Source organism: Ostrea edulis, chromosome 6, assembly GCF_947568905.1.
Source record: "Ostrea edulis chromosome 6, xbOstEdul1.1, whole genome shotgun sequence".
Lineage (NCBI taxonomy): Eukaryota > Metazoa > Mollusca > Bivalvia > Ostreida > Ostreidae > Ostrea > Ostrea edulis.
This window is the reverse complement of record NC_079169.1, coordinates 53,482,760-53,732,976: the sequence shown is the minus strand read 5'-3', so window position 1 is coordinate 53,732,976 and position 250,217 is coordinate 53,482,760. Positions and strand designations below refer to the sequence as shown.

Below are 250,217 nucleotides of genomic sequence, written 5' to 3'. Positions count from 1 at the left end.
CTAATGGGATCGGCAATTTACTACACATGCAAAATAATCTGATAAGGTTACAAACACTGTCACATGTAGAATCCCCGCTGACACTTGCAATTACTGGCCATTTATTACTACCCATTATATCTTAACACCATAATGAAAAAGTGAAGATAAAGAACAGTGATCAATTTCATAACTACTATATAGTCACAAAATATGTCCAAAAGTATCCACCCTGTTGATAATTTATGTATACCTGCTAGCATGGGATTCTGTGTTTTGACATTGATGTCTACTTAAAACATTGTTTACAAATTTTACAGGTTTCAGTTAAATCAAAAAACAAATGTGATCCTTTTGTATATATATATTAACTTCATAATGATGCAGATGTTTGTAGTTATATAATTTGCTACTCTTTGATAAATTATACTGCAAGTTCTAAAGCATATTTTAGTATGCATAACCATAATTCAGTAATTGATTAAAAGCATCATTGATACAATTCATTCATTTTTTTTTTTAGGAACGACTCCTGTGCTACTGTGATAGAGAACAGAAAGATAGATATCCAGCAAACGTGTGCACATTGAAAAAATTATTGGACTTGTCAAAACTTTCAAAATACTGACAGAACCTATGAATAGCTCTGAAACAAAGCTTTCCTGTAAAATTATTTATGACTGTTTCATGTTGTGCAATTTCAAGAATTGCATAGTGCCGTATTATGCATAGTTCACCATTAAAAATTTATGTGATTAAAGAATAAACCTTTATTAAATTTTTTCAACATTTATTCCATGTACATTTACCATTGTATGTCTTGAAAAACGTTTTCTCTAACAGAGCAGACTTAAGATATCTTCAATAAAATTCATTAAAATTTCTCTTCATCTCGTCAATGAATTTGTCATTCCTTTTAATTTGAAAAGCTCTTATCACAATGAAGGTTGTGGATCGGGTGACATCATAATAAATTCAGGTCCAGAAATATCGGTCCTTGCACGATGTTCATTTCTTCTATATGCTTCAATTAAGTCTGTAATCAAATAACACTTAGCAGGTGATCATTATAATGTAAAACATAGTGGCAATAATCAAATGATTATAACACTGTATCGTTTCATTCAGTATAAAAATGCGTTTCTATTTTGCTGCAAACATGAAACAATATAGCAACGATGTTGAAATTGCTGAGGAAATTCAAGTTTAGCTTAGCTGGGTAAATCTGCAAAATTTTTACAAGAATTCCTTTCTGATAACACCTAGTTCCATTACGTTGTTATGATATTTTTAGATAATACCTAAACACCATTGATAATTATTTACTGCGTTAATCATATTTTACTTGGATGAAAATAAAAACGCTGAATGTTTATTTACCTTCTTACAAGTTCCCACTTTCTTCCCGATTTCTTTGCTCCAAACTTTTCTAACTCTTTCCTAAGTTCAGGTATTGTCATATGACCACAACTGGATGCCCTCGTAAGTAAAAGGTAGTGTTTGTGTTTTCCGAAATCGCATTCGAGAATGGTTGCTGATAACCCATCTTCTCAACATTTATCTTTTCTTTCTTTTTTTGTTCAAGGCCGGATTTGCCTGTGGCGCCTTCTATCAATACAAGATAAGATAACCGACTCCGGTTCCTCATAGACCAAACATACGTAAAAGCATTGAGTGCCAGTGACTATAATTGATACAAACAAGGTAAGGAAACATCAATGGTTGATAGTAGATATATTTTGTTAATAAAAGTGAGTTAAGCGCTATATTTCGATGTATTTCTCAACACCAAAGTCACCAGCACGTGCACCGATGTAGTACACAACATGTCACCAGTCATGGGTTATTAATATACAGACTCTGACAGGAAATACACAAGCGTTTATAGCTTTATGTATATTACATATATATCGATGACTGCACACTCTTAGATACTCCTGTATTATACATCGTAGATTTATAGCGCTAACTTTATCAACACCAAGACCTGAACATTACAATATTCATGTTCCATGACTTTCGAAAATCAATTAATTATGTGCGAATGTAATCACCTATACTTCATTTACCGGCGGTTAATTTCCCCCTGCGTGCTCGTTGTGGCATTATTGACATTCATCTTATGGTATGGAAATTTCCCAACACTAACAACAAAGAGTTTAATGGTAGACACAGACTCGCACACCGGAAATGAGCAACGCAACAATTCCGTCAATTTACGCATGGACGATAACGTCACATCCTCAAAAATAACCAATCGGAACCAAAATAATAACGGGGTATTTCTCAGCGTGATGTTAGCAAATCTGATTCAGGATGTTATGACGCGAGACAAATTGTTAGTCAAAATATAAACAACAGGTCACGGTAGCTTAGTGGTTTATGAGCGGAAAGTTGTGGGTTCGAGCCCTGCTTGTGCTATGGCCGCATCTAACCTAAGACGTATAAAAATAACCACTGTTATGGCCCAGAGCGCCAAGCATAGACCTTAGATGATGGTATATTACCTACAGTTGGTGTCGTCTCAATATAAGAGAACAAATAATAAACTCACACTTCTGCTTTTCGTATTCTCATAGACGGGGTAGATTTTCTTCCACCTTAATACTGTATATTTTTTTTATGGCGATAGTATTTTTTTCTCGGGATTATTAACGCCACATTTCACATAAAGGATGAGGTGAAACAGCAATTAGAGTTGGTCCCCTTTTCCGTGGTCAATAAAAGCAATTCGATCTACTGTACAAAAGTTAAGATTTTATACATAGAGGCCACATACGATAGTTTTTAGATAGTTTTAATGAAAGGTGAAGATAACGAACAGTGATCAATCTCATAACTCCTATAAGCAATATAAAATAGATACTTGGGCAAACACGGACCCCTGGATACACCAGAGTTCCCTTTGTTTTTTGTCCGAGGAATGTCGAAATATCAATTGATTTTTAAACCCTATAACAAGCAGCTTTAGTCATAGTATTCCTTCATGAATAATGATAAACAAAGTGGGCGGGTCTTAACACAAAGGACAACATTCACTTTAGGAATATGAATAGATCTCTTTCCCCGTTTACAAATCACGTGACATTATTTAACTGTGTTAGAATCTTAATATATATATTTTTATTAAAGTGGCTCACTACACCCTGAAATAGTTTATCAATTCAGTACAAATTGATTTAATCATAAAAGATATATGATAAGTATATATACCAAAAAGGCAGAGAATAGACATGATTTTCAAACAAAAAAATTATTTCAACACAATTTCATGTGAACAAAAGAATCTGGCAGATTTGAACTCGAGATATGCGGTTCACCAGCTCAATGCTTTAACCCCTGAGCTACGATGATAAACAAACAAATCGATCGATAGAAATAATTTCACAAAACATTTAAATCGTCATCTTGTGACGTAGCGTCATAAAGAGTATAAGCTGTATAGTGAGCTACCTTAATTGGAAGCTATGCATGATTTTCACTGAATACTTATATGCTGCATATGTGATCGGTATTTTTAATGCATGCTATTTATTCGTGGTGGTGATGTTGGTAATACATGTACCAAAACACGTTATCATAAACATATCATAGATACCGCCGCTGAAAAATATAATCAGAAATCAGTACAAACTAAATACGGAAATTATATTAGAACTGTTAACCGTCAACATACGTTTCGTTTCAAACCCTATATTATATTGTGATGTACTAAACATATGTCACAAGTGCTCACAATATAAATAAATAAAGACACCTCTCCTTTTCTCAGGCTCTTGATCGAATTTGCCTTGAAGTAAGATATGTTATAAATATCTGGGCTCGTATAATTATTCATGAAAATACCTTGATTATCTATTTTTATATTAAAAAAAGAACGTGCTGTGAAAGTGCATGTTTAGGTAGTACACGTGCAAGTCTATATGTTTCGATTAATTATATTACAGGTAGAATAATAAACCAAAACACCTACCTGTAATGTGTAAAATTGTAATAAAGAAAGTAAAATCATACTAGTACATTCCACTTTGCATATAATGTAAACAAAGAAAATATATAATTATTGGTAGAAAATTAGATTAAAAAACGTCACCTTATTTCTGATAACGATATCAACACGTGTGTATAATCTATCATAATTTAGCAAATAAATTACTTACTTACTTACTTATCCTCTTCGTCCCCGGTGGGACATAAGGCTTCAACAAGTTGTCTCAATCTAGCTCTGTCCTTGGCAATATACTGTGACTGTCCCCATGAGTAGCCCATTTCCTCAAGTTCTGATGTTACGGTTCTCCTCCAGGTGGTACGTGGTCTGCCTCTTTTCCTCTTTCCAGGTGGTGTCCAGTGTAGAGCTACTTTGGGAATCCTGTTCTGGGGCATTCTCATTACGTGACCAAGCCATCTCATTCTTCTTTGTTTTATCTCTGTGCTGATGTTCTTGCTTTTGCACTTTTTCAGTAATAAAAACCCACCAAAAGTGCAAATAAATTACATATACATGTATATCGTATGTATCGAGTAATATAATTTATTTCGGTTGAACTAGGTGAATTAGAATGAAATTAATTTCTTTTGTGGAAACGCCAATGATATTTAGGGGGCGGGGCTTGAAGGTTTTGAAGGGAAGATATATTCGAATGGTATTCATTCTGGCGTTCAAACTTTGCACGGGAAAGTTTATTTTACAGTTTGTAAGTCGTGTTAATTCAGTACTTGATAAGCTGCTTATCGAGTCAGATAATGGTAGGCTGGTGAGCCAGTATGACAAGCTGCTTGTCTGATTGGAAACTTCAGAAGTTTTCAAAACGGTGTGTTTGATTTTGAAGCTTGTACATGTATTGGAGTGACTTTCTGCTATACAATGAACGCAAAAGCAAAAAACAAAATATTGTTTTGCTATATTGGTGTCTGTTTTTATTAAGTGGAAGTACAAAAGAACACTGTTTAAAGCACATGACGTTGAATGGGTGTTTATGTTCCCAAAACAGCGGACAATACATCCAAATCACGTGGCATCGTCTTTTGTATAGAGTGAGCTACCCCGGGTAAGTGGTAGGTCATCGAGTTCAAACAGGTTTCCATAATGGAGAGGCCTCTAGTGAAAATCTTTTTTTAAATATCGGCGATATGGGCTACATTTATCGCCATACGAAATTTAAAAGTTTATGATAATATAAAACCATAGCCTAAATTATTTAACTGTACCTAATATCGTCCATATATTTTCAGATCTGTAAAAGTATGGGCGGGGCCAAATTCCTATGGGAATTTCTGCTAAAAAGGAAACCCAAGCTTAAACTTATAGAGTTATATACATGTACTGTTTGTGGCAAATTTATGCGCCGTGTAACAATTAAATCATGAAAGCGCAAATGTAAATGAGTTGAATCATGTAGATTTTAAAATGAAATAAGCAAATTTATTTTCATAAATATATTGGGGGGGGGGGGGGGGGATTTCATTTAATCATTTCACTTCGTCCTTTTTAAAAAAGTATTTTACATGTACCAAGATTTTTGACTTTGTGAACTTCACCTGTAGTTTTGGCTTACATTTGAAAAAACTTTAAACGTGGCCATGGCGTTTGAATTGTTGTCTTTGATATTTCACAGTACCTTCTTTTCATTATATTTCAAACTAACAGCTAAGTGTGTAAAATATTTTTCAAAATTGAGTTCAAAGTTAAATCGTTTAAACACCAAAGAAAATTAAAAAATCATTGTAATATACACATCTTCAAGTTATCTACAAAAACCTTAGCTTGAAAAGAATGCATAAACAATGTACTCACTTTGTAATTCTTCAAAACTTACTTAGTTCAACAACCTGTAATTTTCTCAGAAACTAACGAAAATCAGAATCATTGTCATATGCACATCTTCAATACCCGCTCCGTAACATAAGAAGGTTCTCACTTGAAAACTGTGGAAAGAGTTAGACAGGAAAAGCATGTACCCTCCATATAACATTAAATTCCAAATAAAGTGACAAAATTCCTGCGAGAGAGGTCGAAATGGATCAAAATGTTACTGCCATATGATTTATAGTCTAGTCAATCTAGCCATATATGAGCAAAACCTCAAACTAATTGCAACAGAAATGAAATTTTGATTATTCATGCAAGAAAACACATGCAAACAACATATTAAAAATCGGCTTTCGTATTTCAATGGGAAAATTGGAATTTTGGGGTAAAATGATGTGTTTTTTCATGAAAATCGCTAAAAACTGGAAATTGAAGAAAAGGTCCATTTCATGTAACATGCAGGAAAAATAAGTTTCATATTTCAAATTTCAACCTTGAAATGTTCGACTAAAACTTTTGACAGCAAAATATATTCTGTCCTTGACTGTAATTTTTGGGTAAAATCTTGCTTTTTTGAATATAATTGTTAAAGATTGAAATTTTAAGAAGAAACCCACATTTTTTCATACATTTGAGGCTACCAATAAAAAAAATGAGGTTAGGATTTATTTTAAAAACTGTTCAGCAAGTAAGATATATATATTATTGGCAATATATTTGAAAAATACCATTTTAGGTATGAAAACCTACCTTTTTCTAAAAGAAAAATAGTGGAAAACTGGAAATGAGAGGAAATGACTGTTTTATAGAAGATATGACATTGATCTTACAAATTTAGGAATAAAACGTCCAAATGCACAACTAAACTTTTCTGCACCAAAATTCATTTGCCCTTTCCGAATTTTGGGCTGAAATCTTCCTTTTCCAACAAAAATCGTTAAAGACTGGATTTTGGAAGAAAATACTTTTTCCTGTCCATTAGGCATGTATGAGTTACCACATGAAGATTTATACATTAAATTAAACTGTTAACACAAAACAATTCCCCTTCAAAAATGTTCTGTTAAAGATCACCTACATTTTTGCAGTCACTCCCCTTACATTGGAAGTTGGAGGCGCGCTTACCATTCTGGTCCTATGTTTCACATAAATACATGTAGTATTTTAAAACAAACAGTGTATAGTAAATCTTACGTTACCAAATTCTTTATTAAGCTGAGTTTTAAGAGTTTAAGAGCACTATATCTATGACGAAACAAGGTTCGGTTTCTTCGATTTTATAAAGAAATCTTTAATACGTGCAATTCATCAAATTCTAGATTCTGGGAAAGCGGGGGATTGGAGGTGGGGTTATAGCCGTTTTTGACGTTTAGTTCTATCCAAATTATTGTGCAATTAATACCGAGAATTTCAGAAGTAATCTAGGTTTTTTTTAAAAAATGGACACCTAGAATTAAAAGCAAAATGAATCAGGCACGCAGCATCTTAAAAAAAATGGGGGGGGGGGGTTGAGGATAATTTCACAATATTTCCTGAAAATTGACAAGTAAATTTTAATCCAAAGTTATAAAAATCTTTGATGGTGTGTGTGTGTGTGGGGGGGGGGGGGGGGGCTAAAGTTGTTTTCTCAGTTAAATCTTAAATTTTACACTTCCACAGTGTACAGTTCACGACAATGCTATTTTTAAAAAAAAGATGAGAGAGCAACCAATCTGTCTAAAATCGACCTCTGTACGTAGAAATTAATCAAACTTGCATGTAATGATAAAAGGCGGTAGAGCCATTGTTGCGACGTGCCTGATAATTATATAAGTGATAATTTGAGTAATTGCAATACAGTACAGTTCATGTTTTTACAAGTACAGCGGCTAGCGTCACAATTTGCCTTGCATTTACAGCGAATAACTTTCAAAAGTTTATCTGGCGCGACTTGTAATTTAGTTTTAACGGATACAAGGATTGCTGAAAGCAGTGGTAAGCCCCAATTCGAAGGATCCAAATTAATCATTTATTTAGTCCACTCATTGGCTTAGAAAAATTCTTGCAGTGCTCCTCTTCTGTAGCTGTTTTTAGTAGTTAGTGGCAATGACTGAACTTGTAAAAATGATTTTGTGTTAGACAATACTTCACACAGCAAATCTCCTATAAGTGTCTCTATGGTATTCTATCATACAAAGTCGATATGACATCGACACCAGAAGATATCTTTTTCTCTATGGAATCCTCATTTAGGAAGGTGAAGATAATGAACAGTGATCAATCTCGTAACTCCTATAAGCAATATAAAATAGAGAGGTGGGCAAACACGGGCCCCTGGCTATACCAGAAGTGGGATCAGGTGCCTATGAGGAGTAAGCACCCCCTGTTGACCGGTTACACCCGCCATGAGCCCCTATATCTTGATCATGCAAACGGAGTTACCCTTATTCAAAATCATTGTGCCAAAAACGGCCTAACAATCGATATGAAACAAGTCAGACAGATTTGACCCAATGATAGGTTGTATTGGCAAAGTAGATTGTTATAACGACCACAGAATTTGCGAAATGCTGACTTTAAACGAGACGGTTGAAACCCCTGCACCATCAACTTGTTTGTCAGTAGCCTGTCTCCATTTAAAAACTAATCATATACAGAATTTGTTCGCGATTTGTCTACATTTTGACATTCCTTTGCTTTCTTAAGTACAGGACCCGTTCCGATGCCGAACAATCTTGACGTTGTGTCGCATCCTGTGAATGCATGTAGAAATGGCAAGGGTTGACAAACTTCGTTTCCTAAAAAGACATCTGGTTTTAACGATATTCTTCACTTAGGGGCAAGATCAAAAGTTCAATGTCTCACAAAAAACTAAGTTCACATAGTTTTCACCAAGACCCCCCCCCCCCCCTTTAAAACTTAATATGACAAATGATGAAACTAATCGAATAACAAGAAAAGAAAAGTACGATTATAAATAACACTCTGTATACCTTTTCTACTGTTTATTCACAAATGAAAGTGTACATTAATCTATTAAATGTTCATTAATGTGTTATATTATTATGTGGTATTCAACAGTCGCTTGTCTTTCCTTTTTCCACTAAAGTGTAATCGATGTCGGATGACAGAAACTTACGGGAGTTTTTATCCCCCTCCCCCTATCTATGTAATTGAATTTAAATTTTCATCCGACATTGTTCTCTTCCCTTAGGGCAGTTATGTTTATTTCAAAGTTCGTTGCTATTTCTGTGCTCTACATAAAGACATTTCAAATACAATGTGCATTTTGTATGATCCTCTAAAATTTTCGATAAATAACTGTATCCCATTTCCATTCTCAATGATCGTGTGACAGCGTGGCGAGAATTCCATCGTCATCGAAAACAAGTTTTGTCTTGAATAGATGGCCGAGCGGTCTAGCGCGCTGGTCACATGCTGCTAGGAGATGTGGTTCCACAGGTCGTGAGCACAAGACTAATTAGAAAGAGTAATTACTAGATTCTAAGATTGTTCATTTTACATCAAATCATGATACTAGGCGCAGGTGTTTACTTACAGTGATTTTTATTATTTATATTATCAATGTTTTATTATCATTATTATTACCCATGAATAACTCCCCAAACCTAATTTGAAAAAGAAAAGCAAAAGTACTTTACTTAGATCTACTTAGTTTTATAAAAGTTTTTAATACAAAACGATTGCTCAAATGATGAATATACAAAATAACTGAAACTTTTAACCCTAATGGCTTTCCATACTTTCTTTTTTAACCAACGTAATTCCCCTTTGTAAATTGACACTAATTCTTTAAGATTTCATTTATAATTGATTATTCATAACTTCTAAAGTAAATACATGTATTGTGTTTCATAATTAAAATTAATTCAGTAAAAGGTCAAACCAAATATTTTGAAGCTTTGTTCCGAAAGTTCCCCGGGAATGGAAGTCGGCAAAGAATATGATATGCTGAACAATATTGTATGTATATAGAAGGTCTTAAAATCACCAAATGCAACTGTTAAGCTGTTTAATCGCATGTTTTATTACATGCACTTTAGATCATCGTGTATAACTTTATCCCAATGACTTTCACAGTTAAGTTACTCCCCTTTACGTGCACGGCGTGCCGTAAACACCACAAAATATCGATGGTTTACTAAAACATTTAAGTCTAAATATTTCCCATTGTCCGATTTTTTGTATGTTGTTAACCACGCTTTTGTTTATTAAATTCCATCGAGTTTGTTTCTGTTGCAATTACTTTGAGGTGATTTGCTAGATTGACTAGACTATTAGGTGACCCACATAGAAGCTACATGATAACAAGTTCAATCTAATAGAAGTTAAATTTTGAAATCCGCTCCTCTACGATATGCTTCAATACAAAATCTAACAACTCTTCGTACGAGGTCATGAAAGGTGAAGATAACGAACAGTGATCAATCTAATAATTCCTCTAAGCAATACATACTTATACTCCAACTACCCATTCAAAAGATGAAATTCTTCAAAACCATGCTTCAGTTTTAGGCACATTTAATATCCCAGTCAATGGGTCGAATGAATATGAGTTACCGTACCTATACTGGATTCCTAAACTATATAAAAACCCTTACAAGCAAAGATACATTGCTGGATCCAGTAAGTGCTCTACCAAGCCCCTATCTTTGCTCCTCACGAAAATATTAATAGCTGTGAAGGATAAACTTCAAACATACTGCGCTACTACATATGCCAGAAGTGGTGTTAATCAAATGTGAATTCTAAAAAATTCTAATGAACTTTTAGTAAACTTGAAATCGCAGAATTTTTCCCAAATCAATAACATTAAAACCTATGACTTTTCAACATTATACACGACCATTCCTCACGATAAATTAAAGACGACTTTTTGACATCATAGACAGTTGCTTCTTCAACAAAAACGGAAATATTCATATGTAGTGATCAGTCATTCAAAAACTTACTTTGTTAAACACCACTCTTATTCTACGCACAAGTACTCTGAAGTTGAAATAAAAAATATGCTAGAGTTCCTCATTGACAATATCTTCGTGGTCTTTGGTGATCAGGTCTTCCAACAGTCTGTTGGAATTCCCATGGGCACGAATTGTGCTCCATTGTTAGCTGACCTGTTTCTATATTCATATGAAGCAGAATTTATACAAAAACTTCTACTTGAGAAGAACAAATCTCTCGCTGTGGCCTTCAATTCGACATTTAGATATATCGAGGACGTTTTTTTCTATTAACAATAATAACTTTCATTCCTATGTCGATTTGATATATCCATGTGAGCTCGAAATAAAGGACACCACAAAGTCGTCCACTTCTGCTTCATACTTAGATATTTTATTGAAAGTAGACATTAACAGCAAACTGACAACTCAACTGTATGACAAACGGGATGATTTCAGCTTCTCCATCGTCAACTTCCCATATTTGTGTAGCAATATACCATTATCGCCTGCATATGTTCGTTATCTTCACCTTACAAAATGGATAGTTGGGCATCTCAGGATGTATTGGCAAACTAGATCGCTATAACGACCATATAATTTGCGAAATGCTGACTTTAATCGAGACTGTCGAAACCCCTGCACCATAAACTTGTCTGTCAGTAGCTTACGCAGAACAAGCTCTTGCGTCTCGAATCAGTTGAGGAATATAAACAGCATATGCAGGTGATAATGAGTCTTACAAAGACAATGTTGTTACAAGCTTTGTCAGCTGGAACCAAAACACATTTCTCATATAACCTATCTAATTCTTTTATCACTTCTGGTTTACTAAACATTGAAGGATATCTATATACGTACTTTAATGCGGGATTAATATTCTGATAATATTCTCGTGAGGAGCAAAGATAGGGGCTTGGTAGAACACTTACTGGATCCAACAATGTATCTTTGTAAGGGTTTTCATCAAGTGAAGTTCAGGAATCCAGTACAAGTACGGTAACTCATATTCATTGAATGTGATATTAAATGTGTCTAAAACTGAAGAAAGGTTTTGAAGAATTTCATCTTTTGAAAGATCAGTTGGAGTATTAGTATGATTACCAAAAGCAAAATAAATGCCAAGTTCATTTAAAATACAGTTGTAATAATGAGCCTTACAAACAAAGACATGTTGTTACAAGCTTTGTCAGCTGTAACCAAAACATATTTCTCATGTAACCAATCTAATTCTTTTATCATTTCTGGTTTACTAAACACAGAAGGATAAATGGTACGTACTTTTGTTCTAATATATCTCATGCGGGATTTTAATATTCCCCTTATGCTTTTAACCCATTCTGACAATGTATAAATTTCTTCTTTTTCATATTTAGCCCATCGTCTGGCATAATCCTCGACATAATTCATAATAAAGATGAAGTTCTGTTGCCAATTGAAAGACCGAGGTTCTCTGTATTTAGGACCTTTTAGAATAACTGATTTGAGGTCCTCATTTTCAAGTATATCAACATCACCAGTGATGACATGTTCAGCTGGAATATAGTGGAAAAAAGATGAAGAACACGTAGGTGGATTATGTTTAAGAGGGCCTATATCAAAGCACTGTAAAGTTTGTATATAATTAAAAAGTTTGGATGCAACAGTAGAAGTATATTTATAGGAAATACTGGGTGTAGACTTGAACTTGAAATAAGTTGGAATACACGACCGAACTCTTTTATGACGAAGAATGTTGCCTTTGTTGACGGCAACTATTCCTGTGTTTGTAAATTTTAGCTTAAGGAAATGGTGGTATGCTTTGGAAGGAATATCATCGATGACCCGTGGTGGTTTAAAGAGCCTGTGATTGGCAACATCCATAATCATAGAGTTCAGTCTATATTCAGGTGTTGAAAAATCCAAGTATAATCTAGCCGTGGCTTCTTGAAATAAAGTATATAAACTCTCAATGGAACAGAGTCAAGTTTTGTGCAAATATGATGTGGACCGTTGGCATGTTGACGTACGGTAAAAGTGAATCGAACGTGACATCATTTATAGGTTTTTGCGGTCTCATCCGAAGGACCGCCTCATTTAGTCACCTTTTACGACAAGCAAGGGGTAGTGAGGACATATTCTAACCCGGATCCCCACGGGACCAAAACTGGTTGGAGAACCGTTCAGGAATACACACAGCACGAATTAACCGTTCAGGAATACATACAGCACGAATTGGCGTCCGACGAGGAGGATGAAAAATGCATCTTCAAAGCTGAAATCAGAGCCGAGAAGAAGTTAGAGATGGGGATCCAAAAGGCTAGAGCGTCAAGACGCAACAAACCGTACCCGGAGAAACCTCCCAGCACGCAAAATCAGTCCAGGTCATACAAGGGCGGCAAAAAGTCCGGGACATGCTTCAAATGCGGTTTCGCAGGTCACTGGGCAAAGGACTTTTGGTGTGGTTGGGTTTTGATTGGGACACGTTAGATGGTGTCTTTTTAAAAGGTAACTTCAGAGAGAATTGATAAGATGCTCAAGTGTATACACGAGATATATACACGGACTCATTCAAAGTTGTTCACGTGTTCGGGTGAAATTTATAGCTAGTAAAGTAGGTCAGATCATATCTGTAAGCCGCTATAGGCAACGTGGTCATGTTTAAAGCAAGATTTTTGTATCAAGACATAATGGCAAGGTTCAGTTGGAATTCATGCATTGAATAAAGTTTGCAATCTTCGGGAGAATTAAAATTTTGAAAAGATAATTCCAGGTTGATTAATGGGCAAAATATAAAGTCAGCTTACAGTGAAGTCGCAGAGCTAAAAACATTTTAGCGATGCTTCTGAATCAGGTTTTTCGACATTTAGATATATCGACGACGTTTTGTCTATTATTAACAATAATAATTTTCATTCATATGTCGATTCGATATATCCCTGTGAGCTCGAAATAAAAAACACCACAAAGTCGTCCACTTTTGCTTCATACTTAGATATTTTATTGAAATTAGACATTAATGGCAAACTGACAACTCAACTGTATGACAAACAGGATAATTTCAGTTTCTCCATCGTCAACTTCCCATATTTATGTAGCAATATTCCATTATCACCTGCATATGGTGTTTATATCTCTCAACTGATTCGATACGCAATAGCTTGTTCTGCTTATGGTCAGTTTTTAAATCGAGGCAAGCTACTGACAAACAAGTTGATGGTACATGGGTTTCAACAGTCTCGATTGAAGTCGGCATTTCGCAAATTCTATGGTCGTTATAACGATCTAGTTCGTCAATAGAAACCTATCATTGGGTCAAATGCTGTCTCTGACGTGTTTCATACCGATTGTTCGGACGTTCTTGTCACATTAATTTTGACTACGGATAAATCCGTTTACCTGATCCGAATATAGGGCTCATGGCGGGTGTGACCGGTCGACAGGGGGTGCTTACTCCTCCTAGGCACCTGATCCCACCTCTGATGTGTCCAGGGGTCGTGTTTGCCCAACTCTCTAAAAAAAAATTCTATTGCTTAAATGAGTTATGAGATTGATCACTGTTCGTTATCTTCACCTTTCATGAAGCATCTTTGAGACAAGGGGGGCATGAGTCATAAATTTCAGGATCCTTGCACCCCCGACCTTAGGAGCGAGGCAAAAAACTGACTAATTTTCAAACATCTTCTCTACAATCGCATATCTTTAAGAAGAAACTATAAATGCATAGTGATATAGAGCGGGATGGCATCTACCAAGATTGTCAATTTCATGATCCCTTGGGTAGAGGTTCTGACTCAAGGTCGGGGCAAATCTTGGTATATACAGTGTATATGTTTAAAACATTTAAATATCTTCAATAATGGTATTGATGCTAAATTGAAACTAAATCTATATTTAGTCAGGGAAGGCAGTCCTTTACCAAATTGTAAATTTCATGATGGTAGGGGAATTTGGTTCCAGGGTGGGGCCGGCCAAAATTATTATAGTGATCAATGTATTCATCATTTGAAAGTTTGCTGATACAGTTTAAAACTAAATGTATATTTAGGAAAAGCAGAAAAGGATGTACCAAAATTTTTACTCTAAGACGGGTCCAAATTAATCATATCGTAATAAAGTTGCATGCATTACATTATATCTCAATATTGGTGAAAGATTCTCGACGGGACGTAAAAACAATCAATCATGTTATGTCAATTCTTTCATCAGTATAAGCACTTTCGTGGACATTAAGTTTTAGGAATACATTTAGTTGGGAGTTGATTTTATCAACTCCTCTATGCAGTCACTGGGCTCAAAGTGGAGTGGACCTGAGCACTTCTTTACAAACAGGTGTAATGTTCAGCGCTAGCCAAATAGTTCGTAAATCATTTACGTATTACACGTTTAAATGCATAATTTCTGTAAAATTTACTTTTCTACCGTCGGTCAATTGAGTATGTAAATTGAAAAACGGCAAAATATTAGTAGAAATACAATCTAATATTAGTCAATAGCGATATTTCACACTATTCAAAATTTCCTTCAGAACATCACCGATCATACATGTAACATACAGTACAGGTCAAAAACACGGTGTCCCTCGGACTGAAAGTCCACGTTTTAGCGTGGGCCTAGAAAAAAGTCGGTGTCTTTGAAAATGTGTATTCTATAGCAGTTGCGTGGACCTTTCAAATTCAAAGATACTTATACATGTACACACGTGTCCACAATCGGGAAATCAAACGATCGGCAATGATAGCAGCGTCAAGTGATTTGTGTTAGCGTCCAATAGAAGCGAACCGAAACTATCGTGAATCGCCACATTCAATGTTAGCGAGGCTGCAGTTACTGTCCACTTTAATGATTAAACTTCTGAGCTCGACAGTAAATTCATTTTAGTATGAAAACAACCAGTCAAGCAGTTCAAACTTTTCCAAACTTTCAGTCGTAAATTAAATCAAATATCGATGGGGGGGGGGGGGGGGGGGGGGGGGGGGGGGGGGGGGGGGAACCCCAACAAATATTTTGTTGTTTTCAAGAAAATTTGTCATAAGTTTGAAAATCAAAGCACGCCATAGAATTTCAGGTCTTCTTAATACACATTTTCCTAACCAAGTTCTTAAGCAGCAAGCGTTAGCTGATTGACAGATAGAACACGTGTACCTAGAAAATCGGTATAGTGAATAAAATGTCATTTTGGTTTTCCTTTACTATATAGATAGATTAAATTATTTTATTGCCTCTTAGATTAATAATGATAAAATAACTTGCAATGATATCTGATTAATTTCAATTAGACTTTTATATTACTCATTGTGTAGAAATAAATCACACTCATATTCTATATGCACTTCTCTATCGATTCACACAATCTTCATTATTTAAACACAAAGTCGAACCCATTATTTATTTCGTTAACATTGCTCAATCAAAAAGAGGGAATTTAAAAAATGAATTTCTTGATATTCTGTTCAATCATCTTGAATGATATGAAAAAGCTTTATAGCTGTATGCAACATTTACTTAAAGTTTAGTGTTACTATCAACCAATATTTGAATTTCAGTTTTTGAGTTACAAGTGAGATACATCACTCACAATTCTTTGCAATGTAAACAAGGTTCGTGTCATGTTTTGTTTACATATAGCTTGCTTAATAGAAAACAGCATGTTTAAAATGAAATGAGATGTGCTAAACACTAGAAACTATTTAATTAAGTTCAGAATGAACTTGTAAATTTGAAATATCTGCTTTAAACGAACTTTTATTAGTATATTTAACCTATGTAAACAAAAACATTACACGAGCCTTGTTTACATGACAAAGAATTGTGAGCTCTGTATCTCCCATGTACCTCAACAACTGACATTTAAATTTTCGCTGACCACTAGAAATACCTTAGTTAAGCATTCTATACATTAAAAATAAAATTTGAAAATTTTCAGCTCAAATCGTGTCCATGCCCCTTTAAAACGGTGTTGTTGAACGCCGGGGAGAAATTGCGCACCAAATAGCTATGTATTTAATCCAAAAATCTATCAGTAGATTTAGAATGGTCATTCTTTTCAGTTGGTAGTTGCTCTTTCGATAGATTTCTCAGCGAAGTGCAGACTTTTTCAAAATGTCGCCGGCTGAAATGCACACCATATTCATCTCTAATGATCGGTGATATTGTTGTGTACTATTTTCTTGCACTAAATTGACACCTGCACGTGATCTAGACTGTTCTAGACCTCCTGTATTTTTAGTAGAAAGATGACGTAATGGTTGCATCATTGTCTTTCAAGATTGTACTAGAAAAGTCATTCCTATTATAAATACACTGAAATTCTTCTGATAAAAAAGCTCTGGTTAGACACTTTCTATGCATTTGGATTACCATGCTGGGAACTAGGATTATGGAATTCCTATTTTTGTGTGTGTAGATTCTGTTCGGATTTATAGTTAAACTACCGTAAGTTAGTATTTTGCTATTGTTATAATTTTCTATCAATTGTCAATTGTAAATCTTTGTCTAATTGCCTTTTGTTAGTAAATTCTGCTGCGCTATATTAAGGGTTTGTTCTGACCCATAACAATATGACATTAAAAAAACCCGGTTTCTATAAGGGATTTATGTATTCCCTTTAAATAGAAAAATACAAGGAGGGGGAATGGGATCTTAAATGATATATAAGGCTCACGGCAGGTGTGACCGGTCGAGAGGGAATGCTAATTGCTTACTCCTCCTAGGCGCCTGATCCAACCTCTGATATTTACAGGACTCCGTGTTTACCCATCTCTTGATTTTGTATTCCTTTTAGGAGTTATGAAATTCATCATTGTTCGTTATCTTCACCTTTTTACATTTGCAAAATTAAGACCACATGGCTATTTTTGTCATTTGTTGATGCTTACGAGGTTATGTACGTTGATATTTTACTAGAACTCTAGGAATTGAATTTCAAATTGTAAGTAACATTATAGACAATGTTAAAGATAAAGGATAAGTAAATGTCTGAGGTTTAAGTACAAATTCTTGCACTTAAAGTGATGACGAATTGTTCAGTTGTGTGAGTCATGTCGATCTTTAAGAGGAGTGGTAGAAAGAATTCAAAAATTAGCATAAACCCAAGAATTATTAAGTTATATGTGGAGTTTTTCAAACATGTTCTGAACTTGATCATTGTTGTAGTGACATATTATGACAAAATTAAGAGTATATATTAGGTTGGAATAATAAAATACAATCCAGACAAGGTGTCAACTTATAAGTGTCTATATAGGAAGGTGAAGATAATGAACAGTGATTAAGCTCATGACTCCTATAAGCAATACAAAATAGAGAGTAGGACAAACACGGACCTCTGGATATACAAGAGGTGGGATCAGGTTCCTAGAAGGAGTAAGCATCCCCTGTCGACCGGTCACACCCGCCATGAGCCCTATATCCCGATCAGGTAAATGGAGTTATCCGTAGTCAAATTCAGTGTGCCAAGAACGGCCTAACAACCGGTATGAAACACGTCAAACGGCATTTGACCCAACGATAGGTTGTATTGACAAACTTTGATCGTTATAACGACCATAGAATTTGCGAAATGCTGACTTTAAACGATACTGTTGGAACCCTTGCAACATCAACTTGTTTGTCAGTAGCCTGCCTCGATTTAAAAACTTACTATAAGCAGAACAAGCTTTTGCGTATCGAATCAGTTGAGAGATGTATACCCATATGCAGGTGATAATGTACATTGTAATATTGCTACATAGATATGGGAAGTTGATGATGGAAAAGTTGAAATCATCCTGTTTGTCATAAAGTGGAGTTCATAGTTTGCCGTTAATATCTACTTTTAATAAAACATCTAAGTATGAAGCAGAAGTGGACGACTCTGTGGTGTCTTATTTCGAGTTCACTGGGATATGTTGAATCGACATATCAATGAAAATTATTATTGTCAATAGATTATTTAAAAAACGTCGTCGATATATCTCAATGTCGAATTGAAGGCCACAGCAAGATATTTTTTCTTCTTACGTAGAAGTTTTTAAATAAATTTTGCTTCATAGGATTATAAAAACAGGTCAGCTAACAAAGGAGCACAATTCGTGCCCATGGGGAGTTATGAGATTGATCACATATTCGTTATCTTCACCTTTCATACGTATATAGACATAAATAATTGTGCGTTCATTGTTATAGATACACTTATGCGTAAGTTTTCACTTTTGAGTGTACTTATGTAATTTTTTTTTTTATTTTGCAATAATTCTCAATCTCGGAAGCATCTGGTCCAAATCTACATAAAATCAACTCCCATTAGTACTTGCAGTACTTTGATTTTATACTGTTGCTGAATATTTCGGTTAGATATTTAGAACAGGATTTTTTTTCTAGATTTCATAGCCCATGACACTTATATTTAATACTCGGGTGACTGATAAGGCCTGTGAGCTTTGGTTTTGTTTGTGTTTTATTAATTTGTTCATGATCATAAATAAACTGGAGATGTGTGGGGTTTTCTATTCATCTAAAAAGTATTTTAAAAAACAACATCGGAATGATGCCCTCTTCATCTATTACAACTTCATACTCTCTTTGACTTTTAATTAATTAATAATCAATGATAATCATCTTTACCGGATATTACTCCGACGTAATTTGGAGCGCACAAAATACGCGGGCCTTTCTAGAATTACAAGCAACAGGCTCAATCAAATTACAACTTCAAAGAAATACATGAAGAGTAATTAAGGGGTCCTTTTAGGGATAAATTATTTAGAAAATCAGTCCAGGTATATGCAACTTGAAATGGATCGCCAAACCAAAATTTTATTTAAAGGCTCGTTAAAGCATTTCATACAGAGTATGTATGGTTTCACCATTCAGAAAGTGAACAATTATTGTATCGGAATTTCTTGTACCCATTTCGAAAGAAGCATATTGGGAGTATTTGAAAAAGCAGTTTTTACATGTCCCCTACCGGCGCCCATATTCAATGGAGGGATGTCTTGTTTGTTTTACACCTCCCTTGAATTTTTTGCTTATATTTAGACGTCACCAGCTGTAGGCGAAATACAAGCCTGCCGCGACACCGGACCTCCGTTTTTAAGGTCATCCCCACAAAGAAACCCCTGAGATTATCACATCTGATTTCCGAGCGTCTGGTGAAGGAGCAATCACTACCTATTTTTACGGCCTGTGTTTTACGCGGCCATGGCTCAAGCGGGGTTCGAACTCACAACAAGAAGTGAACGTTCTACCACTGAGCTACCGCGACACATCTTTTTATGTAGACTATGTATCTGTGGACGAGCGGGTGGACTTTATTTCTGTAATAGCAGGAAATATCTTGTGAAATAGATGCTTCCAATCTGACTGACTCGATTACATATATTGGTGTGCTTTTAATTACATATATCTCCCGCGATAGAAACAGAGTTACAGACAGAGTGCAGCCATGAGATCAAGTTTTACAATTTTTGTTAGGGTAATTCAGATGTAACGAAAGTGAGACTTAATGTATATCTACTCATTCAATAACCTAAACATACATTATGAGAGTATCACATGGCAATACATAGTCCCCTACGTAAATTGTGACGAAAATAGATTGCAAACTTCGTGCACAATTGGGTTCGAATCCCGCTCGCGCCGGTAAGTGAGAAAGTTTCCCAGTTTACGTTCGGAAGGTCGGTGGTCTCTTCCTAGGTACTTTGTATGTGGGTTATCTCTTCCAATAATAAAAACTGGGCACCACCAGATAACTGAAAAATTGTTGAGTGTGGCGGAAAACAGCAAACAATCAATCGTGTGAGCAATCTCATAAATCCTATAAGGAGTTGGGTAAACACGGACCCATGGACATACCAGAGGTGGGATCAGGTACCTTGGAGGAGTAAGCATCCCCTGTCGACCGGTCACACCCGCTGTGAGCCCTATATCTTGATCAGGTAAACAGAGTTATCCGTAGTCAAAATCAGTGCGTCAAGAACGGCCTAACAATCGGTATGAAACACGTCAGACAACATTTAACCCAATGATAAGTTGTACTGGTAACTAAATCATTATAACGACCATAGAATATGTGCACTGCTAACTGTAAACGAGATTGTTGAAACACCAGTATCATCAACTTCTTTTGCCCGTCTCGTTGTTATACATGTAGGTCAATTCATGATGTTATTATATACTTTCAATTTCATCTCTTCTTTTTTCTTTAAAAGTTTGCGGGCATATATCACACGATATATGCCCGCAAACATTCCGGCCCGCAAACATTACGTCACAATCAAATTTCTACGCCGTTAATAATCAAATTTCTACGCCGTTAATTTTCAAATTTTTCGTGTTTTTCATCTTTTACTCAGTTAAACCGATAAAGTTATTGTTAAAAATAAAATTATTGTTAGTTTCTAAATGAAATTGAAAGTATATAATAAAAAGGTTATATAGTTTGTATGGGAAATATGACGACCTCGTTTTTTGTCGCGAACGGACCTCGCAAGCTCGGTCCGTCTCATCTTCACAAGTCAAGGGTTATTGATTCGTTACCTTGCACTAACCCTTGACATCAGTCACTATTTAAAAGTTGGGCGCGAGAAAAAGGATGACGCAATACGCTAAAATAAATCAGCCAATGGGATTTCTTGTTTCAGATGAAAGTTTGGTAAGGGAATAAAACAGAAAGTAAAAAATGGCGTCCGTTGACAAAAAGATATGTGAAAAACATCAAATCGATCATTTGACTTAAAACCAAAAGCTTTCGTTATCATGTATCAGAGAAGAAAAAGATGTTTTTATTGGGACTAAAACCGGCAGTGGTAAATCGATATCTTACGAAGTTGTTCGCATTATTTTGGGGGGAAATGCAGTGACGCTGATAGTCGCCCCACTTTTCAACATAATTGCGTGTTAAATTATTTCGTAACACAATCAATAATTCACATTTTTCGTCCTTTAATTGTTGTAGTTTATTATTTAGTTCATAGTTAATTTTAGACAACTTGTTTAATTTGTTAAAACATAGTCGACAAACGTACTTCGACAATCCATCATTTTCATTCGGCTCATACCCCAAAACCTCGTCTAATTGTTTCTTCAAGCAAAACGAACTCCCGAAAATCAATCGACGGTATCTGTCTTCTATTAATTGGCCATGAATTCTACACCATAATGCCGTCGTCATGCGTGTTTACTGTTTAGTTTTGTTTTCGACCGATTATAAAAGCCGTTGTCTGATTGGTTTGCAGCTTCAGGCTGCAAACCAATCATATGCTTCTTCTCGAGCCCAACTTTTAAATAGCGACTGATGTCAAGGGTTAGTGCGAGGTAACGAATCAATAACCCTTGACTTGTGAAGATGGGTCCGTCTACGCGCCAAAAAACTCGGTCGTCATATTTTCCCATACAAAGTCTATAACCTATAATTATCACACCACCCAAGAACCCAATATCAACCATGGGCTACATCCTCAGTCGATATAGGGTTCTTGTTTAGTGCGATAAAATCATAGATTGGCCTCGACATCGTGCTATGATTGTACTAAATTAATGTATTCTTAAGAGTTGATATGGTAACTTTCATTTGGTATTTGATTTTCATAGATTTTCCATTACTATTTAAGTCTTTTGTAACATCTTTCAAAACGTCTGTTAAATGACGATTTTAATTTTGGAATGTGTCCGCATCTGAGAGGATAATGGCAGGAACTATATCCGATATAAATTAAAAAAGTAAAACACATGAAAGAATATTTAATGGGATTCACCATGAATACCTATAAAAGAAAAGGATGGTTGAATGTCGAGATGTAAAAGTCTGCTGGCAATGTCCACTGCCAATTGCACGTAATCGTTTTGTGTGCTAAATTGTCGTTAATACACTGCTCTTTTTCTACAACATAAGAATTTAATTTCCCTTCTGAATCGGTGATCAAACAAACAGTAAATGACAGGATTACAAACGTTATTAAAAATATAAAATCTGTACAGAAAGAGAACAAATCCGAGATACTGGTCAGGAATGGACGCCCAGAATGACGTCATCACAGACTCCAAGATTAAGAGCGTTATTTTTGGGAGGTAACAAATGCAGCAGATTCCTATGATGAGCATGAACATGACGGTGAAGCGATGCATGCCGAGAGACGGATAAAGGTGCCCGTTATGCGAGGTTACGTGTCTACGTACAGAGTGTTCGGGAAGATATCTACCCCGTTTGTCACTGGCGTTGAAACAAGGGTTACAGTAGCAGACGGTGTGAGTATTATCTGACTTTCGTGAATTGCATACATCACTGCAGTGATTCTTTCGACAGTTTCCTAATAAGTTTGAACTGTCCGGTTTACATACCCTTTCCATATTTTTACATGCACACAAATCCAGGCAGTTTTCCTGAACGTGATGTGGGTTTGAAAATGAATCTGGTAATGTAGTTGACAGTTTGTGTACTCGACTGCCCGATTTATGAAGTCGGTCATCCATTGAATGAGATGGAGTGTCTTGTTTTAATTTCGAAAGACGTACTTCTCCGGTTTTAAAAATGAATTCCGGATCTATTGGAAAATTGTGGGCTTCGTCACGAAATCCTTTTTCAGCACATCCTGTCGTGACATATTCTTTCTCTGTAGACGCCTCATTAATTTCATTACTTGATGAAATTTTCTTATTAGATAACTTTAGGACTTCTTCGTTTTGTTTTTCACGACTTTGCTCTTTGTTTGTTATCTGCCTCTCGTCGTTATCAGAACATTCTGTTGAATTCGAGCGTTCCTGGTTGTAGATTATCTCCCGCTTAATACGTTTGACGTGAGTACCCGGATGTTGCTGTTCTAAACACAGTACGTCACAGGAATCTGTACTCTTGGCAAACGCTCGTTTTGACAGTTGCGGTGTGCTTCTAGCGGAAATGAACTGTTGTCTGAATTTGAGTTGACCCTTAAGTTTCCAGCCAATCCTAAGGTATACGGCTGCTATAGTTACAGGGGTGAGGATACTGAATATAGCCAAGACAAACCCATAAATGTTGGGCCCTGGACTGTTGATGTCCCTGATAACGGTACATCTATATCGGGTTAAATTCCTTTCAGGAATAAATGTAGCTCTTTTACCAAAAAAGAAGGGACTTGGCGCTGCTAAGGCAACCGACATCACGACAATGATGGACAGAAGTAATCGCTTGTGTTTGAAGTCATGAAATGGTCGACAGACTTTAAAATACCTCTCAATCGTGATCACTAACAGAAGAAATACCGACATTAACGTAGTCCCAGTAGCAAGGGGCCACATAACCTTGCAGAAAGTCTCGTTTGAGAAATCCGCCTGGTGTAAGTTTAAATAGAAAGTAAAAATGACACACGTAATACAGGCAAGGAGGTCAGCCAGAGCAAGAAATGGAACGAAATACCGTTCTCCATGCTGACCTCTGAATCTCAAACTGTAGACACAAAGGACGATAGCGTTACCAACAACGCCGATCACAAAGTAGAGTCCTAAGATCACGTCGTTTGGAATTAGACGAGTGGTTAAAGAATCGTTCCACTCCTCCAGTATTTCGTCCGCGGAAAACTCTGGAGAAGACATCGCTCCGGATAAGGTCTCACAAATCGTTCAAACCAACGATGAATGATCTATCTGCCTATAGAAACAAAAATCCCTCAATCTAACGACCGTTGGTATCTCTATCTATAAGTCTAACGACTAATGATTTCTCTGTCTTTTCAAACACTCTTTCACTTCCATTAATTAATGATCCCAGACAAATCTATTGCTGTTCGGTTTTTTTCGTTGATATCTAGGTCCGTATATTAAACTGTAAATTCGTGAACGACGACAAAAATGAAAAGCATCGTGTTTTCCCCCTTACGACTTGCATCAACTACATCGATATTTTAGTAATAAAGTTTGCTACATTTTCCACTTCATGCTTAAAAGAGTCCGGCTGTGTTACTATCAATCGCACAGAGTATAACGTTTTCGTTTCTGATGTTGTAGTATTATAAACATTGATTTCATGAAAGGTGATCATTGATTGGTCGGCTTGGATAAATCCGGTTTAAATACGGTCATCTGTGATGCGGATTCTAGAAATGATTTTCTCTAGCCTTCGCTAATCATCCGCATGCTGTCCCCGAATCAATTTGAACCTGATTAATTAACATAAAGTCGCATCTTGGACAGATTGCATCAATAAGATCACGTTGCATTCCACATTGATTCCCATCATATGATATAACGAGGAAGCAATTGAACTTTTTATACTTCAACATTAACGGCGTCATAGAGTCGACAAAAATGTTGTATAGCATGACGTGGACTTGTTCATGCTCATACCAGAAGTGAAGTATGTATTAATGACTTTATATTTGGGATATCTAAATATGTTTCTCTTTGTTCAAACATACAGGCTATTAGAAAATGAAAGCAATCAGGAAAATCTTTAAATGGTCTGATATACTTAGTACATTACTAGAACTATTATAAAAGTACACGAGTATTAAACTGGGTGAATAGTAAGTAAATATATAGGATATCCCATGGTTTGTGGTTTGGTATGATTTATATCCAACGAGTTGTGTTTTTCTATCCTCGAACCATGGGAGCTTCTTTTTATCACATGTTATCCCCCTCCCCCGTTTGTTTTCATATTTACATTAAATCACCGTAGCCGCGTAACATTCTGTTACGTTTAAAGAAAAAATGCACAAACAAATCATGATTAAGAAGATTTCTTTTTATTGTTCAAAGAAGTTAAACGAATTAGAGTAAAACATTTACAATATCAACATTTTGGATGACGAATTTGAATCGGTTTGGATGTTTACAATTATTTGTCCATCCAAAATGTTACCATTCGCAAAGTATCACATTTATTGTTGTGTTTGTGGCTACACTGTTATTTAATGTGTTTCGAAAGGTTACATTATTTTTAGTGAATTGAAAATGAGTGGTGGATCCGCATTGTTGTAAAGCTGTTGAATTTTAAAAAAAAAATTGTCGGAATATTTCTGTGTGGATTTCATTTAAACTGCTGTAGTTGTTGATTGGATATTTTTGCATAATTTGGTTGGCAGGTATGTTTCAATATTTTTACTTACTTTTTTAACTAATAGTTTGAGAGCACTATGATTTGTTAATCTTATGTTTCCAAGAACTAAGTCCTGCTGCAACTGTCATTCTTTTCATGATATACTTTAGTTGATCTTTACGACAGTATTGTTGGGAATTTCGCTCTCTGACATGTTCTAAACAAATTGTATAAGATTTATCTACATTTGTGACGTCACACGCGGCGTAGGAAAACATATAGTGTAATAATTAGAATTTATGTGTGGTATCCACTGGATAAAGGAATGCACGTGATGAAATTAGATACCTTACACAGTATTGAGACTAAAACTGTCAATCTTATACAAATTATCGGAACTGAGATACTTAATTAGGAATTTCTCAACAGGTGGCAACAACACGACAACTGTATCCATTACTACCAAACAACACTGAACCCATTACTACCAAACAACACTGAACCCATTACTAGCAAACAAAACTGTACCCAATACTACCAAACAACACTAAACCCATTACTACAAACAACACTAAACCCATTACTACAAACAACACTGTACCCAATACTACCAAACAACACTGTACCCAATATACAAACAACACTGAACCCAATACTACAAACAACACTGTACCCAATACTACAAACAACACTGAACCCATTACTACCAAACAACACTGAACCCATTACTACAAACAACACTGTACCCAATATACAAACAACACTGAACCCAATACTACAAACAACACTGTACCCAATACTACAAACAACACTGAACCCAATACTACAAACAACACTGTACCCAATATACAAACAACACTGTACCCAATACTACAAACAACACTGTACCCAATACTACAAACAACACTGAACTCATTACTACAAACAACACTGTACCCAATATACAAACAACACTGAACCCAATACTACAAACAACACTGTACCCAATATACAAACAACACTGAACCCAATACTACAAACAACACTGTACCCAATATACAAACAACACTGAACTCATTACTACAAACAACACTGTACCCAATATACAAACAACACTGAACCCAATACTACAAACAACACTGTACCCAATACTACAAACAACACTAAACCCATTACTACAAACAACACTGAACCCATTACTACAAACAACACTGTACCCAATATACAAACAACACTGAACCCAATACTACAAACAACACTGTACCCAATATACAAACAACACTGTACCCAATATACAAACAACACTGAACCCAATACTACAAACAACACTGTACCCAATATACAAACAACACTGAACCCAATACTACAAACAACACTAAACCCATTACTACAAACAACACTGTACCCAATATACAAACAACACTAAACCCAATACTACAAACAACACTGAACCCATTACTAACAAACAACACTGAACCATTACAAACAACACTGAACCCATTACTAACAAACAACACTGTACCCAATACTACAAACAACACTAAACCCATTACTACAAACAACACTGAACTCATTACTACAAACAACACTGAACCCATTACTACCAAACAACACTGAACCCATTACTACCAAACAACACTAAACCCAATACTACAAACAACACTGAACCCAATACTACAAACAACACTGAATCCATTACTACAAACAACACTATACCCAATACTACAAACGACACTAAACCCATTACTACAAACAACACTGTACCCAATACTACCAAACAACACTAAACCCATTACTACAAACAACACTGAACCCATTACTAACAAACGACACTGAACCATTACAAACAACACTGAACCCATTACTAACAAACAACACTGTACCCAATACTACAAACAACACTAAACCCATTACTACAAACAACACTGAACTCATTACTACAAACAACACTGAACCCATTACTACCAAACAACACTGAACCCATTACTACCAAACAACACTAAACCCATTACTACAAACAACACTGTACCCAATACTACAAACAACACTGTACCCAATACTACAAACAACACTGAACCCAATACTACAAACAACACTGAACCCATTACTAACAAACAAATCTGAACCATTACACACAACACTGAACTCATTACTACAAACAAGACTGAACCCATTAATACCAAACAACACTGAACCCCTTAATACCAAACGACACTGAACCCATTACTACCAAACAACACTGAACCCATTACTACAAACAACACTGTACCCAATACTACAAACAACACTGAGCCCATTACTACCAAACAACACTGAACCCATTACTACCAAACAACACTGAACCCATTACTACAAACAACACTGTACCCATTAATACAAACAACACTGTACCCAATACTACAAACAACACTGAACCCATTACTACAAACAACACTGTACCCATTAATACAAACAACACTGTACCCAATACTACAAACAACACTGAACCCATTACTACAAACAACACTGAACTCATTACTACCAAACAACACTGAACCCATTACTACAAACAACACTGAACCCATTAATACAAACAACACTGTACCCAATACTACAAACAACACTGAGCCCATTACTACCAAAAACACTGAACCCATTATTACAAACAACACTGTACCCAATACTACAAACAACACTGAATCCATTACTACCAAACAACACTGAACTCATTAAGGGCAGATGATACAAACAAAATTTTTCTTTCGAAGAGACTTTATATGATGTCATTCTTTTATAAAAGTGGATAATTCCTTGAATTTTTTTCCCCTTTGACTTGGAGAGTGAAATATTTTCCTTATTTCCAAAAAAGTACAAAACAATAGTTATCATGGTAAATTAGTTTATTCTTCATTTGTTTACCTTTTCTATACCTCACAAAATGGTTGTCAGGGAGAACAGAGTGTACTGATATTAGATTTACAACATACGATGTAAAATATTAATGCATTACAAATTTTACACTTGGAAAATATCAATTGCTGCTTCAATAAAATTACATATATGGACATTGCACCCTCAGTAAAGGTTTACAAATTAAAACAAGAGATGTTTGTAAAACACATATGCCCCCCATGGTGCAAAATTGAAAAGGGTTATACACACACACATCATTTAATTGAGAGTAGTATCATCAATTCAAAATATTGAGCAGACAATATCTTCCTATGTCAAGAGTGGATTGACCATGTGATCTAAAAATCAATAGGGGTCATCAACTCATGAAGATGTACCAGTGTACCAAGTTTGATGTCTGTCAAGCAAAGGGTTCTCAAGATATTGAACGGACAGTATATTCCTATGTCCAGTTCGACCCTTGACCATGTGATCTGAAAATCAATAGGGGTCGTCTTCTCCTGAAGACGTACCAGTGTACCACATTTGATGTCTGTCAAGCAAAGGGTTCTCAAGATATTGAACGGACAGTATATTCCTATGTCCAGTTTGACCCTTGACCTTTAAACATGTGACCTCAAAATAAATAGGGGTCATTTTCTCCTGAAGATGTACCAGTGTACCAAGTTTGATGTCTGTCAAGCGAAGGGTTCTCAAAATATTGAACGGACAGTATATTCCTGTCTAGTGTGACCCTTGACCTTTGACCATGTGACCTCAAAATCAATAGTGGTCGTCTTCTCCTGAAGTCGTATCAGTGTACCAAGTTTGATGTCTGTCAAGAAAAGGGTTTTCAAGATACTGAGCAGACAGTATATTCCCATGTCAAGTTTGACCCTTGACCTTTGACCATGTGACCTCAAAATCAATAGGGGTCATCTTCTCTTGAAGATGTACCAGTGTATCAAGTTTGATGTCTGTCAAGCAAAGGGTTCTCGAGATATTTAACGGACAGTATATTCCTATGTCCAGTTTGACCCTTGACCTTTGACCATCTGACCTCAAAATCAATAGGGGACATCTTCTCTTGAAGATGTACTAGTGTATCAAGTTTGATGTCTGTCAAGCAAAGGGTTCTCAAGATATTTAACGGACAGTATATTCCTATGTCCAGTTTGACCCTTGACCATGTGACCTCAAAATCAATGGGGGTCATCTTCTTCTGAAGATGTACTGGCGTACCAAGTTTGATGTCTGTCAAGCAAAGGGTTCTCTAGACATTGAATGGTCAGTATATTCCTATGCCAAGTTTGACCCTTGACCTTTGACCATATGACCTCAAGATCATAAGAGGTCATCTACTCCTTGTGATGTACCAGTGTGCCAAGTTTGATGTCTTTCAAGCAAAGGGTTCTCAAGATATTGAGCGGACATTATATTCCTATGTCCAGAGTAGATTGACCCTTGACCTCTGACCTTTTGACCTGAAAAACAATAGGGATCCTCTTCTACTCATAACTAACCCACATATGAAATATCATTATCATCAAGTGAATGGTTCTCAAGATATTGAGCGGACAACACATGGTCTACAGACCGACCGACAGACCGACCGACCGACAGGTGCAAAACAACATGCCCCCTCTTTTTCAAAGGGGGGCATAATAAACTTCATAATATGTTGACTTAATGTTTAAAGTGTAATATAAACTTAAAAATCACATACCATACGGGGTGAATTTTCTGAGTAGAAGCAAAATTCTAAAAATCACATTGGCTAATTTTCTCAAGACAAAGAAGAGTTATCTCCCATAATATAAGAGTAAAATTTTACTTCTGAAAATAATTTACAATGGCATTTATGATTTTACTGTTTTTTTTTTTTTTTTGGTCACTCTTGGTTTTCCTTTGCTATTCATCTCTGAAAAAAATAAAGAAATGCCTAATGCAGGATCTCTTTGATGTGCCATTTTACGTTAGTTTCTGCATTATGACGTTTCCCAGTAGAAACAGGAGAAAGATGACTTCCTGCTTCCTGTTGACATCTTATATATAGCAATGATTCAAGTCCATACCGTTTTTCGTCCTCACAATGTCTTATGCTTTGTTAAATCTAGTGGTCTACCACACGCAGCACAACCTTTTTCCAAATTGTCCACTAGAATTCCAAGTTCCACAACTCGTCTCCCACTTCTCAAGCAAATCATCTCCTCATGCTCTTCTTCCGATTCCTCACTCTCTGATGCATCAGATGGATACGTGTCTTCATTTCCTAGGCATTCTTGTGAATTATCACAAGACGAACACTTTTTTCTTGATTCCTCTAACTTCTCGATCACCACGTTGTTATTGGCATCAACATTCACTATCTTACGTCCAAGGGATAATGCATAACCTTTCTTAGCAGTCTGTAACCTTTTATGACGTTTTTTACTAATAATTTTTCCTGATTTTTTCCTCCTGAATGATTCTGACACCATAATTGTTTACATTGTTTACTGAACCCCTTTCCTGCTCTTAAAACACAGAAGAGTTCCAAACAACTATAAATGAGAAAACCAAAACCAACAAAACTATTTTTTTTACCATGGGAACTATTCAGTGCTAAAGGAAGAAAAAATTGTTTATATCATCTGGCCGTAATATCAAACGACGCTGGGTATAGAAAGATTGTGACCTTCGGTGGGTCTCTAACAACAAGACAGCCATTTTGTGGACTCCAGACCAACTCCAGTCTGTTCTGGAAACCAAAAAGAATTAAAAGAGAGGACGGCCCGAGATGACCTGACAGCATCGAGACAGAAATTTAGGAAGATCACAAAACCTTGGGCAAACTTCAAAACTGTGGCTATCGATAGACATAAGTTGAGAGACATCGTTGGTGCCCCTACAGTATGTTAGTACGTGTGAGATTTTGAGATACAAACAAGCATACCTCGGATACATGCCGTACAGTACATGTATGTTAGTACGTGTAAGTTACTGAGAAACAGACAAGCATACCTCGGATACAGAGATGCACACTAGTTCTTTTGTATGCGAGTGTGTCAGTCAACTACTTCAAGTAAAGGCAGTTTGTTAAAATGGGAAACGGCTGGCAATTAATAATACCATTATTTGAATATCTTCATGTGTAACCACATTTGAATAGAATATCATCAACGGTTTACCCCATATGTTACACACCTTCCATCTTTTCCCTATAGTTCACGTCTATATAAAGGTACATGTACTGCGGAGTATAAAATGAATACGCTTTATACATCAGTAATTCTGAACTATCGGAACCCTTTAAGATGACGGGTAGGTTCCCTGTAACACAACACAACCTTGAAAAGTAGTCACCTCGTTGCAAATATCCACTGAAATAAGAATAGATTTATTACAGTTAAATACAGCCGGTGATAAACATCTATTCTTCATTTGTTGACGAGGTAGCTAACTCTGCCGATATAATTTGGAGCACGATCAATTCCAAAAACGTGATATCTGCACGTTTAGTAAATTAACGACACCATTAAGGGATAGAGACGATTTATGTCTGAGTGTGAGCACGTACAGCCCACACCGCGGAAAAAATACTTCCGGTCTCTTCCCCGAGTTTTTAAATATAACACAAAGGTATAAAATCAGTGCTTTTTAATTGTTTGTTTTGTGTATAATGTATAATCTCATCACCCTTATTAAACGAAAATTTACCTGTTACATCGAAAACGGTAAACTGGGAGTGCTGAGAGACACGAAATATAAAACAAATAAATTACTACCAACCCATTATAGTTATCTATTTCCATCGATTTATTTGTGTGAAAATCAGCTGTAGTGATAAAAGTTAGATACGCCGGAACCTTGCCATTAAATAAGTAAACAAGAGTAGAGCCAATTAAGCAACATTTTAATTAGGATAAATATATATTCTCTTTAGAGAAGTCGAAAGGCATAGCCTTCATCGACTTCTCTTCGCAAGCATTCATGTTTTTATTCTGGAAAACGTGTAAATGCCGGAGTCGGTGACGGTTTAAGCTTCGACCGACGTTTCGACTCAGATGTGCCTGGATTTACGCAATAGACAACTTGTTTTCAAACATTTAATAGCAATACACAAAACTGTCACAAGGAAATCAAAACTTACTTGCTTTTAATCCATTAATGTATACTTAGAACAACCGATGTCACCACATAAAAGGAAAACAATTTTACATATGTATGGAAAATATTACAAAAAATGCACATTTTGCAAGTATATGAAAAGTACGTTTTGAAAACCAAAGTCTATAATATATGTAACTTTCGTACTATTTATAAGATCATCTTATGGAAATATTTTCCTTTGGAATTCAAGGAGTACGCGGCTTAACTATAACGGCGAAATGCGTTGCAGTATTCAGTCTGGATACAATTTACAATCCCACTTGTTCGTTGTAAGCCATTCATCGATGCATATAAACCAAACTTTACAAATAGTTATAAAAATGCTACTAATTCAAAAATGCATTTAAAATATTTAAACACACAAACAACAATTACCATGTCCAATGCTGTTTCACATAACATGGCTTAAATATTTCCATTCATTTGAAGAACATATTGAAAGTGACAATATCTTAAGTACCACAAATTCATACCTATGCTTAGCAGTCAGGGCCGTAGCAGTGAGGGTTCGTTATCTTGCCAACACCTACCGCAACACGGAACTTCGGATTTTAAGGTCTCATCGGAAACATTTGCCATTCTTACTTCAATGTTCATGAAGTCATAATTCCGGTTCTATGTCCATTTTTATCAAATTGAAACAACGAATTGTATCGGAATTCGTGTTTCGGGGGAACGAAAGCACCTATGTCGATTTAGGTGAGCAGTCCTTGACGTATATAGTCTTTATTATATAGTCAATATCTTTTAGTAATTGAATGTTTCTAAATTCTAGGAAATATTATTATGCAATACCTGGATCATTAAAAGGATGCATACCGAAACGTTCCGAGTATGGTGTATTTCTATTTTTAAGAAATTTGAATGGACCTTTAGTGCGAAATTACCCTGCTACCTTAGCGTGTTTAACCGAAGTTGTAAATAAAGATCGCGGACCAAGCTCTGGTAGCCGGTTTCGATATTTTAGCTATTAAGTATCAACTAATTCTTGTAATATAATATTATTTCAGCAAATAGTAGTTACAATTTAGCATTAAAATCGATGTAATTGGGTGAACCTTGAAAATTTGCTTAAGTGTAAAGTTTCACGCAATCCTATCAGCGCTAATAATGCTTTAGTTTCTAATTTGACAAGAAAATCAATAAATTACCAACGTAACACAACAGAAATATTGTTTAGCTATATAACGAAGGAGTTACTGAACTTACATTGGAGAACATTGGCGTTCGGTTGGTGTGAAAATTCTCCAACTTTTCTTTACAAACTGATTTTTACAACGCATTACTCCGTTTACCCGATCAAGACATTAGAGCTCACGGTGGATGTGAACAGTCAATCGGAGATGATTACTCCTAGGCACCTGATCCCACCCCCGGTAGGTCCAGGGGTCCCTGTTTGCCCTTCTTTTGATTTTTTTTTATTCTTTATAGGCTTTATGAGATTGGTCGTTTGTTATCTTAACTTGTTACAAACCTAGCTTTGTTAATATTCATCATTGTAAGTTATTTTGCAAAGCAAACGTTACATGTCATCTTTTATGCTCCGAATAACTTTCCATACAACACAGGCTTCTTTGTGATGTATTAGTAAAAATGTCTATAAGGAATTCTAAATTTTGAACTAGCAAAGGATTATCATTGAGAAAACACTATTCGATGGAAACATTTCAAAATTTTATGCAAGAAGGTTCGGACGTTGGAACATACATTGTAAATGTCGTCTGCCACCCGCCAATAACACGAGTATCCTGTGTCATCTGCCGCCCGCCCAGTTGTTTTTACGACACGGGAATTCCGGCTATCGATCTGTATCGCAATTTCGTTGTATTCTGAAATACATGTAGCATGTCAAAATAAAAATGAAATTCTGACCTTGAATGACTATTAGTTGAAAATAGATTATGTTGTCATCCATTAAAAGGTATCAATTTAAATAATTATGCAATCTAAACGGTGGTATTTTGGTCACGAAGTTAAAATCAAACATTAACCGATCCTTGCAGATGTCGATGGATTGTTGATCCTCATTTGCTTTTCAATACATCTGGAAAAGCCCTGCTTCCTTTAGAGAAATTTAGTCCCGATCAAATACCGAAAACAATGCCTTGCATGTACGTGTAGTTTCCTACAGAACCCATATGGGTCAAAATTGGACCTTCGAGGCTTTAATCATCCGTTGTTTTTGACCGAAAACTTTTTCAAAACGTTACGTTATCTTCTAAACAGGATCTAGTTTTTGTATCGGTGGCGTATATTTTAAAGGTACTTGTAGCAAAACATGTATTCATGAAGCCGCTCTATATCTGCGGAAAGGAAAATAAAAAAGGGTGACGATAACGAAGTGATCATTCTCATAAATCCTGTAAAATATACAAAATTAAGAGTACGGCTAACAGGGATCCCTGTACACACTAGAGGTGGGATCAGGTGCCTAGAGAGAGTAAGCATCCCCAGCTGTTGACCGGTTACAGCCCTATATCTGGATCAGGTAATCGAAGTTCGTAATCCGTAGTCAAAATTAGTATGTAAAGGACGGCCTGGTATGAATCACATCATACAGCATTTGACCTAATGACGGGTTGTATTAAGAATTAGATTGTTAAAACAACCACACTGTATTGTGCCATTATAAAGTGTTAATTGGGTTGACAACCTGAACACAGACAATTGTATACTCCTTGAAGTTCAATTCATCTGGTATAACGATCTAATTTACAAATACAACCTGTCACTGGTAAAAATGAAGGTCACAGCAAGATATTTTTCTTCTCACGTACAAGTTTATGAATAAGTTCTACTTCATAAGATTACGGACCCAATTTTGTTCCATAAGTAATATAAAAACAGATCAGCTACATGTAACAAAGGAACACAATTCATGCCCATAGGAATTCCAACAGACTGTTGGATGACCTGATCACCAAAGACTATGAAGATATTGTCAATGAGGAACTCCAGCATACATTTCAACTTCAGAATACTTGTGCGTGGAATCAGAATGGTATTTAACAAAGTGATTTTTATGACTAATCACCAGATTTGAATATTTCCGCTCTCCATTTTTGTTGAAAAAGCAACTGTCTATGATGCAAGTCTAGTGTTTAATTTGTTATGAGGAATGGTCGTGTAAAGTGTTCAAAAGTCATACGTTTTGATGTTGTTGATTTGATACTCACAAAGTATTCAAGACGTTAACATCCCGTGGGGATCCGGTTTAGAATAGGTCCTCATTACCCCTTGCTTGTCGTAAGAGGCGACTAAATGGGGCGCTCCTTCGGATGAGACCGCAAAAACCGAGGTCCCATGTCACAGCAGGTGTGGCACGATAAAGATCCCTCCCTGCTCAATGGTCATTAGCGCCGAGCATAGGCCTAAATTTTGCAGCCCTTCATCGGCAGTGGTGAGGTCTCCATATATGGGTGAAAAATTCTCGAGAGTGACGTAAAGCAATATTCAAACAAACAAATCAAGACATTAAAATCATCCTTACAGATTTTTAGAAGTAGGAACAATTAAGTCCATGATGAATATTTCTGAGAAATGTGTCATCATTTGCAAATATCTTACGGACACCATTATTTACAGTTATTTAAGATACAAGCAGTTGGATTATTTGTAAATTTAGTATAAATACCCGCTCATCCATTATTTCTTGAAGTTGGTAGATACAGTAATATATACCTCTGAACGACCTATATTGTAAAACCTCAATCCCAACGCTGTTAAAGACATTTATAACGATTTAGTTTATACACAGAATTTTTTTTAAAATGCATATTAAATCATTTCTTATTGGACAAAACATGTAATGTACAAAATTTTACAATTACGTAGCACACTCAATGTAACTGAATTCTGGAGATGTGTTCACCTAGATTTGCTGAAAATACCCTAAATCCTTTCAACAATTGATATTCGATAAAACACTCTATGGCTTCGAAAAACTAAAGTGCATATACTTTTGTATTCTCAGTTTAATGATCTTTCATGGTGAAGATAAAGTGCAGTGAAGTAACATCCTGTTTTTTTGTCAATAAATGCATTTCTCATTCAACTCTGTTACATCAACACGCTACAATTTCATCATTTACAAATATACTGCTTTGAAATAGGTGTGTTATCACCATTGATCGAGGTTCTAGCTGAAAGCTTCTGTATTCTATGTTTCAGTGTCCAGTCTCTTTTCATACAGCCATACAGTTACCTCGACAGGGATTTTAGCTCTTGTGAAATATCCGTTTGAAATTCTTGATTAGGAATATTTTCATTATGAGGGCTTTCAATGATAGAACTTTCTGTTTGACCACACTCCTGCGCTTTCAAGGGTGCAGCGGACACGAAATTTACAATCTGTGTACCACTAATCTTAAATATTGTTATATGCCAATTTTATAGTAAGTATTGACCCAATAGTGTTTGAGAAGGAAAATGACGACGACGGACAAAAACAGATCAATGATTAATTATCAGTGGACTAATCTGAACAAATACAATTCACCGAGTACTTGCGTCATATACAGGCAATATTGTAAATCCAAGTGACATTGTTGGGCCGAGTAAAAGGGTTTAATTCAAAAATGAGAACTCTAACTCTAAGCAGCGTTATTTTTCCATTACCTGTACTTGGATCATTAGGCAATAGAAAACGCAATGGGAACATGCCCAATCAAATGTAAGGCTTACCCTAAATATGCAAAAGTGTCTTATCTTCAAAGCGGACTTGAAAATGTGATACTCTCATATTTGATTATTAAATTATGAAATTTTACCATAGGGTATTTTAGATGAATTCCATTAAGGTAGTCTTTTGAATGATTTGATATCAACGTCAGAGTCCTTGTGCGTAGAATCAGAGCTTCTAATGTAGCTGCATTGCCAAGGTGCATGTATGGCTTGCGCAAATATATCTATAGTTCTGATCTTGACCTTTGTTAAATGAATTTGGTTCACGATCATTACACACCATCTAGTGATTTGTAACCCTAGTGTCAAGTATGAGCTTCTAAAGTCTGTGTATGACAAAGTTGGGTTCTAGAGTTTCAGTAGGGAGACATAATTAGTTATTCCTATTTTCGACATCTTGTAGGGACTACATGTATTAATATGCACGAAATTTCTTTGCTATCCGTTCAGGGATAAAGGAGACGACTTAAAGATTTGGGGCCGTATGCATAAACATTCTTAAGTCCTTAAGCATATACTTAAGTATGAATTTCTTGCTTAGCAGGTTGAGATTTTACTTAGCATATTGCTTAGCAGATTGCATAAAACTTCTTAACTCTTAAGTATATGCTTAGTATATGCTTAAAGTTAAGCATGGTCTTTACTTGTCTTAAGTTCTTAAGCATATTGCTTAGCAAGAACAAAATGGCTGACAGAAAACAGAGAACATTCAAACCACGAATTAATCCCTTAGAATCAATGACAGCAGCAGAACTGCAGCACAGATTTAGATTTGATCAGGAAGGAATTGAATTTATAACAGATTTAATTCAAAATGACATTATGCCTTTGACCAACAGAAATCACAGTGTACCTGCAATTGTGCAAGTCATGGTTGCCTTGAGATACTATGCTACAGGTAAGATGCAGCTATGTAGTGGTGACAACTTTGGTCTTCACCAGTCAACGGTTTCAAGAATAATTCAAAGAGTTACTACCGCTCTTGTTCAACCAAATATTGTCAAGCGATTCGTTTCCTTTCCAATGGACCCAGGAACTATTCGAAAGCACCAGGTTGACTTTTTTGCCATTGCTGGTTTCCCTGGCGTGGTTGGGGCGATTGATGGGACTCATGTGCGAATTATAGCTCCCAGTGAACACGAAGTGGAGTATGTCAACCGGAAAAACTTTCACAGTATAAATGTACAGATTGTATGTGATGCCAGTTATAAGATTTTAGACATCGTGGCAAGCTGGCCGGGAGCGACTCACGATGCCAGAATACTGAGGGAGAGTGGTCTATTTCAGCTCTTTCAACGACGTTTATTGCCCGTGAAATGCCATCTTCTCGGTGATAGCGGTTATCTGGGAAAGACTGGCTGCTGACACCTTTTTTAAATCCACAAGCTGGTCCACAGTCACGGTACAACAGGTAAGGAAATTAGGGCCTAATATATATCGGAGCACTTTGAAAAATAAACACTTATCGCTTATATTACGAGAAATATTCTCATATTCTCTAGCAGCACACCCATCATGACGAGGACGCTGCTGTTCATCCAAATTGTTGGGGTTGCTGCTTTCGGTAAACGGTACCGAGGCATTTCGACCCAGTTTAAATTCGCTCTCCCCATTCTGCATAACAAACATAGATATCATTCATGTTAACTATTACGAAAGATACAAGTCGAATTTTTGTTGTTGACATGCGTGTATCTTTAAAACTTTAGAAAAAAACATGGCAGAAAAAACATGGCTTAGGGACTAACATAGAGTACAAAAATAATAGATTAAAAAAAGAAAGAAAGAAAATATACAGCTCAAAAGTATATTCAAAACACTAACGCATTCTGGATTCTAATATCCATCTTCATGTGGATATACTTTGGAACTGCATATTTTCATTCACACACATTTCTCTTTCTTCTCTATCTATATATGAATGTAACACACACCTCTGACACCCCCCCCCCCCCCCAATTATTTTTCTCAAAGTATATCTTCATTTTTAAAAGGTCGCATAAGTGCACTCTCACCCTTGTTGAGAGAACAATTGGTCACTTAAAAAGACGGTTCCATGTTCTTCATGGAGAAATACGTCAGCATCCTCAACGTGCCAGCAATGTCATCATAGCATGCGGAGTTTTACATAACATCGCAAAAATGTTCAATCTGCCCCTCCCTGACGATGATGACAACGCAGATGCTTACAATGACAATGGAAATGCCAATGACCACATAGTTGCAGATATCCAGGGTACGTAATTGATGCGTTCGAATGTTGGGATAGAAGAATACTTGCTAGTATAAAAAAAAATGTTAAACTAGGCAATTATGTGTAATTTCGAAATTAATACAAGTATTTATTCTTTAGAAATAAAAGAAAATAATTCATACTCAAATGCATCAAGGAATCAAAGACTGTCTGAAGTTTGTAATCAGTGGCGGATCCAGAGGGGATTCGGGAGTTAGACCCCCCCCCCTTTCGTCACATGATTTTGCTAAAGAAAAGTATAAATTACGCATCTTTAAGATGTACCCCCAATTTTGAAAACCAGAATTAATTGTACCCCCCCTTCAAAATTCCTCGATCCGCCCTGGTAATAATTAGATGATGAAAAATTGTTTGAAAAATTCCTTTTTAAGTGCATGCACATTATATTTATTTAGAAGGGTCATATCGATCAAAGTTTCACATTATTCATATTTTTCTGTCATTAAGTTAAATTAAAAATTTCTCAAAATAGCAATGGCTTATACGTCACCTATGTAAGCTAACTTTCCACACTTACTTTTTCATGATATATAAGGATCTATTCATGACCGGAAGAGGGGGGGGGGGGGCAAAAAAGGGACATAACCTTTGAATAATATTACGTCATTTCAGTCAATGACAATGCATATTTCGACATTTTGTTTACTGTGTATAACTTTGTGCAGACTGCGATATTCGAAGTTGTTGAGGATTTGATTGCTGAATACAGAAACAACATATGATATTGGGCCTGTTTGGATACATACTAGATGGTACGGTAAGATAACATACAATTAGGCTACCCTCGAGTGCCTAGGTCTCTATTTATTTATAAATGCGATAGTAAAGAAATATAGTTCATCATCAGCACATTATGGGGACTGGATTTAGTGCCTGTCTTGTTCGTGTATGTTTTTCAAGCAAATTTGAAATGCATACTATATATATACTATATAGATTTAATATATATTCGTTTACCCGTTTGTTTCACACTACGTCGTGCGTCTGCCAGCTCTGCTTTCCCCCTTCATCTGTATATTGTGTCATTTCTTCTCAACCTCCTCCACCGTTCGCTTGGTGTAGGAAGAGGCATTGATGGCATCTGTGATTTTCCTCCAAATCTCCCGTTTCTTTAATGTCGTAACCCCCGTTCCGAATTTAGCTCGAAGGATACTTTTATGTTCTTCTACACACTTGCTTAAAAACAAGCATTCATCTGCTATCCAATTCGGTTTTCTTTTCTTAGTTGTCTGTAATGACTGACTCTCAACACCTTCTCTTTCTGCCATATTTTCAAGGATCAATGCAGATGCAGACGATAAAATCGGATATATCGTCATATAAAACGACATTTGATTTTTGGTCTATTTATTTTATTAACCTTACATAACACAAAAAAATATAGTATTTCATCATTTATTAGCGATACAAGAGAGACTTATCAAGAAAATGTTCAACTTCATGCAATCTGTGTTTACGGTAAAGTGAAAGCGGAAATGACGTTTGACATAGCAACGATAAACTTAAGCATATTGCGATGTACTTAGCTAAAAACAACTTAGCATGTTGCTTAGAGGTTTTATGCAACGGAACTTAAGAATCTTACTTAGCTAAGTATATACTTAAGAAGTTTAAGTATATACTTAAGAAAATTCTTAGAATTTTTATGCATACGACTCTTGATGCATTTCACTATATGATCCAAAACCCCATCCCAGAACCCTAACATTTGGCCCATGATAGATAAATTTCACAGTTTTGGTCGAAGTCTCTAAGTTCATTAATCTGTTTACGGTGCTACAGGTGTGGCGAGCACAGCTAGTGCACACTTTCATACATCCATAACAAGCACGTAGAATAAACACATTCTGAAGATATCCAGACGTGTACGGACAGCTGTCAACACATCTAAACATCTTGCATTGCGACTATAGACATTTGATCCACCTAATCATATAACGCAGTTGATGTGCATTGTGACGTCATATTTAGCTTTTTGTTTTAACAAATGTATGTGGCAGCGAACACTATCTATCTCAAACTAAATAATTTCAATATGACTGAGTAAAATTCTTGTAATTTTTATGCATATGACTCTAAGAATATACGAGTAGTTGTTACTATTATGGTGTCTTTCTTTAGATAGTTTGGTGACTTGATATGAAGACATACACAACACCTTTTAGGGGAACAAAATAAAGCCTTTCATATATTGAATTTCATATCCATTCCGTGTGTGACCGGTGGGTATATCCAGGGGTAGCTGTGTTTGCCCAACTATCTATTTTACATTGCTGATATGAGATTGATCACTGTTCGTTATTTACACCTTTCAATCCATAGTTGCAAGGAAGGTATTCCGTGAATTATTTTGATATCCGTAATCCCACCACTTATGTATACGTTAAAACTATTTGTGAAAAGAGTACGTAAATGAAGGCAAAGACTAAATTTCCCGCCAAAAGTGCCTACTTACAAAGCAGACATCTTTTATTTTACAATCTTACAATAATAGTATACAGTAAGTTAGAGTTAAATGGTTAAGGCCAGTGATGGGGACATTGCAAAGTAAACACATTGTATGAGAAACGGATCGTCTCCGTTCCCCCATTCTGTTTCGTGTTATAGTGTACCTAAAAGGAAAGTATGAGAGAGTGAGAAATTGAATTTCTCACATTACATTATCACCAGTGTGAGATCGACTTTACCCATGTGAGATTTTTCTCTCTCACATTATCACCACTGTGAGATCAACTTTACCCATGTGAAACAGCCATGTGAGATTTTTCCGTCTCTCACTGCTGCGGCGTCATTGATTGTGACGTCATATATTTGCTATGATGTACATTAAACTAATTGCTATTGTTTCCTTGAATATTTTAATATTTGATATAGCTTTCTGGTGGGCAACCTTGGGTATTTTAGTTTACACATAACAGTGTGTAAACCTTTTTCGGGTATGCTCTTTCTGGCTGTCAAAGTTTTTTTGCATTGAAGTTCAAATGAGGATTTTGATCATTTTGAATTTCTCAAACCTCCTGAATTTATGCACTAAACAGTGGGTAAAATGTAAGAAAAATAACCCTTTATTTACTTGTGTGGGATAGGGAAATTCCACCTCTGGAACAAGATTTGCTGTCTAGGACTCGGCAAAGCCTTGTCCTAGACTGCTAATCTTTTAACTCTCGGTGTAATTTCCCTATCCCACACTCGTACTAATGAAGCTTCTTTATTTCTAAAAGTCAAATACAGTTTTTGAATTGGATTGCATAAGTTCATCTAAATTCACTGTAGATACTGACTGAATGGGTTTTTTTTTTTTACTGAATGTTAGAGACAAATTCACCTTTAGCGAATGTAAAACACTAGTGATTGAAATGAGTAGTGATGGTCATCATCACAGATGTTCCTCATACAATTACCCAAATACCAAATCAATAACAACATTGTAAAGACATTAAACTTAAAATTCAATGAAGACTTGATTGATTCTTGTTTTAGAGATACTAGTCTTTGTAAACACCATATGTCCGATCTTGCTTGTTTACTGAATAATTAAATTGATCATTCTGGGGACAATTCCGTCTTTATTTCCTCCTCACAGAGATTCACACTAACAATAATCAGCACTACATTGTCATTACAATGATACTAAATGTGACGAGAAAAAGAAACAAAATATTATGTTTCACACTTTGTTGAAAAACAAAACAAATAAACAAAAGAACCTATACATCTGCTGGTTTTGGGTGAAGTGGTCTGTTTTTATTACCATACAGATCAGCAAGTCATATTGTGATTTAAACCTTTATACAGACAAACTTTATAGTTACACCCACAAACTCTCATTCAATGTGACAGTCTAATAGGGTTGCACGCCACCTAATAAATATGTTATTTTCGTCCTAGAAATGAATCTTAATATAAATCGTCTATATCTGTGTCAAAAAGGGTTGTTTTTTCAGCGAGTGTAATTGTAAAATCAATGTAGCAAAGTCCAGAAAACTGACAAATATCCGGGTACAGCTTTCCATACAAAGTACTCCCATACAGTATGCTAACAAATTTTCGAGTACAGCTTTCCACACGAATTCCACCATGCTGACAGATCTTCGAATAGGGTTTCCAGTACAGAACAAAATGCATATCCTGAGGACTACCGCTGGGTAAATAGTCCATAGTTTGGCCAAACGCATGATGTGGAGCATGTCATCAAATCGATACCAAAATGTCCATCCCCGCGCCGGGACATAGCAAGGCAGAATTGGGTCTGTTTCCTTTCGGATATTCTACATTAGAGAATGATCCTGATTGAGTGCCTCGTGGACTGTTTTTCCATGTTGCTCTGCGTGGAAATCAAGCATTATTTTGTAAGCCTACTCTTCTAAGAAGTGACAAAAACCGTGCATCAAATTTGAATTTAGATCCAACGAAGCAGAACCGAATGTTAAATCTTCCCCGTAGAAATCCTGTAGTTCCAATGAATCCTTTCCTACAGTACAGTTGCCTGATTTGCTTGCAGTGTTACATGTAAGTGCAAATATATTGAAATGCAATATGAATGTCCTTTTCATAATTTGTATATTTTGAATGGTGTTTTGTTTTACCTGAGTTTGACTATGGCAAACACTTTACATGCATTTTCACAATATTAATATGTATTTAACAAACAGTAGTGAAAATATTGCATTCTATAACAATAGCATTCAACTCTACTTACAAAAATGTTTACATTGTACTCTTAGAACTCAAAACACATTCACTGTATCTGCAAATTATCCAGTCTGACCAAATCGTCCCTGAAACTTTGTTCGCCGTCCCTGGCTCTGCCCCCGCCGACCCTGACTCTGCCCCCGCCGACCCTGGCTCTGTCCCCGGCGGTTCTGGTTCCGTCCCCGACGGTTTTGGTTTTGCCCTCGGCGGTTCTGGTTCTGCCCTCGTCGATTTTGGTTCTGTCTTCTATCATTGTTACCCTGTCTACCTGTTTGCGTGTTCTCCAGCTGACTGTTACCTCGCTGACTCCCTGAGGCATTAGTGGTTACATTTCGCAGAACATTAGCAGGGTTCGGGACTTGAAAGCCAGAATTAGTTGGTTTGCGGCTAGTGTGGGAAAGAGAACTAGTCCTAGCGGCACCACCAGAAGTACGCTGAAAGGCTCCTTGGAAGGAATGAAGAGGACCACTGCGGCCTGTTCGAGATCCTCCCAAAGAGCTCAGTTCATTTACAAATGGACGGATATCGAAACCAAGGTAATTTCCATTCAATATTTGGGTGCATGGTCGTTGATGGTTTCTGCAATAATACATTTTAGTTAATATATTATCAATTGATTTTTTCATAGCTTCTCTCACAAAGTGTCCCGCAAGTATTATACCAACTAAATCTGTGTTTGTCAATTTATATTTTATCTTAAATACGCATCCATTTGATGATGCTAGCGTTACTTTATTTGAAACACAGTCCTTGAACATGATAAAAGTCATTAAGATATTACTTAAATATATCTTTTGCTATCAATCGATCCATGTATTGTATGCAATCAAATAGCTATACAGCTAATTATCTCTACACTTTTTTTTCTAGTGACCTTGATGATATGACTGGCTCAGGGTCACTACAGATAATCTGATGATATGACTGGCTCAGGGTCACTACAGATAATCTGAGTATCAGCAACTACCGAGACAAGTTCAAACTTTGGGTGTCTTTATTACGTTTCAAACGCCTCAGCAAATTGGAATGACATACTAAGACAGACAGACATGGTGGTTCCTTTATTGATCTTCAATTTTGGTTTGCAAGGTATGCCATTAAGCACGTAATTTGCTTGCTAAATGATTAGGATTTCATGGTCCATGTAGCCCCATTCCAGAACCTGAAAGAACTTTCTTAGCTAAGGATTGAAAATTTTACAATTTTGGTCCTTCAAGATCATTTTAAATATGCAGCCAGTCTGTGTGCCATATCTTCAGGCGTATGAAGATCTTAAAAGATTGAATGTTTTCTATATTAGCTCTGGGATGTGATCGAGCCTAGCTAATAGTTAAGACACTCGCTTTGCAATCGGGAGGTCCCCAGTTAATTCTTCATTGAATATTTGTTCTGTGACCGGTCAACAGGGGATGCTTACTCCTCCTAGAAACCAGATCCCACCTCTGGTGTTTTCAGGGATCCGTGTTTACCCACTCTTGATTTTGTATTCTTTATAGGAGTTACGAGCACCCTTGCAGTTGTGTACATAAAACTTAATCGTACTTATACTCCAACTGCCCTTTCAAAAGATGAAATTCTTCAAAACCATGCTTCAGTTTTAGGTACATTTGGTATCCCAGTCGGTGGGTCGAATGAACATGGGTTACCGTACCTATACTGGATTCCTAAACTACATAAAAACAAAGATACATCGCTGGATCCAGTAAATGCACTACCAAGCCCTTATCGTTACTGACGAAAATATTACTAGCTGTGAAGGAGAAACTTCAAACCTACTGTGCGAATACATATGCCAGAAGTGGTGTAAATCAAATGTGGATTCTAAAATATTCTAAACAACCTTTAGCAAACTTGAAATCGCAAAACATCAAAACCTATGACTTTTGAACACTTTATACGACTATTCCTCACGATAAATTAACGACTAGACTCTTTGACATCATAGACAGTTGCTTCAACAGAAATGGAAAACGGAATTATTCCTATCTAGTGATCAGTCATCCAAATATTTACTTTGTTAAACACCACTCTGATTCCATGCACAAGTATTCTGAAGTTGAATTAAAAAATATGTTACAGTTCCTCATTGACAATATCTTCGTGATCTTTGGTGATCAGGTCTTCCAACAGTCTGTTGGAATTTCTATGTGCACCAATTGTGCTCCTTTGTTAGGTGACCTGTTTTTATATTCCTAGTAAGCAGAATTTATTCAGAAATTTCTAAGCGAGAAGAAAAAATATCTCTCGCTGTGGTCTTCAATTCGACATTTAGATTTATCGACGACGTTTTATCTATTAACAATAATAACTTCCATCAATATGTCGATTCGATATAACCCTGCGAGCTCGACACAAAAGACACCACAGAGTCGTGCACTTTTGCTTCATACTTAGATATTTTATTGAAAGTAGATAGTAACGGCCATCACCAATTTCCCATACTTATGTAGCAATATTCCATTATCATCTGCATACGATGTTTATTTCTCAACTGATTGGATACGCAAGAGCTTGTTCTGCCTATGATAAGTATCTAAATCGAGACAGGCTACTGACAAGTTGATGGTTCGGTGGTTTCAACAGTCTCGTTTAAAATCAGCATTTCGCAAATTCTATCGTCGTTATAACAATGACGTGTTTCATACCGATTATTAGGCCGTGCTTGGTACACTGATTTTGACTACGGATAACTCTGTTTACCTGATCAAGATAAAGGGCTCACGGCGGGTGTGACCGGTTGGCAAGGGATGCTTACTCCTCCTTGGCACCTGATCCCATCTCTACTGTGTGCAGTGGTCCGTGTTTGGCCAACCATCTATTTTGTATTGCTTATGGGATTTATGAGATTGATCACTGTTCGTTATCTTGGCCTTTCCTTTTATGAAATCATTCTCATACTCAAATGGAGTACATGCTCAAGATTTTTCGAGTATACTTCGAAGATTACTCAGAGTTGTACTCAAAACAAACACATTTGAGTATGAGTACGGTAAAAGTTTTATAACCTCCGGGCCTGAACTCGGGGATCATAATGCAAATAAACATGAGTCTACCGTACATAAAGACGATTTCGCATTATTTTGGTTAAATGTGCTCTTGTGTTCCTTGAGAAGAAGATTGTTGAGGAATTTTCCACGTACTCTTACACAAGAGGTGGAAGATGTGAAAAATTTATAACAACAATGACGGTGGGCTATTTATAAGATAAAGAGATGGCCTTTCATTAAATTGAAACAAAATTATACATAGTCGCTGCGGCAAGCATACTTTATAGGGGGTTTAATCAACCTTGACACACAGTTAATTTCATAAGATAACAAGGACGGCGGAAAAATTCAGATCAATAAGCAGTACACGATCAACAATGTCGCCTTTGCATGATAATGCATACGTGTGTATGGTAACATATTTTTATACTTACCCAAAGACTTCTGGTCGTAGAAGTAATCGAGGCTGATATCTTATAGATCCTAGATCGTCTTTGACGACTGAGCACAAAACTTTGGAGTAAGTCATTTGTTTGATTTGGGCAAGTTGGTCTGAAAAAGGGAGGGTTGAATTCAATGATACAGGGTCGAAATTCTGGCGTTGAAAAATCCATAGAAAATAAACACAGTTGCGATATCAGTGATTGTGAATTCTCTTGTTTTAAGTTTTAAATTTACTCCCCATATCGGTAAATTTCAACAACAAAAAAGTAGACATGACTAAAACTTTGAAAATGATTGAACATAGAGTACATGAACAAAATCATTGTTACCTGGAGACGGTTTTTGTGTGCTATTTATCAGTTTGATACAAACATTTTTGATGTATTTCGTTTGGAGTGTGATATGTGATATCACTTTCTTCCTGGCAATACTAACCTGGAGTGAAGGCGGCGAGGATGTTATTGTTCTCGTACCAGAACCTATCTCCGTGTTTGTATAGAGAAAACTGGTAAGCGAACAGGCAGGAGAAGGTGGGACCAAGGATCCCTCCAGCAATCGGTGTTTCCGATATTCCGCCCGCATAAAGGTCTATGTCATGAGTGCTTCTGCATACGTCACATAAGGAAATATCAATTTTAGGTTTATATCATGAAATGGAAATACATTGTGTTACGACTATTCAAGTGAAAGAAGATCATTTGCAGATATAACAACTGGTACTATGATATGATAAGAGTTTAGCGTATGTTGATCTCGACTTCATTAGTAATTTGACAAATGCTTGTGCATGGACAAATTAGATATAAAACAAGTAGTATACCTGTACACACTAGCGAGTTTGCTAGCAGCTTGTGGCGTGTGATCCTCCAATCCACCACGCACAGCAGCGAAATAGTTTGCTGGATACCGGCCACAGAACTGTCTATAGGCATTGTATGATGGGAGACCGTGTTCACGACCGCGCTGAGTGTTCATAGCCCCGAGGTCCAAAGACGTAGTCTCTCTGGGGAATGGGCCAGGGGGACCCTCAAACAGTCTATTTCGGAGTCCATCTACAATAGCGCTGTCGCTGCGAGACTTTGCATTTTTGGACATCCACCGTGCCATAAATTCGTAACCATTTGATGGTGAGAACATAAGATTCGGGTTTCCAAAATGATCGATGAGGGGATGTGTCTGCACGTTTCCTCGTCCATTGTCATGTCCGACAATATTCCTGACCAATGTGTGACCCATGCGCAAAACAGCGGCACCAAAGGCGTTGAATGTCCGTGGATCAACATTGGGATTATACACGTTATCGTGGCCAACGGATCTGGAATACAGATTAAACACGCTCATATGGAAGTCATCGAGAACTGCTGGTAAAAACTCCGTGTAAGTCAAGTGCTGGAGCTCAGCAACAACTATTCGCTTTGCTTCCTGGAAGAGAACCTCGTCGTTTGTTATACCCGAAGATGTACGTAAGGCGTCTGCTATGAGATTGTGACGTCTTAACCACGTGGTGTGCATGACAGTCAGTGTTGGTGTCTCACTTTGTCTGTGGTCACCTTATAATGCAAGAGAAAAGCATATTATACTGACTTTGGCATGGGGATAAACGATGCAATTCCCCCTAGGTACAATGATAGTTCAACGGTAGGTACAACGATAAGTAAAACGGTACAAAGAATGTGATGAACTTCAAAGATCTTCAGAAAATTACAAAATTATAGGTTTTTTTTATTACAATTGAACGTAGCCGATTTTTAAACCGCAAAAAATTGGATTCTTTTGTGTTTTTATCGTCTAGAAACTAACCTGCCATAAAACAGTGATACGGAGTATCGAATCCAAAAGGACATGTTCCTCGGGGAAGAAGACCGGAGACAAGGTTACTCTCCTTCAGCCTTCCGCCACCTAAAAGTTAGATCGTTTAATATGTTTATTCAGTGATCTACACAATGTTTATATACATACGAGGGCGAGTCAATCAGTAACCAGCCTATCCCATTTCCGATTGACCGAGGCCGTCACGATTTTCATGCCTTGTTTCAATACATGTTTTATCAAATTATGCCTGGGTACAAAATTGCACGCGTATCGGGTCATTCTATTGAATGTCAAACATGGCTAGTGATGCAAAGGCATGACCAGGGTTCGTGTTTGCCCAACTATCTATTTTGTATTGTTTATAGGAGTTATGAGATTGATCACTGTTCGTTATCTTCGCCTTTCATGCTTTTCATCTAAAGTTGAGTAACGTGCTATAATTCGGTACTTGTATTTAAAAGGTAAGCCAGGCAAGGAAATACACGGCGAGTTAGCCGATGTGTATAGGTCTTCTGCACTATCTTATGCTCAGGGTAAATTCTGGGTAGGGGTAGAAAGTCTTTAGAAGATGAAGCCAGGTCTAGACGCCCACTGGACGAAGAAATGTGAAAGAAAGTTCGGGATCTGGTATACTCTGATAGGCGAATTTCGGTGGAAGAAAGAGCACAGGCACATGGTAACGTTTCAACAATCTTATATGATCGTTTAGGTATGCGCAAGCTAACAGCCCATTGGGTCCCCAAATCCCTTAGCGATGAGCAAATGGCAACCACAGCATCAGTATGCAGCGCCTTGTTGAAGCGTTTTGGGTCAAAAGACGATTTTCTTATGCGTCTGGTAACTGTAGGTGAGACTTGGGTACATTAATATGAGCCATAGAGTAAAGCTCAAAGTCGTCAGTGGGTAGGGCCTGGGTCCCCGAGGCCAGAGACGTTCAAGACGCAATCATCTGCTGGCAAGGTGATGGCCACAGTATTTTGGGACCCAAAAGGTGTTATTATGTTTGACTTTTTACCCAAGAGAAGTACAATAACTGGAGTGTACTATGCAAACTTGTCAGACCAGCTGAGAACCGCCATCCAAGAAAAACACCGTGGTAAACTCTCCAAAGGTGTTTTCCTGCAACAGGACAACGCGAGAGTCCACACTTGCAAAGTTACAATGGATGCTGTAGAGCGAAACGGGTATGAATTAATACTACATCCTGCCTATTCGTCTGACCTAGCTCCTAGCGACTTCTTCCTATTCCCAAACTTGAAAAAGGATATCCGTGGAAATCATTTCCGGTCTGACGAAGAAGTCGTGACGGCAGTTGAGGAGTGGGTCAATGGAAAGGACCCTGACTTTTTCATTTCTGGGCTGATGGCACTTGAACACCATTAGTCTTAGTGCATCACACTAGAGGGCAATTACATCGAAAAAGAAGAGGTGGATCTCAACCGAAAATAAGCTAGGCTGGTTACTTATTGACTCGCCCTCGTATGTTCATCTACGTAGTATATATTTTTTCTTTGTTAGATTCTGAGATTGGTCACTGTTAGTCATTTTCACTTTTCAGTTTTACTCTCACCTTACAATTATTGTGCATTGTATTTTTAGCCAACAAATGTATCACATTGGATAGACTAAAATATTACAAAGCAATGTATATCATATTGGATATTACACAGTAGTTATTTCTAAAGATCGTCATGTAAACAAAAACCTGGCCTTACTACGCTGTCGCAGCAACAGCTCCCGTTCTTTATTAAAGCCGTAGATAGCTGTACCATCAATGAATGAGGTACGCTGGTTTTGTTGTTCACGTACACCTGTAAGAAATCGGGATTATAAAGACAATCTCATCTAAGTCATTCGAGGAGCAAACTTTGTTCCCATGGAAACGGGACTAAATTTTCATCTCGCGACATTATCATCCAATGAAATAATTATACATTTAATCGAATTAGTTATCAAATAATGATTTAATCTTTTTACCGTTTGTACATCCCAGAGGTAAAGCTGCAGCATGGCGAACCATATTCATGCACGTCTGTCCTGGCGGGAAAAAGGGGTCGTTATCCGGAACCCGGATGGTAAAGCAAGCATATTTATCTCTGTATAACACAAAAAGAGAGTTATTCTATTTGTTGTCAGCGGAGTGCACGAAAGCCATGTCACACACAAATGAGAAGTCTATTATTTTATATAAAAATGAATTTGCATGCAATTTTTATATCTATATATCCAAAAAAAGGTTCCACCCCCTTGGAAATTCATGATCAGTGATGTTTTTTGGGTTTTTTTCATTCATGGAATAGTATGGGTAATTTAAATTCTCACCATCAATGGTTATATAGCAGTTTTGATTAAATTTTGAACAGTTTACTATCAAGTTAGGCTTCCGGAAATCCAATAGGTAACTACAGTTTTTGTACAACGTTAAATCGTGCCATGATATACTGAATATATTATATTTTAAGGGGTCAATTCAAAGTTATTCACTCACATGATTATGACTTGCTGAAATAGAAATAAACGTGGATTCCAAATATTTTATCATGAATACGAGCAATATTACAATTTTGCCAGTGGAAATTCAAGGGGTAGAGAGAGGTGTTTGTCTGTTCTCCCGCTTGATGTTAGTATCGAGCGGCAAACACATGTGCATAGGAGAGTTTCGAGTTTAGTATTTTTCATGCAACGGGAATACATTAAGCTTCCCTGATGGCGCGCACGTTGATATGACTAATTGATGTAAAGTATGTTTACTGAAAAATTAAGACACACCATGAAACATGAGTTATTAACATGTGTGGTGCATGTAGTTATATATGTACTCATTTACCGGTTATCAATTGTGATTCTAACAAATTGAAAAATTCATTCTAAAATGTTCGATTATTCAACAGAACAGTTGCTTTTTTGTGTAAATTTTGTACCCCGAAATAAACAAATATAATATCGTACGCAATCTTCACTGGCTTTGCGTTGGAAATGGTCCATATCATTTATGCAAACAATAGCTGTTATCAGTGGACGGGATAATGTTTTACTTACATGTAAGTTTTAAAAAATATGAAGTTCATTACTATCAGATTTTAGGTTCAAAGTTACGAAATAAATTTATTCTATGAACTTTATAAATTCAAAATTAAATCTGATTTGACTTTAAGAAATATATTATTTTATTATCCATAACTTTTCAAAAATTGTAACGGTTGTAATTAAATAAATCTTAATCATATTATTGGTTAAAGTTAATTATGTTCATTCTCGCATCCATCACGGAGGGATAGATACACTAGACGCTAGAATATCACCAGTATAGTCTCGCTTTCTCCAAACTTTCGATCTCGAGATTTTGCACGAGCGAGAGTCTGGTACTGGTTGTTTATTTCTGTGATTTCATGTCGAGACTTAACGAGAAATCGGTATCGATTCTGATTGGCTGATAGAGACATACCTGCAAGAGATTGCTGAACAGAAGTTAGAGGAAACTGTACAAGTCTGTTTACAAATATGAAAATTAATTAAATTAGCACCCTCTTCTGGGTACAAAAATAAAAGGGGAATCGTTTCAGACTCGTTCGTGCGAAGTCTTGAGAGTCTGGGGAAAGCGAGACTACCAGTACTATGATACATCTTAGCTATGGCAAATGCATGCACGACAATATCAAAGTTCGTCTGTAATATTAAACCCTTTCTCCTCGTTAGAATTAGAAACTAATCAGACTAGACATGACGTAAAATAAAGCAAGAGGTCCATGGTCTTTAAACGGCCACCTCAGTATGACACAAAGTAGAACAGATTAGATGCGTTCTGAGAAGGTGCGAGTGTGCACCTATAAAACTAGAACATAGATTAGATGCGTTCTGAGAAGGTGCGAGTGTGCACCTATAAAACTAGAACATAGATTAGATGCGTTCTGAGAAGGTGCGAGTGTGCACCTATAAAACTCTTGAGAACTAGATGAAAAAAATATTTAATTCTTGTGACACTAATCATGATTTATTTTTGTGACAAATATGAGCCACTGATATCTAGCAGCTACTAAATAAATAGTATAACATAAAATAGTACTTAGAAATGGACCCACAAAACATACTGGTGACCTTCACCTTGATTCAGGACCATGACACAATATCCGGTCATAAGCAACATCTGTGTAAAGTTTGAGGTACATTGTAGATGTTCAGGAGTAAATAGCATTTCTATAGCCATGACAAAGTCTCATTTTTATGAGCCATAAAGACATATTTATAAAGTTATAATGTATTTTCACTGTGTGATCTTCTCAATGATTCCCTACTCCAGCAGTCCATGAATAATAATGTTAATTGCCACTAAACGGTACGGTTTTTGAAATTACTTATAATTATACAGAAAGTTCTGAAATTCTAATCATTTCATTATGTCAACTATAATTGCAATCAGTTATCATGGTAAAACTGTCACTAGCATGCATGCTTGTAATGATAATGCCACAGGTGATCTAGTATGCTGCAAATCTTTTATGCCGTTTCTTATTTAGATATTATTATATACTAATCACTTACCTCACTGAAGGATTGCAGCAATCTGTTATGCTCCTCGCAGGATTTCCCTCTGTAACAAAACAACAAAGTTGTGCCTATATAGTCAGGTCTGAAGACATGGGCATGGATGGGCAAATTTTATTTTATTCAGTTAAAAAAATGGGTGAAAATTTGTCATTGAATGCCCCTCCCTTTTTCCACTGCTACCCTTCCCTCCTTGAATGTGCTTCTTATAGGCCGGATCGTTGCATAAAAAAGCTACTTTATACCAGAATATGTCATACATGAGAGAATAATTTTCTCAATGCTAGTAGTTTAATGGAAACTAGGAGATTTCCAAAATCAAAGGTTCATACCTATGGAACACCAAACAGAAAGTCTCAAAAATCAGGGAAATAATTGAAAGTGACGGCAGATACACGATATTGCAAAAGCTGTTGGCATATCGCTATCGCTGGTGCATTTCATTTTGAAGCGTATTTGGAAAGTACGAAAGATTTCAGCCAGATGGATACCGCATATATTGACAGATGACCAAAATCGAGTACGAGTACAAACCGCTAAGCAATTGCTCAAAATGTTTCCCAAATTCAATCGGAGACAATATTGTTACTGGTGGCGAAACATAGGTTCACTATTTCGAACCAGTAAAAAAAAAATGGAAACAAAATATGGTTAACTAAACACAGAAGAAAGCTTGTAGTTGCCAAAAGAACCATAAGCACAAAGAAGGTTCTTTAATGCATATTATTCTCATGTAATGTATAGCCGTACAAATTCCGGTGGCGAGGGGCGTTACAGGTCGGTATTACCGAGATGTTATACTAAAAAAGCTCAAGAAATATTATCATAAACGACACCCTGTATCAGGATTTAGGCATGTTCGTCTACTTCATGATAAAGCTCCATCACATACATCTGAGCTTGTGAAGCAATTATTGAAGTCGGAGAAGGTTACCGTCTTGCCACACCCACCATACTCTTCAGATCTAGCCCCATGCAACTTTTTCCTTTTTCCAAAACTTATTAATGTTCTTATCTGGTTGTCGTTACAATTTCCGACAAGCCCTTGGCTCAGCCATCAGTCAGTGCCTCAAAGACCTACCTAAATCAGCGTACCGTGACGCATTTCAGAAATGGATTCAGAGATTGAAATTATGTATTTCAAACCGCAGAGAATATTTTGAAGGGATGTAAAGTTCATTTCACTATTTGAGTCGAATGCTTTTGAGATTTCGTACAATACACATTACATATCGAACAACCCTCGTATATGTTAATGTGACGTTCCGTGCATACCAACATGTCTGCGTTTTTAAGAGCAACATGCGTAATCACTTCACGACTGTTGATAGACTGACGACCTTCGTATGAATGACCTTGTTATAACATAATATATATGTCTTTGTTGTTGCAAAGATCTAAAGATGATCTCCCATTTTATAGATGACCTACTTGTCAGTTGATTGACAGAAATGTTAACCTGAGGTTTTATTTAGTTACAGACTCCAGTTGACGAATTAAAACTGATCTCTATTGTGACTTAAACGATGATGAATGACGCCTCAGTTTTCATTGTGGTTTCAAACATAACCTTATCTGTTTTTGAGGGAGTTGAGATAATACTTTGAGGATCCCTATTGTTGAAGGGTGGATTTACCTGTCATGGAGGGGGTGGATATGACGTCATGATCGATGAATTGTCCGTGGTGGGTTAGGAAGATTGAGAATCTAGAACTTGTTGGTGTAGACCCGGACAACAAGGCGTTACTCACTGCCCGGGCACTGGGCAGGAAAGCCTGTCTGTCACTAGTCAGTGTCCGCGGAGCGTCAATAACTACAATACAATGTGTTATCATTTTATTTTCTGTATGTGTGAATAAAGTGAAATATAAGCAATAACTTCTATCAGAAAAGGACGATTGCATAGCGATAATTACGTCACATGAACTGAAACTCGTATTACTTTCTGGGCAAAGTATGTCCGTTATCTACTGATATTTTCGGATTCTTCAGAATTATTTGAACAATTTCAACCAAATATGCCACGAGTCAAGATCGTACAAATAAAGGATCGTCCCTCTTCCCACGAGAACATAATTGGGACATACATGTAGTGACAAGGGTGTGAGATGTTTCTTTGTAAGAACCAATCGACCAGAAAAACACAATTTGTAGAAATCTGTTCAACCATGACACCCGGGGTCAGGGTTGGGCCACAATCGCGGTTTAATTTTTTAAAATTCTAAATATACAGCAGGGAATATTCTGATCAACAATCTCAATGTGCAAGAATCATGATATACTAAAAATTCAAGTTTGTTCAAACCATAAATGTCAAGGCGGGCCCAAATCAGGAGCTTAAAGTTTGATATAATGATAAATATGGAAATTATTCTATAATCTTTGAAGAATCACAATTCCACACTAATTTACATCAATGTGCAAACAGCCTCATGTAGTATACATTCAAGGTTTGTTTCAACCATGACTTCCACAGCCGGCATTGGGCCAGATGTTGAGTTTAAGAATCGTTTTCTCGTGATGCACGAGGATACATGCTGCCTTTATATATTAAAACAATCTCCGGACACAAAGGCCGGCACTTGGTCACAACAGCGGTTTAGCATAAGAACATGCGGTAACTTTTTTCCTCAGGGACTACAAAGGTAATTTTTGGCAAATTAATACACGCATCCTAATATAATTCAAATTCAGTTAAAAGAAACCGATAGGATTGGAGGAATACAAGGTTTGAATTCTAAACTGTTAACCAAATCCTCATGTGAGCGTTGTGACCTATGCGTCTCTTGTTTGACGTAAAATTCACATTCAACTTACAGTTATCATAAGCGTTTTGAATGATCCGTGCCTGTGGAGTGAAGGATTTCCCAAGGAGGGTATCATACAGGTTGTTACAGGATCCGTCCGCCGTCCTGTAGGGGTCCTGGGGGTCACAGATAGGAATTTCATAACAGAAGGGCGCCATGGCCCTCTGAAAGCTGTTCATGATCTGCTGGTCGGAGACGACTCTCCTGAAGGCTGCGGTGCTGTTAGTCCGGGAAGCTAGAGATGGGCTACACAACAACAGCAATCATACTTCTGATTAAACAACACCGACAATCATACTTCTGATTAAACAACATTGACAATCATACTTCTGATTAATCAACACCGACAATCATACTTCTGATTAAACAACACCGACAATCATACTTCTGATTAAACAACACCGACAATCATACTTCTGATTAAACAACACCGACAATCATACTTCTGATTAAACAACACCGACAATCATACTTCTGATTAAACAACACCGACAATCATACTTCTGATTAAACAACACCGACAATCATACTTCTGATTAAACAACACCGACAATCATACTTCTGATTAAACAACACCGACAATCATACTTCTGATTAAACAACACCGACAATCATACTTCTGATTAAACAACACTGACAATCATACTTCTGATTAATCAACACCGACAATCATACTTCTGATTAATCAACACCGACAATCATACTTCTGATTAATCAACACTGACTGTGAGACGTTTCAAAGAGAAAAGGAAAAATGAATGCATGACAAACTCTCATCTATAGAAATATCTCCCCCAGGAAACGCCCCCAATTACGTTCACTCATATTGTGACACCATCAGCTGTAGGTGGAATACCATACATTTAGGCCGTGGCATGGAGGGTTCTTTAACGTTCCAACGCCTGTCACGGCACGGGGCCTATGTTTCAGCGTCATATCCGAAAGACCCCTGAATCTCACTTCTAAATGCAGAGATGTTGCTACGATTTATTGTTTTGCGTCCTGTTGAGAATTTTTCACTCATATTGAGACGCCACCAGCTGTAGTTGAAGTACCACATTTAGATCTATGCTTAGCACTCAGTGCCGTATCAGTGAGGGTTCTTTATCGTGCCAATGCCGGCCACGACACGGAATCCCCGTTTTTAAGATCATATTCGAAAGACCCGTGATTCTCACTTTTAAATGCCAAGCGTTTGGCGAAGGAGCAATCACTACATATTTTAACGTCTTAGGTTTGACGCGGCAATGGTACGAGCGGAGCTCGAACTCACCACCTCTCAGTTTCAAAACGAACGCTCTACCACTGAGCAACCGCAACTAATATGCCTTTGTCAGTGTGTTATGCAAATAGTGGACGTCTTGACCAGAAACATTCACTGAACGAAACACGCCTGATTTAAGGTAGTGTACACCAAAATTTTATTAAATGATTCATTAAAGTTAATTTCGTCAACGAACGAAATCATTTAAAGCTGCGAGTTTTCAGGTCGTATGTGGCTTTAATGAATATTTGAAGGTACATATGTATTTGGACAGAAGTATAGTAAGAATATACATCTATGATAGGAATTTTGTTTATATTAAATTCATGATACGGCAATACAAGAATACAACGATATGAGCCGTAAATAGAAGGTTTTTATAAAGAGTGGATCTGTAACTCTCTGATCTGTCCCAGTATTTTAGGTCACCTGAGTAAACTCAAGTGACCTACATGTATTGCAATTAGTTGTCGTCGTGCGTTAACAATTGAACATTTTTAACTTCTTAATAACTACTATTCCAAATTCTCTCAAATTTAGTATGAAGCATATTTGGGATACGGGGGACATAAATTGTAAATCTCAGGATTCCTGCATCCCTGGGCTTTAGGAGCGGAGCAAAATCTGCCAAAAATTGACCAATTTTCAAAAAATCTTTTCTAGAACCGCAGATGTGTAAGAAAAAATAAATGCATGAGTTCTTGTTTTATGCTGTTGCTGAACATTAAAATATAGCTTAGATATTCAGAAATGGATTTTTTTTCTCTAGATTCCATAGTGATACTTTAAACTAGTACCCAGGTGACGGATAAGGCCTTTGGGCCTCTTGTTTCAGAGAGTTACAGTTCTGCAGCTAAATCAAAAAGAGACGTATACGTGGATATACATGCAAAAAAAAAAAAAAGTTTTGTCATCGGATTTGATAGTGTCTTTTGTAATGGTGGATTTAATTTTCCCCCCGGAAGTTACTACATACCTCGAGGCAATGTTCCGAGCAGCTGTAGAAGCCCGGAATGATCTGTCGTCCAACATCCTATTCATTTCTGGAGCGTTGTTCTGAGAGAAACTGTTGAGGGCATTTATCGCTCCGGATCCACTTCCGCGTGGCATATCTGTAGTACTTCCGGTTACCTCTACATAACAATATATGTAACTAATGTAGTCCTTGAACTGTATTTAAGTTTAGAAGTGACCATACATATATTATTTTGTATTTATGTTAACGTATGTATTACGATACATGTCATTGTATGTAATATTGTGTATTTATGTGAATGTATGTTTAATTATTTATGTATGTATATGTGTACGTATGTATATTGAGGTACATATGCTTTGTTAGTCTTGTTTGTATGTACGTGTTTATGTACATTGATGTATATAATATTGTATGCATGAAATTCTCGAAGGGGTTTAAAACAAACAAGTGCTGAAATAAAAGATTGGTTGTTTGTTTTACGTCCCTTTTAGAATTTTTCACTCATGTTGAGACGTCACCAGCTGTGGGTGAAGTACCACAAATTTAGACCTATGCTTAGCGTTCAGGGCCGTTGCAGTGAGGGTTCTTTAACGTGCCAATGCATGCCGTGACATGGGATCTCCATTTGCAATGTCATATTCGAAACTGAATCTCATCTCTAAACACAGAGCATTTAGCGAAGAAGCAATCACTACCCGTGTTTACGTCTTAGGTTTGACGCGGCCAGGGCTCGAACTCACCACCTCCTGGTTACAAAGCGAACGCTTTACCTACCGTGACCGGGTAACAAAAGATTGGAGTTAATAACCAAATTTACGTGATATTGTCGATTTTGTGGATAAAGTACGTCAGATAACGCTTGTATTACAGTGGTGGATCCGAACCCCACCCCACCCCCTCTTTCGTCAGAAAATGTTGATTAAGAAAAGGTGAAAATAATGCATTTTGAGGGTGGAACCCCCCCCCCCCCCCCCCTTGAAAATCTAAAGGAATGGTAGACCCTCCTCCAAAATTCCTGGATCCGCTCCTGTATTATACGTCATTGAAGAGCATCATTCTTCTATTACGTCACTGCCAAACGGGCATGAACTACAAGATGGTATACAGATATATACCACTAACGGTGTATATATGGTTAAAATGGCGTGAAAATACTTATATTCTTTAGACTGGTATAGAATATTACAGTGTGAACGTGTTTATGAAATAAAAAGAAGTAAATAATGTTCACATGGTTCTGCTCGATAAACAAACTATAATATAACAGCTACAAATATTTTTGTCATTTTCAAAATTATCTTGGTATAAAACAAATTCGATACTGTAGATTTTATCACGTCGCGTAGATATATTTAATTCTGCTCGTGGAATTCCGTTATTGAATACACTATTCTCATTTTTTTTTTCTTAACATGATTGATAATAAATTGTTTCAACTGATGAACAAATGCTTAGTGTTATGGGTGCCTCTAGTTAGGGAATAACTGTCTAGGTTTATTTTTTATATATTTTATTTTTTGCTTTTATGCGAGTAATTACCATGGGAGGTAACCGACTTTTAAAATAAAAATACAAAAACAAACAAACGAAAAACAAACCATAAAACCAGAGAGTTACTCGTTAGCAGTGATAGGTCTCTCATATAAGGATGTACACGAAAAACAAAAAGTACAAAAATCATACCTCTAAAGAGTTAAAAGAAAAAAAAGGGGGGGGGAATAATCTAGGAATTTTCATAGAATATGAATTAAGAACCAATATAAGGTGTGCGACTGTGACAATGATTCATGATTTAGCCGATATAAGGTGCAACTATCACAATCATGATTTAGCCGATATAAGGTGCAACTATCACAATCATGATTTACCCGATACAAGGTGTGACTATCACAATCATGATTTACCCGATACAAGGTGCGACTATCACAATCATGAATTAACCGATGCAAGGTGCGACTATCACAATCATGGTTTAACCGATGCAAGGTGCGATTATCACAATTATGATTTACCCAATACAAGGTGCAACTATCACAATCATGAATTAACCGATGCAAGGTGCGACTTTCTCACATTATCACCAGAGTGAGATCGACTTTACCCATGTGAGACAACCAAGTGAGATTTTTCTGTCTCGCACTGCTGCGACGTCATTTGATTGTGACGTCATATATTTTCTATGATTTGCGTTACACGGTGAAGATTTACGTTTCAAGGTGAAGTAAATATATTTTGCATTGTTATCTTTAAATTTTAGTGTAGTATAGCTTTCTGGTGGACAACCTTGCGGTTTTTTTTGTTTTTTGTTTATAGTTTTTAGTGTAAATGGTATGTTCCTTCTGCTTATCTAATTAGTTTTTGCATCGAAGTTCAAATGAGGATTATGATGATTTAGAATTTTCTCAAAGCTCCTAAATTTATGCACTAAACTTTAGGTAAAATGTGAGAAAAATAATCCTTCATTATTTATTCGTATGGGATAGGGAAATTCCACCTCTGGAACAAGATTCGCTGTCTAGGACTCGGCAAAGCCTCATCCTAGACTGCGAATCTTGTCCCCTCGGTGGAACTTCCCTATCCCACACTCGTACTAATGAAGGATTCTAATAATCACAATCATGATTTAACCGATGTAAGGTGCGACTATCACAATCATGATTTACCCGATACAAGGTGCGACTATCACAATCATGAATTAACCGATGCAAGGTGCGACTATCACAATCATGATTTACCCGATACAAGGTGCGACTATCACAATCATGAATTAACCGATACAAGGTGCGACTATCACAATCATGATTTACCTGTGGGAATCAGCTGTGAGCTAGTCCTGCCGCCGATGGGTCTAATCCTACCACCCGTGATACCCCGAGTGCTGATTGTACCACCCCTGTTAAATTCAGCATCAACGGCATCGCGGACCACCGAGTCTAGATTCTGACCCTGAAGCTCCGTAATCACCAATAGGAAAACCAAGATCCGTCCCGTCATCGCTGAAAAAAGAAAGTACAAGAAGTGGTTTTATACAATGTTTTGACTGTCATTACATCCGATTTACAATTAAGAATACATCATACCTTAAATGACACCAGAATTTAAGTAGACCGCCACAACTTTATTTTCAATATCTATATCATTAAAGTATTTATCATCAAAGGGTTAATTATAATTTCCCATTTGAATATTAAAATATATGATCAGATTTGTGAACAGGTTTAGGCTACTGACAGGTGGGTTGATGTTACAGGGGTTTCAACGGTATCGTTTAGAGTAAGAATTTTCGCAAATTCTATGGTAGTTATAATGATCTAATTTACAAATACAGTATGTCATTAGGCCGAATGCTATCTGACGTGTTTCATACCAGTAAGATGTTGAACATACTGATTTTTACTACGACTTACTCCGTTTTTGTCTTCAGTGGATGACAATTCTTTGACTGACCATGGTATTGGATGTTTCATTAGAAAGAATTATGATAGTCTCTTTTGAAGCTGGTCACCTGGTAAAGGAATAATCATTGGTCTAGGACTGTATTGGCCAGAACTCATCTGGCCCTCCGTCACTCAGAGCAAATAATATGGGATAATTTCAGTACACAAGTTTAACACGCGATTAGTAAATCTATAGTTTTAGTATTGTATAATGTATTAAAGGGGGCATGGCAGATGATGACAAGTCACGGAGGAGGTATTAAGTATTAAACCTTCTGCAAAATAACAAGTCATTAGTAGGTCTCCTAAAATATCATTAAGTAAAACACACATACTTGTTTAATAAGAAAAGGTTAGGATAACGAACAGTAATTAATCTTATTAATCACACAAACAGAACAAAGCGGAAACACCAAAAGTGTCACTAGGTGCAATGTACAGGTAACAAGGTCCCAGCACCGCGCTTCGGGCCGCGAGGGAATACATGTTAAGTGCACTGGACTCTAGACATCAGATCTAGGGGATGCTTACCCCTCCTAGGAACCTGATCCCCCCTCTGGTAGATCCAGGGGTCCGTTTGTGCCCTTCTCTTAATTTTGTATTCTTTATAGGAATTATGAGATTTATCATTGTTCGTTATCTTCACTTTTTAATCTTCAAAGCTGAAATGCAGAGTTTAACATTTTTGTCAAGGTCGAATTAACCCCTTTTCTCTCATATTGGTCAATATCACCATTAACTCTTCAAATTAGACTTGTATAACTTCAGACGTCGCTATGGAGTTTTATTTATAAATGTGAATTATATGTAAGTACGAAAATTTTTGGTAAATAACTTTCTTATTGCAAGTGAGTACATTACAGTTTGATAATCGTGTAATTTTTCATAAAATGACCTCAGTTTTGATGTTTCTTATGAAGGACGAATTTTTAAATCACGAATTCAAAACCATTTTCTTTTACTGATTTTGTGCCGGTGTAATCTGCCATTTGATTAAAGAGGGTTTTTATGTTGTATGCTATCCATTCTCAATATTTTATAATGAAGACATTTGTATATAGACTTTAAATTCACTTTCGCGAAGTCCTTAAAAGATTTTCTGGAAATTAATTTATATACCTTCAAATCAAAAGTCTGTTTAACGATAATTAAAATGCATTATTAGTTTGTCAATGTATTCATGATTTAATGCAGGACTTTGAAAAGTACATATATGTATAAAAGTTACTGGGGAAAACGTGTTTGTTTTGAATTCGGGTGAGTGTTTTCGGTATCGGTAGATCGATTGGCTATTAAGATGTGTTTACGGGTGAATAGGTTGAATAAGCAACATATTACACACACACACCCCTTTCCCTCAGTATTGATGCATACAGTTTAGCTTAAGAATTGTTGGTTTATATGACGTCTTTACTTTTGTCGAATCAAATTTAAGATTTTGATTTATGTTGTATATACACTGTACGTGCATTGTTGATTAAAGCCTGTTGCACTCACGTAGGCAAGCTCATCCTATATACAGGTGTTTGTTTTATTTTATAAATAATTTATGTTCGGTTGAACTGGTGTGTAAGAACATAATACCTTTTAACATATAAGGGGTCAATATTCAATTATTGGTATAAATTTGTTTAATGTAATGCGATGAAGGTAGCCATTTTAATTTGTACCTGGTGACAAGCAAATAAACTTTATGACAAACAAATTATTTCCATAAACATTAACCGATTTTTGTACACTTTAAAAGTATTATCATGTTCTGATCAGGCTACTTGCTCCTTCATATTTAGGATTAATATGTGAAGGAACGAAACTGCGAAGAAAGCAAAGTCAACAAAGCAAAACTAAAATAGCTCAGTAGCAACTTTGCAATACCTTTGCAACTTCACGCATTGAATTGCTCAATGGCTTTTTTTTTTTTTTTTTTTTTTTTTACATTCGTAAGTTCTTGGTACGCATCCATGAAAAAAGAAACAAAATGAAATCTGTGTTTTACTGGAACGTTTAGGTCGAAGACGCGAAAGTGTAACTGCGACGAAACGGAAAAGGAAAGTTGCGGAAGTAAAAATGCAAAGGGGGTAGAGCAAAACTAACATCGCTCTCTAGCCAAATCATCCTTCCTTCGCCTTTGCACTCTTGCATTCGCAACTTAGCTTTCTGGCACCATCGCCCTCTTACTTTCGGCCTTAGGTTTCCTCGCATGAGGAAGTTTCGATATACGCAGGCCCAAGTTGGATGACTTGATTATCCAAGTCTTTTATCAGCACTACACTGATTCTGATATAAAATTATTTCTATTCATAAACAATGGAGGAAGAAATTACAAATTTGTTTCGATGAAAACAATTAATTGTTTCATGTTCGCAAATTTTTATTGTATTCGACAAATATTCATATTTCCAATATGTTTGCCTTTGATATCTTTACAAATTGTAATGATAGCAATTTCCTCATGAATGCATTGCAGTTGTAAACATTGAGCGTACACAGAATAGTAAAAGTTACTATTTTGTAACCCTTATAACTGTACACGTTACTATTTTGTAACCCTTATAACCTGTGTAAGTTATTATTTTCTACCTGTAATAACCTGTACAAATCGCTAGTTTGTAATCGTTATGAACTGTACAATTTGCTATTTTGTACCCGTTATAAACATATACAAGTGTCCATTTCAACGACTGGGAATTTCGACAGAAATGAAAGTAAAATGTAAATATAAAAAATAATCTTCATTTCTAAAAATACATGGGGGTATGAACTCAGAACTACAATGCTCTATGTTTAAATGAATTCTTTTTTCTTAATTGTACATTGTACTTGTGTATTATTTAAGATATACCTTTCATTTTTGAAAATATGTTAAGGCATGAGCTGCGACGCTTCATACTCGAATGTATTTTCAAAACTGAAATTTCTTTCTTTCTTACATTCTACTTTCAATTCTCTCTGAATATTCACAGTCGTACGATGTTTATCAAGATTCATATGCATATTGTTCACATCTGCAATGCATTACTGAGGAAATGACTACCATAACTTGTGGTAAAGATATCGAAGGCAAGCACATTTTGAGATGTGTAGGTCCGTAATATGGATTCACTACAAAGTGTATTGTTATGGTGATTATTGCTAGTATCAAAATCCCCCTTTTTTGTGGTTTCGTGCATGCGTACCGACAACTTCCGATTGTAAAGGTGATTCGCTGTTTCATGTTGATGAAGAACCCAGAGAAAGATTTTTCCGCCTGTGGCCTTTGACCTAGCATGGTGATTTAGTATTCTATTTTCTTAGGGCGGATTGCGCAGAAACGATGTCTACAACACGGTAAAAATCGTTTGAGAAAATGGTCGGTTTTTTGTCATCTCACACTAAGGTATAACAGTAAATACTTGTTTTTATTGGTTTTATTCCACCATATTACAATTACCACAGACACTACTCTGATTGTTCATGATCTGTTAAGCGCATCCCCCGTGTCATTATTCAGTCTTTCTAAATGAAGCTGTTTCCATAAGAACATTAATCCGGACCGTCTGGCGGTTCATGTAGTGGTTTTTGTCACGTATGCGCATTAACATATTTTGAAATTATGGCCGTAATATAGTAACACTAGTGGACCCAAAATATGACAAAAGAAAGCCATGTAAGTTGAAGATTTAGCTAATTATAGAAAGTAAAAACTATTAAATAAAAAGGTGTCGGTATTTTTTCAAAACATGTTTTTGTGATGACTTCCATAAGAAAGTCCACAGGTTTGATATAAGGTAAAGTGGCAGGAACAGTAAACTTGTCTTAGACTTAGGTCCACCTTCCATACCCTACGTTTGTTCTTGAAATAAAAAAAAATCTTATTTTATAAAGAAAGGCATTCCGTAATAAACAGTGGAAACGGGCTGCTTTGCAAGTACGCAAAAGTTTAGTATCGAATTCCAAATTCTGCGTAAGCCTTAAATGAAGAAGGCATAGAAAATGTGCCATATCTTCATGAGTAAGACTTAAAACAAAAGTTGCGAATGCCATTTTCATTTTATCAATAATCTCTTAAGATTTCCCAGTCACTTATATACTGATGTTCGGGTCAATATTAAGATTTCCCAGCCCCCCTCCCCCTATACTGATGTGCGAGTCAATCTTAAGATTTCCCAGTCACCTATCTACTGATGTGAGTTCGTCTTGATTCATTCTTTCAGTTATTTTTCACTGATCTTCAGTTTTATCTGCGCTTGAGTGGGTTAAATCGTATCCCAATGAAATTAGAATACAGAAACACGACAAGCAGATGCATACAAAATTACGTGTGTTGCCATATTCTGTAGCTAAATGATGAAAAATATTAAATTATATTTTTTTTCCAGTCAACGAAGCAATTTTTACCGCTGTAGAAAGCTTCATAAACAATTTATTTTGCATTGTATAATGGAGAGGGTTTTCAAGTTGTAAAAACTTGTATCCAGTCTATCTGTGTCACAAACAATAAAATATATTCAATTCATTTCAGTCAGTTACTCGTTAATTACAAACACATAAAAACAAGAATTTAAAAACAAACTGAAGAAAAAAATTTTGGCGAATTTATTTTTCGAGTATAATATAGCTAATGAGCTAAAATGTGAGTTTATTATCGAGTATCAGAAAAACCTTACCTGGACAGTTTTTGTATAATTTGCAATCCAACATTAATCTAAATTAAGTTAAATATACTGTTGCAGTGTCGAATTAGTAAGATCATACAATGTGATTTCCTTTTATAAGTTCTTAAGGAATTTCCTGCTGTTTACGTAATCATAGTCACATGACTCGTCTAATGTCATTGATTAAAAGTTAATTATATGCAATTACACTAAAAGAAAAGTAGTAATTATTTGACCGACCAATGCAAGTTTAAGCAATAATTGATTGATTACTCCCATTCCCGTCACGTGATGTCATTCTGGAATGGAATCTGTGAGACGCAGCACCAAATGTGACAAGTTTGCTTACTGCCAGGAATCAATCTATTTTATCAACTATTATAAAAATGTACAAAAGACATATCAAAGAAAATCGAAAACAGATGCATGTGTTGATTTTTAATTTTTGGTTTCCTTTGGTTGTAATAAATACAAATATTTTTAAAATTTCCTTAAGAGAGAGAGGGGAAGGGGGGCTTTCAAATTTTCTGTGATGTTCAAAAGTTGAAATATATTATCCCTACTTATAAAACTTTAGATAAAGTTTTCCTATCACTTTTGGACTTTGCTGAGAAATTGTGGAAATAAATTATGATTTTACGTATTCACAATCGCGGTCGTTAATATTTTCCATTTCATTAAATTCATTATGACGCCGCATATTTTTACTCCGAGTTTCAGTCGGTAGCATGTTTATCAATCACTGACTTATTAACCAATCAGAATGTGTCAGTCTAGTTACGCAGGAAATAAAAGAATGGGAGAGTCCAAAAAATAATTCCCTTATAGTTGGGTTTTACACGTTGAATAAATGTAACAAGCCAGCCTAAGGAATTTTTCCTGGCACTAATTTGATGCTACCTTGTTACGGTGGCAGATGACGCCCCACTTTGTCTTTTTGCGGTACATGTACATATATTTTTAATAAATATGGTTAGTTTTCTTATGATGTAATATTACTATAGATGTTTGAGTACATGTACATTTTTCACTTTTATTGGTACGTGTTTGTATTAGTTTTCTATTATGACTCAAGGACACTTCCTTGTCATCCGTAGTGTATTTTCAACGCGGGTGCATAATGTAAAAATATATGCTTTTTCTAGTCAAACACTTTTTACTGAACCGCTGCTTTTTGGCATAATATTGCCCCTAGTCTATTTATTTCAACTGTATATATCTTTGTTTTTCGTCATCTATTTGATTGTGTATTTGAATAAATGACCATTCTTATTTCATGTTTATTGTCATTTATTTGATTGTGTATTTGAATAACTGACCATTCTTATTTCTTTAAGGTGGTTGTTACTGTCATGATTTCACAGGACTGACAAACATAAATAATATTATAGATGTATTTATCCTTTTACGAGATCCGTAGGGGGCGGGCACTGGCCCCTTCGGCTAGGACGAGGTCTTGCGAACACTTCTACATTAAGTGTAGGTGTTTGAATGTATATAGTGCCGACTTTAAATAAAATCTGCCTACTTACTTACTTATGTACCAGTGTAAATGTCCTTGGGAGATATATATTGACATATATATTTTTTCCGTTGGGTTTCTCGGGCACAGTATCATACGCTGTCAAATGAATAATAATCAAGTTTGAACAATGTAAACTTAGTTTAATCCGAATGAAGTAGGCAGACAAAACCACAGATTTTATTAATCAAAACAATTTGTTTATAAATACCACAACAGGGTCAATATACGCCTTGTGTTACGTAATATCTAGTCAAATAGGAAACAATGACACGTTTACATCTGGAGAGACCACAGGCGTGAGTTGTTGTTTCCTGATTGTTTTTATTCTAAAATTCGTATTTGTGATTTTTTTTTTTACCCGTATGTACACCTTTTGCGCACAGTAAATATGCGTTAGAGTTTATGGATTAATTTAAAAGTTTAAGATGTTTTCTTTTATAAGTAACAAGCGACCGTACTTCCGTGCTTTAATTAATGTCGACACCTAGCTACCAGTAAGTACTACACAATAAATAAATCAAACTATCATTTCTTTCTGGTGCAACAAATGCACCTTTTCAACGGGATCGGACAGATTGAAATATTTGCATTTTTACAAAGGGATTCAAATGATTACGTTGACAGTAAGCACGGGGAAAAACAAGTCCCCAAAGTCAAACGTCGATCCAGCAGAGGTCAAGGTTGTTTTTTTCCTTCGATATCTTTACCAATAGAAATGATAGTTATTTTCTCATGAATGTGAACAGTCTGCGTATCAATCTTGATATATATAGTTCGACTATTCTAACGGCTATAGGAATATTCTGACGGAAAAGAAAGTAAAATGTAAATTATCTAGGAAATAGATGGTGTACTTTCACAATGAGACTAAAATACCAGCTGCTTTTTTCTCATATTTTTTGTAGCAATCCAAATTTTGCATCTAACTGTGGCTGTATCTGCCCAGGGAGTGAAAATTTAAACTTCATTTCCCGTCCTGTCACATCGTTTTTAAACTTTAATATTTTGTACTCCGTTTTCCCATCACCATCCAATGATAAAAATTTTAATTTTAATTTTTCGAGATATTTCACATGAACTCTTATGCTATCCACTCGCGGTAACTCACCCTATCTAACCACACAGTGGCCGTTCTCAAACTTTTCAATACTTTTTCAAATATGTGTTATACGAAAAAAATTTAAAATCATAAGTTTCTACTCATTCTGTAAAAACCAAAAGCATTCTTCACGGTCCACTATTTTTGTAGTTTGCTAAGCTTCCGAATATTTTCTTCAAATTGAAACATTTTGTTTTTCACTGTTGGGAGGAACATTGCCACGGAGGGGGGTGTTAGTATTAATATGTACTTTTTCCACACCAAAGAGGGGGTTGCAGATCATAAAATGTCACGAAATGACACCTTTTTAAAGTTAAGATGGTCCTGCCAAAGATCAGGGGTGGTGTGTACACCCCCCCCCCCGTGCCCAACCCTACAGAGTTGTGACTTATATATATATATATATCTTTATTCTATCGAAAATTTTACTTTTGACTAAAAAAAAATTAGTATTCATAAAATAAATGCGCCTTATGTTGCCTGTATGAGAAATTTCAACTTATAATTTCATAAAAACTTTAAAAAAAAAATATTTGTTACCTTTGGAATTTTCAAAATGAAAATATAGTTCTTAAAATATTGAATTGTGACTTACCAGCGGGAAAACTTGAGTGGCTCTAATTAGCTTCTTAATTATTGAATACGGGGGTCAACGTCATCGCGGACGTTTTAGAGTGACCGCGTAGCTCCGTAAACAATGTTGCAAATAGGAAAACAATATTCCTACACGTCAATTCAGCGAAGTAAACCCTGGGATATTATAAAACTGTTACAGGGAGGTGCGGTACTGCCCTGTCATGAGGTCCAGGAGATTGATTCTACATTACATGAGGATGTGTGCGCATTTTGACCTGAGAAATTAAAGACGTGCGGTCCTATAAAAATATTTCCCCCCATACATTCCAAAGTACAAACATTAATTTGCTCCACCCTGGCTCCGAGGTTCATCCTGTCGATTAAAATGAATCTACCCTACACGAGAATGTTTGATGATTACACGTAATTGTAGACCTGCGATCCTTAAGAAGATATTTTTTTACAGGGTATGTACATTCTGCTGTTAAACTTTAACCCCTTACAGTAGCTCGGCCCTGACTCCGGACGTCTGGGTGTGAACGCTTACTTTAACCTTTACAATGTGAAATTTTCATATTAATTTTACAAATTGCACACTTGTTGTTCATTTAAAGAATTTGTTACGTATTCCTATTTTAACACCCAAACTCAGAAATTGGGTGCAAATAAAAGGGGAAGTGGGAAGAACAATGAAACTGTCAGGACATGTGGAATATTTCATTTTGTTTGGGGGATTAGAATATGTGGGGTGTATTGTTTTCAATTTTCTTTCACATCAAAGAAAGCATGTTTCTGTGATCGAGCTCATTTCAAACATTAATTATTTTTCTGTGACTTGAGAGATATGAAATCTCTGCCAATCTACTCATGACTTAAAATGCCACAAAGAGACAATATTGTCTGTTGACCAAACTTGATGATGGAAGCTTCGCTTGGTTTCTTAGCTTGGGTAATTCTTGATAAGAATTTTGAGAACCTCACATACAACTGCATTCAGTATTCCCGACTCATCTTCCTTTGGAAATGTGCGGTTTCATTCATATATAAACTCCAATAATCTTTTCCTGTAGATACCATGGATACCCCTTGTGAAGTTTGGTTGATTTTCTCCCAATGATTCAATGATAAGATGTTCAACGACAACGATGATACCAATGACGACACATTTCCACATCATCAACAAACATTCAATGCGCCAGATTCTGCGTGATGCAAATTCTCTTGAAAGCATTTCGTGATCTTAGGGGAACAAATGTACATGTATACAAACACACCTCGGTAACTGGGTATTTCTAGAATTTATGACACATGCATTGATTTCTCAAATTAAAAAAAACAAAACCCCATTGCCGACAAAACGTCAAAAATATCTTTGGTCAAATTTGTTCATGAAGAATCGACAATATATACGAGGTGTACACGGAAAACACCACGGGGCAATGAAATTCCTCGTGTCCGTCTATATATGACCAGATTGAGATGCACATAAAGTGAACGCAAAGTGAATGAATCAAATAGAAAACATATTTTCCATCAAAATGTATAGTATCCGGTGTCAAATAGAAATCAAACATCCCACCAAAATGTGTAAAGTCCGGTGTCAAATAGAAATCATACACCCCACCAAAATGTGTAAAGTCCGGTGTCAAATAGAAATCATACACCCCACCAAAATGTGTAAAGTCCCGGTGTCAAATAGAAATCATACACCCCACCAAAATTTACAATGTTCGGTGTTAAACAAAAAACCCAACATATTCTCCATCAAAATGTACAATGTCCGGTGTCAAATAGAAATCATACACACCATCAAAATGTGTAAAGTCCGGTGTCAAATAGAATTCATACACACCATCAAAATGTGTGAAGACCGGTGTCAAATAGAAATCATACACCCCACCAAAATGTGTAAAGTCCGGTGTCAAATAGAATTCATACACACCATCAAAATGTGTGAAGACCGGTGTCAAATAGAAATCATACACCCCACCAAAATGTGTAAAGTCCGGTGTCAAATAGAAATCATACACTCCACCAAAATGTGTAAAGTCCGGTGTCAAATAGAAATCATACACCCCACCAAAATGTGTAAAGTCCGGTGTCAAATAGAAATCATACACCCCACCAAAATGTGTAAAATCCGGTGTCAAATAGAAATCATACACCCCACCAAAATGTGTAAAGTCCGGTGTCAAATAGAAATCATACACTCCACCAAAATGTGTAAAGTCCGGTGTCAAATAGAATTCATACGCCTCACCAAAATTTACAATGTTCGGTGTTAAACCAAAAACAAAAAAAAACAAAACAAAAAAAACAAAAAAAAAACAAAAAACAAAAACCCCAAACATATTCTCCATCAAAATGTACAATGTCCGGTGTTGAACTTTAGTTTTATTACTTATCTTGATCATTCCTAGACGAATGTAGTTTATATTTTTCAAGACAATAAACGTCTTCACAATGTCGAACTTTTGTGACGTCATTCCTTTGAACAATATCACAAAAAAACACCTTGACAATGTGAAGTTAAAAATAAATAAATTTGCGGTTTCTCTTTGTATACTATGTGTAGTAGAACCTCCTTTATCGAGTTCCCTTTTCGATGTGTAATGTCGGGAGTAATTCGTGGGGCATCTATAACAGTTTCTTCCGTTCTGGCTATGTTGATGAACTCAAAATTTCGGGGCATATCACGGCGGGTGTGACCGGTCGACAGGGGATGCTTGCTCCTCCTAGATACCCGATCCCACCTCTGGTGTGTCCAGGGTTCCGTGTTTGCCCTTCACATGTTCATTAATCATTACATAAAACGTTTCGTCTTCAGCCACAGTCCGGAGTCCACCATGTTCCATAGGAGCGGATCAAATATTTTGTCCGATGCAATTAGGATCAACATGACTCTCTTCTTGCCAGTTTTCTTCATCCCTGCCCCCGTGAAAATCTGCTAAACTTAAATAATTGAAAAGTTTTACATTTTAATTTTGTTTTGGCCACTAAGACCTTTGTTACAGAACAAATTTCACTTATTTCAAGTCTTACGCTGTCATAGTGACCCCTCCCCCGCTCTCTCTCTCTCTCTCTCCCCCCCCCCCCTCCAAATCAATTCTCCATGTGCCGTTTTATTTTTTGAAAAGTGAAAGGTTAATAAGTTTCATTTACTGAATAAGGTGTTAAACAAATGCGTAAAATGAAGGCTTAGTACCATATCTAATAAATGAATATTTTATCATATATAAGACAGTTATACCTGTGACAGTTATAGATTCACTTGTGCCACGTGGACCCGGGACCCACCACCAAGAAGTGTACTTCCCCAATTTTACTGTTACTGCACTGTGCTTTGGTGGGGGACGGTAAGACGGGAAATTTATTTATGAAATCAAATATGCAATTTCGGGAAAATGTGTTGGGCTTTTCGTTTGTACTTTAAAGTAAATAAATATTGTTTTTCGCCAGCTCAGCTTGGTGCGAACAGGTAACGAATTCATTCATATCTACTTAATACGCGTCTCAACCCGCAGAAAAATGTGAAATTTACATGTGTTTTAAAAATAAAATTAAAATCTTTATCAATTTCATATTCGTGGTATGTAGATAGAAATGTGTCGCTTACCTGAATAACATAAATTAAACACACATACTCATAAAACGTTTTCTTTTGTTTGTTACGTCTCTGTGGAAATATTTTACTCATTGAGAGGTGACAGGGGCGTATAGCTGTCTGTACACCAGAACACCACATGTGGCGTGCACATCGTTCGGTCAAGAAAGAAGAAATAAAAAAGAGAAATAAATGTTATACGAAGCATCTATTAATTAAGCAGTTTGTGACAGTTTACTAAACACTTAAATTATTGAATGATTACAATTGTGATATTGCCAAACAGAGGTTCCGCGGACCGACTGCCTCTTTCTGCGTGCATACACTGTAAAAAATGTGTTTAGACGAAAGACACATTTCTAAACACATTCTTGTCACACTTTTTAAAACATGTTTAAATTCTAAACGTGTTGATTTTCATTACGGGTAATGGAAATTAAGTGTTTAGAACCTAAACGCTTACATATTTAGATTTTCAACACAATTCTAAACACTTTAAGATATGCGTTTAGAAACTAGACACCTATAGTCCGCTGGAAAACTTGAAGTACAACAATTGTTTCCATTTAAAGGTTTATTTTCTTAGAAACATCATGTTTAATATGCTAGTTAAAATTGCTCTTACATCTACATTCACATTGGATTGATTGAATATTCAAGTGAGACAGTGCTGTGTATTCTAAATATTTCTTTACATTTTGATGTACATTCAAAAATGACAAAATTGAGCAATACTGTCTACAATATAAATGAAGTTATTAGATGAATATGACTTTAAATGTAGATATTGTTTACATTTATGTCACTTCCAAAGACGCACGTGTCTATACATATATGTTAAAAGCTCAAAAGACCCATGGGCTGTTCATTGTTAAAAACAAGTGAGCTATAAAAGGCGAATGTATGTCTTAGCCCTGTCTGTATCTATTGCAGAAATCAAATTTATCATTTCAAGTCATCAAACATTTTTGTGAATTTTAAATAATTTTGGCTCATTGCCAATTTGTTCCCCCTGTCTTTAAGAATATATACTTGTAAAAATCCCAGAAGCTGATAATTCTTAGGGTACGCCAAATCCCAAACATAATAAGCGAAAAGAGGAAAGGTTAAGGCATCCTTCAAGTCTTTCGGAACTTCCATTTGGATCCCTCCAGCTATGATATAGGCATTGCATATGCCTCGTTCTCCTTGTACAAATATCAGTCTTGGAGGGTCATCCGTCTTATTCATCAATGAATTCATTTCAGTAGGCTACAATAAGTGAATAGGATATACACTATGAAATAAAACAGTATTATCAAGCGTAAAACGCAATATATGAATGTGCATTCAACATTCTAATACTCTCAATCTTAGTGTAAATAAAACAAATTTAATAGTTTATCTTAATGGTCATCATTAATGGGTTCTTTCCAGACTTTCCCTTGTGATAATAGGAGATGTTCTGCTGAAGTTTTTTCAAAAGTCTGAACTCTTCAGCAGCACCAGGAACACTACCATCCTCCTCCTTAAAAGTTATAGAAAAAAATCCAGGGTTAAAACACTCTCAACTAAATATGAAGAAAAATTGAACAACATATGGATACATGAACCAAATTTACATACCTCACTTTGATTTTCAGACCCAAAAACCATATCCAAGTGAGATAAGGTTTCTGTCCAGTTCTCCGCAATGTCATCTTTCTTGACATTGGGTTTCAACAGGAAAAATTCCTTCTCTACCTTTGAAATAAAATGTAAAATAAAATACTGTCAGTGAAGTTTGAGAGCAATTTGTTTTTAGATCGTCTTTCACTTTAGTGCAACTAAGTTTTGAAGACATGAAAAATAATTACTTTCATATTCATTGCCACTACTGTTTTTTTTTTTAAAGTAACAGTATTGTTTAAAGAGAAAAAACATTAATTACATATTCTTTTCCCCCCAAGAAATGAAAGCTTTTTAACAGCTCTTTGAGGTTCCCATCATGCTTTTTTGTTATGTAAAGCCTTCTTTCTTTGAAGGATCCTCGAAGTGCCTTTCATATCAGTGCCCTGTCGATTTCTTTCTGAGACTTTTCCATTTCTGTTCTAAAGATTTTTCCAGCATCAGTCAGACTAATTGGCTCTGCAATTTTTTTTAGATAGTATATAGTTTCTATATTTATTCAAAAGCTTCTACATGAGAAAAAAAAGATTCCGGTCGATGAAATCCGAAACAGGAGGGGGAAAATTCTATACCAGGGCGGTTTTTCCGCCCAGGGGAAAATTCTATACTTACTTTGTACATAGTGGGAAATTATATGCTGGGGCGCTTTTTCCCTCTATGGGGGAAGATCTATCCCGGGCCCGTTTTTCCGGGGGGAAAGTCTATGCGGGGGAAAAAGTCTATGCTACAACACCGGTACATCTTTTTACCCTATATAACCCCAGATATATCACAAAGAACCCAATATAATAAACGTCATTTCGGTTTAGATTTATAGAGGTGTTGTTCACAAGGTGCGGGGTGGGTGGGTGTTCATCCCCCTCCTCCTTATTTTGTTTGCAGGGGCGGATTCAGGAATGGCGATTAGGGGGCGCAACTTTATATGAGGCAGAAGGTCTAGGGGCCACCATGAGGCCCCCATTGGCTCTGGTGGGGACCCAGAAGCTTCTAGGGTTTGAAATATGTCTACTATGTAGTCATTTTTACTATATTCTGTCATTTTTAATAATATGACGCAAATTTTAAGGGCTTTTGGAAAAAATGTAAGTTCTCCCAATAAAAGTAATTCAATATATCAAAAGGTTTTGTTATTTATATCTCAGAGAGTGGAAGAAAGAAGTAGGTTCAGTTACTACTGTCATCTGGCCCAGAAAATAGATGATTTATGCAGGGGTCCCAAAATCTGGCATTCATATAAGGAATATATAAGCAAATCAAAACTACATTTAATTTGATCCGAAATTGCTTTGTGTTGTATGACAGGAGGGTGAAGTTGGCATAAAATTGCCAAAAATCAATGGAAAATTTCATAAATTCAGGGTGTTTTCCTTACCATTTTGATATTTTACCTACCAGGCTAAAAAGAAAATTAGAAGAACAAAAAATACCTAAATAAAAACCTGGAAAACGTCAGTTATTTCAGACTAATTTTAAAATAACCTGGCAAGCAGAAAATTTGGGCAATTTGTTTGGTTTTTCATGCTCTTCTTTTTTTAAAGGGACCGATTCACGATTTCCTCTCAAATTTTGTTTTTCACTTATAATGATCAAAACCTACTGTCTAATGGGTTTAAAAGGTTTCACACAAAAAATTAAGTCGGTAGTTTACGAAATTTTTAAAAGAAATGGATATCGATCTAAGTCATTTCAAGTATTCTTTTGGTAAAATGTGTCATCTAAAAGTAAAATTTTTGACATTGCAAAATTATAAGATGCTTTAAATTACAAAATTAACATTTTACTGGTTTGTTTGTAAACATAAAAAGACTTGAGTCCTTGTTTACATAACACATATTTTGCTTTTATTCTTGCATTCAGATGGTCAAAATTTTGACTGTCAACATTTCAAATGAGATATAATTTTTAATGTTTAACATCAAAAATGAAAAAAAAAATTTTTAACCCCCCCCCCAAAAAAACCGTGAACCAGTCCCTTTAAGAAATGCACCTTTTAACCATTTGTTTTCACAGTAAAAATTACGTAACATGGCAAGGCCTGGGCGATGTGAAAATTCGAACTGTATATATATCTTTGGTACCTTCGAACTACCGTAAATTGCAAAAAATATAAATGTATTTATTATACCCATGCAGTTTTAGATTGTCTTTGTCGTGCGAATAACGGGTGCAATTGGCACGACTGTCGTGCGGATACCCTCGGCCAATAGGTCATGCCAGCGTCACGCGATTCGCCACCGTGATGCATGTTCCGTGCAACGACCGAAGCAAACATTTCCCGATACTTAGTCAACGAACTTTTCATTATTATATATTGATTCGATTTGATGCACTTCTAATACTAGAAGCGCAAATTTGTAGCAAACGAAGTATTGTGTAAATAGATGTGGCGTCAGAATCATAGTTCTGCATCTCCCCCGAACATTTGATCCGTGTTAAAATAGGTCCTCGCTACCTACCCCGGCATTGTTCGACTACCATAGTAAATGGAGCGGTCCTTATGATGAGACCGCAAAAACCGAGGCCCCACGTCGCGACATAAAAATGCCTCCCTGTTCAAAGGACGTAAGCGCCGATCATAGGCCTAAATTTTTTACCCCTTCATCAGGTGACATCCCCATACGAATGAAAAATTCTTCTGCGGGACGTTGAACAAAAGATATGTACAATCAACCCCGAGCATTTACAGTACGGGCTTTTGTGGCTCCCTAAATGTCGGGGCACTTCTTTAAGAATCTATATCAAATTATGTAAATGTTTTAATATGCGTCTCTGGTATAACATAATTAGTGCTGTATATAAAGAAGATACTGAATGGAATAAATATGATAAACGAGCACACCGATAAGAAAATGAGGCTACACTTTATTAATATAGTACATTATTAACCAATAATAAACATCTGTGTGTATAATTCACAATAGGATTTAAAACGCAGTCAACAAGCAACAAACAGGTTTAGAAAAATGTAGCACTAGAAGTATATCATTTTTATACATGTATTGTTATGTTCAGCAACAATTCCCATGTTAACGTGAAACAATGTTAACCGTAAAAATAGAGGAGAATCAGGTATCACAGAAACAAAGGTCTATGGAAGCACACAATCAAAAGAAAATCAGTGATTCTGGTGCGATAACCTACGTCATATATATTATATCTTTAACAATATTTGTACAGACTAGTTCACCAAAAAAAAAAAAAAAAAAAAAAAAAAAAAAAAAAAAACCAACAAAAAAACAACCAACTAGATAATTTTTTTGAGTTGTGATGTAGTGAGGTCACATGTCTACAGTACCTGACAAAAATATATAGCTGCGCTGGGCCACACGAAACTACCCGGTCAAACCTCCATATACGGGTTACACTCACTAGTAAATATAACGATAATACTATAATACCCGAATATAGTGACTAATTATGCAGATATAGGAAAGAGGCTTCTGTATGTTACACTATGTAAAAAATCTCATTGTAAACTTAGAGACATTAGAAATGATGCTCAACACATCTACCTAATGACAGCATGGACTGTTTGCTTTGATTGTGGAAACACATTTAATTTAACATTTCCCAGAGAAAAATACCTTGTGTTCAAAGTCTTTAATCTGAATGAAACAATATGGTTTTTGTTTCTTCCTTCTGTGCATGTTCTGGGTGAAATGTCTTACTAATTGTAAAATACTCGCTGAAAGAGGAAAACTAAATACACACTCCGTATAAAGTTCTTTTCACAGACTTCCATTATTCTGATGTAATTTGAATTGAATAAAGCATAACAACAATAGTATGGAAGCAGATTTCAAGGTAACAAGAACACTTGTACAAATTAACAAGACTGCATATGCTAAATAGTTGTAAAACTGTTTTTCACTATCAAAAATACAAAATCATTGACCAATCAACATGAACATGTCGAAGATTTCACCAATATACACAGTAGGATTTGTTGCATAACGCACCTAAGAAAAATGTCAAAGATGGGTTAAAATAGGATATTTCTTTTTGAGATTTTAAAACTATTTTAACAGCAAATTCTAGAGCTAATTCAGAACGAAAACTCTTGATCAACATGGGATGTAAACCTGTGCAACACAAACTTTTGCAGCACTTACTGGTGTATCGGTATAACCACTTGGTGTATATGGCACATTACAATATTAACTATAATATGTTATCCAGAAATGTGGACAGGAAAAGATAAAATAAAACTGCCTGCTAGGTCAGATTTATAAGAACTGTATCCTATAAAGTCAATCTTTCTGCACAATGAGACAAGATGTGGTTGTGAAACACAATGCCCAAGAGCCATGGTCAGGTTTAGTTGAGGCATATCAAAAAATTAACCTTGATTAATGACCTTAACCTTCAACAGTGACATAGCTTCAGTTTACCTAATATTTAGTCTCTTGGTTTAAAAAACCAGACAAGGCTAAATGTACATGTACATAGGTTTCCCCTTCACAAATCGTCTCCAAAGCATACAAACAGATGCTGTATCTTCAACCCTGGGTTGGTTGAAAGCATGGCAGATTTGTTCATCTGCTTTTGAAAAAAAGAAAGATTTCCGACAATGTGTGCTTACTTCATGCTGTGTCAGCCTTACAAAATCTGGGCAATTCAATCTAGTTCTTAACAAATGTTAATTTGGCAAAGCATTGAAAAGCTATTTCTCTAGTGTGATATACTCACAAGAAAGCACAGTTTTAGACTATCACAATGCTGGTGTTATATGGCTGTTTCAAAAGCACATATCCTTGAAAAATATCTATCTATACACCTATTTTAAAGTAATACATGTGGTATCTAATTAACACGAGGCCCATGGGCCTTAACAGTCACCTGAGTAATATGCAGTTAACTCTTTGATTTCACAGTACAGCTTGCTCAATTTCTTAAAACTAGCAGGTAATAATAAATATTGTTCTAAAAATTATAATGCATTTCACTTTATAATTTCAGATGTTTACTCCCTCGAGGATCATCTTGGTAGTTAATTAATTAAACTGAGGTTGTCAAACTTTTCACAATCATCCTTGCCAACAAACAAGGGCCAAGAATTTCAAATGGTAGAGGCCTCCCATCACATTTGAACTATGGATACAATTTGTATGGTTGATGCACCTTGAAATAAAGTAGAAGGAAGAAAACCTTAAAGCCTTAAGGAGGTATACTACATATTAATGGCTGGCCTCCTTTCAAATCATGAATGAAAATATCAAAAGTATTTGCATATTTCCTTTAAATTTGATTGCTTAGCTATGTAGCTCAGTCAGTTGAAATGTTGACTGCTGACCTGTAGATAGTGTATTCGAGTTCAGCAGAGGTTTAAAAAATTTTTTTCACAAAGTACTTTCTACTAAAACTGTATTTTTTGATTAAATAAAGTAAATTTCAAACTTTTCAATTTCAAAATATAATTAACATATTCTCCACTTTCCATATCAAATTTCTATGGAGTGTTATTCCTCCTTAACTGATGCTACCATTATGCCATGTTTGATATCAAATCAATGTCATAGAAAACAAAAACACTTGGTGTGCTATTCTTCCTTAATCCTGAACCATGGATTTCAACATTTTGGTAGAAATCTCTCAGTATACTGTTACTATGCATATGCATATATTTTTTGAAATCAAGAAATGATACAAGTTCATTACAGAGCACCACACTAACAACACAGTCTCTAAATTTTAATGGTGCTGGTATCATCATTTTTAAGACTTAGACCCTTTACTTTCACAGGACCTGGGACCATAGAATTCACACCATTTGTTGCCTTTATCTCATAAATGCTATATACCAAAATTGGTTAAAAACGTCCCAGCAGCATTTGTGAAGTTGAAAATAATGAATACACAACAGAGAAAAGTCACCTGAGTAACTAACAAACTTTACATCAAAACAGAATAATCTCCTAGCTTTCATATATCATGTACATTTGTATCTATCAATAAAGCATTGTTTCTTTATATTTACAAATGATATGATCTGTGGCACACTGCAATATGTTTTGCACAAAACAGTAATTTCACCCACCCCCCTTCCTATTCACTTATTGTTTGGTGACAACCTTCATCTACACATGTTCCAAGTGATTCACATTGATTGTTGCTACAAACACAACACACTCAAAGCTGAGGAGCTAATGAGATCAACTCATTAACCTCTAATCAACCTGACTGTTAAAGCTGATAATAAAGCGTTCCATCTTATAAAGCAAATCGTCAATACACGTTTCACCCCTCTAAACCTGATAAAGGAACCCCCTTCAGCTCTTCCTAAAAGGTCAAGAGTTAGTGAAACTCTCCTTTCAGGATTTAAACAATGGCCTGTCTGCTTCCGGGTTTGAGTTCAGCTCTGCATTTTCCCCATCCTCATCAATATCATCCTCCTCATCGTCCCCCTGCTCTGAGGGGGCGGGCGTGGAGGAACGCGACATTGACGGGGAAGGGGGCTCAGATGCAGGCTTGGGGAACATGAACTTTTTACTCTGAAGTATCTCTTCCTCCTTAGCTGCGAGGTCTGGGTAAGCTCGGGCCACGGCAATTTGTCGCGCCTTCCGGTAGTACTGTCAAGAAAGAAACACTCAAATTATTTGTCAGAAATGACAAACAGTGCAACTTAAAATACTAATAGTCTATTGATAAGCCACTTTGTCTTGCTCTCCTATTTCTATCTAATCTTGCTTCCCTATATTGGCCCCAGCCTTGCACTGGGCCTTAACAAATTCAATTCTACATTACACTAGGATGTTTTATATGTATATGACCTAGGAATTCTGGAATGAATATTCGGGGAAAAAGCTTCATTGAAAATGCTTTGTGCCAAATTTTAAACTTGAGCTGTCCTTATTGGGACTAAGATATCCCTTGCCAACACAATTTCCAAAACTTGGCGTATAAAAAATGACTATTCTTTTATAGTGCTCTATGATGGTAGAGAAATTAGAAACCCCATTTTCCTTTGAAACAAGTTACTCTTTCTTGACCTTTAATCTAAATTCATTACATGTAGGAAGCATCATAATCTAATATTTACTTTTCCAATGTTTTTACTTTTGATTTCTTAACCAATTCAAATGACAGCCATTTCCTCATAAATGTGAACAATGTGCGTATGAATCTTAATAAATATAGCATGACTATTATCACAGCTGGGAATATTCCATTCCAAAAGAATGTAAGTAAAATGTAGATATAAATTTTTTAAAATATTTTTTTTTCATGCTGGTGTGAAACGTCACGTACCTTAAAAAATAAAATTTATTTTTTAAATGAAAATTCACTGTGTGAGGCTTCATGAACTAAATGTGGAAATAAAATTTAATAAAGTCTCATAAAATATCCAGTCATCATTGTCCTGGGTTTTGAGTAATAAATATGGAATCCAAATTAACTGCAATTCTGCAGTCACCATTGTCCAATTCATTTAACATTAGGACTTGCCACTGGGTCAAGTCACACCATGTTTCTTTAAGCAACTTTCAATTCCATTATGAGCTTCTACTGTCTTTCCATTACAAAGTTACGAACCTGACCAAACTGGCCTTAAGCATAATGTATGATGTAGGTGCCTCTTAATGTTTTGCATTACAAAGATGTGGCACAAATATTTCAAACTTTTGTTCACCAGTGACCTTGAGAAAATGAAAATGAGAAAACTTTAGTTCAGGGTCATAACACACCATCTGGCCATGTGTTCTTTGTGTCAGTTAAGTATGAGTTTCTGAAGTCTCTCAATTAAAGTTATGACTCAAACAAATATTAGGATAGATGACCACATAGCAAGTCAGGCAGGCAGACATGGCTAATCCATAATACCAACCCACCCCACCCCCCAAAAGGGGAGGGGTATAATAAGATAAAATTTGGATACTAGGTGGTTCTGCAGAAGATGAAAATATGGCCAATTGTTTGAATTCATCCAAAAGACAGACAGAAGACCAATGAACTTCAATCAGAGAAGCTACGCGTAACTTGAGACTTACAAACTGACATGTAGGAACTGAGTTTTGGGGAGATGGACTGAAACGGTTGCTTTCTCTCAAGTGTTATACCAAGGTATGGTGTAGATTTACTTCTATATCAGTTTTCAGATGTCTACAGAATTTGGTAAAAGTTGATGTTAACATACCACGCCCAGATTTCTCCAATCCAAGAGGTCACTGAGACGCTCCGTGCGATTCCTCTGTATGATACGCTGTCGCCGGGATAAACATGTGAAATCATACATATACTGAAAAATAAGAGGCGAGACTTCTACACGAGACAATCACCAGGAAAAAATTATGTTTTTGTGAATAAATATAGAAAACTTGGCTATAGATAATGATTCATTAAAGTTTTGTCTTGTGAATAAATATGTCATTGTATCCACATGAAAATAAAAGGGATCTACAGTGTATAAATATTCAATAAATATTATATAATTATACTGTATTTATTGAATAATGATATATTGAAATTGCATTATTGAGCACAACATTGGAATCTGGTATTTTGCTATTTCAATACTTATTTTTTTTTTTTTTTTTTTACACTGTGTCAGCTCAATTTCCCGCAAAATCATTGTACATACACACACATGTAATTGTACCATTTCTTTTCTGAAGAATTTTTCACTTTTAAGCCCTATAGAAAACAACTCGCTGAAAAAATAAAAGTGTTTTTTATTACCTTCAGCATCGTTTAAAAGTTTAAAACAAAGACACAACATAAAACACTATGTTAGAAGTTTACACACACCATCAAACTAGGTCAACACACGAAATGTCACAAGTAACACACCAAGTCACAAGCAACACACCAGAAGTCACAAGCAACACACCAAAATTAGAGCAGAGAAAGAGAGAAACTGTAAAACACTAGCAACTATAACAGACACACAGACAGACACACTCTAGACAGAGTGATCTACCTTGGCCAGGTGCTGCACTGACTCCTCAGGACTGGTGTTTCGGCGATCGACCACATAAATACCATACGACTGAGTCTCAGCTATGTGGTCCTGCATGAAACAGCCAAACCCCGACAAGTTGGTTGTGATACTAGGAATTCCCATCACAGTGCATTCCGCTATTATAAAATGGTGGAAAAGTCAGAACACTCTGACACAAACTACACCACAATAGGGGCCCTAACTACGTCTAACACTTTATTTCCAGATACTTCCACACAGGTTCCTCAAGCAAACACTTACAAGCAATTTAAATGGAAGGAGAATTTATAATTTTTTTTTTTTACAAACAGCAATGAATGAATGCTTCCTGCTTAAGAAAGCATCTGAAAATAGAGTCATCACTCAACAGATACGATAAGCACAAATATGAATTACAACACACAGTCATAAGGACAACAATTGTTAGTCACAATAAATAGAATTGTAAACTAAATCGGAGACAAATTCAGTCCATCGCCAAAAGCACCTGTCATACTGATTAAAAGTGTCTGCATGCTGTAAAGAAGAAACAGAAAAAGGCTGAAAATATAAAGAAAATCCCATGTTTCTGTTTCCATGGTTACCTGAGTAAGCTGTTGGGCCGAGTCCTCTGGACTTTTATATCGACGGTCCACTATATACAAGCCGTAGGATTTGGGATCTGTGACGTGATCCTGTATAAAACAGCCGAAGCCGGAGAGATTGGTGGAGATGCTGGGTATGCCCATGACTGTACACTCCGCTACAGAAATCAGCATAAAAAGAAGCTTTTACAAATGTCTGCTACGATCTGCATATATTTTCTCCTAAAAAATCTTCTAAATTAAATGTACAATGATACCTGCCATTGCTTTTGAGTCTAGTTAACATCTTCATTAATAAACATAAAGAAAAAGGAGATCAAGTAATGACAATTTAATGTTTTATTGCTTTGCTCTCTGATAGAATTAAGTATTTAGAATGATTTTATAAAACATTTCCTACAAGCATATAAAGTCTCATGAACTCTATTTCCAGACATTGAATAGAAATGCTATACTTGTAGTTAACATACTGTGGGTCCTGAAGGAAAAGAAATTTGTATCAATAATCTAAAATACAGTAAAACAAAACAATATCACACATGATAAAAGAACATGTAAAAACAAGTATATCAATTATAAAGGAATTAATCAATATTTTTTTCATTGGATGGAAGTATACTATGAAAAAAAAAGACTGAAAACTGCATCAGTGAGTGTAGCAAAGTTTTCTGGGTTTTTTTCCTGGTATCTATCAAAAAAATAATAAATTTATTCCTTATCATTTAAATATTTCAAAACATTGAGTTTAAATAATAAAGCACGATATGATTAGAGTTTCCAATTCATACAACATATCAATACACAACATGAAGTCAAAATCAGGTTTTCTTTGATGAAGATTCAGCCAAACAAAATCGCTGTACTTTCATCAAGCCTATGAATATTAGATGATATGCATTAAAATATCAAACTGTCACTACTTTGATATTCCACAGGTGAAACATACATGTATAGGTGAAACATACAGGTGTAATACTAACCAGGTGTGTACCCCCAGGGTTCGTAGTATGAAGCGAATACTCCTAAATGACAGCCTCTAACAAAGTCCTCATAGTCCAATCCAAACAGCGGATTGGTGGAATTCAGAAACTCGGGGTGAAACACAACCTGAAAATTTTGAATATGTAAAAAGATCTCTCTCTCTCTCTCTTGTACAACCTACTTATATATGGAAATGTATCATTTTGAGAGCATCACTACTTCTGAACAAAGTAAATAATGCAATCAATGTTCAGCCTTAATCAGAGTTTACAATGATGGACATTAAAGCTGATTTCGACAAAGAATATGGAGGCACAATATAAAAATATCCGTCCAGCAAACGGTACTAAAGGAATCAAGATTCCCAATGACAATCCACCAGCTCACAAATCATCTGTTGTAACAAACCATTTGAAGGAAAATGAATCTGATTATGAATCTCCATTTCATATGATGAGATGGGAACAGTAAACAAAGGAAAGAGAGTTTGACTACGTCGTACTATTTACCTTAACTCTGTCCTCTTTTCTATTAAAGAGCTGACATTTTCTGAGAGCACCTAAGATTTGGTCAGTAGCATCATCATTTACATTGTGGGTACATATCGGAGGCAAGCTGTTCCTCTGAAAGATTAAGAGTTCTATAAATTGTAAAAGTAATGTCAAATACGAAGTTAATCAACAAATTTAAAGCAACATGTACTTACTTGAGCAGAGTAGATACACCTCTTTAACTTGACTATATCCTCTTGCTGTAAAATCTCATCCCCTGTTGGAATTTTCCCCCTGTAACCAAACCAACAAAATTCTCAGTCTGATGGATAATGTAGTCATATCAAGAACAGAAAAATGTTCATCAATTTTCAGAAATAGGAAAAGATGTGGTTGTGAAAAAATGATTCCCCATTTGGTCAAACTCTAACGTTAAAAGGTCAAAAACTTTGGTATGAAAAAGAAAGATGAATACATATATGAAATATGAAAGCCCTATCACCATTGATTCAAAGGTCATGGACAATGTTTCAATTTTTTGCAGATAAACAGACAGACCAAATACTGTATGCCCAAATTGATTACGGGGACATAAAAATGGTGTCATACACATGTGCAAACTCTAACTAATCTATGAAATATCAAAAATTGTCCTCTGCAGATTTTATTACTCTCTGCATGTCCCACTCCCTACTGAGTAATCAAACCTTCTGTAATATTTTCCCAGTGTGAGAAAATATAGAATGCTAACCAAGCAAAATCAAATGATAAGACACATTCCAGTAATATTTCTTGAGTAATACAGTCAACTCTCGATAAACCGCCACCTTTTGTTCTTTTGAATTTAAAGTGTTTTAACAAATTTGGTGATGAATTGAATTTCCGCCACCTTGGGGAGGAGTTACTTTTCTTGTATATGTAAGAGTTATCTTTCCTTTATGTACAAACTTAATGTAAAAATTTCTTGAAATTTTTTTCCCTCCAAATTTTCTAACATGATTAAAATAGTTTTATCAATAATAAGGCTTTATTTCAAAGCAAGACACATAAACACAGTGTGTTTCAAGTTATTTAAAAACCTTGTCCATTGTTGGTATTTATTACACCACATGGCTGTTTCCTGGTAGGTGAGCCGTCATTAACTGGATAAAGATCGAGGGGTATTTAATACTTTGCAGCCAAAATATCACCCATTGTCCTCCTTTTTATGAACTTTTCCCATAAAACAGTAGAATTATTGGAGATTTCCTGTTGTATACATTGCGGATGGTTTCCATGGTATGTAATAATTTGCTTATTTTCTTAGAAATTCAACAGAAACCTATTTCATGGCGAAGCCATAGCTAAACTGAAATATTTTTCGATGAAGTCAAAACAGCAAGACTATGATTCAAATCAAGTAATTATCTTGTTTATTTATTACTAGGTACCTTCTGCTCAGGTGTACGCCGGAGATCGATAATGACCAATTTCCCACATCAATGATCACGTGCACCCATGGCGGTTTATCGAGGTAATTAACACTTTGATATAGACTTTTGTACTAAAAATACTGTGGCAAACAGCGATAGTGAATTTGGTGTTTTAATGAGAATTTAAGTAATAGGAAAAATGTTCTTAAAAAAATGCAATGTTAAAATGAAAATGGCGATGAATTGAGTGGTGATAATTCGAGAATCAACTGTATATCTAAAATATGGCATAATTGGATTTGATGCACTATTTGAAATAATCAAGATTAAGTGCTTGTTCTGTGAAATAAATAGAGATATTCACATATAAGCACAACCATAAATTAACACTAAAGTTTCACCACCAAAAATGCTGAAATATGAATCCTGCTTAAATGACTACATGTAAAGTACATTGTAACACTTGGGGAAATTTTCAAGATACATCAGTAGCACAGTAAGCTCCCTTTGTAATTGAGTAAATTCCCTTAGTAACTGAGTGAACTCCCTTTGTAATTGATGAGTAAACTCCCTTCGTAACTGAGTAAACTCCCTTTGTAACTGATGAGTAAACTCCCTTTGTAACTGAGTAAACTCCCTTTGTAACTGATGAGTAAACTACCTTTGTAACTGATGAGTAAACTACCTTTGTAACTGAGTAAAACTCCCTTTGTAACTGATGAGTAAACTCCCTTTGTAACTGAGTAAACTACCTTTGTAACTGATAAGTAAACAACCTTTGTAACTGATGAGTAAACTACCTTTGTAACTGAGTAAAACTCCCTTTGTCACTGATGAGTAAACTACCTTTGTAATTGAGTAAACTCCCTTTGTAACTGAGTAAACTCCCTTTGTAACTGATGAGTAAACTACCTTTGTAACTGATGAGTAAACTCCCTTTGTAACTGAGTAAAACTCCCTTTGTAACTGATGAGTAAACTCCCTTTGTAACTGAGTAAACTACCTTTGTAACTGATGAGTAAACTCCCTTTGTAACCGAGTAAACTCCCTTTGTAACCGAGTAAACTACCTTTGTAACTGATGAGTAAACTACCTTTGTAACTGATGAGTAAACTACCTTTGTAACTGAGTAAAACTCCCTTTGTCACTGATGAGTAAACTACCTTTGTAATTGAGTAAACTCCCTTTGTAACTGAGAAAACTGCCTATGTAACTGATGAGTAAACTCCTTTTGTAACTGATGAGTAAACTACCTTTGTAACTGATGATTAAACTCCCTTTGTAACTGAGTAAACTCCCTTTGTAACTGATGAGTAAACTACCTTTGTAACTGATGAGTAAACTACCTTTGTAATTGAGTAAACTACCTTTGTAATTGAGTAAACTCCCTTTGTAACTGAGAAAACTGCTTATGTAACTGATGAGTAAACTCCTTCTGTAACTGATGAGTAAACTACCTTTGTAACTGATGAGTAAACTCCCTTTGTAATAGAGTAAACTCCCTTTGTAACTGATGAGTAAACTCCCTTTGTAACTGAGTAAACTCCCTTTGTAACTGATAAGTAATCTCCCTTTGTAGCTGACTACACTCCTGTTGCCGTTTACCATACCTAAGACATTGTTCAAATATCCTCTTGCCGATCTGTGTCTGTACATGGTGGACTGTTTCCTTCAGCTGTTTAGAAATGGCTTGACCTCTCAGTGATTCCACATTGAAATTGTTTGTCTTTGTCGGGAAGATTAAGAAGGCTACTACTGTCATCTCACTGTTTGCTTGCTACAAATACAAATCACTATTTGATAGCTACAAATATATGTATCACTTCTGATTGCTACAGATACATTTCAACAATAGCTTAAAATGCATCTCAAAGTCTGCTTGCTACAAATACAAGTCACTGATAGCTACAAATACATGCTCCGGGTATCACTTTTGATTGTTACAGATACATTTCATTGATGGCTACAAATGCATCTCACTGTCTGCTTGCTACAAATACATGTCACTGTCTGCTTGCTACAAATATGTCATTGTTTGCTTGCAACAAATGTGTTTTATAGCTGCATTATGTATGAATACATGCAATTATTTAAATGCATCAAATAAATCTCACTGTCTCACTGTTGACAGCTACAAATACATCTAAATGTTTGTATAAATATAAAATTAAATGTGCACCAATTCTCAATAGTAACAGAGTTTGAAATAATCGATGACCCAATGGTCTGGGGCAAGTGAATATCGGATTTGGGCAAGTGATTTGTAGAGAACATGTGCCCTTAGGGCAAGTTAATTATTGATACTTATCAAAATTTTTCAACAATCGGGCTAGACGTGTGTGTCCAGGCTTTTATCGCATGCAAATTCACTTTTTGTTAAGTTATACTATGAAGTAACACAATGTAGATAAATCAACGAAATTCATTCGTTTCTAAGAATGAGTTGCCTTAAGTGGAGTATACAATCGACAATCCTTGAATCATTTCTCTACACTTTACACAAACGTGTGAGCCATAGGAGGAGTTCTGAGTTAGTTTATCTAAGAAGTGCGTTTCCTGCTGCAAGTGCCTTAGAATGAGCTGTCTACTTTTGCAATGCTTTCGTAATTCGATGACATTACACTTTGACAAATGACAAGAAAGGTGTAAATAATGCTGACTATTTTCTAAGACTTTAAAGAGACTGGTTCACGATTTTTGATGAAAATATTTTTCATTTTTTTATGTTAAACATTAAAAATATAACTCTTTTAATGTTGACAGCCAAAATTTTGACCTTCTGAATGCAAGAATAAAAGCAATATTTTAGCCTTAAATATGTGTTATGTAAACAAAGACTTGAGTCTTTTTATGTATACAAACAAGTGAAATATTGATTTTGTAATATAAAGCATCTTAATTTTGCATAGTCACAAATTTAAACTTTTAGATGACACATTTTACCCCAAAAATGCTTGAAATGTGAAAGATATAATAAAATTAGATCAATATCCATTTCTTTTAAATTTCGTAAACAATAACATACTGCAATCTTTGTTTACAAAACAAATAATATATAACCTTAATTTTATATGAAATCTTTTAAATACATTAGACAGTAGATTTTGATAATTAAAAATGAAAAATAAAATTTTGGTGAAAATCGTGAATCAGTCCCTTTAAGTGAAAATCATGAATAAGAATAGCAAGATTACGACGTTTTTTTTTAAACCTGCTGTTGATGCTAGTTTGAATAAGCAAGATACAAGGCCTAATTCATGAAAATTGGACCAGTTGTTTTCATAACCAATGATCCGACGGGACAGTAAAGGTTATCAATTGACCAGTAAAAATGTAAGTTGATAGCCCAAGTGACCAGTGAATAAAAACAAATTATTTCTAGCCCTGAGTAAAATTTTTAGCAAATAGCTTTGCAACATTTAAATGTCTGTGTGTGCTATGAAAGAAGCACTATGCTTGGAACACACAGACGTTTAAAACTGGCTGCTAGTTGCGAAATACAGATAAAGAACGGGTATATTTTTTTCCTATTGAAAATATTCAACATGTGTTTTCAAATTAAGGTAAGTATTTCAATTCCAAAATGCTGTTAGATAAAGCTCATAGGATATATTTGTTCCTCCCTCATCTGTTTTAGAGAAAATTGGCCCAAGAACCAGAAAATTAATTTTATGTGGCCTAACTACCGTCTGGGTACACATGAAATTACAAAGTGTGCAGCAAACCCAAGCTAATTTCAGGTAAACTATATAGGTTACATTTCTTAATTATTGAATAACTCAGAAAATACTCAGAAGTTTTTGACAAACTTTTGTGACAATCTAGAGAAGATACATGATTATTTCTTTAATTGCTGAAACTGGATACCAAGCAGTAGGAGTTACAAGCCTTCCTCTATTATAAATATTGGCACCTAGATGTTCTGAGCCCTGTGATTTATAGAGCAAAGGAATACAACATACACTGCAAAATGATATGATTGAAGCTATTTGCTGGATATATTGCTTTATACTGTAAACAAACACTTATATCATGCATTGGAATGGTTAAATGCAACAAGTGATATTCATCATGTGCCAGTATTACATGTAACCAAAATGCCTAATTCTTTGCAAGAAAAAAAGGATGCTAGCAAATCCAGCCAATATTTCTTGTGCATGAGTGAAAGTCTGCTTAGAATATGGCTGCAGTGAAAATCATTTACCTTGAAATAGTAATTCCGTTTTAATTGTTTACCTTGAGATAATAATTCCGTTTCAATTGTTTACCTTGAAATAGTAATTCCGTTTTAATTGTTTACCTTGAGATAATAATTCCGTTTCAATTGTTTACCTTGAGATAATAATTCTGTTTTAATTGTTTACCTTGAGATAATAATTCCGTTTTAATTGTTTACCTTGAGATAGTAATTCCGTTTTAATTGTTTACCTTGAGATAATAATTCCGTTTTAATTATTTACCTTGAGATAATAGTTCCGTTTTAATTGTTTACCTTGAGATAGTAATTCCGTTTCAATTGTTTACCTTGACAGTGATTTTTTTTGTTTTTCAAACTACCACCCCTCCTTTTGAATTGGGAAAAATTAGCGACATTTTCCTCAAATTGGGAAAAATCATTCATAGTAAGTTAAAATGGTAAAGATGCATAAAATAATCAAATAACATTTTATTTGTTTGAGGTTTATTTCAGATTTGATTTAAAATCATAAAATAAATCATTATTTAACATTAAATATGCATTGGAAGTCACACTTTGTATAAATATTATTTACTTTTTCCAAGAAATACTTATTGTCTAATATCATACAGAAAATAATAAATTAATTCACCAGCATTTTTACCCATAATCTTGTATAATCATATTAATAATCAAGTTTCCAGAATGTATCTCCTGTTTGTATTTTTCGGATTTTAGTAAAACCCTATACTGTTGGCCACTTCTGTTATTAGCCTGACCCTACATACGATGGCGGTCAAACTGAAAATGTCAACAATATGCTTAATGTGTATCTGGAAATTATATACTTCGCTGCATATCTGCTTATATGGATGCCTCCATTGTTTTACATATTCTTTACAAAACCTTTTGCATGCGCAGTGGTTTGGAGAACAAAACTGAAGAAAAAAAACGTATTTACTCTTTGTCAGCAATATGCCTATACGGTAACCTTTTTTTTAAAATGGCCTAATTTCCCTAGATTAGAAATTGGGAAAAACATATATATATAATTGGGAAAAAATAGCTAATTTTTGTGAGGGGAAACAGCCGAATATCGGTGGCATTTTGGCCCCAAAAAAATCACTGCTTGAGATAGTAATTCCGTTTCAATTGTTTACCTTGAGATAATGGTTCCGTTTTAATTGTTTACCTTAAGATAATAATTCCGTTTTAATTGTTTACCTTGAGATAGTAATTCAGTCTGGCAAGAGACTCAATGAACATGTCAGCACCTTTGTTGGAAAACTCGTATCGTCCAGCCGAGAAAAAATAAAGGGTCTTATCTAGATCGAAGTCGTAATGCCTGTAAAAAATAAGAAAGGCTGTTTTTATCTAGAAATACCTCAACAAGAGGATATTGTCTGTAACATAACATAAATGTAAATTCATTACAATAAAGTGGATACAGGAGTAATAACCCCCGCAGGGCTCATTGATATAAGACCATATTTGATATATTGTATAGATGAAGTCATTCACTAGTCTCTAAAAAATGTCTGGACAAAATCATATCCACTGACAGACAGACAGTCAGGCAAATGAACTGATGATTCCATTATACTCTCTCCTAAACTAATGCAGTATTCTCTGTGAGAGAACAGATTGTTACAAAATCTAAAAGAAAATGAAAAAAGTTCATAAAATTGAAGTAAGAGGCCCATGGGCAACATTGCTCACCTGAGCAGCAGTCCTAGCAATAAACAAGCTTGAGCAAAACTAACATTATACAAGCAGCTTGGTTAAAAAAAAAACTTTCCAAAGATAACAAGTAAAAATTCATTAATTATCAAACTTAATTATTACACTTGACTACAAATTCATTAATTATCACATGCCCTTGCAGACAGATTATGGCCTTTTATATTACAAATTACATCTAAGGATGCTTTGTGCCAAGTTTGGTTCCCTATACATTTGCATGTAAAACTTTCATCCCTGATTGAGACCCCTTCCTAACCTCAGGGGTTATGATTTCTACAAATCTGAATCTGCACTATGTAAGGAAGCTTTCATGTAAATTTCAGCTCTTCTGGCCCAGTGGTTTTTGAGAAGATTTTTAAATGACCTCACCCTATTTTTGCATTTTTTGTGATTATCTCCCCTTTGAAGGAAGCATTGCCCTTAATTTGAACAAATTTGAAAGCCCTTCACCCAAGGATTTGCCAAGTTTGTTTGAAATTGGCCCAGTGGTTCTAAAGAATAAGTTGAAAATGTAAAAAGTTTACAGACAGACAAACCAACAGACAGACAACAGGTGATCAGAAAAGCTCACTTGACCTTTCAAATCAGGTGAGCTGGAAATGACAGGTGCACAACTTCATTATTTACATATTATATATACACAAAGTTTGAATCAAATCTGTTCATTAGTTTATAAAATATACTCTGAACAATGACAACACCCCTCAAACTAGAAAAAATATCCATAACTTCCTTGAATCTTGAATTATCTCAATGAAAATAGCAGGTGCAAAACTTCCATTATTCTACAAGATATACAAAGTTTTCATCAAATCTGTTGATTTACTATGGACACATCTGAACAAATAGATGTAGGGACAGATTGATGGACAAGGTGATTCCAGTATACCCTCCAAACATTGTTTGCAGGGCAGGTGGGGTGGGGTATAATTAACTTTTTACCCGTAGAAGTGTCCCCTGACAAAATCGTGAATTTTCTCTTTGTAAATGGCATGGAGATTCTGGAACTCGTGGATTGCGCTGAATTTGACGACATTTAAACCATTTGGTAAAATAACATCTGAAAATAACAAACCATTTGACAAAATAACACCTGAAAACAACAAACCATTGGGTAAAATTGCATCTGAAAACAACATCAAACCATCACCGGCAACTGTGACGTCTCCATCTGAGTGAAAAGTCTGTACCTGGTTTCCTTTTGAGTAAGTATTCAGCCTCCACGCCTGTGATTTCCGACACTGTGGTGAACACATGAGCACAGTGTACGGCTGCCCTCTCCATACAGTAGCGGTGGTAGATCTGCCGGTCACCCGCTTCCTTGTCCAAGTTATACTGTGAAATCATACCAACAATTATTGCTCCAGTATCTGGAGAAAATGTCATCTTGTTGTTTATAATCCTCCCACTTGAAGTTTTATTTCCAAAATATTCAACACAACAGTTTAAAATTGTAAGATTGAACTACTAGTAACAATACAATAATCCATAATGTGCTATTGTGCAGCATTATCAATAATCAATAATGTGCTTTTGTGCAGCAATATCAATAATCCATAATGTGCAATTGTGCAGCATTATCAATAATCCATAATGTGCTATTGTGCAGCATTATCAATAATCCATAATGTGCTTTTGTGCAGCATTATCAATAATCCATAATGTGCTATTGTGCAGCATTATCAATAATCCATAATGTGCTATTGTGCAGCATTATCAATAATCCATAATGTGCTTTTGTGCAGCATTATCAATAATCCATAATGTGCAATTGTGCAGCATTGTCAATTATCCATAATGTGCTATTGTGCAGCATTATCAATAATCCATAATGTGCTATTGTGCAGTGTTATCAATAATCCATAATGTGCTATTGTGCACTGTTATCAATAGTCCACAATGTGCTATTGTGCAGTGTTATCAATAATCCATAATGTGCTATTGTGCATTGTTATCAATAATTCAACATGTGCTTTTGTGCAATGATATTAATAACCCATAATGTGCTATTGTGCAGTGTTCAATTAAACTGCACATCTGCTTCATCTACCATTGCACAACATATAACAAAATACATACAATCATACACAGCTTACATTTTCTTTCGATATTATTTACCTTATCAATATTATTATAGAAGTCTGAGCTCCCCGCACACAGGTACCGTCCTAGGAGTGTAGCGTGGGTGGTGAAGATGGTGGTGCAGTCTACCTTTCTTGTCCTCAGGTAAATAAGGCCCGCTCCCGCTAACCACTCATGAAAATGTGTCACCACCATAGGCTGGTCTGTCAAGTTTTTACGGAACTGAAAAATAAAAACCGAGACTTTAACACTACATTGTATTTTGTTTAAAAAACTAGCAATGCAGACCCCTAATCTTTCTGTACATTTGTATTTATTGTTCAACCAAATAACAAGACCTAAATATCCACTATGACAAATACTACAATTTTAAGTATCAGCTCAAGATTAGGAATGACAATTTTAGAAGAAAAGATGTTGTTAAATCACATACCTCGCCTATGAACCATGCCACTAAAGCCCCAAATATGACGGCATCATTAGACTCCCGGTCGTGCCACGGAATACCAATGCCACCTTTCTCCCACAGCTCATACTTAAATTCATCGAGTTTCCATGCAGCTGATCCAATATCAAACAGAACGACCTTAGGGTATCCATCAATCAGCCAACGACCAAAGTAAACCTTCACAAAAATAACGTTTTCATTCAATCCCTGGAGAATTCTATATCTAGAAATGATTATAGATGTCTGCTGAAACTGAATAACAAACAGATGATATCTAAGGAAGTTTCAGTTGTGTTTGAATCAATCAACAATGTATCCAGATTAATTACTAGTCAGTCATGGATACATTAAATAAAGGCTTCAGTGAAATAATCCTTATAAAAAACTTCTCTAAAATCAATCTGTAGATGAACTAATGTGGTCTGCCTGTCTGTAATACATACATGTACTTGGTACCAGCATCTCTCATTGCTTGTAGAGTCTGCCTGTAATACATACCTTGATACCAGCATCTCTCATTGATTGTAGAGTCTGCCTGTAGATGTAATGATGAGGTTCTAGGATTTCTACCTCCGTTCTCACACACGCCTCGTTATAAGGACCCAGTAAACAGTACTGTTCTCCCAGTTCTCCTACACTGACTGGGGCCTTAGATTTGATCACCGTGTAAATACCGCCAACTGCAAACACATACATTCAACATCTAAAGGAAACATAATGTCAAATTCAAATGAAAGTTGAAACCAAGGAAGTCTATGTCCTGGCCAGTGGATTCCTACTTTAAAACATTACCATTTATATTTAGACAATATTATAATTCATACATTAAATTCTGCATCACCAAGTAAACAAAACATGTTTGTAAAACACCATGCACCTAAGCATGGCCAAGTTCAATTGTGGCAAATTTCACCTGACCTTGATAAATGACCTTGACTTCTATCAGTCAAATGCATGTACTTATATTCTTTTATAGTTTAAAAGTTATGACCAATTGTGGAGAAACAAAGAAGACAAGATTTAGAAACCAAAAACAAGATTACTCTCATCTTTCAAATTGATAAAGTGGGGCATGAAAATGCTGATGGGGCAGCATCTTGATCAGCTTAAATTCATTTTCATCATTTTTATATACTACATCTGAAAACAAAATGTGTTTGTGAAACATAATGCTCCTAAGCATGGCCATGTTAAATGGTGGCAAATCTTATCTTGGAGAATGTACTTTGATTTATAAAAGCAGTCAAATAGCTGTGACCTTGATTTTTCACTCAATCAAGTATGAAGAGACTTACATAAATTATAAAGTTAAAAAATTATGACCAAAGTTTAAGTTACAGACAGAAGGACAGACATACTGAAAACAATGTGTCTCCCTCTCCCTATCTTCAACCTCAAGGGAATAAAAACAATGTACTGCTACACCATGGTGCAATTTGTCATTGGAAGTCCTGTATATATTTATGTTCAAATGGAAAAAAGAAAGTATATCCCCAACCTCTTCTTGACATTAATTAACTCTCTACTCTCGTCTTACAAAGAACTCGTAAAATTTACGACAAATATAGCTTGACTGGATAGGCAGTGCAGGCCTACTCTAAATAAAAAAGGTCTTTGCTTGCACTCTTTTGACTCATAGTATATTAAAAACTTGGGTAGGCAAGCAAGTCTCTGTTTTCTTTATTAGTTTACAATTTACTGGACAGAAATACATCATTCTGTTCATATCCTTTCTTAATGTCAAGATCACAAGGTCATTCTGTCGGTCGTCTTATTACAGTGTACAACGAATATGAGGACTCTGAAAAGGTGACTCATTCAAAGTAATTACACAGCATTGCTATAAACACAGGGTTTGACACTAAGGCACGTCCGACCGACCGAGTCTACTAAATGATAGGTCCGGTCGGGTAAAATGTCGATTTACTAGTCTGACTGGTCGTGTTTAAAAATAAACAAATTTAAAAAACTTAACTTTAAATCATAAGATATTTTATTCTTTAAAAAAAAAAGAAGAGTTTACCAGCAATTTTGATCCGCATGACATAATCTCTATTTTTAGTTCTAATAAGTCGCAGTCGTAAGTGATGTTCTTTGACATCTACACAATGTTAACGTGTGTAAAGTTATGTTTTGGTTAGATAGAATTATTGAATTCATTTTCATTAAAAAAAAACCAGTTCATTTGATTTGAATATAAAAAAGTGTTTATCAAATTAATGAATTACGTCGTAAACAGCAATTTTTTGGTGTTTACATATGTGTAGAAATGTCTATATTCAAATACGATTCCTCGTCCTCAAGGAAAGCAAACGTTGTCCCAAGAAAAAAAAGAAGAAAACATTGAGAAGAAACAAAGCAGGGCTAAGTATGAAATAGAAATTAAAAAAAAAAATATTGAGGTCATTTTATTCTAAATGGATTAAAGAATTTCCGTACCGGTAAGAATTTAAAGAAACTGAAAATATGATTGAAAGTATATAAAAGCATCAAATTGAATGGCGAGACTAAATAATTTTTTGAGACAAATAAATGCATTTTAGAGCAAACGTGACGTTTGCAGTTTAAATTAACTATTTAGATATGGAGAATCATCATATTTTTTTCTGGAGAGTTGGTCAGGGCTAGTGGATGTAAGGTCAGGTCTAGTAAAAATCATTTGAAGTAGCCCGATTGGTCTAGTGCTCAAAAAAGTTAATGTCAAATCCTGTAAACATCTTGTTTTAATTATTAATACCACTTAAGTCTATTATCTAATTGTCTCCAATGATGATGATATTTAATTGAGGTTTATGACTATAAGTACCAAATTACCAGGATATACTACATCAGCAGTTCCTAGATAATCTGTAAGGCAGGTTTCATATGTGCCATGTGACTGTCAAACATTTCTTAAGGAGCAATAACACACCAGAGAAATGTGAAATGATTGAAAACTGAAAAGCAGAGGATATGAATCTATGTACAATAGTATTTTGCAAAAGGAAAACTTTCAAATTTACCTTACAGGGCTCAAAATTAGCGAGAAATACTCGCAAAATGCGAGTACATTTGAAAAATAGCGAGTAAAAATAGTGGACACTCGAAAATCTTAGCGAGTGGTGATTTACAAACTATGATCGTATCGTATCCGTTTTATACGGTGATGCACTATTCGCTTTTCTTAAACTTGCACTCTGAATCATACAAACGCTTACATGAGCGACCGATTTCAACAACCGTTTCTATCAGGATTTTTCTTTTACAATCTTTTAAGAAACTCGGAGTCAAACAAATGCTTTAGAGGTCGGATATCGCATTATGATGAAAAATATAGACATATGCCACGAGTCCTGTTCACCTATAGGGGTGATTATATTGAATTCCAAGTATGAGGTTTTTGCTATTCATTTATCTAAAAACAAAAACGGAGTCTATGTTTAACCAAGTCTTCCGGTAGTTATTTTTATCAGAATCATGAGAATGTCCTATCTAAATTAATTTATTGTCATATTGAGGTCGGGTTGTAGTGATGACATGAGTGCACTGCTCACCATGTAGATGATTATCAAAAAAGTTCATGGGGCTAGTGATCATGCTGCTTATAAAACCACGAGTCCGGGATTCGCTTTGAAAAATCACTAGTGACTGCTTTTTTCTCTTTCTTTTGCTTATTGTCCGCCATTGAGTAGTAATCACGATAGACTCAAAGATTCACAATATCTTCCAAAAAGTATCCAAAATACTCACATGCGTTTCAAAGTATCACAGTAGTGTCAATCAGATTCAAAATATTTAAAAAATCCGGCTTATGAACGTCAAAAATAGAACAAAATTTGATGAAATAAGCGGAGCTCTTACACCTGTGTCAGTACTACTCCATCACGTGATTCGGTCTCCAACAACCCTGAAGTGGTATGAAATTGGAAGACTGGATCTAGACCTGCAGTAAACAGGTTGTGGATTAGAGGTGCGATAATCAAGAGACCTAAACATTGCACCATATGACTTACGTAACTTAGTGTCTTGTCCAAATGATGCCTGTTGACCCACTAGGTTCAGTTATGAATAATGATTCGGAAAATCATTGATTTAAAAAAAAACATGAAAAAAGAGCACTGCTTTATTATTTTTATTTTAGCTTGTAGGTTTTCATTTTAGCCTGTGGATTTTTTACCCACAGGCTATAATTAGCCTTTGGTAGAAAAAGTTAATTTCGACCCCTGCCTTACTTAAGTCAAAAAATGCAGTTTTAAATCTGGAAAAAATATAAACGTTTGCTGGACTTAAACCTACATGTATGATCTACAGAATGGCAGTTGACATGTTAACTGACTGATTTACCCAGCTAGACAATCAAATTCAAAAGAAATGCACAAATCTTGCTGATATAAATTTATACTTCCATTCCAAGTCATGCCATCCTGTGGGGATCTGGGTTAGAATAGGTCCTCAGTACCCCTTGCTTGTCATAAGAGGCAACTAAATGGGGTGGTCCTTTGGATGAGACCGCAAAAACGGAGGTCCCGTGTCACAGCAGGTGTGGCACGATAAAGATACCTCCCTGCTCAATGGCTATAAGCGCCGGGTATAGGCCTAAATTTTGCAGCCCTTCACCAGCAGTGGTGACATCTCCATATGAGTGAAATACTCTTGAGCAGAACATTAAACAATATTCAATCATGTGGAAATCAGTTATTATGATGATGTATCATTCCTCTTTAATTCATATGATTGATCAAATTAATACAAGAGAATACTGAACAAAGTCTATTGAGCACATTTTAAACTTCAGAAATGAATAGGCCTGGTACTGACATTTTTGTTTCAATAATCTTACTTATTATACAGCTCAAGATATTTCGATAATAAAATGCTAATATATTACAGAGACTGGGACTGTTACAATCCCATACCATCCATATTACCAAGTAATCTCTAAATAGCAGGAACATCAAAATAAGGAATTTATGAATAGGCCTATAGTATAATAATTTTCAAATTGTTACAAGCATGCTAAATTATTAGTTTTGAGAACGTGCTATTTAGTATTTAAAATGCATTCAATAAATTTATTTCCTGTTAATTAAGGAAGACCACACACGTTGAACGTGTCCATTGGCATGGGACCTCGGTAGGTATCTATGCACAAACTTTACATGCCCCGTTCATGCGTCCGTTTTATAGGTTAACGTATGACCTAAAATAAACTCCGCTCCGGCAGCGCAGCATGACCGAAATTAGGCCACCCCATGTTTTACCTTTGTTTGCCACTTCCCAGGCGATTTCGAAAACCCACTTATTCTGTGCAGCTGCTGTTGCTCCCCTGTCCAAAAGCATTTCTTCGAAATCTGGACATGCATCTTTGAAACTTCTATAAAAGCTGTTGCGTCTTCTCAATGACATATCCGAAGTACCATCAGTTGCAATATAAGCCTAGGTCAAGAACGAACAGTTGTGCGAGTTTTCGAAACGCCGAACCCGTTTCATTTCATGGCCAAAAAAAAAAAAAAATAAATAAATAAATAAGCGTGCGCGGATCAAACGGGTGGGGTTTGGATCTCCCTTCTATTTGTTTAGTGAAATTTGCAAAGTATATATCATAATGATTAATGAAAAAACAGATACATGTATTACGTTTGTGCGCTAAATAATGAGGACAGAACCAAACCACATCCCAGATAGCATGACTACATTGGGCCAACATTGGTAAATGGTTGTATGGTGGGCGCGGGGTAGACAACGTTGGGCCAACATTGGGCCAATGTTACCATGCCAGTCGTCTCAACCATGTTGGGATTTCTATGTTGGCCCAACGCTGGTCCAACTTAAACTAACTCCTATAGTTGCTTTATTTTCCGAGAATGTTGGGATTCTGAAGTTGGCCCAATGTTGGTCCAATGTTGAAATGCATCTTTAACAAATATGTTTAATTAAGCTGGTAATAGAACGTTGGCCCAGCGTGGCCTGGTGTTAGCATGAGTTCTTTTATATATTAAGTGTTTCAAGTTGGGGTGATTACATTGGCCCAATATATTAATGTTGGCCCAATAGCTGTACTGCGAAATAAATGCAAGCTGGGAGCATTACGTTGGGCCAACGTTGGTTCCACGTTTGTAAACTTTTTATCTTGATGTTGTGATTGCATAACGTTAAAGAATGCTGCATTGAAGAGGCAGATTCTGATATAGTTAGAGGACATTCTTTGTTCATGCATGCAACTGGATGACTAGGTACATCCATTTATATTTGTTTTTAAGAACTTAATTAAGAATGTGACCAACACATTGAATAGTTGTTTTTTTCTTTGAAGTGGGTGCATGATTATTTATCTAGATTTGAAATCCTAAGCTCAAAATGTTAACCCAATCTATGAATGAATGACTTGTTTCATGAGTGTTGCATTAGAAAACTGAATAAAATATTTCTTATAACAGTATAAGTTCCCTGGGACAGGATGTGAATAAATATATAAATCAAGACACTCCAACCAGTTTTATAATTACATTAAAACAAAGCTCAGGCGAGTTGTTAAAACTGGGGAGTCGCAGCGATTATAAAACACCAAACTGTGGGATGAGCTATCAAATTCAATCACTCACAGGTGGTTGATAAACTCAATATGCAGAGCAAGTGAGAAGTGGGAGTTTAAAATTTTGGATTATTCAATTGTTACATGCGATGTAAGTATGAATATATTTATAATCATCTTTAATATATTTCAGATTTACTGTATAAATTGTTCCCATTCTTATCATGTTTATGCTCAAAGGCACTTGAAGTTAATGTAGATATTCAGTACATCGTGCTAGGTGCCTGTATTTGGTTGTTGCTCTGCTGGGTTCACTTCAATACTGTACAATACATTGTTTGGAACATTTGTAATAAATAATACACTGTACATTTATTATTTTGTACATGTATCTAAAGGTCGTTTCAGTTAGCTAATATAAATATATGTTTGTGATTTAAAGCTTGGGAAACTTGTATGCATTGGAGGCGACAATGTTCAAACATGTGTTCAGGGATACTGTCCTTTTTGATGGCGACAACCTTAGCATTGCAATTGAATTGGAGTGGGAAAGGAACAAATAGAGGGCTGTCAAATCTAGAATTAAGAGACATAATAAGTAAGTAGTAGAGCATTGAACATATGTCTCTCAACTTGTCTCCATCTAATGTTTATTGTATACATTATCATGTTTTTTGATAGAGATACTAAGGTTTATAGACCAATATGCACCTGTAATATACATATACGTTATTGTCTTGAAAAGACTTAATTATATGATCTATATGTTGGATTCTGTACCAGTATTTGATTTGTTTTCAATACCAATTTTTTTGTATTTTCAATCAGAGGCTGTCAGGATAAAAAAAATCTGAAAGAGCGACAAAGGCAACAAAAGGACAGTGAGGAAGTGAGCCAGGATTAAAAACTTTTAAATCATTATTTTCCAGAAATGTCTACCATCATCTATTTCAAACTATTTTGTAACTTTTGACAATTTAATTCATATAAAAAATCATTTTACAGAGAATCATTTGTAATGTTTTCTTTCTAAATTTATGCATTATGAATGCAGGTCAAAATGTGTATTGTACTTTTTCAAACAATCATGGGGAAAGGTCAATATAAGTATAATTTACGAATGTATTTTCAACAGGTATTCATTCAATTTATTTTCATAGATGTAAGTTACTAGTATAGCCAACAATTGAATAACCGTCAATATCCGACCTATCCTTTCAACCAATGAAGGGCCAACATTGGGCCAACCTATAACCAACCAGTCTATTTGTCGGCTGTTAGTTGGCTTACAATATTATCTACGTTGGCCCAACAGTAATGCCATCATTTCAACAAAGGGCCAACCAAAAACAACCAACTACCAATATTGGCTGTAAGTTGGCTTACAATTATACCTACATTGGCCCAACAGTATGCCAACACGTTGGACCAACGTTGGGCCGATGAGCAAAATGACTGTGGGCCAACATAGGACTACCAACAGTGGCCCAACGTTGTAAAAAAAAAAAAATTGGGCCAACGTTGGCCCGACGTTGTCTTGCTATCTGGGATATTATCATTGGTAATTTATTACAAAGTTTTCTCGGGGATCCGGTTAAGAATAGGTATTCGGTACCCTTGCTTGTCGGAAAAGGCGACTGAATGCGGCGGTCCTTCGGATGAGACCGAAAAAAGGTCCCGTGTCACAACAGGTTTGGCACGATAAAGATCCCTCCCTGCCCAAAGTCCATTAATTATAAAGAGCTATCGAGCATAGGCCTAAATATTTTGCAGTCCTTCACTTGCAATAGTGACGTCTCCATATGAGTTTTTACACACAACACGCCATATTGCGCTATCACAAAAACGCGCTGTACGATAACGTTAACACACAACACGCCGTGGCGCTAATGCACTAGTTAACACGCCCTTCTGCTATCACTAACACACAATATGCACGCCCTCGCACTGTCACACTAACACAACACGCCGTCTCGCTAATCACCACACAACACGCCGGCTCGCTATCCCGCTAATCATCACACAACACACCGTCTACGCGTCTCGCTATCCCGCTAATCACCACACAACACGCTAATCACCACACAACACGCCGTCTCGCTATCCCGCTAATCACTACACAACACGTTGTCTCGCTATCCCGCTAATCACCACACCACACGCCGTCGCGATTTTGCACAGTAAATACTCTATGTGTTTGCGGAATCTAGCGCGACAGCGTGTTACTGTTAGCGCGGCGGCATGTTGCGTGTTACTAGTGTGATAACGCAACGGGTTGTTACACGTACGAGCTGGTACATTTTTAAGCTAATAAATGAATAAAAAACCCAGCAAAAAGCAACCAGAACGAGTTCATGTAGCTACGTTGCTTTAAAAACACATACTTGATTTTGAAGAAAAAAGTAGTGCGCTTTGTAGTGAGTGACACTTGACGTTCTTTTTTATGGGTAAAGTCATCAAACTCTCTCTCTCTCTCTCTCTCTCTCTCTCTCTCTCTCTCTCACACACACACAGAGGCAAATCATATAGACTTTACCAACCAATTATTGAATATAAACGCTATTTATTATTGTAACCAAGCAAGTTAAGAAATTTATTGGTTAAATATAAAACTAAAAACCATCACCTTTCTGTCGAAGTAGGCAGATGGAGTACCGGTAATATAGAAAGAAGTAAGTGTTATTGTAGCTTGTGTAATCGTAATCAAATAAAATTGGACACGAATTTCATATTTCAGGATTCAAAGGATTGTGTAAATTACAAAGATTACTTTTAAATAGAGAATACTATAACGCCTCAAGCATTAAGAAATTTTGTGAAGTTCAAATCTTAAAAATTAATAGTATTGTCTGTTCTCCACATTTACTCGGTTTGATCATATCACATATATGTTGTTGTATGCACATATGTAAATATGTTTTTCATCTACTCCATACACCATTCCTTCATTTACTCAGTGAAAAAACTGAATTGGACAGTTTGTTGACATAAACAAAACAACAGGCATGTTATGGACGGAAATATTCATATACATATTGTGATCAGTCATCCAAATTAACTTTGTTAAACAAAACTCTCATTACCGGAAAATTTATTTCCTTAATAAAATGGTAGATCAATCCACGTCTTATCTGTAGTTGCAGGTTGACACTGTGCAGTATCGAATATTCTATCGAACTTCCTGCTAGTGTCTTCTACTTTTCATAAGAAGGAGTACTCTGATTGGAATAAGAAATACACGGAACGACAACAAAGTTCCAAGGTAACGTGACACTTGTCTATAAATAAGCATAGTTTGTTCTCCTAAATTTAATCTACTGAAACACATTATGAATGTTTATATGCTTGTAGACATGTCATTAGAAACTAATAATAAAATACGCTGCTAAAACATCTTGTAAAAGTAGAACTTTTGCATGTATTAAAAATTAAAACTAGTATGAGCGAAAAATTCTCGAATGGGACGTAAGGCAATGCACAAATAAACAAACCGCCCGACAACAGCTTTTACATGCAGTTTGGAACAAAATTTAGTCACTATTTGAAAAATGCAGTATCTATTCCAAATGAGTGTACAGAAACACCAATCTTGCTGGTATCCTCTGAATTTCTAGGATCTCTAGAACGTTTATCGATTCTTACAAGAATATGAGAGAATCTTTTTATTTTATGTGTAGATAGAACATTTTCTCACCGTGGGGATCCGGGTTAGAATAGGTCTTCAGTACCCTCTTGCTTGTCGTAAGAGGCGACTAAAAGGGGTGGTCCTTCGGATGAGACCGCGAAAAACGAAGTTCCGTGTCACACCAGGTGTGGCACGATAAAGATCCCTTTCTGCTTAAAGCAACCAAAACGCGTTCATGTAGCTACGTTGCTTTAAAAAGACATACTTAATTTTGTAGAAAAAAAGTAGTACGCCTTAGCACTTTCTTTGTGGTGAAACTGGACAACAAACTGTATACAAGACTTCATTTTTTTTATCAGAATAATTTTTTTATGGGCAAAGTCATAAAAACAGTGAAAGTAAGATAAGATGGTATATTCTCATGTACATGTATATACCCATAATCTTCTACAAAAGAAAATCTCTCTCTCTCTCTCTCTCTCTCTCTCTCTGTGGCAAATCATAGATACACGATGTATTACCAACCGAGTATTGAATATAAGCGCTATTTAACATTGTAACCAAGCAAGTTAAGAAATCTATTTGAACAAAAAACCATCACCTTTCTGTCGAAGTAGGCAGATGGGGGTAATATAGAAAGAAGTTTATTGTAACTTATGTAATCGTAATCAAATAAAATTGGACACGAATTTCATATTTCAGAATTCAAAGGATTGTGTAAATTACAAAGATTACTTTTAAACAGAGAATACTATATGCTTCAAGCATTAAGAAATTTTGTGAAGTTCAAAACTTGAAAATCAATAATATTGTCTGTTCTCCACATTTACTCGGTTTGATCATATCACATACTTATATGTTGTTGTATGCACATATGTAAATATGTTTTTCATTTACTCCATACACCATGCCATCATTTACTGGATGAGCCAACTGAATTGGACAGAGTGTTGACATAGACAAAACAACAGGCATATGATGGACGGAAATATTCACATATTGTGATCAGTCATCCAAATTAACTTTGTTAAACAAAACTCTAATTCCACGCACGAGTACTCTTACCTTGATATTCAAAAGGCGTTAAAGTTCCTAAATGACAATATCTACGTAGTCTTTGGTGATCAAGTCTTCCAACACTTTGTCGGAATTCCTATGGACACGAATTGTGCTCATGTTTTCGTATTCTTACGAGGCAGAATTGATTCAAAACCTTCTTCATTAGAAGAATTTTAAAAATCTCCTGCTGTGGCCTTCCACTCGAAATTTAGATATACCGAAGTTAAATCTATTATCAATACTCTAGTTTTCGTTCATATGTCGATTCGATATATCCCAGTGAACTTAAAATAAAAGACACCACCGGGTCCTTCATATCTACTTCATACTTGGCTATTTTATCAGAAATATATGTTAATGGCAAACTAATGACTTAAGTTCATGGCAAATGGGATGACTTCAGATTCTCTATTGTCAACTTTCCATATTTATGTACCAATATTCCACCATCATCTGTATATGGCGTTTATGTCTCTCAACTATTTCGATGCGCAAGAGCATGTTATGCGTATGATGAGTTTTTAAATCGAGGCAGGCTACTGACAAATACGTTTTTACAGGAGTCTAAACAGCCTCGATTGAAGTCAGCATTTCGCATATCCTATGGTCGTTATAACGATCTGATTTGCTAATACAATTAACCTGTCATTAAATCGAATACGGCCTGATGTGTTTTTATACTAATTGTTAGGCCAATATTTACATATTAATTTTAACTCCGTTTACCTGATCAAGACGGAGGGTTCACGGCGAATGTGACCAGTCACTAGGGGATGTTTATTCCTCTTAGTCACTTGATCCCACCTCTGGTGTGTCCTTGGATCAGTGTTTGACCTACTCTTAAATTCGTATTCTTTATAGGAATTGTGAGATTGATCGCTGTTTGTAAATCATTTTACTCATGATCAAGTCATAAATTAAATTGTTTATGGTGAGACACATAATTGTTTGTTTTATCACTTTACAGGTTGTCAGGAATTCCACTTGAGTGGTTTGGTGAAATGATAAAATGTTTACAGAAGTTAGATTGTATTCTGTTATAAAACACATCAGGTCAATATCATAATGTCAATCATATTTGTATCAAATACTGAAACGGGTTTTACGCGTGCAAATACCTTGTCCTCTTCAGATTTTAGTAACAGTATTCGACATTTGTCCATGGTTACCTGAAAATTTATTTCCTTAATAAAAAGGCAGGCCAGTCCACGTCTTATCTGTAGCTGCAAGTCGACCCTGTGCAGTATCGATTATTCTATCGAACTTCTTGCTAGTGTCTTCTACTTTTCATAAGAAGGAGTACTCTGATTTGAATAAGAGTTACACAGAACGACAACAAATTCCCAAGGTAACGTGACACTTGTCTATAAATAAGCATAGTTTGTTCTCCTAAATTTAATCTACTGAAACACATTATGAATGTTTATATGCTTGTAGACATGTCATTAGAAACTAATAATAAAATACGCTGCTAAAACATCTTGTAAAAGTATAACTTTTTGCATGTACTAAAAATGAAAACTTTGCGCAATACCGGACAGAGGAAACAACACCACTGTAATCTGGTACTGAAAGGGAACTTTTTGTTTAAATTCAAATTTAAAGATAATGCAATAGAACTCTCCCTTTTTCAAATAAAAATCAGCTGTACAAGATATTGATTCTGTAAAACGACAGCTGTATACAAGATATTGATTCTGTACAGAAAAGACGGTTGTACAAGATATTGATTGTGTACAGAAAAAACGGCTGTACAGGATATTGATTCTGTAAAACGATAGATGTACAAGATTTTGACATTGATATTGATAAAGTAAAGAAAAAGATATTGATTATGTAAAAGACAGATGAACAAGATACTGATTCTGTACGGTAAAGACGGCTGTACAAGTTATTGATTCTGCACAGAAAAGACAACTGTACAAGATATTGATTCTGAAAACGACGGCTGTACAATATATTGATTCTGTGAAAGGACGGCTGTACAATATATTGATTCTGTGAAAGGACAGCTGCACAAGATATTGATTCTGTAAAAAGACGGCTGTACAAGATATTGATTCTGTAAAAAGACGGCTGTACAAGACATTGATTCTGTAAAAAGACAACCGTACAAAATATTGATTCTGTAAAACGACAGATGTACAAAATATTGATTCTGTAAAAGGACAGATGTACAAGATATTGATTCCGTAGAAGACAGATATACAAGATATTTATTCTGTACAGAAAAGACGACTGTACAAGATATTGATTCTGTAAAACGACAGATGTACAAGATATTGATTCTGTACAGAAAAGATGACTGTAGAAGATATTGATTCTGTAAAAGGACGACTGTACAAGATATTGATTCTGTAAAAGGACAGATGTACAAGATATTGATTCTGTAAAAAGACACATGTACAAGATTTTGATATTGATATTGATAGAGTAAAGAAAAAGATATTGATTCTGTAAAAAGACGGCAGTACAAGATATTGATTCTGTAAACCGACGGTTGTACAAGATATTGATTCTGTAAAAGAACAGATGTACAAGATATTGATTCTGTACAAAAAAGACGTCTGTACAAGATATTGATTCTGTGAAAGGACAGATGTACAAGATTTTGATTCTGTAAAAAGACACATGTACAAGATTTTGATATTGATATTGATAAAGTAAAGAAAAAGATATTGATTCTGTAAAAAGACGGCTGTACAAGATATTGATTCTGTACAGAAAAGACGGCTGTACAAGAGATTGATTCTGTACAAGTTGCGTCTTGAAATAGATTATTGGCCACCAAAGCTAGTGACGCCGATACATGAGCGAAAAATTCTCGAATGGGACGTAAGGCAATGCACAAGTAAACAAATCGCCCGACAACAGCTTTTACATTAAGTTTGGAACAAAATTTTGAGGCTGAAATTTAGTCACCATTTGAAACAATTTCAAACGACATTCCAGACAGATATGAAGGATAGATGCAGTATCTATTCCAAATGCTTGTATAGAAACACCAATCTTGCTGGTATCTTCTGAATTTCTAGGATCTCTAGAACGTTTATCGATTCTTACAAGAATATGAGAGAATTTGTTTTATTTTATGTGTAGATAGAACATTTTCTCACCGTGGGGATCCGGGTTAGAATAGGTCTTCAGTACCCTCTTACTTGTCGTAAGAGGCGACTAAAAGGGGTGGTCCTTCGGATGAGACCGCGAAAAACGGAGTTCCGTGTCACACCAGGTGTGGCACGATAAAGATCCCTTTCTGCTTAAAGGCCATAAGCGCCGAGCATAGGCCTAAATTTTGCAACCCGTCACCGGCAGTGGTGACGTCTCCATATGAGTGAAATATTCTCGAGAGGGACGGTAAACAATATACAATCAATCAATCAATCATACGTTAGTGACGGCGTGTCACGTGGTTTATCTCTCGGAAATAAAGGGATGGCGGACAATTGTTTGTCAGTTGATACATTGCACTTCAGTTTATCTGAGAATGTGTCCTATAAACATAAATGTAAGGATACGCGTTAGAGTCACAATATTTACTTTAAACAACGAAGAAACAAAAGTATTTGACAAGTGTAAAGCAAGTATATTGAAACAAGACATTGATAAGCTTGAAGGAGTCCAAAGAAAAGCCATCCGTTTCATAAAAAGAGAATACAGAACTATAGAACCCTTTGTTAATGTATAAAAAGAGTCTCTTTTTATACATTAACAAAATGGCCTAGGAGCTGGAATTACAATCTCTCCAGACCAGAAGAACCATCTTACGACTCGTCATGTTATATAAGGTGGTTGAGGGGTTGTTACCGGGGCTACCACCACCAAATTTTGTAAACAAAACAAAACCAAGAAGACAAATTAAATCAAAACCTTTCGGAGACCGTGTAAACATAAACATTCTTTCAAGCCAAGTTAAGAACAACAACAAGTGCTTAGAAACAACTACAGCCAACACAAAACAATACATATCTTGATTCTTTGTGGACACCATTATCAAATGAAACCAGCTTGAAGACCATATAGTGTGCGTTAAATCTGTCGAGAAACTCAAGACCGCCCTCGACAGCCTGTGTCATTAAGATCAACATTAGCTGTCTCACCGTCGTTGAAAATCCAGCATTGGTAGCCTCGACGTACCCATACAGATACCGATGCCTAAATTTTGCAGCCTTTCACCGGCAATAGTGACGTCTCCATATGAGTGAAAAATTCTCGAGAGGGACGTTAAACAATATACAATTAAGGGAATGCAATTATACTGGAACGATTTGTTTGATATCATTCGCTACCCAGATGTGAGTGTAAGTAACGATAACTATGTGTTTTTGTGTCCCAATACAGTCATGTGCAAAAGCGCAACAGCGCTATCGCGCTTACACACAACACGCCGTTGTGCTATCATAAAACGCGCTCTAACACTAAAACAGATAACGCCGTCACTCTGTCACGCTAACACACAACACGCCGTGGCGCTAATGCACTAGTTAACACGCCCTTGTGCTATCGCTAACACACAACATGTACGCCGTCGCGCTGTTACACTAACACACAACATGTACGCCGTCGCGCTGTTACACTAACACACAATTCGCCGTGGCGCTAATGCACTACCACGCTCTCTCACTGTCACACCAACACAACACGTCGTCTCGCTATCCCGCTAATAACCAACACAACATGCCGTCTCGCTATCCCGCTAATCACCACACAACACGCCACCACACAACACGCTAATCACCACACAACACGCCGTCTCGCTATCCCGCTAATCACTACACAACACACCACCACACAACACGCTAATCACCACACAACACACCACCACACAACACGCTAATCACCACACAACACGCCGTCTCGCTATCCCGCTAATCACTACACAACACGTTGTCTCGCTATCCCGCTAATCACCACACCACACGCCGTCGCGATTTTGCATATTTCATTAAATACTCTTTGTGTTTGCGTAATAGTGCGACAGTGTGTTAGCGCGACGGCATGTTGCGTGTTACTAGCGTGATAGCTCACCGGGTTGTTACACGAGATGGTACATTTTAAAGCTAATAAATGAATAAAAAAACAGCAAAAAGCAACCAGAACGCGTTCATGTAGCTACGTTGCTTTAAAAACACATACTTAATATTGTTGAAAAAAGTAGTACGCCTTAGTACTTTCTTTGTGGTGAAACTGGACGATATCCTATGTATACAATACTTTTTTTTTTATCAGAATAGTCTTTTTTATGGACAAAGTCATAAAAAGCAGCGAAAGTGAGTTAAGAAGGTTTATTCTCATGTATCCAGAATCTTCTACAAAAGATCCCCCCCTCTCTCTCTCTCTCTCTCTGGCAAATCATAGATACACGGTGTATTACCAACTGAGTATTGAATATAAACGCTATTTAACATTGTAACCAAGCAAGTGAAGAAATGTATTTGTAAAATTTAGAACTAAAAACCATCACCTTTCTGTCGAAGTAGGCAGATGGAGTAATATAGAAAAAAGTAAGCGTTATTGTAGCTTGTGTAATCGTAATCAAATAAAACTGGACACGAATTTCATAATTCAGAAGGATTGTGTAAATTACAACGATAACTTTTAAACAGAGAATACTATATGCTTCAAGCATTAAGAAATTTGGTGGAATTCAAATATTGAAAATTATTAATATTGTCTGTTCTCCACATTTACTGGGTTTGATTATATCATGTTCTTGCATGCACATACATGTATTTAAATATGTTTTTCATTTACTCCATACACCATGCCATTATTTACTCGATGAGCCAACTGAATTGGACAGAGTGTTGACATAGACAAAACAACAGGCATATGATGGACGGAAATATTCACGTATTGTGATCAGTCATCCAAATTAACTTTGTTAAACAAAACTCTAATTCCACGTACGAGTACTCTTACCTTGATATTCAAAAGGCGTTAAAGTTCCTAAATGACAATATCTACGTAGTCTTTGGTGATCAAGTCTTCCAACACTTTGTCGGAATTCCTATGGACACGAATTGTGCTCATGTTTTCGTATTCTTACGAGGCAGAATTGATTCAAAACCTTCTTCATTAGAAGAATTTTAAAAATATCCTGCTGTGGCCTTCCACTCGAAATTTAGATATACCGAAGTTAAATCTATTATCAATACTCTAGTTTTCGTTCATATGTCGATTCGATATATCTCAATGAACTTAAAATAAAAGACACCACCGGGTCTTTCATATCTACTTCATACTTGGCTATTTTATCAGAAATATATGTTAATGGCAAACTAACGACTTAAGTTCATGGCAAATGGGATGACTTCAGATTCTCTATTGTCAACTTTCCATATTTATGTACCAATATTCCATCATCACCTGTATCTGGTGTTTATGTCTCTCAACTATCTCGATGCGCAAGAGCATGTTATGCGAATGATCAGTTTTTAAATCAAGGCAGGCTACTGACAAATACGTTTTTACAGGAGTCTAAACAGCCTCGATTGAAGTCAGCATTTCGCATATCCTATGGTCGTTATAACGATCTGATTTGCTGATACAACCTGTCATTAGATTGAATACTGTCTGATCTGTTTTTATACTAATTGTTAGGCCAATCTTTACATATTAATTTTAACTCCGTTTACCTGATCAAGACGGAGGGTTCACGGCGAATGTGACCAGTCACTAGGGGATATTTACTCCTCTTAGTCACTTGATCCCACCTCTGGTATGTCCTTGGATCAGTGTTTGACCTACTCTTAAATTCGTATTCTTTATAGGAATTGTGAGATTGATCGCAGTTTGTAAATCATTTTACTCATGATCAAGTCATAAATTAAATTGTTTATGGTGAGACACATAATTGTTTGTTTTATCACTTTATAGGTTGTCAGGAATTCCACTTGAGTGGTTTGGTGAAATGATAAAATGTTTACAGAAGTTAGATTGCATTCTATTATAAAACACATCAGGTCAATATCATAATGTCAATCATATTTGTATCAAATGCAATTCCAAACTACGCGGGTTTTACGCGTGCTTATACCATGTCCTCTTCAGATTTTAGTACCAGTATTCGACATTTGTCCATGGTTACCGGGAAATTTATTTCCATAATAAAATGGTAGATCAGTCCACGTCTTATCTGTAGTTGCAGGTTGACACTGTGCAGTATCGATTATTCTATCGAACTTCCTGCTAGTGTCTTCTACTTTTCATAAGAAGGAGTACTCTGATTTGAATAAGAGTTACACAGAACGACAAACAAGTTTTAAGGTAACGTGACACTTGTCTATAAATAAGCATAGTTTGTTCTCCTAAATTTAATATACTGAAACACATTATGAATGTTTATATGCTTGTAGACATGTCATTAGAAACTAATAATAAAACACCTTGCAAAAATATAACTGTTTACAGGTATTAAAAATTAAAACTTTGCTCAAGACCGAACAGAGGAAACAACATCACTGTAATCTGGTACTGAAAGTGAACTTCTCTTTTACATTCAAATTTAAAGATAATGCAATAGAACTCTCCTTTTTGAACCCCCCCCCCCCCCAGCTACACAAGATATTGATTCTGTAAAACAACAGCTGTACAAGATATTGATTCTGTACAGAATAGACAGTTGAAGAAGATATTGATTCTTCAATCTAATTGAAATTAGATCCTATGATCCGTTCATCTATTTTTGCAACACATAGTTGATTCTGTAAAAAAAACCCACAACAACAGCAACAACAGTTGTACAACATATTGATTCTTTAGAGAAAAGACAACTGTACAATATATTGATTCTGTATAGAAAAGACGGCTGTACAATATATTGATTCTGTAAAACGACACATGTACAACATATTGATTCTGTAAAACGACATATGTACAAGATATTGATTCTGTAAAAAGACAGATGTACGAGATATTGATTCTGTAAAAGGATAGATGTACAAGATTTTGATATTGATAAAGAAAAGAAAATTGATTGTGTAAAAAGACAGGTATTCAATATATTGATTATGTACAGAAAAGACAGCTGTGCAAGAAATTGATTCTGTACAGGTTGCGTCTTGAAATAGATTATTGGCCACCAAAAGTAGTGACGCCGATATATGATTGAAAAATACCTGAATTGGACGTAAGGCAATGCACAAGTAAATAAACCCCCCAACAACAGCCTTTACTTTCAGTTTGGAACAAAATTTTGAGGCTGAAATTTAGTCACCATTTGAAACAATTTCAACGAAATTCCAGCTCTAAAACTTCATAGTTATTTCGGATTTCAAACATTTTGGTTGAACATCACTGAAGAGACATTATTTGTCGAAATGCGCATCTGGTGCATCGAAATTGGTACCGTATAAGTTTTACATTATGACCCCTGTGTCGAGGCCTCTGCTGGTGGACTGTTAGTCCCCGAGGGTCTCTACAGCCCAGTAGCTAAGTACTTCGTTACTAGCTTGAAAATACGGATGTATATTTAATTGCTGTTATAAAATTTAGAAATTCATTTCAAAATTAAGGATTATCTCCCTCATGCATAGCTCTTATCCTTGGACGAATTTGGCTCCACTTTTTTGGCACGCTGTTTTTGGCTATATTTAGCTCTAAAACTTCATAGTTATTTTGGATTTCAAACATTTCGGTTGAGCATCACTGAAGAGACATTATTTGTCGAAATGCGCATCTGGTGCATCAAAATTGGTACCGTATTAGTTTTACAATATGAAGGATAGATGCAGTATCTATTCCAAATGAGTGTACAGAAACACCAATCTTGCTGGTATCCTCTGATTTTCTAGAATCTCTAGGACGTTTATCGATTCTTACAAGAATATGATAGAATCTTTTCATTTTATTTCTCGATAAAATTTTTTCTTACTGTGGGGATCCGGTTTAGAATAGGTCTGAGTACCCTCGTACTTGTCGCAAGAGGCGACTAAATGGGGGCGGTTCTGTGGATAAGATCCCAAAAACTGAGGTCCCGTGTCACAGAAGGGGTGGCAGGATAAAGATCCCTCTCTGCTTAAAGGCCATAAGCGGCGAGGATAGGCCTAAATTTTGCAGCCCTTCACAGGCAATGGTGACGTCTCCATATGAGTGGAATATTCTCGAGAGGGACGGTAAACAATATACAATCAATCATACGTTGATGACGGCGTGTCACGTGGTTTATCTCTCGGAAATAAAGGGATGGCGGACAAGTGATAGTCAGTTGATACAATGCACTTCAGTTTATCTGGGAATGTGTCCTATAAACATAAATGTAAGAATACGCGTTAGAGTCACAATATTTACTTTAAACAACGAAAAATCAAAAGTATTAGGCAAGTGTAAAGCAAGTATATTGAAATTATTTCTTTTTCATCAATTATTGGTATGTTGATACTAATTCTAAAATCATGAAATGATTGTGTCATAATTAATAGTCTTGCACCGTGTATTTCTATAGAAAAGATAATTTTTATCGAAGTTATTATTTTCAGATTGCAGTGGTTGATGTTTGTGCCTCTTCAACGAATTGTCCACAGATCTCCCATCCACTAAACAAACTCAGAAAAGTTTTGTTACTATAAATAGAGGCAGACAGACCAGGGGACTAATATCAGAATTAGTTACGAAAGCCTTCAAGAAAATATAGAATACAATGATGAATCTTTTCCTGTTTTATTTGTAAGCCTTCAAATCGCAGGGAACATAGTTTGTTTTGAGACTATAGTGAGTCTCGTACATAACCCTTGTGAGACATGGCCTCTCAAATTAGTGTATGTACCATGTCGTGTAGAACTGACACATTTCTGTGTAAAAGTTTACTTTAAGTAGTTTCTATAATTTCTGGACCATCTAGTGTCGCATATTGACATATCTTTCTTCTGTCTTGCATTATTGTCTTCCAACTCTTCCAAGAATGGACAGAATGCTCCTTGACGTTTAGTGTACTTAAGGAAAATTGTATAATCTTTTGGATTTCACCAACCGTGCTTTTTTCAGTCTAACAGAGGCCAGAAATTTAGGCAATGTACATTAAAATGAACAAATTCTGCCAATGGAGCAACTTGTTTTATTCTAGCCTTACTAACAGAAAACTTACCTTCCAGGTTTCCATGACTGCCGTTACACCGTCCTCTCATATTTTGAATCACATTCCTATAATCGTAATAATAATTCTATTGTCTTAACATACGAAACCTCACGGAAAATTCGTTAGTAAGAAACTCGATATCACTTGGTTATCTATTGTAGACACATTGACAGTTGATTATTTATTGTGGACACACTGACTGATGGTTATATATTGTAGACATACTGACAGTTGATTATTTATTGTAGACACACTGACAGTTGATTATTTATTGTAGACACACTGACAGTTGATTATTTATTGTAGACACACTGAATGGTTGTTATTTATTGTAGACACACTGACAGTTGATTATTTATTGTAGACACACTGACAGTTGATTATTTATTGTAGACACACTGACAGTTGATTATTTATTGTAGACACACTGACAGTTGATTATTTATTGTAGACACACTGAATGGTTGTTATTTATTGTAGACACACTGACAGTTGATTATTTATTGTAGACACACTGACTGGTGGTTATTTATTGTAGACACAATGGCAGTTGATTATTTATTGTAGACACAATGATAGTTGATTATTTATTGTAGACATACTGACAGTTGATTATTTATTTAAGACACAATGACAGATGGTTATTTATTGTAGACACAATGACAGTTGACTATTTATTGTAGACACACTGACAGTTGGTTATTTATTGTAGACACACTGACAGTTGATTATTTATTGTAGACACACTGGCAGTTGGTTATTTATTGTAGACAGAATGCCAGTTGGTTATTTATTGTAAACACAATGACAGTTGATTATATATTGTAGACACACTGAATGGTTGTTATTTATTGTAGACACACTGACAGTTGATTATTTATTGTAGACACAATGACAGTTGATTATTTATTGTAGACACACTGACTGGTGATTATTTATTGTAGACACACTGACTGGTGATTATTTATTGTAGACACACTGACTGGTGATTATTTATTGTAGACACATTGACAGGTGATTATTTATTGTAGACACACTGACAGTTCATTATTTATTTAAGACACAATGACAGTTGATTATATATTGTAGACACAATGACAGTTGATTATATATTGTAGACACACTGACAGTTGGTTATTTATTGTAGACACACTGACAGTTGGTTACTTATTGTAGACACTGATAGTTGGTTATTTATTGTAGACACATTGACAGTTGGTTATTTATTGTAGACACACTGACAGTTGGTTACTTATTGTAGACACTGATAGTTGGTTATTTATTGTAGACACATTGACAGTTGGTTATTTATTGTAGACACACTGACAGTTGGTTACTTATTGTAGACACTGATAGTTGGTTATTTATTGTAGACACATTGACAGTTGGTTATTTATTGTAGACACACTGACAGTTGGTTACTTATTGTAGACACTGATAGTTGGTTATTTATTGTAGACACATTGACAGTTGGTTACTTATTGTAGACACTGATAGTTGGTTATTTATTATAGACACATTGACAGATGGTTATTTATTGTAGACACAATGAGAGTTGGTTATTTATTGTAGACATACTGACAGTTGGTTACTTATTGTAGACACTGATAGTTGGTTATTTATTGTAGACACATTGACAGTTGGTTATTTATTGTAGACACACTAATAGTTGGTTATTTATTGTAGACACATTGACAGTTGCTTATTTATTGTAGATACACTGACAGGTGATTATTTATTGTAGACACATTGACAGTTGGTTATTTATTGTAGACACATTGACAGTTGGTTATTTATTGTAGACACACTAATAGTTGGTTATTTATTGTAGACACATTGACAGTTGATTATTTGTTGTAGATACACTGACAGGTGATTATTTATTGTGGACACATTGACAGTTGGTTATTTATTGTAGACACATTGACAGTTGGTTATTTATTGTAGACACACTAATAGTTGGTTATTTATTGTAGACACATTGACAGTTGATTATTTGTTGTAGATACACTGACAGGTGATTATTTATTGTGGACACATTGAGAGATGGTTATTTATTGTAGACATATTAACAGTTGGTTATTTATTGTAAACACATTGACAGTTGGTAATTTGTTGTAGATACATTGATAGTTGGTTATTTAATGTAGACACATTGACAGTTGGCTATTCATTGTAGACACATTGACAGTTGGTAATTTGTTATAGATACATTGATAGGTGATTATTTATTATAGACACATTGACAGGTGATTATTTATTGTAGACACACTGGCAGTTGGTTATTTATTGTAGACACATTAACAGTTGGTAATTTGTTGTAGATACATTGACAGATGGTTATTTATTGTAGACACAATGACAGTTGATTATTTATTGTAGACATAATGACAGTTGGTTATTTATTGTAGACACATTAACAGTTGGTAATTTATTGAAGACACATTGACAGTTGGTTCTTTATTGAAGACACATTAACAGTTGGTAATTTATTGTAGGCATACTGATAGTTGATTATTTATTGTAGACACATTGACATTTGATTATTTATTGTAGACACAATGACAGTTGATTATTTATTGTAGACACACTGACAGTTGATTATTTATTGTAGACACATTGACAGGTGACTATTTATTGTAGACACATTGACAGTTGATTATTTATTGTAGACACATTGACAGGTGACTATTTATTGTAGACACATTGACAGATGGTTATTTATTGTAGACACAATGACAGTTGATTATTTGTTGTAGACACACTGAGAGTTGATTATTTATTGTAGACACACTGACAGTTGATTATTTATTGTAGACACAATGACAGTTGATTATTTATTGTAGACACACTGACGGTTGATTATTTATTGTAGACACATTAACAGTTGGTTATTTGTTGTAGATACATTGACAGGTGATTATTTATTGTAGACACAATGACAGTTGATTATTTATTATAGACACACTGACAGTTGGTTATTTATTGTAGATACATTGACAGGTGATTATTTATTGTAGACACATTGACAGTTGATTATTTATTGTAGACACACTAATAGTTGGTTATTTATTGTAGACACACTGACAGTTGGTTATTTATTGTAGATACATTGACAGGTGATTATTTATTGTAGACACACTGACAGTTGATCATTCATTGCAGTGTGGTGACAGAATCGTTGCATTCATCTGCATTAAGACTACAATAACCGGTATTATTTCCTTCTTTTATAATATGTCTCTTTAATTGATATCCACAATCCGCTTTCAACTTAATCTAAATCAAATGATAAAAAATTATACAATACAATACTGCAAACTTTCCCCAAGCGAGAGATCCCCATTTCTAAAGAAAAAATGTCTTCAAATTTAGGTGTGTTGTTACATAGTAGTTACATAAATGGAATATATTCTTCTGATTGGAATTTCCTGTTTCTTATGCAGACACAATGTCAATATCCTCCACTTCAACGTTTGATCACCTTGAACAAGGATCATGTATCAGTGAAAGACCACAGGAGAGAGATTTACTGGGTATGAAACATTAATAAAAATATTAATGTATAAGTGCATTAAAAAAACTCCTAACTTTGCACAGAGTAGACAAAACCATTAAACTACAGTTATGCAAAATAAGATTTCGAATACTATTAATCGCTTTTATTTGCGAGACCTTTTGGCGTGGAGACAATCATTTATTTATTCACGAGACATTACTATTATTTTTTTTAAGATAATTTCTCTGTATGTAAGAGTTTATTAGCGAGAAGTATGTTTTTGCGTTTCACTAGTCTCGAGATTTTACGCGTAAATAATATTCTCGCTAATAAATTTGGGTTACATTGCTATCGGTAAGAATGATGTGTATATTGGTGGTGTGTTTCGTGGTAATTATACTGGATGGTCCATGTGAACCCCAAACAACAAAATTAATATTGCAGTAGACCTGTATTCTTTCTTGCAGAAATTGATGTTAAACATATCCCAGACCAGCATGCTAATTTTGCACGTGTGTGTCGCGCAGTTATCGAGGTTCTCACTGTCGTGATGGTAACCGTTCTTGAGAAACATTTTAGCCCCAAGAACATTTCTGCTGAGTTAAACAAGCGCTCAAGGCACAATCTGAACAAAGAACAGTGGGATATGATAAAGACAGCAAGCATCAAGAATACTTTTGAAGGTTTTGATATACCTTTGGCATACCATATTTTGAGGTATGTATATGTATTTATTTTATTGCTAACCAGTAAGGGAATATGCTATGATTGACATAATTGAATATTCCTGGTAGAGAACATGACACAGAAAGGTGCAGTATTAATTTCGGGGTCCTCTAGCAGACTATATAGGTCCTGACTGCCTGTGTGTTTGGTCATTGTACTTCTTTATACATGTATCTTATCCTGCTGAACGGTTCTATTACATTTCAAGGAATAGTGCTAAAATTCGGCGACCACATAATGATTGGGGAAATGAACCAGATGCAGACGACACTAAGCTTGCAGACGATATCGAGAGAATCAGAATATATAGAAATAGATTCTATGGTCATACATCGCGCTCAGAATTGTCGGATTCACAATTTGAGCAAATTTGGAGAGAGTTTAAGGACATTTTGTGTCGGATGGATAAAGAATTCCCGAGGAAAGAATTTGAAAAGGTAGATTTTATCAATTGATATCATCCACACTGAGCACGGTTAGAATTCATCTGTCCTGTCAACATCTGCAATAATTTGGGATACACTTTTATAAGTCCACCTGGAATAGGAATGTGTTTGTTAAACATTGATCATTTACTTAATGTTGTCCCTAATGAGTTTAACTCGCTAACTACAGAACAAGATGTGTAGCATCCAATGTATCATTAGACGATGTAGTACGTAATAGACAGTTTAAGAGGAATAAAATATTCCATTTTTCAGAAATTGAACGAATTGAAGCACTGTCCAATGGATAAAAAATTGGAACATGAAAATAAAAGGCTTAAAACCCGTACTAGGCAAGGTATGTGAAAGATATTTTGATATCAGAATTATAGGATTAATAGCTCTGAAATCACAATTTTGACAACACCTTCCAAAAGCAACTTTCATGGTAATGGCTATCTTACATGTATGTAGCAGTCCAAGTAAGATTTTTTGCAGAGGATAGTTTTTAACGAAATGGCTACAAATGAATTGTTTTTAAAAAAAATATTTTGTTCTCAATTGTACATGTGCATTTTGTATCATAAGTATAACTGCAGGTTATATACACTGTGAATCTTCATTTAGGTACATGTATTACTAAAAGGACATAAAACAACCCCTATGCAAGTCTAGTAGAACACGATAGAAATTATGTCAATTTCTTTTGATGCGCAAAATGTATATTTAGAATCGTGATTATTATCGACAGGGGATGCTTACTCCTCCTAGGCACCTGATCCCACCTCTGGTGTATCCAGGGGTCCGTGTTTGCCCAACTATCTATTTTGTATTGCTTATAGGAGATTATGAGATTGATTACCGTTCGTTATCTTCACCTTTCATTTTCATGACGAACACCTGTGGCACTATAAAACATCAAGAATATCTATCAGTATGCTTCTTTGCGATGAAAAGGTGAAGATAACGAACAATGATCAATTGCAATCTCATAAATCTATAAGGAATACAAATTAAAGAGTTGGACAAACACGAAGCCCTGGACATACCAGAGGTGGGATCAGTTGTCTAGGAGGAGTCCACATTCCCTGTTTACCGGTCACAACCGCTATAAGTCCCATATTTTGACGAGGTAAACGGACTGATAGAGCGTTCGCTTCGCAACTGGGAGGTTGGGAGTCCGAGCTTCACTCGTGTCATATGTCAAACCTAAGATAGTGATTTCTCCTTCGCTAAACGCTCTGCATCTATTGGATATAACCTTAAAACGGAGATCCTGTGTACCGGCAGGCGTTGGCAAAGTTAAAGAACCCCAATGGCTACGACCTTGAACGCTACCCAAAGGTCTAAATTTGTGTACTTCACCTACAACTGGTGAAGTCTGATTATGAATGAAAAATTCTCGACAGGACAAAAATCAAACTAACAAACCCAAATCAAAAGCCTTAGGACAATTGCTAAGCGACGGTGAAAGCAAGAGTGTTATGTTTAAAACATTTCTCAAGAATTGCTGAATAAAAAAGAGAAATGGTATATGTTAAATTCGTTTTATATTAGCTACAATAACGTGGCACTCTCCGATTGTTTTTTGTGGGAGAGGGCTACAACTCCTTAGGATCTCCGTAATGGTGCAAATGCGGGAGTGATTCACTCCCGCAACATTTTCGATCAGTCTAAACATTTGCCGACTTTCTTTACGTAAATGAAAGGACATTCTATGTTTCGTAGTCAATATATTTTACAACCTGCAATGCAACTTACGATTTGTGAGGCTCTATTCTATCGTTTTTAACAATTTCGATACATTCCAATTTCTCGATTCATATTTGAGCGCCATGTTTGATGTACTGAAGTTTCAATTTCCGATTGTCTAGTTATTTGCATATGCCATATAAAGTAGTATTTACATCAATGGTCGAGTACGGAGGTGAAAGCTATTTCGTTGGTATTGAAAAGGTTTAAATCTAACACCAAGTTAAAAAACGAACAGAAGAGTGTAAATTCTTTCTGCAACCACATGATTTTCCATTCTTTGTCGGAATGGCTCGAGTAACTACATTTTCGCGCTGATTGTCAATGTTAAGATTTTTCAGTTGATACACCTACGAGATCTTGCGATAACAAACATGGCGGAGCAGACGATAAATTTTGCGTGCGGTACATGATATTTAATGAATAGCACCTTTATTAGACATGCCCGAGCACAAAGTTGGTACTCCTTTTGGTGTAAACAACATTTGGGACTAATACACGGAACTTATCGGTTATTCATTAAATCATTTTGCACCATTGCGGAGATCTTATGGAATTGTAGACCCATCCCGAAAACGTCAGAATAAAAAAATAGGATAGGGCTACATTATTGCAGCTAGTTTTATACTGTACAGGTAAACAATTGTATTCAGGTTTACAAGAGGCATTTTAAATTTTACAAAGATAAAGTTAGCCAACTTTAACCAACAGCATATACAAACATTTCCATGTCGTAACGGTTTTGCCTGTGTTAGCCTGGGTCGGGAAGGGCTAGTATGATTTAAATTATGAATATATTCATTTAGGAAAAGAAGTGTGCAAAGCAAAATTTTCTACATATCGTGAATATCAATACCTCTCTTATCAGGGGTTTTCAGCCCGATTATTTTGCACATGGCAGTGTTACATTGCATCTTGTAACTATTTACATTTTAAAGTTGTCTATTGATTGTACTTCACTGTCTAAAAATGACTTAATATGCGACATACGATATTAAAAAAGTGGTGTAAAACCATTCTCCTTTTACGATTATACAAATTGTGTTCTTAAGCCTTAAATGAAACTTTTAAATTAGTTTTGCAGGAAAAAATCTTAAAGGATTCGCAGACGCTTGATAAAAGATTCGTGTCATCTCGAGCTTTCTCGGAAGTAAAGAGAAGAATACAGACTAGAAACTTTATCAACATTGTCGGTAATTCCGGGAGTGGCAAAACATTCATGGCTAATCACATTGGATTAATGTATCGACGAAAAGGATGGAAACTTACATTCTTAGAAGACATACAAGGATTAGCATTATATGATGATACAGATTTATTAGAGGATGTTCATCAAATATTCATCCTGAATGATCCACTGGGAAGAGATCAGGTTGATATTCTACAGTATCACAGTTGGAAGGCATCTGAAAATTTGGTAAGATCACGACTGTTAAATGAAACTACAAAGATCCTAGTGACTTGTAGGAAAAACTTGGTTAAAGAAAATGCCATATGTGACACATTATTGGGCGATCCTGAATATATGGTAGACATTGAAAGCGAGGAATGTACTCTAACCAAAGAAGAAAAAGAAAAAATACTAGCTCAGTATACGAACATATCGATTATACCAGATGAAGACCTGGAACAAATTTTGCGGTGCAACATGTACTTTCCACTTCTATGTAGGCTATTTGGGCAAAATGAGGAATATAAATCGCTAGGTAAGTGCTTCTTTGATTCGCCACGAACTTGGGTTAGAAAACAAATCCAGTGGTACAGAGAAAGAGACACGTTGAAATACATGTCGCTTGTATTGCTCGTCATCTACAACAATAGTTTGGAATTGAGCACTTTGGAAGATATAAATCATGAAGATTTTCAACAAATATGCGAATGGTGTATATTGCCCACAACAACAACAAAAACCGATGTTATGGAAAACTTGAAGCTGCTGGAGGGAATATTTCTCAAGAAAGTTAATGAAAAATATATGTTCTTGCATGATTTTGTTTCGGAAGTAACAGCATGCTTGTTTGGAGAGGAGCATCCCAAAGAAATGATTCGATATTGTGACATTTCTTTTCTCGGAAGAAATATCAGAATATCTCATTCTCCCACTGATTCAGCAAAGACGAGTTCTGTCGTTCATCTGGAAGAAAAGTACAAGGTAGATCTTATCGATCGATTTCTGTCCTCAATTCAACAAGAAAAAATTCTAGAGGTTTTTGTTGGCCGAAGTTTGGAAAATGTCGTTTTAGCTGACGAGTTTAATCTTCGATTGCAGCATTTTTCTGACGAGGATATTTCCCGTCAATTTTGTATGGCAGAGGTAGAGACCAACCATATTGAAGACGTGACTGAAAATGACACTAAATTGTATTTTTCTAAATTAACCATGCTATCAATGAATAACAGAGTGTCCGCATTGATTTTAATTTCCATTTTTGCTCATAACAAGATTTTTGAATACATTTTTCAAAGAATGATTCGGTTAGAGACCTCAAAGACGGAATTACGACGCCAGAGATTATTTCCAATGATTTGCGCCAATGGAAATAACAACATTGCTGTTTACGCAATTCAAAATCTAGGTGAAGAGATCGTTAACGTGTTCTGGGGTGAGACACAGAAATATCATTCTCTGCATATTGCTGCCACTTTTAACAACCTTGAGATGATAACACTTTTAGTAGAAAGAAATATCGATATTGATATTTCATCATCTAATGGAAGGACTCCTTTATCGTTAGCGGCTTCCAGTGGATATGTAGAGCGGGAGACACAAAATTCTGTGCGTGTTTTACTATCCCACGGTGCGAACGTCAATAAACAAGGTGATGATGGAGGTAGTCCTTTATTCTTTGCCTGCCAAGAAGGACATATCTCTATCGTCAAAGTTTTAGTAGAAAATGGAGCAGATATTAATATACCAGAAAGGAATGGTGTCAGCCCCCTCTTTATTGCTGCTCAGGAGGGAAAAACAGATGTGGTATCATTCCTGCTGTCAAAAGGAGGAGTAAATGTAAATGGAAGCAATATTGATGGAGAAACACCTTTACATGTTGCTGCACTTGTGGATAGCGAACTTATTTCTCGGTTATTACTTGTTCATGGTGCTGATGTAAATGCTACATCTAAGGATAAAACAAGTCCATTAATGATTGCCTGCCAGAAAGGAAATTTGAAAATTGTGGAATGTTTACTGGAGAAAAGAGCTAACATTAACGAACAATCCTCGTCTGGATGTACACCTCTGCTTCTGGCGGTGCAGATGGGTCATACAGATATTGTGAAATCTCTGTTGAAGTCCCAAGCAGATGTTAACTTAAGTGACTATGAATATAGAAGTCCATTATTTGTAGCTTGTCAAGAGGGTTATTTTGATATTGTAGTACAGTTGTTCGCATATGAAAAGAAACCTGAGATCGATATCATCACCAACGATGAAGACACACCCTTAATTATCGCTTCGAAAAGAGGTCATGAAAAGATAGTTGAATATTTACTCAAACATAATGAAACCGAATTCAAGGTTGATGTTAATTCCTGTGACATATACGGAGAAACATCCTTGATGCTGGCCGCAAAGCTTGGATACACAAAAGTGGTTGTACATATTATAAATCGCGAGGCGGACGACCGATTAAAAAACAACGATGATAAAACCGCCTTGTACATGGCTGCGGAACGAAAGCAAGATATTGTGCTGAAACAGCTTTTAGAGTTTAGTACCGTCACTGTGAATGAACCACGCGCATGTGATGGCATGACTCCTTTGATGGTGTCGTCGAAAAATGGACATATCAGCACGGTTGAGATTTTGTTGACTTATGGAGCTGATGTTAACCAATGTAATAGGGATGGACAGAACGCCTTCCTCTTAGCACTGGAGGAATTGCATATCGAACTTGTGTTTTATCTTCTTTATAATTACAACCCAAATGTGAACAAAACTTTGAGAGACGGGACCAATCCACTATACAAAGCGTCATATTTTGGAGACAACAGCTTAGTTTTATTAATTCTCTCAAAAGGAGCGGAAATTAACCGAACAACTAGTAAAGGAGCAAGCGCCTTATTTGTAGCAGCTCAGGAAGGACATACTGAAGTTGTGAGAGAGCTTCTTAAAAACAAAGCCGACGTGGATTTGAGTAGAAATGGCAATGTTACTCCATTACACATAGCCGCAAGAAGAGGAAGAAACAGCGTTGTGGAATTACTCTTAGAACACCATGCCGAGGTAAATATAACGGACAGACATGGCTTCACTCCTCTTATGACAGCTTGTTTAGGCGGACATTACCCTATAGTTGATACATTACTACAAAACGGTGCCAGTGTGAATCCTCGTAAATTGGATGGGAAAACGTCATTGTTTCTTGTATCAGAAAAGGGATTTGAGGAAATTGTTCGTCTTTTAATTGAACACGGTGCTGATGTTAATATATGTAATGAGAACAGCGAAAGTCCTTTATATGTGGCAAAGAGAAAACGACACGGCCGGGTGGTGGAAATTCTTTGCAAATATACGAATGTAACCCACTGTACTAAATTTTAAACGTTTAGTTAGTACAGGTGTTGTCCGAAGTGAACTATGCAAAGAAAATGGTATATCAATTAACAGCTGATACCAAAATGTACTTGTTAAAGTTTGTCGTTACAAAAGACATTTTTTTAATTCATACAAAATCTTTGAAAAAGAATATTCATAATTGCATTGTGTATAACTGCTACCTTTTCATATGTCTCAAATTCATTTTCGGGGATGGTGTATTTGTAAACTTCGGATTGTTGTTTTTATGAAGAATGTTCAAAGATTTTTAAAACAATATCTGCATCTTCCCAAAAAGAAAGCATTGTTTACCTATCATCTTAAGGTGGATCGATCCTCATGTGACTTATCAATAATAATGGTTAAAAGTGCAAAAACTGTATTAATTTCCATTCAATATAGTTAAATTTAAACAATAACCTAAGAAAATGTGTATGTTGCCATATTTTTAAAGATGTCAGACATAAAAAACGAAAGTATATATTAACATAAGAAAATCACACATTTTCGTTGTACAGAATAATTAAAATAAATAAAAACTTGAAATGACACATTTTAAATGTCAACAGTTAAAAAAAAAACCTGTTACTTCATAAATATGTATAAATTAATTGTTGTTATTAGGGAAATCATGTATAATAGACATGCTGTAGAAGAAATACCAACATAGGAATTATTGCCCTTGACAACATTTTTTTAATTATAAAGAATTGATTATCTATTGAAAATATACACTTTTTCAATATCAATAGTTTACCAATTTTTTTTATTTTATGCAGTGAATAAAATTTCTCTGAAGATATATTTCTATCATGCGCAAAGTTTAATTTGCAAAACTTATGACATCACACGAGGATCGATTAACCTTAAGTTGTACGATAGGAAAAGTTTGATACGTCGCAGTGAAATGTAAGCATCATGGGTTCATTCTGCAGGTTAACATCACTTAAGGATTAAAAAATAATATGCATTTTTTAAAAAAAATTGCAACCACTTCTTAATAAACTCGAACATAATCGGTAATATTGATTAATGGGTGATATACTGAATATGGACAAAGATGCATTATTTATATGTATGTATGAAAATAACGAACAGTGATCAATCTCATAATTCCTGTAAGAATACAAAATTTAGAGTAGGGCAAACATGGACCCCTGGACACACCAGAGGTGGGATTAGGTACTTAAAAAGATGTAAACATACATGTACCCTGTTGACTAGTCATGAGCCCTATATTTTGATCAGGGAAGGCCATTCCAAGTTTTTTTTATGTTTAGCGTCCACCCTAGAATCAAAATCATATCTCTCTCACAAATCGGTAGAAAAAACACACTCAACATTTTTAGTGTAATAATAGAATTATTATCAAGAATTGAGTGATTTCTCCATAAACAACTTTTGATCATGATCAATCAATGCACTTTTTCCAACCGGAATTGAACTACATGTATCTGTTTGTTGTATTTTGTTCTGTCATTGTTCTCTCTTTGTTATATAACACATCAAAGAGAGAATGCAAACTAATAGACCATGTCTGAGACGAAGGGATACGTATAACAGGCACATATATCATTTGTAATTGTTTGGAAAATAGTGATTTCCTCATTCAGAAAACCTAAACTTTCTGCTTGTAAGATTTTAGTGATAAAGTATTTTTAATTGCCAGTCTCCCCTGATTACTGAATCTAGACCAAACCGAGTTCTCCCTGACCCTCAAATCATTTTGAAAAAAAACCCACTCTTGCTTGTTCAATTTCTTTTTCATTTCTTAAATCATATACCCTGAATAATGCACGATTACTCTTAAATGTATCAATACAACCAATTACAATCATCTCAAAAATTCTCGAGCGGGACGTTAAACAATATAAAATCACCCAATTAGATGAACTGCGCATATTTTAAAACTGAATGCGGTTTTCACACTACTACCCCTCCTCAGTACTTGCCATACATCTATTTAAAATATGTAGGTATTTATTACAATTTCAAATTACATCATATACGCCAAAGAGAGAGCGAGAGAGTGAACAGCATGGTCACCATGTGTATTCTAGTGTTTTACGATTTCGGTCCTAATTAAAATTAGATACCGAGGGTACGTGATTTTTTCTGATGAATGTGTTTTTTATTATTATTTCTATACCTTAAAACCAATCCGTCCACGGACGTTATACATAGAAAAAAACTTGGAATGGCCTAAACAGCAATCCGTAGTCAGAATCAGTGTTCCAAGAACGCCTAGTAATCGGTATGAAAAACGTGAAACAGCATTCAACTTGACAAAGAGCTGCATCTGTAAATTATATCGTTATAATGACCATAAAACTCGCAAAATACTGAATTTAAACAAACTGTAGAAACCCCTCTAACATCACCTTATTTGTCAGTAGCCTGTCTGGATTTAAAAACTTATAATTTACATTACATGTTCTTGCGTATCGAATCAGTTGAGAGATATAAACACCATATGCAGGTGATAATGGAATATTGCTACATAAATATGGGATAGAGAAACTGAAATCATCCCGTTTGTCATAATGATGAGTTGTTATTTTACTGTTAACATCTATGTTCAATAAAATACCCATGACTCTGTGGTGATCTATTTTTATTTCGAATTCACTGGGATATACCAAATCGACATTTCAGTGAAAACTGTGAAGGAGTTCTGAAGCTATCAGAGTGTTCAGAAGTATTGAAAATTATGAAAAACAATAAATGACCTGGCTCGGATGGTTTTACAGTAGAGTTCTATAATTTTTTGGAGGAACCTGAGGGGTATTTGTTTGTCATTCTTTGAATGAAGCATATCTTACAGAACAGATGTCTACATTACAATCCCAAAAGAATGGAATAATAACTTGCAGTCCAAAAGAGGAAAAAGATGGGCGTAATACGAAAAACTGGCGACCTATCACTTTACTTAATGTGAACTATAAGATAGTTTCCTGTGTTATAGCCAACCACATTAAAAAGGTACTGAATGACATAATAAGTGACACTCAAAAGGGATTTATAAAGGGCAGATTCATTGGTGAAAATACTCATTTTCTATATGACCTTATATTAACTATCTAAGAAAAGAGAAACAGTTTGGACTGCTCCTTCTATTAGATTTTGAAAAGGCTTTTCACTCGTTGGGATGGGATTTTATTGTCAAATGATTTCTTGCATTTTATTCATCCAGCACTAGCTGTGTAATAAATAATGGCCATTTCTCAGAATTGTTTAGCCTTGAGAGGGGTTGCAGACAGGGTGATCCTTTGGATCCATATCTTTTTACTATAACAGTAGAGTTACTAGCAATTTCACTCAAAGAAAATGTAAATATTAAGGTTATAACTATTGGTGGGGAAGACAATAAATTGAGGCAATATGCAGATGACTCACTATTAGATGGAAGCGAATATTCTCTAGAAGAATCAATGAGTGTTATTGACAAGTTTGGTGGTATCTCAGCCCTGAAACTTAATATTACAAAACCACAAGCAGTGTGGATTGGCAGTAGAACCGGTTAGTTGAGACTTTGTGTCCTGATTTGCAAATATACTGCGGTAAAAACAGTTCTAAACTTTTGGAATAAATTTTACCAAAAACCTTGAAGATATGATAACCTGTAATTATCAATCCAAAATTACTTCAATTAAAAGGTTATTAGGATCATGGGCAAACAGAGACTTAACACCTATTGGGTGAATAACAATCATTAAAAAGTTAGCACTGCCTAAGCTGATACACTTATTTTCTGCCTTGTCAGACCCTCCAAAGAATATTTTGGATGAAATAAATAAAATATTTTTCAAATTTATTTGGGGATATAAGACAGGAAAGGTAAACAGAAATACATTCATTGGTAGTTATGATGATGGAGGGTTAAACATGGTTCACCTACCCTCTTTCTTTTCATACATCAAATTAAAATGAGTTAATAGGTACCTGACAAAATATGAAGGTGCTTAGCAGCATTTGTTGCGTTGCATTTTTAATCTTAAGAATATAGATTTTATTTTTTATTTATCAGACGAAAAACTCCAAGAGTTTGTGGGTTTTTTGTTGCTTTTTTTAAAATATAGATTATGATTTTTGGAGAGATGTTATTAAAGCACTAGTAAAGGTTAAGAAAAGTCCTGAACATGTATCAACCTACTTGTGCTTAGATATTAGAAACATTTGTAGTGTAGAAAAGTGGGCATTCTATACAAAATGGGTTGATAATGATATTAAAAACTTAGAGGACCTGGTGTCTGAACATGGAAACATTAGATGTTTTAATGAAATAAAAGGAGTACTTGGTACTAATAACCTTTTAGACTATTTTCATGTAATATAAAAAATACCATCACAAGTCAAAAGAGATATTATTGCATTGAAAGAAGGTAGAATTCATGAAAATAATGAACATATTTAAATATTCATTGTACACTTTTTTTTGTCAACATGCAATGTTAAATATTTATATCAAATCTTGAAAGGAAAGGAGTTTATAGCCCCAATCTCTAAAAAGGAAAAGTGGGAAACTTTACTAGATGAACCCATTTCAGGAAAAGACTGGAAATGTTATTTTGCAAATGCATCTTTATGTACAAAAGAAACAAAATAATTTACTTTCAATACTGAATACTAATGAATTACAATACTACCAACTCCTTTCTTTACAAAATAAAATTTGTGTACATTTTGTAATTGTGAAGCAGAAACAATAATTCACATATTCTATGATTGTGTATATGTCAACTTATTTTGGAATGATTTTGAGCAATGGTTCGATGCAATTGAAAATGGTTATAAAATTTTAAGAATAGTCTTACTTGGTAATACAGAAGGAAGCTGTTTAGAAAATTTTCTTTTATTAGTATTAAAAAAGGTAATATATTATTTCAGATCACAAGGAATCAGGCCAAAATTTTCTGAGGCAGTGAATTTATTTAAGTACTACAGAAAAATAAAAAAAATAAAAAAAAAATGCTGTGAAAATGTGTTTCAATGCAAATCCAAAATATTTAGTAAATGGTCAATATAAGATTTTGTTTATAACAAGTGATGAAAAAACCAAAGCTTTATAGGTTATATTTGTTGTTATTACTTTTAGTATTATTTTGTTGATATGTATATTTTCAATTCTTTTAAATTATGCCTAGCTGTCAAATACTACTTTATGTAGAAATTGTTTTTGTATGGAAGATATTGTATGCATGTGTGTGATTTTGTGTGTGAGATCATCTATGTAGATGTAATTGTAAATGTCTAAGAATAAGCATGATAAAAAAAAGACTTTTCAGTTCAGATTTCTGAAAAGTTTGGTTCAATATTTTGATACAGTAATAAATGCCTTTATACTTATAAACTAATCATAATATATCTTTTACTTTATTTGTGCTGTCAATGTAATATCTCATCGCAGCTGAATTTTGAAATCTGTAGTTTTCCAAACTAATTTGATGTTGTTTATATTATTTTACCTGAGGATATGTGATATTGTTGTGTTTGCCCGGATGCATAAACACTCTATTACACATTTCCACAGAACTACAAACGTAAGAGTTAACTAAGATTTTAGCTCATTTCAGGTGTCGTTATTTCGAGGGGTGCTCATCTATCTCAGTATTCGCGTCCTACTTGCATTGATATTTCATCCCAGGCACCTACGCCCATACATATCACACAGCCGACATGCCTGCTATTACGGCTCACTGCCTTACCCTGGGCGCTAGCAATATTCTCTACACAGCCCACACACTTAGGTTACTAAGGCACTTTAGCTACAACTCCGCTGGATAACATACCTATTCGTGCGTCGAACTCCAAAACGAATGGCACCACCCGATAGAGCATCAAATTTCCTGTCGATTGAGTGTTTCAAGTACGAAATTCCCCCTAAAATAAAGAAAATACGATCAATCAAAGAAAGCCACCCAATTCCTCCTAGTTACCATTGTTCGCACATCTAAGAGACGACTGTGACGTCACAATAGAAAAGCTCCATTGTTGTCACTTATTTTCAATTAAACGCCTAAAACTCATTTATGAAAAGATTTTCACGCGGTTTTCGGCTATGGCATCAGTTAGCAGGCTTCTGTGCACCGGGCGAATCCAGTCAGATCTCTTTGTCACTTCAAACAGCGTTAAAATTAAGGCCCCGATTTTACCTCATTTCCGGTGTCGTAATTCCGGGGCGTGCTCATCTATCTCAATTATCTCGGCATTCGCGTCCTACTTAAATTGATATTTCCTCCCAGGCACCTACGCCCATACATACCACATCAGCTCACATGCCTGCTTTTACGGCTCACTGCCTTCCCCTGGGCGCTAGCAATATTCTCTACACAGCCCACACACTTAGGTTACTAAGGCACTTTAGCTACAACTCCGCTGGATAACATACCTATTCGTGCGTCGAGCCCCAAAACGAATGGCACCACCCGATAGAGCATCAAATTTCCTGTCGATTGAGTGTTTCAAGTATGAAATTCCCCCTAAAATAAAGAAAATACGATCAATCAAAGAAAGCCACCCAATTCCTCCTAGTTACCATTGTTCGCACATCTAAGAGACGACTGTGACGTCACAATACAAAAGTTCCATTGTTGTCACTTATTTTCAATTAAACGCCTAAAACTCATTTATGAAAAGATTTTCACGCGGTTTTCGGCTATGGCATCGGTTAGCAGGCTTCTGTGCACCGGGCGAATCCAGTCGGATCTCTTTGTCACTTCAAACAGCGTTAAAATCAAGGCCCCGATTTTAGCTCATTTCCGCTGTCGTAATTGCGGGGGGTGCTCATCTATCTCAATTATCTCGGCTTTGGCGTCCTACTTAAATTGATATTTCCTCCCAGGCACCTACGCCCATACATACCACGCAGCTCACATGCCTGCTTTTACGGCTCACTGCCTTCCCCTGGGCGCTAGCAATATTCTCTACACAGCCCACACACTTAGGTTACTAAGGCACTTTAGCTACAACTCCGCTGGATAACATACCTATTCGTGTGTCGAGCCCCAAAACGAATGGCACCACCCGATAGAGCATCAAATTTCCTGTCGATTGAGTGTTTCAAGTACGAAATTCCCCCTAAAATAAAGAAAATACGATCAATCAAAGAAAGCCACCCAATTCCTCCTAGTTACCATTGTTCGCACATCTAAGAGACGACTGTGACGTCACAATACAAAAGTTCCATTGTTGTCACTTATTTTCAATTAAACGCCTAAAACTCATTTATGAAAAGATTTTCACGCGGTTTTCGGCTATGGCATCGGTTAGCAGGCTTCTGTGCACCGGGCGAATCCAGTCGGATCTCTTTGTCACTTCAAACAGCGTTAAAATTAAGGCCCCGATTTTACCTCATTTCCGGTGTCGTAATTCCGGGGCGTGCTCATCTATCTCAATTATCTCGGCATTCGCGTCCTACTTAAATTGATATTTCCTCCCAGTCACCTACGCCCATACATACCACATCAGCTCACATGCCTGCTTTTACGGCTCACTGCCTTCCCCTGGGCGCTAGCAATATTCTCTACACAGCCCACACACTTAGGTTACTAAGGCACTTTAGCTACAACTCCGCTGGATAACATACCTATTCGTGTGTCGAGCCCCAAAACGAATGGCACCACCCGATAGAGCATCAAATTTCCTGTCGATTGAGTGTTTCAAGTACGAAATTCCCCCTAAAATAAAGAAAATACGATCAATCAAAGAAGCCCACCCAATTCCTCCTAGTTACCATTGTTCGCACATCTAAGAGACGACTGTGACGTCACAATACAAAAGTTCCATTGTTGTCACTTATTTTCAATTAAACGCCTAAAACTCATTTATGAAAAGATTTTCACGCGGTTTTCGGCTATGGCATCGGTTAGCAGGCTTCTGTGCACCGGGCGAATCCAGTCGGATCTCTTTGTCACTTCAAACAGCGTTAAAATTAAGGCCCCGATTTTACCTCATTTCCGGTGTCGTAATTCCGGGGCGTGCTCATCTATCTCAATTATCTCGGCATTCGCGTCCTACTTAAATTGATATTTCCTCCCAGTCACCTACGCCCATACATACCACATCAGCTCACATGCCTGCTTTTACGGCTCACTGCCTTCCCTTGGGCGCTAGCAATATTCTCTACACAGCCCACACACTTAGGTTACTAAGGCACTTTAGCTACAAGTCCGCTGGATAACATACCTATTCGTGTGTCGAGCCCCAAAACGAATGGCACCACCCGATAGAGCATCAAATTTCCTGTCGATTGAGTGTTTCAAGTACGAGATTCCCCCTAAAATAAAGAAAATACGATCAATCAAAGAAAGCCACCCAATTCCTACTAGTTACCATTGTTCGCACATCTAAGAGACGACTGTGACGTCACAATAGAAAAGCTCCATTGTTGTCACTTATTTTCAATTAAACGCCTAAAACTCATTCATGAAGCGATTTTTACAAGGTTTTCGGCTATGGCATCGGTTAGCAGGCTTCTGTGCACCGGGCGAATCCAGTCGGATCTCTTTGTCACTTCAAACAGCGTTAAAATTAAGGCCCCGATTTTAGCTCATTTCCGCTGTCGTAATTCCGGGGGGTGCTCATCTATCTCAATTATCTCGGCATTCGCGTCCTACTTAAATTGATATTTCCTCCCAGGCACCTACGCCCATACATACCACGCATCTCACATGCCTACTTTTACGGCTCACTGCCTTCCCCTGGGCGCTAGCAATATTCTCTACACAGCCCACACACTTAGGTTACTAAGGCACTTTAGCTACAAGTCCGCTGGATAACATACCTATTCGTGTGTCGAGCCCCAAAACGAATGGCACCACCCGATAGAGCATCAAATTTCCTGTCGATTGAGTGTTTCAAGTACGAAATTCCCCCTAAAATAAAGAAAATACGATCAATCAAAGAAGCCCACCCAATTCCTCCTAGTTACCATTGTTCGCACATCTAAGAGACGACTGTGACGTCACAATACAAAAGTTCCATTGTTGTCACTTATTTTCAATTAAACGCCTAAAACTCATTTATGAAAAGATTTTCACGCGGTTTTCGGCTATGGCATCGGTTAGCAGGCTTCTGTGCACCGGGCGAATCCAGTCGGATCTCTTTGTCACTTCAAACAGCGTTAAAATTAAGGCCCCGATTTTACCTCATTTCCGGTGTCGTAATTCCGGGGCGTGCTCATCTATCTCAATTATCTCGGCATTCGCGTCCTACTTAAATTGATATTTCCTCCCAGTCACCTACGCCCATACATACCACATCAGCTCACATGCCTGCTTTTACGGCTCACTGCCTTCCCCTGGGCGCTAGCAATATTCTCTACACAGCCCACACACTTAGGTTACTAAGGCACTTTAGCTACAACTCCGCTGGATAACATACCTATTCGTGTGTCGAGCCCCAAAACGAATGGCACCACCCGATAGAGCATCAAATTTCCTGTCGATTGAGTGTTTCAAGTACGAAATTCCCCCTAAAATAAAGAAAATACGATCAATCAAAGAAGCCCACCCAATTCCTCCTAGTTACCATTGTTCGCACATCTAAGAGACGACTGTGACGTCACAATACAAAAGTTCCATTGTTGTCACTTATTTTCAATTAAACGCCTAAAACTCATTTATGAAAAGATTTTCACGCGGTTTTCGGCTATGGCATCGGTTAGCAGGCTTCTGTGCACCGGGCGAATCCAGTCGGATCTCTTTGTCACTTCAAACAGCGTTAAAATTAAGGCCCCGATTTTACCTCATTTCCGGTGTCGTAATTCCGGGGCGTGCTCATCTATCTCAATTATCTCGGCATTCGCGTCCTACTTAAATTGATATTTCCTCCCAGTCACCTACGCCCATACATACCACATCAGCTCACATGCCTGCTTTTACGGCTCACTGCCTTCCCTTGGGCGCTAGCAATATTCTCTACACAGCCCACACACTTAGGTTACTAAGGCACTTTAGCTACAAGTCCGCTGGATAACATACCTATTCGTGTGTCGAGCCCCAAAACGAATGGCACCACCCGATAGAGCATCAAATTTCCTGTCGATTGAGTGTTTCAAGTACGAGATTCCCCCTAAAATAAAGAAAATACGATCAATCAAAGAAAGCCACCCAATTCCTACTAGTTACCATTGTTCGCACATCTAAGAGACGACTGTGACGTCACAATAGAAAAGCTCCATTGTTGTCACTTATTTTCAATTAAACGCCTAAAACTCATTCATGAAGCGATTTTTACAAGGTTTTCGGCTATGGCATCGGTTAGCAGGCTTCTGTGCACCGGGCGAATCCAGTCGGATCTCTTTGTCACTTCAAACAGCGTTAAAATTAAGGCCCCGATTTTAGCTCATTTCCGCTGTCGTAATTCCGGGGGGTGCTCATCTATCTCAATTATCTCGGCATTCGCGTCCTACTTAAATTGATATTTCCTCCCAGGCACCTACGCCCATACATACCACGCATCTCACATGCCTACTTTTACGGCTCACTGCCTTCCCCTGGGCGCTAGCAATATTCTCTACACAGCCCACACACTTAGGTTACTAAGGCACTTTAGCTACAAGTCCGCTGGATAACATACCTATTCGTGTGTCGAGCCCCAAAACGAATGGCACCACCCGATAGAGCATCAAATTTCCTGTCGATTGAGTGTTTCAAGTACGAAATTCCCCCTAAAATAAAGAAAATACGATCAATCAAAGAAGCCCACCCAATTCCTCCTAGTTACCATTGTTCGCACATCTAAGAGACGACTGTGACGTCACAATACAAAAGTTCCATTGTTGTCACTTATTTTCAATTAAACGCCTAAAACTCATTTATGAAAAGATTTTCACGCGGTTTTCGGCTATGGCATCGGTTAGCAGGCTTCTGTGCACCGGGCGAATCCAGTCGGATCTCTTTGTCACTTCAAACAGCGTTAAAATTAAGGCCCCGATTTTAGCTCATTTCCGCTGTCGTAATTCCGGGGGTGCTCATCTATCTCAATTATCTCGGCATTCGCGTCCTACTTAAATTCATATTTCCTCCCAGGCACCTACGCCCATACATACCACGCAGCTCACATGCCTGCTTTTACGGATCACTGCCTTCTCCTGGGCGCTAGCAATATTCTCTACACAGCCCACACACTTAGGTTACTAAGGCACTTTAGCTACAAGTCCGCTGGATAACATACCTATTCGTGTGTCGAGCCCCAAAACGAATGGCACCACCCGATAGAGCATCAAATTTCCTGTCGATTGAGTGTTTCAAGTACGAAATTCCCCCTAAAATAAAGAAAATACCATCAATCAAAGAAGCCCACCCAATTCCTCCTAGTTACCATTGTTCGCACATCTAAGAGACGACTGTGACGTCACAATACAAAAGTTCCATTGTTGTCACTTATTTTCAATTAAACGCCTAAAACTCATTTATGAAAAGATTTTCACGCGGTTTTCGGCTATGGCATCGGTTAGCAGGCTTCTGTGCACCGGGCGAATCCAGTCGGATCTCTTTGTCACTTCAAACAGCGTTAAAATTAAGGCCCCGATTTTAGCTCATTTCCGCTGTCGTAATTCCGGGGGTGCTCATCTATCTCAATTATCTCGGCATTCGCGTCCTACTTAAATTGATATTTCCTCCCAGGCACCTACACCCATACATACCACACAGCCCACATCCCTGCTTTTACGGCTCACTGCCTTCCCCTGGGCGCTAGGAATATTCTCTACACAGCCCACACACTTAGGTTACTAAGGCACTTTAGCTACAACTCCGCTGGATAACATACCTATTCGTGCGTTGCGCCCCAAAACGAATGGCACCACCCGATAGAGCATCAAATTTCCTGTCGATTGAGTGTTTCAAGTACGAAATTCCCCCCAAACTAAAGAAAATACGATCAATCAAAGACGCCACTCAATTCCTCCTAGTTACCATTGTTTGCACATCTAAGAGACGACTGTGACGTCACAATAGAAAAGCTCCATTGTTGTCACTTATTTTCAATTAAACGCCTAAAACTCATTCATGAAGCGATTTTTACAAGGTTTTCGGCTATGGCATCGGTTAGCAGGCTTCTGTGCACCGGGCGAATCCAGTCGGATCTCTTTGTCACTTCAAACAGCGTTAAAATTAAGGCCCCGATTTTAGCTCATCTCCGCTGTCGTAATTCCGGGGGTGCTCATCTATCTCAATTATCTCGGCATTCGCGTCCTACTTAAATTGATATTTCCTCCCAGGCACCTACGCCCATGCATACCACGCATCTCACATGCCTACTTTTACGGCTCACTGCCTTCTCCTGGGCGCTAGGAATATTCTCTACACAGCCCACACACTTAGGTTACTAAGGCACTTTAGCTACAACTCCGCTGGATAACATACCTATTCGTGCGTCGAGCCCCAAAATGAATGGCACTACCCGATAGAGCATACAATTTCCTGTCGATTGAGTGTTTCAAGTACGAAATTCCCCCTAAAATAAAGAAAATACCATCAATCAAAGAAAGCCACCCAATTCCTCCTAGTTACCATTGTTCGCACATCTAAGAGACGACTATGACGTCACAATACAAAAGTTCCATTGTTGTCACTTATTTTCAATTAAACGCCTAAAACTCATTTATGAAAAGATTTTCACGCGGTTTTCGGCTATGGCATCGGTTAGGAGGCTTCTGTGCACCGGGCGAATCCAGTCAGATCTCTTTGTCACTTCAAACAGCGTTAAAATTAAGGCCCCGATTTTAGCTCATTTCCGCTGTCGTAATTCCGGGGGTGCTCATCTATCTCAATTATCTCGGCATTCGCGTCCTACTTAAATTCATATTTCATCCCAGGCACCTACACCCATACATACCACACAGCCCACATGCCTGCTTTTACGGCTCACTGCCTTCCCCTGGGCGCTAGGAATATTCTCTACACAGCCCACACACTTAGGTTACTAAGGCACTTTAGCTACAACTCCGCTGGATAACATACCTATTCGTGCGTTGCGCCCCAAAACGAATGGCACCACCCGATAGAGCATCAAATTTCCTGTCGATTGAGTGTTTCAAGTACGAAATTCCCCCCAAACTAAAGAAAATACGATCAATCAAAGACGCCACTCAATTCCTCCTAGTTACCATTGTTTGCACATCTAAGAGACGACTGTGACGTCACAATAGAAAAGCTCCATTGTTGTCACTTATTTTCAATTAAACGCCTAAAACTCATTTATGAAAAGATTTTCACGCGGTTTTCGGCTATGGCATCGGTTAGCAGGCTTCTGTGCACCGGGCGAATCCAGTCGGATCTCTTTGTCACTTCAAACAGCGTTAAAATTAAGGCCCCGATTTTACCTCATTTCCGGTGTCGTAATTCCGGGGCGTGCTCATCTATCTCAATTATCTCGGCATTCGCGTCCTACTTAAATTGATATTTCCTCCCAGTCACCTACGCCCATACATACCACATCAGCTCACATGCCTGCTTTTACGGCTCACTGCCTTCCCCTGGGCGCTAGCAATATTCTCTACACAGCCCACACACTTAGGTTACTAAGGCACTTTAGCTACAACTCCGCTGGATAACATACCTATTCGTGTGTCGAGCCCCAAAACGAATGGCACCACCCGATAGAGCATCAAATTTCCTGTCGATTGAGTGTTTCAAGTACGAAATTCCCCCTAAAATAAAGAAAATACCATCAATCAAAGAAAGTCACCCAATTCCTCCTAGTTACCATTGTTCGCACATCTAAGAGACGACTGTGACGTCACAATACAAAAGTTCCATTGTTGTCACTTATTTTCAATTAAACGCCTAAAACTCATTTATGAAAAGATTTTCACGCGGTTTTCGGCTATGGCATCGGTTAGCAGGCTTCTGTGCACCGGGCGAATCCAGTCGGATCTCTTTGTCACTTCAAACAGCGTTAAAATTAAGGCCCCGATTTTACCTCATTTCCGGTGTCGTAATTCCGGGGCGTGCTCATCTATCTCAATTATCTCGGCATTCGCGTCCTACTTAAATTGATATTTCCTCCCAGGCACCTACACCCATACATACCACACAGCCCACATCCCTGCTTTTACGGCTCACTGCCTTCCCCTGGGCGCTAGGAATATTCTCTACACAGCCCACACACTTAGGTTACTAAGGCACTTTAGCTACAACTCCGCTGGATAACATACCTATTCGTGCGTTGCGCCCCAAAACGAATGGCACCACCCGATAGAGCATCAAATTTCCTGTCGATTGAGTGTTTCAAGTACGAAATTCCCCCCAAACTAAAGAAAATACGATCAATCAAAGACGCCACTCAATTCCTCCTAGTTACCATTGTTTGCACATCTAAGAGACGACTGTGACGTCACAATAGAAAAGCTCCATTGTTGTCACTTATTTTCAATTAAACGCCTAAAACTCATTTATGAAAAGATTTTCACGCGGTTTTCGGCTATGGCATCGGTTAGCAGGCTTCTGTGCACCGGGCGAATCCAGTCGGATCTCTTTGTCACTTCAAACAGCGTTAAAATTAAGGCCCCGATTTTAGCTCATTTCCGGTGTCGTAATTCCGGGGCGTGCTCATCTATCTCAATTATCTCGGCATTCGCGTCCTACTTAAATTGATATTTCCTCCCAGGCACCTACACCCATACATACCACACAGCCCACATCCCTGCTTTTACGGCTCACTGCCTTCCCCTGGGCGCTAGGAATATTCTCTACACAGCCCACACACTTAGGTTACTAAGGCACTTTAGCTACAACTCCGCTGGATAACATACCTATTCGTGCGTTGCGCCCCAAAACGAATGGCACCACCCGATAGAGCATCAAATTTCCTGTCGATTGAGTGTTTCAAGTACGAAATTCCCCCCAAACTAAAGAAAATACGATCAATCAAAGACGCCACTCAATTCCTCCTAGTTACCATTGTTTGCACATCTAAGAGACGACTGTGACGTCACAATAGAAAAGCTCCATTGTTGTCACTTATTTTCAATTAAACGCCTAAAACTCATTCATGAAGCGATTTTTACAAGGTTTTCGGCTATGGCATCGGTTAGCAGGCTTCTGTGCACCGGGCGAATCCAGTCGGATCTCTTTGTCACTTCAAACAGCGTTAAAATTAAGGCCCCGATTTTAGCTCATTTCCGCTGTCGTAATTCCGGGGGTGCTCATCTATCTCAATTATCTCGGCATTCGCGTCCTACTTAAATTGATATTTCCTCCCAGGCACCTACGCCCATGCATACCACGCATCTCACATGCCTACTTTTACGGCTCACTGCCTTCTCCTGGGCGCTAGGAATATTCTCTACACAGCCCACACACTTAGGTTACTAAGGCACTTTAGCTACAACTCCGCTGGATAACATACCTATTCGTGCGTCGAGCCCCAAAATGAATGGCACTACCCGATAGAGCATACAATTTCCTGTCGATTGAGTGTTTCAAGTACGAAATTCCCCCTAAAATAAAGAAAATACCATCAATCAAAGAAAGCCACCCAATTCCTCCTAGTTACCATTGTTCGCACATCTAAGAGACGACTATGACGTCACAATACAAAAGTTCCATTGTTGTCACTTATTTTCAATTAAACGCCTAAAACTCATTTATGAAAAGATTTTCACGCGGTTTTCGGCTATGGCATCGGTTAGGAGGCTTCTGTGCACCGGGCGAATCCAGTCAGATCTCTTTGTCACTTCAAACAGCGTTAAAATTAAGGCCCCGATTTTAGCTCATTTCCGCTGTCGTAATTCCGGGGGTGCTCATCTATCTCAATTATCTCGGCATTCGCGTCCTACTTAAATTCATATTTCATCCCAGGCACCTACACCCATACATACCACACAGCCCACATGCCTGCTTTTACGGCTCACTGCCTTCCCCTGGGCGCTAGGAATATTCTCTACACAGCCCACACACTTAGGTTACTAAGGCACTTTAGCTACAACTCCGCTGGATAACATACCTATTCGTGCGTTGCGCCCCAAAACGAATGGCACCACCCGATAGAGCATCAAATTTCCTGTCGATTGAGTGTTTCAAGTACGAAATTCCCCCCAAACTAAAGAAAATACGATCAATCAAAGACGCCACTCAATTCCTCCTAGTTACCATTGTTTGCACATCTAAGAGACGACTGTGACGTCACAATAGAAAAGCTCCATTGTTGTCACTTATTTTCAATTAAACGCCTAAAACTCATTTATGAAAAGATTTTCACGCGGTTTTCGGCTATGGCATCGGTTAGCAGGCTTCTGTGCACCGGGCGAATCCAGTCGGATCTCTTTGTCACTTCAAACAGCGTTAAAATTAAGGCCCCGATTTTACCTCATTTCCGCTGTCGTAATTCCGGGGCGTGCTCATCTATCTCAATTATCTCGGCATTCGCGTCCTACTTAAATTGATATTTCCTCCCAGTCACCTACGCCCATACATACCACATCAGCTCACATGCCTGCTTTTACGGCTCACTGCCTTCCCCTGGGCGCTAGCAATATTCTCTACACAGCCCACACACTTAGGTTACTAAGGCACTTTAGCTACAACTCCGCTGGATAACATACCTATTCGTGTGTCGAGCCCCAAAACGAATGGCACCACCCGATAGAGCATCAAATTTCCTGTCGATTGAGTGTTTCAAGTACGAAATTCCCCCTAAAATAAAGAAAATACCATCAATCAAAGAAAGTCACCCAATTCCTCCTAGTTACCATTGTTCGCACATCTAAGAGACGACTGTGACGTCACAATACAAAAGTTCCATTGTTGTCACTTATTTTCAATTAAACGCCTAAAACTCATTTATGAAAAGATTTTCACGCGGTTTTCGGCTATGGCATCGGTTAGCAGGCTTCTGTGCACCGGGCGAATCCAGTCGGATCTCTTTGTCACTTCAAACAGCGTTAAAATTAAGGCCCCGATTTTACCTCATTTCCGGTGTCGTAATTCCGGGGCGTGCTCATCTATCTCAATTATCTCGGCATTCGCGTCCTACTTAAATTGATATTTCCTCCCAGGCACCTACACCCATACATACCACACAGCCCACATCCCTGCTTTTACGGCTCACTGCCTTCCCCTGGGCGCTAGGAATATTCTCTACACAGCCCACACACTTAGGTTACTAAGGCACTTTAGCTACAACTCCGCTGGATAACATACCTATTCGTGCGTTGCGCCCCAAAACGAATGGCACCACCCGATAGAGCATCAAATTTCCTGTCGATTGAGTGTTTCAAGTACGAAATTCCCCCCAAACTAAAGAAAATACGATCAATCAAAGACGCCACTCAATTCCTCCTAGTTACCATTGTTTGCACATCTAAGAGACGACTGTGACGTCACAATAGAAAAGCTCCATTGTTGTCACTTATTTTCAATTAAACGCCTAAAACTCATTCATGAAGCGATTTTTACAAGGTTTTCGGCTATGGCATCGGTTAGCAGGCTTCTGTGCACCGGGCGAATCCAGTCGGATCTCTTTGTCACTTCAAACAGCGTTAAAATTAAGGCCCCGATTTTAGCTCATTTCCGCTGTCGTAATTCCGGGGGTGCTCATCTATCTCAATTATCTCGGCATTCGCGTCCTACTTAAATTGATATTTCCTCCCAGGCACCTACGCCCATGCATACCACGCATCTCACATGCCTACTTTTACGGCTCACTGCCTTCTCCTGGGCGCTAGGAATATTCTCTACACAGCCCACACACTTAGGTTACTAAGGCACTTTAGCTACAACTCCGCTGGATAACATACCTATTCGTGCGTCGAGCCCCAAAATGAATGGCACTACCCGATAGAGCATACAATTTCCTGTCGATTGAGTGTTTCAAGTACGAAATTCCCCCTAAAATAAAGAAAATACCATCAATCAAAGAAAGCCACCCAATTCCTCCTAGTTACCATTGTTCGCACATCTAAGAGACGACTATGACGTCACAATACAAAAGTTCCATTGTTGTCACTTATTTTCAATTAAACGCCTAAAACTCATTTATGAAAAGATTTTCACGCGGTTTTCGGCTATGGCATCGGTTAGCAGGCTTCTGTGCACCGGGCGAATCCAGTCGGATCTCTTTGTCACTTCAAACAGCGTTAAAATTAAGGCCCCGATTTTACCTCATTTCCGGTGTCGTAATTCCGGGGCGTGCTCATCTATCTCAATTATCTCGGCATTCGCGTCCTACTTAAATTGATATTTCCTCCCAGGCACCTACACCCATACATACCACACAGCCCACATCCCTGCTTTTACGGCTCACTGCCTTCCCCTGGGCGCTAGGAATATTCTCTACACAGCCCACACACTTAGGTTACTAAGGCACTTTAGCTACAACTCCGCTGGATAACATACCTATTCGTGCGTTGCGCCCCAAAACGAATGGCACCACCCGATAGAGCATCAAATTTCCTGTCGATTGAGTGTTTCAAGTACGAAATTCCCCCCAAACTAAAGAAAATACGATCAATCAAAGACGCCACTCAATTCCTCCTAGTTACCATTGTTTGCACATCTAAGAGACGACTGTGACGTCACAATAGAAAAGCTCCATTGTTGTCACTTATTTTCAATTAAACGCCTAAAACTCATTCATGAAGCGATTTTTACAAGGTTTTCGGCTATGGCATCGGTTAGCAGGCTTCTGTGCACCGGGCGAATCCAGTCGGATCTCTTTGTCACTTCAAACAGCGTTAAAATTAAGGCCCCGATTTTAGCTCATTTCCGCTGTCGTAATTCCGGGGGTGCTCATCTATCTCAATTATCTCGGCATTCGCGTCCTACTTAAATTGATATTTCCTCCCAGGCACCTACGCCCATGCATACCACGCATCTCACATGCCTACTTTTACGGCTCACTGCCTTCTCCTGGGCGCTAGGAATATTCTCTACACAGCCCACACACTTAGGTTACTAAGGCACTTTAGCTACAACTCCGCTGGATAACATACCTATTCGTGCGTCGAGCCCCAAAATGAATGGCACTACCCGATAGAGCATACAATTTCCTGTCGATTGAGTGTTTCAAGTACGAAATTCCCCCTAAAATAAAGAAAATACCATCAATCAAAGAAAGCCACCCAATTCCTCCTAGTTACCATTGTTCGCACATCTAAGAGACGACTATGACGTCACAATACAAAAGTTCCATTGTTGTCACTTATTTTCAATTAAACGCCTAAAACTCATTTATGAAAAGATTTTCACGCGGTTTTCGGCTATGGCATCGGTTAGGAGGCTTCTGTGCACCGGGCGAATCCAGTCAGATCTCTTTGTCACTTCAAACAGCGTTAAAATTAAGGCCCCGATTTTAGCTCATTTCCGCTGTCGTAATTCCGGGGGTGCTCATCTATCTCAATTATCTCGGCATTCGCGTCCTACTTAAATTGATATTTCATCCCAGGCACCTACACCCATACATACCACACAGCCCACATGCCTGCTTTTACGGCTCACTGCCTTCCCCTGGGCGCTAGGAATATTCTCTACACAGCCCACACACTTAGGTTACTAAGGCACTTTAGCTACAACTCCGCTGGATAACATACCTATTCGTGCGTTGCGCCCCAAAACGAATGGCACCACCCGATAGAGCATCACATTTCCTGTCGATTGAGTGTTTCAAGTACGAAATTCCCCCCAAACTAAAGAAAATACGATCAATCAAAGACGCCACTCAATTCCTCCTAGTTACCATTGTTTGCATATCTAAGAGACGACTGTGACGTCACAATAGAAAAGCTCCATTGTTGTCACTTATTTTCAATTAAACGCCTAAAACTCATTTATGAAAAGATTTTCACGCGGTTTTCGGCTATGGCATCGGTTAGCAGGCTTCTGTGCACCGGGCGAATCCAGTCGGATCTCTTTGTCACTTCAAACAGCGTTAAAATTAAGGCCCCGATTTTAGCTCATTTCCGCTGTCGTAATTCCGGGGGGTGCTCATCTATCTCAATTATCTCGGCATTCGCGTCCTACTTAAATTGATATTTCCTCCCAGGCACCTACGCCCATACATACCACGCATCTCACATGCCTACTTTTACGGCTCACTGCCTTCCCCTGGGCGCTAGCAATATTCTCTACACAGCCCACACACTTAGGTTACTAAGGCACTTTAGCTACAAGTCCGCTGGATAACATACCTATTCGTGTGTCGAGCCCCAAAACGAATGGCACCACCCGATAGAGCATCAAATTTCCTGTCGATTGAGTGTTTCAAGTACGAAATTCCCCCTAAAATAAAGAAAATACCATCAATCAAAGAAGCCCACCCAATTCCTCCTAGTTACCATTGTTCGCACATCTAAGAGACGACTGTGACGTCACAATACAAAAGTTCCATTGTTGTCACTTATTTTCAATTAAACGCCTAAAACTCATTTATGAAAAGATTTTCACGCGGTTTTCGGCTATGGCATCGGTTAGGAGGCTTCTGTGCACCGGGCGAATCCAGTCGGATCTCTTTGTCACTTAAAACAGCGTTAAAATTAAGGCCCCGATTTTAGCTCATTTCCGCTGTCGTAATTCCGGGGGTGCTCATCTATCTCAATTATCTCGGCATTCGCGTCCTACTTAAATTGATATTTCCTCCCAGGCACCTACGCCCATACATACCACGTAGCTCACATGCCTGCTTTTACGGCTCACTGCCTTCTCCTGGGCGCTAGCAATATTCTCTACACAGCCCACACACTTAGGTTACTAAGGCACTTTAGCTACAACTCCGCTGGATAACATACCTATTCGTGTGTCGAGTCCCAAAACGAATGGCACCACCCGATAGAGCATCAAATTTCCTGTCGATTGAGTGTTTCAAGTACGAAATTCCCCCTAAAATAAAGAAAATACGATCAATCAAAGAAGCCCACCCAATTCCTCCTAGTTACCATTGTTCGCACATCTAAGAGACGACTGTGACGTCACAATACAAAAGTTCCATTGTTGTCACTTATTTTCAATTAAACGCCTAAAACTCATTTATGAAAAGATTTTCACGCGGTTTTCGGCTATGGCATCGGTTAGCAGGCTTCTGTGCACCGGGCGAATCCAGTCGGATCTCTTTGTCACTTCAAACAGCGTTAAAATTAAGGCCCCGATTTTAGCTCATTTCCGCTGTCGTAATTCCGGGGGTGCTCATCTATCTCAATTATCTCGGCATTCGCGTCCTACTTAAATTGATATTTCCTCCCAGGCACCTACGCCCATACATACCACGCAGCTCACATGCCTACTTTTACGGCTCACTGCCTTCTCCTGGGCGCTAGCAATATTCTCTACACAGCCCACACACTTAGGTTACTAAGGCACTTTAGCTACAACTCCGCTGGATAACATACCTATTCGTGCGTCGAGCCCCAAAACGAATGGCACTACCCGATAGAGCATACAATTTCCTGTCGATTGAGTGTTTCAAGTACGAAATTCCCCCTAAAATAAAGAAAATATGATCAATCAAAGAAAGCCACCCAATTCCTCCTAGTTACCATTGTTCGCACATCTAAGAGACGACTGTGACGTCACAATACAAAAGTTCCATTGTTGTCACTTATTTTCAATTAAACGCCTAAAACTCATTTATGAAAAGATTTTCACGCGGTTTTCGGCTATGGCATCGGTTAGGAGGCTTCTGTGCACCGGGCGAATCCAGTCGGATCTCTTTGTCACTTCAAACAGCGTTAAAATTAAGGCCCCGATTTTAGCTCATTTCCGCTGTCGTAATTCCGGGGGTGCTCATCTATCTCAATTATCTCGGCATTCGCGTCCTACTTAAATTGATATTTCCTCCCAGGCACCTACGCCCATACATACCACGCAGCTCACATGCCTACTTTTACGGCTCACTGCCTTCTCCTGGGCGCTAGCAATATTCTCTACACAGCCCACACACTTAGGTTACTAAGGCACTTTAGCTACAACTCCGCTGGATAACATACCTATTCGTGCGTTGCGCCCCAAAACGAATGGCACCACCCGATAGAGCATACAATTTCCTGTCGATTGAGTGTTTCAAGTACGAAATTCCCCCTAAAATAAAGAAAATACGATCAATCAAAGAAGCCCACCCAATTCCTCCTAGTTACCATTGTTCGCACATCTAAGAGACGACTGTGACGTCACAATACAAAAGTTCCATTGTTGTCACTTATTTTCAATTAAACGCCTAAAACTCATTTATGAAAAGATTTTCACGCGGTTTTCGGCTATGGCATCGGTTAGCAGGCTTCTGTGCACCGGGCGAATCCAGTCGGATCTCTTTGTCACTTCAAACAGCGTTAAAATTAAGGCCCCGATTTTAGCTCATTTCCGCTGTCGTAATTCCGGGGGTGCTCATCTATCTCAATTATCTCGGCATTCGCGTCCTACTTAAATTCATATTTCCTCCCAGGCACCTACGCCCATACATACCACGCAGCTCACATGCCTACTTTTACGGCTCACTGCCTTCTCCTGGGCGCTAGCAATATTCTCTACACAGCCCACACACTTAGGTTACTAAGGCACTTTAGCTACAACTCCGCTGGATAACATACCTATTCGTGCGTCGAGCCCCAAAACGAATGGCACTACCCGATAGAGCATACAATTTCCTGTCGATTGAGTGTTTCAAGTACGAAATTCCCCCTAAAATAAAGAAAATATGATCAATCAAAGAAAGCCACCCAATTCCTCCTAGTTACCATTGTTCGCACATCTAAGAGACGACTGTGACGTCACAATACAAAAGTTCCATTGTTGTCACTTATTTTCAATTAAACGCCTAAAACTCATTTATGAAAAGATTTTCACGCGGTTTTCGGCTATGGCATCGGTTAGGAGGCTTCTGTGCACCGGGCGAATCCAGTCGGATCTCTTTGTCACTTCAAACAGCGTTAAAATTAAGGCCCCGATTTTAGCTCATTTCCGCTGTCGTAATTCCGGGGGTGCTCATCTATCTCAATTATCTCGGCATTCGCGTCCTACTTAAATTGATATTTCCTCCCAGGCACCTACGCCCATACATACCACGTAGCTCACATGCCTGCTTTTACGGCTCACTGCCTTCTCCTGGGCGCTAGCAATATTCTCTACACAGCCCACACACTTAGGTTACTAAGGCACTTTAGCTACAACTCCGCTGGATAACATACCTATTCGTGTGTCGAGTCCCAAAACGAATGGCACCACCCGATAGAGCATCAAATTTCCTGTCGATTGAGTGTTTCAAGTACGAAATTCCCCCTAAAATAAAGAAAATACGATCAATCAAAGAAGCCCACCCAATTCCTCCTAGTTACCATTGTTCGCACATCTAAGAGACGACTGTGACGTCACAATACAAAAGTTCCATTGTTGTCACTTATTTTCAATTAAACGCCTAAAACTCATTTATGAAAAGATTTTCACGCGGTTTTCGGCTATGGCATCGGTTAGCAGGCTTCTGTGCACCGGGCGAATCCAGTCGGATCTCTTTGTCACTTCAAACAGCGTTAAAATTAAGGCCCCGATTTTAGCTCATTTCCGCTGTCGTAATTCCGGGGGTGCTCATCTATCTCAATTATCTCGGCATTCGCGTCCTACTTAAATTGATATTTCCTCCCAGGCACCTACGCCCATACATACCACGCAGCTCACATGCCTACTTTTACGGCTCACTGCCTTCTCCTGGGCGCTAGCAATATTCTCTACACAGCCCACACACTTAGGTTACTAAGGCACTTTAGCTACAACTCCGCTGGATAACATACCTATTCGTGCGTCGAGCCCCAAAACGAATGGCACTACCCGATAGAGCATACAATTTCCTGTCGATTGAGTGTTTCAAGTACGAAATTCCCCCTAAAATAAAGAAAATATGATCAATCAAAGAAAGCCACCCAATTCCTCCTAGTTACCATTGTTCGCACATCTAAGAGACGACTGTGACGTCACAATACAAAAGTTCCATTGTTGTCACTTATTTTCAATTAAACGCCTAAAACTCATTTATGAAAAGATTTTCACGCGGTTTTCGGCTATGGCATCGGTTAGGAGGCTTCTGTGCACCGGGCGAATCCAGTCGGATCTCTTTGTCACTTCAAACAGCGTTAAAATTAAGGCCCCGATTTTAGCTCATTTCCGCTGTCGTAATTCCGGGGGTGCTCATCTATCTCAATTATCTCGGCATTCGCGTCCTACTTAAATTGATATTTCCTCCCAGGCACCTACGCCCATACATACCACGCAGCTCACATGCCTACTTTTACGGCTCACTGCCTTCTCCTGGGCGCTAGCAATATTCTCTACACAGCCCACACACTTAGGTTACTAAGGCACTTTAGCTACAACTCCGCTGGATAACATACCTATTCGTGCGTCGAGCCCCAAAACGAATGGCACTACCCGATAGAGCATACAATTTCCTGTCGATTGAGTGTTTCAAGTACGAAATTCCCCCTAAAATAAAGAAAATACGATCAATCAAAGAAAGCCACCCAATTCCTCCTAGTTACCATTGTTCGCACATCTAAGAGACGACTGTGACGTCACAATACAAAAGTTCCATTGTTGTCACTTATTTTCAATTAAACGCCTAAAACTCATTCATGAAGCGATTTTTACAAGGTTTTCGGCTATGGCATCGGTTAGCAGGCTTCTGTGCACCGGGCGAATCCAGTCGGATCTCTTTGTCACTTCAAACAGCGTTAAAATTAAGGCCCCGATTTTAGCTCATTTCCGCTGTCGTAATTCCGGGGGTGCTCATCTATCTCAATTATCTCGGCATTCGCGTCCTACTTAAATTCATATTTCCTCCCAGGCACCTACGCCCATACATACCACGCAGCTCACATGCCTACTTTTACGGCTCACTGCCTTCTCCTGGGCGCTAGCAATATTCTCTACACAGCCCACACACTTAGGTTACTAAGGCACTTTAGCTACAACTCCGCTGGATAACATACCTATTCGTGCGTCGAGCCCCAAAACGAATGGCACTACCCGATAGAGCATACAATTTCCTGTCGATTGAGTGTTTCAAGTACGAAATTCCCCCTAAAATAAAGAAAATACCATCAATCAAAGAAAGCCACCCAATTCCTCCTAGTTACCATTGTTCGCACATCTAAGAGACGACTGTGACGTCACAATACAAAAGTTCCATTGTTGTCACTTATTTTCAATTAAACGCCTAAAACTCATTCATGAAGCGATTTTTACAAGGTTTTCGGCTATGGCATCGGTTAGCAGGCTTCTGTGCACCGGGCGAATCCAGTCGGATCTCTTTGTCACTTCAAACAGCGTTAAAATTAAGGCCCCGATTTTAGCTCATTTCCGCTGTCGTAATTCCGGGGGTGCTCATCTATCTCAATTATCTCGGCATTCGCGTCCTACTTAAATTCATATTTCCTCCCAGGCACCTACGCCCATACATACCACGCAGCTCACATGCCTACTTTTACGGCTCACTGCCTTCTCCTGGGCGCTAGCAATATTCTCTACACAGCCCACACACTTAGGTTACTAAGGCACTTTAGCTACAACTCCGCTGGATAACATACCTATTCGTGCGTCGAGCCCCAAAATGAATGGCACTACCCGATAGAGCATACAATTTCCTGTCGATTGAGTGTTTCAAGTACGAAATTCCCCCTAAAATAAAGAAAATACCATCAATCAAAGAAAGCCACCCAATTCCTCCTAGTTACCATTGTTCGCACATCTAAGAGACGACTGTGACGTCACAATACAAAAGTTCCATTGTTGTCACTTATTTTCAATTAAACGCCTAAAACTCATTTATGAAAAGATTTTCACGCGGTTTTCGGCTATGGCATCGGTTAGGAGGCTTCTGTGCACCGGGCGAATCCAGTCAGATCTCTTTGTCACTTCAAACAGCGTTAAAATTAAGGCCCCGATTTTAGCTCATTTCCGCTGTCGTAATTCCGGGGGTGCTCATCTATCTCAATTATCTCGGCATTCGCGTCCTACTTAAATTCATATTTCCTCCCAGGCACCTACACCCATACATACCACACAGCCCACATGCCTGCTTTTACGGCTCACTGCCTTCCCCTGGGCGCTAGCAATATTCTCTACACAGCCCACACACTTAGGTTACTAAGGCACTTTAGCTACAACTCCGCTGGATAACATACCTATTCGTGCGTTGCGCCCCAAAACGAATGGCACCACCCGATAGAGCATCAAATTTCCTGTCGATTGAGTGTTTCAAGTACGAAATTCCCCCCAAACTAAAGAAAATACGATCAATCAAAGACGCCACTCAATTCCTCCTAGTTACCATTGTTTGCACATCTAAGAGACGACTGTGACGTCACAATAGAAAAGCTCCATTGTTGTCACTTATTTTCAATTAAACGCCTAAAACTCATTCATGAAGCGATTTTTACAAGGTTTTCGGCTATGGCATCGGTTAGCAGGCTTCTGTGCACCGGGCGAATCCAGTCGGATCTCTTTGTCACTTCAAACAGCGTTAAAATTAAGGCCCCGATTTTAGCTCATTTCCGCTGTCGTAATTCCGGGGGTGCTCATCTATCTCAATTATCTCGGCATTCGCGTCCTACTTAAATTCATATTTCCTCCCAGGCACCTACGCCCATACATACCACGCAGCTCACATGCCTACTTTTACGGCTCACTGCCTTCTCCTGGGCGCTAGCAATATTCTCTACACAGCCCACACACTTAGGTTACTAAGGCACTTTAGCTACAACTCCGCTGGATAACATACCTATTCGTGCGTCGAGCCCCAAAATGAATGGCACCACCCGATAGAGCATCAAATTTCCTGTCGATTGAGTGTTTCAAGTACGAAATTCCCCCCAAACTAAAGAAAATACGATCAATCAAAGACGCCACTCAATTCCTCCTAGTTACCATTGTTTGCACATCTAAGAGACGACTGTGACGTCACAATAGAAAAGCTCCATTGTTGTCACTTATTTTCAATTAAACGCCTAAAACTCATTTATGAAAAGATTTTCACGCGGTTTTCGGCTATGGCATCGGTTAGCAGGCTTCTGTGCACCGGGCGAATCCAGTCGGATCTCTTTGTCACTTCAAACAGCGTTAAAATTAAGGCCCCGATTTTAGCTCATTTCCGCTGTCGTAATTCCGGGGGTGCTCATCTATCTCAATTATCTCGGCATTCGCGTCCTACTTAAATTGATATTTCCTCCCAGGCACCTACACCCATACATACCACACAGCCCACATCCCTGCTTTTACGGCTCACTGCCTTCCCCTGGGCGCTAGCAATATTCTCTACACAGCCCACACACTTAGGTTACTAAGGCACTTTAGCTACAACTCCGCTGGATAACATACCTATTCGTGCGTCGAGCCCCAAAACGAATGGCACCACCCGATAGAGCATCAAATTTCCTGTCGATTGAGTGTTTCAAGTACGAAATTCCCACCAAAATAAAGAAAATACGATCAATCAAAGAAGCCCACCCAATTCTTCCTAGTTACCATTGTTCGCACAATTAATGTAGTAGTATGATATATTTGTGCAAAAGAAATATCTGCTTTAAATAATCATTGCAGTTATACATATTAAAATCATATGTTTTACCCACCTCTAGAGTAGATGTATGTAGTATTGGTAATACAAGAATATCATCTTTAAAATATACTACACGGTTTATCATTATAATCAAAAAAATATTCTAAAAAGTGACAAAGTTGTCAAAGTTGTAAAGATGATACCATAGCATTGTTATCTTGGATTAAAATACGAAGGTAGATTGGTCTATTATGGAACGTTGTGGCCCGGAATTAGACTACTTGTATTTACGAGTCATTCGCCGTTCCGGAATTAGATTACGTGTATTAACGAGTCGTTCGCTGACACCAGAAACAGTCCTTATCTTCCCGGAGACAGAAGTTGAGTTTGTGGAATGGTTAGGATAGGTTAAACAGGAGATTAGTCAGATAACTAGATACCAAACAGTATGCCAGGTAATTTAGTATTTCTTGTTTATATCATTATATATAATTGCAGAATATAAGAGTCTGAGACTCAGGATATGCTAAAGGGTTACATGGCGTTGATATTTATAGTAATATACATGTATACTTTACTGTGTTTTACTTTCTAAGCTCATCCGTGACATAGAAAAATTACTTCTTGTACATGTATTATAGATTCACGATTTTCTCGACGCAAACATCACGTACTTTTTACGAATGAGTGTGCTTATTATACACGTCTAACTTAACCCATTCTTATGTTAAATTACTTGAACAGGGAAGGACTATAAAAACCTGCTGCCTCTTGGTAGCGGAAGTGAGGATGAGGACGACGATATGCCAGATTCAACGCAACCGGATGTGAAAATTCATGACAAGAGTTCGTTACTTTCGTCAAAGACCAACGGAACAGGGTACAATTTTTCCAAATCTTATAGAGACTCCGGAAAGAACAAATGTTGCACAGCAACAAACGCTGCCTTAACTTTTGCTTTGGTGCTACTGATGTTTGGGGCTGGATATATTGCTGGCTTTTTCACACCTATTTCCTTCAAACGACCCAATGACGATTCACACAAAAGAGTTTCCAGACGTGCATCACCTTGGAGAACAAAGATAGCTGATCATGGTATGAATAAGACGATTAAAATTTTATCATACATTTCATTAACGAACAAACTGATAACCCATTTTAATTCTTGAAGATGGGTTTCTTCTACGATGAAGGAATTAAGATATTCAATGTACATTTACATGTATATCGAAAGGAGATTGAAAATTTTGAATGATTTAAATCAAGATGAATGTTCATTTTAAAATAATAAAGTAAAGGATATCAAATTCACATGAATAGTACGTGATGAAAAGTTTATCTTTTCCCACCTGAGACTTGTTTGGAAGAGTTACTTGCCATTGGTAAAACATTTAATCATCTAAAAATATATGTGATAGATGATTAACTTTATTTCATATTTTCAGAAAGAGAAGGTTTATGTAACTTTTTATCAAGAGACTTGAATATAAATACAACTTTGTTTTAAAAATATTCTAATAAAGCGGGTTTTTGCATTTACTTCGACGTAAAATTCTAGACAAAATAAATCAAGCAGTACTGTTAGTAATCAATTTTTGTCTTTAATAAACTCTCCGACATGATATAATGGTTAGAGAAAAAAACACCATCTATTTATTAGACAGGAAATATGATCATTATACATTGAATACCTTGGGACTGCGTCAAAAAGGCTACGTCGTAGTTCGAATAGAATATTGTCTTTGTGTCAAATCTAGGATTACGACCCAGCAGTAACTAATACTTTGCCGTTTGGTTATCAGGCTCCGAGTCCTCTGTCCGATTGGTTGATGTGGATGGAGATGGCCTGTTAGACATTATCACAGGATTGGCTATCGGGAAAGACATCAGCACCATGGTAACAGAGCCGGGAATGGACGAATTCTGCAAAAAATTAGGTAAATGTTCCGTTAGTTGTCAAAAAGTTATCAAATCAAATTATTTCATTATCGACGAGTTGTCGTTAGAACACATGCTATTTGACAAACTTTTGGTTGTAGGTTATAAGACCCCTTGTGCTGGTAAAGTGGTTGCACTCAGGGGCTATGACGGTAAACTACTGTGGAAGGTAGATGTATACTCGGAAGTCTTCGCCTTAAACTGCCATGGTATTGATGTCAACAAAGATGGCACTTATGACTGTATAGCATCCGGGCGTCTTGGCACTATCGTTGCAATCAATCCAAAAAATGGTAGCTCACCGATAAAGAATCGGGCCAGTATTCTTATTCTTTGAAATTTTCTTATTCCGTGAATGAATTAAACTGAGTGAGCTGAAAAATACTAGTATATGTCACAATAAGTTCTCAACCTTGTGTCATCTACAGGGGAATTACTATGGACGGGGGATAAGTTGAAGCTCCACGATGGTTGGAATATTTACGCTCCAGCTACTGTGCAGGATCTGGATTACGACGGAGTAGGAGAGATCGTCATCGCTCATGGGGGAGATCCAATCATACCAGCAGGGGTAAGTATCAAGTTCAAGTGCCGTCACTCAAACATGGTTAATCATTTTGGGACATTTTCTATTGATAATTCGTCGTTTTTCTTTTGTCCTTGAAAATCTTAAGCACTACATTCAGTACTAGTATATCATAAAATTCATATTATGAACAGAGGCATGACAGAAATCCTGGATGGTTGTTGCTTCTATCCGGAGCCACGGGCGAACCCATTGGACGACCACTGAAAATGCCTGAATCGAAGGAGATTTACATATCCCCAGTGATACACGAACGTAGGGACGGGTCCCAATACATATTATACGGAAGTGGCGGCGAAACGGTTGGAGGTAAATCGGAGAAAATAACATCGTTTCTGGTCTAAATTGGTAGTATAAAGAAGACTTCAGTTTTAGGAGTTGCTGAACATAAATCATTGAATTGTTGTGGTATATGTCGAGCATTAATTCGTTCTAGTTCCACTTTTGGCATAAGGAGCCTCAATACACGACCTCACCATCAATGATTTATAAAAATAACACTTCAAGCATGTCAAACAGACACATGCATTTCCATTACTAACTACTTTTCTGTCTCTATTTTCAAAAGAACCTTTTATCGATATTTCTATCTTTAATGCTTTATTCGGGTTTGTTTCTGACGAAATTTCAAGTTTGATGTTTTATCAAAATCTATTTCTGGCGATATACCTACTTTCATGTTCTATCTAGTTCTGTATCTGATTATCTTTTTATTTCCTCCTCCTAGGCACCTGATCCCACCTTTGGTATATCCAGGGATCCGTGTTTGCCTAACTTTCTATTCTATATTCCTTATAGGAGTTTTGAGATTGATCACTGTACCTTATCTTCACCTTTGTCTTTTACCCATGTCCGTTTCTGATGATTTCTTATTTTGATGTTTTACCCAGGTCTGTTCCTGGCAATATCTGTGCCAGACTTCTACAGATATGTCCACGGATACGACAAGGATCACTTGGTGCCCAACGTCCGCGGAAAGTATGAAAAATTTGGATTTAAAGACCCTTTGGAAAGTGGAGCGGTGGAACTCTTCAGGTAAATATCCAAGTTTGATGTGTGAAGTTCATTTAATAAATTATCTAGTTAACAATAATAAAGATGAAAGACTTTGACAATCATGTGTAGTCTGTGATAAATCGTTCTTTTACAAACTTTATAGGAGTGATACGAAAGGTGTGATGGTTCCTCCGGTACTGACTGATGTCAACAAAGATGGTGTCAAGGATATTGTGATGTCGGCCTTTGATGGGACTATGATTCTGTATTGTGGTGAGACGCTGAAGATCAAGTGGAAGATTAAGTTTGAAGATCGAGAATCCTACAGGTAAAAATGAATATCTATGATAAAAATAAAAATCTAATCTACAGGTAAAATCAAATATACATATTAGTAAAAATATAGATATCGTTAGGTAAAAATCAATATCTGTAAGTGAAAATTAGATATTGTGAATGAAGATTTCAGAATACAGGCAATGTCGAATGAAATTTTAAAAAACGTTGCAGTAGAAATATCTGTCCTCTGTGAATGGCATTGTAATTTGCATTGGTAGTGATTTGATGGCACTAAGTAGAAATTGGTATATGTGATCATTGTCTTGGTTTCAATCTTCAAATTTATAACACCGCCACGGTGGTCTAGAGGTTAGAGTGTTCTCCCCGCATACGGAAGGCCGGGGTTCGTATCCCGGCCGCGACTGACCTAAGTCGTTAAACAGGTAGTGACAGTTCCATCGCCAAACGCTCGGCATCAGGTGTGAATGTCACGGGTCCTCGGAGATGACCTTAAAACCGAATGTCCCGAGTCGCAGTAGGTGTGGCACGCTAAAGAACCCTCACTGCTCAATGGCCCTAAGTGCCGAGTAAAGGCCTAAATTTGAAGCCCTCACCGGTCTTGGTGACGTCTCCATATGAGTGAAAATTTCTCGAGAGAGACGTTAAATAAGATACAATCAATCAAATTCATAGCAATCGATCATGTTTGATCTGATGGTTCTCTTTTACTTTCAGTAATCCAGCTCCTGGTTATTTCAATGACGATGATGTTCTTGATTTCATGGTTCACTGGAGCGGTGGATCTTGGCCTTATTATAACTTCACAGAGGTGAGTAACGCAGTATTTTCTTATATCATAAACAAAAATCAAATAATAAGATTAATTCATGATGTTGTTTCATGTCGTCTATGAACTTGAAAAAGAAGATTCAGACTAATGCTGATTTTATTACATCACAGACCATTGTCATCGACGGTAAAGATGGAGCCGTTTTGTGGAATACAACATCTGGTCGGTATGACGTCACCTCCGATTTGACTGTCAGGACAGCTGCAAGGAACCGTGACATGTTTTTATTTCGCATGCAGGGAAGAAAAGGAAAAGATCCAAGACCCCAAGGTGCAATACATGGAGCTACAGGAATACAAAGAGTGGTGAGTGACCCCATTACTATAGGGGAATACTTTAAATGGAAGTCAGAGGTAGCCACACCTACTGAGGTTATTTTTATTTTATCCACGGTAGATAAACAATAAACGATCCGTTGACGGCGAGATGGACTTCGTTGATCAACATGTAACGGACAGCGACTTTGAAGACGACGGAATCTTTCTTCCAGAAGAGCACGTGCGTCATAGAAGAGCAGACAACTACGTTGAGTGTGAGAGTGACCAAACTGTGTTTTTGGCAGAATTATTTGCTCTTGACAGGACAGTTATGAAGAATCCGGTCAAACTTTGGGAAAGAGGGTCTCAAAAATTGTATTACAGTAAGTTACATACATGTACCTTTTTAGTCACCTCGTGATACATGTACTAAAACGTCCACATGAATCGTTACATTTGGTGCGTATTGAGATGTTTAGATATGTCGTTTTACAGAGCTAAGCAGCAAGGACAGGAAAATGATGAAAGCAGTTCAGAAACAGTATGGGGTAACAAATAACCTTACTGAACTCGAGATTCCATGGACGCGCGGGAAGCGAGCAGCCGATGGTCCTTTTTGTGTTATGACGCAACCAGACGAAAGAACTACTGGTATACTGATGAATCAGTTTGCTGTAGCCGTGTCTCTAACATACCGGTATTACCAACACTATCTTCTGAAGTTTGATAGGATAATGAATTTGTTCTTTTTTCCTTTTGATTCCAGGCGCATTTGGTGACTTAGATGGTGATGGAAAACTTGACGTCATCGTCAACTTAGTATCAGTCGGCGTCATACGTGACGAACATGCTAATTTCGTCAAAATGAAGTTCGACACAGATATTTATAAAATCAATCTTGACGACGTCATTCAGAATCGGCTTGATGTGCCAATCGACGCCACACTCCATTCTAGAATGCAGCACGTGGACAATGAGAACCAGATACACACGTTGAAGTTCCTTCCCACGGGGGAGCAGCGATGGGGAGGGTACATGGGAACCTATGGAGACAGCGTGGCCTGAGTACTCTGTGATTTAAAAATAAGAATAAGGACCGGACACGTTTTGTCTTTCAGGACCATTCTTGTATGATGGTGGTCAAAATACTTCACTGACAATTCATGATTATACACGATGTGCATATATATATATATATATATATATATATATATATATATATATGAAAATATGAATTCTACCTCCACAGATATTGAATATGCCTTATGAATAAAGAAAGTTATTTTCTGTTCACGAGAGTTCACTATTTTCGGAGTTTTTCGATCAATCATGTCTTTAGAGTTTCTAGAACTTATCGCATTAGTATAGCCTTAATCAGACATGTGAATACGAACAGCAGAAATGGCGATAACCCTCATATTCCTTATCTACTAATTTGGGGCCGATAAGTATTACTTTATCAACAGAAAGTTATGGCGCTCCGTGTTGGCTTGTCCCGAATCCAACAATGCTTGCCATTGTCAATGAAATGGATGAAATACTCGGTGCAAAGGTAGTACTTAGTACTTTTTCTATTTAAACATTTCTTATAAATTACTCGCACGTTTTATTTTCTAATATCATTTTAGGACGGCGAAGACCTAATTCCTTTCTTCTGAATTTCCTCAAACTTTGATATAATGATTTTTTTTAGGAAAGAAATATATAAAATATTGTATGCTGGTTAAGGAAGCGTGTCAAGAAATGATAAAAAATAAAAACGTGTTGTAGTCTACAACATAATACATGTACACGCACATGTATAGCGGAAAATGTCCGGATGCTTCTACTCCAAATCTTTGGATATTCTTCCCCAATGCACAGGCGCAGAGAGCGGGTACAAATTATCTTTCTGCATCACAGGAAACGGACGTTACATAAACATTATGTACCCTCGTGATTTTCAATAATGAATTCACATGGCTGGAAAATGATTAAAAGCACCTGAATTGAATTTGGAAGAGTTACCCGCCCTTGAAAAAAAACCGAGGAAACTTTAATATTTCCAAACAATATCTGCGGTAAATGATTCATTTTATTTCATTGCTCCATAAAGAGAACGTTTATGCAACTTTTTACCAAGAGATTTGTATGAAAATATAATAAAATATTCCACAGACTTCAACGTAAAATTTTAGGTGAAATAAATCAAGAAGTAATAAGAATTTTGTAAATTCCTACGGTGAATTATTTTCATTTGATAAAGCATTCAAAATGATACCATGATTACAAAAATCCCATTATCAATTTACTAGATATTAAATATGATTGTTATACATATACATTGAATACCTTAATATTGATAAACAAAGGTATATTGCAGAGCTCCATAACGTGTATGAAAAAGTGAAATGAAGAATATCTCATAATTCTAATGAAACCTTTTGTGTGTCATAAGGTCCGTGTTTGCCCTGCTCTTAATTTTATGCATGTATTCTTTGTGCGACTTATGAGATTGATCATTGTTCGTTGGATTCACTTTTCATGTGAATATTGAAACTCTAACATGAACTTATAGTACTCCATCTTATGGTGTAATGTTTCGTAAAAGTAGAACGAAAATCTTGAGTCGTACTGCATGGTACAACAAGTGTTAAAACACGGCGAGACCAGGAATTGTAGATGTGTTGTTACTGGCTTTGATGATATCGTAATTTGGCCATGGATAAATTAAAATAATTTACTGCTTTGCTTTTATATCACGGAGAATTTTTCACTCACATTAAAACGCAACTAGCTTTACGTGGGTCATATCCGAAGGGCCTGCGAATCTCACTTCTAAATGCCGAGCGTTTGGCGAAGGAGCAATCTCAACCTTTACCTCACGTCTTCTGTTTGCCGCGGCACGAGCGAGGCTCGGACTCACGACCTAGCGAACACAATTTGCATATAACGCTGTTTTCAATGAATTTGGAAAAATAGAAATTGACAAATTTACGGCACTAGACTGTTGTTCCGTTTGTACTAAAACAACATTACTTACATGTATGAATTCTTCGTTCTAGTGTAGTCGTATCATACGAGTAAAATTTAAATGAAGTTGACCACTATAAACTTCCTATTATTGATCCAAGTCGTGACCTTATCATTCATTCATTTCTTGGAAGTTCGGGGGAAGATTTCAGGTAAAGAATTACTAGAATTTGGTCAAAAATGGGGCGAGACAATATGTTTAGGTGGAGATACACATATTACCATTACCTTTTATATTCCAGTCTTTGTAGCGTTGCGGAGGACCCCCGCTACGAGATCCGAATGATGCGGCGATCAGACATGCCCAGTCTCTACTCTCTGCTGGCTGCAAACAAGTGGAACATGGAAATGTCTTACCTGGAATGTGTCTTCAATACCGACCCTACTGGACTGGTGGTGGTCGTCAAGGACGACGGAGAGGTCATAGGTGAGTAGAACGCCTTTGAACATGAGTGCAAGTACGTACAACATCTAGCGTTCTGTGTTTACTCGTATATATACATCTAGTTCTTCCTTATGATATGGTTGGTTGAATATTGTTTAACGTCCCTCTCGAGAATTTTTCACTCATATGGAGACGTCACCATTGCCGGTGAAGGGCTGCAAAATTTAGGCCCATGTTCGGCGCATTCAGCCTTTGAGGGAGGGGGTCTTTATCGTGTCACAACTATGACACGGGGATCGGTTCATCCGAAGGACCGCCGCATTTAGTCGTCTCCTACGACAAGCAAGGCGTACTGGGGACCTATTCTGACCCGGATCCCCATAATATGAATGGATAAGACAAAACAACTACATTCGGGATAAAAATAATGTCACAGATATATAGTGCTCACAGCGGGTGTGACCAGTCGACAGGGGATGCTTACTCCTCCTTGGCACCTGATCACACCTCTGGTATATCCAATGTTTGCCATACTCTTAATTTTGTATTCCTTATTGGAGTCATGACATTGATCACTGTTCATTATCTTCACCTTTTCACAAAACATTACATACAATTGAATTCTTTAACAGGACATAATGGAATCCTGGCTCATAGCGACACGATTGCGTCCTCTGGTATGAACATTGTGAAGGACGAGTACCGGAAGTTGGGAATAGGGAAGCAGATGTTCCGGGAAGTTATGAAGGTGATGGAGGACCGAAACGTAGGCGGTACAGCCCTCTCCAACAGAATCACGTTTTATGCACAATTTGGTTGGACAATCAAGTCCTATACTTTCCACTACAGCCAGGGTCCTGTCAACCCCGACTTCATTGCAGACGTCCCGGAAGGCGACTTTGAGGTTGTGAATGCACGCGACATGAAATTCGATGACGTCATTGCATATGATTCTGGGATACATACGGTGCCTAGACCAGTATACATCAGTAATTGGGCGGAGCATCCGTCAGCAACCACTTATGTTGCACTAAAGAGTGGGCGTGTTGTCGGATATGGAGTACTTCGCCCTGCAGACTTGGGATACAAAATGTATCCCTTATATGCTGATGACCCGAAAATTGCCAAAGCCCTGTTCTGCAGACTTGCATCAGCAATTCCCACTGGAGAAGATGTTATATTCACTCATCCCATAGATAACGATCAGGCCAATGCATTTGTAGCTGGAAACAAATTAGGCTCATATCTTTCTATGACCAGACTTTATAACAAGTGGAACATACCAGTGGATATTAAGAGAGTATACTCCATATCATCTTCCGAGTATGGCATCATCTAGTGATCACTTCACAACCATAAATGTTCTACATGCAGACATTTACTACAAAGCCACATGTCATTATTCCATATTTTATCACCAACTGCAACATTGTGCTTGCAATATGACAAGGACAAAGTCATGATTTTGCACTGGTGTTTTGAATTTATCACCAATTTCTTGTACCTTTTTTCTCAAAAAAAAAATCATGAAAAATTAAAGAGTTCATGCACATACTACAATGTATTCATAAAGAAATGAATGTTCGATATCTATGTTCATACAGTAATTTATTTTGGTTCCTAAAAGTATTTACAGCTTGATAACAATGTGAGATAAATCCTCCATTTATCCATGAAACATTTTCAACAACAAATATATTTTTTATTAAATATTCACTATCTCACAAAAAATAAATGCACCCCACGATCATACAACATCTTAAGCACTTGCAATTAAATAGTATAGCCATACATATTTTAAAGGTAAGGAAGTGTGTTTCATCACTTTCAAACTAAAAGGGTGGAAGGGTTTTCCAACACACTCTGAAATTTCTCCAGGAACTCGGAGGCTTCACTCTCATCTATTGCACGACTGTCATATGACATTTTCACAGTCAGATACGAGTGTGGCTTTCCCTCCACAGAGGGTTTTAGCTCTGAAGTTCCAACAGCTAGCACAGCAGTTTGTGGCGGGTTAATGATGGCTGAGAATTCTCCAATTCCAAACATGCCCAGGTTGGATATTCTGAATAAATTGAGAAAAATCAATATATGCACCCAGGGGTGCATGAGCCGAGTTGCATGGGATACATTGTAAAGTCAGGAATGATGTGGCATAGTTATAATTGTGAATATTCGGATTTAAACTTTTAGAGTTATCATGCAGATCCAGATATTTCTAAAAAATTTAATCTTTTTTCAGGACTGTGACCTTGACCTTTTTTCTTCCTAACTTGCTAACCAACAATATAACAAAGTTTCATTTGATTCAGTTTTAAACTTTTCGAGTTACTGTCCAGAAACCATATTTGTCTGAAGTTTTCAATCTATTTTCGGTCACTGTGACTTTGACCTTTTTTCTCCAAAATCAATAGGGGCCTTGCTTTGCTGGTATCCAACAATATATCCAAGTTTCATTTGATTCAAATTAAAAATTTTTCGAGTTTTCCTCCTGAAACCAAACTTTTTTGGAATTTTAAATCTATTTTCGGTCACTGTGACCTTGACCTTTGACCTATTTTCTCCAAAATCAATAGGGGTCTTCCTTACCTGGTACATAACAATATCTTTAAGTATCATTTGATTAGGATTTAAACTTTCTGAGTTATTATCTGGAAACCAAATTTTTCTGAAATTTTCATTCTATTTTCGGTCACTGTGACCTTGACCTTTGACCTATTTTTTCCAAAATCGATACGGGTCTTCCTTACCTGGTACATAACAATATCTTTAAGTATCATTTGATTCGGATTTAAACTTTCTGAGTTATCATCCGGAAACCAAATTTTTTTGAAATTTTCATTCTATTTTCGGTCACTGTGACCTTGACCTTTGACCTATTTTCTCCAAAATCGATAGGGGTCTTCCTTACCTGGTACATAACAATATCTTTAAGTATCATTTCATTCGGATTTAAACTTTCCAAGTTATCATCCGGAAACCAATTGTTGACGCCCGCCCGCATCACCAAACCAATAGCCGAGTTCAACTTTGTTGCAACTCGGCTAAAAAACCACAAGTCTTGATATATATACAGGGTTCCCCTAATATTGCATTAACCAATGGCGTTCATGTTGAATGTGATGTAAAGATACATGCACTGTTGCAGTAATGGACCCTACCTACATGTATATATTGTATAGGTAACAATATCACAGGGACTGTATACTCACAACTCAAAGGTTAACAGGTCATGTGACCACTGTGGAATATAAGCAACTTACGTGAAAGACCCTCCCTGAAATTCCTGTAACTGTAACTTTCCCTCTCTGGCTTTCACAGCAAGTTCCTGTTGTAATCAAAGTATGCTTTCTTAAGGAAGAGAGAGTCCAAACAAATGAACAAAATGTACATGTATCTACACATTTACATCTAACACAGTATTGTCCAAGCTTCAGTCATTACATGAATGTTAAAATCTACATGTGTAAACTGAACAAATATTGTATGCCTGTCATCAGCATGAAATTTATTTATATGAGGTTTGATGATAAGAGCCATTCCAAGCAAAAAAGGACCATCAAGTAATTCAGTGCTGAAGTATGAACAACAGAGAATAATCCCTTCAAATAATTATACAATAATAATGATATTTAAAGCAATATTGATTGTCGTCAAGATGTTGCAGTCAATCAACGATGACAGCTGGTGATTGGTAATCATGATATCTTTCTTTAGATTGATTGATTGAATATTGTTTAACGTCCCTCTCGAGAATATTTCACTTATATGGAGACGTCACCACTGCCGGTGAAGGGCTGCAAAATTTAAACCTATGCTCGGCGCTTATGGCCATTGAGCAGGGAGGGATCTTTATCGTGCCATACCTGCTGTGACACAGGACCTAGGTTTTTGCGGTCTCATCCGTAGGACCGCCCCATTTAGTCACCTCTTATGACAAGCAAGGAGATACTGAGGACCTATTCTAACCCGGATCCCCACGGGATCTTTCTTTAGAAGTATGTTAAAAAATGATGTACCTTTTCATTATGGCATTTTAAAACATTATTAGACAAGATAAGGGTCTTTTTTGCTAGGAACTAATTAAATAGATACATGTATGGATCACAAAGTTATGAATATTCCTGAATTTAAGAAATGTACATGTCTAACAGAACTACAATTTCATTACTAGATTTATAACTTTGATTTGATAAGCACAGAATATGGAAATTGAATGACACATGACTATGTATCAAGTATGTAAGAACACCTCTGTACTGAATCTGCAGTTACAGAAACACCTGAATACAGACAAACCTTGGTGGTGGTAGAGATTTGAGATATGCTTAGGTTGACAGCATTCCTGATGATTGGAGTGATGAGGCCACTGTCTGTTGCCACAGCAACTGAGATGTCTACCGACGATTGAACTTGAACGGATTCCTCCGCCCAGTGGGAGTTCACTTTTGGTACCCTCTGTAAAAATAATTTTAATAATTTTAAAAATCAATACATGGATTTTCCATAACAAGAACAAAAATGACTGATATTGGTTGTAAACATACTATAAAACAGACATCAGTTTTTCATACTGACCTGAAGTGAGTAGCCTGCTGCCTTCACAATGATGTCATTCAATGACACTTTGGTTCCAGAATCTAACAAAAAATATAACATGATACACTAACCATATAACATTTAATTCAGTGACAATTTCTCTAAGATTGATGGATATTTTCCATTCATCAAAAATACGTAAAAACCAAAAACAAAGATCTTACGATTATATGTAGATATTTTTTTGGTATAGGAAGAATAATGCACTCTTTAATCATAACATACACGAATATAAAATGACATTTAGATAATGAATGACAAAGAAATATAACAAATTCAGTTTATACGGAATGTGAGTATTCGATCAAGTTCATTAGAATGTTTAATATAGTCATGCTGTACTTAGAAGAGTCTAACTTCATTCAACAGGAATATTTAATTATTGCCTACATTTCATACCCACAAGGGCAATTTAGTGTCTCGAGCACGACTCATCACAAGAAGATACACATACTGTCGTTTATGATGCATTTATACTTGACGGAAGACATCGGTTGAAATATATCTAATTTCTTCCTAGGGTTTAAGAAAGACGCCCCGCATGATATAGTCATACTTACCAATAAATTTTTTTCTGAGATTCATAGCCGCATCCACGTTACACTCAATAGACATGTAGGAATGAGGGATCATCGTCTACAAAAATGAATCAAAGTAGCAGAGATCAAATTTATAACCACAGCAACAAATTCATCTGCCGATGTCGGAAATTGAATGCAGTGTGATTAAAAAAAGAAAGGGATCTTCCTCACATATGAAACCATACTTGTATTCCGTGACTTAGATTCAATTTAATATAAATACTTGTCATACTTGTATTCCGTGACTTAGATTCAATTTAATATAAATACTTGTCATTCTTGTATTCCGTGACTTAGATTCAATTTAATATAAATACTTGTCATTCTTGCACAATCATAGTCTCAGTTGATGTTAGCTTCCCGATCAACCCTTAAAAGTTTTGAAATTGACATGTGCAGTACATTGAAACCAAAAGGTAAATTAAATAAAGCATTAAAAATCTGCTACATGTACATTTGAGAGCTTTGCTGTCTAACCAAAAACCTTAAAATGAGAAATATCAAAATTAAAGACAAGTTTGGTTTGTAAATTTCAATAATTCCACCAGTAGAGAATTCATGCATGAACAAAATGTTTTTTCATAGTAATATTGCTGTTTTTGTAAGACAAGTTCCCCCATCTTCCTATGAATTGATTGGGCTGATGCAGTGGTTCGATGAAGAGTGAAAGTTTATCAAAGACTCGGGCATGCCAGAATGGATGTTTTTAGTTATCATCTGAACATAACAATTCTTCACAAATTCTAGTTTATCTTAAGCTTACCATAACCTTGACCTTCAAACACGCGTGGGGCCCAAAACAATACCACTACCTTATCATCTGTTAGCAAATCATCAATAGAACTGCTTACAGATATATATTAATATGTCTAACATTTGGATATTGAAGTATAGTTGATGGCCTCCCTGAATTACCTTCCTTGCAGCAAAATAGCCACGTTCAACTCTGTTGAGATTCTGCTAAAAGTAAAGTAGAAAGATTTTGAATACCTCTGTTGTAAACCCTGACCTTTGATTGTGTGAGGCGCTGGGCAATCACTCTCCTCATGCTGGTGGTCTCTATGTCTTGGAAGCCGCCGTCTGGTGACACTGAAACAGTGGGTGGTGCCCGGGGCACTGCTTGGGCTGGCTGTACCGCTGAGGTCTTACCAGCGGATGTTGGCTTTTCTGTATGAGGGGCCTTCACACTTGCCAAATCAATTTTTGACAAATTCTTTGACTGGGCATATTTCAGAACATCTCTGAAAGATACAGAGTGCAAAACAATTACAACAATTTTGGGTTGTTTTTTTTTTGTACTCGACTATCAATTTTGAAAATTTTATTGAGTAAGTTCTTCTGAATATCATACCGGTAAATCAATAAAAAAAAAAAAAACCAAGGAAAAACCACCTTGATATAATAATTGACTGCATTTCAAAACTTTAAAATTGATCACGATGTGGAGTGTGTGGCTCAGAGGTCTAGTGGGTAAGACGAGGAATTGAAGGGTCACTTGTTCAAATTCCAGCTTTGACACTGGACTCTGCATGTTGTGTACTTAAACATGACACTTTATTGCATTGTCTCAGTCTAACCAGCTGAAAATGGGTTCCATCTTTAACTAGGGGTTAATATGGGATAAACTGATAATGTGCAGGGGGGAGTTAATATGGGATGTACTGATGCCACGCAGGGGGGAGGGGTGTGTTTTAAAACTTTCAACAGCAGAGCACCATGGAGACAAGGATCAACCTTATTAGCCATGAAGCCTATGGAAAAATGAACTAAACTACAGAATTTATAACTCATTACAGATCATTCCATGAGGTCCTGTTGCAGGGAATGTTATGTGGACTGTATACATACTCACCATTTATTGATCATTCCATGAGGTTCCTGTTGTAATGGACTAGATACATACTAACCCTTTATTAATCATTCCATGAGGTTCCTGTTGTAAGGGACTAGTTATATACTAACCCTTTATTAATCATTCCATGAGGTCCTGTTGCTGGGACTGTATGTGGACTAGATATATTGTATTCCTCAAGAAGTTTTCTAGCAGCAGGACTCATTCGAATTCTAAGAGAATATAAAATACACTAAATAGAATCAAGCAGTAGATCATAAGCTAGTCAACTTGTTTCATACACATAGTTTACATGTATACATCAAGTAATTTTAGTGTGCTGGATATGTTGACCTCTTGAGAGGATGAGGAAAATTAGCCAAAAATTGAATCACTATCATTTCAAATCATATAAATAATTAATTTTCAATAAATGAAATTGTGCTAAACAATAAAGTGCTACAATTACAAATACTTCTTGTGAAAAATCCACTATACATAAAAATTACCTGTATACAATATATTGCTAAGATTGATATTAGTTTACATGATCTTAAAACTTTAAAGAAGTACATTTTTTGTACTCAAATCAGTCTTCACGAAAACTCAGTGGTCCGAAGACCGAGGCCAGTGAATTTTACGGTCGGGTCAGTGAAAATTAAAAATCTGGAAGTCTGATGGACTTGTAGACTTTTTGTAAATCACATTAAATATAATGTTGGATTTAGATATTCTAAACGTCTTATTTGCTTAAATTTACCATCAAAATAAATCAAAAAATAGCTCATAAAGTAAGTGTTTGGACATCGTGGTTTATTTATTTCATAAAAAACGATAACTATACTTGTAATTTTCAAGATAACTTGTACGTTGATCGCGTGAATATTAAATGAACAACTTGTTGAAACAACAAAAATGGCCGCATTCTGTATCGCACCGCACACCGGTAATTGCTGCTTTATTGAATTGTCCAATTAAAATTAACTTTGTCAATTGCAGTTACATTTGTATCTCTGATTTTATGCAATATCTATAGTTTATAGAATTAATCAATCGTTTACATTTCATGTTGGTAGAGAAGGCTACTTCCTTAGGTGCACTTGGGCTGTTTTCATGTTTGTGAAAAATACGTGAATTTGTAGTCTTGTTGTTTGTGGGCGAAGAGAGAGAAAATACCGTGTACGGTGTTGTTTTTCTGGTATCGACAGAAAGGATGTCTTAGGGTGGATATGAATACGAGTAATAACCATAGTTCCAGTAAATTGTACAATTTGACAATGCATTCCATAATGTATGTGATAAATATATGAAAATTTAGGGGGCCAATAAATTTCACTGTGGGCCAGCAGGGACCTATATACTAACGGGATAGGCAACTATCGCAAGTCTCGCGATCTCTCGGACAACCCCATTCATATGCAAATGAGCCCCGCGAGATGTAAGATGGCGTATTTCAGATGTAAACAGAAGATTCCGGTTTTTTTCTCATCCAGTTTCTGCAGGTAGGGAATAATTATTGTGTTGATAAAACAAGATTAGTGCTACAAATACTTTAAATAATCTCTTGTGCTATCAAAAATTTGTTATGATGTTTTAATAGCACGTTAAATTGACCATCAAATTTAAACAGAAACGCATGAAATATTATTTGCATTGTTACTGCAGACAATGAATTTTTACAGTGTATGTTGATAGTAAGCCAATTACTAATCATAAATTAATTATAGTACTGTTTTGATAGCATAAGTACTAGGGGCGATCAAAGAAATCTCAGGGGTTACCTATGTTTATTTAGCGCTTGCATAGTAAACTTCCCGTCTTTGTTGTTTTAAGCATGTTGAAAGAAATAATGATGAGTACAAAGTTGTGTACCCAAATAATCATTGTAACAATAAAATAAACTATTCTTCCCATTTTTAAGACTTTTGTTGTTAACATTTCGTAAGTTTTATTTCCCTTTATCTATCACGTTACGATTAAATTGAAAAACAAAATGGGTTATGTCTTACACTTTTGTCAAAAATTGTTTCGTACATATACCTCAGAGAAATTTACAGATTTTCCATGTTTTGATATCAAAAAATTAAAAAACTATGATTGTTATAAATTGAGAGTGTTCTCCGCTTGGATAATACAGAGAATAATAACCCGTAAGGCACCACAATCTCCAGCTGTGTTGTGTAAACATACCCAAGCGACACCACGCTTGGGCAGTCATTCGTAACTGATCTTTAATTACTATGAAAACACCACATGATTGGCTAAAGCAGGGATCATAAACACAAAGATAACATTACTTACCATGTCGTAAATAACTTTTTCGATCGCAGATAAGACCAATTAAGGCAGTGTAAGCAGTTAAAGTAACAATCTGGGAGTCTTCTCGCTTGAAATTCAAAATGGCGCCAATGAAAATAAGCCGATCTCGCAAGATCTCGTGACGTACTAGAGTTCATCAGGTTTACACAGTTTAGTATAAGAGTTGCCTATCCCATTAGTATATAGGTCCCTGGGGCCAGTAAATTCAGACAGTTCACTGGTCTGACTGGCCAGCAAGTTTTAAATGTTTTCGTGAAGACTGTCAAATTAATTTTGATTGTATTGAAACAAGAGACCCAAATGCCATAATGTTCACCTGAGGCTGTGTCGTTATGCTCTAACTGAAACTTTTAATCACACATTCTGCTATTTTTTAAAATGTTGATTTCTATTTCTTAATTTGAGAGTTAACTTGAAAATGTTTATCTTTAACAAATAAATGTTCATACACAGCCTAAATAAAACCAGCTCCCTTCTTCTAATCTCCTATCCTAACATGAAATGAGAAGGCTGGTCTTATTCATACTGTGTACAGAATATGTATGAGAGGCCTCACAATATTCAGCTCTGAAGTTTTAACAATATCAGTTTCATTATGAACCTTGCAGTAGGTGTTGCTGTTGTTTCAGTATCAGAGGAGCCTGAGGATTGTGAAGATTCTGATGATGAATCTGATGATGTTGGAATCTCTGCATTCTCCCAGTCATCGCCTTCCTCTACCATTACCGCAATCAATGATCCAATCAGCACATCCTTTGTGTTTTCCTGTTTCTAAAATATAAGATAAGTACATGTATATACATGATATAACTAATGTCAGATAAAAAAGAGCTTTTTAGGAATTATTCTACGTTTAGGAAGATATGAGCCCCTTTGGAATAATTAGGAAATTGATATCATAGCACCTGATCCCACCTCTGGTGTGTCCAGGGGTCTGTGTTTGCCCAAACCTCTATTTTGTATTGTTTATAGGAGTTATGAGATTGATTGCTGTTCGTTATCTTCACTTTTTATATACAAGGTAGTACTTTGATGAGGGGTCAACAGGGTATGGTAGAGGGAGGGGAAGGGGACAAAAACCTTAGTAGGAGTATTTCAAAAGGATTATACATGTAGAAGACTTATAAAATAAGAATAATATTGTTTAGTCGGTATTAGTGACTCATCATATGACATATGAATATCATAATTAAAAATATAAAACTCATAATGGCCGTGAAGGTAATATATTATAAATTCATAATCAACACATGTAACTAGTGGTGTTCCAATCATCGATTATAATCGAAAATCAGTCGATTGTTGGCAAATTCTAAGCACTCGATTATGAAAATATTATTCCAATTAATCGGTTTTTAGATTTTGTTTTCTCAAGGACTGTAGGATTTGAAGAATATTCCTGCCGTGACCTATCTATTAACCTTAAAGTTTTGTTTATTGTAATGGCGGCGCACATGAAAGCGAAAGAATTCATACCCGGGAAAATTGTATTGACTTTTATAAATGCAATTAAAGGTTATCAAGATAGTAAATGAATAACAAATACAAACTGAAAATATTCATTTACACAATCTCTGCATAGAAACAACAAATATAAACATAGATAATATTTATTTACACTTTTTCAACATGTAGTTAAATGACTTGTATTATAGAATTTCTCTATGTCCAATTATAATCGATAATTAGTTAGGTACGGTAAACCAATCATTGATTATGAAATTCTCACCGATTCCCATCATTACATGTAACACTACCAATAAAAATGTTCAAAGTAAAACTATACAACATTTTACTGTTTGTTGTTGTTTACCAGTATTGTACTGTTTGTTGTTGTTTGTCAGTATTGTACTGTTTGTTGTTGCTTGTCAGTATTTTACTGTTTGGTGTTGTTTGTCAGTATTTTACTGTTTGGTGTTCTTTACCAGTATTGTACTGTTTGTTGTTGTTAGTCAGTATTTTACTGTTTGTTGTTGTTTACCAGTGTTGTACTGTTTGTTGTTGTTTGTCAGTATTGTACTGTTTGTTGCTGTTTGTCAGTATTTTACTGTTTGTTGTTGTTAGTCAGTATTGTACTGTTTGTTGCTGTTTGTCAGTATTGTACTGTTTGTTGTTGTTTGTCAGTATTTTACTGTTTGTTGTTGTTTGTCAGTATTTTACTGTTTGTTGTTGTTTGTCAGTATTTTACTGTTTGTTGTTGTTTGTCAGTATTTTACTGTTTGTTGTTGTTAGTCAGTATTTTACTGTTTGTTGTTGTTTGTCAGTATTTTACTGTTTGTTGCTGTTAGTCAGTATTTTACTGTTTGTTGCTGTTTGTCAGTATTTTACTGTTTGTTGTTGTTTGTCAGTATTTTACTGTTTGTTGTTGTTTGTCAGTATTTTACTGTTTGTTGTTGTTTGTCAATATTTTACTGTTTGTTGTTGTTTGTCAGTATTTTACTGTTTGTTGTTGTTTGTCAGTATTTTACTGTTTGTTGTTGTTTGTCAGTATTTTACTGTTTGTTGTTGTTTGTCAGTATTTTACTGTTTGTTGTTGTTTGTCAGTATTTTACTGTTTGTTGTTGTTAGTCAGTATTTTACTGTTTGTTGTTGTTTGTCAGTATTTTACTGTTTGTTGTTGTTTGTCAGTATTTTACTGTTTGTTGTTGTTTGTCAGTATTTTACTGTTTGTTGTTGTTTGTCAGTATTTTACTGTTTGTTGTTGTTTGTCAGTATTTTACTGTTTGTTGCTGTTTGTCAGTATTTTACTGTTTGTTGTTGTTTGTCAGTATTGTACTGTTTGTTGTTGTTTGTCAGTATTTTACTGTTTGTTGTTGTTTGTCAGTATTTTACTGTTTGTTGTTGTTTGTCAGTATTTTACTGTTTGTTGTTGTTAGTCAGTATTGTACTGTTTGTTGTTGTTTGTCAGTATTGTACTGTTTGTTGTTGTTTGTCAGTATTTTACTGTTTGTTGTTGTTTGTCAGTATTTTACTGTTTGTTGTTGTTTGTCAGTATTGTACTGTTTGTTGTTGTTTGTCAGTATTTTACTGTTTGGTGTTCTTTACCAGTATTGTACTGTTTGTTGTTGTTTGTCAGTATTTTACTGTTTGTTGTTGTTTGTCAGTATTTTACTGTTTGTTGTTGTTTGTCAGTATTTTACTGTTTGTTGTTGTTTGTCAGTATTTTACTGTTTGGTGTTCTTTACCAGTATTGTACTGTTTGTTGTTGTTTGTCAGTATTGTACTGTTTGTTGTTATTTGTCAGTATTGTACTGTTTGTTGTTGTTTGTCAGTATTTTACTGTTTGTTGTTGTTTGTCAGTATTTTACTGTTTGTTGTTGTTTGTCAATATTTTACTGTTTGTTGTTGTTTGTCAGTATTTTACTGTTTGTTGTTGTTTGTCAGTATTTTACTGTTTGTTGTTGTTTGTCAGTATTTTACTGTTTGTTGTTGTTTGTCAGTATTTTACTGTTTGTTGTTGTTTGTCAGTATTTTACTGTTTGTTGTTGTTAGTCAGTATTTTACTGTTTGTTGTTGTTTGTCAGTATTTTACTGTTTGTTGTTGTTTGTCAGTATTTTACTGTTTGTTGTTGTTTGTCAGTATTTTACTGTTTGTTGCTGTTTGTCAGTATTTTACTGTTTGTTGTTGTTTGTCAGTATTTTACTGTTTGTTGCTGTTTGTCAGTATTTTACTGTTTGTTGTTGTTTGTCAGTATTGTACTGTTTGTTGTTGTTTGTCAGTATTTTACTGTTTGTTGTTGTTTGTCAGTATTTTACTGTTTGTTGTTGTTTGTCAGTATTTTACTGTTTGTTGTTGTTAGTCAGTATTGTACTGTTTGTTGTTGTTTGTCAGTATTGTACTGTTTGTTGTTGTTTGTCAGTATTTTACTGTTTGTTGTTGTTTGTCAGTATTTTACTGTTTGTTGTTGTTTGTCAGTATTTTACTGTTTGGTGTTCTTTACCAGTATTGTACTGTTTGTTGTTGTTTGTCAGTATTTTACTGTTTGTTGTTGTTTGTCAGTATTTTACTGTTTGTTGTTGTTTGTCAGTATTTTACTGTTTGTTGTTGTTTGTCAGTATTTTACTGTTTGGTGTTCTTTACCAGTATTGTACTGTTTGTTGTTGTTTGTCAGTATTGTACTGTTTGTTGTTGTTTGTCAGTATTGTACTGTTTGTTGTTGTTAGTCAGTATTTTACTGTTTGTTGTTGTTTGTCAGTATTTTACTGTTTGTTGTTGTTTGTCAGTATTTTACTGTTAGTTGCTGTTTATCAGTATTGTACTGTTTGTTGCTGTTTACCAGCATTGTACAGTTTGTTGCTGTTTACCAGTATTGTACAGTTTGTTGCTGTTTACCAGTATTTTAGCTAGTACGCCCTCTTCCTCTGTATCCAGTGAAACCACTGCCTTATCAGTCTGGATATCACACAACACGTCACCGGGAGATATGGGGTCACCTTCAGAATAGATTGCATGTTATGTATAAAGCGACTGTACATCAATCTTAAACCCCTAAAAAACTTTATAATATTGAATTAACAAAGTGTGAAAATACTTCTGTGGTTTCAGCACTTGGACGGGAAGAAGAAGTGTCTCCTACTGCTTTCGATTAGATCAATTAATTTCATATTTGCAAAAACAGCACATTACACCTGTCGTGCAGTACTTTACACAGGTACACACCTTCTTTTTTGTGCCATTTAACAATGGTGCCTTCTGTCATTGTTGGGGACAAGGCTGGCATTTGGATTGGTATTGATGCTGGATGAAATCAACAAAACCACACGTCAATCAAATTTATCTTTATCGCTCAATTTACTCTATCGCAATATTACACTCATATCGATTCTAAGATTATAAAGCACCGTTGAACTTAAGGCAAATACATAGGTACAAAAACAAAAATTGAGATAGATCTATAGAGGAAATTCGAATGAAAATACTCGCTTCATAAAAATAATGGGTTACCTTCACGTTTTCTGTCAAGGTGGAATAACCTGAATTCAGATGCTGATCTTTGAGCGATACTACATGGATCATATTGCAGAATATGTCGTAGACTTCTGGAAAATTTTAGCGATCTGCGGCCAAAGTGACCGAATGCAGACGCCATTATCATAGAACGTCTTTCAAACGTTTCGCCATATGGAAACACTAAGCATTCTATTAACATCGATTAAAATAGCTAACAAAATGAAAGTAGGCGTAGCAAAGAGATTTGAACATCCGACAGTCAGCTAGTTGATAGTTTAGGATTCCTAATTGCAATGGACAAACCATTTTCGGTGCTGTTTGTATGTTTAGGTAAGAAGGAAGAACAGTAGCGGAATGTGGGGAGGGGTTGAGAAGTACAGGTACTGAAAACTGAAGTGTGGATAGCGTGTATTGATAATTGACCAGGTTGGGAACACTTCCCCTACAGCGAGATATTCTCGCAAAAACGCGATAATCCCTCTCTAGCGAGAGTAAATATATCCCGTACAACTGACAAAAACACCTATGGAGGGCATATCTTCGTGTTTCACCTGAAAAGAAGAAAAAGTGCTAAAATGCCTGATACTTAATATGCAAATTTATATATCAATCAAAACTAAAACACTCAAGATATGCATTGGATTTCAGACTGCTTCCCTCTTACGGAGCAACTTTGATATGCAATTTCTTGACTGTGTTGTCAATTTTATAGAGACAATGCGCGTCATGTTGAGTGTTTGTCGCACTTGTTCAGCATTGCAGAGAATTTGCCATTACTTTCAATAAAGACACCAAAACACCTGTTTATGGTAATTAATGTTTACTTTCTCGCTAAAGAGGGATAATCGCGTTTTAGCGAGAAGATCTCGCAATAGGGGAAGTTTTCCCAACCTGTTAAATAATTTAGTCTTGTGTACATGTGGTAGTGCGAGTGATATGGCATTTATTCCTACTAGCTCTGGCTAGTGGGTTAACCCTTTAGCTCAATATGGTAGAGTGCTGGACTTGTGTGCCAGAGACCTGGGTTCAAATCCCATCAGAGGCATAAAAATGTCTCTGTTACATATGTAACACACACCCTCTCCCTTTAGACCCAATGAAAAAATGAATTTAGAACCAATAATTTACTCAAAATATGTGATTTCCCTGCAGATCATTCTCATAAGTCGTTTTGAATAGTCAGTTTCCCCTTTCTGTTCAGCTTTTAAAATTGAGTTGACCACTTGTGAGTTACTAATTTTCAAAAGTTATAGAAAGTAGAAACTGACTATTCAGAACGACATATAAGGGTGATTGGTCGGGAAATCACATATAATTATGGATATATCATTAGTGCAATATTTTTTTTTTCATTGGGTAGAAAGGGGGTATGTACATAGATCAACCCACGCTATCCATTTCAGGTGCCTATGATGGGAAGAGGAGGGGATTATGGGGTTGTACAATAGGGCCCTTGAATTTGTACTTACATAAACACATACCATACACACAGTAATGTAAAGGCACAGACTGATCTACAAACACAGGTCTACATCAACTAGGACTGCCGATGTCTAAGACATAAATTTATCTGTCTCATTGGGCAAGTAGAACTGATATTTTGTGAAAGATACACAAAGCTTAAGTTGAAAGTGTAGTGTGTTTAAAATTGCATTTATATTTTACCATGTTTTGTATTTTGTTGTTTTAGTGAAGAAATCAAAATTATGTAAATGACATGAATTTCAGGAAATACATGTCGATCTACGATGTCGGAGGGTATTTTTCATCATTTGGTAAAATCTAAAGGACTCCAAGACCAAGTAAGGACAGAATTCAGTAGCACTGAGAATTTTTAGGAGGAGGTTTATCTTTCGGCCTGTCATTGATGTGAAAAGTTCAGTGTTTGATTGGAATTTGTATTTAATATCATTTAAATGAAAGCATATATAATGCAGTTAAGATAGTGATTGCAAGGCATCACGTGGTTTATTCAATAATCAGACATGTAGTACATGTATCTAAAAAGAGACTATTTTCGTTTCCGATTCTGAAATACGTCAAGCGCTTTACCATCAGTAATAATGACAGACAATGGAAACAAAGACTTGTCAGCTATAACCAGACACAGGGTAAAGTGAAATTATGTTTAGAAATATACTAATAAAATACAATACAAATGAAAAATCCCTTATGTTTTAATTATCTTTTAAATAATAATCATTAGGCTCCAAGTCTCCATGATACATACCCCCCCCCCCCCCCCCCCCCCCCCCCCCCCCGTTAATTTGCAGTCTTGCAGCACGTAAATTTATTTCACAAACCACTAGGCCTATTAAAATCATAATATATAATGCTATGAATTTCATAACATGTATATAGTGTTAGTGCATATAAATCTAAAATGCTACAATGTAACGTGGATGTTAAGAGAAATCAAAAAGTCTGTATTCTAAAAAGCAGCACTTGCTGTTAATATCTTTTTCTCAATTAGTTCAGTTATTTCTTATAATATAAAAAAATAAGAAGAAAGTTTTGTTGTTGTTTGATAATTGCTTGGTTTGAAAGGAGAACAAAAAGACGTTGCAGGTATCAACGTCACAATGCACAGTTTACATCGGATGGGTTATATTTCCTGCGTTTTTAACATACACTTCCAGAGCATGAATATACAAGTAATTTCAAACAGAAAGTAATTAAAACATCTCCAAAGCAACAGTTCTATCATTCTATGTGGAATAATTTCAATAATAAACATCTAAACATTTTTATAGTTTAAATGAGTTAGAATAGATACAAGTAAGATGCATATTTATTGTAATTATCATATGCAGCAATTAAACGTAAGGAGGGGGAGGGGGTGACTATAGTGATCATAGCGCCTTAGTAAACCTGAAAACCAATATTGATACTTTCAGGAAAAATTCCAACTAGCATATGTTAAAACATTTAAAAATAAAAAAAAATTCATTGGTCATTTATTTCTCAGGGGTAAAAATATGTCTGCTTTGGTGAATAATTGCTTTCTAAAAATTGCGAAATTGCTCATAAGCAGGCCTGCTTTTATTTCATATGAAAATAAATGGACATATTAATACAAATTATATATTATTTAAGGCTTTAACTTCAATTTGATATAAAATTTGTATTACTTACCCCTTTTGTATCATTTTTAAACATCATCTGAAATACCTGTACCATTTATTACGGAAAGTCGACAAGAGGGGTTACTATGACAACCGTGGTGTAACAATTTCCTTGAAAACCATATATGATACTTTCATAATGAGTTACAGATACTGTCAACTACAAAATATGTAAAAATCAAAAAAATTCATAGATTCATTAATTTTCAATGACCCATGCAATCACTACCTTAAATGTAAAATATAGTTTCTATATAGTTGTAAGCATTTATTAGTATACTTTTTTAAAATCTAACTCCTAGACAATGTCACATTTACATGTTGGTTTTTAGATCACCCAACTGTCCAGTCACTGAGGTGGCCTATTGCTGTTCATGCCTACTCGTTGTGCATCTATCCATTGTTAAATTTTCCACATTATCAACTTCCTCTCAGAAACCAGTCAACTAAATGTGTGTCAGAGCTCAAAATAATCGATGGCCCGATAGTCCGGGGCCAGTAAATTATGCACTTGAGCTAGTGATTTTTAAAGAACACGTGCCCTTGGGGAAAATTGATTTAATACTTATCAAAATTTCTCAACCATTGGACAAGTAAATATTAGACATGTGTGTCCAGATTTTTAGTGTACACAAATTCACTTTTTGTGAAGTTATACTATGTATGAAGTAACAAAATGTAGATAAATTCAAGAATGTTTCTAAGAACGAGTTGTCTTAAGCGGAGTATACAATCGGCAACCATCAGATGATTTCTCTACACTTTACACAAATTAAGATACGAGTCACAGGAGGAGTTCTGAGTTAGTTTATCTAAGAAGTGTGTTTTCCGCTGCAAGAGCCTTAGAATGAGCTGTCTACTTTTGTGATGTTTTTGTAATTCAGTGACATTACACTTTCACAAATGACAAGAAAAGTGAAGATGCATGATGCCAATTATTTTCTAAGGTTTTAAGTGAAAAACATGAATAAGATAATATGATTACGACATTTTTTAAACCTGCTGTTGGTGCTAGTTTCAATAAACACGATAATAGGCCTAATCATGAAAATTGGACCAGTCATTTTCATATCAACTGATCCGACGGGACAGTAAAAGTTATCAATTGACCAGTAAGAATCTAAGTTGATAGCCCAAGTGACCAGTGAATAAAAATAATTATTTCTAGCCCTGTGTGTGTACATACATTAGCATTTCTAGGGTGCAGCTAGCAAATGTTGATTGTAAAATTTTCTGGACACTGTCCCCTTTAGATCCAAAAAATATTAAAAGTGACACAAACTCTAGATATCTTTGTCATTACTCCATAACATATAACAGACAAACTGAGTACAAATGTACTTATTTTTCATGAGCACTCAGGCGTCTACTATAATTGTGAAATTCTCAAACTTAAGGATCAGGGGCTCAGGTCTCAGGAGTTCAGGTTTTTATAGGTTATATGTATAAAAATGTATTTCATCTTCAGAACATGTGAAACTCGTGGTCCCTGATTCGGGGTTCAGGCCCCCAGGGGAGGTTTCTATGACTCATATGCTAAAAATAAATTATATGTTTGATTATCTTCTTTACTGCTGAACATGTTATGTAGCAGGTGTATAGCCCTGTCAACTAAGTTTTGGATGATACAATATAGCAATATTCATGTCAGTTTGTCCATCCCTCTGTCTTCTGACCTGTCATTAGTACAGTCAGTAAAGAGCTCCAATGATTCATGTGCAGAAGGACCAGGTTCTTTCACAGGCCGTGACAGACCTCGTTCATTAAGATAGGTAAAAACTGGTAAAAAGGTCAGAAATATATTTGTCTTAGGCTATAATGTTGTAGTGAAGAGATTCAAGGAACTCATTATTGTCATTTTTTATGAGAGACATTTAGTCACAACTTTTAAACATATATTAAGATCAGTGGTGAAAACAGTTATAAATAGATATATTCAGACAATCAAATTAAAATAAATATTCATTGTTGTTGGCTACAAAAAACTGACAATATCCAGTTCAGAGTTTGAAAGATGCAATACACTTGAATCATCAACCTACACATTTCTAAGTAGTTTTTTGCTCAGGTGACCATTAAGGCTTATGGGCTTCTTGCTTCCTTTCCTTACAGTGGAATATAGATAGTGCTGGCATAGCTAACTGGCATGAAGGAAAACCCCCAGATGAATTTACAGTAGCAATGTTACAGCGAAATAATATGATGGATGGATACCATCATAGAGCTAGACAGGTGGGTACCTCAATAAAGCTAGACAAGTGGGTACCTCAATAAAGCTAGACAAGTGGGTACCTCTATAGAACTAGATAGGTGGGTACCTCTATAGAACTAGATAGGTGGGTACCTCTATAGAACTAGACAAGTGGGTACCTCTATAGAACTAGATAGGTGGGTACCTCTATAGAACTAGATAGGTGGGTATCTCTATAGAACTAGACAAGTGGGTATCTCTATAGAACTAGATAGGTGGGTATCTCTATAGAACTAGATAGGTGGGTATCTCTATAGAACTAGATAGGTGGGTACCTCTATAGAACTAGATAGGTGGGTACCTCTATAGAACTAAATAGGTGGGTATCTCTATAGCACTAGATAGGTGGGTATCTCTATAGAACTAGACAAGTGGGTATCTCTATAGCACTAGATAGGTGGGTATCTCTATAGAACTAGACAATTGGGTATCTCTATAGCACTAGATAGGTGGGTATCTCTATAGAACTAGATAGGTGGGTACCTCTATAGAACTAGATAGGTGGGTATCTCTATAGAACTAGACAAGTGGGTATCTCTATAGCACTAGATAGGTGGGTATCTCTATAGAACTAGATAGGTGGGTATCTCTATAGAACTAGATAGGTGGGTATCTCTATAGCACTAGATAGGTGGGTACCTCTATAGAACTAGATAGGTGGGTATCTCTATAGAACTAGACAAGTGGGTATCTCTATAGCACTAGATAGGTGGGTATCTCTATAGAACTAGATAGGTGGGTACCTCTATAGAACTAGATAGGTGGGTATCTCTATAGAACAAGACAAGTGGGTATCTCTATAGCACTAGATAGGTGGGTATCTCTATAGAACTAGATAGGTGGGTACCTCTATAGAACTAGATAGGTGGGTACCTCTATAGAACTAGATAGGTGGGTATCTCTATAGAACTAGATAGGTGGGTATCTCTATAGAACTAGATAGGTGGGTATCTCTATAGAACTAGACAAGTGGGTATCTCTATAGAACTAGACAGGTGGGTATCTCTATAGCACTAGATAGGTGGGTATCTCTATAGAACTAGATAGGTGGGTATCTCTATAGAACTAGATAGGTGGGTACCTCTATAGAACTAGACAAGTGGGTATCTCTATAGCACTAGATAGGTGGGTATCTCTATAGAACTAGATAGGTGGGTATCTCTATAGAACTAGACAAGTGGGTATCTCTATAGAACTAGATAGGTGGGTATCTCTATAGCACTAGATAGGTGGGTATCTCTATAGAACTAGATAGGTGGGTACCTTTATAGAACTAGACACGTGGGTATCTCTATAGAACTAGACAAGTGAGTATCTCTATAGAACTAGACACGTGGGTATATCTATAGAACTAGACAAGTGGGTATCTCTATAGAACTAGATAGGTGGGTACCTTTATAGAACTAGATAGGTGGGTACCTTTATAGAACTAGATAGGTGGGTACCTCTATAGAACTAGATAGGTGGGTACCTCTATAGAACTAGATAGGTGGGTACCTCTATAGAACTAGACAAGTGGGTATCTCTATAGAACTAGATAGGTGGGTACCTCTATAGAACTAGATAGGTGGGTACTTCAAAAATTGAGTCCTCACAGAATGTAACAATTCCATATTATATATAATTATCTACCTAGATAATATATATCATTTAATAATCTCTGTTATTTATTTTTATTTGTTTATTCATATATATAATTATATATATATATATTATCTGTAGAAAGATTTCACAAGATTATAAATTCATCGTTTATTTTTATAAAAGAATGAGAATGGACTTGGTAACTAATGATTTGTACATTATATAGCAAATGTTCATGAATTTTTGTGTCTGATTGTTAGCTTGGGTATCATAACTATTAATAATTAAAATGTGTTTCAATTGACAGATAACAGAAGCTGATTTTACAAAGTTTAAATTTATTCTTGGAATGGATGATTATAATTTAAGGTAAAGTTAATTGCTTGTTGACATCGAAGTTTCCATCTTATTAAAGGCCTAGTTTTGAAACTGAGATTTTCTTGGTTGAGTGGACTAGCGTTAAGCCTGGGGGAGACATCAAGTTGAGAGCTTATTCAATTAACTTGTGTTGAATATACAGAAAGTCAGGTGTCTGCACTCTACTTGATGTATTTGATGGTGGAGCGGTCAGCTGGGCTCGAACGCTGGTGGCCAGTAAGCTCAGTTGGTAGAGCACCTGACTAGAGATTCAGGGATCCAGGTTCATTTGCAATTCATTCCTTTCAATTAATGATATTAATAATATTCATTATTTCAAATTTTGTTCACCTATCTCAAATTTTCATTTAAAAAGTTTAAAATAGAATACAGGTATTGTTACATCTGCATGTATAGACACCAGACTACATGTATATATTCCTGTATATTTCATCTGTCAATACTCCTGGTCCATAACTGACAAAATTGCACCACTGTAACTCAGCCTTGCTTTGGAAATTTAGTCTTATTTACTGACATCAGGAGATCTAAGCAGAAAAACTAGAATTAGAGTTTTTTCAAATTTTAGCCGATAGTAATTTAAATCACATTGTCTTGGAATTTCTTTATTTTCAGTGACCTTAAAAAAGTATTACCACAGCAGTGTTGAGCAAAAATTCAGTTACTAGGGCAGTATGATATTAAAGGGGAAGATCCACAAATTTATGATCCTTATATGGCAAGTAATTTAGAGCTCTCTCTCTTTCTCTCTCTCTCTCTCTCTCTCTCTCTCTCTCTCTCTCTCTCTCTCTCTCTCTCTCTCTCTCTCTTTTGGTTATAGTTTATAATGCTCCCCAAAACATTAAGGGGGAGCATATAGTCAGCCTCATATCTGTCCATCCGTTCGACCTCATATCTTCCAACGCTTTCGTTAGATCTAGAAATTGCTCACAAATATTCCTTGAGACAAGAACTTTTGAGCAAATTTGAGTCTTTCAAGGTAATTTTGGAAAGGTCACTCAGAACTCAGAAGAATAAAAGCAATATTCTAGCCTTAAATCTGTGTTATGTAAACAAAGACTTGAGTCTTTTAATGTACATACTAACAAACCAATGAAATATTAATTTTGTAATATAAAGCCACAAAGTTTAACTTGTAGATGACACATTTTACCCAAGGAATGCTTGAAATGTGAAAGATATAATAAACTTAGATCAATATCCATTTCTTTTAAAAAATTTGTAAACAATAACATACCGCAATCTTTGTTTACAAAACAAGTAATAAACTCTCTAAAATGAGCTTCTGTGATAATGTATAACCCTAATTTTTATATGAAATCTTTTAAACACACTAGACATGCAGTAGGTTTTGATCATTGAAAGTGAAAAACAAAATTTTTGGGAAAATCGTTAATCCGTACCTTTAAGCTGCATAGTCTTGATTAGATACATGTCATTAATTATATTGTTGTGTAATTTCTCAGTCAGAAATTGAAGTATTTGAGGAAGTATACACCAAATGTCTCCGATGTTGTCAGAGATTCCTGGAGTCTCAAACCGACCAGCTTCCACGGACAGAACTGTAAACGCAATATATTGTGTGATTATTTATTTATTTATGCGCAATATAATGTTACAATTATTTATTAGTTTATTTTTACGCAATACAATATTTGTTTATTTGTTCTTGTATTTGACGTATAACTATAGGCATGCACTTGTATATTCTCAGTACAGACTCAGGTGTTCTCACGTCTCCACTTTTCTTACTGTGATACAAAGAATTTTTAAGGATATAATAATCAGTATATATACATATATGACCTAATTAAATTGATTATTTCTGTTTTAGATTTGTTTTTAACTTACTATTAAAGTAATTCTATAGTGTTAACTATTGATCTCATGTATGAATCATTGAAATGTATACATGTATTTATGCGATGTATTTAATTTTATTAAAATTGTTGAAGACGAATAAATTTTTATAGAAGAATTAATATATATCTAGCTGTTCTGTTTACATCAAGAAAAAGTGACAAAATGCATCATATACATTATGTGGTGCATCAGATTGTAGCTCATCTTTGTCTTTATGCCCTCTTAAGATCAAAGATTGGGAAGGAGGGGGTCATCATTGTTTTTGTCCTGTCTAATTTTAATATAACACTGCTCATAACTTTTGAATGCAGTTGAGGAATAGGGCTCTCATATTTTCATATATACATATTGTAACAACAACTTTCTTTTGGTACCAATGATTTTGACCTTGGAGTTTAACCTACAAAGTACTTATAAGAAAAGGAACTATTTACGATGGGATTTTCATATTTGTATATAGGATCGATTTCTGATGACATGAAGTTTCATTTGATACCAGATTTTTTTTTATATACATAATTACATTGAAGTTTGGTCCATAACTTTGGAATGGTGAATACTATTCAAAAGCACATTTTTATGACAAGAACTGTCTATTTTGGCCAATACTAGTGATCTTGACCTTGGAGTTTGATCTACTTTGAGGTAGAGACTTTCTTGTGCCACATTTCCATTAAAATTACTCTTGTTTGCGGAAGTATTAGTTGGTGATAATGTATTCTTGTCTTATCAATTTTTAAATGACTAACTCAACTTTGTTCACTGCCTTCCCCTTTTCACTTTACAAAGATATTTATCCCCACCCCCTTTTTGTACTCGATAGAGTATGTATCATTAAAAAAAATTGCAGTGTGTGTTATTATCAGGACATTTTTAGTTACGAATCAGCTAGGGTACAATCTACTTAAACGCATCACCTTCAATCGTAACAACTCGGCCATTTCCCTATCCGACAAGGCCGAGCGTGTTCCGATTGGCATCACCTTGTACAAAAAATGTTTTCAATTGCAGAAGAGTTCGGATTACGAAATTGTTACAAAACGCCGAAAAAGTCAAGTTTGAAGGTTCCCGAAGAGAGTTGTTATTGTTGAGATCTAAAATGTCTCGTTGCGTTTTAACGAGATGTTACCATTGTTTTACTAAATCGATGCTGCCTAGGAATGAATCGATTGCTGAGAAGTTGTGCAGAAAAGTGAGTTGTGGTGAAGTTGACAGAATTTCCTCTAAAATAAAACAGATCGTATTCTAGTATTAAGAAATGAAATCTAATATGAAATATATCAAACCGAATAGAATATTATATGTTATTATACAATGGAATGCCGCATTATGATATTGTTTTAGAGCCTTGATTAATGTATGAAATGTAAATGGATGCTTGTAGTTCGAATTTCCTCACAATTCTAATTTCTTGGCTCATTAGTTATCAGAGACGTATATAAATAGGGTAATTGAACTTATATTGGTGAATATTGGCACGAGTTGGCTGTGAAAATGCGCGAGCTTGCAAGTGCATTTTGTCAGCCAACGAGTGCCAATATTCACCTATATAAGTTCAATAACCCTTTTATTATATAACTAAAGTATTTAGTTGTTAAATTATATCCCTTTTCACTCAAACTACTCCAAAATAGACGAGAATTAATCAATATTGGCATCTAAGGTGAAGGTGTGCAATAACAGCATGCATTTCTTAACTGTTCAGTATAATGCAGGGCTCAAAATTAACATATGCCCGTCAGTCTATGACTGGTTAAAAGTCTGGCGGACTGACATACATTTGTTTTAGTCAGTCCGATGGGACTGGTTAATTTTCTAATGCATCATTTTGGAAAATATACTTATGAAATTTTATACACACATTTGGCATGCTTCGATCTGTAGATATCAGACGAATCTGGTTCGTATTAAAGGGACTGGTTCACGATTTTTGATAGAAATATTTTTCATTTTCGATGTTAAACATTAAAAATATAACTCATTTAATGTTGACAGCCAAAATTTTGACCTTCTGAATGCAAGAATAAAAGCAATATTTTAGCCTTAAATCTATGTTATGTAAACAAAGACTCGAGTCTTTTTATGTATAAAAAGAAGTGAAATATTGATTTTGTAATATAAAGTATCTTAATTTTGCATAGTCACAAATTTTAACTTTTAGATGACATATTTTACCCCAGAAAATGCTTGAAATGTGAAAGATATGATAAACTTGGATCGATATCCATTTCTTTTGAAAATTTCGTAAACAATAACATACTGCAATCTTTGTTTACAAAACAAATAATAAACTCTCTAAAATGAGCTTCTGTGATAATGTATAACCATAATTTTTATGTGAAATGTTTTAAACACACTAAACAGTATATTTTGATCATTAAAAGTGAAAAAGAAAATTTTGGGCCAAATCGTGAATCAGCCCCTTTAAATATAAATCCCACATTTAAGTGTTACAATATTGTCTGAGGCATATTGAGTTAAATTTCATTTTAATAACATTAACGAAATATGTTTAATTATTTCTGGAAAACTCTGTTCGACTGGTAAATTTTTCTGTGGACTGGTTGAAATTATACCCCATCAGTCTGGCTGGACTGGCGACATAAAAAGTTAGCTTCAAGCCCTGTAATGCTTAAAGCAAACTGATTTTGTAAATGGGGACATCATAATTTATGTACAGTAAAACATTCTGCTTAAGTAAATATCAAATACCGGCTCTGTCAGATTTGGAGGACCGTCGTCTGCCATTTTGGCTTGTTTACGTCATTACAGTAACGTCAATATTGAACGCTCATACTCGGAATGTTTCGGACGCATACAATTTACGCAATGTAAAGTTAGCGTTCAATAAATTCTCAGGATATTGAACGCTAACATTCTCTAGATTTTACACAGATTTTATATTAGACTATTTATTAGCTATATAATAATAATTGTTACTGGAGAGCAATTCCTATGGCGACATGTTTACTACTAAAAATATGTAACGCTTTCAACTATGAATTTTATATCTACTGATTTCATAATTACAGTGATTTTTCAAAAGGGTCCTGTGGCTTTCGAAATGGGAAAAATTGTGCACATTTTGATCAAATTGGGAAAACCTAGTCATTATAATATTGTAAATATGCTATATATATCATATTAAAGGAGAATTCAAACAGAAATTGATGTCATTCTTCTTTTAAATATTTTACATATTTAACTTTTTTTTCTTTAAGCTCTTAAAATTTTCAACTATTCTTTCTAAATCATCTAGAATTGATGTGTCTTTGTCAAGTCATACATACACTATTCACATTGAACTTATTCTTAACAAATACGTTTTTCACCAGTTTTTATTATTGGGAAAAGTGCATGTTAAATTGGGTAAAAATTGGTAATTTTTGGGAGGGGAAAGGGCCAATATTCGGACTTAAAATGGGTCTAAGAATCACTGATAAATGATTTCATTCCAATCATAAATTGAACAGGTATAAGTTTTGAAGTAAATGATAAATTAGATAAATAATCTTTATTTTTTCGAGTCTCATTATCAACAATGAAAATTAGGTATAAAGTAGCTATTTACCAACTTGCACGGATGTTTTTGCCAGGGGTCTTTTTGTGGGAGGAAACCAGAGTACCCAGCCGAAACCCACATGACCACCATACCATGATACCCTCTCACATACAACCACTGCTGATCACAGGGATTGAACTCAGGTCGCAGTGGTGAGAAGCGAGTGTGTTAACCACTACACTACCCAGACTCCCAAGTGAAGTGATTTAAATAATGATTAACAATTATACTAAATTTAGGCCAATTATAAGCAATTTCTGAATTCTTGCCAATTTGGGCTAGCTTGGGTCTGTGATTAAGATAATCCCTGGAAGGAACATCAAGACACTGTATTACCATTTATCATTGTTTATTACAACCAGGAACACATGCATTTAGTTAGTGGCTAAAACTGTGATATTGAAATATTGTACAAATAGTTCATCTACATGTATCATTAAATATTTGTCTGCAGTGTGAATTTTAATATATTGCAATTACGTTTACAGAAAGGGATGCAACATTGTTAAATGAAATATTTACTTTTCCATCATGTTAATGTTGTCTTGTGCATAAAACTTTTTGATCTTTCCTTCGACAAATGCCATTTTGCCAGACCAATTTATTAATGTGTTGTAAACATTGTGTTCAGTGACAGGATATGTGACTGCAGAGTTGTTTACTTGTGTGGATTGTCTGTATTTTCCACGGATTTTTAAGTCAAAATACGATCTACGGATTCACGTTGAAAATCTATGATTTTCCACAAATCTGGAAAAAAATCGTTCCCAAAATTTTCCAATAAGTTTGATAAACAAACTTGGGAGAGGGCCTACATAGGTTATGCCTGTTGCTCAATCCTGTTGAGTTTTTCAATAAAATATGTTTAAATTAATTAAACAAACTTGTCATCTGAATGAAACTTGTTCCCCACTGATTAGTCCTACACCAAGAGAAGCGAGGTGAACAGGGAACTAGTTTAGTCAATCGAATTTACCATTGTTTAAAGCACACCATTGATATTGATTTATTGACAACATGGAGTTTTTCATATAAAAAAGGAGTTTAACAACCAGTGTAGCACTTTTTTGTTATATTCAACTTTTATACTGATAAAGTGCTCAAAATACTGACAACTTGGTTCCAGAATACTGACATCAGTCAGAAGGGGTAAATAAGTAGTCTGTGACTGGCGAGGAATCATGTAAACAAAGATTTACTATATATGCTTTATCATTATATAAGTCCTGGTTTGTATGCCCTGTATACATTTATATTTAAAAGACTATTAGCGTTAATTATTACAAATTACAAGACTATAACTTACATGCCTGTTCTTTTTTTATTTTTTGATGTTAAGGCAGTCTGGTCTATATAGTGTAATTATTAATGCTCTGATTATTTTAGGTAAGGACTAGGTCCATTTTCCACTTACCAGTGTGCAGTGAAGCAAAACTTCAGCCTGTCACCACATATGGAAATTCTAGAGCTCCAGCAAATTCAGTGCTATTGGTAATGACAGAATTATCATTCATTTAGCTTTGGTTTAAGTCAGATATCATTAATCAATGACTTTTCAGTGTCAGTACAATTCTCTGAACAATGTCCGAAATTTGTACTGGTATACTGTGAAGAATTTATTATCATAATAAAAACAACATTTTTATATATATATATATATGTACAACATAATTCTAAATCCAAATTAAATGTATTGATTCATGTAAGGATGAAATAAAGGAACAGATTATTATCTACAGTAAAACACGGTTACAGTGAACATGTCTATAATGAATTCACACTTAAAAGCGAAGTGATTTTCATTCCCTGAAGTATTAGAATTATGAAATTATTGGATATAACATGTTTATTGTGAATCAAGATTTGTCATCAATGCTTTGCTATAAGCATGGTTACTGTATTTATGTACAGGAATTGAAGTTTGCATTGTTGATTAGGTGCAGCACCGACAGATGTCTGACAAAACAGAGGAGAAGCCTCCACCACCTTCCTCCTTCTTAAGTAAACTGTTAGACAATGTAAAGGCATTCATGACCAGGTCAGAGATAGAGACCACCATGCCAATACAGGTAAATCAAATACATAAGTACAAGCACTAGCATAAACCTAGGGACCATTTCACTAGAGAATTAGCACTAACTGAAACACATAAACCTGGGGACAATTTTACAAAAGTGATAACACTAACATTGTCACAGATCACAGGTTATTGTTTCATTCCATTCCACAAACCACGGGTTATTGATTCCTTCCATTTGTGGAATGGAATGAAACAATAACCCCTGATTTGTGGAATGGAATGAAACAAGAATCGGTGGTTTGTGATGATGTAACACTAACATAAACCAGGGAATCCAGGGGTTAAATATTTTTTCACATGCTCAAGTCTTGGACTTGAGGGGTCAATCTTTGCCAAGTTCCACAGGGAAATATCAAAGTCCAGGTTAAATTTAGAAATTTGTTATTGTTTTTATATTACGTCATAGATACCAGTATTTACATTTTCAATCATTTTATTCGTATTGGCGTCTTCAGCAATCTATCTTGATGGGTCGCATGCAAGAAAACAAAAAAATATAGAGTTATGAACTTTAACTTGTTAAGATATTTTATTCTGAAATGCAGTCAGTTTTATTTTCGTTCAACAATTATTTATACAATAATAGGGAAGTCCCTTGATTGCGGAGTCCGAATACGGAATTTGCTAGTCTCGGACTTCGGGCTTGAAGAATTTTTAACCCCTTCACAAAAGAACGAACAAGGCCAAGCTGCCAGCATATAAGGGTGTGATTAGTACTGCCAGTAATTATCTATGACTGTTACTAGAATCCTGCAATAGGCAGGAGCCCAGTGTGATTAATCTGTGTGAGAATACTGCCAGTAATTATCTAAGAATGTGATTAGAATCCTGCAATAGGCAGGAGTCCTGTAGTGATCAATCTGTGTGAGAATACTGCCAGTAATTATCTAAGAGTGTTATCAGAATCCTGCAATAGGTAGGAGCCCAGTGTGATCAATCTGTGTGAGAATACTGCCAGTAATTATCTAAGACTGTGATTAGAATCCCGCAATAGGCAGGAGCCCAGTGTGATCAATCTGTGTGAGAATACTGCCAGTAATTATCTAAGAGTGTGATTAGAATCCTGCAATAGGCAGGAGCCCAGTGTGATCAATCTATGTGAGAATACTGCCAGTAATTATCTAAGAGTGTTATCAGAATCCAGCAATAGGCAGGAGCCCAGTGTGATCAATCTGTGTGAGAATGTGTGTGTCTGTCTGTCCTTGTCCTGGAATTGTGTTTGGCCCTCCCTGCAGGTATTGAATAGAAAATATATGCATGAACTTATATAAATGGGTTACAGATCAAGTTTGAGTCTCCTTTAAGTACCACAAGGTGGGACCCTTTTGTGATGCTTGCCATCACAATGATATCTAGTTTTTCATTTAGTCAAATTATGAAGTTAAGGAAAGGTAGCAACAAATGATGTACATTTTTATCATAGTTTAATGGACTTTCTTGATACTGTAAACCAACTTTATATGTGTACAATAGATAAAATCTGTAGGCTTCATGAGCAGCTTTGGCTCAACAGATTTTTATAGTCCTAGGTTTTCTCCATGTCTGTAGTATGTGTGTTGATGTGATTTGCCAATTGAATTTGTATTTAGCACACATTGTAAATCAGTTTGAAAACTTTTATCCCCTGAAATGAATTATTTGTCTTTGATTGCATAATAAGAGCTTTTCTTTTTGTTGATATTTTTGAAGCATTTACAAGTGGGAGGCACACTATTGGTCTTGGCAATCTCAGACTATGTTTCCTATGAAGAGTTCTTTGAGGGTGAGTTTCTGATCATTTGTTATTTGCATTTAATTTCCTGACAAGAGAACAATAGATTGAGTATTATCCAATGTGAATTCTGATTGATGAGAAAAAGGTCAAGTTCATTGAAAAGTTTTCCGCAAATTTACTTCTTAGGCTACTGAAGGGAGAAAACAGCTAGTTGATTATAATTGTATTACTGAAATGTGTATGAGTAAAACCTCTTTCAAACTGATATATCTTAATGAGTTAGGGACACTTAAATTCTCTATTTTCATTCCTTTTGTGCCTTTTGTCCCCATTATGTTGTATACCATATTTGATAATTGGTTCAGTAGTTTTCAGAGAAGTTAGTAGTGTGTAAAAGTTTATGCTTGCTGGCACCAAAATATGTTGCCTGAAGTGAAAGGCTCAGGTATCTTAAAGATAAAATGTATGAAATATATATATCTAAATGGGAATTTTATATTCTTTCACTGGAAATGAATATTTCTTTTTACAGTTACCAATTTAGAAGACAATTTTTATTCTTTCTACAAAGTACTAGAACTTCACCTTTGGTAAGTGATATTAGATGATATATGTATCAGTGTTTTAACTAAGAATATTAGTCCATAATTGATTACTGCAAAGATGTTCCAAACTGTCGACCTATGAAGAAGATTTTTTGTAGATTCAGTCAGGTTCACCTGATATTATTTATATATTTTTTGTGATTTTGAAGTTCAGGTTTACCTGGTATTTATCATATCTAGTGGCAACTTTAGATTGGGGTTTGCAACACACAAACACCCACTTTGGTTGAAATTTTTAAAAACAAAAATGGTCATTATGTGGTCTGCAATACCCATTTTTATTTTGGGTGGAAAAATTAACAACAACCCTTTCCCCTCTTTGAAAAATTTTTCAAGTTGCTTTTGATATTAACTTAAATGATGGTGGTTGTGTTTTATTAGCTGACCTGAGCCGAAAGCTCAAGTGAGCTTTTCTGATTAAAATTTGTACGTTGTCTGTCATCGGTGTTGGCGTAAACTTTTCACAGTTTCGTCTCTTCTCCAGAACTAAAGGGTCAATTTCAACTAAACTTGGCAAAAGCATCCTTGGGTGAAGGGCTTTGAAGATTATTCAAATGAAGGGCCATGCCCCATTCAAAGGAGAGATAATTACAAAAATGCAAGAATAGGGTGGAGTCATCTAAAAATCTTCTTCTCAAAAACCATTGGGCCAGAAGAGCTGAAATTCACATGAAAGCTTTCTGACATAATACAGTGTTAAAATTATGGCCCCCGGGGGGTAGGATGTGGCCACAATAGGGGATCAAAATTTTACATACTTATATATAGAAAAAAATCTTCTCAAGAACTATTGGGTCAAAGAAGTTAACTTAACATTTACATGAAATGTTCCTGACATAGTGCAAATTCAAGTTTGTAACATGAAAGCGTCCTGACATTGCAGATTCAAGTTTGTTAAAATCATGGCCGACGGAGGTAGGATAGGGGATCAAAGTTTTACATATAGACATATAGTGAGAAAATCTTTAGCAATCTTCTTTTCAAGAACCTCTGGACTAGGAAAGTACAAATTTACATGAAAGCTTCCTGACATAGTGCAGATTCAAGTAGGATGCAGCCACAATATATAGGGAAAATCATTAAAAATCTTTTTTTTAAGATTCATTGGGCCAAAGAAGTTTACATAAAAGCTTCCTGACATAGTGAAGATTCAAGATTGGAAAAATCATGGCCCTCGGGGGGTAGGTTAGGACCACAATAGGGACCAAAGTTTTACATGCGAATATATATGGAAAATCTTTAGATATGGGCCAAGGTGACTCAGGTGAGTGATGTGGCCCATGTGCCTCTTGTTGATGATTTTGCCAAAGAGATTTGTGTTTTAATACATCATTTTAAATTTGAAAAGTTGTGAGGGGTTGTGTGAAACTCTTTGTAAATTAGGATTATAAATCCTGCATCTAAACAGGACCCACTGTCCTACAGAATTATTTTATTTTGAGCATCTCTGCTACCAGTGAAGCTAAAGGGGACTGTAGGTTTCCTCTGTCAGTCTGTCCTACTTCTTAGCGCTTTTATTCATTTTACGACGATTAACAAGCAAGTTCTTCAAATTATATTGTACAAGAGGAAGCCTACATGTGCATGCTTTTTATTTTGCTTTCAATGGAGACATGGATGTAACCTACTGTATAGCTTTTTTAATATGTTATAATTGACCCGGATTTACAAGTTATTTTTTTATTTTGGTTTTGAATTTTTAGGATGGTGCTCCAGCGTTTACAGCGAGATGGTAATGACGGTATCGTGGCAGGAATGGCTCTCGTAAATGCCATGTGGAAAGACCTGGAGCCACGTGTCAAGCTGGCAGGGGTACAGACTTCATTGAAAGAAAAGTTGCTAAAATACCATATTCAAATTAAGCAGTACTTCAGTATATGCTTAAATGCACCTTTCTCTCTATTTAAGGCCCAGATGAAACAGAGAAATGATGGCTTTCATTATCTCCACAATCATTTGCAGTCAGCCATGCTTGTGTATGATGAGGTATTTAATATGACTGAATCCCACATTATTTCCATTAATACATACAGTTAAACTTAATTGATCTGCTTCTGTTTAATACCAAATATTAATTTAGTAATGAAAATTTTTTGTAGAACTAGAAATAAGATACACATGGTATCAATATATATATCAAAATATTAAAATATCAAAAGTGCAAATATATGCATGAGTAACACAATACATGTATCAACACTTCGCCGCAGGTTACGTCCCTTGTCCACTATTTTGTTGTAAATAATCCTTACTTCCCTACGTTTGCCTTTATAATTTTCTGATCTGTACTTTGACATTTGTTAATTTTTTTATCATTTACAGACAACTACAATAATACCCCAAAATGGGGCAACTTGAAAAGCTTATGAAAATTTAATTAGTAATACCTATAATTCACAATTTTATCCTCTTACATTACGTAGGGTAAAGAAGAAAAAACTTGGTTATTCACGGATTGACCTTTGACTGACCCCACAAAAGGGAATAATTCAAATTGCTGGTTGATAGGTGTTTTACACATGTAGGAGATTACAGTTCAGTTATCTCCCCTGAATTTGTGAGAAATGTATATAGTTTTGCAAATAAATCTAGTAAACTGTCCTGTCAAGCAAAGGATCAGCAAAAAATTTACTGGTCACTGGTCATTTTGCGAATTTACACAGTCAGTAGCGGGTGGTCACTGGTCATTTTGAGAATTTACACAGTAGCGGGTGGTCACTGGTCATTTTGAGAATTTAACATTTTGTAGACGTAATCTCCTGATGACCTTGACGAAGTGTAAATGACTTTGGATAAATTTACTATTAGGTCACAAGAAATATAATCCTCAGAATTGAAAAAAAAAGAGTTTCTGAAGTATACTGCTTGTATTCTCAAACAAATGGACATGCAAACTGAAAACTACAGGACTTTTTGAAGCAGGGCTCTTAGTACATAAAAATCATTAAAAATGTTCGAAATCCTACTTATAGTGAGATTTTACATGAGAAAAAAGATCTTTGATATTCTATAAATCTAAAAAGAGGGAAAAGCTTATAATTAAAGGTCAAGAGATGCAAGAAACAAAAAAACAAGAAAACCTGTATAGGTTTATACAAACAAAACATACTATGTGGATGTAAATATTCAACAGTTAATTGATTCAAGTATTAAATCATGGTTATAAATGACAAATTAATGTCAGTTAATGTTATTAGTAAACTTTGTGCAACTGAATTTTAGAATAGACAATTTTCACTCTATAAGAAATGAACAATCATGTCTTATTCTATTGTATTTCAGGCTTTACTAGACGGATCAGACATGGAATTAGCTCACGCTTTGTGGTTAAATATTTACGACGGTAAAGATTGCGACCCTCGGTGTTTAGAGTTCATGGTGGATTACACAAGAAAACAGGTGTGAAGATTACCACAAAATGACACATCGTAGAATAACTTCAATTAATGTATATCAACTAGTTTTTTTGCATCATGTTTTTTTCTGCGAATCAGAATCTAAGACAGTTTATTAAATTTATGTGAATCAAATTTTCACTATTTCAAAGTCATAGTGAAAAAATAATTCACAATTATTTGAACTTAATAGGAAGGAATGGGGAAAAAAGAAGTCAGCATTTATACGTATAACTTTTGATATTTAATGCAAAAATGCAGTCTATGAAACAATTTACACGATTTCTGAGCTACCTCACAATCTAATCTAATCCCAATATTGATGATATTCCTGCTTCTCTGACGATTTTGGGTTTTGTTTGCATGTAATCATAGAGCTTTATCAGCCATTTTGCTCCAAGTGGCTTCATCCGGGTGAGAAATAGATCGATCTTAACCTTGTCAATTTCTGATGACCTGCTTAGCTGATCACAACACTGTGCTGTGTATCATTATTCAAAAACAATTTTGCACTTTTGTTTACACTCAAGTGAATATACATAAATCACTGTTCATTATCTTCACCTTTCATAGTAACGTAAAAAAGTCGTTTTGCAGAGAGTTTTGCAGTGAATTCCTCTGATATATCAGCTGGAAGGGAAGGAATGATCCATCTAAAGTTCTAGTGAAGTAGCTGTAATACAACTATTTATCGATAATAATTTTTAAAGTTTATAACAGTCATAAATCATTTATTGTTACATGTATACATGCAAGTAGCTCATGATTATACATGGATTAACGCAAAAAAAACATGGCCCATTTAATTAGCTTGTCCGTTATTAGATAAACAACAGTGAGGCTTACCTACCTGTTATCTGGTGCTTGTCAGATATAAAGGGGGGGGGGGTGTCAAAGTACCGGGTATACTATTACCTGCACCTGTATGCTTTATAACTCTATTACGAAAACAAAATTTATATTAAATTTACGTTCATTTATTTTCTCCAATTTGGAAATTGTCGTGAACAAAGCGGAAATTGGATATACACATAAAAAAAGCTGGGATATGGTAACATAAATCACCATAAACCTATCTTATGAAACTCGTACTGGAATTTCACATTTGTTCTCTTAACCAAAGTTCTAACAATTTAGAGGAAAAGTGGGATAATGGAAGAACTTGTACGTACATGTAACAGTTGTGAAACCACTTCTGTGAAATCCAGGTAAAGTAGCAATAACACACCACAGAAATCTGATATGGATGGAAACCGGAGGATATGTACAATAATATTTTGATATGGATGGAAACCGGAGGATATGTACAATAATATTTTGATATGGATGGAAACCGGAGGATATGTACAATAATATTTTGATATGGATGGAAACCGGAGGATATGTACAATAATATTTTGAAATAAAAAGGTTTCAAATTTACCTTACTTTAATAGTTAAAACGGGCAATTTAATTAGAAAGTAATATGAAAAAATGATTAAAACCCCTGCTAGACTCAAATGCACAAATTACAGATAAGCAGTCAACAAGTAAACTTACTGAACTATCAATCTAAGCAATTAAGATTATAAAGGAATATACAATTGTATTGCTGATAGTTATATTTTCATTCAAGTTTCATAAGAAAGTCGGCCATTATAACGATATATTATTCCTCCTTGAATGAAATATTGACTATAAAAATGTTAGAGCTACAACAAGAATATGACTTATTATTGCTTAATGTGATATAAACATGGTTGTAATTTGTGCTTGCAGATGAACTACCTCCACTCCATCGACAGTAAAGTTCTCCTTGGAGGACAACAAGTTTCCTTTTTACCCATAGAGCTGGACGAAGAGATGCAGAGGAAGTCCGAGTTAGTATCAAGCAGATTAATCACATTTCTATTGTCTTCTGGGGAGACGGACAGTAAAGTTATATGTACATGAACAGATGTATGTTAGGTCTGTCATGAGGATAAGGTGCAATACTTTGAATAAAAGCCTTTGAATGGATTTAGGTATTTTGGCAACTTTAGCTCACCAGAGTCACTCCTCTGTTGACGTCTAGCTATATATGCCCACTTGTTTTTCATCTGAGTAAGTTTTTGAACTTTTTCGTCTTTCCAAAAACTGCATGGTCAATAATTACCACAACTGATATGTATCATCTTTAGGGTAGGAAACTAAAATTGTAAATTTTATGGTCCTGCTTCCTTGGGGCCTTTGAGGTGGGGGCAAATATCTTTGCATTAATCTTTCAACATCTTTTCTCCTTATTATGAAGTTTATAAACTAAAATCAATGTTGATGATAAAGAAATATAAATAACAGATTGGGCCACAACTTTGTTGAGGGAGGAATAAAATGCTATATGCTGAGGCCAAGGTCATCTAGCCAAGAGAAAGGTCACTAATATCAAGATTAAAAGTAATGATGATTGTTTCTGTCTTGTTGATGTATAGACAATACACCTTTATATTTTGATTATTTATAGACAAGACACATATATAAATATTGCATGTAGTTGAGGGTAACATTGAAAATTTTCACCCCGAGAAAACCATTGTCAACTGAGGCGCAGCCGAGGTTGACAATGGTTTCTCGAGGGGTGAAAATTTCAATGTTACCCCTAACTACATGCAATATTTGTTTTATTATATTGAATGTTATGTAAACTGGAAAGCAGAAAAACTTACGTCTGTTGACATTTGATCAATCACTGTCATGCGATATTTCGTATTTCGATGCGGGTACTCGCGTTTATTACAAACGCTCAAACGACGTCATCTAGCAATCTACGGCGAACCGTACGCGCATAAATTTGACGCATGTGATCATTTTTAGGTCACCTGAATCATTCAGGTGACCTATTGCTATCTGTTTTTGTCCGTCGTCGTTCGTCGTGCGTTAACATTTGAACATTTTCAGCTTCTTCTCTGAAACCCCTGAACCAATTTTGACATATAGCATCTGTGGGTGGAGGGGAACAAAAATTGTGAAATTCGTGGTCCTTGCCCCCCTGGGGCCTGAGGGGTGGGGCAAAAACCATCAAAATGAGTGTAATTTTAAAAAATCTTCTTCTTTACTCCTGGACATCAAGAAGCTAAACTGTGGGCATAATTATAATGAGCGTTGAGCCCTCTACCAAAATTGTGAAATTCATGGCCCCTGGGGCAGGGGTTCTTGTGTTAGGGTGGGGCTCTATTGGTCATATAGTGAAAATGTAGAAATTCTTTGAAAATCTTCTTATATTGGTTTTATCTAAGGAGTAAATAACCCTTTTCTTTATGATGTCTCAGACCTAGGTTTTTTAAAAAGGATTATTGATTGAACATAAAAATGACACATGTACTTCATGACCACATAGCTATTCAATGTTTCTTCCATCCAAAAGTAAAATTCTTATATTTAAACACAAACCTAATTCAAACATTGGAAGGTTGTTACATGATACTCAGGTGACCTATAAGGCCCCTGGGCCTCTTGTTTATAATATCACCCGTTGTCAAGTACTGTTACCCGTTGCTAGCTACTATCACCCTGGGGCGCATGTTTTCTGTTCTCAGAGGGTAACAATATGTTTTTTCAAATGCTTCTCGACCAATCAGGTTCGAGTATTTTACATGAAAGTATAATAAATACTTTTTATTATCTATAGACAATACACCTTTATATATTTTTTATTACCTATAGACAAGACACCTATATATTTTTTATTATCTATAGACAAGACACCTTTATATTTTTTATTACCTATAGACAAGACACCTTTATATTTTTTTATTACCTATAGACAAGACACCTTTATATGTTGTTGATTAATCATTGACGATACACCTTTATATTTTGCAGGGAGAGAGAATACAAGATTCCTAGATATACCAGAAAGCTTGATTTTAAAGTGTAACATTTGTCCCCTGTCCTCGCCTCTCTCAGTTTGGCTGTTGTGGGACAGTAGTAACCACAGAGCTGCGGTCCCTGGATTAAGGATAGTTGTGATGACCACATCCTAAGTTTTGTAATCCGAGGAGCCACTGGTCAGCAGCTCAGACAGTATTTACGTGGCTCTCTTTACAGCTGCCAATTGACGTGTCTTTCACTTGTACATGGTATCAATACATTGTAAATTAAATGCATGGTTGATGTTTTAGTCTTCAGGAATCTTGTTTTATTATAATCATACGTGTACTTTGATGTTATTGATTAAAATACCGTTTTCAATGTAAATTGATTTAATTGCTAATACGATAGGAAGAATAAATTCTGGCCAGATACTCACGGCTGATCTTGTCTCGTACTCGTCACGTGAGGGGTTAAAGACGAGATCAGTCGTGGGTATCAGACAATGGTCAGACAGATTTTTAACTTTTAAACTAAAATAATTTTAATACTTTTGCAGTATTTATTACCAAGGTAATAAAGCGTAGTATTGAGTGGCAAGGTTCATGTGTGATAAAGCGTAGTATTGCGTGGCAAGGTACATGTGTAATAAAGCCACATGTGACCTGTTTTACATCAGGGAAAATGTTGGATTGCTGATCGTTTACATTGTTATCTTGGAGGGCCACACTAATACGACTTTGTCACACTGCCTGTTGCCATTAAATTTTGATAAGAGAACTTAAAATTACCGTAATGCATTTTATTACGAATAACAATATGAGGTATAGAAATATATTGCACACTTTTGGAGAAGATGGAAGAATTTATTTTCATGAGGCAAGAAAGAAGCATGATCTGCTCTTTTTAACAGTATCACTATTGAAGGTGGAATGTGGAGTGACATTAGTAATCTATATTCAATGTATAAAAGACCACTCTGGGTAACAACAGAGACATATGTTATACAGTGTATAATGTATCTGGTAATGAGACCACTTGAGGTATTAATGCAGCGCTGGAGACTAAGCTCACTATCTGAGTCAATAACTTCGATTCTTTGCTGAGTCAGTTGAATGTCATGTGGATGTTTTACACGGAACGGTCCCAGCTATGACTGGGAACTGGCCCCATGCAGACTTGTCGTGGATTATCTCCCCATAGCTGTGTTGACAGCCGCTAGATGCCAGACTACGGTATGATGCAACTGTTGACGATCATTAGGACCGCGGCGGTGAGCGCCAGGGCCGCGCCAGCTACGTCCAGACCAAAGGACCAGTTTAGGAGGGAGTTGTAGAGATCGGTCAGGGAGGCTCCATAGATAATCAGGCTGATCGTAATACATAAACCTGAAAAACAAACAAATAGTACAAGCTGGTCAGAACAGTTAGAGAGAGGCCCCATGGATAATCAGGCTGATCACGATACGTAAACCATTTTTTTAAAAGCCCAAAAAATACAAGCTGATCAGGGACCAGTGCAAAATGGATAGGGCACACTTTTTCACCTACATACTGACAGGACTCCTACTTTTATTTTCAACACTGATATGACAGCAGTATTTTTTATTGCAAATGTATCAATGACAAATTATATGTATAAAGTATTTCAAACTTTTAATTCAAATCCTAGATGTTGTCTACATGTACATTGTACGTGTATCTTACAGTCAATAATACTGAATTGTATGCATGCTGTATTTCACGTCTAAGTTCAATATACTAGAGACAATTTGTTATAAAATACAGGACCTTTTTGAAATTTATAATGTTAAAACATGTAAACAAGTATTCAGCTGCGAATAAATTTGCAAAAATAACATGTAAGTTAAGTTTTGCATGGAGTATGGATTGAAATCGCAGAAAATAAAAATGGTATATTATGTTGGTCATAACTTGAAGGATACAGACCCGAATTTAATTATAGTCTAAACGCATCTTTAATAACTCCATAGAGAATACAGAGATGTGAGTTTAAACGCATCTTAAATAACTCCATAGAGAATACAGAGATGTGAGTCTAAACGCATCTTAAATAACTCCATAGAGAATACAGAGATGTGAGTCTAAACGCATCTTAAATAACTCCATAGAGAATACAGAGATGTGAGTCTAAACGCATCTTAAATAATTCCATAGAGAATACAGAGATGTGAGTCTAAACGCATCTTAAATAACTCCATAGAGAATACAGAGATGTGAGTCTAAACGCATCTTAAATAACTCCATGGAGAATACAGAGATGTGAGTCTAAACGCATCTTAAATAACTCCATAGAGAATACAGAGATGTGAGTCTAAACGCATCTTAAATAACTCCATAGAGAATACAGAGATGTGAGTCTTAACGCATCTTAAATAATTCCATAGAGAATACAGAGATGTGAGTCTAAACGCATCTTAAATAACTCCATAGAGAATACAGAGATGTGAGTCTAAACGCATCTTAAATAACTCCATAGAGAATACAGAGATGTGAGTCTAAACGCATCTTAAATAACTCCATAGAGAATACAGAGATGTGAAAAATACTTGTGTGTACATGAAATAACAATTCAGTAAAACAGTAATTTAAAAATATGCAAAACGTAGTTAATTAAAAGAAAATATGCTTTGAAAATAATGAGATTTGATGGTAATAGTGTTGATGATAGTACTTAGTGATAGTAATAAGGAAATTTATATGTCAGAAGAGTAAAAATTCCAGACACTATCTTATATGTGATCTGTAACAACGATAATGAAGTAAAACTGTTGTTTAATCATGCATATGTATTTATTTTTTGGAATAGGACCCACACTTTTTTTTTGACACATCAGATATAGGAAAACAACTTTCTTTGTATTCTTAGAAGATTTGACATGGGTGGGTTTTTTTAAATAAAAAAAAATGGTAATATGTTAATGCACCGGTAACCCCCTAACCCATGAATATTGACCGGTCCCTCAGAACAGTTTAAATAAGTACATTATATTAAACTTGATTCTGTCAGGATTTAAAGTTGATGAATGTATATTATATACGCTTGGCCCTTTCAATTTATCTCATAGATCTACAATTATCAGAACCCGTGCGACTAGCTGCAGCGTTTCGCATCATGTAGCAGAAGTGTTATTGAACTTGAAATAATTCTATCGAATAATGCTAATATTGATACTAGCAATTGAGTGAAATGAATTATCGATATGACCTAATAGTGTATATTTAGAAGTTTATTTACCTCCGATCAACATGAATATGACAGCCACCCAGCCGAGGATTTTGTTGGGTACACAAGAGGAGAAAACAATCATAACTACCATGGCAACCAGGACGCCAACCCAGCCCACAATCTGCAGGGACAGAGTGGCTATGAAATCGTCATAGTAACCTGAAATTTAAAGAAACCAAAGGTTGTATGGGTTGTTCTGAAATAAAACTCAGTTATATATCATATGCATTTACGATCTTGTATTTTAAAGCTCGAAAAATAACTTCTACATGTAAAGTAACGTATTTGAAATAAATCAATAAAAACAATCCAACGAAAAGTCTTCAAAAAATTTGCAACTTTTGGGTGTCTTAAAGCAATAGCATTGATTTTTATCTTTGAATCATTCTTTGGATATTTTTTGATTAATCAAAATGTGCGGGTTTTTATTAAAGTGCACGAATATTCATAGGAAAACCCATGGTCTCGATATCGTCAGCCTTCTATCGTAATTATAAAAAGACCGCCAAACAAACCACAACAGATTATTCTGTATTCATTGTCTTGATTTCTAAAATTCCTATGAAACTATATTTCCAATGTCTGTTAATCCCCCCCCCCCAAAGAGAGAGAGAGAGTAAAGCGAGGACAAATTTCAACCAATGGACAGACGTTGTGAGGACAAGAATGGCACTATGAGGACAAATAAATGTCCTCACAATTGTACGTCCTCACAGATGTGATTTACAGCATGTAAAAGATGTATATATAAAATATTAACTTAGTGAGGACAAGTGGTATGAGGACATGTCCTATTTGGAGCGCCAAATTAACATAAACTCAAATAATTGAAGATATCTTCAATTATTTATAATTGAAGATATCTTCAATTATTTGAAGATATCAATTCAATTACAGTGGCGTAGCTTCCATTGAGGCAACCGAGGCAGCTGCCTCGGTAAAAAAAAACCCAACAACAACAACAACACCTTTTACGTTGTTAAAATGTCGATAGCTTCTGGGGGCTGCGCCCCCCAGACCCCTGCCTCGGTAATATTCTAACCCAAGCTACGCCTATGAATTATTGCTCTCTTTAAATGAATTAATGCGCGCATTATACCAATTACTGCTCTCATCAAATGAATTAATGCGCGCTTCAATTCAATGATTGCTCTCATCAATTGAATTAAAGCCCTCATCAATTGAATTAACGAGAGCAATAATTGATTTAAAAATAATGCGCGCATTAATTCAATTATTGCTCTCTTCAATTCAATTGATGCGCGCATCAATTGAATTAATGAGAGTAATAAAAGAGTTGATGCACACAGCATCAATTCCGTAGAAATATTGCTCGCAATAATTAATTTAGAGCTCGCTATAAATAATTTGATGATCTCTTTAATTCAATTGAAGATATCTTTTAATCATTTACAATGCTTTTGTATAAGGAATTAATGCGCGCATCAATTCTTTTAAAGAGAGCAACAATTCAATTAAAGAGATCATTAATTCAATTGTGGATATGTTGAATGGAAGATATCTTTAATTATATAGTTGCTCTCTTTAAAAGAATCATTGTTCTCTTCAATTGAATTAAAGATATCATTAATTCAATTGAAGAGAGCAATAATTAAATTAATGCACGCATTAAATCAATTATTGCTCTCATCAAATGAATTAATGCGCGTATCAATTCAATTATTGCTCTCATCAATCGATTTAATGCGCGCATTATATCAATTATTGCTCTCTTCAATTGAATTGTAGCGCGCATCAATTCAATTGTTGATATCATTAAATAATAATTCATTTAAAGAGATCATTAATTCAATTAAAGCGCGTATCAATTCAGCTGAAGAATTAATGCTATCATCAATTCAATAAAAGCGCGCAATAATTCAGAATTGAAGATATCATTAATTATTTGAAGAGATCTTTAATCAAATTGTTGCGCGCATCAAATGAATTGATGATATCATCAAATAATTGAAGATATCTTCAATTATTTGAGTTTATGTTAATTTGGCGCTCCATAGTCCTAAGCTTCTTATTAATATTCTCTGTCCAAAAAACCTTTTTTTTCATAATTGGAAAGAGAATATTAGATAAAGTTTTATAGGTATCCCTATAGCTATACCTAACATGGTACGTTTTTGCCTTTAGGATAATATATGTGTATTCTCTTCTACACATTATGAGGACGTCCTCACTTAGTAAGTTTGGTCGGAGAGAGAGAGAGAGAGAGAGAGAGAGAGAGAGAGAGAGAGAGAATCACAGGCAACTGGTGTAAGTACAGAGTTTGATAAAAGTGAAAAATGGCATTGGGAATTAAAGACCACACGTAGGTAAAATAAAGACAATCCACGAATTTCCAGGAAACAATTTTCTCCTTAGTTTTATTATGCACCTTCAAAAATGGGGAGGATGAGTGGATCAAAGAGAGCTAGTTTGGGTCCGAACGCCAGGCGCGTGTGAAAAAATAATATCAACCAATATGCACACCATTTTAGCCCTATCCCCTTTACCAATATACCCTCTCAAACCACTACTAACCCATATTGTGCTCTCGGTCATTTCTTTCATCGATATCAAAAAATAGAAAATGTATAAGACTACAGACTTTATATCGCGAACACGACAGACCCCTGGCCTGGAGGCTATAAAACATTTTGAGAACGTTTTCATACTCAAACTCCATGCTCTAAATCGCACTCATACTCAAAAACATCTTCGCAAGCCAAGTGTCCGATGCGCTTAAGTACTCTCATCTCCCTTTATAATAAGATGAGGAATCGAGACACTTGACTCGCGAAGATGAGAGTAAGCGAATCGGACACCTGGCTCGCGAAGATGACTCAAAAGTGAAAGTTATAAAACTTATAAAATCATTCTCATACTCAAATGGAGTACATGTTGAAGATTTTTTTAGTATACTTCGGAGCTTGCTCAGAGTTGTACCCAAAACAAATATGGTTGAGTTTGAGAATGAGTTCGATACAAGTTTTATAACCTCCAGGTCTGTGCCGTGTTCGTTCTGAGTCATTGTACGGAGTACTATTATTTCATTGATTAAGTGGCGACTACTAAGTGGTGACTACTAAGTGATGACTACTCACTGGTTCCTTGGTAGATGGAGAGCACGTTGTCTATGTTGAAGCAGTTGGAAATATCATTTGTACAGGTGTAAAACAATCCCGTGTAGTTCACACTGCCATTCGCCTCTAGATTTGACCAATAGGGTGTAAAAATGGCAATCGTGCAACAGGCAAAAGACACGATGATGACCACTGTGGCCACTCTGGACAAAATGGAAGAGTCATCACAACAGCCCATGTTCGCGGATCGTCAAATGTAACAGGTGCCCGTTAAATAAGAATTCTGTGATGAAGTTGTACAAGCGATGCGGCGCAGTTTGAGGATCAATATATAAGGCCTTATGTCACTCTTGAAGTAAAACCATTCAATGTTTATTTTTAAGTTAGTTTTGATTTAAATAGCTTTCCTCAGAGAGAAGAATTTTAGTTTTTAAAAGATCTTGAGTGATTTAAACGTGACGCGTGGCTTTATCTGTGTAAATTATGGGGAAGAAGTAAACACGAATTGTCGTCTGTGTTTTGGCAATGCTATGAAATACACACTCCCATACATCACGCACATCATAATTAGGTAAACTTCTCTATATTAACAAAAATCTAAAAATAGAATCGAACCACATTTTGACTATGAACGAGCCTGATCAAGTATATTAATGTTTCTTAACTAATTATCCCCCGGATTCGAATATATCTACACGGATCCACAACTCATTACTAAGCTCGAACTACTTTCTGTATATAACCACTGGTCAGCTGAAAATATAGTATTTCTAAAAGCATGGTTAATTATTACTGAACATCGCCAACACAATTTAGTCATTGGTTCCATACACTATATATTAAAGTTATTGAAAGAACGATTCTATTGATTAGGCCTGTTCAATCTAGAAATTATTTGTACAACTTCGTTAAGACGAGAAATGCATTTGGTCATAAGATCAAAATCAATGTCATAAACATCATTCCATATAACCGTGGTCGCTTTCAATCTGCATTTCATATCCCAAAATGAAAGCACAAAGATGATATTTCATATAATGTCACTTATATTTAAGTTCATGGTTAAAATTATGTGTACAACTATGAGTGGCGGAAAGGGCAAAAAATACCATATTTTTGAACGGTGAACAATTTCAATAAACACCAATTTTTACATAGAATACTGGCATAGATCTAACAAGTTATCAATAATAGCCAGGTTCTTCTATCTCCAGCTTGTGTTCTTCTTTTAATTACACGGTGGTCTGACAAAATTACCGGAAGGATCGAAAAAGGTCATTATATTGTGGCATTTTTCTACCTAATTCTGATGTAATGTATTCGTATAAAGGTGTGACATGGCTGTAGTTTCTTACCGTATTTCCATTGATAAATTCTCACCCCGCAACTGCTGGAGTTTAATGATTAAAAAAAAAAGCGAAAAAAAAAATTAAGATAGGCTAAACGTGAAAGGATATAAAAAGATTTAATTAGTTTTTGCGTTTAAATCATTAACTCTCTTCAATAGAAAGGTACAAAGGTTTTTAAATATTATAATGAGCTTATTGATATAAAGTTTAAAAAATTTCAATCAAAAACGGTTTCTAACAGTATCATCAATGTCAAATGCCTCACACGACAAAACAAGGTAAAAAGCTATTTGAAGGTAAATAGCTCTACGTTGTTTGCGTAAAAATCTTGAGGACTAATCAATCGGAACTCCTCGAATGTCTCGCGCACTCGACATAGATCTCGGATGTAATACGATGGCATCTATGAGTGAATTTGATGCATTGCCAATTGGCATTGCATCAAATTCACTCATGGATGCCATCGTATTACATCCGAGATCTATGTCGAGTGCGCGAGACATTCGAGGAGTTCCGATTGGAGGACTAACACACTAGAGAAATCTGAAATAGATGAAAGTGCAGGATATGTGCTATGCTCATTTGAATTTGAAAGCTTTAGAATTTACTTTATTTAATTTGGTAGAAAGTAATCTAAATAAAAAAAAAAAAAAACCCATTTAAAATCCTGCTGGACTTGAAAGCACGAACTACAGTTTAGCAGTTGACACATTAATCTGTCAAGCCACCCAGCTAGGCAATTAGATTTAATAGGATATTTGTGTATTGCTGATATTTATATTTTCATTCACGTTTCAAAAGGAAGTCAGCCATTGTTATAAGGTGTTATTTCCCTTTTCTTAAAAGCCATTTTATACGTAGTGGTTGAGAGTAACATTGTAGTATTACTTTGCATGTCGTTAGTTAAACAAGATAAATTTGGCTTTAGAAATTAATAAATATCGAAATAATTTCAGGGGGGAAAAAAAGACGTCACTGAGGCTGAAAACCAAAACCCATGGACAAAAACTACAAACATTATACACAAGTCTTTGGTTTAAAGGGAAAATCTACCTTCTATGAATGCTTTAGTTAATAACATTGAATGGAAGACTAGAGATTGATTGATTGGTGTTTTCCGCCACACTCAACAATTTTTTTCAGTTCTCTGGTGGCGCCCAGTTTTTATTGGTGGAAGAGAGAACCCATGCAGATACGATGAACCTGGGAAGAGACCACAGACCTTCCGAAAGTAAACTGGGAAACTTTCTCACTTACGCGCGAGCGGGATTCGAACCCGCACCGACCAGAAGTGAGGGACCGTGTGATTAGCGCGATGCTCTAACCACTCGGCCACGGAGGCCCTTATGGAGAAAAGAGAAAACATGACTCAACTGAACCGTGGCCAAACGACGATTTTGTAATTCACTGTGTGTATTCTGCTTAATTTCTATTAAATTTCATTGCTTGTCATTTGCAATTATGAATAATGTACATTCTGTTTCATTATAGGCTAGTTAAATTCGGTTTAGAGTCTGCCCGCGTGTAAATATGCAAATTCTTGAAAATGCTGGGAAATATATTTTCTAGTGTATTTATAACATTTTATTTGAATTCAAAATAATAGAGAAAGCATACCTATATTATATGATGATTTATTTTATGAGTTTCGGATTTGTATTTATTGGACTATTTCACTCTGTTATCTTCCGAATGAAACAAGCGAAGAAAACGAACTGTGATCAATCTCATAACTCCTATAAAGAATACCAATACATTAAGAGTTGGGCAAACACAGACCTCTGGACACACCAGAGGAGGGATCAGGTGCCCAGGAGGAGTAAGCATCCCCTGTCGACCTGTCTCAACCACTGTGAGCTCCACATCTCCAACAGGTAAACGGAGTAATTCGTAGTCAAAATCAGTGTGTAAAGAACAGATTTTATGTCATAGAATATTATAAGGACATTTTTCATTCGGCCGAAAGGTTAGAGCGTTCGCCCCGCATGCGGAAGGCCGGGGTTCGAATCCCAGCCGCGACAGACCTAAGTCGTTAAAACAGGTAGTGACAGTTCCATCGCCAAACGCTCAGCATCGGGTGTGAATGTCACGCGTCCTCGGAGATGACCTTAAAAACGGATGACCCGTGTCACAGTAGGTGTGGCACGCTAAAGGACCCTCACTGCTCAATGGCCGTAAGCGCCGAGCATAGGCCTAAATTTGAAGCCCTTCACCGGTCTTGGTGACATCTCCATATGAGTGAAAAATTCTTGAGTGAGACGTTAAGCAAGATACAATCAATCAATAATAGGTATGAAAGACGTCAGACAAATATGGAAATCATTACCAAATATGGATACAAGTAAAAGTCAAGTGATTTTTAGATGTAATATTTAAATAACTTACAGGTCAATAATATCTGTATTTTAAGTACTTGACCAGTCTGATTAAAACCACCCCCTTCCTCCTTACACTCGTCACTGTAAAGAGGAGAGGGTGGTTTTAATCAGACTGGTACTTGACTATAAAGTGTTTTCAAGAAATGGTGAAATTTATGATGAAAGATCAAGACTTTGTCTCATAGACATGTAGAAGGAGTACATAGGGGTCACAGAGGTCATGTTCATTCAGGACCCAAGCCAGAACGGAATGTCTTAACAAGAAGACGCACCGCTCACGTAATAGTTATGATCAGAACGGCCACACGAAATGTCTACCAAGAAAAAGCATCACTCCCTTAATGGTTCAGGTCAGGGGAAATCCTTCATGGGATTCGTTGTGATAAGCATAGCCTGTATCATTCTGAGGACAGCTGTTTCACTATAGGAAAACAGTGTCGTCGGTGTAATGAATACTACCATTTTGTTGTTTGTGGTCGTCGTACAGTTCAGGAGATACAACAACCTAAAGCAGATTCAACTAAGTTTTCCTGGGATCTATCACTGAGTCAAGGATGATAAGGGTGCATGGAAGATTTGTGACAGTGTTGTGACATATATGGCAAACGGGATGGTTTCAACTTCTCCATCGTCCACTTTCCATATTTATGTAGCAATATTCCATTATCACCTGCATCTGGTATTTATATTTCTCGACTTATATTAAAATTGCTACTGACAAACAAGTTGATTTTACGGATTTCATTGATTGATTGTTTGTTTACGTCCCGTCGAGAATTTTTCACTCATATTCGATACGCAAGAGAATGTTCTGCGTATGATCAGGTTTTAAATCGAGGCAGGTTACTGAAAGGCATGCCTCGAATTGAAAGTTATCATGCTATTGCTTAATTTGATTCCCTCGCCTGAGAAAATATGTCTAACGCACTCGATCTCTGACTTACGATATTCACTTTTTTTTTTTATCGCGTTTCAAATTTATAGATAGTTTGTAATACTGCATTTAAATGATAGTCGTGCTCCTCTCTGGTGGTTCTGTACACATGGTGACCCCTGTCCCTTACAGGCTATTCAGAATCTCCCTTATCTTCATTTGAAAGATCGCAGATGCGCTGGTAATTCCAAAAGGAACCAGTGTGATCAAAATCACCCCCTTTCTCCTATCATTGTCTCCTGACGATGATAGGAGAAGGGGGCTGGTTTTAATCAGACTGATAAGGAACTCCCTTGAAGCAGTAACGTTCCATCGCCGTAATCACTACAGTAAGCTCACAACTGTTTTGATGAAAAGGTATTTACTAAAACCCACTTGATACTCAGAAATATGTGACCCCTTTTAGTTTCTGCGCTATGAAAAGGTGAAGATAACGAACAGTAATCAATCTCATAACTCCTATGAGTAATACAAAATTAACAGTTGGGCAAACACGGACTCCCGGACATAGTAGAGGTGGGATCGGGTGCCTAAGAGGAGTAAGCATCCTCTGTTGATCGATCACATCGGCCGTGGTCAGGTGGACGGAGTAATCCGTAATCAAAATCAGCGTGTAAAGATTCGAACAGCCTAAGAATCACGTCGTTTTATCTTTGATAAAGAATGACAATATACATGTATTTACTCGGGGGGGGGGGGGGGGGGGGGGGTTACAGATCAAGTGATGCTATTAAAAATAACACTTAGATTTTAACTGTTATTCATCTTTTAGTGTGAAATTCAATATCATACTTCGGCTAATAGAAGAAAAAAGTCGGTGTTGCGATATTTGCTTCCATGCGTATATTTTAATAGTTTCATACACGGCGGTTAGGAAACATGCGTTGTATTTGTACTCATTGATTAGTCTATTTTAAAAGTTAAACGTTTATTTTATATTAACCTTCATTCTCAGTTAGTAAGAATGTTAAGGGGAAAACAACATCAATGTGAGTGTTTGAAAATCGTCCAGCATAAGACGATTTGATAGACATTTCTATTTGTGTTTACGCTCTCTCGTCTATTTCTGTTCTTAGAAGAAATGAAAATAGAAAATGATCGAAACCAATATAAAACATAACACAAAAGTTAGCTAGAAGCACAATTCAAAAAATGTCATTTCCATCCTCGTCATTTAACTCGCTAAAGAGCATTCCTATTAGAAAAATAAGACATATTGATTTAAAGATTGCAATGAGATGGAAACATAGTTTTGAATTTCTTAAGAATAGAATTTCATTAGAGAAACATAGTCGTTGGAAATTTACTTAATTAACTTCAACTTGATCATTAACATGCAAATTTACAAAAATGATAGTGAATGCTAGTATGTTAGCTGGTCGGTGAAATTTCGATAATACTACAATAACAATGAAGTGAAATATTTCATATGTATACATAGACTCACGACGGGTGTGACCGGTCAACAGGGGATGCTTACTCCTCCTCGACACCTGATCCAATCTCTGGTATGTCCAGGGGTTCTTTTTTGCCCAATTCTTTATTTAGTATTCCTTATAGGAGTTAAAGAGATTGATCACTGTTCATTATCCTCATTTTCATCCAATACTTCTTATCATAGGTATCGACCAGTGTTCATTTATTAAATACAGATTATCTGTATGTCTGTCATTTAGTTTATTGATGTCATCATTCATTAAAATATGATTGTCACTGCAAACTAACAACTCAGTTTTTGACAAAAGGGATTACCTCCTCTTCTCGATCGGCAACTACCCATATTTATGTAACAATATTCCATAATCAAATGCATATGGTGTTTATGTCTCTCAACTGATTCAATACACAAGAGAGTGTTCTGCGTATGATCAGTTTTTAAATCGAGGTAGGCTACTGAAAAACAAGTTAAAGTTACATGGTTTCAACAGTCTCATTTTAAGTCAGCATTCCATAAATTCTACGGTCGTTATATAGAGAATATTACATGCTAAAATCCATATCATATGTCATATCAGCCCGAGGGTCAAAGCTCAAGGGTTAATATGGGGCCCGAGGGCTGATATGACATGTGATATGGATTTTGACATGTAATATTCTAATTATCATATACTGCATTTTTATGCTTAAATATTTCATACGAACGGGATAGTATTTTTGATGTTTTCTTTTTTCTTTTTTTAAATTGATACGGAGTACGAAAGCTGATTTTTTGCATTTTAAAGGCAGTTCAAGGAATATTTGATACATTACTTTTCCATGGTAAAATCCTTGATACTATGATTTAGGCCTACTGTAGTAAAAACAAAACAACTTGGGTACATTGGATTACTCTGATACATTGATTAACTATGGTGCTAAAAGATTTGATATATCAATTATAATAAACTATGGTTAAAACTCTCATACATTGATTTACTACAGTAAAAACTTTGATATATCAATTATAATAAACTATGGTAAAAACTCTCATACATTGATTTACCATGGTAAAAACATTGATTTACTATGGTAAAAACATTGATTTACTATTGTAAAAACATTGATACGTTGATTGTTATGAGCGAATTTGTAATTCCCGGCTTGATATGCATTTCTGCATGCCGGTCTGATATGTGATATGGATTTTTGGACCGGTTGTTGATATCAGCTATTGTGACGTCATCCGTATTACACAGTGCAGAATCTGCATAATCATTACCAAATATATGATAAAATGATTTAATTTATCAATACAGCCTGTCATTCTGTTGAATGCTGTTGTTTTAGTAGGCCGTTCAATAGGACGCTCTAAATATACTGATCTGATCAAGATATAGGGCTCACGGCGAGTTTGAATGGTTAACAGGGAACACTTATACCCCTAGGCACCCGATCCCACCTCTGGGGGCCTTTCTTTTTCACCAGAGTGATTACTTGGTCTTTAGATTCAGACTTGATACATAACTTGTAGGAAAAGTGTGTGATTTAGTTTTGAATCTTGACACCCAGCGACTAAGTGCAGAATTGTAATGACACGATGACCTGCAGACATCGACACTGTTGAAATTGACAGTTTTTTTGTTGAAGAAATAATGATGTTTTATAAATAAGTGGATTAGAAATCTTTTACACAGGATATACTTTGCATTTACATAAAACCCGGGTCCCAAATTAGTGTTTGTCATAACCAGAAAACCAAATTTCTAATACGTATGTCAAAAGAATTCAAATTTTTGACATACGTTAATGATATCAATTTTGGGAGCAAGCATAAAGAACAGATTTTTTTTTAATGATTTTTTCACAGAGGCCGTCAGCTTTGGTGACACGCTGATGGTTGAGTCACGTGACAAATAAATACAAACAGGTCTCTTGCCTTGTTAATAAGCCTCAAATATTATAGTTATATGATTAAAAAGATTATGATATTTTGAATGATTTTGACTACGGATTACTCCGTTTACCTAGTCAAGACATAGAGCTCACGGTGGGTGTTTCGGGTCGACAGGGGATACTTACTCCTCCTAGACACATGATCCCTCCTCTGGTATATCCATGGGTTCGTGTTTGCACAACTCTTTATTTTGTATTGCTTGGAGCAGTTATATAAGGTTGATCACTGTTCGTTATCTTCACCTTTCATACATCTTTGCGTCAGTTTTAAAAATATAGGTTTGTTGCTAAGTTTTAAACAAATCAAACACTATCATATCATTAATTAAATATCTAAATATTTTTTGACCAAAATCGTGTCTACACTTGTATGCCCCTTTAAAACATTTTCCAAAATATCAGCTAGTAAACAATAATATACTAGCATTGGATTTTGCTTGTTTTTTTTTTTTTTTAAATTGTATTAAAATATTTGATAGACAATTCCAAGAATGCTTTATGTTATAGGTTAATGCATTCTTAAGTAGACTTTGGTAGGTCTTGAGGTTACTCGCTACAAACTCTGTTCATACAAGTACCATGAATAAATTTCACCGTATGGAATTCAATTTTGACCACATTTTCTCAATCTAGTCCAATGCAGTGGCAAAACATTGCATTGCGTTATACAGAGAGGGGCGATGTATCACAATGTTTGAACATAATACAAAATATATAGGTTCCTGATATTTTAGAAATTTAATAATTGTACTGATTACAACAAGGATAAGCCAAAAAATGGATATCAGACTATTCAGGAAAGGTGAACACAACGAACAGTGATCAATCTCATACTTCCTATAAGGAATTCAAAATAAAAGAGTTGTACTAACAAACGACCCTGGGTATACCAGAGGTGGGATCAGGTGCCTAGGTGGAGTAAGCATCCCCTGCCGACCGGTCACTCGCGCCGTGAGCTCTATATCTTCATCAGTTAAACGGAGAAATGCGTATGCCAAGAACGGCCTAACAATCGGTATGAAACACGTCAGACAGCATTTGACCCATTGCATCCATATTTGTTTGTAGCAAGTGTCCGTAGGATTGCACCGAGCACTAGTAAAGGCCATGTATTTAAAATGCACATAGATAATGTTTTGTAAGAAAGGTGAAAATAACGAACAGTGATCAAATTCATAACCCTATAATGAACAGAAAATAGAGTTGGGCAAACACGGACCCCTGGATATACCAGAGGTGGGAATAGGTACTTAGGAGGAGTAACGGTCCCCTGCCGACAAAAGTTTTGAATAACCTCTGCTTTATAAGAATATAAAAATTGGTAAGCTAACAACGGAGCGCAATTTGTGCCCATGGAAATTTCAGCAGACTGTTGGAAGACCTGATCACCGAAGACTACGAAAACATTGTCAATGAGGAACTCCATCATATTTTTATTTGAACATTTCAGTTCTTGTGCGTGGAAACGGAGTGGTGTTTAACAGAGTATTTTTTGGATGACTGACCACTAGGTAAGAATATTTCCCTTTTTATTGAAGAAGCAACTGTCTATGATGTCAAAACGTCTAGTCTTTAATTTATCGTAGGGAATGGTCGTGGAAAGTGTTGAAAAGTCGTACGTTTTGATGTTGTTGATTTGAAAAAAGTTTTGCGATTTCAAATTTATTCAAAGCTCTTTAGCATTGTTTAGAATCCACATTTGAATTACACCACTTCTGGTGTATGTTGTGACACAATTTCTCCTTCACAACTGTCAATGTTTTGATGAAATGTCGAGACGGCGGATATACAAGATTAAATTTAGTACAATATCAACAATAACATACAAATATCTGACTGTTTAATACAAAATGAAGAAAAACAGAGTATATATAACAATAATGCATTTGTTCGTTGATTATATAATTGACGCTGCAAGCCTTGTTTTTCAGACAATTATTCAAAGCAAGCCATGTTTATTAAGTAGGTAGTAGGGGGTTATTATTCACTTCGCTTTCACTCCGAGTTACACTTTACCCGCTTCCATATAATATATATTACAGTCTACTCCACCTGTCTTGAAGTCGTTTTTATTGAACTCTTTGTTATATTAGATCAAGTCAATATAAATCCCCAATAACATTACTTACATAGTTTAACATCGACTGTATTGAACTTTGGATACAATGAACAATGCAGGTTGGTCCCCCGAATTTCAATATATCCGGAGTGGACTGTATATTGGGTTAAACTTAATCCGCTTTGGACGTGAAGTGGATTAAGTCGGTTATGTTACTATATAAAGCATATAAAAGTTGTATTTTAACTGCTATTATTCAGATTTGTGGAAGGTTCTGTAAACAGTGTATTAATAGAATAGCATTTGAATTTTTACATATTTTCATTGTTTTTAAATTTTCTAATTCCTAGAAGTTAATCAGATATTGTGGGTCAAAGTGTGAACCGACCTTGTGTGTTTGCCACAAATAATTTTGAATTCTCGAACTCTAAATTTTGGAAAAAAAATATATAAAAGATTTCTATTGGCCTGACAAAGACAGTTCTTACACCGTTTCCAATCCAGTGATTTATACGCAACAGATTAATTCACGATGTTGTAGAGTTTGAGAAACTGAAATTTCAATGTATGACATCATTCTGGCATCATTTGGTTTAAATCTTCCACCTTAACTTTCCAAGCATATTTCCAGATTTGCGACAAACATACAGTGGAATGAAATCTGTAAAAAATGGCAAGTGGTATAGAAATGTGGACAAATATAGCCCACGCATTTTCGCCATAAATGCCGATCTGAACCACATTGTGTTCCGGTCTAATGGTCTCAAACGTGTTTACGACCCACATACAAAAGTTACACAACAAAAGAAACGTCACGAATTCTCGTCCGGGTTTATCCCCTTGCTCCAATTGTGCTGACATGCGCATTGCCGTGAACAGAAAGATCGTCTGCAGAGTAGCTTGAACCATCATGAGGCTGTTAGTGATGATGGTGAAGAGTCCCCGTGCTGTATTATATTCAGTGCTAGCTGCCACAAGGCTAAACACGCCATACATGAACAATCCAAGCTGAGAAATACCAATCAGGTTCTCTTCTAGCTTTGCTCTTTTCCAAGTATTGAACTTTAAATCTTTCATACGAATTGCTGCTGCTATTGTACTTATCATCGCCATAGTATAGAGGCCTATCTCGGTGAGGTGGGAAACATATAGACCATCGAGACTATTAGGGTCTATTTCCAGCAGACTATAGAAAGACTTCAGCGAAATCACCACCGTCACGAATATCAAGATTCCCAAAAACAGCCCTTTACTGGAACTCGAACAATCCACCGTTAGACGGCGCCTCCGTTTGTCCCCAACACTTTCTGAGCGAATCAAAGGCATACGTTTGATATCGCTGTTGTAGGCCAAATGGCGCCAAATCACATATAAGATGCCTAAAACGAGTAGAATATAATATATGAGACATTAAAGGACTGTTTCGCGACGAGAAATTTTCGCGATGATGACGTTCTAGAAAACTTGGGGAAAATTTCTCGTACACTACATGTATTGGGTTTATTAAATGGCTTTCAATTTCTCATGATTTCACTGATTAATACATTATTTCAGAAAATATCGCACACAAATCTACCATGAATTATTTTCATAATCAGGCAATACAACTCAAAAATACTTCGCTTTATCGTCAATTTGGATGGGTAGAGTAAAAAAAACCACTCCATAACACGCAATGATGCCGTGATATTTTAAGAAATACATTCTATTTTTGAAAATAAATGAGGGTATGAACTGCGATGCTTCACATCGGTATACTTCATAAAGCTCATATTTAAAAATTATTTTTTTTTTTCATATTTACATCCTACTTCCATTTTTATCGGAATTCCCAGCCGTTAAAGTAAACATAATAATTTTATCAAGATTCATAAGCTCACTGTCACTGTTTATAGCCGCAGTGCATTCATGATGAAATGGCTGTCATTACAATTTGTAAAGATATCAAAGGCAAAAAAACCCCCCCAAAAACAAGAGGCCCATGGGCCACATCGCTCACCTGAGTCACCTTGGTCCATATCAGAAGATTTTCCATATCTATTTGCATGTAAAACCGTAGTCCCTATTATGGCCCCAAACCTACCCCTGGAGGCCATGGTTTTTGCAAACTTGAATCTACACTATGTCAGAAAGCTTTCATGTCAATGTGAACTTCTTTGGCCCAATGGTTCTTGAGAAGAAGATTTTTAAAGATTTTCCCTATATATTTGTATGTAAAACTTTGATCCCCTATTGTGGGCCCATCCTACCCCAGGGGGGGCATGATTTTAACAAACCTGAATCTGCACTATATCAGAAAGCTTTCATATAAATCTCAGCTTTTCTGGCTTAGTGGTTCTGGGAAGATTTTTAAAGATTTTTCCTATATATTTGTATGTAAAACTTTGACCCCCTATTGTGGCTCCATCCGACACCCCGGGGGCCATGATCTTAACAATTTATAATCTGCACTATATCAGGAAGCTTTCATATAAACCTCAGCTTTTCTGGCTCAGTGGTTCTTGAGAAGAAGATTTTAAAAGATTTTTCCTATTAAATTTGTATGTAAAACTTTGATGCCCCCTTTGAGGCCCCATCCAATCCCCGGGGTCCATGATTTTAACAAACTTGAATCTGCACTATATCAAAAAAAAAAAAAAAAAAAAAAAAACCGAAAAAAAAAACCAAAAACAAACAAACAAAAAAACCCCAAAAAACTTTGACCCCCTATTGTGGCCCCATCCGATTCCCGGGGGCCATAATTTTAACAATTTAGAATTTGCACTATATCAGGAAGCTTTCATATAAATCTCAGCTTTTCTGGCTTAGTGGTTCTTGAGAAGAAGATTTTTAAAGATTTTTCCTATATATTTGTATGTAAAACTTTGACCCCCTATTGTGGCCCCATCCTACCCCAGAGGGCCATAATTTTAACAATTTAGAATTTGCACTATATCAGGAAGCTTTCATATAACTCTCAGCTTTTCTGGCTTAGTGGTTCTTGAGAAGAAGATTTTTAAAGATTTTTCCTATATATTTGTATGTAAAACTTTGACCCCCTATTGTGGTCCCATCCTACCCCAGAGGGCCATGATTTTAACAATTTAGAATCTGCATTATATAACGAAGCTTTCATATAAATCTCAGCTTTTCTGGCTCAGTGGTTCTTGAGAAGAAGATTTTTAAAGATTTTCCCTATATATTTGTATGTAAAATTTTGATCCCCTATTGTGGCCCCATCCGACCCCCGGGGGCCAGGATTTTAACAATTTAGAATCTGCATTATATAAGGAAGCTTTCATATAAATCTCAGCTTTTCTGGCTTAGTAGTTCTTGAGAAGAAGATTTTTAAAGATTTTCCCTATATATTTGTATGTAAAACTTTGATCCCCTGTTGTGGCCCCATCCGACCCCCGGGGGCCAGGATTTTAACAATTTAGAATCTGCATTATATAAGGAAGCTTTCATATAAATCTCAGCTTTCTGGCTCAGTGGTTCTTGAGAAGAAGATTTTTAAAGATTTCCCCTATATATTTGTATGTAAAACTTTGATCCCCTATTGTGGCCCCATCCGACCCCCGGGGGTCAGGATTTTAACAATTTACAATCTGCACTACCTAATAAAGCTTATCTATAAATTTCCTCTTTTCTGGCCCAGTGGTTCTTGAGAAAAAGATTTTTAAAGATTTTCCCTATATATTTGTATGTAAAACTTTGATCCCCTATTGTGGCCCCATCCGACTCCCGGGGGCCAGGATTTTAACAATTTAGAATCTGCATTATATAAGAAAGCTTTCATATAAATCTCAGCTTTTCTGGCTCAGTGGTTCTTGAGAAGAAGATTTTTAAAGATTTTCCCTATATATCTGTATGTAAAACTTTGATCCCCTATTGTGGCCCCATCCGACCCCCGGGGGCCAGGATTTTAACAATTTACAATCTGCATTATATAAGGAAGCTTTCATATAAATCTCAGCTTTTCTGGCTTAGTGGTTCTTGAGAAGAAGATTTTTAAAGATTTTCCCTATATATTTGTATGTAAAACTTTGATCCCCTATTGTGGCCCCATCCGACCCCCTGGGGCCAGGATTTTAACAATTTATAATCTGCACTACCTAATAAAGCTTATCTATAAATTTCCTCTTTTCTGGCCCAGTGGTTCTTGAGAAGAAGATTTTTTAATGACCCTACCCTATTTTTACCTTTTCTTGATTATCTCCCCTTGGAAGGTGGCATGACCCTTTATTTTAACAATTTAGAATTCCCTTTACCTAAGGATGTTTTGTGCCAACTTTGGTTGAAATTGGCCCAGTGGTTGTTGAGAAGAAGTTGAAAATGTGAAAAGTTTACAGACGGACAGACGGACGGACGGACGCCGGAATACGGGTGATCAGAAAAGCTCACTTGAGCTTTCAGCTCAGGTGAGCTAAAAACCCATTTAAAATGTTAATATCAAGGAATGAATTCAATAGTGAATTGGGTAATACATAACGCGGTTTAGATAATTTTGCTTACAAACTATGACGAATAAAAAGTAATTCTAAAACTAACCATTTAATGAAGAAGCTTTTAATTGATTTAAGATATAATTTTATTAATTGAAGCGTTAATGACTTCACAATGCTATATACACAACAAACAAAATTATAGTATTTGGATATATCAATTTCATTCTTCTTCTTGGTAAGTCGTAAGGTAAGTTTATACTTGCGTCATCGGATTTTATCCGATCAATATCCTACCGACAGCATGTTGGTGGTAAGAATACAATGCAGAAGTACATATACTGAAAACTTTCTTATATCTGTGTATGTCCATGGTGAGTAAGGTGTAGATTATTTTACGAACAATTAAATAAAATGATTTACGAACCATAAAAAATAATTTACGAACCATCAAAAAATAATTTACGAATCATACAAAAACAATTATCTTTCTTATCGATAATATCGGACTTTCTTTTGCCCGAAATAAGTCGTCGTGCTTTTTTTTTTTTTTTTTTTTAAACTTTTAACATTGGTTAGATTGGAATACAATAACAAAAGGATCGGGCTCAAGTTTCCAAAACTTAGACAACACTCCCCCTACATTTCATAAAAGTGGCTTCATCTAAACATACCTGCACAAATAAGGTTGTATTCAATTTTAAAGGGGTAGAGATAGTGACTGGTGTCTTTGATGATGTTTCCAACCAGTTTACTCATCATACACCGTGTATGGTTAGTTTGATTGGTCGACAGGGTGGAATCTAAAAGTTGAAATAGAAAGGACACCTGAATGGAAATAAACTGTTCAAGGAAGTGATATACCTTACTAAAGTATGGGGCATTGTGTCTATCAGAAGTATCAATAAATATTTCAGGAAGAAGAAAAGAGAGGAAATGAACTCAAATCCACAACAGAGAGATTTCAGCAGAAACCTAATTAAGCTGCTGTTTTCAAAAGCTTCAAACCCCATCTTTATGTCTTCGTGCGACAGATACGACGTATGAATGCTATTGAATTTTAACTCTATCAATGCAATTAAGCTTTCGCTTATTGAAAATATGCTTAAAAGCATTTCATGTCAATTTCAGCATTTGGAATATTTATTAGATCATGCTTAAAGTTTGACAGTCTAGCGATATTAATGTTGATCCCTAAAATAGAAATGCGTTTTGGCAATTTTCAAAATCGGCAAATGACATTTTTATAATCAATCTAGAGACATGAACGTGAAAAATAGACGTAATTTGATGTCTAATATGAATCAGGCCGTAGAAAGAATTCACTCAATCAGCACAAAATAACTGGACATCACGCTGTCGCATTTCTCTCCGTAAAGACCATCCTTAAAATCTCTCGCTGCTACGATGTTCACCTTAACTTAAGTCAGACATTGAACTTGATTTATGAAATGGAAAACTGAAGTCCCCTGAGATGGAAACGATGAATAATGTGTCCAAAGGGAGTGCACCTATTGCAGAGATTATGATATGCCTCTAAGAGGTTTTCTGGTTTTGTTTTACGTCGCGACCTTCCATGGGATCAGAGCTGTTCCAGACGCCCTGATTATTCACAAGTCATTTCATGGTGACAGAGATTTATATATCCGGATTCAGAACGACATTGAAGAATCTTTGGTGGTTAATAATCTCTGTGTGTACATATGTAACACAAATACTGTAACAGACATAAAAAAAAAAAATCCAGTTTTTTCATACCTGCACATAATTTTGTGCCTTATAAAACCTTTCTTCACATACAAATTTGATGTTGCTTTTATTAGTTTGTTTGGATAATTACCCATATTTAAAGGTACTAACATTCTTCTCGTACACTTGTTGTCTATCTAACAATTGTCTTTCATGCCGTCAGATTCAAACCTTCTACAGAATGTTATCTCTTGACCCACGTTGGTCACTTCATTGCATCAAAGAACAAATAGATTGTATAACCAAGTTATCATGACTTAATGAGAAATTCTCCATAACACAGCATTTACCCTGTCTCGGTACATCGGTATAGCTGCTGATACGTATGATGACTACGTAGAAGATGCTGACGACAGCGGATATACATATACATTGTAACATGCAACATATTCCTAGTAGTCGTCTCACCGTGGTTCCGATATCTATGGAACTGCTTCATACTACTGTTTCGTACTGATAACTATGTACATAGTCCTGTCTGTTGTTTCTTTTTGTGTGAAAGGTGAAGATAACAAACAGTGATCAATCTCATTGCTCCTATAAGCAATACAAAATAGATAGTTGGGCAAACACGTACCCCTGGATACACCAAAGGTGGGACCATGTGCCCAGGAGGAGCAAGCATCCCCCGTCGACCGGCCACACATGTGTTTCACATCCATAACACTGTTTCTAACTTTAGACTATACACTCTGTTTCCGATTGAGTGTCTCTTGAAAGCTGGACAGATACGGGTTTGGTTCTACTACTAGTCGTGTGAATGGTCCTCTGTGCTGTTCCTGACTGTGCTAGGTCCTCTGTGATGTTCCTGACGGTGCTATTCCTGGCTGTGCGCTGGACAGATATGGCTTGGTACTGCTGTTGGTCGTGCGAATGGTCATGTGCTTTTCCTTACCGTACACTGGACTAGAAATGCGCATGATCCCGTATGATATTCTTTACTGTGTGTTAAACAGCTACGGAACTGCTTTCTTCTGTGTTGTCCTCATTGTGAACAGGACAGCCATGGAATTGGTTTTTGCAACTAACCGTTCACGTGGGGCATTTGTATGATTCTAAAAACTAACCCTGCACACCCTGATAACCCTGAAACTAATTCCTAAGAGTTGGAGAGACATGCGATGGGTGTTCATTACTAACCGTACATATGGTCCTCCGTGCTATTCTTGAGTGTTTGATGGCCATCCACGGTATTGGTCAGGGTCTCTAATGTTTCGACCACCACAGTTCGATACCATTCACATATATTAGTGGCCGTCATATGCATCAGACCGAACTTAGCCAGGCTCTGGTAAGTTAACATCCTCATCTAAAACATGCAATGTAGAGTATGATTCGAAACAACTAAATATCAAAGTAACACAACCTGCATTCCCATGAATCAACGTTTACTGACTACAGTAAAACACGATTACAGCGAAAACGGTCATAATGAATTTTAAATTTTAAATTCCTGTCCTTTTATAACATATTTTGAACTCAATGCATATAAAGGATCACAATTACAACGAATCAAAATTGTTCATCTCCAACACTTCACTATAAGCGTCTTTTACTGCATATGCAGTCTATGCAACATAACAACGATATTCACGTAAGTAAAACGAAGTCCGTATGTACCAATCAAATCAAAATAAATACTATGTAGTGAATTGCTCAGCCTGTTTCATACATGAAAGGTGAAGATAACGAACAGTGATCAATCTCATAACTCCTATAAGCAATACAAAATAGAGAGCTGAGCAAATATGGACCCCCAGACCCACCAGAGGTGGGATCAAGTGCCTAGGAGGAGTAAGTATCCCCTGTCGACAGGTCACACTCGCCGTGAGCCCTATATCTTGATGTATTCTTACGCGCTTTTCAATATCAAGTTTTGGTTTTATCTATAATTCTCCCCATAACTGCTATTCCATTCATAAAAATTGACAGAAAATCAACACATTGGCCAGTTAATGATTGCCTTCCGTTTATCTAGTATGGAATAATGAATACAAGGTTGAATTCATTAATGTAGAACTATCTGGTACTGTACATGGTTCTTTTGTAAACGTTAGAGTACATTGAACTTTCGCCGGATTCTCTAATCAGTTTTGCAAACAGGAAGGAGATGGGGTGTCATTTTCTAATTACAGTAGGAAATCTAGCGTTGGACTGAAATAATTTAGCAACTCATTCTTCCTCATCTGAAATTAATCATACATTTGACAATACATGTATATATTTCCGAATGCGATGGGTATAACAAGAGTACTCAGGTTTGTCTACTTAGAAGTACACCTTTCATTGTATTCCTATTATCCCAATTTAGGGAAGATATGTATTTACGAAGATGCGAGATAAAAACATTGCTACATGTATTGTTATAAAAGAATGCAGTATATACTACTGCATTTGATATGGTTGCTATAATGATCTTCTTTGCAATTATTATATTTTCATGTAAAATACTCGAATCTGATTGGTCGAGAAGCAATGGAAAAACATATTGTAACCCTTTGAGAATAGAAAGCACGCGCTCCAGAGTGATAGTATTTAGCAACGGGTAACATTACTTAATAACAGGTGATATCATAAAAATTATCACATGCACTAAATTTATGCGCGTACGGTTCACCGTAGATTGTTAGATGACGTCCTTTAAGGGTTTGTAGTTGAGGGTAACATTGAAAAAAACTTCACCCCTCGAGAAACCATTGTCAACCTCGGCTACTACTCGGTTGACAATGGTTTTCTCGGGGTGAAAATTTTCAATGTTACCCTCAACTACATGTAGTATTTATATAATACAACCTGTCATTACGTTGAATGCCGTCTGGCATTGTTAGACTGACGAGTTCTTTGCATGCTTGTTTTGAATACGGATTACTCCATATACGTGATTGGAATAAAGGGCTCAAAGCAGTCAACAGGGGGGAGGGGCTTTCTTTTCCTGGGCATCTAATCCCACCGCTGGTGAATCCAGGGATCCATGCTTGCCATACTCTTAATTTTGTATTCTTTATGGGATTCATAGATCAACGTTTTTATCTTCACTTTTCATCAAAGAGTTGGATATTAAAACTAAGGTACAATTTTATGTTTGAGAAAAAACAACAAGGTTACATTTTGCAACACCCTGTAATTCTCCATCATTTCTAATAAATCATAAGCTCTTTGATGGGACAGAAATTTACACTACGCTTAATGTCTTTCCCACTCCATCAAACTTCGACATCTTTATCATTAGTGCTCAATTGTTATTGGCCATCAGACTGCCAGTTTTATTAATAATTTCTTTTTTGGCAGCGATTATACGAAACACGGTTGAAACAGTTGGGTGTTTTTTTCATTGAAGAGCAATCAGAAGAATCACATAGGCATAGATTGCCAACAACAATATGGGAACATCCACCAATAGTGCAGAGTAAAATTTGTTAGCATGCTGAACAGAACCACGGGAGGATTTTAAGCCTACAGGAAATTTCCTCAAAATTCATCCTAGAAACAACAATCCCAATATAACTATATATCAAATGTAGGAAAATGATAATTTTCAAGAAGTTGATGTATGTTTTAGAAATCTACAACATACAAACACGAAATGTTACGTTTTGGGCCACATGATTATAACAGAGGATATAATGCTTCATGAAATAATGTAGAATATCTAACATTGTTTCATCGTTAAAAATCAGTTTATAAAGTTCAACGTGGAAAACCCTGTTTAAGACAATTAAGCCGCCTACCCATCACTGTTCGTTATAATCACCTTTTCATTACACATGCTATGTATTCAGTTTGGACTCGACATCCTTAATGTAGCAATCGATCAATTGAACAATGTCTATGATAATCTAAAATTGTTGCGGTAGTTTTCACTATAATATACATTATAAGACAGTTTGACAGTGTTCGGCCTGCACTCCTCGGGGATCTACTGTTAAAGACCACAGTTTACTGATTTTCAATCAACCTTTATATACATTGTATATTGAATTTTCAACGTCTTTTAATCTGGAAAATTGCTCAAGGCACAACACGAAAAAGGGTGTCTTAAACGTCGCTTCTATGTAGAATCATTGTTTGATAGATTCAGTTTTTAAATCGAGACAGGCTACTGACAAACAAGTTAATGGTGCAGGGGTTTCAACAGTCTCGTTTAAAGTCAGCATTTTGCCAATTCTATGGTCGTTATCACGATCTAGTTTGCCAATACAACCTATCATTGTGTCAAATACTGTCTGACGTGTTTCATACCGATTGTTAAGTTGTTCTTGGCACACTGATTTTGACTACGGATAACTCTGTTTACCTGCTCAAGGCTCATATCGGGTGTCACCAGTCGACAGGGGATGCTTACTCCTCCTAGGAATCTGATTCCACTTCTGGTATATCCAGGGGTCTGTGTTTGCCCAACTCTCTATTTTGTATTGCTTATAGGAGTTATGAGATTGATCACTGTCCGTTATCTTCACCTTTATAGGAGTTATGAGATTGATCACTGTTCGTTATCTTCACCTTTATAGGAGTTATGAGATTGATCACTGTCCGTTATCTTCACCTTTATAGGAGCTATGAGATTGATCACTGTCCGTTATCTTCACCTTTATAGGAGTTATGAGATTGATCACTGTCCGTTATCTTCACCTTTATAGGAGTTATGAGATTGATCACTGTTCGTTATCTCCACCTTTATAGGAGTTATGAGATTGATCACTGTCCGTTATCTTACCTTTATAGGAGTTATGAGATTGATCACTGTTCGTTATCTCCACCTTTATAGGAGTTATGAGATTGATCACTGTCCGTTATCTTACCTTTATAGGAGTTATGAGATTGATCACTGTCCGTTATCTTCACCTTTATAGGAGTTATGAGATTGATCACTGTCCGTTATCTCCACCTTTATAGGAGTTATGAGATTGATCACTGTCCGTTATCTTACCTTTATAGGAGTTATGAGATTGATCACTGTCCGTTATCTTCACCTTTCATTCATTAACAAGGTTTCAATATTGATGGTTTAATATCGTAAACGTTGAGGTGTGTTTGTTTAACGTTGTAAGTATTCCTCCTATTTGTTATGTTGAAATAATGTTGTGTGGTTGCTGGGGTACCATTTAGCCACAGTCTAATTCCGACTGCCAAACACTATATCTCAAGTGTTTCATATAATCGCTGCCAAGCATCGACATATTTATAAAGGCCCAGAAAGAAATTATCAATAACAATGGCAGTCTGGTGGTCAAGACCAATCCATCACTGGTGTTAAAGATGTCGCAGTATGATGGAATGGAGATGTCATTAAGTACATATTTCTGTTCCATTAAAGGGCTTAAACTAGAAATGACGGAGAATTACAAGGTGTTGTAAATTGTAACCTTGTTTTTTCTCAAATGTAAAACTGTACCTTTAGTATTATAGTCCAACTCTAGGGTATATCGTGTAGCAAATGTATTGAGGAAAGGTTTATTTGAGGAGCTTATATGAAAAGTACACTTTAGACCATTACCCACTTAAATATGAGATATACTAGCTACATTCTTGAAATCTTGCCTCTGCATTGTTGAACACAAAATAGAGTTGTGAGAAGGCAAACACTAGTTTGACTATATATGTCGCTGCAGTGACTTCCGCTTGACATGCATGAGGGTTTCCATAGTCCTCAAACTTCTCCGCGATGTATAGTCCATCCAGAATCATTCCACCGATCCCAAACCCTATAAATCAATAGAATTATATTCATAGTTAACTCCACTATAAAAAAAACCTTAAGTCAGCAATGGTTAGTATTACTTTATTTATTTGAACAGTACATCACCGTTATCTCTGTCCGCTCGTCTGTCACTTTTTCCTTTCATTGGAAGTCCAATAATTTCTGAGATAGCGTTTTTAAAAAAAATGATTGTTCATACTTGTATATACATGTAAGGTCCAGTCGGTCGAAATAAAAGCTAGAAAAAGTTGTATTTCCTATTTTTAAAATACTTGTCATTACAACCCCTAAGGATTCTAACTTTGTGATGGGAAGTTGTGTCTAGTAATTTTGAAAGCAAGAGCAGGTTTTAGTTATTCTACTCGTGGTTCTTGAGATTCAACCCGTTTTTACTCTCATTTACATGGAAATGGACAAGACCCTTCATTTTAAGACCGCCGTAAAATGGCTGAAATATTGTCAAATCGGTGTAAAACCTCAATCAATCAATCATTTTAAGAAATGTGTGTCTTCACCTAAGGATGCATAGTGGTTTAAATTTTGGAAGTGATTCTGGAGAAGAAAGCAAAACTTGACAATCGCAAAATCGAACAGACACAAAAAAAAACTTAATCAGAAATAAACTAAGATAAAATTGTCTATATTTAGACTACCTTGTTGTTTGATAATATCCTTAAGTCAACTTTCATGTGATGGTAAACACCACTGATTTTCATTCATATATTATACACAAGTATAACTGAAAAAAGGAGGAGCATATGGCTAAATACAATCTATGAATAAGAAACGTGACTGCATATACCTATGGCTCCCAGTCGCAGATAAAATCCTCCAGTGTTGCCAATAGTGGAGAAGGTAACCACACGCCGGACCATGGGCTGGCTATCATGGAAACTGAGTCTGCGCACTGCCCGATTAATAATCTCCCCGGATTTTTTCCGAAGAAGGAAAATATATACGAAAAGAAGGAAACAAATGCTCCCCGAGTAGATGAAAATGTAAAAGAGCTGCAATAAAATGATATCAATAACATGACTATGTACTCAATGCACACATTTACCTTCACTTTGTTTTGTTTTTTCCTTTACATTGTTACTAACTGAAACTCAAAAACCTCCAATGTTTGAAATATGATATACAAGTGCGTATGGATATACTTGACTAAAGAGTACAACACGAGCTTACTACTGAGATACAATTGAAATGATTAAAATGTAGATAAAAAAATGTCTTTCGGTTTTTGAAAGTATATGAGATGATATATTTCCAGCCTCTTCACAGCGGAATATATTTGATGGAGTGCTAACGCGCTAAATCAATATGCTGGAGGGGAAAGTCTCATATACATTAAAACACAAATTGATTGATTGTATATTGTTTAACGTCCCGCTCGAAAATATTTCACTCATATGCAGACGTCACCATTGCCGGTGAAGGGCTGCAAAATTTAGGTATTTGCTCGACGCTTACCGGTTTTGAGAAAGGAGGGATCTTTATCTTGTCACACCTGCTGTGACACGGGACCTCGGTTTTTGCGGTCTTGTCCGAAGGACCGCCCCATTTAGTCGCCTCTTACGACAAACAAGGGGTACTGAGGACCTATTCTAACCCGGATCTCCACGGGATCATTCAAAAACTGCAATACATTTCTTAAATATAGGTAGTGAAGGGCAAACTCTTAGATGTACTGACTGCCACAGAAGCTGTCAATTATTAAGGCGGTATTCTACACCAGAGAAATTTGATATGGATGAAAAGTGGAGGATATGTACAACAATATTTTGAAATTGATAACATTCAAATTAACTTTATTTAGTCAAAAAATTTAATTTTAGTTGAAGTCAAACTGAGAAAAATTTAAAACCCCTGCTGGACTCGAATCCGCGATCTACAGTTCAGCAGTCGACATGCTAACCTACTGAGCTACTCAACTAGGCGAGAATTATTTAATTAAATAGACAAATATTGCTGATATTTATATTTTATCCATGTTTTGAAAGGAAGTCAGTCAGTATGACGATGTAGAGTACATCCTTAATTTTAATTTTGAACATTAGTCATTTAATATTAATTTTGAACATTAGTCATTTAATATTAATTTTGAACATTAGTCATTTAATTCTAATTTTGCTAAATATCTGCACACTCCTCAACCCTCAACTAAAAGATAAAAAAAATTACCTTTATTGATAACTGTAAATTATGTTTTGAATGTAGAGGAACGTTTTTATTTACATAAATATTTGGATAGTGACAGACACTTGAAAACTACATTGATCTACCTCAAATGATAAAGGTCTGCTGGTCTGGAGGAAAGACTCCGTCATGGACATTACAGATCCAATCACCACGATGAGGGTAGCATACATCACACTCAATATTGTCGCCAGACTGTTCCTAAAATAGATTTTTAAAATGTGTATGTAATGATGGCAACTCAAAATGTTCGTCAAACAGCTTCTCTAAAATATTACTGAGAAAGTATCTGTGTCAATAATGATGACAGAGAAATATGAAAGTTGTCACCAAGTTGTTTCCCAAAATATATAAATATGTGTCAATATGGAGGGAGAATACTCAAAATGGCAGTAAAAGAGTTCCTAAGGAAGGCACCGAACTATAAAAACTTCAAGATATCTATAAATCTCATACCATTTAAAACAGAGGAATTGTATAATTAGCATTCCACTTGAAGAGTAGATATGAACAAGAAATAAGATATTTTCATTTTCGAAAATCACGAGGGCTTGAATTGATGTGCTTTACGCAAGCATACCCCATGAAGCGCGTTAGTGACGTGCTACAAACGAGACCCAACGTCATTACCAACCATAAACCAGAATTCGATAAAAAAAAAAATGCGCCAAAATCATTCGAGGGTTAATAATTTTGAAAACTATTACCCATTTAGTAGTCTAGAGATAGGGTTTTAAAAAATGATTCACTCATAGAAAAAAAACCATTGAGCTAAAATTATATATCAATAAAATGAAAGAACACTATTACAATATGTACTAGTAATGACATAGAATTACATTCAAATATCAAAACTTAGTTACAATTTGAAAGTACCGCATGATGTGAGAAACAATAGTATGTCTATGGTCCTTATTCCTCGTATGAAAACCGAGATAAAATGTGACATTGGTATGTAAGAGGAATTACCTGAGAAAAAGGTCAGCTACTGAACAAACAACACGTACACCTTATTGGCAAAAACAAATAAGTCGTGATATTAAACAGTAGTTTGTTCATTATGTGAGAAACATTAGATTAAATACACCAACTCTAGGTGTCACCTTATTAAACTAAAGTGCATGACGGTTGTTGAGGGGTTCAGATAGAGCGTTCACTTCGTGACCAGGAGATCATGGGTTCCAGCCCTGTAATCTCGGTTGAGATTCGGCTCGGCTGAATATTTGGACTGACGCCTTCACCGAATCTCGCAGCAGTCCTTCATAATTCATGTTTGGAAATTTACTTTCAGCTTCGACCGGTTCTAGCAATTAATGTGCACTTAGGTGACAATGCTGTTCGCTTCAAATCAGTTAGTTGACTATTAAACCAAATCTGTATCACTATTAATGCTGCATTACTTACCGTCTAAGTATGTAAATTCCATAAATTAAATCATCACTAATTTTTCCGTTCAAATGAAGACTTCTATGGCGCAATATTTTATCTCCCAAAATTGAAGAGTTCTTATAGTTTGTTTTCTTGAAATGCAAGTAGGTATGTAAAGATACACTGTATCAGTAAATAGATAAAGCAGACTATAGGAACTTTCCAATTCCAGGAGAAAAATATTGTGCCATGGAAGTCTTCATTTGAACAGAAAAGTTAGTTCATTTGGGGATTTTTATACCTAGACGGTAAGCAATACAAAATTAATAGTGATAGAGAGTTAGTTTGATAGTCAAATCACTTATTTGAAGCGAACAGCAGTGTCAACTAAGTGCACATTAATTTCTAGAACTGGCCGAAGTTGAAAGTAAATTTCCAAACATGAATTATGAAGGACTGCTCCGAGATTCGGTGAAGGCGTCAGTCCAAATATTCAGCCGAGCCGAATCTCAACCGAGATCACCAGCTCTGTAGCGCTTGTCCGCATCCAAGGATGCAAGTACTTATTCGCCAAACGCTCGGCACGTGACGGCTCTTTCATGTGCTACGGAAGGCGTTGGCTCGATAAAAAGAAGCTCACTCCCACGACCCTGGGATGTATGTATAGTTTTAATTGCAGGCAGTGACGTCACAATATGTCTCCAAGAGACGTGAAACAAATAATAAACAAACAATAAAAAAAAAAGCATACTGGCTGTAATTAAAACTATACATTATTCTATAAGTTCTTGCATTTTATCTGCATTTTGATGATTAATAAATATTCTGGGGGTTTTAATGCCAGTATTGATATAAATTGAAGTGGGACGGCACATTACGTTGCGTTTAGAAAGCAAACCACTATCTCTCTTTCCATTTATCTATCTACCCCCCCTCTCTTACGTATTTGCATCTAAACAACTTTGTCCGAATTTCGTAATGGCACATTCTGGACGTGAGAGGTAACACAATATTTACAATTTCATGTCAATACTTTCCCGAGACTACAAAAACACGGAGTAGTCTGGATATAGGGAAAGTAATGAAAATCAAACAGCTCAGGGCGCCAGTAAATGGAAATCATTGCCACAGAAAGTAGAACACAACATAAAGAACTGGTTCAATATAGTTGTTATGATGGTGAAATGTAAGTCAGTGTTTTGTTGAAATGTAAGTTAGCTTTTTGTTCTTCTAGAGGACATAAAATCATATTAACCTGTACAATAAAATAACGCTATAAACAATAAATATGAACAAAATAAAATTCCATTTTTGCGCATTGTTCTTAACGACTTCTGTTAATGGAGGATTTGCATGTATCTTGTTTTGTTCAAGAAAATAGATTCGTGTCTAATACACATTCTTTAAAAAATTATAAATTGTTTATATGATCCTTGTGGGTCAGCAATAGTTCAGATCCCAGAATTCTGAAGATCTCCCGGATTATCGGAACGCGGGGGATAAGGATTATTGTTTGTCTTTTGAAAAAGCTAGGTATATGTGTATGTGAATGAAAGGTGAATATAACGAACAGTGATCAATATCATAACTCCTATAAGCAATACAAAATAGATGGTTGGGCAAACATGGACCTCTGGACACACCAGAGGTGGGATCAGGTGCCTAGGAGGAGTAAGCATCCCCTGTCAACCGGTCACACCCGCCATGAGCCCTATATCTTGATCAGGTAAACGGAGCTAGCCGTTGACTTATTGGCAAAGTAAATCATTATAGCGAGAATAGAATTTGCGAAATCTGACTTTAAACGAGACTGTTGAAACCTCTGTAACATCAACTTGTATGTCAGTAGCCTGCCTTGATTTAAACACTGAATATACGCAGAACAAGCTCTTCCGTATCGAATCAGTTGAGAGATATAAACACCATATGCAGGTGATAATGGAATATTGCTACATAAATATATAGGTATTAAGGAGTTATGATATTAACATGTTTACGAACCCTCCCTGCTACGACACTGATCGCTAAGCCCAGGTCTAAATTTGGTACTTCATCTACAGGTGGTGACGTCTCAACATGACTGAAAATTATCCGAAGGGACATAAAACATCCAACCAACGTCTGGAATATGTAGGTCAGTTGTAGGACCGTGACTCACTGTTAGCATCTTCCCTTGCACACAACTTTATTCTAGATTGAACTTGCATCCAAAAACTTTAACATGATATCGTATGTCTAGAAAATATGGGTTGGCTGCAGCAATGAATTCATGCAAAATGAGTTATATAAACCTTATATATCAATTATATATGGCCCATTTAAAAGGTTATTAAAATAGTACAGACATTTACTTAGGATTAAATCTATCTTCAAAAAGGGATCTTGCTCACCCATCCGTGAATTATTAGTTAATTGGGCATCCCAAAGACAATTTCACGATAACCAGGATTCTATTACAAATCGTAAATTTCAGCCAAAACTGAAGTGCGAATTCAAATGGAAACATAAATCAGAAGTTTACCCTTTTGTACCTTTGTTCAGACTCCTTGGACAACAATCAATATAATAATTGATTAAATATATCCAATCATATGCAAAAAGAATAATGTGTTACCTTTTAATTTGTTAGAAAGCATGAAAAACTGACGGATGGGCATGGTTAACAATATATCCAAACTCTCTGTAACTAAAGTTTATTCAACACATGGATATATATTTACAATCGACCTTACTTTAACTCTGGGTTAAATCCATATGGTGTTGTTTTTATCTTCACGCTGGGCTCTTCAACTTCTTCGTTTACCATAGGCACAGTCTCAGATGGAGGGAGTGTAGTTCCCAAACTCTCCCCGATGACAAAGTGTGCATGGTGGTTTCCGATATTTACCAAACTGTGTTTCTCTGATTAAGTAAAATATAGTTTTCCCATAGTTATCTTAACTTCCATTGAATTAGTATTTGCAGTATCTCAAAGAGTTTACTGGTTTTAATGCCTTGACGTCATAAGTCCTCAAAGAAAGACCGTTACTTTCTATGTCTTACAAACTAAAGGAAGTAATGGCCGCAATGGGGTATTCATTGCAGAATAACAATGGAGGTTGAGAGATTGTGTTGCAAAACATATTAAGTCCGAAGCGATTTTCCAATAGTACCTCGAAACGGATGAATCATTTTTCAACCATTCCGAAAACGAAATAATTGTCTAGATGTTTGTACAAAGTATGATTCTCCTTTAAAAGACGATCATTCATCGCGTTTGACGCCAAGGTATATACATGTACAATCTGTGAAAAATGAAGGGTTTTACTGGAAAGAACAAGAGACGTTATTGACCAAAATTGGGCGCGCTTAAAAAACAAACCGTTCATATTTTGCAGATAGAAAGGTGACAATGTTTCCGTTTCATTCATATATATTATATATCATTTACTTATTGCTGATTTTGAGAAAATAATGTTACAATATTGCATTGTTATTGAATTTTCATTTTTGAGGGGGGGCACACTTTGATTAAAAACGTGGATTGAGTCCGATGAAATTACTTGGTATGCCTTGTACACCGAGGACTATATAACAGGTCTGCTTACAAGTGTATGAAAGATACACGTGCCGGTATATACGAAATCAAACATGTCTGCCTGACTGGGTATTTGACGAAATTTATTAAATGGAGCCTGATACTAAACGTTGCAAATGTTGTTTTAATGGACTATCATATTATTGGGTACAGCATAACACGTCAAGTAATGCGTGTGTAACTTCAGATGATATAGTATATAGCAAATATATCTAAAAAGTCACAAAAATGTAATACCTGGGGTCGTTGTAAAATATACAATTAGGCAGGAGGAAAAGATTAAAAAAAAAAAAAGAAAGAAGAAATTTCGATCAATGGAGCCTTCAGTTCAGGTTGGCTAAATATTTGAGAGATATTGACATCATACCGGGTATTAAATACGCATCATCCGTGTCCATAGTTTCTGGAATGTAAAATGTCGAATCAGCACTTTTGGAGATGGGTTCCGCTTTACGAACAAAGACACCGGGAGCAGTTCTGAAACTGTCTCTCTCATGAACATCAGTGTTTCCTCTGAAGGAACTTTTTTCTTGTGATGTTGGCTTGAAAAGCTTATTAGGGTGCAACTTTCTTTCAGAACAACGTTGTTGGTAAAGCGTCGTCACCGGCATGTTACATGTATCTATGGTAACATGAACAAATATGTATCTTTTAAAAGAATCAATAGACATTCTAAAATGAGCAGAATAAGGGGGGGGGGCAAATTAAGAGAGTCCCTCTCAGTATAAGACATACCTGTTTCAACACAGCGATTGGTCTCTCTTTCTGAACAGTTCGTCACCCTGCCTGAAGACATGGATTCATTTTCTCTAAAGGAATTGGATCCGTTTCTCGAAATACGGTCATTGTCCATGAGCCAGCCATTTTGAACACCCTGCTTTCTTTGGGTATTGGTGTGATTAAGTTTGTCTTTCATGATCTGCTCACTGGGCCCATATGATCGAGGAAATGGTGATGGCTTCACAGGGTTATTAGTTCTTGGCACATTCCTATCCAAAGAAAATTTTTTGAGTTCCTCCAAATCGGATCTTGAAATGCAAATTGCAGGATGCTCAAAAACTATATTAAAAAAAGAAATAAAGTAAAGAAATAACCACAGATTCATAAATTCTGTACATGTCTGATCATTTATTATGTTCTTTTAAGAAGCAATTAATTAAAGAAGCTTTTTGAAACATTATGTAACAAGATATATATGCATACATGAAAATAATTATAAGGCAAATTGTAAATCGTGCTTGGTATAGAAAAAAATAAGAAATTAGGATCAGATATAGAAAAAATTAAGCAATTAGGAATCAATCATTTGATGAGATTAGTAAAAGTGTGCATAAAACTGTGAACGATTAAAAGAATTACATTAACAGAGGGAAACTTTGACTTATTGTAGATTCAGTATTGGTGAATAAGAATCATTATGTAGATTATTTAGGGTTAGTGGTTTATAATGATATTGAAGTTTTCAATCAAAATGTATTGAACTTGCGATTTAAAAATTAAACAAACTATTTATAGTACATTAATTAAAATTGATAAATGTTGAAGTACGTTATACTTATCACCTGGATCTGATTCGCTTTGTTCATTTTGGTTTTGGGAACAGGTACTCTTTGAGTGACGGGGAAATGGACGCGAAGTGTTGACCGGCCGGTTGGAGAAAGATATGGTCCTGCATCTCGGTCTCTGCAAAAAATTGTTTCTGGGAGTGGATTTGTTTAATGTTACGACTTCTTCATCTCCGTTTGTCCCGTCCTTCCGTTTTATTAAGAGGCATGATTTATCTGAAAGCATAATTATGCGATGACCTTTTTATTACAAAGACAGGGAGATCGAAGGTGCTGTATATAAAGTTTGCAGTCTCATTTTTTCTGAAAGACACGGTTTGATTTGTATACATGTTTCCTATCTGTAAACTAATGTTTGTCACAACATATTCAATGAAACACCCGCCAGACTTCATTGTTAGTTGTGTGTATAGGCAAATATGGCCAAGAATCAGTCATTGCAAATTTTTTATTTTCTCATACTATTGTTTCTTTGAAAGGTGAAGATAAGGAACAAGTAATCAATCTCATAATTCCTAGAAGGAATACAAAGTAGAGAGTTGGGCAAACACGGACTCCTGGATATACTAGAGGTGGATCACGTGCCTAGGAGGAGTAAGCATGCCCTGTCGATTCATAAATAACAATCTTGGTGACATTACTCTAAACTCACGGATTCAAAAAGATTAGTTTCTTTCTTTCATCAAAGGCAAACATATCGATGTTTTACCGTACAGTGTTTCGTACCTCATATACATGTACTACTAGATGTGTTCCGAGTGAACAAACTTATATAAAATGATTTCCAGTTTTTGCCAACAGTAGAAAGGTAAAAGTAAGAGCATAATTTGTCAATTACAGAGTAAAATTTGGCAGAGGATCAAGGTTCACAGTGTAAATCTCCTTAAGGTAAATATTCCTCAGAACAAATATTCAATTTTCTGATACTTTTCTCTGTTCTATCTTGTTTTTCTAGACACGTTTCTAAATTGATTTCCCGTTCATCTTGGTCAGCGTTAGTTTTAGTACTACATTATCCCCCTCATGCATAGCTCTTATCCTTGGACGAATTTGACTCCACTTTTTTGGCACGCTGTTTTTGGCTATATTTAGCTCTAAAACTTCATAGTTATTTCGGATTTCAAACATTTCGGTTGAGCATCACTGAAGAGACATTATTTGTCGAAATGCGCATCTGGTGCATCAAAATTGGTACCGTATAAGTTTTACATTTTGATATGGCAGTAAATGTAAATGTCTGGCGTTCTAAACTTTGAGAAGGAACAAAATTAACACCCAATTCGAATCGACAATACCTGGCGATATCTCATGTTTTCCTTTATCAATTTCATTTGAATTTAATTTCATTATACAATATGGTTGATAACCATTGTTATCTGAAAAGCACGTACAAATATTCTATACTTTAATGTTACGATTATCTAGAAAGATAAAAAGATTGAAAAATCTGCAATGATTCCCTTTGTCAACTGTGACTTTACTAAAGTTTGCAAAAATACAACTAATATATCATATATTACATAATTTCACAGACCATTCTTAACTAGAGTAGTTTCTAACCCTTTAAGTTAATAACATGCTAAAATTTGGCAATCACAGATCACGAGAGTAAGATTTTAATAATTCACGATTTATGGATTAGATACATGTATATAGTATGAAAGGTGAAGATAACGAACAGTGATTAATCTCATATTTCGCGTTCCAATTTGGTTGACGGAGCAGCTGTCTATGACGTAAAAAGCCTAACGGTTTTGTAAATTATTGAGAAGTCATACGTTTTGATGTTGTTGACTTGAAAAAAAAACACCGTCTTACTGAAAGGTCTTTGTTGTTGTTTTTTTTCTTTAAGAATCCACATTTGATATATATACTACCTCTCGTATAGGTTGTAATACGGTTCATTTTAGATTTATCATTCACAGTAGTTAATATTTTTGTGAGGAGCAAAGATAGAAGCTTGTTGGAACATTTACTGGATCCAGAAATATATTTTTGTGGTGCAATCTTTGGTTTATTAAACTTTATAACCTTGAATTAATTAAGAATATCGAATAACTATCGTTTGCCAGGGGATTTTGAAAGAACCATTAGGTTACAATCTTCATCGTATTTTGCAAACTTTAAATTGCATACGATGAGGATTGTTACCTAATGGCTAACGTCCCATATTTATGTAGTAATCTTCCATTATCACCTGGATATGGTGTTTACGTCTCTCAACTGATTTGTTGAATGAGAACATGTTTTGTGTATGATCTGATTTGTTGAATGAGAACATGTTTTGTGTATGATCTGATTTGTTGAATGAGAACATGTTTTGTGTATGATCTGATTTGAAATCGAGGTATGGCACTAACAAATTGATGTTTCATAGTTTCGTTTAAATTCAGCATTTCGCAAATTCCCTGATCGTTACAATAATCTGATTTGCAAATACAACCTGTTATTGGGTCGAACGCTCTCTGACGTGCTTCATACCAATTGTTAAGCCGGTACATGTATTTACATACTGATCTTGACTACGGATTACTCCGTGTACTTGATCAAGATATAGGGCTCAAGACGGGTGTGACCGATTAACAGGGAATGTTTTCTCCTCCTTGTTACCTGATCCCAACTCTGGTGTGTTAATCACTGTTCGATATCTTCATCTCAAATCAAATGTGAAAACTTAAAAAATATACAGTACTTTAAAACAATACTTGAATACCATATATTAGTCAGAATATAACACATGATCTCTTGAAAAGTAAAATGATTGTTGGCTAGTCTTATTCTGATCACGTGGTGTCATGTTTACGTGCATCATTCATAAAAATATATGACATTGAACATTGCTCTTCTGAAAGAGATAATACTTTATGATGTAGACAGCATACTTTATCTGATAACGAAATTATTTTATGATGATGCTTTGACAGAATAAAATTCCCAGCTTTTCCAATTCATGGAACATAATTTCAATTTAAGCCGAGAAAATTTGTTAATGGATGAATATATTGTTCATCCGTGTGGTCATTTGGGAAGCTTAGTTTTGTTTTAAACATGAAATGGCGAACAGGCAAATTATTGATGTATTCAAGTAAGCATTTGAATATTTAAGTAACATTCTGACCATATAACATCTACTCTTCGGATTCTAACATTTCTGCGATTTTGGGAAAGTATTATGAAAGGTAAATCGCAGTGGTACATTGGAATACGGTGAGTGCACGTCAATACACTATAATATCATATCGTCATCTAAACAGAGAAGGATATTCGATTTTTAGTTTACATTCGGAATTTATTTGTTCACATATGAAATTGATTCCGTTCAGTGTAAAAAACTGTATCTCGATAAAGGTGCTTCATCATAAGCAGAATCAATCTCATAAACCCTGTAAAGAATGCATCCTCAAATTGTACTAACGATTGTCAACAAGAAACGGTGGAACAAAAAATAATGTCATGCGCGTCGTTATGTAATATAACCTTCACTCCAGAAAAAAAGAGATCCGTCATTCGTGTCACACACATATAGGTAATTTAATAAATAACCTTCACTGCAATAAATAAATCCAACGTCCATGTCGGGTTTTTTTAAGTATATCAATACATGGTGGTGCAATATTGCTAAAATAGACACATCTGTATGGTACTTCTAGAGATAGATTATACGAGGTAGTACAATATTAGTCAAATGAAATAGATACCACATTTGTTACTTAGATAAGTAAATTAATACGAAGTGGTGCAATATTACTAAACATTTGTTACATACTTATAGATAGCCAGATTAATACGACGTGGTGCAATATTACTAAACATTTCTTACATACTTATAGATAGCCAGATTAATACGAAGTGGTGCAATATTACTAAACATTTGTTACATACTTATAGATAGCCAGATTAATACGACGTGGTGCAATATTACTAAACATTTCTTACATACTTATAGATAGCCAGATTAATACGAAGTGGTGCAATATTACTAAACATTTGTTACATACTTATAGATAGCCAGATTAATACGACGTGGTGCAATATTACTAAACATTTCTTACATACGTGCACGTGTACTTATATAGCCAGATTAATACGAAGTGGTGCAGTTTTACTAAACATTCCTTACATATTTATATAGCCACATGAATACGAAGTGGTGCAATATTACGAAACAAACACATAATTAGTTACATACTTATGTAGGTAAATTAATACGAAGTGGTGCAATATTAGTAGACAATATATACGAAGGAAAAGTAACACCTTGAGAGATAAATGTGATACTTACCGATCTTGTCAAGATCCCCCACACTGCTACACCGTCGAATACTTCTCCAGCGGGTGAGTACTGGTCCATCACCCATGGCAGCAAGGCAGCTTCTGGAGTGACGAGAGGACCTGTGTGCAGACGCACGGGGACAACGTCCTTGGAGAGGAATTTACCGCCCCGGGCGACTAAACATGAAGGCAGTTCATGCTGCTGATTTATGGGACGTTACTGATACCAGGAAAACGTTTGTTTTATTAAATTTTTGTTGACACATTTTGTTTTCAAAGTTGAATTATGCAGTTAGCACCGAAAAAAAATATTTATTTTTTCAATCAAACTTCAATTCTAAACATCGAAAATCAGTAGAAAGTGTTTTATAAAGCGTATGAGATGTCCTATTTGATTATTTCTCGGGGAATGGAATTCAAAACTTAGTATTCCCTTTCCGTAATTTAAAGTTTATCAAATGAATGATTGGAAGGTCGATACAAAAACTATTTCATCATTACTCACTGATGATTGTATATTAATGACCAAAGAAATTTACATCAAACTATTTCAAGAATTTTACAAAATAAGTATCTCATTTTTCTTTTAAACCAATTTTATGAAATATCTTAAATGACAAAGTGATCTGTTTTGATTAAACCTTCTACGCGTTAAAATAAAAGTCGTTATTTTAATGAAATCAACATAGCATTTCTATAAGCCATGAAATATATATAAAACTGCTAAGGTATAAATGGAGTGGAAACATTTTTGATTAATCCGACTAACTAAGGAAGCATTCTCCAGCTCCCATAATTTCATACATCCTTAATGATACAAACTAGATCACTATTTCTTATACTTATTTCCTTTCTTTTTTAGATATAAGATAAGATAATATGAGATATTCTTTATTTCCTCCAAGGTAATGGAAAGTTATAAGTAATTGACAACTAGAACATTATATAATTAAATATGAACAGGAACAAACAAACATAATTATATATGTACAAAGTTACATTTTACGACAATCAAAGATAAAGAGATTTTTCAATTTGAAAACGTAATTTGAAACAATTTGAATTACTTTTTTCCATTTATCACGAGACAAATTTCCAAAGCTTGTACCATTAATACATCCCAAAAGAAAAAGATATTGTGTTTCAATACTTTGGCTCTCAAAATTAACATACTCTTCAAGGTCTAACAGATCCAATATATTCTCTAGTAAATGTTCTCTTTCTGATAAAACATTGAAGCAACTAAGCATTACATGCATATTATAATTTAAAACATTTTTACCACACAAAGTACATTCTTTTGAAACTATAAATGGAGTGGAAACATTTTTGATTAATCCGACTTACTAAGGAAGCATTCTCCGGCTCCCATAATTTCATACATCCTTAATGATACAAACTAGATCACTATTTCTTATACTTATTTCCTTTCTTATATATATATATATATATATATATATATATATATATATAGGAGCATAACAAAGCTTCCTTTTCAGGGAAGTCGTTGTGGCCGAGTGGACTTATGCACTGGTTTGACAATCTTGCTAGGCGGTGGGTGCCGTAGGTCGCTGGTTCGACCCCGGGCTGGGGCGAAAATTTTCAGTACCTAGTTGTGATTATTTAGTGCTTTATATATAAATATATTTCATGTCGGTAAAAGATCAAATTTATTAACTCCGTTTTAGATGTATATTTCGTGTTGTTAAAAGATCCCTTGCATGTCAATTTGCCAAAAACCGCGTTAAATCAAACAATCAGATTTATACGCTCTGCGTAGTACAAGTTCTGTATTTATGTCAGTGGATCAATCACTGAAACAACAAATCTTTTATTCCCGACAAGACATTGGTAAAGGTAATTACATGTATATACATGTATTGTGGGGTAAAAGTTTACACAGAGTATTAGACAGAGGATTGATTGATTGATTGGGGTTTTACGCCGTTTTGGCAATATTTCAGCCATCCCACGGCGGTTTGGGGAAATGAAGACATGTTTGTAACAGTATGAATGCAGTGCTAAAGTGATATGTCAATAGCATGATACATTAGTTAATATAAGAACATGAAGTCGACATCAAATTGTTCACAAACAGTCGTACTTTACTCAAGTGTGATAAGTCAGGAGTTCAACAGGAGATATCTGCTTAAGGAGTTATGAGATTTATCACTGTTCGTTATCTTCACTTTTCATCCACAGCATTCTTAACGTGCGTAAAATTTACACGACCAAGCTCCTGTAGTATAACTCGGACTTGACCCCTCGGTAAACTGTTCGGATCCGACATATTGTATGTTATCCATAGACCCAGTCAGCAAATTACTTTTAACATTACACAATCAGTGATATACAATCCTTACACAGTAAAAAGAAATCCAAAACATAAAATCAATGCCCGCGAGAGATTTTTGCCATTTTGGTAATGCTTTCTACAATATACCATAAACTAATCAGCCGTTCTTTAAACATATTCGCTTTTTTTCCTTTACAGAGTTCATACAACATGGAAAGTTCTCGTATTATGTTGAAGCACAATAATAATGTCAAATGGTTGCAGAGATTTGGAGAGGTTACAGACGTTAGGTCCCTGAACACAAAGATAACATATCGGCCAATTAACATCTCATCATTACCGGCTATAGATCCAAGAACATCAAAAGGACTTCCCTGGAGGTTTGGTTGACTGATGACGATTGGCGTGTTTTTCATTGGAAATGAAGCACATATTTATCATGTGAGGGAGCATGCTCTTTATTTGTATTAGCCAGAAGCGTTTGTTTTTGATTGGGATTACATGTACACGTTTATATTGCTGCAATATCTGAAGAAATCTGTTTTCCAGTTAGAAAAAATGTCTGGTTTTCTTCTTCCTTTTTTTTTTTTTGTTTGTTAAATTTGTTCTTTTTTTTTAATTTGCGCTTTTTATAGAAGCCATAGATTGCGATTTTGCCACAACAATCCATTTTACGTTACTTTTTATCACGTTCATGATTTCGATCTGTTCTACTTGTTGTATGTATTTCGTGTTTACCTGTACGTATTTACACCCATTTCATCTATTCCTCCACATCAATAAAGACACTGTACAGTATCATTTTAACATGGTTTTATAGATATATTAGGTCACAAGATTACTCCGTCTAGTACGTAATCAAGATATAGGGCTCACAGCGGGTGTGACTGGTTAAAAGGGGATTGCTTTCTCCCCTGGGTACCTGATCCTACCCCCTGTTATGTCCAGAGGTCCGTGTTTGCCTTCTCTTAATTTCGTATTCTTGATACGATTTATGAGACTGATCACTCTTCGTTATCTTCATTTACTTATAATAAAATTACTCAAAACCCGAATGCAGCCCTTTCGAAATAAAGAAAAATTCAAAGTTCCTTTAGAAATAGTAAAGTGCACGTGCACCATCACTAATTTCAGCTATCACCAATTTCAGCCATCACTAATTTCAGCCATCACTAATTTCAGCCATCACTAAATTTAGCTATGACTCAGGAATTTTTCTCCAAACTGGTATATTTCTCTTATTCCCGCTAACTAAAATTGTACGTAGACAACCGTTCATCTGTAGGATTACACCGATATTTAATTTCTACGTCATGACGGTCATTTGACATTTAATCCATCTTGAATATTTTATTGATGTATGTCGACAAAGAACCTCAAATTTCAGTATGCTGCCCTGCGTATCACTAAAGTTCACACCCCCAGGAATGGTATCAGGTGTTATATCAATGATATATGATGTCATTATAGTGATATCTGGTGTTATTCAATGCTTATAGTGGTATCTGATGTTATTCTAATGATATCTGGTGTTATTCAATGCTTATAGTGGTATCTGATGTTATTCTAATGATATCTGGTGTTATTCCAATGCTTATAGTGGTATCTGATGTTATTCTAATGATATCTGGTGTTATTCCAATGCTTATAGTGGTATCTGATGTTATTCTAATGATATCTGGTGTTATTCCAATGCTTATAGTGGTATCTGATGTTATTCTAATGATATCTGGTGTTATTTCAATGATATCTGGTGTTATTCTAATGATATATGTTGTTATTCCAATGCTTACAGTGGTGTCTGATGTTTTTCTAATGCTTTTGATATGCGCCTGATGCAATCGGGGTGCTAAAGTGTTTTTGAAAAATGTCTTTGATGTACAAGCAAATGGTAGTTGCATAAAGTTTATAGTTTCGATGGAAAGGAAAGAAATATATTGTTATGTCTGGTATATAATTTAAAACAGTAAAAATATTCGAGAAATCCTACCTTGTATTGAATGGTTGATACCACTGTCTTGACACATGCATGGCAGAACGTGATATAATCCAACCGTTTACAGCCTCTCGTGATCTGCTGAGTAGCTACACAATAAAATCCATATTTCATCGGTTTTGTAATTGCGTTTTATAAATCTAGAGGCCCACGAACGTCTCGTATTTTACGTTTTATTGCAATAGCAATTCAGACCATCAACAAATGGATATATTTCTCGTTTGAATTTCTTAAAACATTCCAGGAACGATTATTTAATAAAAGAGCATGTTAGTCTGAATTGTCAGCTGTTGTATAATAATCTGTTTAATGTCCATCAGCGAATTGTACATATACACGATATAACTGCATTATAAAGGTGGAAATCAACTCATACTTAAAAATAGCTAAATTCTATATCAAGGTCCTATATTGGATTTTCTTGTCCAGCCACTTTACCCTGATATTTCGAGAGTGGTTCAATAATTTCCAAAGAATAGATTAATACCGGACAACAGTATTGAAAGGATTCATTTGCATTCAGCTTCCGGGAAATCAAGGAGAAATACGCAGATCATAAAAATGGTGTCCGGCGGTGTAGATATAGTATTTCCTGGATATCAGACCGCATGTTGGTTGCACAAGAATTGCATGTACACGTAAAATATTTGTGTAATGATGAGGTTGCACTATTTATCATCTACAAACTATTTAGTGCACTGCATTTTTTGATGTATTCTATATTTCGATTCCAGAATCGAATGATATGGCTAAATCAAGAACCGTTAACAGTAGGAAATAGTAGGATGTCGTATTCCTTTGCTTACTGGCTACCTATAAACAATTTAGCTCACCAAAATATCTTTCAAACGACTTAAACAGCGCAAGAGTTAATTAAAATAAACTAACTACAGCTGTAGTTATTAGCATTTACCATAATAAGAACAATTCACAAACCAATTCTAGATTCCTCGTTGCAGTTCTCTATGTCTTAAGGACGTAACCAATGTGTTCTGTTGTCAAATATATCTAATTATTTCATTTACCCAGCACCTTATGTATATTTTAGTAGAGCGCGTACGATCATCCTGTTTTGCAGTAACTATGTCAACGTTAAACTTAAACGGCCATGATTTATTTTGTCGTCTTTAGCCTAGCCGATAAGGTTCCACCAAAGTTTCATTGGTTGATTTATTTTGTCGTCTTTAGCCTTGCCTAAAAGGTTCTGCCTAAGTTTAATTGGTTAATTTGTTTTTTTTTTCGTCTTTAGCCTAGCCAGTAGGGTTCCGCCTAAATTAATTGGTTAATTTCTTTTTATCGTCTTTAGCTTAGCCTGTAAGGTTCCGCCTATGATTTGATCCTAAAACGCTACAAGATGTCGATATATGTTGTTATACTTTCATATAATTTAGTCAAATCTGATTGGTGAAAAAGCATTTGGAAAAACACATTGTTACCCTCTGAGAACAGAAACCACGCCTTC

At 36.2% G+C, this 250,217-nt stretch overlaps 12 protein-coding genes, 1 long non-coding RNA gene and 1 pseudogene across 22 annotated transcripts; 6 read left to right on the top strand and 8 right to left on the bottom strand.

Annotated features, from left to right (window-relative positions):
- Positions 1-748: 748 nt before the first annotated feature.
- LOC130046851 (uncharacterized) lies at positions 749-1,726 on the bottom strand. The gene is made up of 2 exons (XR_008795885.1): positions 1,360-1,726; positions 749-1,015 (listed from the first exon to the last, which is right to left on the bottom strand). It is a non-coding gene; the product is annotated as an uncharacterized LOC130046851 (long non-coding RNA).
- A 20,690-nt stretch (positions 1,727-22,416) lies between these two features.
- LOC125646353 (5-hydroxytryptamine receptor-like) lies at positions 22,417-24,900 on the bottom strand. The gene has a single exon (XM_048872597.2). It carries the CDS (start codon positions 24,256-24,258, stop codon positions 22,552-22,554), a length of 1,707 nt encoding a protein of 568 aa, XP_048728554.1. The 5' UTR covers positions 24,259-24,900; the 3' UTR covers positions 22,417-22,551.
- Positions 24,901-38,071: 13,171 nt separating this feature from the next.
- Positions 38,072-38,752, top strand: LOC130046363 (putative nuclease HARBI1). The gene has a single exon (XM_056141932.1). The coding sequence runs from the start codon at positions 38,072-38,074 to the stop codon at positions 38,750-38,752; it is 681 nt and encodes a 226-aa protein (XP_055997907.1).
- A 4,432-nt stretch (positions 38,753-43,184) lies between these two features.
- LOC125667772 (peroxidase-like protein) lies at positions 43,185-67,344 on the bottom strand. The gene is made up of 13 exons (XM_048901428.2): positions 67,252-67,344; positions 61,976-62,164; positions 59,166-59,322; positions 56,936-57,171; positions 55,755-55,931; positions 54,116-54,164; positions 51,554-51,672; positions 51,292-51,387; positions 49,565-49,663; positions 48,585-49,314; positions 48,200-48,369; positions 47,755-47,872; positions 43,185-44,912 (listed from the first exon to the last, which is right to left on the bottom strand). Exons 1-13 carry the CDS (start codon positions 67,283-67,285, stop codon positions 44,396-44,398), a joined length of 2,691 nt encoding a protein of 896 aa, XP_048757385.2. The 5' UTR covers positions 67,286-67,344; the 3' UTR covers positions 43,185-44,395.
- Positions 67,345-74,622: 7,278 nt separating this feature from the next.
- On the bottom strand, positions 74,623-79,337 carry LOC125667779 (uncharacterized; annotated as a pseudogene).
- LOC125667758 (glycogen [starch] synthase-like) lies at positions 78,535-102,019 on the bottom strand. 3 transcript variants are annotated; one of them, XM_056139996.1, is made up of 15 exons: positions 101,787-101,900; positions 100,387-100,468; positions 97,045-97,226; positions 96,532-96,723; positions 96,135-96,320; positions 95,207-95,351; positions 94,959-95,076; positions 93,498-93,618; positions 89,707-89,873; positions 86,900-86,978; positions 86,703-86,816; positions 86,193-86,319; positions 85,213-85,370; positions 83,825-83,926; positions 78,535-82,259 (listed from the first exon to the last, which is right to left on the bottom strand). In XM_056139996.1, exons 3-15 carry the CDS (start codon positions 97,063-97,065, stop codon positions 82,002-82,004), a joined length of 1,788 nt encoding a protein of 595 aa, XP_055995971.1. In that variant the 5' UTR covers positions 97,066-97,226; positions 100,387-100,468; positions 101,787-101,900; the 3' UTR covers positions 78,535-82,001. The 3 variants fall into 3 exon arrangements, with proteins under 3 accessions (XP_055995971.1, XP_048757365.1, XP_048757366.1); XM_048901408.2 differs by lacking the exon at positions 100,387-100,468 and having other exon boundaries at positions 101,787-102,019; XM_048901409.2 differs by lacking the exons at positions 85,213-85,370; positions 100,387-100,468 and adding an exon at positions 84,608-84,765 and having other exon boundaries at positions 101,787-101,998.
- A 6,943-nt stretch (positions 102,020-108,962) lies between these two features.
- LOC125647682 (ankyrin-1-like) lies at positions 108,963-134,119 on the top strand. Its single transcript, XM_048874456.2, has 8 exons — positions 108,963-109,089; positions 120,953-121,030; positions 121,263-121,352; positions 121,783-122,032; positions 122,250-122,478; positions 122,743-122,824; positions 125,295-131,737; positions 133,643-134,119. Exons 3-7 carry the CDS (start codon positions 121,268-121,270, stop codon positions 128,759-128,761), a joined length of 4,113 nt encoding a protein of 1,370 aa, XP_048730413.2. The 5' UTR covers positions 108,963-109,089; positions 120,953-121,030; positions 121,263-121,267; the 3' UTR covers positions 128,762-131,737; positions 133,643-134,119.
- A 22,094-nt stretch (positions 134,120-156,213) lies between these two features.
- LOC125648464 (protein FAM234B-like) lies at positions 156,214-162,426 on the top strand. The gene is made up of 13 exons (XM_048875574.2): positions 156,214-156,684; positions 156,974-157,324; positions 158,032-158,166; positions 158,269-158,460; positions 158,596-158,738; positions 158,888-159,062; positions 159,644-159,788; positions 159,913-160,077; positions 160,764-160,857; positions 160,989-161,183; positions 161,275-161,518; positions 161,631-161,786; positions 161,902-162,426. Exons 1-13 carry the CDS (start codon positions 156,678-156,680, stop codon positions 162,198-162,200), a joined length of 2,301 nt encoding a protein of 766 aa, XP_048731531.1. The 5' UTR covers positions 156,214-156,677; the 3' UTR covers positions 162,201-162,426.
- A 161-nt stretch (positions 162,427-162,587) lies between these two features.
- On the top strand, positions 162,588-166,089 carry LOC125646455 (uncharacterized). Its single transcript, XM_048872774.2, has 3 exons — positions 162,588-162,687; positions 164,390-164,574; positions 165,165-166,089. Exons 1-3 carry the CDS (start codon positions 162,608-162,610, stop codon positions 165,869-165,871), a joined length of 972 nt encoding a protein of 323 aa, XP_048728731.2. The 5' UTR covers positions 162,588-162,607; the 3' UTR covers positions 165,872-166,089.
- Positions 166,090-166,121: 32 nt separating this feature from the next.
- On the bottom strand, positions 166,122-178,999 carry LOC125667761 (pyruvate dehydrogenase protein X component, mitochondrial-like). The gene is made up of 11 exons (XM_048901413.2): positions 178,808-178,999; positions 178,523-178,600; positions 178,196-178,296; positions 174,464-174,633; positions 171,675-171,776; positions 170,722-170,953; positions 169,692-169,767; positions 169,111-169,172; positions 168,832-168,990; positions 167,796-167,860; positions 166,122-166,597 (listed from the first exon to the last, which is right to left on the bottom strand). Exons 1-11 carry the CDS (start codon positions 178,956-178,958, stop codon positions 166,360-166,362), a joined length of 1,434 nt encoding a protein of 477 aa, XP_048757370.2. The 5' UTR covers positions 178,959-178,999; the 3' UTR covers positions 166,122-166,359.
- Positions 179,000-179,007: 8 nt separating this feature from the next.
- LOC125667763 (uncharacterized protein in rpcF 3'region-like) lies at positions 179,008-188,133 on the top strand. 6 transcript variants are annotated; one of them, XR_008795875.1, is made up of 6 exons: positions 179,008-179,143; positions 180,542-180,615; positions 184,051-184,170; positions 186,081-186,142; positions 186,767-186,869; positions 187,622-188,133. XR_008795875.1 is itself a non-coding variant. In XM_056140018.1 (6 exons), the coding sequence occupies exons 1-5, from the start codon at positions 179,107-179,109 to the stop codon at positions 186,382-186,384; spliced, it is 384 nt and encodes a 127-aa protein (XP_055995993.1). In that variant the 5' UTR covers positions 179,015-179,106; the 3' UTR covers positions 186,385-186,413; positions 186,767-186,852. The 6 variants fall into 6 exon arrangements, 4 of the variants coding, with proteins under 4 accessions (XP_055995993.1, XP_055995992.1, XP_055995994.1 ...); XR_008795874.1 differs by having other exon boundaries at positions 187,618-188,133; XM_056140018.1 differs by lacking the exon at positions 187,622-188,133 and adding an exon at positions 186,294-186,413 and having other exon boundaries at positions 179,015-179,143; positions 186,767-186,852.
- Positions 188,134-188,985: 852 nt separating this feature from the next.
- LOC125646758 (ubiquinol-cytochrome-c reductase complex assembly factor 1-like) lies at positions 188,986-203,583 on the top strand. The gene is made up of 10 exons (XM_048873279.2): positions 188,986-189,206; positions 192,963-193,067; positions 193,514-193,645; positions 195,346-195,418; positions 195,903-195,960; positions 197,679-197,787; positions 197,884-197,961; positions 199,258-199,374; positions 201,130-201,230; positions 203,209-203,583. The coding sequence occupies exons 1-10, from the start codon at positions 189,114-189,116 to the stop codon at positions 203,261-203,263; spliced, it is 921 nt and encodes a 306-aa protein (XP_048729236.1). The 5' UTR covers positions 188,986-189,113; the 3' UTR covers positions 203,264-203,583.
- A 400-nt stretch (positions 203,584-203,983) lies between these two features.
- Positions 203,984-210,963, bottom strand: LOC125667767 (uncharacterized). The gene is made up of 3 exons (XM_048901422.2): positions 209,544-210,963; positions 206,455-206,604; positions 203,984-204,584 (listed from the first exon to the last, which is right to left on the bottom strand). The coding sequence occupies exons 1-3, from the start codon at positions 209,758-209,760 to the stop codon at positions 204,427-204,429; spliced, it is 525 nt and encodes a 174-aa protein (XP_048757379.1). The 5' UTR covers positions 209,761-210,963; the 3' UTR covers positions 203,984-204,426.
- An 8,415-nt stretch (positions 210,964-219,378) lies between these two features.
- Positions 219,379-244,684, bottom strand: LOC125667769 (proton channel OtopLc-like). 3 transcript variants are annotated; one of them, XM_048901423.2, is made up of 12 exons: positions 244,474-244,657; positions 240,189-240,407; positions 239,362-239,685; positions 238,994-239,248; positions 237,782-237,950; positions 233,768-233,882; positions 232,288-232,492; positions 231,591-231,647; positions 231,326-231,489; positions 226,928-227,096; positions 224,713-224,841; positions 219,379-220,993 (listed from the first exon to the last, which is right to left on the bottom strand). In XM_048901423.2, exons 1-12 carry the CDS (start codon positions 244,547-244,549, stop codon positions 220,188-220,190), a joined length of 2,688 nt encoding a protein of 895 aa, XP_048757380.2. In that variant the 5' UTR covers positions 244,550-244,657; the 3' UTR covers positions 219,379-220,187. The 3 variants fall into 3 exon arrangements, with proteins under 3 accessions (XP_048757380.2, XP_048757381.2, XP_055995970.1); XM_048901424.2 differs by lacking the exon at positions 231,591-231,647 and having other exon boundaries at positions 244,474-244,684; XM_056139995.1 differs by lacking the exon at positions 244,474-244,657 and having other exon boundaries at positions 239,362-239,615; positions 240,189-240,321.
- Between the last annotated feature and the right edge of the window lie 5,533 nt (positions 244,685-250,217).

Bases quoted from the DNA above. Each gene is read 5' to 3' on its own strand.
- LOC125646353 (XM_048872597.2), bottom strand. From the start codon at position 24,258: ATGTCTTCTCCAGAGTTTTCCGCGGACGAAATACTGGAGGAGTGGAAC.
- LOC130046363 (XM_056141932.1), top strand. From the start codon at position 38,072: ATGGCTGACAGAAAACAGAGAACATTCAAACCACGAATTAATCCCTTA.
- LOC125667772 (XM_048901428.2), bottom strand. From the start codon at position 67,285: ATGTTGGATTGCAAATTATACAAAAACTGTCCAG. The intron at 62,165-67,251 runs GTAAGGTTTTTC...TTCTTTTTTCAG, and splicing joins ATTATACAAAAACTGTCCAG to CGATGACGGGACGGATCTTG. The intron at 51,388-51,553 runs GTAAAAAGATTA...GATTTCTTACAG, and splicing joins ACCTCTGGGATGTACAAACG to GTGTACGTGAACAACAAAAC.
- LOC125667758 (XM_048901408.2), bottom strand. From the start codon at position 101,931: ATGTCATTGAGAAGACGCAACAGCTTTTATAGAAGTTTCAAAGATGCA. The intron at 95,352-96,134 runs GTAAATAATATC...ATGATTTCACAG, and splicing joins TCTATAATAATATTGATAAG to TATAACTTGGACAAGGAAGC. The intron at 85,371-86,192 runs GTTAGTATTACA...TGATTTCTGTAG, and splicing joins ACCCTGGGGGTACACACCTG to CGGAGTGTACAGTCATGGGC.
- LOC125647682 (XM_048874456.2), top strand. From the start codon at position 121,268: ATGTCAATATCCTCCACTTCAACGTTTGATCACCTTGAACAAGGATCA. The intron at 122,033-122,249 runs GTATGTATATGT...TTACATTTCAAG, and splicing joins TTGGCATACCATATTTTGAG to GAATAGTGCTAAAATTCGGC. The intron at 122,479-122,742 runs GTAGATTTTATC...TCCATTTTTCAG, and splicing joins CGAGGAAAGAATTTGAAAAG to AAATTGAACGAATTGAAGCA.
- LOC125648464 (XM_048875574.2), top strand. The intron at 158,461-158,595 runs GTAGCTCACCGA...TGTCATCTACAG, and splicing joins TGCAATCAATCCAAAAAATG to GGGAATTACTATGGACGGGG. The intron at 161,787-161,901 runs GTATACTGATGA...TTTTGATTCCAG, and splicing joins ACCAGACGAAAGAACTACTG to GCGCATTTGGTGACTTAGAT.
- LOC125646455 (XM_048872774.2), top strand. From the start codon at position 162,608: ATGGCGCTCCGTGTTGGCTTGTCCCGAATCCAACAATGCTTGCCATTG. The intron at 162,688-164,389 runs GTAGTACTTAGT...TTTATATTCCAG, and splicing joins ATGAAATACTCGGTGCAAAG to TCTTTGTAGCGTTGCGGAGG. The intron at 164,575-165,164 runs GTGAGTAGAACG...ATTCTTTAACAG, and splicing joins GGACGACGGAGAGGTCATAG to GACATAATGGAATCCTGGCT.
- LOC125667761 (XM_048901413.2), bottom strand. From the start codon at position 178,958: ATGATAATGGCGTCTGCATTCGGTCACTTTGGCCGCAGATCGCTAAAA. The intron at 178,601-178,807 runs GTAACCCATTAT...GATTTCATCCAG, and splicing joins CCTTGACAGAAAACGTGAAG to CATCAATACCAATCCAAATG. The intron at 166,598-167,795 runs GTAAGTTGCTTA...CAATTTATTCAG, and splicing joins TTTCAGGGAGGGTCTTTCAC to AATATCCAACCTGGGCATGT.
- LOC125667763 (XM_056140017.1), top strand. From the start codon at position 179,107: ATGGACAAACCATTTTCGGTGCTGTTTGTATGTTTAG. The intron at 179,144-180,541 runs GTAAGAAGGAAG...CATGAATTTCAG, and splicing joins GGTGCTGTTTGTATGTTTAG to GAAATACATGTCGATCTACG. The intron at 186,143-186,293 runs GTAAAGTTAATT...TTGAATATACAG, and splicing joins ATGGATGATTATAATTTAAG to AAAGTCAGGTGTCTGCACTC.
- LOC125646758 (XM_048873279.2), top strand. From the start codon at position 189,114: ATGTCTCGTTGCGTTTTAACGAGATGTTACCATTGTTTTACTAAATCG. The intron at 193,646-195,345 runs GTAAATCAAATA...ATATTTTTGAAG, and splicing joins AGACCACCATGCCAATACAG to CATTTACAAGTGGGAGGCAC. The intron at 197,962-199,257 runs GTATTTAATATG...ATTGTATTTCAG, and splicing joins CCATGCTTGTGTATGATGAG to GCTTTACTAGACGGATCAGA.
- LOC125667767 (XM_048901422.2), bottom strand. From the start codon at position 209,760: ATGGGCTGTTGTGATGACTCTTCCATTTTGTCCAGAGTGGCCACAGTG. The intron at 206,605-209,543 runs GTGAGTAGTCAT...TTTAAATTTCAG, and splicing joins CTCCATCTACCAAGGAACCA to GTTACTATGACGATTTCATA. The intron at 204,585-206,454 runs GTAAATAAACTT...TTTGTTTTTCAG, and splicing joins CATATTCATGTTGATCGGAG to GTTTATGTATTACGATCAGC.
- LOC125667769 (XM_048901423.2), bottom strand. From the start codon at position 244,549: ATGGGTGATGGACCAGTACTCACCCGCTGGAGAAGTATTCGACGGTGT. The intron at 237,951-238,993 runs GTATGATGTCAA...TTACTTAATCAG, and splicing joins TGATGCGTATTTAATACCCG to AGAAACACAGTTTGGTAAAT. The intron at 231,648-232,287 runs GTATATGCAGTC...ACGCTATCTCAG, and splicing joins TCTGCGACTGGGAGCCATAG to AAATTATTGGACTTCCAATG.